At 57.6% G+C, this 263,275-nt stretch overlaps 3 protein-coding genes across 9 annotated transcripts; all 3 read right to left on the bottom strand.

Moving 5' to 3' along the window:
• Positions 1-56,993: 56,993 nt before the first annotated feature.
• Positions 56,994-117,354, bottom strand: LOC142010809 (cullin-9-like). Of its 4 annotated transcripts, none has more exons than XM_074989279.1 (41): positions 117,265-117,354; positions 114,940-115,546; positions 102,665-102,819; positions 100,983-101,516; positions 88,341-88,479; positions 87,303-87,493; positions 86,144-86,522; positions 85,583-85,775; positions 85,246-85,453; positions 84,458-84,651; positions 83,909-84,135; positions 83,353-83,587; positions 82,537-82,642; positions 80,897-81,124; positions 80,456-80,546; positions 80,170-80,341; positions 79,679-79,784; positions 78,457-78,552; positions 78,135-78,310; positions 77,171-77,304; positions 76,900-77,085; positions 76,228-76,376; positions 75,285-75,467; positions 74,733-74,890; positions 74,023-74,236; positions 73,496-73,667; positions 72,691-72,839; positions 71,372-71,489; positions 70,955-71,151; positions 69,583-69,842; positions 69,147-69,510; positions 68,711-68,851; positions 65,536-65,700; positions 65,275-65,438; positions 63,018-63,111; positions 62,824-62,898; positions 62,237-62,347; positions 59,923-60,040; positions 59,339-59,472; positions 59,077-59,168; positions 56,994-58,194 (listed from the first exon to the last, which is right to left on the bottom strand). In XM_074989279.1, exons 2-41 carry the CDS (start codon positions 115,532-115,534, stop codon positions 57,981-57,983), a joined length of 7,617 nt encoding a protein of 2,538 aa, XP_074845380.1. In that variant the 5' UTR covers positions 115,535-115,546; positions 117,265-117,354; the 3' UTR covers positions 56,994-57,980. The 4 variants fall into 4 exon arrangements, with proteins under 4 accessions (XP_074845380.1, XP_074845382.1, XP_074845381.1 ...); XM_074989281.1 differs by having other exon boundaries at positions 76,228-76,343; XM_074989280.1 differs by having other exon boundaries at positions 117,269-117,335.
• Positions 117,355-126,878: 9,524 nt separating this feature from the next.
• Positions 126,879-152,084, bottom strand: SRF (serum response factor). 3 transcript variants are annotated; one of them, XM_074989276.1, is made up of 8 exons: positions 151,421-152,084; positions 148,120-148,386; positions 140,693-140,954; positions 140,212-140,391; positions 135,848-135,967; positions 129,774-129,965; positions 128,849-128,925; positions 126,879-128,351 (listed from the first exon to the last, which is right to left on the bottom strand). In XM_074989276.1, exons 1-8 carry the CDS (start codon positions 151,925-151,927, stop codon positions 128,256-128,258), a joined length of 1,701 nt encoding a protein of 566 aa, XP_074845377.1. In that variant the 5' UTR covers positions 151,928-152,084; the 3' UTR covers positions 126,879-128,255. The 3 variants fall into 3 exon arrangements, with proteins under 3 accessions (XP_074845377.1, XP_074845378.1, XP_074845379.1); XM_074989277.1 differs by lacking the exon at positions 128,849-128,925; XM_074989278.1 differs by lacking the exon at positions 140,212-140,391.
• A 12,741-nt stretch (positions 152,085-164,825) lies between these two features.
• Positions 164,826-260,828, bottom strand: PTK7 (protein tyrosine kinase 7 (inactive)). Of its 2 annotated transcripts, XM_074989275.1 has the most exons (20): positions 260,733-260,828; positions 191,439-191,732; positions 189,801-189,903; positions 189,368-189,558; positions 188,478-188,628; positions 186,017-186,147; positions 185,570-185,836; positions 185,003-185,136; positions 184,561-184,696; positions 184,234-184,353; positions 183,884-184,033; positions 183,220-183,370; positions 181,902-182,029; positions 181,192-181,395; positions 168,709-168,864; positions 167,252-167,484; positions 166,489-166,569; positions 166,210-166,361; positions 165,961-166,139; positions 164,826-165,680 (listed from the first exon to the last, which is right to left on the bottom strand). In XM_074989275.1, the coding sequence occupies exons 1-20, from the start codon at positions 260,770-260,772 to the stop codon at positions 165,520-165,522; spliced, it is 3,162 nt and encodes a 1,053-aa protein (XP_074845376.1). In that variant the 5' UTR covers positions 260,773-260,828; the 3' UTR covers positions 164,826-165,519. The 2 variants fall into 2 exon arrangements, with proteins under 2 accessions (XP_074845376.1, XP_074845375.1); XM_074989274.1 differs by lacking the exons at positions 191,439-191,732; positions 260,733-260,828 and having other exon boundaries at positions 189,801-191,382.
• Between the last annotated feature and the right edge of the window lie 2,447 nt (positions 260,829-263,275).

Here is a 263,275-nt window from a genome sequence, read left to right as displayed (position 1 = left end):
AGGCAGGATGAGCAGACATCCCAGTTTTACAGGGACAGCCCCAATATGTGGAGCTTTGTCTTGCATAAGCTCCTGTTCCTCCACCCCCAATCCTGATTTTTCACACTTGCTGTCTGGTCACCCTAACTATTTTCAGGCCCCAGAGCTAACCCCAAGCCCACAAGCCTTCTAGTCACCATTTGGTCTGTGGCTCTGGCCCCTTTTCCCAAGACTACAGCTCATATTCCCGAAACGAGCTTCACAGAGGGGCAGAATGTGAAGCTACCACAAGAAGGATCACCAAGTAAAAAGGCAACCAGCACCTCAAAGGAGAGAGAGCTGTGCTCTAAAGCAAAGGGGCATTACCTGCACGGATGGCAGGAAAGGGTAGCGGGGGGGAGGGGCAGCTGTACGCCCCTGGGAAAGGAGGCTGCAGTCCACTGGATGCAGTGACAGAAGCTAGCACACAATCCCGCCACTGACCAGGGGACAGAAGCAAACCAAGTACTCAAAGTGTGGCAGAAGAGACCGTTCTGCCCGAGGGGGGCAGAGTCCGTCATCGATGCAGGGAACCAGGAAGAGGCAGCTCCTCCCACGGCCAGGAAAGGGCAGCGGATGTCAGGCCACGTTTCAGTTCTGCCCAGCAGACCAGCTTGACGGACAGGCACTCGCACGCGGCGCTCAGGGAAAGAGCCTGTGCGACATCCCGGCATCCTCCCCAGCCTGCGAGTCCGGGAGTGCTGCTGTGCACGAACCTCGCTTGTCGTGCTCCACCCACACGGAACGAAGTTACGCCAGGGGTGAACGTGGGCCTGTACGCGCCCCAGGGGCCAGGTGATGCCTGCGCACCTGACCCTTATTCACTGCACGTCTCGTGGAGCGGCAGAGGAGAGAGACCCGGCCTTAGAAGGTGCATGACCACAGTGGTCACACGCGTCCAGCCACACAGTTCCACGTGATGGAAGCTCTTTGCTCACAGACCCCGAGGAAATGCCTTTTCAAAAACTTCGGTCTTATGAGAATGTGAGAAAATGACCTTCGGGTTTGCACGTGCCGGGGGCGGGTGGGCTGGCTCATCCCACACATGGGGATACCCGGCAAGCCTACTGCTGTCCCAGGGCCATGGGCAGCCGCACAGCTTACAGCCACAGCCCACTTCGGGCCCTGCACTGAGGAAGTGCAGAGGGAGCTGAGGGTCTGGGCCTTGGAAGAGGGCCAGCAACACAGACCAGTCAGAAAGGAGTAGGTAAGTGTTATGATTATAAGGGTTAGTCAGCAGCTTGGGAGTAAAAGGGTTAACCTCCTTCGCCAGGTGGGGGTGGCCTGTAGGAATGTAGGTAAGAATTAAATTTTGGCTCCTCCCTCTTCCGTTCTCGGTCTTTTGCTTCTTCTTCCCAGCCATGAAGCAGAGAGACGCAGAATATCTCCCTCCAAAAACAAAGCCTCCAATCTTCTGTACGTCGGGGAAAGTTTAGCTAGATCCATTGGGCTTTGTTGTTTTATGGTTTGGGAAGTGGGGTCTGCTGTCTGGGCACTTTTTAGCAATGTTCTTTTACTCTCGTTGTAACTAAGTTCTAGGCCCATGGTGGAGACTCCCCATGCGTTTTACTTTGTGACTCTTCCATCTAGTCAGGAGGCTTCCAACACGAATACTGTTGTCATAATACAAGTTCTCTCTTTTTCTTTTTATTAACCTGGTATCGGTTAATGGTTGTGTCCTGGTTTTTACTTTTGGGGCTGAGATTTCCCAAGTTGTCTCTCCCTGGTTTCCTTGTTATTACTTGGGTGGTGGCAGCGAATTTTATCCCCAAAATCTAAGGGTTTTTTAGGATTTTTGGGGGGAAGTTTATACCAAAACCTGGTAGAGAAGGTTTTCGAGATACTTTTGCTGGCCCCCACTTCTGCATTTATCTTGCTAGAGTGGGGAAGAAACATGACAGCAAGTGATTCATAAAGCTCTGTAGGTGCCTAGATCCCAGACACAGGCACCTAAGCCTTAGGGTTGCCAGTGGCATTGACCTCTCAGTGACTATGGAAAGCAATCCGGTAGATTTTCATAGGGTGCTTTGAGACAATGGCGTGACATCATGCGGGGTGGGGGGGGGCGGGGAATCTCCCAGACTAGCTTCAGTCAGAGTTAGCACCAGCGTTCCCTGTAAGCTGTGCAGCTGCTCAGGATAGACTCAAATGCCACCCAGCTGATTAGCAGAGTGCTCTCAGCAAGATGTGTGATCCTACTGGTGGGGCACCTTTGCACCCACCCTGGTGCATGTAAAATTTATTCTGCCCATGGATGGAAGAGATGTGGGGAGCTTTGGTTTGCGCCCCTACTAAGTCAGGTGCTTGGACACCCGAATCCCCATTGCGGCTGTACTGCAATCCACAATGTTCCTGCCCAAACCTGGGTGCATAAGCTCACTTGGGACCCAAGTTCAGGTGGAAAGTTTCCTGCGCCTCTGGGGACGTGCACTGTTGCCTCGCTGTGGACTACCAAACACCCAGCTCCTGCCTAAGGCCCAGAGTGATTCATTAACCTTGCAACTCTGTCCCTGGCTGTGCAGGGAGTGGCCACACTTGAGCATGTTGCAGCCTTTAAACCAGAACAAAATCTCAGGCGAGGGAAGGGGCTAATTTGAGCTTCGCTTCCCTCCTGCACAACAAGGCAAATGGTCACTGCCGACCTCACGATCTCTTATGACCGCCGGCACCTTGGAGCAGCATGTCTGAGGTGTTGTGCACTCTGACGCCACGACATAATCACAACAAAGGTCTCCATAGCTGCCCCCTGGAGACGGCGGGCACGGGAATGAAATTCACCACTGGGATAAATTTCCCACTGTGGATCCACACGAGGCCCGGCCTCTTTTTAAACCATGGCTGAAGCAAGATGCAAACAGTGAGTGAGGCACAAACTCAGATCAAGGGTTTGGGGACATTCAGCGTGTATATAAAAGAAGGGAGGACCCTATGGAAAATCGTGGCATTGTATTGTATGCTGTCTACAAAAAAGACAGAACTTCCTGTCTCCGTGTTCCCAGCAGGAAGGGTCTCCCCCCTCCACCCTCGCCGAAAAGGGCTATTTTAACAGGAAGTGGCCGTTTTACTCCCCCAAAGAGATGCCAAGGCTGGGAAAGATGCTGCATTTAGGTGTAGGTTGGACATTAGGAAAAAGGTCCTAACTGTCAGGGTGGTCAAACAGTGGCATAAATTGCCGGGGGAGGTTGTGGAATCTCCATCTCTGGAGATATTTAAGAACAGGTTAGATAAATGTCTATCAGGGATGGTCTAGAGGGTACTTGGTCCTGCCATTGGGGCAGGGGGCTAGATTCGATGACCTCTCGAGGTCCCTTCCAGTCCTAGTAGTCTATGATTCTATTATTTAAATCCATCATTAGGATACGATGTGATCATTCTCCTTTTGACCAGAATGAATGAAGATGGCCAGTGAGAAGGAAATGAGCGTGTGAGAGAGCAAACCCTGTACCCTTGAGCAACTCCAGCCTGAAGAAGGGTGGGATCCACCCAGCTCCAACCTTGCCATGCCTCCTCCAGCCCGTATTGCAGAACCTCGTCATGCAGAAACTTTGTCTTATTTTACTTGGGGCCAGCCAAACTACAGTGCTTCCCCCACAGCCCCTGGCCTTTTGGGCTCAGTAACAGCTGAAGCATGGTTCTGTCTAGCCACTCCTCTAATATTATATCCGTCCCACACTAGGTCATAGCACTCAAGTGTCAGCTGATTTTTAAGCGAGATGTTCAAGAGAACTGCAAGGATTGCTATAAATTTGGATTTTCACACACAGAGAGACGTGGAGCCAAGAGTCAGGCAGTCTGGGACAGGCAGCAGCGAAGGAGGTCAGATAAAAAGCCTGGGAGTGAATGATTTTCCGGCGGCGTACTAAGGTGGCCAAATGATGTGGCACTTTTTCTTCAGGTGGGAACGCTAAGAGGTAGAGCGTGCAGCCCCTCCTCAGTAGAATCCCTGCACTCTGTAGCCTGATTGCAAACCAATCAAAGCCCAGACAGTTAGGAGGTACTGCCTAGCCAGTCTGATTACACCCACCAGGCAGTTAATAGGAGCCCTTCACTTCAAGTAACATTTGCACATTGTTTTTCCCCATAAAATCACTTAAACAAATTGCATGGGCTCTCAATACTGTCCAAATAAAAGCGTTAAATACAGGGTTCCTTGCTGACGCCCCCGCATGGTACAACAGACCTCTCTGCTGTAAGATGTATCATTCCATTCAGGTTTGGGGCAGCAGCATTCGCTCAGACGCAGCCAAAAAGTAAACAGTCTGAAGTCTGCTCAGAGGCACTTTGGTCTCCACACAGCAGGACAAAGCTAGGGAAGTCTGTCTCTCACCATTTTACTCAAGATCCTGGAAACGCTTAAGCGTGTTAAGCCCACTGCTGAAGAACGGCAGTGTCAGGGCCCATCTTCACCCTGGGAAGCCTATAAATTAGAACAGTTAGAACAAGCATCATTTATTTAGGCTGTTGGATCTCAGGATCCTTTCCACTTTACCAAAGTTTCTCCAAGAAAGGAAGGAGCTGTCTTAAGATTGCACCCTTACCATGCTTTAAAACCCCCACAAGAACTACAACTTTTACAACAGATAAGACCAAAAGCACTAACCTGGCTGGATAGCTACAGAGGTGGATGAGCAAGATGAACAGGTGTCTGGAATGCAGTCTTCTCCTTAACACTTGAAGGAGAGGAGGAGAAGAGAGTTGTAAAGAGAATTAAAGCATGACTTTCCTCCATGCAAATCCACCTGAAATGCACATGTAGCCATTAGCCTTCTTGGCTACAAGGGCACACGGTTGACTCATATCCAGCCTTTCGTTCACCGTAACCCGTAGGTCCCTTTCCGCTGTACTGCTGCTGAGCCAGTCGGTTCCCTCCTGGAGCACTGCATTACACCAAGGCTGTCAAACAGGCAGCAATGGTAGTAAGGTTTGGGATGAACCACACATACTACCCCACTAATCCCCAAAACCACCAGACCTGCTTCTTTGTGGACAGGACGGGGCAGCCCCATAGGGCTTGTACTTTGCCCACAAGTGTGTAGCTCCCCCCACTTCATCACAGTATACCCTACGTCAGGGGTGCCAATGATTTGTGATGCGGGGGGGCACTCCAAGCATTTGGTAAGTGGTTAAGGGCTGCACTCCTCCTTGCTATCAGTGGACAGAATGCCGTCAGGCACTAAGCCAAACACACCTTACAGAGCCCACCTCTAGCACATCAGCACAATGATCCGCATCAACCAAACTGGTGATCTCATTAAAAAATAAACAAAAAACAATATCAAGTTTGTTGCACCAGGCCTATTTTCCACACCGCCATAGTGATTGGCGTCCTTCGGTTCTTCATGGACCGAGGCTGGTACCAGAAGCTCCATTACGACATCCAGGATCAACGTCAGGCTGGTAGCGACTTGAGCCGCCCCATTAACCCTTTAAAAACATTGTCCATATGCCCTCTCAGCACGTTTAACCAACCTACTGCCAAATGCAGTACGTTCACGCTCACCCCCTGGGAGGATGTGTCATGGAGGCCGATGACCCAGCCCCTGCCTGTGGGAGAAAGCGTTCCAGTCACCCAGCAGGCCTTGTTCAACACTGCTTGGTGGTAGCGAGAGAGGTAAGTAACTAGGCCTTGGCCTGAAGAGCATCTGCCAGCAAGAAAGCCCATAAGATGATGTGATGGACAGTAGTATGGGACGGTACTGACAAGGGGGCTCAACCTGTTTCTTTCTGAGCCCGCCTCCCCGCACCCCAGCGTGCTATAAAACTCCACAACCCACCTGTCTCGCAAGAGCTGGCTTTTGGCATTAGGGGTAGCAGCATGGTAATTGTCTGCCCCTCTCCAATGCAGGCACATTGCTCAGGCTTCGCCCCCAGCTAGCAAGACTCCAAGTCCTGGGCTACAGCCCCATGTGGTGAAGTGTCGGTTTTCGGCCCCAGGCCGTGGCAAGCCTCACGCTAGCTCTGCTTGGGGGAACCCCTGAAACCTGCTCATGGTCCTCTGGGGAGCCCTGGACACCTGGCTGAGAACCACTGATCTAGACCATTTGCTGACCTGACACCAGCTTGTGGCAAGATCCCGAAGCTGATTCACACGTGGGGGATGATCTGCCATTATTTTCACTGCAAATCACTAGTCTGAGCAGAAACACAAGTGGGGTAGTTCAAAACTGAGAGTAACTCCTGGATCTCCATGGCTCCAAGTGCAGCCTGAGGGCACTTCACACTGTGCAAAGGCAGCAAAAGAAGCACCAGCGACACAGAATTCACCATTGGTTTACACAGGCAGTGGCGCTGCTCACTCCTTGCCCAGGTGCTGAGGGCCCTAGAAGGTGCAAGCAGTGGCAGCACATCGAAGGAGCCTAGAACCTGCGGCTGCCACAGCCCAGCATTTTCCTACCCTTGCTGTCACCGAGGCAGCTCTATAAGCTGGGGCCACGGGAGTGGCACTGCTGCGTATGGGTGTGAGGCACCCGATGGCATTTTAACCACCACACTGCCTAAGCGTGCCCAGGGCAGAGCTGAGTGAGTACAACGGGGGGGCACTGACGGGACCTTGCTTGACTCAGTGCCCCCTTTCCTCCCACTGCGGCTACCAGGGGTGGAGCTGAACCCGGCGTAAAGAGTGTGGAAAAAAGCCCAGTGGAGACAAGGCTGAACGGCCTCGTTCTGACCTCACTCTTGACCTTGTCAGAGTTACTCCCGATTTCCACCAGAACAAGAGCGAGCAGAATCAGGCCTCGGGAGATCTACTTCTTTTTCAGTGCGTCTCCACCCAGGAAGAGTTATGCACAAGTTAACCTATCCCAGCCAGCTTGGAACAGCCAGGCTAGCGGAGGTAACACCAGCAGTGAAGACAGCCCAGCGTGGGCTTCAGGGTGTGCATGTGCCAATGAGCTGAGTATGTACCCCGAGTCCCTACCTGCACTGAACCCCCCATTGTGTCATCTGCCACACTACTATTTTGTGCGAGGTGGGCTCTCCTTAGCCTCTGAGGATAGGACAAGGAGCACTGGGCTTAAACTGCAGCAAGGGAGGTTTAGGCTGGACATTGGGAAAAAGTTCCTAACTGTCAGGGTGGTCGAACACTGGAATAAATTGCCTGGGGTGGTTGTGGAATCTCCATCGCTGGAGACATTTCAGAGCAGGTTAGACAGACACCTATCGGGGATGGTCTAGACCAGGAGTGGCCAACGTGTGGCATTTTTATCTGGCCTGAAAAGCCGCCTCATGGGGGCAGCCTTTTCCTGCCAACCTCAGCACGGCATGGACAGGACAGGTCGCGCCCGCGCAGAAGGTGCCAGAGGAGCCACTGGAGGGGACGGTGAGCGGGACTGATGGCAGCAGGGGCGGGGGGGCCGGAGTGGGGCTGCCTGGTTCACACGAGGCCCTGGCTGCTGCCTGTTTGCCCGCAGGGATGGGGTGCCCCTGGATTACCTTTGCCCAGGGCCAACAGGCGAAGGCCTTAAAGGCGAGGAAGCAATTTCCCAATCGTTCTCCTGCAGGGGGCAGTGGGACTGCACTGTGGGTGGGCAAAGAGAGCCCTACCCTGGAGGCAGCTGCCTGGTTAGAAGTGGCCCTCAGGCCTACGGTATGTGTGTACTCCAGAGAGGTGGGTCTACGCTAGTAAAGCTGCAGTGGGGGGGGTTTGCACATCACCTCATCAAGGGGCAGTACCTCCGGAGACAACCGTAGTGCTGCCTACGTTCTGGGGCTTGCATATGCCTGTTGCACCCTCTGGCTCCATTGATGACCTGGCCTCCTGTCCCCTGCCATCCAGTCCACCCCCCTGGAGGCTCCGCTGCTGCTCAGGGTCCCACGGCTGGCCCAGGGCTCTGCCCCAGCCTCATTCTGGAGTCCCACATCACGAAGGTAAAGAGAGAAAATGGTGGCATCTGCCTTCAGTGGAAGGCACAACAATGGGAAAGGACATTTCTGATGGAGTGAGCGAGGTCCTGCTGAAATTTACTCTCTCTTAAACCAAACTTTCTGGTTTAACAACGAATGGAGCCCCTGCCAGGACAGCGAAGCACAATGGATTTGTAACTCGAATGGTGAAATCCGGGCCGTATCACTGCATCACCCGTCAAGAACAGCTGTGTGCAAAGACCCTGGAGGTGAAGGATGTCACGGAAAATGTGATTTCAACTGTCAATGTCATAAGGTCCAAGGGTCTCAACCACAGGCAGTTTCAAGCCTCTCTTGAGGAGGTGGGATCGGCTCACGATGACGTTATTTACTTCAGCAAAATGCGCTGAGTGTGTAGGGCAGCTACACTAGCCAGATTTTGGTCACTGTGGCTAAAGGAAAAGATGTGAGCCTCTTGGAAGATAATTGGTGGTGGGAGGACTTAGCATTTTTGGTAGACGTCACCAAATATCTGGCAGATCTGAATGTCAGACTTCAAGGGAAGGAACGGCTTGTCCACAAAATGTATGAATGTTCTGTTGTCTTTATTCAGAAGTTAAAACTTTTCCAGAAACGGTTGTGAAGCAGGTTGTACATTTCACAACCCTCTCAACAAGACCTGCTGAAACTCTGAACCATATAAAGTACTCTCCTGTAGTTGCCAGTCTCACTGATGGATTCAAAGAGAAGTTTCAGGATTTCGGAGAACATCTGAATGATGTGCAGCTGTTTGGTAATCCATTTGCAGCTCATCCTTCGCATGCTCCTGATACATTCAAACTGGAATTCATCAGCATTCAGAATGACAGTAACTTGAAAACAGCCTTCATTGAGCTTTACTTTTCATATGCAGTATGTTTCCTCAGAGACTTATCTGAATTTAGCACAACATGCTTGTAGGTTCATTGTTTGGCAGCACCTGTTGCTGCCAACAACTGTTTTCAAGAATGAAAAGTGCTAAAACAAAATCAAGATCCATCCTTACAAACATTTATCGGGATTATTTTGCATTACCACATCTACTGTTGGAGCAAACCTAAACTACTTGTGCAAGCACAAACAATGCCAGATATCTCACTGAGCCAGCTTTCTGCAGTGCTAAGGATGTTGAATGACCTGAGAGCAATAACACATCAATTTATGCTGCATTTTTCCAGGTTGAATGACTATGCTATTTTGTGTTCGGTCCCTGGAACATGTAAAAAAATTGCCATGTGGTCCCCGACGCAAACAGGTGGCCACCCTGGTCTAGACCATGCTTCTCTATGCTAGCTCGAATCTACCTTTTGCTGTGAACACATAGCCACACATCAGCTGACAAACAACTTCCATTAATCTAGAAGGAGGCGTAAACATGACGGCTGTTTGTGTTCATTTGTTAAGAGTAAATACCTATATGCTTGTTGTTATAGAAAGATTCTGCAAATAGGATGGATGCAGAAGGTCACCAATGAGGAATTATATAGGAAGATGCAACCGAAAGAGAACCTGCTGCAGAAGGTTATAAAACAGAAGCTACAACTATTTGGGCCTATTTGCAGAATGAACGACAAACGAAAAATCAAGACCCTGGTATTCGGCATAATGGACGGTTCGAATAGGAGAGGCAGACCCCACAGAGAATGGATAGATGATGTAGTAGATTGGTGTGGAGCTAGTCTACAGAAACTAAGCCACTCTGCACTGGAGAGTGAAAGATGGAAGGAAATAGTGAGAGAGGCATCAGACACCAACGGGCGCTGAGCCCACGGTTATTGATGATGATGATTATGCAAATTATGTGCGGATCCCTGTGTTGCAAAGCTGGGAAATCCAATCTGTATCCGATACAAAACAGAACTGAGTGCAAGCCAAAACTTGGCCGGCTGCAATAAGTGCAGCGCGAGACCCAATAGGAATAAGCCTATTTTCCTTCCCTAAATCTATGAAAACCTCACTGGACACAAAAACACCTCAGGGGATGTTCGGCAAGCTCAATGACTCAAGCATGTATCTTCTATTTATGCCATCAAATCGTTCAAAGCATTGCACAGGACCTCTTCATTTACATCTCCACTGAGAGAAAAGCCCCTTGAATGCAACTTCACTTCACTGACTTTTCAAGCAGTTTGCTGCTGAGGATCAATTCACCATTTCAGCCTGCACGTGTATTTTGGCACTTTCTCTGTGGTGGTTCTAGCGTGTGGTTTCCCAAACTGGGGGGCGTGCCCCGCTGGGGGGGAGTGAAGAAATTCGAAGGGGTGGGGCGTGAGGCAACCCAGCCGCCCCTTTATTCCCCCAATCTAAAGAATGATCCGGCCTTTGCTTCTGGTTTTCAGCCCCTGCTATTTTATGTGGATGACCAGGCGCAGCCGCTATAAAAACAGGCAGCCGGCAAAGGCCCAGGTGGAGCTGGCTGCCTTCTGCAAATGAGAGTGAGTGTGGTTTGCTGGGAAGGAGGAGGAGGATGGGGTTAGATGGGAGGCTGGGGGTGCCTGGCTTTGTAGGAGGGCAGGGGAGGGGCTCGGGTGGCCGGCCGGTTTGTGGGACTCATGGGCTCAGGCGGCCAGCCTCAGCAGAGCAGGGCTTCGGTGGCTGGCCCCAGCAGCATGGGGCTCGAGTAGCCAGTGGGCAGGTGGATGGCTGGCCCCGGCAGTTGGCGGGCGAGCAGGTGGCTGTCCCTGGCCACGTGGGGCTCAGGCAGGCAGCTCTGGCAGTGCAGGTCTCAGGTGGGCAGGCAGCTGGCGTGGGTAGCTCTGGAGGCTGGCACGGGGCTCAGGCAGCTGGGGCTGCACCTGGCAACCACAAGGGGCCAAGAAAAATTATTTGTGCTTATTTTTAATTTTAAATAACATTTGTATATCAAGCGTCCGTGTTCATTTTAAATTACAAATTGAATTTTTTGCTAAAGAGGGCTGGATGATGTTCAAGAAGGGGTGCGGGGGCCTGAGGGTTTCTGAAAAATCAAAAGTGGGGGTATGATGCCAAAAAGTTTGGAAACCCCTGCTCTAGTGGGTGACACAGCCATCAGAGTACACCTATTAAAGAGCAGAGAGGCACAAAATTCAATTCGGTGGAAAAGCCTCCAATGAGGCATGCCATGTTAGTATCTAAAGTAGGATTTTTATTTGTCAGAGAAATAGGAATTAAGGTTTCTTACATCTGAATCATTATTACAGCAAAGTAATAAAAAACAGGCTTTGTACCGGAGCTGGAAAATGTTCACAATAATTCTGCAAGATGATTTAACCCAAATTTGACTAACTATCCAGAGCAGAGCCTCATTCTGTTTCATAGTGCCAGAGTAAGTTTGTTACACTGCAGCATTCTGAATATCATTTTGCAAGCAAAACTGTTTCTTTGGGCTCAGCCGAGTTTACCCAGTGGAGGAATAATCCTCTCATGTCATTCATAAAAACAAACAGCAGAACTGAAAAGACCTCTCACTCTATTAAAGAGCAAAGCTCACACCTAAAACATCAATACTCTGAAAGAAATCAATCACCAGACCGCTCCGTAAAAGCTTCAAGCCGCAGTCAAGAAATCCAGATTCCGTATAAGCGTTGCTTTCCCGAAATTCAATAACTCTTCAGTTACCCTTTGGAAGACCTCAGATGGGGACTTATATGTGAAAACTGTCTGGCAACTAAGCTGAAAGTGCTCAGACGAACAACAGATACTACAGTAACAGATTAACCACAAGGCCTGTGACCTAAATACTTCCCATTCTTCCAACTCCTGCCTACCCCTGGGTTGAAGAGATGTCCTGCAGGAGCCTGCACACGAGTATAAATCCAAATGCACTCAAAGCCAGTTCCTTGAGCAACCAAATCAAGAAGCAGCCACTCCACTAACGCTTCAGCTGCCAAACGCAAGAAGAAGACGACATCACACGCCTGCACCTTCCGCCATTTCGTTTGGGGTGGACCACCTGACCTGCTTGCATCCCTGACCTCTGTTCCAACACCACCTCCCTAGCACAGCCAGCCCCAAGGGAGGTTCTCTTTGCCACAAAGCCAGACGTACTCTGGAACGAACCACAGAAATCAAAGAGGCAGCTGAGTGAGCGCTCTGTTGCCCTCCAACCCCTCAGGCAGAAGATATTCCACCCCAGTGACAAAACATTCAGGTGCCTCCCTCGGATCCGTGAGGTGAAGGACGGGGAAGACCCGGGATTCCTTGTGGGGAAAGGACACTCCTAACATCTGGGAGGAACTAATGGAACCACTGCTCATGAGAGTCCTAGAATCCCCCGCATTCCTGGCCCCACCATGAGCTCAGGCCCCACAGGGATGATGCTGACTGTACAGCAGCATCTGTTCTCACAGCCCACACAGAACCCATGGGATACTGCAGGGAATTCCTAGGTCCACACACAGCCGGACACATGCCAGATTGTATCTTCAGCCCAGACATGCATGTTCTAGACGCTACCAACACACCACCCACTTGGTGTGGTCACTGCCCCATCCAGGCAGAAGCCAGAGGTGTCCCACCAAAGCACAAGGGCAGCAAGCAAGCAGAGCCCTCGAAGATGCCTTAGGCTTTCAACTCACCCTAGTAACTCCCAAGTTCCAATGACCTGTGCAGTCAGACAGCATCAGCCTTGCCTCTCAGTCACAGTCCAGCCCAGAAGCAGCTCTAGAGCCACTAAAGGACAACCTCCTCAGGGTCACAGTCACAGGTAAGCTCTCCATGCTGACAGACCCCATCATTCATGGCTGTACCTGGCCCACTACTGCCATGCTACAGTCATACCTCTCCAGCGGCTCTCACCTGCAGGCCCCAGAGCCCAAGCTGTTGCTCTTGTTTCTCCCTGCGAAGGCATTTATACACTGTAATCAGGTCACGTTTCAATCTCCTTTGTGCAGGTGGGCTCCTCAGCTTTCTCACGACCCCCTTGTGGATATGTCCAAGGATCGCATTAGTCCGTTTCTCCATAGCCTCACTCCAGGAGCTTGCGTCCAATTTCCTGTCCACACTGCCCACTAAGTCAAGAACACCGTTCCCCATTCCCTCTGGATCACCTGCACTCTGTCTCCCTGGACGTGCAACTTTCCAGGGCAGCTGCATTAAAATGCATTGGGTTGGAATGGGCCCATCTCGCCAGCTGAGCCAGGTGGCTTGGTAGGACATCCCAGTCCTCAGCTTTACTCACCACTCTGCCCATCCACAGACTTTCTCAACAGTATTTTTGCTCCCGGAGCACTGAGGAAAAAGTTGAACAACATCAGGCCAAGAACTGACCCCTGCAACCCCTCCACCAGTAACACCCAAGTCAGGGGCACCCACAGGCATTTTTCACAAGGTACATCACCAGGCTCCCTGCCAACCCAGTCCCAGCTGGCTGCATTATGCAGGGCCTGCCTGTAGTACTTGAGGCTACTGCTGAGACCTGTAGACAAGGCAAACCAGAGAGAACATGGACCTCAGGGATCACAGGTCTACAGGGTTCTTAGGTACTAGTCAGTCGCAGTCTGCCACCCAGTGAGCTGTTAGCGGCTGCCACCTACTCTCCGGGTCGTCATCTTGTGATGAGTAGGTTTGTGTGTTCCAGTGAACCCGAGAGCGACGCCACAGGGAGTCTTGTGTTCCCAGCAGGGTCACCCATGGCGGCATTATCAAGAGGGAGGGTTCAGACAAAAGCCGATACTAAAAGTCCTCGAGAGCATAACAGGCAGAAGGCAGCAAAGGTAACGCTACAACGGCTGTGAAGGCGGATGAAGTCTGCCGCGGACAGGAGACGCCCAGTTGTCATGGATTCCAAGCCATTGGACCCAAGTTTTCTACCCATCATCAAGAACCGTGTGGTGGCTGCAGCGCAACAGTCCCTCCACGTTAAAAGAAATCACGCACAGGCATCTCCCTTAGTGTACTACTCTCCTGAACGTCAGCCCTATAGCGACGGGAGAATGGTGACGGGAGCAGGATTGTGAAATCTGGAAGCTTTTAGTCAGAACCAGCCTGTAGGCGGTGGATGTCTGTATCAGTCGATCCGTTTCAAGGACTGAGGTGGTAGAACAGTCCGGCTGCTGCATCCACAACTGAGCTGCGCTATTTAGGATCCGCTCTGCTCCCCTCACATGGGGAGAGAGCTAGAAAAGGTGCCCTAGACATAGTCCACCTCAATCCCCCTGAGTAGATGACCGTGTCCAGTGGGTTCAGCTCCATGTGGTCAAAATAAAACAGTAAACTTTGGAACACGGAACATTCAGACTCTAATGGACGACCCAGACAGCAAGAGACTCAAAAGACGCATGGCAATTATCGCCTAAGAGCTGCAACGATTCAATTGCTGCCCTGGCAGAAACAGGTAGACCATGAGGAGGACAGGTAAGAGAAGAAGGAGGAGGGTACAGATTTTTCCGGAAAGGAACCCCAAAGGAAGGAGTGGGATTTGCCATCAAGAATAAACTGACAAAGATCCTATCTGAAGTCTCTGTCAGTGTCAATGAGAAAAATAACCCCAATTATACATACAACGTGATGGGGGCAAATTTAGATACAAAAGGTCAGGAAAGGGATCTTGGAATTATAGTGGAGAGTTCTCTGAAGACATCCACGCAGTGTGCAGCGGCAGTCAGTAAAGCAAATAGGCTGTTAGGAATTATTAAAAAAGGGATAGAAAAAAAGACGAAGAATATCTTACTTCCCCTATATAAAACTATGGTACGCCCACATCTTGAGTACTGAGTGCAGATGTGGTCTCCTCACCTCAAGAAAATGTACTGGTGTTATAAAAAGTTCAGAAAAGGGCAACTAAAATGATTAAGGGTTTGGAACGGGTCCCATATGGGGAGAGGCTAGAGAGACTGGGACTTTTCAGTCTAGAAAAGAGGAGACTGAGGGTCGATATGATAGACGTATATAAAATCATGAATGGTATGGAGAAGGTGAATATTGAGAAGCTATTTACTTGTTCCCATAATATAAGAACTAGAGGACACCAAATGAAATTAATGGGTAGTAGGTTCAAAACTAATAAAAGAAAAATTTTCTTCACACACAGAGCACAGTCAACCTGTGGAACTCCTTGCCGGAGGAGGCTGTGAAGGCCAGCACTCTAACAGAGTTTAAAGTAGAGCTTGATAAATTTTTGGAGGTTAGGTCCATAAAGGGCTATTAGCCAAGGGTAAGGTATGGTGCCCCTAGACTTTAGTCAAAGGCTGGAGACAGATGGCAGGAGACAAATTGCTTGATCATTGTATCGGGTTCACCTCCTCTGGCGCACCTGGCACTGGCCACTGTCGGCAGACAGGCTACTGGGCTGGATGGACCTTTGGTCTGACCCAGTATGGCCGTTCTTATGTTCATGACTCTCCACTTGAAGCTTACCAAAAACCAACAGGCAACTGTCATCAGTGCTTATGCACCAACTCTAGACGCCAAAGAGGATGTGAAGGAGAAGTTCTACACCCAAACAGACACGCCCAAAGGCGACAGGATTATTCTCTCAGGGGATTTCAGCGCCAGGGTGGGAAGAGACACAGGTCTCTGGCAGACAGCCATCGGGAAGGAAGGAGTCGGCAGCGGCAATTCCCGTGGAGTGCTCTTCCTGACAAAACATGTGGAACACAAGCTCGTCATCGTGAGCATCCGAGTCTGCCAGAAAACCAAACATAGCACCTCACGGCAACATCCTCGATCGAAGCGCTGGCACCTCATGGGCTATGTCGTCGTCTGTGCTCGGGATCGGCGTGATGTCCTTCTCACACGTGCAATGACCAGTGCTGACCACTGCTGGACTGATCACCCCCTTATTTGTTCCACAATGGCAGTTCGGATTGTCACCAAACAGAGAAGACAGAGGAATCAGGTCCGCCGAAAGATCAGTGCACAAGGCTTGAAGGGCCCCGTCAGGCGAAGTGACTTCCAGACGGCTCTCCAAAGGAAGCTGCCAACAGCACACCCTGCAGATGTGGAAGCACACGGGTGTCAACTGAAAAACGCCGTCATTGGAGCTTGCGGAAAAACCACTGGCGACCAGACCAGGAAGCATCACGACTGGTATGGTGAGAACGATATAGAAATTGAACGCTTGATTGAGGCGAAAAGAAAAGCCTTCTGGGCCTGACAAATGTGGCAGGGTGGGGCCAGGAAAGGGGAGGCAGAAGTAAAAAGAGAGAGTGGAGACAGAGCTGGCAACCTAAGTAGGAACACCTGAGGAGTAGGCTGCCCTAAATCAGTTAGGGCCAGCCAACCCTACTCAGGGCTCCCTTTATAAGCTCTTCTCCAGGCAGGGCAAGGGGAGGGTGGTGAAGGAGAGTTTGGGAGATGAGTGAGGAGAAGGAAGAAGACTGAGAGAAACACCTGGGGCCATGAAAGAAGAAAGGAGCCTCAGCAAGCCAGGGGGGCTGGACTGCCCCAACCCAGGGGGGCCTGGAGCCCCACCAGAGACTTTGAGGAACTGGTCAGCTGAAGGAGCCAAACAAAGGGGGAGACTTGCTGCCACGGCTACCACTAGCAGACGGAAGTACCAGGGAGAAGCATCTGGGGGAAGTGGCCCAGGAAGAGGAGCTGCAGGGGCCAGGGCGAAGGGAGTCAGCCCTCATGGGCAGCAGCTGCCCAGGGTCCCTGGGCCAGAACCCAGAGCGAGTGGGTGGGGACCAGGTTCCCCCCCCCCGACTGCCCCCTGCCCCAACAAGGGTAACGTGGTGCATATGGTGGGGCCAGTGGACTAAACAGAGGACCTGGGGCCCAGGAATGAGACTGACTCCGCCACACAAAGCAACACCAGTTGCGTGACAAAGAGAGAGAAGCGCATGCCAAGGCCAAGGCAGAAGTGTGACATAAAACAAGGACTCTGAAAAACCAGTGGTGGACTGAGAAGGCGCGAGAACTCCAGCATCTCGCAGACAACGATTGAAGAGGTTTCTTCAATGCTACCAAAAGACGTTTACATACCAAAAAATGACGGAATCGATCCCCTGACATCAAAGGATGGTTGCCAGCTCTTGAAAGTCAATGACGCCGTCGCTTCTTGCTGGAAGGAGCACAACAATGAGCTCCTGAACTGCCCCTCCACTGTGCTCCTAGAATCCCTTGACCAAATCCCTCAGCAACCACCTAGAGATGATCTCGCAACACTTCCTACCCTGAGTGAGGTCCAAGCTGCCATAAAAGTGATGAAGTGTAACAAGGCAAGTGGACTGGATGGAATCCCCACCCAAGTCTTCAAAGAAGGGGGGACAGAGCGCCACACACAGCTCCATCTCCTGATTCTCAAGATCTGGGATAGGGAGCGGACACCACAAGATTTCAGAGGCACACGGATCGTCAGTCTTTTCAAGAAGGGCAACAAGTTGGACTGTGGAAACCTCCCTTCTGGCATATATGGCATCTCCCTTCTGGCAATGTCAGAGAAAATCTTAGCTCAAATGCTCACAAACCGACTCCTGCCACGCTCAGAGAAAATTCTCCCAAAATCCCAGTGTGGCTTCCAACCATTCCAAGGAACAGCAGACATGATCTTCACTGCCCGGCAACTGCAAGGAAAATGTCATGAACACAACCAAGCCTGAGGTAGGAGCTTCATCCAAGCATTTGACCCAGTCAGTCATAGCACCTTGTGGAGCATCAAAGATCGGATGCCCAAAAAATTCATTAGCATTTTAAGGCTGCTTCACGACAACATGACTGCCGCAGTATCGAGCAACAAGGGATCCCAAAACAACCGCTTTGAGGTGAAAACGGGAGTCAGGCAAGGCTGTGTCATTGCCCCACCACTGTTTGGCATCTTCTTCGCCGTGACCCTTCACCTCATTGATGACAAGCTTCCAGATGGTGTGAAGATTGCCTAGCTTTTCAGTCTCAGGAGACTGAAGGCTAAAAGCAAGACCTCCATGATCTCGATCGTGGAGCTCCAGTACGTGGATGACAACACGGTTGCTGCTCTTTCTCCAGCAGCCCTTCAAACCATCTTAACTGCCTTTGCTGAAGCATATGAGAATCTCGGCCTCACACTGAACATTAAAAAGACTAAAGTGCTCCACCAACCTTCACCGATGGGACAATCTCATGCACCTTCTATTGAAGTCAGTGGAGAACAGCTGGAAAATGTGGAGCATTTCCCATACCTTGGAAGTTATCTTTCCGCTAAAGTCGACATTGTTGCAGAAACCCAGCATCATCTGAGCCGTGCAAGTTCTACTTTTGGCTGCCTGAGACACAGGGTCTTCAAGAACTGGGACATCTATCCCAAGACAAAGCTCCTTGTATACCATGCAATGGTTGTTCCAATGCTACTATATGCATGTGAAACCTGGACAACACACAAGCATCATTTGAAGGCAGTTGAATAATATCATCAACGCTGCCTCAGGAGAATCCTAAATATCTCTTGGGAGGATAGGTGCATGAACACTATAACCTTGGAAGAGTCGAACATGACCAGCATTGAGGCCGTTATCATTCGTCAACAACTTCGTTGGACTGGTCACATGGTTCAGATGTCTGATCAGTGCCTCCCAACACAGATTCTGTTTTCCGAATTGGAGGAAGGACAGAGGAGCATTGTGGGCCAGTAAAAGCAATATAAGGACATGCTGAAGGTACACATGAAAAAGTGCAGCACTGGTGTTGACTCCTGGGACAACCTTGCCCAAGATCATCCCCAGTGGAGGAAGGTAATCCATGAGGGGGACGGTGCAATTTGAGAGCTCCCACCACAGTGCAGATGAGGAGAGACAGAGAAAAAGAAGAGAACCTCAAAAACCACCCCGCACCCTTCCAACAGCTGCCAAAACCTGCCTCTTCTGTGATAAGATTTGCAGCTCCAGAACTGGGCTGATCAGCCATCAATGGACTCCCAAACAGGAGGGTGACATGAAAACATCCTGCTCGTTATCGAGTGACCACCAAGAAGGAAGAACAGCTGCCAGAGTTGGGCTCTGACTGGCAGAACTCCAGGGGTCCAGGTTGCTTCCCAGCTTCTACTCAAACCAAGCAGAGCAGCAAGGATTTTTCAATGAAGCTAGGTTCCCCCCTTAGTCTAGCCTTGACCATGCTACCTGCTACTGCTGCCTGACTCTGATTTCCTGGTATCTGACCCTGCTGTCTCCTGACGTTTCTCTCTAGGTCTTCCCTCTGACCTATCTCGAACACTGTCCTCTCGGTACCTGACTCTTCCTATTCCTGACACCCAACTCTCAGTCTTCTCTCTGGCCTGTCTCAGACTCTCTCATCCTGCTATCCAACCTGGCCTGGCTCCTGGCTCCTAAGTCATGTTCAGATCATTAGGTCAAACCGCTCACATCCTGGTCATGACAGTAAGCTGGTGGGAAGGGTAATGCCAGGGGCAGCGCTGGTGTAGGAGTCAGCCACCGAACAATAGCGAGGATGTGCAGTGACAGTCACCCCATAGCCACTCCATTTTGGCCCAGGGTGGGGTGCCCCAGATAGTGCGGGTAACACCTGTGGTTCAAGGTGTAACCCCGCAGCCTTTCCAGCACGAGGGCCAAGGTGACAAGATGAAAGATTGGCCACCGTCGGCAGATGGGATGCTGGGCTGGATGGACCTTTGGTCTGACCCAGTATGGCCATTCTTATGTTCTTATGAAAAACAAGTGCTGTTGTGAGCTCCATGCACCACGCTGCAATGCTGCTCACTCAGTTTTTGCTCCACCACTTCCTTGGTGCCCCTGCTAATGAGATGCACCATGCGCCGCACACACACAGGTGAGGGTGTCACTGTCCCCATTCAGTGAAGAGTCCCACTTTTCAAGATCTGTCAGCCTGTGTCGAGCCATTCATTGCACGCTCTGTTGATGCACTACAGCACTAAGAGCTTAGCCTGAACTTCAGGCAGAGCTAAGTCAAGTCTCACAATATTCTCAGGAACAGAGAGGGAGCTGGGCTAGTCTGTAGACTATCAAAACCAAAAAGCCGTCCAGTAGCACTTTAAAGACTGGCAAAATAATTTATTAGGTGATGAGCTTTTGTGGGACAGACCCACTTCTTCAGCCCAGAGCCAGACCAGACCAGACTCCCATGAACGCTCATCACCTAATACATTATTTTGCTAGTCTTTAAAATTCTCAACCAACCCCATAATCTTATGAGTGAATGAAATCCAGTTCATCAGACAAGACCTGTTTTCCATAAAACCATGTTAACTGGCATTATTTATATCCCCATCCTTTAATTCTTTACTAACTTAATTCCATATCAGCTTTCCCACTATTTAGCCTGGGACTGACCTCAGGCTAACCAGCCTATAGTTACCCAAGTCATCCTGCTCACCCTTTTTGAATATTGGCGCATTAGCACTCTTCCAGGCTTCTAGAATATCTCCAATATTCCAAGATTTATTAAAATTATCATCAGTGGGTGAGATATCTCCATAGCCAGCTCTTTTGTGACTCCTGGATGCAAGTTCCCCAAACCTGCTAATTTTAAAATGCTATATAGCATCTTCCTAGGTTACTGTTAGATTGGAAAATCTTTCTTCCTTCACACAGGAGACAAGTACATCAACCGTCTTATTTTCATATACAGAAGTCATAAAGGCCTTTTAAACAAAACTTATTTTAACACAGCCAGATACGTGGTCATAGCTCTAGGAACAAGGAGTACAGCACATACATACAGAATGGGGAACTGTAACCTGGAAAGCAGTGATTCAGAAAGAATGTAGGGGCCACTGTGAATAAGCAACTCAGTATGAGCGGCCATTGTAATGCTGACACAAAATGAAGAGGGAGATAGACTCTGGACACACAGGTAAGAGATTGGAGGCAATTTAAACGCTGCATATGCGTTGGTGAGACTGACCCTGGAAAACGGGGCCCAGCTCTGGGGCTCCACATTTTGAAAAAGGTGTTGAGAAACTGGAGAAGGTGCAGGAAAGAGCCATAAAGATTATTCTAGTGCTGAAGTGAGAGATGTACGGAACTCAGTGAGCATATCAAAAGGTGACTTCATTCCAGTGTATCAATACTTTCCTGGGGAGAAGATACTGAGAGCTACATGGGTTGTTAATCTCAACAGAGAAAGACCTAAATTACCAACAGCTGAAAGATGGAACCAGACAAAACAAATTAGAAATTAGGCACAAATTTTAGCAGTGAAAGTTCCCAATCGTGAAAATAAACTTTCAAGGAAAGTGGTAGAATTTCCCTCTCTTCTCAGTGTGTCTTTCTAGAAGGTGCTTTAGTCAACCTATTGGGCTCAACCTGTCCTAACTGGATGAAACTGTTGCCAGCAGTCTACAGATCTAATAGCACATTCTTGCCCTAAACTCTATGAACCTACATTTGCTCCTGACTAAGAGGGCTGTGCTGATATTCCCCAGGAAGTGATAGAATACGTCACAGAGGTTCTGTCTGCTACAGTCTGAGCTGTGGATTTTTCAGAAGCAATAAAAGAGGCTTGCAATCTGCTTGAAGCTCTAATATATTTATATTGGATGAAGACTCTTTCTGGAGCCATACACCCCAGGTTTGAAAATGGTTCAGATAAGCTCCCCATCTAGTCATGGAGGCATCCATAACTGATATTTAGCAGAAGGTGAAGGCAGCAGAATGGCACCCCTCTGCAGACCTCTTGCAGATTTATCCACCATCCTAGGGACTGTCTATATGTGAGGATTGTGAGGCGACAGTCCATCCGATAACTGGCAGGTTGGCAGATAGTTCTTCACCAGCCTGGAAAAGAACACAAGTGAAGTCTGGGAAGGGGCATCTATGTGATGCAGCAGCCCGTGGCGTGCTCTTGCCATCATTACAGGATTTCCCTTGACACTGGAGATTAGGGGTGTGATGGTCCAAAGCCTCTTGGGAGGAAGTCACTCCTTCGGTGCCCTGGAACATACAGGAGCCCCTAAGAACTCTGATGACTGAGATGGAACGAGAGGTGATGTGCTATAACTTGCCCACAGCCAGAGGAGTGCGTGAGGCTGAAGACTGGACGGACCACTGGGAACTACTTGCCGGCACTTCCCCCCGATGAACCAGCTGATTGCCCAGCTATGTGTATGCATGGATGCCTAGAGGCCATGTGTGTGCTACTCCTACTGCGAGGCATTCCGCGCATGCCTTGATGCGGGAGAAAGGCGTCAAGAGAGAACTTGGGATCGATACTGGTTATAGCCCACTGTGGGCCAGATGATGTGGGATGTGAAAACAGGTGTGGAAAGCAGGGGAAAACCAAAGGCCCAAGGCCATATTTCATGATAAAAAGGATCTATCACATAGAGAGGTCTAACTGAACTAAACTAGAGCAGCTTCTAGTACCTCCAGAACACCAAAGGGCAATATGAGCCCTAGTCATTTGTTTGGGGTAAGCTGAGGGGTGGATAAAAATCTACATAAAACCTCTGGCAGTTCTTTAGGGCAATAGTTTATCTGGAGGTCTGATGTTATTGGGCTGCCTGCCTGGAATGCCAATTGCATGACTCACAAACTTATTTAAGGACCCCGGAAGTAAACCTACTGATTATCGAAATGCATAGTGATGGACTTGATAGGCCCACCAGAGAAGTCAGCCTGGGCTCAATGTGCACTTGAGGTTCTGGACTATGTACACAGTATCTGGATGCCATACTCTGTGAAACACAATGCCCAAGATGACAGCAAAGGTGTTAATCCAAGTCTTTTCTAGGACAGAAATACCCACAGAGATTCTGAGAGATCATAGGATCCCCTTCATGTCAAAAGCAATGGAGGATTTGTGTGCAATGCTCAAAGAACAGGACCTGAAAACTCCAGTCTACCATCCACAGACTGATGCCTTCACTGAATGCTTAAAAGGAATGCTGAAGACCATGATATGGAAAGTAGTGAGTCAACACAAGGGAAATCATGATAGCCTGCCAACCTAATAGATGTTTGCTATAAACAAGTTCCCCAGGCTTCTACTGGGCTTTGCCCCTTCTGTGGTTGCCACCTCCACAACATATTAGACATTGGCAAAGAGGGTTAGAAAGAACAGCTCACCCAGGGAAATATCATCCCTGAAAATGCAATGCAGATGTGGGACAGAATCGCTCAAACTGCCCTCCATAGAATGACAGCACATGGAAAGAGCACACGAGGGCCAACTGATCTATTACAATTATTGAACAAAGTTTCAGAAATTCCGGGAAGAGGACCAGGCATTCATAGAGTCATAGAATAGTAAGACTGGAAGGGACCTCGAGAGGCCATAGAGTCCAGCCCCGTGCCCCAATGGCAGGACCAAGTACTGTCTAAACCGTCCCTGATAGACACTTATCTAACCTGTTCTTAAATATCTCCAGCGATGGAGATTCCACAACCTCCCCCGGCAATTTATTCCACTGTTTGACCACCCTCACAGTTAGGAACTTTTCCCTAATGTCCAACCTAAGCCTCCCCCACTGCAGTTTAAGTTCATTGCCTCTTGTTGTATCCTCAGAGGCCAAGAAGAACAAGTTTTCTCCCTCCTCCTTATGACACCCTTTTAGATACCTGAAAACCACTATCATGTCTCCCCTCAATCTTCTCTTTTCCAAACTAAACAAGCCCAATTCTTTCAGCCTTTCTTCACAGGTCACATTCTCTAGACCTTTAATCATTCTTGTCACTCTTCTCTGGACCCTCTCTAATATCTCCACATCTTTTTTGAACTGCGGTGCCCGGAACTGGACACAATACTCCAGCTGAGGCCTAACCAGCGCAGAGTAGAGCAGAAGAATGTCTTCTCGTGTCTTGTTCACAACACACCTGTTAATGCATCCCAGAATCATGTTTGCTTTTTTTGCAACAGCATCACTCTGTTGACTAATATTTAGCTTGTGGTCCACTATAACCCCTAGATCCCTTTCTGCTGTAGTCATTCCAAGACAGTCTCTCCCCATTCTGTATTGATAAACTCTGGGCCAGATGGCAAAGGTCATATAAAGTATTAGAAGGCATTGGGAGGATTTACTATGAGATTTGGCAATCAGATCACTAGAAGAATGAGCAAATCTAACTTGTTAACCAGCTGAAGCTCTGGCAAGACAAGAAAAATGTACATGGTCAACTTAGAGATACCCCAGGAAAATAAACCTCAGGAACAAGTTCAAAATATCACCCAAATTGATCCCAGCACAGTGTACAGAGGTCTTCAAGAAGATTGACCAGACCCTTGATGCATTCTCACAGATGCCAAGCAGAGCCACAGAAGCCCACCACTGCATCATCACAGATCCAGGAGGGAAGCTGTTGGTTAAACCATACTGAATCCTAAGGCTAAAAACAAAGAGATCAATACAGAAGATAAGAGGATGCAGGAGCTATAAGTCACTGAAGAGTCCCATAGCCAGTGGCCAGCTCAGTTGTCCTGTCACCAAAGGCAGATGGTACCACCAGCTTCTGCAATGACTTCTGAAAATTGCATGAGGCTGCAGCAAAGGTAGTGGCTATGGGGAGAATCATAGAATAATAGAGCTGGAAGAGACCTAAAAAGCCATCAAGTCCAGGCCCCTGCCCTAGCCAGGACCAAACCCATCAGATCAGCCCAGCCAGGGCTTTGCCGAGCCGAGACTTAAACACCTCCAGGGATGGAGACTCCACTACTTCCCTGGGTAGACCATTCCAATGCTTCACCACCCTCCTAGTGAAAAAGTTTTTCCTAATGTTCAACCTGGACCTTCCCAACCGCAACTTGAGACCATTGTTCTGTGTTCTGCCATCTGTGACCACTGTGAACAGCCTCTCTCCAGCCTCTTTGCAACCTCCCTTCAGTAAGTTGAAGGCTGTTATCAAGTCCCCCCTCAGACTTCTCTTCTGCAGACTAAACAGTCCCAATTCCCTCAACCTTTCTTCATAGGTCATATGCTCCAGCCCCCTAATTGTTTTGGTTGCCCTCCACTGGACCCTCTCCAGTGTGTCCACATCCTTCCTATAATTGGGGGCCCAGAACTGGAGACAGTTCTCCAGATGCGGCCCCACCAAAGCCGAATAAAGAGGAATAATCACTTCTCTGGATCTACTGGCAATGCTCCTCTTGATGCAACCTAATATGCCATTAGCCTTCTTGGCTACAACGGCACACTGTTGACTCATGTCCAGCTTCCCATCCACTACAACTCCCAGGTCCTTCTCTGCAGAACTACTACTAAGCCAGTCGGACCCCAGCCTGTAACAATGCTTGGAATTCTTCTGGCCCAAGTGCAGGACTCTGCACTTGTCCTTATTGAACCTCATCAGATTTCTTGCAGCCCAGTCTTCCAATTTGTCTAAGTCACTCTGGACCCTGCCCCTATGCTCCAGCACATCTACCTCTCCCCCTAGCTTAGTGTCATCTGCAAACTTGGTGAGGGTGCAATCCTTGCCACACCATGGAGGTGGCAAAGTTTGCAGATGACACCAAACTGTTCAGGATAGTCAAAACCATGGGTGTCCAACCTTTTGGCTTGCCTGGGCTGCATTGAGTGAAGATAGTATTGGGCCGCATACAAAATATATAATCTAGTTAATGTATATAAATCACATATTAATGTTAAAAGTTTATGATCCTGTGGGGCCGCATTACTAGCTGTCCACGGCCGCATGCGGCCCGTGGGCCGCAGGTTGGACACGCCTGGTCAAAACCAAAGCAGACTGTGAAGAACTTCGAAAAGATCTCAGCAAACTGAGTGATTGGGCAGCAAAATGGCAAATGAAATTTCATGTGGGTAAGTGTAAGGTAATGCACATTGGGAAAAATAACCCTAATTATACATATAATATGATGGGGGCAAATTTAGCTACAACAGATCAGGAAAGGGTCTTGGAATTATAGTGGATAGTTCTCTGAAAACATCCACGCAGTGTGCAGCGGCAGTCAGTAAAGCAAATAGGATGTTAGGAATAGTTAAAAAAGGGATAGAAAATAAGACAAAGAATATCTTACTTCCTCTATATAAAACTATGGTATGCCCACATCTTGAGTACTGCGTGCAGATGTGGTCTCCTCACCACAAAAAAGATATATTGGCATTAGAAAAGGTTCAGAAAAGGGCAACTAAAATGATTAAGGGTTTGGAATGGGTCCCATACGAGGAGAGGCTAGAGAGACTGGGACTTTTCAGTCTAGAAGAGAGGAGATTGAGGGGCGATATGATAGAGGTATCTAAAATCATGAATGGTGTGGAGAAAGTGAATACAGAAAAGTTATTTACTTGTTCCCATAATATAAGAACTAGAAGACACCAAATGAAATTAATGGGTAGCAGGTTCAAAACTAATAAAATAAAGTTTTTCTTCACACAGCGCACAGTCAACCTGTGGAACTCCTTACCAGAGGAAGCTGTGAAGACCAGGAGTCTAACAGAGTTTAAAAAAAGAGCTCGATAAATATTTGGAGGTTAGGTCCATAGATGGCTATTAGCAAGGGGTAAGGTATGGTGACTAGCCTTTTGTCGAAGGCGGGAGATGGATGGCAGGAGACAAATCACTTGATCATTGTCTTCGGTTCACCTCCTCTGGGGCACCAGGCATTGGCAACTGTTGGCAGACAGGATACTGGGCTAGATGGACCTTTGGTCTGACCCAGTATGGCCGTTCTTATGTTCTCATGTTCTTATCACTAACAGCCACGGCTACTCAGAGAGAGGTTCGGGTTACTAGCTGTCCCTCACACATTATTTTCTTCAGCTCTGCTCTGACCTCATGAGGGAGTTTGTCCAGCTAAGGCAAGACTATCCCAGGTCAAGTAATTGGCATGTTTTAGCTGGAATGAGGCTGAATGAAGGCCTAAGAGATGAGTCTCTTTGGCTACGTCTACACGTGCACCCAACTTCGAAATAGCTTATTTCGATGTTGCGACATCGAAATAGTCTATTTCGATGAATAACGTCTACACGTCCTCCAGGGCTGGCAACGTCGATGTTCAACTTCGACGTTGCTCAGCCCAACATCGAAATAGGCACAGCGAGGGAACGTCTACACGCCAAAGTAGCACACATCGAAATAAGGGAGCCAGGCACAGCTGCAGACAGGGTCACGGGGCGGACTCAACAGCAAGTCGCTCCCTTAAAGGGCCCCTCCCAGACACACTTTCATTAAACAGTGCAAGATACACAGAGCCAACAACTAGTTGCAGACCCTGTATATGCAGCACGGACCCCCAGCTGCAGCAGCAGCAGCCAGAAGCCCTGGGCTAAGGGCTGCTGCCCACGGTGACCACAGAGCCCCGCAAGGGCTGGAGAGAGAGTATCTCTCAACCCCCCAGCTGATGGCCGCCATGGAGGACCCCGCTATTTCGATGTTGCGGGACGCGGATCGTCTACACGTCCCTACTTCGATGTTGAACGTCGAAGTAGGGCGCTATTCCCATCCCCTCATGGGGTTAGCGACTTCGACGTCTCGCCGCCTAACGTCGATTTCAACTTCGAAATAGCGCCCAACACGTGTAGACGTGACGGGCGCTATTTCGAAGTTACTGCCGCTACTTCGAAGTAGCGTGCACGTGTAGACGCAGCTTTTGTATTCTAGCCTTCAGGAGTGATTCTGGGCCCTCAAATCTGTTTGGACATCTCCCGAAGTACAGAAACAGCCAAGGACTCTAGAGACCAATAGCATCAAAATATTCACATCCTGCTGGGGGCCATGATGTCTCTTCTCAGCTCTTTTGTATGACGAAGCTCAGGAGGCCAGAGTCTGCTACAGGTCTTTCACAGGCCCTAGGATAACCTCCTCAATTGCCAGTGTCAATGCAGCTGGAGAAATGACAGCAAAATGTTGGAAAGCTGTTGAGCTTCCCCTTGTATGTTGGATCGCTCAATATCCAATGTCTCTGCATTTGTCCCAGCAGACCCAGGAATCAGCCTGGAAGTCATCTGGGTGAGGAAGTGGGGCAGATGTCACTGCTTCCTCAGGCGACAACAGGGATAATGCATTTGGAGATGTGTGAGGGATTAGGTTAGGAAGCTCCCAGGGACCTTGTAGAGACAGGCCTTCTTCCTAGTCTTGTTCTCTGTTCTCTGCCTGCTCCAGTTCTGGCTTCTGTTCTCTGCATGAACCTACAGCACTGGCATGTCACACGCTACAGCTGGTTGGTGAGTCGGAGGTGGGCCTTTCCCAGGAAGGAGTAACTTCCAGAAGGTTTACAAGGGGTATCCTAAAAAGCCAATAAGGTAAAAATGGTACCTGAACAGGTACACTTGAGGGGGTGGATCCACAGAGAGGATTGCCAGAGAGCAGGAGACTATGTAACAGGCATTTGGGGGTGGCCTCTTTCTGTGGCTAGAAATCAGGAGGTTAATCAAGGTCTAGGCAAGGAGAGTCAAGAGGATCTGGAAAGACTTTCGTCCAAAGGACCAATGATGGGCAGGGGACGAGGAGGAGGAGTGAGCTCATTAAGGGAAGGTGAGAAGTTGTGAGTACCAGTATGGACCTGTGGTACCTTCAGCATTTGTGCTGGCGTCAGTGCCCAGGGTTCTGTGTGATAGCCTGAGGCAGCTGCCGACAGCAGCAACTCTCCCAGAACTGTTAAGGTGCCTTTATCTGAGCCAGTTCCGGTACCAGCCACTTCAGCACCAGGGAGAGCTCCTCACGAACAGGCTTCAGTGCCAGGGTACGTTTGTGAGAAATATCGGTTAGTCTATAAGGTGCCACAAGACTTCTTGTTGTTCTCAAAGCTACAGACTAACACGGCTCCCTCTCTGATACAGGGTACATTTGGTTCCTCACAGATCCAGGTAACTTGAGGTCTCAACCCCTTTACCCTGCTTGGCGTGGTTGGCCCAAGGGCTGAATACCTGGAAGAGACAGAAGGCCCATAGCTCTTCTTGGTTCCTCTGTCCTTTCCCATTTCAGGCAGGTCGGCTGGCACTGAGCATCTCTCTGCAGTGGTCTGTCCGGCGCTGACTCAGTGCAGAGGTCGTACCAGGGTTTGGTGGGACTGAGGCGGGTCAGTCTTTGCCATTCATGGGAGATTGAGAGAACAGTTCCTGCTCCTAGAAGCACTAACTGAATGGGACTTCTGGGAAGAGAGTCAGTTATGAGTCAGAAAGCCACCCTCTGCGATCCAGTGCTCCCCTCACGGACTGTTTCAGGGCAAGAAGGAAGGCAGGTGTCCCTGGGACAAGACCTGGTTGGAAACTACCAACACACCAAACGCTGCACTAGGATATGGCTCTCACCCAAGCATAAGAGACACCAACTCTGTCCATTCCTAATGGCAATGAAAGCATCAAACCAAAGGCATGGCTTCAGACTCAAAGGGGTTGATTCTGCTATCAGGCTGAGGAAACAAGAACGGCGCTAGGTGTCTAAGGAGGCAAAAATGATAACAGAAGGTTTTATTTTATTGAATTAAAGGAAAGGTAAGAATAAAAGGGGTCTACAAATTGAATGACCCCTCCATCCCCAGCAGGCTAACTAGAGAGATTGTGTGCTATCAGGGAGCAAGTGGGCACCAGCTCTCTCCATCTCACCACCATGGCTGGGAAAAGGGAACTGATGACAGCTGCAGCCACTTGGTCCTTCATGCCCTTGAGCATAAGGACAGGTAAGATGCAGGTGTTCCCAGCAGACACTTTTGCCCAGGAGGTTCTGCTCTCTCATGCATGGGAATGGTAAACCAAGGAAGAGACCTTGTGGGCAAAAACTCAAAGCCCAGCCCTAACACAGACACGCTGGAAGAGATTAGATTAAAAAAAACCATAATACAGCATTCTAATGGCAATGATAGCTACTGAGCGCAACAGTCATGCACATTGTATACAGGTCTGTGCTTTATGTGAAGGACCTACAACTGCCAGCATGGCAACAGGACAAAGTAGCACATCCCATCCCAGGTTTAACACATCCCATTGTCATGTTTCATGCGAAGGAAAAACTGACACAGTTCGCTAATGCAGGCTTATTGTAGGAGGCTCAAGAATCTCCATTGTGATTCATTGAGGAGTTTGTAGGCAGACAAGGAAAGGTGCCACTTTAACAGAGAGTGCAGGGGCACTCATGTTTGCTGCAGTGAAACTCGATGACCTTTTCTTCTATTTACCAAATCGCCTATAATTCACATTTCAAGCCTGGGGAAATGAATGAGTATGGAGCATATATACTACAGCCAGGCTGGGTCACTGCTGAACAGTGTACTGGGAATGAGTAAGCAAACCCAGAAAAAAATCCAACTGGTCCACAGTTGCTCAGACCCTGCCTGCTCAAATACATTGACAGACAGAAGCATATCACCCTGCTACCTCCACCAGTACGCTGGCTCCCCACTAAGCACTGGTCCAATTCAAGGTCATGGCACTAATCAGCAAAGCTCTTGCCAGAACTCTTGCTGAAGTAGGTTTTGGGAAAGATCACCCCTCTTTCTGTGCGAGCTAAGCTCATGTATGTAATTCATGCAACCCTCTGGGGCAGGGGTGGGGAAACCGGAGAGCCTATTACAGCACAGAGAAGACAAAATCCCACTCCTCAGAATGCCAGCTCACCCAGACTGCCAGCATGAGATCCACGCCTCACAAGCTGCACAGAGCTTTCGTCGTTCTTCCCTCGGACAAGTAGCCCCCAAAAGGCCTCACAAGTGCAGACTGAAGCCCCAGGACACCCCATCTAGCATCAGACTGATGACCCAGAACCAAACTTGGAAAGGAATGAGGGATCTCGCCAGCTGGTAAAAGCTAGTGGTGAACTCTGAACAAGCCCCTCCATGATGCCTGGGTCCTGACGCATGTCAGAGCCTGACCACATGCCACAAACACACCCACCTAGCTAAAACCCAGATCTCACAACCAAGAAGGGAGGGGTAACACTTCTGCAACAGAATCCAACTTCCCCAGGATCCTGGGGCCCTAGCAACAGGGCACGGGCTGCCCAGCTGGACTGGGGTGAGCTCCTCCTTGCTAAGCTCCAAGACGAGACTTTCCATGCTTCCTTCTGCGATCCACATGCTGCCAGCGACAGCACCAAGCCCTGCCAGCCTGCATGCACAACGCAGCAGGACCTACGGGGCCAGGCCACAACAGGTGAATAGACTAGCTTCTTCCGCACACTGACAGCCTCTGTTTGAGGAGTCCCCCGGCCTCAAGCCTTCCGTACCACCCCACAGGCCAGCAGTGGGATCAGTTAACACCCACAAATCTGTGACGAGGACAGTGTTCTCCCGCAATGAGAGACGCCCCCCCCAGGGAAACCCAAGAAGCAGCAGTTTCATTGGTGGCAGGAACTGCTCTCTCCCAAACACCCCACCACAGGACCCCTAGTGTTACCGTCCCTCAGGGAACCACCTCCTCCCCTGACTCCAGGGATAACGCCTCCCATAGTCCCTTCAGCAGCATGCACTGCCCTTCCCCACACTGACACTCGCCCTGCCTCTCTTCACCAAGGAATCAACCCCACTGCCTACTGCCACCCTAAGGAAACAGCTGTAGGCCCTCCTTGGATATGCCAACAACCAGCTATGACCCTGGATAATGCAGCCCACCTCCTACAGGGATCTGCCCCTTCCAGCTACCATCCCACTGGAATCTGCTAGTAGGGGAGAGAGGGAGGAAGCTGGTTCCCAACTATGCCACAGCGGAACCATTCACCACTCACCCACATCCCTGAGAAATTCGCTCTTCCTCTCTCCTGGGTTACTCCATCCCAGTTACTCCCCTGGGTCTCCTCCCCATCAGCCCCATAGAATACCCCTGTCCACCTCTCCAGGGAAATACCTCCCAGTTATCCCTCCACAGGAAGCCTCCCCCCACCACCCATGTTCCCTCACAGCTACAAAACACAGAGAACTCGTTCAACTTTACCCAAGAACTCTCTCCCAGCTACTGCCCAAAGGAGTCTGCCACCACTGCTGGAAATAGCCCCTCTCAGCTCCACCCCATAGGAACCCTTTCCCTGCCCCCTGTGGATATTCTCCTCTCACTACATTGCACAGTGACCAGATCACCTCCTCCGTGAACACCTCCTCTCCCTACAACCCCAGGGAACCTAGCCCTGAACTACGCTCGAAGGGAGCCCACTCCCATGAGTCCCACCCAGGGATGCTCCCCCAAATATATCAATCTATCCCCCAGATGAACCCACTGAAACTACAAGGAAACCCCCTCCCACCTACAGCTCCAGGGGAACTGGCTCTTTCCCTAGGACATGCCCTCCCAGAGGCGACCCCAAGGGAACCCATAAGGTATGCCCTTCCAACCTTTGCCCCCAAGGGGTCCCAGCTACAATACAAGCGATACTCGTGCCTGACTTTGCCCCAGGGACCCCAGCTACAGCACAGGGGATACCCCCTCCTCGCTACACTCTGGGGACCCCACTTACAGCACAGGGGATACCCCCTCCTCGCTACACCCCAGGGCACCCAGCTACAGCACAGGGGATACCCACTCCTCGCTACACCCTGGGGACCCAGCTGCAGCACAGGCGATACCCCCTCCTCGCTACATCCTGGGGACCCCAGCTGCAGCACATGGGATACCCCCTCCTCGCTACACCCTGGGGACCCCAGCTGCGGCACAGGGGATACCCCCTCCTCGCTACACCCTGGGGGACCCCAGCTGCGGCACAGGGGATACCCCCTCCTCGCTACACCCGGGGGGACCCCAGCTGCGGCACAGGGGATACCCCCTCCTCGCTACACCCTGGGGGACCCCAGCTGCGGCACAGGGGATACCCCCTCCTCGCTACACCCTGGGGGACCCCAGCTGCAGCACAGGGGATACCCCCTCCTCGCTACAGCCCTGGGGACCCCAGCTGCGGCACAGGGGATACCCCCTCCTCGCTACATCCCAGGGACCCCACTCCCCCCTGGGGAGACACCCCAAACAGTCCCTCTCCCCACCTGCCACCAGGCGAGGTGCGAAGCCCGGGTCCCGCCTCCCTAGGCCCCGCCTCCCTCCGCGCCTGACCCCGCCCCTTGCACCCCCTGACCCTGGCACGTTTATGCCCCCCAAGGGGGGGCGCCGTTCCCGCTCCTGATTGGCTGGGCCGCCCCTCACTCCGCGCCGGCCCGCCCTGCCCCGGGGAGTGCCGGGAGTGCGAGTCCCCGCGCCGGGCCGACCCCGCCCAGAGCGCAGCCCGGGACGCCGGCGGAACTACAACTCCCACCGTGCACCGGGCGCCCCGAGCCGAAGGGCCTCGGCCCGCCGCGCCCTTGTCCTCTGGCTGCCGGAGCCCACCTTCCCCGGCCCGGCCCGGCCCGCCCCCTCGGCCTCGGCTCTCACCTGGCGCTCGCCGCCGCACCGGGCTCCGGCCGCCGCATCCCCCGCTGCCCTCACTGCGGCCCCGTCGGGCTCCGCGCCGCCGCCTGCCCCGGGCGCTGCTGCTGCTGCTGCTGCTGCGGCTGCGGGGCCCCCCCCGGGAGCATCCTCCCGCGCCGGCCTGCGGTCCGCGGCGCAGGCAGCGGGATTCGCCCACAATGCACCGCGCGCGGCTCCAGCAGCATCGGCCTGACATCACCCGCGGCACCGCCCCCGCGTCCCGCCCCGCCCCGCCCGCCCGGCTGCGGGTGTGCGCGGCCCCCGCTCCCTCCCCCACGCACCTGCCGCTGGGCCCATTCCACGTGCGGCCGTGCACGCCCCCCACGGTGCTGTGCATGCAGCCCGCCCCTCCCCCCCCCGCGCACACCCGCAGTTGTGCGCACACCCCCGCCCCATGCGCGCCCAGCTGTGCCCCTCCCCACGGAGCTGTGCATGCAGCTCCCCCCCCCCGCGCACGCCCCCCCATGCGCCCGCAGCTGTGCCCCTCCCCATGGAGCTGGGCAGGCAGCCTCTCCCCTGCACACACTTGCAGCTGTGAACATCCCTCACACAGCCGTGCACACAGCCCCTGCAGCTGAGCACACCCCTATACAGCTGTGCACACAGCCTGTGCAGTTGTGGGCACAGCCTCCCCGTGCAACTGCAGCTGTCAACCTCCCCATGCAGCTGTGCATACAGCCCCCTCCCTGCATACATGCCTGCAGCTGTGCACACCCCTGTTCAGCTGTGCACACAGCCCACCCCCATGCACCTGCAGCTGTGCACTCAACCCCATATCTTCTCCCACACCTGCACCTGGGCACACCCCCATGCGGCCATTCACACAGCCCCTTAGTCCCACCACACACATCGGCAGCTGGGCACACATCCCCTTCAACCCCCATGTGCCTGGGCACACATCCCCTTCAACCCCCATGCACATGTGCACACCTCCCCTGCAGCTGTGCACACATCTCGTTCAACCCCCATGCGTCTGTGCACACCTCCCGTGCAGCTGGGGGCACATGGCCTCCGTACACAGCCCTCACACACATTCCAGGCAGCTACAGATTTGCATGGCCCCTATGAAACTGCAGACCTGCACATCCTTGGAAGTTGTGCGTACACACCCTCAAACTCCACCCACCTGCAGCGGCTCGCAATCCCTGCCACGCCCTACCCCACCTGTGTACGCATACTCCCCTGTACTGCCAGGTGTGCACAGCTCTTGCACCCACATATGCATCTGCAGAGGTCCACATGCCCCTACACACCCACACATCTGAAGATCTGCACATCTGGACAGCTGAGTATGTGAACAAAGCCGCCCTATATGCAGGTCTTCAGGCAGGCCTCGCTCCTTGTGAGGCACACAGCCTCTGCACTCTGAGGTACCTGTTGATGCAGACACAACCGTTGAATTGACATGCATACAGATTTGCCAGGAGATAAACAGCTCCAATTTCTGTCTCTATGGAGGGAGATACCTGAAGCCCTCTGGGTCTGAGCTCAGGGCAGCTTCTTCTGTCACCTCTGCATTTGTAACCCCTCCACCTGTCCCAGTGACCCCACCCCTTCCTGGCTCCTGTCCATTGCCCCAGGCGCCCTCTCCTCCCTCATCCACCCAGCTCCTTCCCCCTCCAGCCTCATAAAATACCCCTGAGCCCGTCCTGCCTCTAACTTGTGCCAGTCCCCGCCGCCTTCACATAATGGGATTTCCTCTTCACAACTCAGGTACTACATCAACGCACCCCTTGGCAATCCCACCTGCAAGCTGCTTGCTCAGAACTTCCTCTTTACCCTCATCAGAGAGGTGGCCGTGTTAGCCTGTATCTTCAAAAACAACAAGGAGTCTGGTGTCACCTTATAGAGTAACAGCTATTTTGGAGCATAAGCTTTCATGGGAAAAGACCCATGAGTCTGGTGAAGCAGGTCTTTGCCCACGAAAGCTTATGCTCCAAAACATGTTAGTCTATAAGGTGCCTCAGGACTTCTTGGTGCTCTTTACCCTTGTAAATGTGGAGTATTTGCAGCTCCTTCTCACTTTCCAGAGAGGAAAATTTATAAATCAGACGTTCGACTAGCTACTCAAACAACAGAAGGAAACCAAATAAACTACATAAGTCAACAACATCATGAAACACAAGTCCAGTTGAGTATTAAGTTCATCATCACATAAATAAAGCACCATGCAAATATCCTACCTGATGGCATAATGGGTCATTTTTAACTTTAACAAATAATTTACAACATAGGAACAGTAAAATAAGTGTTAGGAATGGCCTGATTTGCTTTGAAAGCTGGGATTCCTCCTCTTAATTTTGTAATAAAACTAAAGCTTGTATGCCCTAAAATTACAGTGTCTACCTTTGGAATCGAACGGATTTTCTGAGCTTTTATAGATAAATCAGTTAGTTAAAAATTAAACACTAGGTCCATTAAGAAATGCAGCAAGTCTGTCGGAACGTGTCTCAAAGAATCTTAAACATGGAATGACAGATGAAACAAACTTTCCCTATATTGTAATCACAATTAATTGCAGTCTTGTTCACAGCTTTTACAAAATAATTTCTTCAAACCAAGCCCAAGTTATTAGCAATTGTGTACACAGGCTACAGGGAGGCCCACCTTAACAGCTCAGGAAACTCCCAAAGAGAACCACTATGACCTTGAGAACAAAATCAGCCAATCAGCGCTTTTTCTCTGTGGCTAATTTGTATGCAACGTCTCTATTGGTCATAAGGAATCAATGAGCCAAAAGGCGATTGGATGGACATAGGTTTTCAGAGTTCACCTGGTAGATTGTGTGGGCCAATTTTCTTTAAAGCTCCTCTGGCTCCCCCACCCCACATTACTGCTGTGGATGAACTGCACAGTCTGCAGAGAGGCAGCAGAACCAAGGCAGATGCATGGACGAGCACAGAGGCATTGGGGCCCAGGGACTGGGCTCTCTTCCACTCCCCCTTTCACACACCACCAGCCTCCCTAACACAACCCCTGAAAACCAGCCAGCCAATTTCAGCAGAAAGGCCAGATTCGCCCATGTGCTCTGGCTGCTTCCTGCCCCCCGGCAATACAAAGTAGCTGTAAAACTGGCTTGATGAGCTGTCACATTGGCGCTCAAGCGGCTGCGGCACTCTGGGGAATCGGCCCTGAAAAGTTAGCATGGTTAACGATGTACAGCTTAGTATCACACTGTCACCAGGCCACAGGCTGACCCCCTTAAAGGGGAAAGGGGCCAACCCCCTCCCTGTGATGGGCTTCCAGTGGGTGAATGACCCCCTATCTTGACCCACCTGGCAGTACCTACCTGTGTAGGTGGCTGGTTAGCTAATTGACCAATGAACAGCTGGACTGGCTAAAAGGTACTGGGTTCCAAAGTCAGCAACATTTGCAGGTCAGTAAAGACCCTCAAAAGGCCGTGTCACAAACTCCGTAGCCTGGGGACTGAGGAGTAACTGGGACCCAAACCACGGAGCACATTAAACTTAGTTCAGAGAGAGACCAAGTCAGCGAATTAGTGTGGTGACCAGCACTCATTAACAATGGCATTTGTAATGTTTTAATTTTCCAGGTAACAAATCAAGACCCGACTAGCAAACACTCCAGAAGGTGTCATTGCCAAATGGGTAAGTAGAGTCAGATTAAAAGCTTGTCGTTTGCTGTGGTGCTTCGGTTCTCTGCAAATCCAACTGGCGAAGAAGAGACGAGATTTTAAAACCGTTATCCAGACTTATGAAAAAGGAGTTGGACAAACTCTTAGAAATGTGCCCCAAATACCATAAGACAAACATGCTCCCCCATGCAAGGTTTAGGTGTACTTGGGTCAGGGATTTAAATTAGGTCCCATCCCTAATCTGAAATGCTGCAAACTCAGCTGCCAGCCAAGCAGGAGCAATTCAGAATAATGGCAGTGCAAGGGGGTATAACAGGCAAGTCACAAGAGATGGGGGGCATTGTTCTTAATGGATAAAATGCAGAAATAAGCACTCAATGCTTCCTTTGCCCCAGTCTTCATGGGCAAAGGCACTTGGCAATGCACTGTGGGAAGGAGGTGAGCTGTGCTCAGTGGGGAAAGAATGGGTTAAGAGCTAGTTAGAAAAGCTAGACACACACAAATCCATGGGGCCAGATTTAATGCATCCAAGGGTACTGAGGGAATTGGCAGATGTCCTTGCACAGCCTTTGGCCATTATCTTTGAAAACTTGTGGAGATCAGGAGAGATCCCAGATGATTGGAAAAAGTCAAATCTAGTGCCCATCTTTAAGAAAGAAAAGAAGGACAATGCAGGGAGCTATAGACCAGTCGGCTTCATCTCAGTCCCCGTAAACATCATAGAGGGGATCCTCTAGGAATCCATTTTGGAGCACTTGGAAGAGTGGAAAATGATCAAGAGTAGTCAACAAGGGCAAGTTGTGCCTGACCAATCTGATCAGTGTCTATGATGAGGTAACTGGCACTGTGGACAGTGGGAAGTCAAAGGATGTGATATACCTTGACTTCAGCAAAGCTTTGGATATAGGCTCCAACAACATTCTTGCCCATCAGTTAAGGAGGTCTGGATTGGATACATGGACTGTAAGATGGATAGGAAGCTCTCTAGACAGTCTGGCCCAACAGGTAGTGATCAATGGCTCAATGGCTCCTTGGTGGTCAGCCCCAAGTGGGGTTTCCCAAGGCTCGGTTCTGGGGCTGGTGTTGTTCAACATCTTTATTAATGACCTGGATGAGGGAATGGATTGCACCCTCAGCCAATCTGTGGATGACACTAAGCTAGGGGGAAAGGTAGATACATAGGAGGGTAGAGATAGGGTCCAGCGTGACCTAAATACTTTGGAGGATTGGGCCCAAAGAAATCTCTAGAGGTTCAACAAATACAAGTGCAGAGTCCTGCACTTGGGGCAGAAGAATCCCAAGCACTGTTACAGGACGGGTGCCAACTGGCTAAGCAGCAGTGCAGGAGCTGGGGATTGTGGTGGATGAGAGGCTGGATATGAGTCAACAGTGTGCCCTTGTAGCCAAGAAGGCTAATGCATATTGGGGTGCATTAGGAGAAGCATTTCTGGCAGACCTAGAGAAGTTATTATTATTCCCCTCTGTTTGGCATTGGTGAGGCCTCATTGCGCCAGTTCTGCCCTGCCCTCCCCAGCATAGAAAAGATGTGCCTGCATTGGAGCAGGTCCAGCAGAGGGCAAGGAGAATGATGAAGGGGCTGGAGCACAAGACCTATGAGGTTCATCAATGATCTAGAAAACGAGGTAAGCAGTGAGGTGGCAAAGTTTGCAGATGACACCAAGTTGTTCAGGACAGTCAAAACCAAAAGGGATTGTGAAGAACTACAAAAAGATCTCAGCAAACTGAGTGATTGGGCAGCAAAATGGCAAATGAAATTTAATGTGGGTAAGTGTAAGGTAATGCACATTGGAAAAAATAACCCAAATTACACGTACAACACGATGGGGTCAAATTTAGCTACGACAGATCAGGAAAGGGATCTTGGAGTTAATAGTGGATAGTTCTCTGAAGACATCCACGCAGTGTGCAGCGGCAGTTAGTAAAGCAAATAGGATGTTAGGAATTATTAAAAAAGGGATAGATAATAAGACAAAAGATATCATACTTCCCCTATATAAAACTATGGTACGCCCACATCTTGAGTACTGCGTGCAGATGTGGTCTCCTCACCTCAAAAAAGATATATTGGCATTAGAAAAGGTTCAGAAAAGGGCAACTGAGATGATTAGGGGCTTGGAACGGGTCCCATATGGGGAGAGGCTAGAGAGACTGGGACTTTTCAGTCTGGAAAAGAGGCGATTGGGGGGCGATATGATAGTGGTATATAAAATCATGAATGGTGTGGAGAAGGTGAATATAGAAAAATTATTTACCTTTTCCCATAATACAAGAACTAGGGGACACCAAATGAAATTGATGGGTAGTAGGTTCAAAACTAATAAAAGGAAATTTTTCTTCACACAGTGCACAGTCAACCTGTGGAACTCCTTGCCCGAGGAGGCTGTGAAGGCCAGGACTCTATTAGGGTTTAAAAAAGAGCTTGATAAATTTTTGCAGGTTAGGTCCATAAATGGCTATTAGCCAGGGATAAAGTATGGTGCCCCTAGCCTTCAGAACAAGGGCAAGAGATGGATGGCAGGAGATAAATCACTTGATCATTGTCTTCTGTTCTCCTTCTCTGGGGCACCTGGCATTGGCCACCGTCGGCAGATGGGATGCTGGGCTGGATGGACCTTTGGTCTGACCCAGTATGGCCATTCTTATGTTCTTATGTTCTTATGAGGAGAGGCTGAGGGATTTGGGCTTGTTTAGTTTGCAGAAGAGAAGACTGAGGGGCGATTTAACAGCAGCCTTCAACGTCCTGAAAGGGGGCTCTAAAGACAGCGAAGAGAAACTGTTCTCAGTGATGACAGACAGCAGAGCAAGGAGCAATGGCCTGAAGTTACAGAGGGGGAGGAGTAGGTTGGATATCAGGAGAAGCTACTTCACTAGGAGGGAGGTGGAGCACTGGAATGTGTTACCAAGACAGGTGGTGGAATCTCCATCCCTCGAGGTTTTTAAGTCCAGGCTTGACAAAGTCCCGTCTGGGTTGATTTATTTGGACTGATCCTGTTTCAGGCAGGGGGCTGGACTCAATGACCTCCTGAGGTCCCTTCCAGCCCTGGGCTTCTATGATTCTAAGAAATAGAAATGACCTCTCTGTAACAGCTCTTGATGCCTCACTTTCCCACCACCACATCACCTCCGCCCTGGGAGGGTCCCATGGAGCTGCCGGTGGTGGCCTTGCCGGGAAAGGAGCAGCTACAGCAGCTGGACAGTTTCTGACAAACTTGACCCTTCATTGGTAACTTGCTGCCGAGGAGCTTCTTTTGCTGTTTCAACAGAATTGCAGCCGCTGGAGATCGAGAGACTGAATGGAAGGGATGTGATTTCCACAGGGTCTGAAGGGCAGGATGGTCAGTTTGTGCTGCACTGGTTCCTGGGGAACGCGCCCCTCGGAGTGACTCCTGTAAAGGAATTTCCTAGGGTGAGGCTGGGGAACAACAAGCAATACTGGGATGTAACAAGGAGAAGGTTCTCAGGAGCACACAGTTTTGTCGTAGACATCCCTTATCTCTACCGTCATCATGTTCCCAATATGCCTCTGAGACGTAGGGCTGCAAAGAAGCTCCATCCCTGTCTATCGCTGACATTCCTGGCTCTCAGTGGTTCTCCAGCCATGTCCCAGGTTTTCAGCTCCACTTCCACAGACCTTTGCCACGTTGTTTTCTGGCAGTCTCCTTTTCAGTGGCCTTCAGGCGTCCTCCTTATTGCTGCTCTGGTGATGGGCTCAGTTTCCATCCAAGCCTGGCCTGCCCATGCCCAGCACCCAGTGGGTGCTCATCTCCTCTTAACTTTCCTGCATCAGTAGATCATGATTTCAGATTGTTCTGGGTCAAAAGATATGGAGGGTTTTTTTCTGCGACGGGCTATAGGGAATGGAGATAGATTGGACATGTTCCACTTTTTCATTCCCCAGCATTCTGCACTATAAAGTCATGTTGACAGTACAGAGTGCTGATAAATCTTGGATTCGGCTTTGGAGTTGCATTTTGATGATCTCCAGGCTGTATTTAAGCTGTTGAAGGGGAAGGTGGCTTTACTGGTTTTGTTCTGGATGTCCTGGCTTGTTCCACTGCCTTGGGTGGTGTTTGCTGCCCAAGTATGTGAATATTTCTACATTGGTGAGAACATAATCCTCTATCTGCACTGGTGATGGTGAAGCAATATTACAGGCCATGGAACCTGACTTATTGTGGTTCATTTTCAGCCCAATTAGTTGGCTGGGTGTGTTGAATCGAGTTGCTTTTTCTTGTCTATGGTGTTGGGTATGTGATAGGCAAACAAGACCATCTGTGAAGTCCACGTCTTCGAGGCATGAGAAAGGAGTCCCAGTCTATTGAAAGACCCTTGGCATGATTGTGTCAGTGAGGGCGTTTTGCTCCTGAGAGCTGGATTGATGGTGCTGGATTGATTTGTGGGACAGGGGCCAGACAAAATGGACAGACAATCCAATACAAAACAAAATATGTTACTGTAACCCTTGTATCAATGGCAGGTGACCTCCAGAAGGACCAGGTTCAGTTCCGAGGGGATTCCGTCAATAATGCAACCAATTGGCTCGAGCCCCCACCCAGTAACCTGGGACAATCTCACCCAATCTGCTGGGTGCCTGTAAAGGCAGTTCTTCCCCTCTCTCAAGCACAGAGTCTGAGACAGACACGGCTTGTTTAATAACAGGAGCCTAATGTAAATCTACACAGTGACACACGTAGTATTCCTAAACAAAGGAAAGGAAACCCCCATTACCCTCACACACACCCTCCAACAGAGTGAACCTCCGCCTCAGCTCTCCACTCACAATGCTGGCTGGTCCATGCCAACCCAGAGTTCACAGGTACATCTGCATGGAGTCGCTTGCCACACAGGTGTAGGATCACCTGCAGGCCGCTTGCCTGATGCTCCTGTAGTCTGCCCCTTGCTTGCCAGCTGCTCTCTACTGGCCACTTACCTGCTGCTTTGTGGGTTTGATTCTAGGCAAAACCCTGTGATTTCCGCTCTCAGGGGCTTCAGCTACCAATGATTTCAGCTCCCGGGGCTTCAGCTCTAGGCCGAGCCACAAGAATCTCAATATCCACTTGGATGGATTCTCACAGAACAACTACAGACCCCAGCACTGGTCTGGGCTTTACTTCGACCCCTGAACTGTTGGGGGGGGGGCTAGTCAAACCCAACATATGGCTGCAGGACGAGGAGGTGCCCAACTGGCTCAACCAGTACCCCCTCCCCACTTCTACTCCACAGTGCTCTGCTGAGGGGTGCCCTGTGTGAGCCACACCTTACACAGCGGTGATGATGCCCCTCTATTCCCCACAATAATTCAAGCATTGGTGATATTCCACAATTCCTCCACTGGATGATAACATCAGTTGTGACTTTAAAAGTTGTTTACAATAGGCAAAACAGCACTGCTTCACCTGCAGCACACCAGGTCTTGCAAACAAATCAACTATTTACACAGACACACCCTGAAACTCTTCCCCTTCCATGCAAGTGATCTGCAAAGAACACGTCCTTCACATTCCTGCTTCCATATGCCTTAGAGCAAAGGATAAAAAATCAAACATTATTGTACATGATGGACCTTCAGGAATCAATGACTGTAAGACATTGGCTTTATTCAAGGGATACTCACTAATCTAGCAAAGAGGAGAGAATACAAGTTAACAAAGCACAGGCAGGAACAAAAGAGAAATGAAAAAGCAACCCGGTCACAATTCCATCACATGAAGGCAGACCTTTTAAAACTAGTGACAAATTTTATAAAAATGCTTCTATATAAATGCTAGAAGCCTAAATATTAAGCTGGGTGAATGTGAGCTCCTGGTATTAAATGAGGATATTGATATATTAGGTACCATGGCAACTTAGTGCAAAAAGGATAATCAGCGGGACACAGTATAAAATATACAGGAACAATGGCAGGACATACTGATGGCAGAGTCACACAGTACGTGAAAGGAAACACAGTGTCAAATATAGTTAAAAAGGTAAATGACTCAAATGGTACCATAGAGTCTTCATGGATAGAAAGTCCATGGTTGAACAATAAGGCTGTGTCTACGCTTGCCTTCCTCTTCCGAAAGTGGCATGCAACTGAGGTGTGGATTTACATATCTTGCACCTCATTTGCACACTATTCTTTTCAAAGAAGAAAAGCAGTGTAGCCATGGCTCTTTCGAAAGTTAACCCCATCTTTGAAGGAACACTTCCTCCCATAAAAAAGGGAAGAAGGGTTCTTTCAGAGATAGGGTTTACTTTCAAAATAGCCACGACTACCCTGCTTTTCTTCTTTTGAAAGAAGCTCTTGCGAAAGACGAATATGCAAATGAGGTGCCAGGTATGTAGATCTGCACCTCATTTGCATGCCTCTTTTGAAAGAGGAATGCAAGTGTAGACACAGCTGAAGTGTAAGTCTACACAGCACAGTTATTTTGAAATAACTATCCTAACAGCTACACAACAAAACCACTAGTTCAAAATAGCAGGTATAAAATAAACCGCCCCCCCCCCATCTTTGAAAGAACCCTTCTTCCTAGTTTGTTTCAGGAAGCAGGGTGCTTTTGAAAGCAGGGCTTCCTTTCGAAGTTTGCAGAGGGAGCTAGTGGAAAGGTTTAATCCCTCTGGTATCCAAAAGGAGCTGGAGGCATTGGAAGTGCAAAAGAAGGATAAGCGGTTGTGTCAGGTCAGATGGCTATTTTTAAGCACACCCCGCTGCACGCGGGAAGAGAAGGAGGGATTCCAGTGGGACGCAGCACAGCTCATGGAGGAAATAGCGAAGGTTAAGGCTTTGTTGGCAGTATGGCAGGCCTCTTTAGAGCATGCCCAGAAACAGACACCCCTGAGCAGGGTCAGAGCTCGCACGTTAGGGATGTCTGCTATGCCAATCAGAAGTACAAATGTAACCAAGACTGCCAACTTCTGCAGGCAAAGGTTTGTGCGCTCCAGTCCAGTGATTGGGACCCCGCCACGTGGGATGGTGACATTTGGGATTTGTCAGCTGACGGTGACCTACCTCAACCAGATCCCTGGGCTCTGTAAAAGGAGTCAGCCTACACAGATCTGCCACCTCACAACCGCTCAGCCCCTCGAGAGCATCCTTTGGTCGCAAATATGACCACCGCGATCATTCACGGCAGCCAGCCGCAGCCCCCTCAGGTTGGCCAGAAAGTGAAGGACCCTACCCAGACTGAGCTACGACACTTGGCTAGTGTGATGGAGTGGGGGGAGTGCATGTGTAAGTCAGGCTGGATGTGGGAGGCAAGCAGACCAGCTCCCAGTGGCTAAGGATGACCCTGGGGCTACAACTGGCAGGTAACACCTCTGCCCTGAACAAAGAGGAGGGAGGAGCCGAGCTGGGTTTTTGGAATCGAAGGCGGCAGTTAGAGGCTAGGGAAAGAGAGAGCTGGAAGGCAGCCAGCCTGAGGAGGGGAAAAGCTACACCCCAGAGGGGCACCCCTTGGGCTCCTCTCCCCAGGACGGGTTGGAAGGACTGTCTCTGACTGCTGTACTGACGCTTCTGTGAGAAACTGGGCATCTGTTGCCTAATAAACCTCCTGTTGTACCTGCTGAGTGAGAGTCACTCCTGCCAGCGGATGGGGTGCAGTGCAGGGGGACCCCTGAACCCCATCACAGCTAGTCACATGAAACAGCAGCTGGGGGAAGAGCTGGACACCTGGCTGGTTCGTTTGTGGGATTCAGGCGCACGGGATCTGATCTTAGCTGGAGCAGAATTGTGAATGATGAGGACTCTAACATCAAACCCTCTTATTAATCAGCACATCCCTGTTATACGGACCTGTCCCATCTCAGTGGGATGCACTCTGGTGGGGGTGGCTGCATGTTACCTGGACTGTGCCATATGGCCCAAAAAGAACATCCAGTAGAAGATTACTGAGGAGGCCAGGAAGAGGCTCTGGGAGGGAACAATGAGGACTGGCATGTAGGGGGGGTTAACCAGCCCAGATCCCTTCCCGTTTTCCCAGGGGCTGAGGGACTGTATTATAGCCACAGCCCCACTGCACTCCAAGGGCCCTTTGCTAGTGATCCTGGGCTCTGCCATCACTGGCCCTGCAGGAGAGGGGTCACATTACTGAACACCCTCACTGACGGGGAGATGACAACTGAACCAGGGAAGTACCGAAAGTGGAGTCGTAACAATCAGTTGGCCACCGGCCACCGGCTCATGGGCAGCCCACTGCTCACCTGTGGAACAGGGTCTGCAAACTAGGATTGGAAAAGCAGGGACCCCCCCCCGATCTCCTTGCCCCCAGGGGACAAGACCGCTCCCAGTGCGTCTTGGCTGCCACCACCTGTGCTGGGTCCCTCTCACCCACCCCCCCCAGCCGTGGCAGACTCCCCAGCCCCAGTGGTATCAGGCATAAGGACTCAGCTGGGCCCCCCCGGTTCGGGTCACAAAGGGGAAATGCACAAGGAGACCTGAGGCCAAACGTTCCCGAGGATCTAGCGTGTGAGGCAAGCCACACACAGCGTGCCTGCCCTGGCGGACACTGGGGCAGAAGTAACTGTGATCTAGGGGACCCCCACCCCTCACAGGAGGCAGCCTGTTGGACTCCAAGGCGTGGACGTCCTGACTTCACGCCACTAAAGCTACCTTGAGATTAGGAATTGGAGACCTGACCCCCTCCCCTCTGCCCAGTTGTGGTGATTAACTCAGGGGTGAGCCTGACCTGGGAATGGATATGCTACTGGGTTTGTAACTTGCCCTGTTGGCAGGTCACTTTGCGTTCGGTGTCCAGGCGCTAACTGCGGGAAATGCCAAGTGGGAACCGGTGGGCGTACCGCCACCCCTCCCCCACCTCCCAGTGCATACCAAGCAGTACCGGGTGCTGGGAGGGAGGGATGGCAGAAATTACCACCACTGTTTAGGATTTGGAACGAGTGGGTGTGGTCTGCCCCACCGAGTCACCTTTCAATAGTTCCATTTGGCCTGTTACAAAAGCAGCTGGCGTACAACTATTGATAACCGGAATCTGAACCCACCAGCGCCCCCTCACTCCTGGATGTGGTGCTGGATGTGGTCACCACATTGGAGCAAGCTGCCTAGCGTGGGGGAAGTTGGAAGGTGGTAGCAGAGCTCACCAACGCCTTCTTCACTACTGCTCTGGCCTAAGCCACCAGATCAGTTTGCTTTTACTTGGGGCGGCTGGCAGTACACCTCTACCTGGCTGCCGCAGGGGTATTGGCGTGCCCAGCCTACGCTGTGTCCAGGACTGATTGCTTGAGACACAGGAGAGATACGTCTTTCTTTGCCCTCAGGTGTACAGTGCTTACAGTACATTGGTGCCACCTTAATCCAGGGTAATATTAAAGACAAGGCAGCAGACGCTCTGAACATGGCCCTGGACCACTTAAAGGAACTTGGGAGGTTGGTTAATCCAGCCAAATCCAAGGCCCAAGCAAAAGTGTTAAGTTTTTGGGTACTATTTGGGCAGGGAACTGGCCTGTAATCCCAGAAGCAGCAAAGAATAAGATTGGAAGCGCGGCCCGCCCCTCCTCTAAGGGGGAGATGCAGCATTTCGCTGGTCTGCTGGGGTACTGGCGGGGCTTTATCCCTCCCCTACAAGCCACGTTAAGTCCCCTGTCCCAGGTCAGCAGGAAAAGGGCTACCTTCACATGGGGTGATGAGCAGGAGGCAGCTTTTCAGCAAGCAACGGCAGCAGTGGCCATTGCACTGGGACCATGGGAACCGGCTCCTGGGGAATTGCAGGTATCAGCCCAGGGCAACCTGGCCACCTGGAGCCTGTGGCAAATGCTACTGGGGCATTGGGCGCCTTTGGGATTCTGGAGTCAGCCCCTATTGGGCGCCAGTGCTAACTGCAATCCCTTTGAGAAGCAGGGGCTGGCTTGTTACCTGGCATGGCTGGGTACTGAACATACAACACCGAACTAGCAGGTGCTGCTGCACCCCGAGCTCCCTATCATGAGCTGGGTGCAAGACGGCAGCTCCCTGGTCCGGACAAGCCACGCCCAGCACTCTGCTAAAGTGGAGGTGGTACATCCAGGAGACAACGATGCCTGGACCCGGAGGAGGGGGATTCCAGTTTGCGTGAGCTGGTAGCACAGCTGCCGGTAGGAGACAAGGCCCATCATCCCAGCCTGCAGGGAGTGGCAGCATGGCCCCACCCCGCCCCTTACGGTTCACTGAGGGGTGTGCCCGATAGGTGGGAGGTGCCCGGAAATGGGGGGTGGCTGCCCTACAGCAGACTTGAAACACCCAAAGAGGGCACAGGAGAGCGCAGTCAGTCAGCTGAATTGGCAGCTGTCCACCTTGCATGCAAACGGACACTAGAGCAGGGGGACGGAAAACGCCTCCTTTGCACGGGCTCGTGGGCAGTGGCTAATGGTCTGGGTGGGTCACTGGGCCCAGAACCATTGGCTACCCGATGGACACCCTGCTGAGGGTGCCACCATCTGGTAGGACTTGTGGGATTGCTGCCATCATGCAGAGATGCCAGTGTCCCAGGTGGACACCCACACACGAAACCCAGGAGAGGGAGCAAAACTGAAAGCAGCCGGCAACGCCCTAGCGGCCGTGAGTTCAGTAACAGCTACGTCCAATTGGGCTGAATTGTCCCTCCTGCGCCCCTGGGCCCATCAGCATTCAGGCCATGCAGGGGTGGGCCACGCCCGCCGGTGGGGAGGACGACCCGGTAGCCCTTGTACCCAAGGCCAGATTCACACTGTAGTTGAGCAATGTAACGTTTGTCAGCTAGTAAAACAATGGCAGATTGTATTGGCTGAGTCTGGGGGCTGCCAGTGTGTCCTGGTTGCTGTGGACACCTAGAGAGGTCTTACTGGGGTGCACCCATTCCGCCTTGCCACTCAGCACAATACCCTCATGGGGTTGCACCGACTGCCACAGCTATATGGCTCAGTAGTTCAGATCCCCTCTGACAGGGGCTCCCACTTTACTGGAGCCACGGTGCAGGATTGGGCCCGTTAGGCCAGCGTTAAATGGGTATTTCACATCCCATTCCACCCCCAGGCAGGAGGGCTGGTGGTGCCCCAAAGGCCTCCTCAGGGAGCAAATCAGGCAGTTCCCCAGACACACACACACACACACACCCTGCAGGGTGGAAGCCGGTAATGGGGAAGGCCTCGTGTAACTTGAACTCATGTCCAATAGCAGGTAGTACTCCTCATGAGTGCACCAAAGGAAGTAGAGGGGGTTGGTCAGTGGATTTCGATAGTATTGTGACATGGGGGCTCTGCCCCTTTGGTGGCTGCAGAAACCATTGCCCAAGGCCCAGGGGCTACATGGTGGCTACTCCCTGTGAACGCTGTTACCCGACAACATCTTCCCCAGACACATTTGCCTCAGCGAGAATAGGTAACTTGTACACATCTGGTAGGGCAGGTGCTCCTGGTTCCGAGCTTGCCGTTGGCCGACCCCTCGGGAGCATACAAATCAATGACCCAGGTGGAGAAGTCCTCCCAAACCTAGCCAAATGGGTCATGCCCCCCCTCCCCGTTTGCACAAGTAGAATTTGTGTGCGAACGCTTGATCCTGAAACACCAACACTCACCATTGACTATGGTACCAATTGGTGTATATGGAACACCACCATGGGATGGCCAGCATATGCCCCCGGGGGGGGTCGAACCCACCAAGGCATCCAGGCCTCTGATGCCTACTGCAATGTAACCTTCCACTACCAGGTTTCTGTAAAACCTGCGACAAGCTGGACACAGCCTCCACGTAATACCCCAGAAAGGAAGGCTTCTTAAACTCCCAGCAGACCTGGAGTCAATAAGAGAGCACAATGGGTACCACCTGGGGTAGAACGTAGGGGTAAGTTGCAGAAGAACTCTGTACGTGATAGTTTAGGGGTGGGTCTGGCACACGCTTCCCCATAGCCGATGAGCAGGGGCACGTCAGAGGGAATCCACCACTCGCACCCCTACAGCGAAACACATGTAGATAAGGGAAAGGAGCAGATAGGTTGTGATCTCGCAGAACCAGACGGAGCAATTGCACGTAAGCAGGATGGGGAACGAAGAACAAGCAGTAACAAACCAAGAACTGACAAGGCAGGAAAAGCTGTGTATAAGCACCACAGAAATCAAAGCAATTTGCACTTCTCCCATGAACCTCGGCCCCGTAGAAGAGCTCCTGCTCGTCCGCAGCTGCCTGGAGTCCCCTGCTGCTGAAGGGGACGTAAGTGCTGCTTTCCGGTCGTGATTAAGAAGTCTTAGTCAAGGGGTTTGTTAAAACTTGCCAGTAAATAAATTGGTTGTGTCAGCAAGTATCTGGTCAGCATTTTCTGTGCTCTGAGAACCCAGCATTGAGCTTAAATTACTTTTGCTGGCAACACCAGGTCACCTGACTCTGTAGTATCACAGCATCCGTGTGACAGTATGTAATGCTCACAAGAGGGCCGAGCCTTTTCAGTCCATTGTCTTCCTTGATAAGCCGTCAGCTCTGTCTGGCTTTTCCATTGTTTTACCTGAATTTTTGGCAATGGGCATCACCCCAAGTGGCATGGTTGAAATCTAGGCAAATACTCAATACTCCTAACTGCACCTACAAACATTATACAGGGATACAGAAGGTGTAATCATATTCAGTAAATCATAACCTTTCCATAGTAACAGAGAGGAAGCCGTGCTAGTCTATACACTATCCAAACAAGAGTGGAGGGGTGGGGGGGAAGGTCAAGAGTTAGACTGAGCCAAGTATGCAGACGAGCCCCTACAGTGACTCAGAAAGTTGGGGCTCGTCTGCATACTTGGCTCAGTCTAACTCTTGACCTTCCCCCCCACCCCTCCACTCTCTGATTTGCTCACTTTGATTATCTTTCTCTGATTTGTCCTCCTTGCTTACTGTTTTTGGTTCTCTGTGCCTTAAATATTGAGTCTGTTCTGGTCTGGCTATGGTCTGAAGAAGTGGGTCTGTCCCACGAAAGCTCACCTAATAAACCATTTTGCTAGTCTTTAAAGTGCTACTTGACTGCTTTTTGTTTTGATAACCTTTCCAATGATACTTTATATGAGCCATCTTGCATGAAGCGTATCTTAGCTATGCCATACTCGTATCAGCACGTTTTCATAAAGAATATGCAATGTAATTCACAAATATCAAGCCTTCAAAAATGGAAATGTACAAAAAAAAATCAGGAAGGGAGTTAAATTTTAAAAAACTGTCAGAGTGAAATCCCTGCAAGAAGAAGGGAAACTAATTAAAAATACCATAATAGAGGTTCAAGCTAAATGTCTACCCCATATGTTTAAAAAAATCAGTTAGAGGACCAAACAAATGTCACCATGGGTAAACAGAGTAAAAGAGCTCGTTATAAGCAAAAAAGGCATCCTTTAAAAATGGAAGTCAAATCCTACAGAGAGAAATAGAAACGAGCATGAATGCTGGCACGTCACACGTACAAGTTGGACCAAAAATAATTTGAAGAGTAGCTGGCAAGAAACAATAACACCCATTATTTAAGTGCATCAGAAGTAGGAAGTCTTCCAAACAATCTGGGCCCACTGGACAATCAGGGTGCTACCAGGGCATGCAAAGACTATGAGACTGTTCCAGAGAAACGAACTTGATTCTCTGTGTCAGTCTTCACTGCAAAGGATGCGAGGGAGATTCCCATGCTGAGCCATTATTTTGTGGTGACAGATCTGCCTTAGACTGAGGTGTCATCAGAGATGATACGGGAACAAACTGATAAATGAAACACTAGTAAGTCACCAGGACCAGAGAAAATGGAACAATGTAGCTTCCATCGAGGTGGCTGCTGGCCTGCATACACCAGAGATTAGACAAAACCAAGTACCTCTCAGCCCCCAATGTGTCCCATGGCTTGCGGTCCCTAGAAGTGGTTACCCCTACCCCTCCAAAGCAGGACAAGCTGGCCTTAGCTTTTGGAGAAGGCCACACACCTAGAGTCAGCTACGCTGCGGCTTCACCAGTCCCACGGGAGTTAAACTTAGTCTCACACAATAGCCCAAGCAACACTGAAGAAAGCCACCCCAGTGGCTGCCAACTACTGACCTAGGTCAAACCACCTGTTCCTGTACAAGGTCTGACAGGAGCTAACCAAAGGCCACCTATGAGCTCACCTAACCAAAGCCAACGTTCAGGATTCATCACAGCCTGGATTCAGGCCAGGGCCTGGAACCAAATCCACCCTGGCGGAGGTGATGGATGGTCTCCTGTCTACAGACAGAGGGTAGACCCCAGCTTTATTTGCCTGGACTTAACTGCAACATGTGTCGATATTGTCCGAGAGCGGTAACAAGAGAGCAGGTAAATGTGGTAAAACGGTCTGAGTCCTTCCTAGAGAGGGACACTCAGCACATACGGAAGGGAAGCTGCACTTCTGTCACAAGGTTCATTTCTTGTTCTTGTCCTTTCCAACCTCTACATGCCTATATGGAGCTGCCATGGTCTCTGCCTCTCTTCCGCCACACGGCTGCCAGGAAGATGGCCTGGTCCTTCGAGGTGATCAGTTGAAGGATGGAGGACAGCTGGCTGAAGCAGGTCCTGAGCCAGGCAGAGGCGACGATGGTGGAGAGAGGAAAGTATTTGTAAGAGCTGCCTGTCTGCACTGAGCTAAGATATCCACCTGCAATTGGTCAGTTCGGTCAGTAGCTAGGAGCACGCGGATTCCTTGCTGACGCTGAGCTGCGAGGATCGGGTTCTGCCACCTCTGGCTGGCTAGACGCCACTCTCCCATACTAGTGGAGGAAGACCCGGTCTCAGTTATTCACACCTGCATCACCTCTGGGCTGGGCTACAGCCATGTGATATACACGGGCCTGGAACTTCAGCACGCCGGCAAATCCAATGGGCACAGGATGCTACAGTGGTACAGCGACTGTAAACACGGCAGACCTGTTCTCTGCACTCATGTGATGGGGTTCAGGGGTCCCCCTGCACTGCACCCCGTCCGCTGGCAGGAGAGACTCTCACTCAGCAGGTACAACAGCAGGTTTATTAGGCAACAGATGTCCAGTTTCTCACAGAAGCAACAGCATAGCCGCCAGAGATAGTCCTTCCAACCTGTCCTGGGGAGAAGACCCCGAGGGGTGCCCCTCTGGGGTGTAGCTTCCCCCTCCTCAGGCTGGCTGCCTTCCAGCTCTCCCTTTTCCTAGCCTCTAACTGCCACCCCCGATTCAAACCCCTCTCAGCTCCTCCCTGCTCTTTGTTCAGGCAGAGGTGTTACCTGCCAGTTGTAGCCCCAGGGTCATCCTTAGCCACTGGGAGCTGCTGCTTGCCTCAGACATCCAGCCTGACACACACATGCACTCCCCCCACTCAATCACAACTCAACACTGGCTTCCCAGAGAACAGCACGTCAAATTCAAAGTCTCAGTCTGATCTTCAAAAACACCCCCTGGCCGCAGCCCAGGAACCTCGAAGATCCTCTGTTGCTCTGGGGTGAAGATCCCAGCTGACAACTGCGCCCTTCTGCACAATAAAACTCTCAAGAGGAGTAAAACTCATCTACCAGGGACAGAACTTTTCCCGGGCCGGAGCAACGCTCTTCTGAGGCGCTGATTTGATTCCTGTGCCCTGGAGAAGGGTCTGGGTATATTCACGCCTAAGACTGAAAAGTCAGCGATCAGCCTGCAGCTTAGTTTCTTCGCTTTGTTGCAAGCTTTGTTCGCTTTGTTACTAGAGGCCCAACTTAAATGTATACCCCAAATAAAAAAACACAGTAACAGACCTAACAAAGAACCACCATGGCTAAACAGCCATGTTAAAAAGGCAGTGAGAGAGAAAAGGGCAGCTTTTAAAAAGTGGAAGTCAAATCCTAGTGAGGAAAATAGAAAGGAACATAAACACTCCCAAATTAAGTGTCATAAGGTAGAAAGAAAAGCCAAAAAAGAGTTTGAGGAACAGCTAGCCAAAAATTCAAAAAACGATAGTAAAATGTTTTTTAAATACATTAGAAGCAGGAAGCCCGCTAAAAAAGCAGTGGGGCCCTTGGACGATAAAGATATAAAAGGAGCGATAAAGGAAGACAGTGCCATTGCGGAGCGATTAAATGATTTCTTTGCTTCAGTCTTCACGGCTGAGGATGTTACAGAGGTTCCAAAATCTGAGCCAGCCTTTTTAGGTGACAAATCTGAGGAACTCACTCAGATTGAAGTGACATTAGAGGAGGTTTTGGAATTAATTGATAAGCTGAATAGTAACAAGTCTCCAGGACCAGACGGCATTCACCCAAGGGTTCTGAAAGAACTCAAATGTGAAATTGCGGAGTTATTAACAGTGGTTTGTAACCTTTATCCTTTAAATCCACTTTGGTACCAAATGACTGGAAGACGGCCAATATAACACCAATATTTAAAAAAGGCTCTAGAGGAGATCCTGGCAATTATAGACCGATAAGTTTAACATCAGTACCAGGCAAATTAGTAGAAACACTAGTAAAGAGTAAAATTGCAAGGCACATAGAAGAGCACGAATTGTTGGGCAAAAGTCAGCATGGTTTCTGCAGAGGGAAGTTGTGTCTAACTAATCTGTTAGAATTCTTTGAAGGGGTTAATAAACATGCGGACAAGGGGCACCCAGTGGACATAATATACCTAGATTTCCAGAAAGCCTTTGACACGGTCCCACACCAAAGGCTTTTATGTAAATTAGGTGGTCATGGGATAGGAGGAAAGGTCCTTTCATGGATCGGGAATTGGTTAAAAGACAGAAAACAAAGGGTGGGAATAAATGGTAAATTTTCACAATGGAGGAGGGTAACTAGTGGTGTTCCCCAGGGGTCAGTCCTGGGACCGATCCTGTTCAACTTGTTCATCAATGATCTAGAAAATGAGGTAAGCAGTGAGGTGGCCAAGTTTGCAGATGACACCAAGTTGTTCAGGACAGTCAAAAGCAAAAGGGATTGTGAAGAACTACAAAAAGATCTCAGCAAACTGAGTGATTGGGCAGCAAAATGGCAAATGAAATTTAATGTGGGTAAGTGTAAGGTAATGCATGTTGGAAAAAATAACCCAAATTACACGTACTACATGATGGGGTCAAATTTAGCTACGACAGATCAGGAAAGGGATCTTGGAGTTATAGTGGATAGTTCTCTGAAGACATCCACGCAGTGTGCAGCGGCAGTTAGTAAGGCAAATAGGATGTTAGGAATTATTAAAAAAGGGATAGATAATAAGACAAAAGATATCATACTTCCCCTATATAAAACTATGGTACACCCACATCTTGAGTACTGCGTGCAGATGTGGTCTCCTCACCTCAAAAAAGATATATTGGCATTAGAAAAGGTTCAGAAAAGGGCGACTAAGATGATTAGGGGCTTGGAAAGGGTCCCATATAGGGAGAGGCTAGAGAGACTGGGACTTTTCAGTTTGGAAAAAAGGCGATTGAGGGGCGATATGATAGAGGTATATAAAATCATGAATGGTGTGGAGAAAGTGAATATAGAAAAATTATTTACCTTTTCCCATAATACAAGAACTAGGGGACACCAAATGAAATTGATGGGTAGTAGGTTCAAAACTAATAAAAGGAAATTTTTCTTCACACAGCGCACAGTCAACCTGTGGAACTCCTTGCCGGAGGAGGCTGTGAAGGCCAGGACTCTATTAGGGTTTAAAAAAGAGCTTGATAAATTTTTGCAGGTTAGGTCCATAAATGGCTATTAGCCAGGGATAAAGTATGGTGCCCTAGCCTTCATAACAAGGGCAGGAGATGGATGGCAGGAGATAAATCACTTGATCATTGTCTTCTGTTCTCCTTCTCTGGGGCACCTGGCATTGGCCACCGTTGGCAGATGGGATGCTGGGCTCGATGGACCTTTGGTCTGACCCAGTATGGCCATTCTTATGTTCTTATGTTCTTAAGCTCTCTCCTAAGGGAGGGTTAAACACGTGGGGCTCCCCACAGGGACACGTCCAAGTGTGTCTTCATGGGTTTCTCACTCAGTTGGTGGTAGCTGCCTCCCAGGGTCAGGGCATCTGTGACGTGGGAAGCTTTTAAGCAGAGCCTATAGCAGCACAGGATTTGTAAGGTGTCTTGCAGTGTCAGAGCAGGGATCAGCTTTGACGTGGTGGGAGAGGTGGGAATCTCTGCTGCAACCAAAGACAGACACCCCATCCCCCCAGCAGGCAACTGCTTCAGTTCAAACAATCCCACTCTCCGGCCATTGGCTCACCTGGCCATTTGCCAGAAGAGAACCCACTCCCTCTGGGTTTGACCTGTTACAGCCATTCCTTCACGACCAAGCGTGGTACAGACTGTAACACGTCTTTCGTTGGCTGGCCTGGCACTGGGGGAACCCTGGCTGCACAGTACAGAAAGGCATTGTCCTTAGGACCAGCCTCACCGGCTGCAGAAGCTGGAAAGCCTGAAGTGTCAGTGATGGCCCAAGACAAAGGGGGACCTCAGGGTGAAGGCTGCCCCATAAGCCAGGCAGGGGTCAGCCACCACTGGGGCTGGCTAGCTGCCAGCACTGCGAACGCAGGTAAGAATCTGGTCTCTCCCTGCCCCCTTTTGCAGAACTTCCTGTCCAATTTGCCTCCCGGCCTCTCAGCTGTCTGGTGACTCCTGAAATCAGCAGCACAGCAGATGAATCGCCCTGCCTGAGCCACATAGAGCTGTCCTGGCCATCTTCTGTGACAGGTCCACCCACTGCCCCCTTTGTCTCCACTTTCAAGCTCAACAGTGAAAAAGTTCAGAACGCTTTTCACTTTGGGGCTCTTGAGCTCCATACAATCGTTTGCACAAGTGAACGGGGCTGGGCGTGTGCTGCGGAACCAGTAGTGAAACGTTCTGCAAGCTGTTCACACTCGCCTGTGCCTTCCCAGCCCTTCCAGGGAACCCCCCACTGCTGAGCACTAAGGAGGTCTTGACTCTTTCCCTTCCCGATCGGCGCTCCTGGTCCTGCCTGGACCCTGATCCTTGGCCCAGGCAAACTGCCTTACGCTGTCCTCTTGCCCTGCCCGGCTGCACACTACAGCCTCAGGGGGCATCTCTGAGGGCGAGCGACAGAAATGGGGGCATGGTTGGGGAGCGCGGGTTCCATTCTGCAGGGCTGGCCACTCGATGGCGTCCGGCTCTGGGGAGCACCCATGTGCCAGCTGGCTCAGCACGCGGCCCCACAGCTTTTCCTTCAGGGTTTGCAGGAGGGGGCATTTAGGCTTTCGACCCAGCCGAAGGGCGCGGCCAAGTAAAACGCGGCACTGGCCAAAGGAGCAGGAGCTTCAGGCAACACACGCCCTCCAGGTGCCAGAGCCAGTCTGGGCAGCCTGTGAGCCACAGGCAGACGAGTCGCCCACCCGCTGCTGCGGGTGTTCTCTTCCCTGGCCCCGGCAGCCGCCGTAAACTAGCTGCACTACATGCAGGCATTGCAGAGCACTCTGAACAGCCAGCGCAACGCCGAGGCACCCAACTAATGCCCATCACCAGCCTGGTGCCAGCCCCGTGTCCTTGGGGGTCCCACACCTCAGATCCATTCCCTGCAGCACAGACATGCTGCTCATTGGCCAGCCTGGGGGAGGGGACCAAACCCCCCAGCCCTCTGCATGATTCAGACCCTTTTCCAAATCAGTCCTTCCCCTGTGGAGCACCCCACCGTCTGGAGCAGCTCCCTCGTGGTGAGCAGGCGGTGGGGGAACCCAGGCTGGGCCCTACTCCAGGGTCCAGCCAGGGAGACTGTGATAGCAGCTGCCTAATGTCCCTCCTCCAGCTGGTGACCGCTACGACGTCCTGGGCCTCTTCCCTGCGGCTCTGCCCAGTACCCTCCTTACCGTGAGCCCGTCTTCTCGGGACCTGCTGGTCCCCCCCAGCCCTCCCTCGCCCCGGGCCCTTTCCCCAGCTCGGCCTGCACAGTGAGCTAACGCGAGGTGAGGCTCTAACCTGTACTAGCTGGTTCTTAATGGGCTCCAGGTGTCCCAATCAGCCTCTCTCAATTGGCTCAGGAAAGTTCCTGATTGACTTCAGGTGTCTCAGTTGGCCTGTGCGCCCTGAGGCTGGCAGGTTCCTGGCTGTTCTGGATTAGCCCTTTTACCGTACCCAGGGAAAGGAGGTGCTCACGTACCTGCCTTCTAGCTCTCCCCCACAGCCATCCGGCCTGACCCTGTCACACTGCCCCCAAGGGCCAGGGATTCTTTGGGAACTGGTCCGGATACAGCAGCCGCTGCCCAGCTGGAGAGGGGCTGGCCCTGACCCTGTACGGCCCAGAGCAGGCTGCACAGGCCAGGCCTGGTGACAAGACAGGCAGGAGACCCAGCTTCTCTCCTCATCCCAGCACTACCTCCCCAGGCGACCATAAAAGGGTACACCCTGAGGAAGCGACAGCGCCACGGAAGGTCGTATGGGGCTGGGCTGAGCGCGTCCCCTGCCCCGGAGGAGGACACGGAGGCCGATGCTAGAAGAAAAGTTGTTTATTTCATAAACAGAAGTTGTATCTGTAGGTTTTCTGTAGGTTTTCTTTTTCCAAAAGATAAAGTGTAATCTGTGACCAAAGACGGCGTCTGCACACATATATATATATATATTTATACTATCTATACGGCCCGGCGAGCTGCCCGCCTTCCCACAGGACCCCCGCCACGCAAGAGAAGGCCACAGCTCCACTGGCAAACGAGCAAAAACGCAGTTCCAGCCAGCACACCCCTCAGGCCCACACCGCACACCGCCGCCGTGGGAGCACAAGCATCTCCAAAGGGGCACTTTGGCTTAAGTCTGAACACTCGGGTTAAGAATCATCCCCGCCACAGGTCCCCGCTGCCGTGCGCAAGGCCGTGCCGCCACTCTCTGGGAGATGGCTCAGCGCTGTGCTGTGGCGCTGACGATCCAACTCCCCGGGGCAAAGGCAGCAGGCCCTGGCAGACACGTTACGTCCAGAGGCGCTGCGGGCATCCGGGGTCAGCCCGTGGGCTCTGCGCCCCTCGCGCTGGGGCTGGAGATGCTATTTTCTGGCACAATATCCATCGGCATGGCACACCGATCGCCCGCCAGTGGCACCAGCGCTGTGATTGCAAGGCCCGGGCGGGTGGGAACACGCCACCCCAGGGAAAGGCACATCCCTTCGCACACCTGGTTGGTCTGTGCACCCTCCCAGGGCCAGGCGGTCAAGGAGCCGCTGTCTCCACTGCAGGCCGCCAGACACAGGGTCCGACGTCCGCCAGCAGCACAGCTGAAGCCCCTCTCACCAGCCTGGTGAGGTCATCGTGGGGCCAGAGGCCAGGGACATTCAATGGCGTCACAGAGCAAGCGGCCCTAAGAGGACACTTCCCTTCCTTGGAAGCGAGGTGTGGGGCAGCGCAGGGCATGGTGGGAGGGGCGCAGCTGCAGGCAGGCAGGCAGGCGAGTGTCCCTTCAGGCTATAATGGTGCTAGGAGACACAGGGCCGCCTAGTCATAAGCTTCATCCTCGTCCTCGAAGAAGAAGGAATCGCGCTCGAGATTCTCCGACTCATCGTCATAAGAAAAGTTGTCATCGTCAAGGTCGTCGTCGTCGTACTCCTCCTGCCACTCTGGGACATACTCCTCATCCTCCTCGTCCTCCTCCTCCTCCTTGCCCCCCTCGTCCGTGTCTGGGGAGTCCGACGCCCCATCAAACTTCAGCCTGCGCGGGAGTAACCCAGAGAGTTACTGAGCCTCAGGCAGGGGCGGGGTGCAGAATGTACCTTCAGACAGACCTCGGCCTGCCTAGGAGCCAGAGCGGGGCTGCCTGGCTCCTCCGCCGAGGCCACTGAAGTGCGCCGGGCACATGGCCTGAGGCTGCAGTCACTGGCCAGTCCCTTACAAGTCAGGGGACCAGCGCCCACTGCACCAGCACATGGGGGAAGCTGCTCCAGTCAGGCCCCGCCCGGGCCATCCTGTCTCCTGCCAGGCCTGACCACACACCAGCTCTGGCAAAGGCTCAAGCCCAGGGTAAAGCCAGCGGAGGTGGGGTGGGGTGATGGCCCCAAGTGGGAGGGCTGCTATCCCTTCCAAACACCGCTGCCATCGCCTGCTACGCCTCTACATCCCGGGGAGCCGCAGACAATGGCCAGGCCCAGCCGCCTCGGGCCTCAGCCAGCCGCTGGCGGTGCGCCGGCCAAGGGTTTCCTCCTCACCACTCTGATGGGCTTGGAAGCACCTGCTCTGCCCTCCCCGGCCCTGCGCTCATCCCCGACTCGCACTGGTGCCCCTTCGCCTGCTCTCTGCAGCCCCAGGCTCGTCCCTTTGGCTTCAGAGGGGCCTGGCCGGGCCGTGGGGCCTGCACTGTCTCCAGGAGCCCCCTGCAGGAGGTCTTGCCACAGTTTTGGGGTGTTCTCCAGCCCAGGCTGGACACCTCAGAGAGCTGGGCTGCTTGGGCCACGGCTGTGCACCGCGTTGCCTGAGGGCTGCAGGGGGGCTTCTCCCGGGGCGACAGCTAAGCCCCCAGCCAGGCCCGGCTGTGCGGAGCTCACCAAGCCGGTGGGAATGGCAGCGCTGCTGCGGCGCCCCCAGGAGGGACACTCACTCTTTGTAGGGCAGGGCTGTGCTGGGCACGTTGGACAGCTTCAGCTCCCTCTGGCCGGAGCCGGGCCGGGCCTGGAAGCCGAGGCGGAAGTCCTGCCGGGAGGGAGGAGCACTCAGAACGAGACAGAGACGGAGGCAGGGCACGTGGACCTCGCCTTCGCCCCCAGCAGGACCCCTTTTCTTCCCCCCGTCCCATCCCCCCAGCAGAGCCCAGGGAGGCGGGCGGCCCCCTCCCCCTGCCCCTCGCACCAGGCCGTGGGTACCTGCGTAGAGTGCTGCAGGATGGCGAGGAGCCGCTCCTGGATCCTGCGCACCAGCTCCAGGCCGGTGTTGAAGTGCTCGGCTTTGAGCAGGCGGAGGGAGGAGGCCAGGTCCTGGCAGTGCAGCAGTGTCTCCTCTGGAGCACAAGAGAGTGGGCATTACCCAGAGCCCCAGCCCCGCAAGCCCGGGGGAGGCCGGCCAGAGGAAACCCCAGTGAGGCCGGACACGGCACGCTGGCTGGCTGGGTGGCTTGCAACTGCGGCCTTTTGGCAGGGCCAGGCAGTGGGAGGAGCAAGGCAGCTGCTTTGGCCTGCCGGGCACCAGCCCGAAGGAAGCATAGGGCTGGATCGGCCCCGGAGGGCACAGACCCCCGAGTTCCACTCTGGGTGGGGCTAACGCAGCCCCCAGCTGACCCGGGTGAGAGTCCCCCAGACGGAAAACCTCAGAAAACTCCCCTAAGGGCACCTGACCCCTCTGGCCTGGATCCAGACCCCGGCGGCTGGACGACCTCCAGCCCAACGCCAGGCTGAGGCTGCAGAGCAGGAGGCGCGCTCCCCTCATGGCATGGCTGCCTCCCCTGCCTCACCCAGCAGGATCTGCAGGGCATTGGTGTGCAGCTCCAGGTTCTCCGTCTGCTGTTCCACGACATCCATCTTCTCCGTGTCCTGGTTGTAGTAGCTGTAGACCGCGGCGTAAGCCAGCACCTGGAACAGCACAGAGCCTGCTGGCAGCATCCACCCAGATGGAACAACCAGGGGCTCAGAGCTGGCACCCCGATCCTCAACCGCAGCCGCGCGCTGGGCGAGCTCGGCTGTCTCAGCTGAGAGCGGGCAGGATCCCCCACAACAGGCAGCCAGGACATATCCAGCACCAGCGGGCAGAGACAGCTGCCAGCTGACGAGCCAAGGGCTGGCATGGAGCAGCTCATGGGGATGCCCGGAGATGTGAACACAGGCCCAAAACGGATGGTCACAACAAGGCAGGAACTGGCTGAGGCAGTGGTGGAGACGGCTCAGCCAGCAGTGGAGGGGAGAGGGAAGGGGGCTTGGTGGGGCTGCACAGCACCGCCAGCCACACACGCTCCCCCCGGCATCAGGTGAGCCAAGCTCCTGTGGCAGGTCACACAGACCCCTCCCAGAGGTCCCCTCCCTGCGGCCAGGCGGGCCAGCTGCGTGCGAGACGCAGGAGCCGGCTGCTGTGGTGACTACGCAAGCTGAGGGGAACCTGGGACAGGAGGGTGGAGGGGCACGAAAAGCACCTGAAGGCTCAGGTCCCCAGGAGCTGAGCCAAGCCAGACAGAGCAGGAGAGCAGCCGAACTCCACAGCCCCGGGAAGGGCAGCCCCAGGACAAAGCCCACGGCGCTCACAGCTGAACCCAGGTCCCTCTGGGGGAGCTGGCTGCACACAGCAAAGCGGCAGAGCCCTGCTCTCTGGTGGCTCTGGCTGAGAACAGCAGGGTCCCTGGAGAACTCCCCCATCCCGCGGACACCGGATCGAAGCAGCACTCCTGCAGGGAGTTAGGGCTTTTCCAGGCACCCAGGCTCCTGGCCTGCTGTCTCCAGCAGCCAAGGTTGTGGATGCCAGCTCCATTGGGCCAGGCTCAGGGCCTCCCTGGCTAACAAAAGGCCATCACAGATGGAGAGGAACCCAAGGGAGGCGGCTTTCCAGAGGGGTCGTTACACAGGTAACGAATGACAGCCTGAAACGGGGCGCGATACACGCAAGGGAGAAGGGAAGGGCTGACGCAGGCACAGCAGCAGGAAGACGACGAAGCGGACCGCTAATGGCAGACCCAGTCAGACAGACGAAGGACAGGCCTGCACAATGATGCTAGGCCAGGGCTCAGGTGCCCAGCAAGCCCTCCAGGTAAACGGGCTTCCCACGTCAGCCAGTTTAGACCTGAGGGAAGAGCTAGCGGCCCCAGCCAGCCACTGGCAGAGGTCTGAAGTGCCTGGAGAAGAGGGGGGCACCAGGCGAGCGCAGAAGAGCAGTGGGGGGCTGGCGTTTAGAGCGGGTCGAAGGGGAAGGCGGAGCAGCTGCCCGGGGGCCGTTACCTGTCCTACGAGCTCCGAGTGCACAGGCCCAAAGGTGGTCCTGCAGCACAACGACAAATCCCAGAGCACGGCCCTGCAGCATGAGCGGTGCTGTGGGCGCAGCCGGCCCGGGAGTCCCTCCCCAGGGAGAGCGTTCGGCGGGGAGGCACCGCAGCTAACCACTAGGGTGAGTAGGCCAGACCCCAGCAGGTGATTGGGGGGAGCAGGGGGAGCTGACAACCACCCTCGGGTGCTGGGGGAAAGCCGATCGCAGTCTGAGGTGACTGCAAGACAGGGTGCTGCGGCAGGGGAGTTACAGCAGCTCCTGGCGTCCCGTCTGGGCGCCTCACCTAGCGGGGGGCGGTACAGAGAGAGCCACAGACGGGCCTGGGGGCCAGAGGACGCCACAGCAGAGAACGTGGCAGCAGGAGGGGGCGGGTACCACGGCAGGGTGTAAGTGGGGTGAGGCTGCAGCATCTACGTATGCTGAGGGGGTGGGGCCCGGAGCAGGGCAGACGGGCCAGCCTCTCGAAGGGCTCCAGGGAGCTGGGGAACCCCCCTTGGGACGTTTCGAGAACGGGCACAGCCCTGGTGAAGGCTATACAGCCCCTGCCCAAGGGCCTGGATTAGGTCTAGGGTGGACCATGGCCAATCAGGCTGCAGGGTCAAGCAGTGAAGGCAGCAGCAATGGCTCAGGAGACCTGGATTCTAATCCCAGCCCTGCCGCACGACCCTGGACCAGTCACCTCTGTTGCCCCTCCAGCCTGTAAGCTGCTCGGGGCTGGACTGTCACAGCACCGCAGGGCTCCGAGCGCTGTTGGGGCAGCACAAAACGCAGCAGACAGGTCCTGCTCCTCCCACACCTACCTTGCGGGCCTGCTCCAGGGCTTTGCAGGCATCCACCACAAAGGTCAAGGTGCGAATCTGCGGCACTTCGCCAATGGCGGACACACGGCTCCTCAGGTTCAGAGCAAACTCCTACAGCCACCGAGAGCAAAACCAGCGCCCCAGGTCACTCCCCAGCCAGCGGGGCTCAGCCTCCCTTCCCCTGCTCCACATAGGGCTGAGCTCCCAGTGCAGGGGGGTGCTGCTCCCCTGCAGACCATGACACTATCGGCTCAGTGCCAAGTGGTGCTGCCTTGCTGAGACCGAGGGGCCTCCAGCTGCACACCCATGACCCTGTCACTGACACTGTCTCCACCTGACCTGCTGGGAGCATCTGACCACCCACCTCCCCCCCGACCCCCGAGCACAGACGGCTGCGAGTCCCTGTCAGACCTGGCTTGCTCTGCCTTCCCCCCTTAGTGTGGGAAACCCACCAGCCAGGCTTCCGCTCCTAGGCAGCAGAGGACAACGCATGGCAAGAGAGTTGCACCCCACGCAGGGGGCAGGCGATGCGCTCAACTCCACCCCCCAGGTGCGGAGCGCCAGGGATGGGGGGGAGGAGCCCTCACCCTCGCTTGGTGATGGAAAGTGCACCTCTCGTTGTAGTCCTGGAAACGCTTCTCCTGCCGAGCGGCTTTGCTCACCTGCAGGGGAAGGGAGTGTTACCCCGAGCGGCCCACGGCCCAGCGCGACGCCAAGGCCTAGCACAAGGAGATCGTCCCCCAGCGAGGATCCAACGAGCCGGCATGCAGCACACACTCACCATGGCAGAGCAATTGTAATAATCCTTGTGTGTTGGCTTCCAGGGCTTGAGGCAACGCCAGCAAAATCCATGGTTGCATTTGGCACATGTCATGCTGCAGAGGGAAAGGAGAGGAAAGAACAGGAGCTGGAGTCAGCCTAACGCAGGGGACAGTGGAAAACACCCCTCGTCCCTGCAGGCACCACAACCCCTGGGGACTGGCATGGGGCTGCAGCGCCGGCGGATGAGGACGGGCAAGTCTCACAGGCCCAGCTCTGGCAGCTTCCCCAGGACGTGAGCCGATTAAACCATGAACTGCTGCAACCAGGACAGGACACGAGCAGCAAACCTCGTACAAAGTGTGCCAAGGGAGGGGTCTGTGAAAGGCTTGTAACTGGCTGGGTACGGCCACACCATTGGTACGCACGCCCCATTTGTGCACTGAAGGTAGGAGCGCTGGCTAGGTCAGGGGTGGCAATGACTGTTGCGGAGGAGCTACTCCTCATGTTTTGGTATTGTCACAGGCCGGCTCCAGGCCCATGGAAGGTGGGGGCCTCGGGACTACAGAGAGTGAGTGAGAAACGCTGTGTGTGAGAGAGATTTTGTGACAGAGATTGAGTGTGTGCTGCAGTGCATATGTGACAATGATGGGGGGTGTGGCACAGACTCTGTGTGTGCGCGCGCGCGCGCACACACACACTGGCTGCTGCTGGGGAAGTGTCTGAGAAGCCCCCCTCTGTCTCTTTAAGGGAAATCCATCCTGTGGTCTCCCCTGTCCCCTGCTCTGCACTTCTCAGTCACTTACCACCCAGGCTCCAGACTGGAGCAGCTCCGCTGTGTCTCCCTCTCCCCAAACCCTGTTCTGCTGAGATGGGGCACAGAGGCCAGGGAACACCCAGCTTCAGCACTGCCCTCTCCCCTGCCCCTCTGCACAGCTAACGGGAATCCCAGGAGCAGCTGGGCTGCGGGCCGAACGCAGTGGGGAGGGGCAGCTGAGCACACGCTGCTGGCTGTAAGTGTGCAGGCTCTGCTCATCAGCTGGGTGGCCTGGAGACATGCTCAGTGTGCCGGTCCTGGCACCGGCCGGATTTTGCCCACCCCTGGGCTATGTGCTTGTATTTCAGGTGGTTGCTTCTGGCACACATGAACAGGAGGCTTAGCAACCCACCGTGAAGGCACTATTCAAACGAAACAGAGGTATCTGACCGGCCGTGGGCCTTGGGCGGTGCCAATCCACAGGTGACGAGCTCCCCTGGGAACAATGGCTGGTACCAGCAAAGGACTGAGTCACACAGACAGCTAACTTGCTCGTGTGACCCCACCCACCCTCTGGGGGTGTACTTTCCTCAGCAAGAACACTGGGATTCCTTCCCCGTGCCTGAGGGTATAAATGGCTGGGAGTGGAAACCCCACTGCTGTCTGCAGTCCTGCTTCTTACCTCTGGAGGAACCTCACTACCAAGGGAAGCGCTAAACCAAGGACTGAACGCCTGCTCCGAGCTGCAGATGCACTCCAGAGAGATGCCTTTAGCCAGCTGCTTAATCCATCCCTGCTACTAACCTGAACCAAGAACTTGTACGTACTTGATTCCTTTAACACATTCTCCTTCCTCCTTTAGATTTTAGATACTACAGGACTGGCCACCAGTCCGGTTTTTGGGTAAGATCTGTGTTACCAATTGACCTGGCCCCTTTGAGGTCAGAAGAACCTGATGAGAGGTGGGTGACATTGGTGTCCATAACCTCCTCTGCACAAGGAGAGGTACAGGTGGTGACGCCGGAGAGCTGGAGTGTCTGAAGGACAGGCAAGTGCAAATCCAGGTCATCAGGGGGAGGTCACCTGAACCAAACTGTGGCAGAGCAGAGTCCCCTGTACTCCAGCGCGCAGATCAGGCCATATCCCAGTCGTAGTGGAGACATGGACAACGGTCAGCTAACAAACGGCCCGAGCCCCCCTATTTATTTCACATATGCCACTGCAGAACCATCGGGGGGAGTTCATTGGACGTCTAGGAGGTGGGACCAGCAAAGGGCTCCACAGCTCCCACGAGCCAGGCACCCCCACCCTCTGCAACCTGAGCCCGCTCCAGCCAGAGCAGACAAAGCTGAGAGTCTGACAGAAAGCAGGGCAGAGCAGCTCAGCCGCCCATTGGGGTAACAAGACAACAGCGCAGACACTCAGCTCCTTGAAGCCAAGCCAGCACGAGAAAAACAGAATCACCTGCCCCCAGCAACCTCCCCTCTCCTGCAGGCCCGGCCCCCAGAGGGGAGATACTCACTGCAGACAGCCCTCGTTTTTCTCAATCTGGGCCTGGCAGCTTGGGCAGCGCTTTGAGATGAGTTTGGCTAGGTGTTTGCTCTGGGCTTCCACTGTCATCCCTTCGTAGTACCCACCGTCGTCCATCCACTGGGACATGTGGCTGCAGCTGGCTGGGTAATGGGCCTGCAAGGGAGAGAATGGGCGTCAGAGGGAGCAGGAAGGCTGTAAGCAGGGAGCTGGGGTGAAGACAGGCCCACTGCTGAGCACAGCCCAGCCATACCTCCGGGAAATTGCAGTTGAAGCAGGAGACCCAGCAGCACTTGGAGCAGGCCTCTCCACAGCTGAGTCCTGCCTTGCAGAGGACCTGATCACAGCCCTGGGGGTTGGTGCACCAGGTCAGGTTGGAGCAGCACTCCACGTAGCCCCGCAGGAGAGCTTTCTCATACTGCAGAGAGAAACGGGGGAATGGTGCAGGAGGAAGGATGATCATGGGGTTCGGGCACCCAAAGGATTCAGGAGCTCTGGGTTCAATACCCACGTCTGCCACCGATCCCATGTGACCCTCGGCACATCACGTCCCTCCTCTGCGCCTCAGCCATGAAACGATGATGCCGCCTTTCCCCCACCCTGTGTCTGTTCAGATCGTCACACGTTTGCCAGGACATCCCTGGTTCACACTGGGCCCCGCACAAAGGGACCCAGTTTTGGCTGACACTATCATCTTCTGAACAGAGCAACACATTCCCTGGCAAAGGCGCTGGCACTGCCAGCCGGCCAATCTAGGGCCACACAGCAGGTCTGCTCTCACTGTGCCGCTGGAGGCAGGGTCTCTGCGGTAAGAGCCGTGCCCAGCACTCCCCATGGTGAGGACAAGGTTCACAAGGGTGGGAAATGCTACAGCCCGAAGGGACCTTGCAGAATGCGCACACAGCTACAGGGGGAGGGCAGGGTAGCTGGAGAGACACTGCCCGAGAGACAGGAGGCAGAGCGGGGCACTGTGCTGAGAGGGAAGCTGCAGGGCTGCAGAGAGAACATAACCCAAAGCACCAAGAAACGGGACAGACGAAATATTCAGCAGCAGCCACTCTGCCACCAGCAGCAGACTAAGGCTGGGCCAGACCCATCTGCTGGGTTTCATTCAGTGCCCCTGCGGAGGGAGGCAGACACCTAGAGACAAAGCAGAGTGTGACTGGCACTTCTGGCTGGACAGCCAAGGAGAGAGCCCCAGGCACGTCAGGGCTGAATGGCCGGTTAGACAGGCCTCCAGAGAAGACTGCTCCTGCAGGAGTGGTACCTCCCTTACGGTAACCAGGGTGTGACGGTGCCGGGTTTTAAAACCAACATGTCAATCAGTACTGGAACCACTGTCCTAAGTTTGCACCAAATCTTGTGCCAAGTGAGGTGTCTAATGAAAGCTGGTGAGTCACTGAATCTGTTCCTGCGGCTGGTATGCCTGCGATAACTGTTGGCCCTGGGCAAGCCGCGTAGGTTAGGACACACTAGGAGGCAGGGCAATTCCTGTGGCCGGGGTGAGCCGAGTGGATTCTAATCCACCTCTCAGGAATGTTGTCGGGACGTATCATCTGAGCACACGGCCAGCGCCCCAACAAGGGCCGCACTGGCGACCTGATCATCTAGTTCTCCACTGTGTAAGTGACCACAAGCAGGATCTGCCCTCCTCTAAACGGGGCCGTGGCAGTCACCATCTTGCCCCCAGCCTGCAGATCTCCATCCTGTCTCCAATCTCTGGGCCGCAGCTGGCGGGGGCAGCTCTGCTATGAACAGCGCCTGACTGGCCGGCGGCCCAGCCTCACAAAGGCTGTATTCTAGAGACGAAGATAGCCGCCCTTGCCGCCCGCCTCGAGAAACGTACAACTGAGGTCTGTAACTTGACCACTGAATTTCTCTCTCTCACCCTGCCCTCTTTCTTTCTTTGGTACTAAACCCTTAGGAGCTGGCATCTAAAGGACTGGCCCAGTGGCTGCTTTGGGGAAGATCTAAGGAGATATTGACCAGGGGATGCGGCTGGACCCTCAGGGGACTGGAAAGGCCTGTGTGGATTTGGTGAGATCGGTTCCCATCACCTCTCCTCCGTGTGAGGAGGGGCACCGGTTGGGCGCCAGGGAAGCTGGCATGCCTGAGGGATTTGCTCACGTGACCCCTGGCTGGCCAGGAAGACAGCGGAGGTGCTCTCTCTGGGTGACTGGCTTGGTGTGCTCTATGTGAAGGAACCCCAGTCTGGGCTGTAATGTTCAGCAATCTGCCCAGGTTTGGCTCTCTCAGCTGTGCCGGGGAAACCCTCGTGTATTACAGGTGGCTCATGAGATCAACAGTCTTTGACCAGTAACGTTCACTGGGGACACACCTGCACCCCAAGGACCTCATGTGCCCCCGCAAAGGGCAGAAAGAGGTGAGCTGGCCCTCCAGTCCTTCACCAATACGAATTCCCAGCCATACCCAACGTACCCGGGCCTGTTCAGATGGGGAGCAGGAGAAGAGGGTCCCTCACGTAACCAGGAGAGAACCCTCCCTCCTGGGGAGAGCAGCAGCTGCGCCGAGGCAAAGGAAACGTGAGCCAGAGATGCCTCCTCAGGGGCTGAGCTGGCAGATCCCATGCTACCCACAGCCAGGACTCAAGCAGCAGCATGTTAATTGCTCCCTGCTCCAGGGCCAGCCACCCTCGCCTCCAGGAGTGCTCCAACAGGCAGGGCAGAAAGGACACGGCGCCCTCCAACCGAGGCCTGCCAGCTGCTTGGCAGGACATTCGATAGCTCTGTGAAAGGGGTCCCCCCGCCAGCCACTTCTGGAGACAGGAGGAAAGCCCAGTTCTGAAGAGAAAATGCTGAGAGGAACCTTCCCTTGGGAGCCTAACTCCTCCCTCTCTGCCAACGAGAAGCCAAAGCACCCTAGCGCCTCCTGCTGAGGGCCCCCTTCCAAGGCGGAATAGTTCTCCGCAATGGGGTGGAGGTTTCTCTGCAGTAAGGGCCATGCAAAACACTTGCCAGCAGAGGGGCAAAGGGGGCAGCTGAGACCCGGGGCTCATACTCGTAACAGAGATGCCCCAGACGCCTACTGCTTGGATTGATACGCCCTTGGGAAGAGAAGCTGGTTTTCACGTCTGCACACAGAGGGCCACGGATGGCTCATTCCTGCCGTCACACTCTCCTGGGTGGCTGGGTGCTGGTTCGGGTGGAAAGCGGGATAGAGACAGAGGGAGGAGAACAAGGAGGGCAGTGCAAAGAGGGGAAGAGAAGGCCAGGAGCAAAGAGCCATGGCACAGCGGAGGAGTCACTCATTCGAAGGCGCAAGCCTTCTCCCAGGTAGCTCGCGGCCAACCAGTTACCAAGCTGGAGAGGGGATGGTGGCGGCCTAGAAGTCAGGTGTGTCCCCCAGCACACTGCGTCAGGGCAGACTAGACGAGGTCCCATGTCCAGGTGGGACCCGAGCTGACCTACCTTGGCAATGACGTCCGTGGAGGAGATGATGGAGCGGATGAACTCGGTGGTGGGCTGTGCAGGGCAGTCCGGGATGGGGCAGGTGCAATTCAGAACCAGGTTCTGCTCAATGCGAGACGTCAGATATTCATTCCAGCAGGACTGGGGAGAGGGGACAAAGTCAGACCTAGAGAGTACATCTCATGCCCACCCCAGGGAGCGAGCCCCTCCCCATGAGCCCCCTTCCTTACTCAGGGGCTGTCTCAGCTCCTGGCAAATCACAGAATTCACCTTCTGGACAGAGGTGCCAGGATTACACAAGACCTGCAAACAGGGAGTGATGGAGGCTGACCCAGGCCCAGGAGGAAGCCAGGGAAAGGGGGTGGGGCAAGCTGCTCTCCTGAGACCCTCCCCTGACAGCTGCATCCCTCCCCTCAGCCGCGGCCAGGCCCCTCACCTTGCAGCAGTAGTGCATGCAGCAGAGGGCAGGAGGGCTGTCGTCCGGACACAGCTGGCTCACGCACACTGGACAGTGGGTGACGGGGCTGGGGGGCAGCTGGGGGTTCTGCACTTGCAGCCCGGAGGAAATCAGCAGCAGCTCAGGGTCCTCAGTGTAGCGCTGGATCAGCAGGTCCACGTTCCACTTGCAGTGGATGAGCAGGTGCTGGGCTCTGTCGGCCGACAAGCTCAGGGTGTCCTGGACCTGCTGCACCGTCTGGTTCATGAGCCCTTCCACCTCCTCCTGGCTCATGGTGCGCCCCACGGGCAGCAGCAGGGTCTCCAAGAGGACCTCCTCTGGGCCAACTCCACCAGCGTCCAACCTGGCAGACAGCGAACACCCATTACCTGTCTGGAGAGCTGCCAGCACCGCCACTCCAGCCCCACCTGCCTACCTGAACGGGGGGACCTTGCTGCCCTCGTCCTGCCCCCTCTGGCACTCAGGGCTCTGGAAAATGACCTGGGCCTGGCCCCGGTGAGGCGTGGTGGGCTCCGTGGAGACGTATTCCAGCAGCTGGGGGTTGTCCTCCTGCCGCCGCACATAGCCCTGGTTCAACAGGTGCAGGACGCAGGACAGCACATCTGTGCTGCTGCAGCCGAAGCTGAGGAACTTGGAGGCGGGCCCAGACTCCCGCCTCTGACAGGCGTCAATCACCTGGGGGGTGGGGGGTGACGTTATTGGATTTTAAAATGAACATTAGAACCATTCCTGTAACGACTGCCCGAAGTTTGCACCAAATCCTGTGCCACGTGGGCCAAGGGAGGTGTCTAACAGAAGCTGGAGACTCACTGAACCTGATGCTGCTTATGTCCAGACCATGTTTGTCTGTGAAGTTACAAGATTGGCTCCGTATTTGTGGTAGAAGAGTTAAGTTCTGGGAATCGCAGTGGGAGGTGTGGCAGCCTCCTGGCCAGGTGAAGATGTATTAAACAGAGACAGGGCCTGGTCACACTCCCACCCACATCTCAGGAATTTAGCTGGGCCATGTGGTCTGACCATGCAGCCAAGGGCGGAATACCCAAGAAAGGGACATGGACAGGTGACCTGATCTTGTGATTCTCTGTTGCAAATGTGATCCCAAGCAAGAGAGTAACAGTGGATTCCCTGCCATGTGGGCAAGGCTATAAAGAGGACCCTGAGATCCCACCAGCTCATGTGCAGTTTGAAGGAACATCGCTGCCGTGAACTGAGCCTGAATGAATTTCTGACCCATCCTAACAAAGGATGTATTGCAGAGACAGTCAAGACAGCCACCTGGTTCCATCTGCCAGAGCCTGCACCAAGAAATTTTAGGTAATTGGACCACAAACAATTTCACACTCACCCTATGTTTTCTTTCCTGTTCTTAATAAACCTTTAGATCCTAAAGGACTGGCCCAGAGGCTGCTTTGGGTAAGATGTAAGTACATATTGACCTAGGAATGTGACTGGTCCCTTTGGGGCGGGAAGCACCTGTCTGGATTTGGTGAGACTGGCTTTCATAACCCTCATCTGTATAAGGAGAAGACTGGACGGGGCACCAGGGAAGCTGAAGTCTCTGAGGGATTTGCTGGCCAGGAAGGCGGCAGAGGTGCTCTGCTGGTTTGGTGCCTTATAGTGGAGGAACACTTAAACAGGGCTGGGCTGTCAGTGGCCTGGTTTTGAGCAATTTGCCCGGCTTTGGCTCGCTCAGGAGTGCCTTGGAAACCCCCATGTATTACAGGAGGGTGGAGTTAGCCTGGTGCTGGCAGGGGTTGGAGCAGCCCCCGCCGGCCGAGCCCCCGTACCCTGAACACCAGGTTGTCGATGTGCAGCTCCTTCTCCCCTTTCAGCTGCTGGATGATGAGGCAGCAGATGATGTTCCTCTTCCTCTCCAGCGCGCGTCCCTCATCATCCTCCACGTTCAGGTACGTCTGCCTGGGGAGCAGCCGCAGGGCCTGGCCGCCCGCCCGGGCCAGGGCCGCCTCGTTCAGCCGCAGCACACCTGGGACCAGCACGGTGCATTCGGCAGGGCCTGGGCAGCCCTGCCCCAGGGTCCCCACCGCACACCCTGCCCTGCTCAGGGACGGCTCCGCCAGACACACCCAGGGATTCCTCCCTGGTGCCTGCTCAGGCACCGACCCGCTCCCAAGCTCCAGGGCTCCCGCCCCCCTAGGGATCCCCAGCCCAAGCCCCAGCCCTCCCTCTGGCGGCCGCATACGCACCCCCATGGGGCAGGCTCTGGGTCAGGATCCCGGCCTCTCCCGTCAGCGGCTTCAGCGCGTGGCTCAGCAGGATGGCAGACAGGCCCGTGGCCTGGGCCAGGGCCTCCACAGCAACTTCCTGCCGAGCAGAGGAGACAGGGCCATGGCCACGGGGCAACCGCGCTGGGGGCCACAGCCCAGGGGCTGGGGCAATGGGGCGAAGGCCCTGGGGACCGGGGGAGGGGCTGGAGCAACCGCACAGGGACACAGCAGCCGGCTGACGTGTCTGGGGGAGAGGCCACAACACACCCTGGGGCTGAGGGGCGAGAACAGCTCCAACTCCTCTGGCAGGAGCCATGGGGAGACGCAACCTTTGCTTCTCTGGGCTCCCAGGGCCTGAAGGGAACAATCCTGGGGCTCTGTATGGTAACTGCTGGGGGGAGGAGGAGTCTGCGCCCCACAGCACAGCTGGGAGAAGGGCTCTCCCTGGGCTGCAAGGACAGCAGGAGCCAGCAGCCCGTTGGCCCCAGGTGGGGTCCCAGCCCTGGCCCAGTGGAGGAAGGTCCAGGGAGGACGGGAGACCTGCGCCCTGTTGGCCCCAGGTGGGGTCCCAGCACTGGCCCCGGCCCCAGCCCAGCAGGGGAATGTCCAGGGAGGACAGGGGGACCTGCGCCCCGTTGGCCCCAGGTGGGGTCCCAGCACCGGCCCCGGCCCCAGCCCAGCAGGGGAATGTCCAGGGAGGACAGGAGGACCTGCGCCCCGTTGGCCCCAGGCGGGGTCCCAGCCCTGGCCCAGTGGAGGAAGGTCCAGGGAGGACAGGAGGACCTGCGCCCCGTTGGCCCCAGGTGGGGTCCCAGCACCGGCCCCGGCCCCAGCCCAGCAGGGGAATGTCCAGGGAGGACAGGGGGACCTGCGCCCCGTTGGCCCCAGGTGGGGTCCCAGCACCGGCCCCGGCCCCAGCCCAGCAGGGGAATGTCCAGGGAGGACAGGAGGACCTGCGCCCCGTTGGCCCCAGGCGGGGTCCCAGCCCTGGCCCAGTGGAGGAAGGTCCAGGGAGGACAGGAGGACCTGCGCCCCGTTGGCCCCAGGCGGGGTCCCAGACCCTGGCCCAGTGGGGGAAGGTCCAGGGAGGACAGGGGGACCTGCGCCCCGTTGGCCCCAGGTGGCGTCCCAGCCCTGGCCCAGTGGGGGAAGGTCCAGGGAGGACAGGGGACCTGCACCCCATTGGCCCCAGGCAGGTCCCAGCCCCGACCCAGAAGGGGAAGGTCCAGGGAGGATGGGGGACCTGTGCCCCGTTGGCCCCAGGCAGGGTCCCGGCCCTGGCCCAGCAGACGCCCCACCTGGGCACTGTTGAAGCACAGCAGGATGTACATCTGCAAGGTGGAGACATGCAGGGTGGTGCTGCCTGCGAATTGCAGCTCCGCGTGGCCCAGCCACGTCCACTGCAAGCGCCGCGGCTTCGTGTGCTCCAGGCCCCACCGGCTCTGACCTGAAAGAGACGCGGCCAGTCCCAGCAGGGACCCCCAGGCGCTGCCCTGCAGGACGCGTGGGCAGCCAGGGCAGTGCCACCCAGCTCTGCCGCCTGGCCCAGGCTGCCCCAAGCCCCTGCCCCCCCCATTGTTGAGTCTGACCCATCCCCGGCTTCACGGTGACCCCAGAGCCCTGTCCCCAGCCCAACCCTCCAGCTCTGCCCTCGGCCCAGCCCGGCCCAGCCCCCCGTGACGTTGCTGGATTTTAAAATAAAGGAGAACCATTATTGTAACCCCTGTCTGAAGGTTTGCACCAAAGCTTGCACCAAGTGGGCCAAGCGAGGTGTCTGATGGGAGCTGGTGAGTCACCACCTGTTTCTGCTGCCTATATGTTTGCATCATTTTTGATTGTGTACGCTGCCTGTAGTACATTACCCTGCCGACTACGCCACTATCCTATAGGAGGCTTTTCTGGTCGCAGCTGAGAGCCAAACCTGCGCAAATGGCTTAAAACCAGGCCAGTTAGAGCCCAGCATTGGGGTTTCTCCACTCAACAGCACCAAAGTGGTCACACACAGCACCTCTCCCGGTTCTCATGTTCATTTTAAACTCCACCGACGTCACCCCCCTCAGCTCAACCCTCCAGCCCTGCCCTGCCCAAACCGCCCACACTCACTCTTGGTGTAGAAATCAGCAAACCGCACCAGGTAGCTCCCGAGGGGTGGTGGGAAAAACCTGCTGGGCTCCTCCAGGTGACAGAGTGGGGAGATGGTCCAGCAGCGTGGAGACAGGACCAGCACCTTCACCTCTGGCTCCTCCTCCTCCAACACAGCCAGCTCCTCCATTGCCTGGGGACAGGAGCGGGGTGCCAGGGCTCAGGCTCCTGCCATGACCTGTCTGGCCGTCCCACCTCGGAAGGGAGAAAACATCGCCCAGCCCTACTGCGTCCCCCAGGCTCCTAGGGATGGCAAGGGGGAGCACCACACAGATCCCACTTCGGACTCACCACATCCCCAGGATGGCAGGGGATGCTATCCTGACCCAGGGATCACCGCAACCCCTACAGCCCCGGGAAGGGAGGGGGCACCATACAGACCCCACCATGCACCCCAGTACAGCATAGACAACTGCTCAGACTCCATTCAGCTTTCACCACATCCCGGGGGGGCAGGGGACACCATGCAGACCCTGCCCAGGGCTCACCACGTCCTCCTGGGCTACATCCAGCTCCAGCAGGCGCCTGTCGAGCTGCTGCAGCTGGAAGAGGTGGAACTGCTGCTGCAGCTCCTCTGACTCACTCAGGTTCTTCAGCATCAGCTGGGGGAAGCGATTGGGGAAGCAGAGCCCGAGCTGGTCGACAACGGCGCGTTCCAGCCACACGTTGCCCTGGGCCAGGAGCCGGTCACCAAGATAATACCTGCAATGGCAGCTGGCCTCAGGGTGTGCCCCCAGCGCCCCGCCCACCCAGGTAACATCTGCTACGGCAGCTGACCTCAGGGTGGGCCCAGTGCCCCCCCCACTCCACACAAACACAGCCCCTCCCCCAATTCCTGCTCTCTTGTTGGCCGCTCTGCGCCTTTGCCATCGCCGGCAGCTGGGCATCCTGGGTGGCTGGCACACTCCAGCACTAAGAGGCACGTCCGGCCACACCCAGCCTGGGGACACCTGTGCTGCCCAGCTCCCTCCCTGCCTGGCCCTGGCAGTGTGGCCAGTGCAGCCTCCTGAGAGAGGGTGCTGCAGGGCCCCTTCCCTGCCTGCTGCCAGCCATGCCTGGGGGGACAGGCTCTGGGGCTGGGGGCCGACTGGACTCAGGGGACCCCCATGAAAGCCCCGGCCCCAGCCCCACTGGGGGAGGGGTGTGGACAGAGCCGGGCACACAAGGGGCACAGATCCTCCTCTGGGCTCCCTCTCACCGGTAGAAGTGCTCAAAGGTGTTGGCGAGCTCCAGGCCGGAGACGAAGAGCAGGGGCTCCAGGCTCTGCTGCAGCCGGTGCAGCGACTCCGTGTTGGCCACGTCCGTCCGACTCTCTTGGATCCGCTGGTCGACGTAGCGTGCGAACTGCTCGCTCACCTGGGGAGAGCGCCAGGTGCCGGGGTGGGACCCTACGGGTGCCCGGCTGACACTCGGATGGTGCGGGAACCCCAGTCCCATAGAGGGTCAGTCCCAGGGGCACCCCATGCACGGGACAGAGCGGCACAATGGGGGAGGGGAGCTGCACGCCCAGGCGGAGGGCAGGGGGCCGCTCCCACTCACAGTGATGGAGCAGAGCAGGCCGGGGCCACAATACACCAGGGGTTAATCCCACGGCAGCGACACCCCGACCCCGCAGAGGGGACCCCAGGCCCACGGAGGGCAGCCAGGACACGGGAGCCTCTGCAGCCGACAGGCCGGCACTGGGCCGAGCAGCCTGGCCGCTCTGCAGGGCCCAGGGCCGGGGACAGCCCCACAACGGAGCCCCACTCACGTGCATGGCTGTCAGGAAGGAGAGCTGCAACAGGCCGCCGGAGAAGCCCTGGCGCAGGGCCAGCGCAAAGGCCGCCTGCTGCCCGAAGAGCTCCTCCGCGGCGCGGCGCAGGCCCTGGTAGAGGCGGCAGTACTTCTCCACGAAGTCCAGGCCCTGCCACGCCGCCTCCAGGAACCGCCTCACCTGCGCGGGCAGGGGCAGCGCACGGTTACAGGCCGGCCGGCGGGGGGGACAGCGCAGGGTTACAGGCCAGCCGGGGGGCGGGGGAGACGCAGCACAGGGTTACAGGCCAGCCGGGGGGCGGGGGAGACGCAGCACACGGTTACAGGCTGGCTCGGGGGGGACGCAGCACACGGTTACAGGCCAGCCGGGGGGCGGGGGAGACGCAGCACACGGTTACAGGCTGGCTGCGGGAGGACGCAGCACACGGTTACAGGGCGGCTGCGGGAGGACGCAGCACACGGTTACAGGCTGGCTGGGGGGGGACGCAGCACACGGTTACAGGGCGGCTGCAGGGGGACGCAGCACACGGTTACAGGCCGGCTGCAGGGGGACGCAGCACACGGTTACAGGCCGGCTGCGGGGGGACGCAGCACACGGTTACAGGCCGGCTGGGGGGGGGACGCAGCACACGGTTACAGGGCGGCTGCGGGAGGACGCAGCACACGGTTACAGGCTGGCTGGGGGGGGACGCAGCACACGGTTACAGGCCAGCCCCAGTGGGGCGAAGGGGGACACGCGTTCAGGGAGGGCCCTGGCCAAGCGCTGGGCCCACAGGCTGGGCCAGGGGCAGGAGGCGCAGAGGGGACGGGGCCCTGCTGCCCCCATGGAGCACGGGGAGCGGGACCGGCCGCAGAGACCCAGACAGGCCGGGACACCCCCGCCCCTGCACGATGGTGCCCCCCCATCACCTCCCCACGGCCCCTCCCCCGGCGCCCCCCACCTGCTGCTGCACAACGCGCCTCCAGCACTGCGTGATCCCCGCCATGCTGCTGGGCTCCCTCCCTGAGCCCTTGGCGGCCCCGGAGCTGCTCCACTTGTTCTTGCCGTTCTTCCCATCTGCCAAGGGCGGGGGTTGGCGTGCGGGCAGCGCTGGGGGGGCAAAGGGGCAGCACCAGCAGTGTGGGGTGCTCCCCTTGGGGGGCAGCTCGCTGGCAATGGGCTGGGGGTGCCGCAAGCCCCAGCCCGGCAGGGCCCAGCTCACCCCACGTGGTCACTGAGTGAGGGAGCCGAAGCCAACCAGCCCCAAAACCTTGTGCACGGAGCCCCGGCTTTTGCAGGGGGCAGCTGGCACCTGCCGGCCCTGCCTGGGGGACCAGACCCACAGATCCTCCCTGCAGCCCGAGTGCCGGGCAAGGCCCCCTCCTCCCTGTCCCCGGCCAGCTCCTCTGTGCCAGCCACCCAGGGCAAGAGAACCAGCCCTCCTCTGCTGGGCAGACCCATGGGCTGCCCCCAGCCCTGGAGCGTGTCACCCGCCTGCGGGCTTCAGGCACACAGGGCCACGCCCATGTGCAGTGCCCCTGCCTGGGCCTGGCAGCAGGACACCAAAGGCAGCAGGAGGGTCCCCCGCTCAGCCCTGTGCTGGCCCCACGCACCGCGGGGGAGGGGACCTTACTGGCTCTGCTGGGCGCGCTCAGCTCCTCGGGCTCCGGGCTGCCGGGGTCCACGTGCACCAGCAGGCGACTCAGGCGCCGCACGCGGGAGTTGAACATGGTGCCACAGCTCTTGGGGCGTCGGCCCGGCTCCAGGTTCTCCAGGTACTCGCTCAGCAGCCAGGCCAGGGGGCTGACGCCGCTGGGATCTGCAAGGCCACAGGGCTGGGGGCTCAGCAGGCCGGGCCGGGCAGGGCAGGTGGGGGGAACGGGGGCCGTGTGGGGGACCAGTACCTGGGCTGGTGATGCTCTGCACCAAGGGATTGATTAGAGCCTCCCAGCAGGTCCTGCCCAGTGCCTGGGCCGCCTCCGCGTCGGGAAGGAAGCGATCGGCGAACACCTGCTCGTGCCGCAGGGCACAGTTCAGCCTGCGACAGCAGAGAAACCCGCGGGTCACTGCCGGGGCGCGAGGCCGCTGGGACCAGTGCTGGGGAGTGGGGAGACACGGGTACAAACACGCAGGGCAGGGCAGTGCTCTGCCCAGGGCCAGGCCAATGCTGGAAAGGGAGACACCCGGGCGCAGACCCCGCCAGCCAGGCTGGCCCTGGGGGAGAGACACACCCGGGCGCAGACCCCGCCAGCCAGGCTGGCCTGGGGGAGAGACACACCCGGGCGCAGACCCCGCCGGCCAGGCCGGCCCTGGGGGAGACACACCCGGGCGCAGACCCCACGGGCCAGGCCGGCCCTGGGGGAGACACACCCGGGCGCAGACCCCGCCGGCCAGGCCGGCCCTGGGGGAGACACACCCGGGCGCAGACCCCGCCGGCCAGGCCGGTCCTGGGGGAGAGACACACCTGGGTGCAGACCCCGCCGGCCAGGCCGGCCCTGGGGGAGACACACCCGGGCGCAGACCCCACGGGCCAGGCCAGCCCTGGGGGAGACACACCCGGGCGCAGACCCCGCCGGCCAGGCCGGCCCTGGGGGAGACACACCCGGGCGCAGACCCCACTGGCCAGGCCGGCCCTGGGGGAGACGCACCCGGGCGCAGACCCCACGGGCCAGGCCGGCCCTGGGGTAGAGACACACCTGGGTGCAGACCCCGCCGGCCAGGCCGGCCCTGGGGGAGACACACCCGGGCGCAGACCCCACGGGCCAGGCCGGCCCTGGGGGAGACACACACCTGGGTGCAGACCCCGCCGGCCAGGCCGGCCCTGGGGGAGAGAGACACTCGGGCGCAGACCCCCCCGCCAGGCCTCACCGGTTGAAGAGCTGCAGCAGCTGCATCCGCTCATCGGCGATCTCCTGGCACCACGTTCGCGCCTTGGTGGTGTAGAAGAGGTACGTGCGCCGGCAGAGCTGCTCCTTGAAGATGGGCCAGAAGGTGGGCTTGGGCCCCAGGATCTCGATGCCTCGCACGCGCGTGTCAATGCCACCCTGCACGGGCACAAGGCTGCAGGTCAGCCGCTGCCGGCCAGGCCCCGAGCGACGCCCCCCCGACGGCACCCCAGGGCCAGCCTCCCGCCGGGCTGAGGGGCCGGGGCCGGCTGGAGCAGGCTGGGCCAGGGCCGCAGCGCACCCACCTGCTGGCACCGCTTGATCTTGATCTGGATGATGGGCCAGAAGCGCGTCAGGTTCTCCAGCAGCACCACCCTGCTGGCCGAGGGCAGCACGTTCACCTGGGGAGCGGGAGGGCAGGACGGCGTCAGCACCCGGGGCCAGGCGCCCGCAGCGTCTCCTCCCCCGCCGGGCGGAGCCTGGGCCTTGCCGGGGCAGGACCAGCGGCTGGGAGCTCCGCGCTGCCTCCCGGCGGGGAGGGGTCTGGCCGGCCAGGCGGCAGGAGGTGGGGACCTCGCTCGGGGACGGATGGGCAGGATTCTGCTGCAGCCACCAGCCTCCAGGAGCTGCAGCTTTGCCGAACGGCCCAGCCATGCCCAGAGCTGGCGCTGGCACTGGCGCTGCAAGCACAGGGCGTGCGGACCCACATGCTGCTCCCCCGGCCAGGGGCAGGGCGGCCTGTCTGCTCCCCCATCCCGCCCCCAGTCACCCCCGGGCCAGAAGGCAACTCCACACCTCATCTCGGCCCCTCCCCTGCTCTGCAGTCCTGTGCAGCGCAGAGCCTGGCACATGGCCTGGCTGCTCACACGCACCTGGCACGCCTGGGCTAAGCACACGGCCTGGCTGCTCACACGCACCTGCCATGCCTGGGCTAAGCACATGGCCTGGCTGCACACACACACCTGCCATGCCTGGGCTAAGCACATGGCCTGGCCACTCCCATGCACCTGGCATGCCTGGGCTCCGCACGTGGCCTGGACGCTCACACACACCTGCCACGCCTGGGCACGGCAGACATCCCGTCCCGTCCCACCCCAGACGGCGCCGGCGGCAGCACAGAGCCCAGGCACACGGCCTGCCCCAGACAGTGCTAGCGGCAGGCCAGGCTGCAGCAGCTGGCTGGGTTGTGGCCAAGGGTCTCCCAGGGCAGGTCCCCCAGGTGCAGCCAGGTGGGAAAGAGGTAGATGAGGGCAGACTGGGTTTCACAGCCTCTCCCCCGGGTACGGAGGGGCTGGTTGGGCACAGGGCAGCTGGAGGCTGGCAGGGAACTGCTGGTGCAACCTCTCGCTGGCCAGTGCGGCGGTGCCGGCGCCGTGTCACTGGGCTGTGCCGCGCGGAGGAACCCGCTCTGGGGCGCGCAGTGGCCCTGTTTTAGCAGTTTGCCACGGTTCGGCTCAGCTGTGCCTGGCAAACTTCCTGCGCCCCAGCCCTGCAGCCCCCGGCTCTCCGGGCGGCCGCACCGCTCACCGTATTGAGCTCGGTGCTGATGCTGGCCGGGGTCTCTCCGCCCATCACCACGATCCGGGCTGGCATGTAGCTGGAATCCTCACTGGCCACCAGCAGGCTCATCTGTCTGTGGGGGTGGGGGGACGCGGCGTTGGCAACAGCCTGGTTCCGGGGCTCTGCTCCCGGCCTGAGCCCAGCGTGTCCGTCCCAGGGCCATGTCTGCCCAGGGGCTCACAACCTCGCGCAGCACCCAGCCCTCATGGGGTCACACCTGGCCGCACAGCCGGGCACATGGTGCCCAGGGACCCACACAAGGTCCCTGCCTGGCGGGCCACAGGAAAGGGAACCTCTCCAGGCCGGAGCCAGGGAACAGCACGTGAAGACTGGACGTCCCTCCCCCAACCCGCCCACCACAGCAGCTGCCCCCTGCCCCGCCCGCGGGACGCCCCCGTGCCACCTGCCGCCCCGTCACCCAACGCGCCACGTGCCTGAGCCCCCGGGAGCAGCCCCACCTGACCACCACGCCGCGGTGCACGTAGACGTTGATGTAGTGGGAGCCGGTGCTGCCGTTGGACTCCCAGTAGGTCTTGGGGTTCCTGTCCGTCAGCTTGTTGGCTCGGTGGGGGTTGGAGGAAACCTCCAGCTTCTCCCAGCATTTGTCCTCCTTCACCTCCACGCTGGAGCCTGCAGGGCGCAGGGACAGCGCTGAAGGGAGCCGGGCAGCCCCTGGGCCGGGGCACAGCCGGGAACGGGCCCCTCCCCCATTACCCCAGTGGGACCCAGGCCTCCCCCACTAACCCTGGCAGAGGTTGTGCAGGAAGACGTCAAAGAAGGGGATGTTGATGGGCTGGTGGCTCCGTCTGTGCTCCTCAATCTGACCCAGCACCATCTGGAAGGGGGGAGGGGCAGAGCGTCAAAGGGGGGGCACCCGGCACCCCTCCCACGCCTGTTGCTGCGCCCCAGGCGCCAACCAGCCGGCGAGCCGGGGGCAGGGGGTGCTGAGTGAACTGGGCCCCAGGAGCCTCTGCCCCCAGCCGTTCCCACCTCACTCAGCCACTCGCTGGCCCCCCAAAGCCTCCTGCCCACTCCCCTGCCCAGGCCACTTCCTGACCACCCCCAACGCAGCCAGCCTGCCTGCCCCTGTCACCCTTCCCCCGCTGTGGGGCTGCAGCTCCCCTCCCTCCCGCTCCTGGGTGGGGCAGTGAGCCCTGGGCTGGGCCAGCCCGGGCCCCGGCTCACCTGGATGCAGCCGGCCAGGATGCTGGTGGTCAGCTTCTGGGAGAGGCTGGCGTATTTCTCGCAGTCGGTCACCAGGTCCCGCAGCTCCGCGCCCAGCAGCAGGCTGGAGTTGTGCTTGTCCAGGGCTTTGGACAGGGCCTCCTTGGTGCCCAGGCGACACATCACCACGGCGCAGTCCTTGTTGGCGCTGGCCAGGCGGTGCAGGAAGCGAATGAACTCCTGCACGACCTGCAGAGGGGCAACGGGACCCGGGGCGTGGGCGCCGGCCCGGGAGCCAGAGCCGCTGCTCGTCCCCCCCACCCACCTGCCCGGCCCAGCCCAGCCCAGCTCCCGCCGGGACGACACTGGGGTTGAAGAGGAACACGCAGACCACGGCTGCACCCACCAGCCTCGTGCCGGGAGGTGGGAAGGAGAGAAAGTGGGTGAGTCGCTGAGCCTCTTCCCGCTGCTTGTCTGCGTGCGCCGGCTGAGCCGGGGCTGTGAGGAGGGCCCTGGGCTGGCGGCTGAAAGGCTCCTTTCTGGGGCAGCGCGGCCACCGGCAGTGAGAGGCTCCCAGCCGGGCGAGGGCGACCTTGTCACCAACCCCGCCCGGGGGGTCTGCCTGTGACCGTGCAGCTCAGCAGAGGGGCGATGGCAGACCACACACAAGGGGCTGGGACGGGCTCCGGGCGGAACGCTGCAATTCCCTCCCCGTGGGCACGGGGACAGAGAGGCCCCTGAGGTTCCTCCCTCGGCAGCGCAGCTCCCCTCTCCCGGAGCCTCTCTGCTACCAGCGGCGCCCGGAAGGATCGGCCCCCCGCCCGGCCACGCCCGCGCCCCGGGGACTTCGCCAGAGCAGCTGCTCCGCCTGCGCCAGGCGCGCCGGGACGGGCGCGGTCGCCGGATTGCTCCCCCGACTCACGCGCCCTGGTCCCTCTGTCCTTCAACAACCGCCCTGCGGCTGCTCCAGGCTGGAGGCGGGGCCCGGCCTGGTGCTGGGGAAGAGCTCTGCATGCCCTGACCTGGGCTGGGGCTGGGGCTGGGGCTGGGGCTGCTCCCTGGGAGCAGGAGGAACCCACTGGGGTGAGGGCAGACTGGGTTTCACAGCCTCTCCCCCGGGTACGGAGGGGCTGGTTGGGCGCAGGGCAGCTGGAGGCTGGCAGGGAACTGCTGGTGCGACCTCTCGCTGGCCAGTGCGGCGGTGCCGGCGCCGTGTCACCGGGCTGTGTCACGCGGAGGAACCCGCTCTGGGGCGCGCAGTGGCCCTGTTTTATGCAGTTTGCTGCGGTTCGGCTCAGCTGTGCCTGGCAAACCTCCTGCGCCCCAGCCCCGCTGTCCCTGCCTGCCGGGGGCTGGGGCGTCTCCCTGCTCCCTGGGCCAGGCACCCTCTGCTCTCTGGAGAGGGCCCCGCGGGGGTCTCCAGCCCCAGCCTGAAAGGAACCGAACCGAGAGAGGCCCCAGCCCTGGCCAGGGACACGAGTGAGCACCAGCTGCCATGGGGCAGGGGGCAACGGGCCCGGCCCCCCTAGGACAGGCCTGGTGCAGACCGGGGCCGTTACGGGCCCAGGCGCCAGGCCCACACTTCACCAGCAATTCCTGCTGGAGCCCAAGCGGGGCAGAGCCAGGAACCGCCCCCCCGCCCGGTGAGAGGGGCCCCTCACCTCCCGCTCGCTGCCGTGGGCGCTCATGGAGGACAGACAGGGCTGGATGCACTCGTGCCAGGGCAGCGCCTCCGCCTCGGGACTGTCCAGGAGCTTGTTCAAAATCCTGCACGAGAGACGGGGTTGGGGAGGTCTGAGGGGGGCAGCGGCTGCCAGTGCCCCAAGCCCCCAGGTCTGGCCCCCGCCACCCAGCTCATATCTCCAGGGTCTGCCTGCACCCCCAGACCCGCTGCACTGACAGGAGCCCCCGACTGCCCCCAGGTCACACCCCCGACTGCCCCCAGGCCCCTCACCCATTTCCCCAGCGCCCCTCCCCCACGTCGCCGCGCTCACCGGAGGGTTCCCAGCGCCCCTCCCCCACGTCGCCGAGCTCACCGGAGGGTCCCCAGCGCCCCTCCCCCCACGTCGCCGAGCTCACCGGAGGGTCCCCAGCGCCCCTCCCCCACATCACTGAGCTCACCGGAGGGTCCCCAGCCCCCATCCCATGTCGCCAAGGCCCCGGTGGCACTGCACAGCTCACCGGAGGGTCCCCAGCCCCCACCCCCATATCACCGAGCTCACTGGAGGGTCCCCAGCGTCCCTCCCCCACATTGCTGAGCTCACCCGAGGGTCCCCAGCGCCCCTCCCCCCATGTCGCCGAGCTCACCAGAGGGTCCCCAGCGCCCCTCCCCCCACGTCGCCGAGCTCACCGGAGGGTCCCCAGCGCCCCTCCCCCACGTCGCCACGCTCACTGGAGGGTCCCCAGCGCCCCTCCCCCCACGTCGCCGAGCTCACCAGAGGGTCCCCAGCGCCCCTCCCCCATGTCGCTGAGCTCACCGGAGGGTCCCCAGCTGCACGGCCTTCTCGGCGCCCAGCTGCTCCAGGCTGCGCAGCAGCAGCAGGAAGTGCCGACGCTCCAGCAGGGCCTGGCCCACCTCGCTCTCGGGGCCGGCCCCGTCGCACAGGCCGCGCTCCAGAGCCAGCACCAGCTCCGTGGAGAGGCTGCTCTCCTGCAGCCGGCCCAGCAGCGTCTGCACGTCCCCCTCCAGCACAGCCAGGGGGGCGCCCGCCTCTGCCACAGGGAGACAGCTGTGGGCACAGGGCTGGGCTGGGCACCGCAGGCTGCAGCCTCTCCGCACGCCCGGGGGGGTGTCCTGCTGTCCTAGGCTCTCAGGCAGGGGTACCGGTGGGGGGGCTCCGCACCTGCCAGCCCCCAGCGCCCAGACAGGGGAGGGGAGGGGCGGGGGGCTCTGTACCCACCGACCCAGCGTGCAGACGTGGGCGGGGGGCTCTGTCCCTACTGACCCAGCACTCAAGACGTGGGCGGGGGGTGGGCCGGTGGCTCTGTCCCCACCGACACAGCACTCAGACCTGGGGGTGGGGCGGCTCGTACCTGCCAGCTCCAGGTTGGTGGGCAGCTTGTGCTCTGCCAGGCGGCTGAGGGCGATCTTGGCCAGCGCCTGGTTGCCGTGGCCGGGGGCGGTGGGGCCCTGCTCCCCCTGGCAGCAGCTCAGCAGCACAGAGTGGATGTCGCAGCTCGCCAGCTGTTCCGCCAGGCCCCGGTGCCCGTCCATCAGCATGGCAGCCACCAGCAGGCCGTTCCGCACGGCCGAGGCCGCCCTGTGGGCCAGAGCGCCAGGGTGAGCGCCCGCCGGCACTGGCACAGCCTCCCCCCGGTGCCTCCGCCCAGCCCCCCATAACCAGCTCTGCCCCCACCCAGGCCCCCAGGGCGCCGTACCCAGGGGTGCCTCAGCCCAGCCCCCCATAACCAGCTCTGCCCCCACCCAGGCCCCCAGGGCGCCGTACCCAGGGGTGCCTTCGCCCAGCGCCCCATAACCAGGTCTGTCCCCACCCAGGCCCCCAGGGCGCCGTACCCAGCGGTGCCTCTGCCCAGCCCCCCATAACCAGCTCTGCCCCCACCCAGGCCCCCAGGGCGCCGTACCCAGGGGTGCCCTGCATGGTGCGGATGGCGGCAGGCAGGGCGCCGAGCAGGCTGTCCGAGTCCCTGCTGGAGGCGGAGCCGATGCTGGCGAAGATCTCCCGCATCAGCTGGGCATCGGCGCGGCTCAGGGCACAGGGCTTCTCGCTGGCGCCCGGCAGCTCGCTGCTCCCGGTGCCCACCAGCACCTTCAGCGCCTGGCGGGCCAAGGAGCCGGTCGGGGGAGCCGCAGCACCAGCCTGGGCTGAGAACGCCAGGCTGCACCCGGCCCCCGACTCCCAGCTCCCAACCCGGCCCAGAAGGGCCCTGGCACGTCCCCCACCTCAGGTCCTGCCCCAGCTCACAAGGGCCCAGCACGTCCCCACCTGCCCCACAGAGCCCAGCCATGTCCCCGCCCCCCCCCCCGCCCCACAGGGGCCCAGCCATGTCCCCGCCCCCCCCCCACAGGGGCCCAGCCATGTCCCCGCCCGCCCCACCCCACCCCACCGGGCCCCCAGCCATGTCCCCGCCCGCCCCACCGGCCCCCAGACATGTCCCCGCTCCCGCCCCACAGGGGCCCCAGCCACGTCCCCGCCCCCGCCCCACAGGGGCCCCAGCCACGTCCCCGCCCCCGCCCCACAGGGCCCCCAGCCACGTCCCCGCCCCCGCCCCACAGGGGCCCCAGCCACGTCCCCGCCCCCGCCCCACAGGGCCCAGCCATGTCCCCACCTGCCCCACAGGGCCCAGCTCGTCCCCGCCCCCCCAGCAGCTCTGACAAGACTCCCCTGCCCCAGTGGCTGCGGCGCACTCACCGCCAGGCCGGCCTGCTGGACCAGCGCGGCGGGGGCGTACTCCCGCATGCAGGCCAGCACGGCGCGCACCCCGCCCTCCGTGGCGAAGAGCAGGCGCCACTCGCACTTGGCCATCAGCAGGCAGAGCAGCCGCAGCGCCAGCACCACCAGCAGCTTCTCCTTCGCCTGGTTGCTCAGCAGCTCCACCAGCATCTTCACCACCTTGTCCCTGCGGGAAGCCGGGGCTGCTCAGGGACGGGCCCCCCAGACCGGCTCCCCCGGCCCAGCCAGGCCTGAGCCACCTGCCGGCCACGGGCCTCCCGCCCCGGCTCTGCCACACGACCGCCGGGGAACTGACCTAACGGCGAGTCCGCCCTCGGGTTTGATGAGCTGCCGCTCGCGCCCGGCCTCCTCCTCCAGCCTCCGGATGATGAACTGCAGCCCAGCTGCCTGCAGCCCCACCTCGGAGCTCGACTTCTGGATCAGCTCCACCACCTCTGCCACCCTCTCCAGGGAGCTCTTCTTGGCCGAGTCCTTTAGGCTGCTCAGCACTGGCCAGGGCCCAAACACCCTCAGCCCAGGGGGCCTCTCGAGTCCCCGGCCGCCCCCAGATCGCCCCTTCCCGGTGTGCGGCTGCCCCTCCCGCCGCGCTTCCCATCCCCCAACACCGCCCTCCCGGCCTCCCAGCGTCACCACTTCCCGTCCCCACCGCCCGTCCTGCTCCTCAGCTGCCCCTCCCCACCACGCTTCCTGCCCCACAAGTCGCCACTTCCCGCCCCCACCGCCCGTCCTGCTCCTCAGCTGCCTCTCCCCACCACGCTTCCTGCCCCACAAGTCGCCACTTCCCGCCCCCAGCCGCCGCTCCCCATCACGCTACCCCCCCAGAGCCCCCGGGGGACAGCCGCCCGCCAGCACCTACCCTTGGCTTTCTCCTCCTGCACCTCGGGGCAGTGCAGCCCCTCTGCCCGCAGCAGCTCGCTGAACAGCTGCCCGTCGGATTTCTCGGCGGGGGCGGGGGCGGGGGTTGGGGTGGGGGCCGGCACGCAGGCGGCCGGAGGCTCCTTCTTGGCTTTCTTGGACACCAGGGAGTCAGGGCCCTCCGAGGGGCCGGCCTCCAGCCCCAGCCCGCCTGGCGCCGCCCCCCCTGCGCGCAGGAGGTACTTGGTGTAGACGTGGGAGCTGTGCAGGTCACTCAGGGTGCAGCCCTGGCTCCGCTCGCTCAGCACCCGCAGCACTTTCTGGGCCAGCACCACCGGCACCGAGAGCTGCAGCAGGGCTTCTTCCTTCAGCTCCGCCAGCTGCAAACATGGAGCAGGGGAGCGCTCAGGGAGCGTCCGCAGCAGAGCCCAGCGTCCCCGGCCAGCCACACCCCACCCGGCACTGGGCCAGCCTAATGGGAACGCCCCCCAGCCAGCCACACCCCACCCGGCACTGGGCCAGCCTAATGGGAACGCCCCCCAGCCAGCCACACCCCACCCGGCACTGGGCCAGCCTAATGGGAACGCCCCCCGGCCAGCCACACCCCACCCAGCACCGGCCAGTCCAATAGGAACGCCCCCCAGCCAGCCACACCCCACCCGGCACCGGGCCAGGCCAATAGGAACGTCCCCCAGCCAGCCACACCCCACCCGGCACCGGTCAGTCCAATGGGAACGTCTCCCGGCCAGCCACACCCCACCCAGCACCGGCCAGTCCAGCAGGGATCCAGGCAGAACCGAACGGACACCAGGCCAGTCCAACGGGCACATCCCCAGGGCAGCCAGAGCCAGCCCGGTGCTTGTCCTACAGGACGCGTCCCAAAGGCTGCAGACAGCGTCACCCAGGCCTGGGACTTGCCCACCCGGCCGGACACGGTGTCGCTGCCTGGCCAGGCCAGAGCTGGTCCTTCTTCCGCTGTCCAAGCTGTGTCCCGGCCGCACTCCTCGGCTCCCTCCCCACCTCCCCAACCTCCCCGCCTGCAGCTCCAGGTCCCTCTTCTCCCCCTCCTGCGCTGTTCCCCGAGCTCCCCGGTTCCCTGCTCCGCCCATCCCCTGCACCCCCCCAGCATCTCTCACCCTCCAGCTCCCTCTGCCCCACACCTGCTCCTCCTGGTGCTGCCCGATGAGGTGGATGATCTCCCGCTGCTCCTGCGGGTCGAGCTTCTTGACGAAGAAGAGCAGCTCCCACCACTCGGCCCGGCTCAGCGCCTCGGCATCCTCGCGCCCCCACTCTGTCAGGTAGGGCAGGGAGTCCAGCCCCCCCAGGGGTTTGCAGTAAAACGTCTGGGTGGCTGCAGGGGGCAGAGCCTGTCACTCCCCCCCGAGACGGACAAAACCCAGAGCCCTCGGAGCCGGGAGGGGAGAGCTGGCCGAGGCCAGGCCGGGAGCCAAAAGGCAGGATTCAAAGCAATCCACAGCTTCTTAACCTGCCATGTGGATTCCCTGGCCGCCGCCAAGCAGCAAACAGCGAGTGCATGCGTGTGCGAGCAGGAGCAAGGACAGCAAGTGGCTGTCAGGAACCACAGACACAAGGCAGAAGGGCGATCCAGCCGGCGTTTTCAACCAAAGGATTCCATTGAAACCGACTGGAAACAGAGCTCTGCAGGGGCAGCTCACTCCAACAGACCGGTCGACGCACCAGTGCCTGGCAGCTGGCATGGGGCAGCTTGGGGAGAAGTCGTATGGACTACGACACCGTGCCACAGACTGACCGCTGGCAGCAGGGCTGGAAACGGGGTGACTGGGGGGATACTGCAGAGATCGGGGCTGGGTCTCACTCAACAGAGATCTTACTTGTGTGTGGGCCTGATCTACCCCCACGTTCCCCACTAGCAGCGGGAGGAAAGGGGGTCTGTGGTTTCTCGGCACAGCCCCTGGCAGGGCCTAGAATTTACACACATTTTCAGGGGGAAGCGAAGGGCCAGCAAATGGCAGTTGACAGCGGCAGTTTGAACAGGCGCACCATGACCGACAGGCTGGCGCCCCCAGACAGCGCACACAGAACCCCTTTCCTCCTTCAGAAAATCCCCAGGAGAAACGTCAGTCACGCCGCAGTGGACATGACGCGTGATCGGCCCCACGAACCTCACGGGGGTGCCCCGGGCAGGGAACGCGCCTGCGGGAGTGCCACGGCCTCACCTGTGCTCAGGTTCAAGCTCTCCGTCAGGCTGGAGACCTTCTCCTGGGCAGCTGCTTCTTCAGGCTTCTCCCCAGCACCAATAATCTCCACCATGTGCCAGTGCACCCAGTACGTCCGGCCTGTAGACTGCCACAAAACCTGTGGGTGCAACAGACCTGGTGATGAGACCCACCACTTCCCAAGGCCTGGGTCACGTAAGTGGAGAAAGGATGACGCCTGCCACCATCTCTCTCACCCACTAAGCTGCAAAGACGTGGGCATGTTCTGTGGTTGCCAAGACACAGGCTGTGGCTTGGTCAGTCCTGATAGCCCAGGAGCCTTTGCTTTTCCGGGTTTTAAACAGGTCACCTTACCAGCGCCTTCGCGAGCTCCTGTGAGTTGTTACCCAGTTCCCTTCTTCCAGGCAGCATCCGGAGTTACCAGCTTTACCAACGTTGCTTGGAAACTCCTTGCCCTGGTGCCACTCAGGGTGTGTCTACATTGCAGCTGGGGACGTGCTTCTCAGCACAGGTCGAGACGCACGCTGGCTGTGCCTGACTAGGGCACCGCAAATAGCGGCTCAGCCAGGGAACAGGGGAGGGGGAGCTCAGCCTAGCTACTGAGTACAAAGCCGCTTGGCCCCCTAGATTAGCTGTCTGCGAATGCGCCTAAGTCACTGCCCGTGCAGCCCTGGCTCCCTAGCTGGAGCAGAGACTGTGCACATGCGTCTCAGCCGCCGTGCAGATGTAACCCACGCACCCAGGTGTGGTGAACTGTCCCCTGGAGCGGTACCTGGACCACTTCACAGAGAAAGAAGCAGCGTCTTGTACGGCCTAAGCTGAGAGCCAGCTGGCCTTCCGCTCAAGCTGGAGAGGTGCCCGCACTCAGCTTCAGGGACCCCAGGTTTGAGTCTGCCTGTGGGCAGTTACACAGAAACAGCTCGACATAGGGAAGTTAAATGCTGCGCTCCTAATACTGATTGTGCGAGAGAGAGAGGGAGGGAGCACATGCACATCTAGAGCTGGGATACAGACCGCTAAGTGCACAGCTCGGGCCCTTTTCTGCGGTGTACATTCTGCAGACCCCTTCCACTTTGTCCCGTTGTAACAGAGTCCAAACCAGGCTCTTGCGAGGCAAGCGGAGGCCTCAGCCCTCCACAGAGAGCGGTACTGGCCATGTTTCCGAGTGCTGCACCAAAGCGGGCGGCACGCCTGCGAGTCAGCGCGTGGCACGGAAAGGACAGTGCCTCCTCCACGCTTGTACGTTTGGCCCCCCAGGCCCTTCTGAGGGAATCTAATGAGGCACCTGAGTCAGAGCCTCAGAACTTCTTGAAGCTAGTAACGCTCCACAAATAACACCAAAGTGCAGGCCTGGGCCCACAAGCACAGATGTTCACAATCACCCGTGAAAAGAACTCCCTGAACGCAGGAGGAGAACTACATCTCTGGGTGCCCCAGGCAGGCAAGAGGACCGGGTGGGCCAGAGACCCTCTAGGTGTAACTGAAGGTGGGGCCAGGAGAGGCAGCAGTCGCAGTGGGGTGACAGTTAGTCACGTAGAAGAAAGGGCCCTCCAGAGCCACAAGTCTGCCATGGAGGCTGGAGACTGAATGGAGGGTGGGAAAAGGAGGAACAGGAGCAGGGAGGAGAAAGTCCACGTGGGGAATATTCCACACCTGGCCGATGAGGGCTCTGCTCTAGAGCTGTAGGGCCTAACTTGGCGCCCACAGACCCTCTATTGCGCGGGGGGGGGGGGGCGCTGAGGAAAACACAGAAAATAGATAAAAATGATCCTAGAAAGTTACAATCAATTATGTTTCAATTAAATCGCTTCCAATTGTTATTAGAGTTATTCCGCCATCTGGAAAATCGACATTGTGGGCTCCTCTCTCATTTAGCGAAGCGTATGCAGCACCCAGCCCTGGCTTTGCTGGGCATCCATGAACCATTTGGGAGGGGCAATGGGGGGCTGTGAACGGTTTGGGGCACTTGGGGGTTAGCGCAAGTGAAAAGGTCACGAACCCTGCCCTAGCTGGTGCACAGCGACTGCTTGAGGAAAGCCAGGTCACTGGACAGCGAAGGAAAGAGCCAGCAAGGGAGAGTTCTGTTTGTTACAGCAGATAGAGGGGCTGGCAGGCCCCTCTCCGATGGCTCAAGGCTGCAATTTGCTTCCCACCCTGAGCCACAGGGCTCAGCCATGCCCCTCCCCGTGGTCCATACGGCTTCTGGAAAGGGCCGAGGAAACGCGCCCCACAGCTCTCAGAGGTTGGGAGTAAGGCTCTGGACACGCTTGCTGGCTGGCTGAGCTTCTGGGAGAACGCTGCTGGATTTTCTCTGTGCTCTAGAGCTAGCGAGGTGGGGGTCCAGGAGCCTTGCAGCGCTCTCCTTGTCACAGTTTCAACTCTAAACTATTTGGGGGCCCGCCATCAGTTCTTGTCTGGACCCTGCGGCTCAGTCGGCAGCTGGTCTCACTGCCAGGAACTGTCATGCCCAGAAAGCACACCTGACAGCCGGGCCTGGCACAGCCAGCACAGCCTGCGGCACGCCTGTGAAGGCTGCTGCGCAAGTCTGGTAGAGCTGTTCTCTTCACAGGGTAGGCCTGGGGGACTGGATGCTGCTGATTCAGGGGCCGCTCATGGCGTCAGGGCAGTTTTTAAATCTAGTCTTGCCTCTCTCAGACACAATCACTCTCTCTCATGGAAAGGAGCCGGCCTCTGGGAGGCTGAGGTGGGTCTGGGGACAGTGGAGCCAACCTCAGGTGCTGGGCTGGGGAAGGCCAGAGCTCTGGAGGAAGACGGGCAGTGACAGCAGGGCAGAGAAAGGCCATCCTGCGGCCACGTTTGGCGCACAGAGGATGGAGTAGCGTCACGTGACCAGGATGTCAGTGGGTAACAGCACAGGGTGGCGGAGCGGTGGCTTCTAAAGCCCCAGCTGTGACGCTGGCGAACCAGCTCACGCCAAGGCTCTGGGACTCCCAAAACACTGCCAAAGGCAGAGCTGGGAACCCGTCTGGCTCACCTGTGGTTAGCAGAGTTAAGAGCTGTTAAAGAGTTGTTAAGAAAGGGGTTTGGCTTAATGGCCTGCTTACAGTATGCTGCATGTGTGAATCCTTGTTCTACCGTCGGTCTCTCGTGCCAGAAGTGTTTGAATTGTTCTGAAACTCAGTAAGGCACCAAACAGGAAAAAGCGTCACCCGGTGCAAAAGGCTGGATTCCTACCGCATGGCTCATCTCCCGCCCAGCAGGAAGGCTGGCTGAATCCAAACAGGCCATTGCACAACAGAGACATGTGTGACGTTGCTGGATTCTTAAATGAAATAAGAAAGCCTGTTCTGTAACCACTGTACTAGGTGTGAAGTGACTGGATTTTTATATTGCACATGGAGGCCATTTTATGTATCCAGTGTATCTATTGGCCCCAAATATCGTGCTGAGGGGCCATGTGCAGTGTCTAATGAAAGCTGACGACGCCCTGAATCTATGCATGCTACTGTGATGAAGTGTGGGGGGGGTGGGGAGTGCATGTGAGACTCAGGCTGGATGTGTGTATTTTTTTTTTTTTAAGCACATAAACTTTCTTTATTAGTGCATGATAATGTAAGAGCGAAGCGGACAGGGAGCTGCAGCATATTGGAATACCGGGGGAGTGGGCAGGCATAGCCTGCCCACGACTAAAAGGCCCCTCTCACGATGAGGGGGGACCCACTAAAAAAAGCCCAGTCCCAAATAGATACGGGGGACAACGAAGGAGAAAAACAGGGGTGGGAGTGAGGGTCAAAGGTTTAAAATAAGGGAGCCGGAGGGGGATACCGAGCAGAGGACCCCAGACACCGCCCACCACTCCTCAAAGGTGTCCAGGGAGTTGGTGGACGCCGCCCCGAGGAACTCTGCTCGGATTCATGACCGGAGGGAGGAACGGAAGTAGGCCCCACAGTCGCAGGTCGCCCCCTCTGCCAGCCTCCTCTCCCTGGTTTTGTAGATGGCCATTTTGGAGGTCCCGCGACTTTGTGGGGCCACGGATAGGGTGTGACAGAATGAGAAGGTGTGGGGAGAAGTGCAGCCAGAACCTCAAGAGCAGGTTCTGGAGGAGCCGGAAGAGGGGCGTATGACAGGCAGGAACAGCTCCCAGCAGCTCAGGATGACCCCTGGGGCTGTAACCTAAGTTGGCAGGTAACACCTCTGACCTGAACAAAGAGCAGGGAGCAGCCGAGCGGGTCTGAATGGGAGGCGGCAGTTGGAAGCTTGGGGGAGAGAGAGCTGAAAGGCAGCCAGCCCCACGAGGGGGGACGCTACACTCAGGACTGGCACCCCTTGAGCTCCTCTCCTCAGGATGGGTTGGAATCATAGAATCACAGCCAGCAATGTGATATCCTGATTTCCTGAAAGTCTCTGAGAACGCACCCGTGAGGGGCAGGACCCCAGTTCACACAGGCTTCCTTCATAGAATCATATCATAGAACGCTAGGACTGGAAGGGACCTCGAGAGGTCATCAAGTCCAGCCCCCTGCCACAATGGCAGGACCAAGTACTGTCTAGACCATCCCTGATAAACACTTATCTAACCTGTTCTTAAATATCTCCAGCAATGGAGATTCCGTAACCTCACCCAGCAATTTATTCCAGTGTTTGACCACCCTGACAGTTAGGAACTTTTTCCTAATGTCCAACCTAAACCTCCCTTGCTGCAGTTTAAGCCCATTGCTTCTTGTTCTATCCTCAGAGGCTGAGAAGAACAAGTTTTCTCCCTCTTCCTTATGACACCCTTTTAGATACCTGAAAACTGCTATCATGTCTCCCCTCAATCTTCTCTTTTCCAAACTAAACAAGCCCAATTCTTTCAACCTTTCTTCATAGGTCACATTCTCTAGACCTTTGATCATTCTTGTCGCTCTTTTCTGGACCCTCTCTAATTTCTCCACATCTTTCTTGAACTGCGGTGCCCGGAACTGGACACAATACTCCAGCTGAGGCCTAACCAGTGCAGAGTAGAGCGGGAGAATGACTTCTCGTGTCTTGTTCACAACACACCTGTTAATGCATCCTAGAATCATGTTTGCTTTCTTTGCAACAGCATCACACGGTTGACTCATATTTAGCTTGTGGTCCACTATAACCCCTAGATCCCTTTCTGCTGTAGTCGCTCCTAGGCAGTCTCTCCCCATTCTGTATGTGTGAAACTGATTGTTCCTTCCCACGTGGAGCACTTTGCATTTGTCCCTGTTAAACTTCATCCTGTTCACCTCAGACCATTTCTCCAATTTGTCCAGATCATTTTGAATTATGACTGTCTCTGCTGGCTGTACTGACACCTCTGTGCTGAGCTGTGCCTCTGTCAACTAATAAACTTCCTGTTCTACCTGCTGAGTGAGAGTCACTTCTGCCTGCGGACGGAGTGCAGTGCTTGGGGACCCCTGAACCTGCATCGCACTAGTCATCCTTAGCCGCTGTGAGCTGCTCTGCCTGCCACGCACACATATCCAGCCTGAGTCTCACATGCACTCCCCGCCACCCCATCACAGCTACTTACACATCTGTATTCTGCATGAAAGTAAAGTTATAGATTTTTAGCTTTGTATCAGTTGCAGAAAACGCTTCAGTGCTAACCTTCACAATAGCAGGTGTGAGCTCAGCCCCAGCCAGGACATTGGTTGAAACAACCAGGTGCAAACCAGGTGCTCAGACGCCCAATCCACATCCCAGATGCTGGGACTTGTTAATGGGATGCAGCCTGCTAGTCAGGTGACCAGGGCTGAGACAAAGGAACAGGCTCAGCTCAGAAATTTAAGACTGTCTCCTGGGTTTCATCCAATGGAAGTTGGCCACAACAAGCCACCTGAATCAGTGAGGGCAGACCCTCAAGGGACTATGGGAAGAAGAAAGGGCTTGGTCCGGGAACACAAAACCACAAAGGATGGTATCAAAACAAAACACAGTCAAGTAGCCCTTCAAAGACTAGCAAAATAGTTTATTAGGTGAGCTTTCGTCGGACAGACCCACTTCTTCAGGCCACAGCCAGACTGAAGAAGTGGGTCTGTCCCACGAAAGCTCACCTAATAAACTATTTTGCTAGTCTTTGAAGTGCTAGTTGACTGCGTTTTGTTTTGATAGTGTACAGACTAGCACGGCTTCCTCTCTGTTACAAAGGATGGTGTGGAGGGGCGGGGGATGGGGCAGTGTCCATCTTGGAGCTTTTGTCTTTTGGTACCTGTGCCTGGCTCCAAGGGTCCATGTCCCAGCAGGCGGATCTACAATGCTCCAGTAACTGAAATTATGTAACCTGAAATGGACTTTGAGCCTTTCAAGAATCAGCAAACAACATTGTTCGCCTGCATCAATAACTGAAATTCATGTATGTAAAGTATGCTTTAACAAGTCCTCTCTCTAACCCTGTTCTTTCTTTTTCATTAATAAATCTTTAGATATTGAGATCTAAAGGATTGGAGAGCGTGATGATCTGGGTAAAATCCAGGTATATATTGACCAGGGACTGGGGCTAGGTCCTTTGGGACCCAGAAGAATCTGTGTGGTATTGGGTGAAACAGCCTTAAGAGCCCCTTGTCTGAAGTTGGAGGTTGCTGGTCTGGGCTGGTATAACAGCTGAGAAGTCTGAGGGTTTGCTGATGTGGCCTCTGGCTGGCCAGTGGGACTGGCAGGGGTGCTGTTGTGGGTGGTTGGATTTGCCTTAGTGAGAAAGAAATCCCAGCCCGCAGCTGTGAGTAGCCCAGATTTTAAGTAAAGTTACCCTGGATTGATTTCTCTAGCTGTGCTCAGAAATCTTGTCCTATCACACTGGGTTTGCACCAAATTTTGTGCCAAGGGAGCCAAGAGAAGTATCTAATGAAAGCTGATGATCCACTGAATCTGTTTGTGCTACCTGTATGCCTGTGCCATGTTTGTATGTGCAGTTATAGACATTGCTTCTATACCTGTGTTAGAAATGTTCTTTTGCTGAGATTCACAATGGGAGGTGTGGTGACCTCCCAGCCAGCATGATGGACTAAAACAAAGACCCAGACTTCAAATGCACATCTCAAGAGTTTCAGATGTGTCATCTGGGATGTAGCCAATGGCAGAATGCCCCAATGGGTAACCCAGTCAGGTGATACTCCATTGCCTAACTGATGAAGAAAGGGGTTTTTCCTTCCACCTGGCAAGTCTATAAAGTTGACCCCGGCAGCGGCCACCTCGTTCTTCAGTCCCCCTGAACTAAGCATGCCTGGACCAGGGACCCGGTCCCTCAGGGGATGTATTTTCAGTGACTCTCAAGAAGAGCAGCTTACACCATTGGCTGTAACGTGCAACAGTAGCATTAACTGATGTATGTAATTTAACCACTTTAACAATTTTTCCCCTCACACCCTAGTCTGTCGTCTTTGTTTGTTAATAAACCTTTAGATTATTTTAGGTTCTAAAGGACTGACCCAGTGTGCTGTTTTGGGTAAGACCTAAGTAGACATTAACCTGGGAATATGGCTGGTCCCTTTGGAGGCTAGAAGAATCTGTGTGGATTTGGCGAAATAGGTTTTCACAACACCTCACCTGAGTAAGGAGGGTTGCTGGCTTGGGCAGTAGGAGCAGCTGGAGAATCTGTGGGTTTGCTTGCGTGGCTTCAGGCTGACCAGTCGGGCTGGCAAAGGTACTTTTGTGCTTGGCTTGGTTTGCCTTATTGGGAAGGGGACCCCAGCCTGGTCTGTAAGTGGCCCAGTTTTAAGCAATTTGACCCGGATCGATGCTCTCAGTTGTGCCCAGAACCCTGCTGAATATGACAGCTTGCACATCAGAAGCACTTGTCCCATCAGCTCAGATTCTAGGAGGCAGGGATCAAATCCACCGGCCAGAGGGAACTGGGGCGTTTTTATGCTGTGTGGAGTCCGAAAGGGCAAAGATTCCTGAACATGAGCCAGAGACCCCCACACTGCTCAGCCTGGCTCCACCCTAAGGCACCCACAGAGCTGCTCATCACAGACACTGGTGGCATCTCGTGAAACCAGACACTAACTTGCCTGTGGGCGCTTGGTTCCTGTGTTACCCTCATAAGTAACCCTGGCTTTTCCCCTTCGTTAGTAAGTCTTTAGATCCAGTCTATACTATAGCCCTGTATCGCTACAACTTTGTCACTCTCCACACCCTGAGCGACTCAGTTACACCTACTTAACCTGGTGTACCCAGCACTGTGGATTAGGGGCGTTTCTGGCATAACTACCACCTCTCGGGGAGATGGGTGAGCTACCCCAATGGGAGAAGATCTCCCGCCATCTTAGCAGCGTCTTCACTTCAGCGCTCCTGGTGCAGCATTCTAAGCATGGACCAGCCCTAAGGTAATTACAGGATTGGCTATCTCCAGGCCTGGTCTTCGGTTTGGAATCGGCATGCAGCAGACCTGGGATGAACCTGAATATTGTTGTAATTTGTGATGTAAAGCCTGAGTCACATAATCAAGCTTGCCTGCGTGACAAGACAGAGGAGAATGCCCAGGGGACTGTGACTCCACAGCTATTACAGTACCTACCTGAGACGTTCACGCTTATTACTCAGTAGGTGAAAGCTCACTACAGAACTCGCAGCCCGTTTGGGGCCTGTGCCCTGAGCCTGTTATTCGCACTCGCAAGCCACTCCAGCCAGCCTGGCACCACACGCCTCGGCTTCGGGTTCCTGAACGCTATGTGCAGCGTATCTAAGCACGTCCAGCTAACGCTGTTTGGCTGCAGAGCTCATGTTTTGCAACACACTCTATCTACACTGGGACCTGCGCCAAAGCACAGGAACGGGGAGCAAATCAAGTGATCTCTTGCTAACTGGAACCACGTTGTAACGCTGCTTCTAAATATGGCTCAGAGCCAGTGAGGAGAGGACCGCAGAGGACAACCGCTGCGGAGCTGACTGGGGAAGGGGAGGCTGGAGCGTGAAGAGCAGTCACAGAACACTAGATTACAGCTGCAGTCTGGGACAGGAGGGCTAGGCTGTAATGGCAACTGTGGGTGTGAGGTGCGCCGGTTGGCCCCGCTCGCAGGAGGACGGGAGGGGTGGAGGAAGGAAATGCTCCAGCACAAGACAGCTGAATGACGCATTCACACCACCCCAGATGGCAGTGGCTGTGTCTTGTAGTCCTCAAACCTCTGCTCTTAGGCTCCATCTGGGGAGCAGTTTACTACAACTTCTCTGCTGTGAGCTAAGCCTGTATGGAGTGGGGATCCGTCCCTCAGAGACTTTCAAGATAGCAGCTTGTGCCTCCGGCTGTGGCCTGCATCCACAGCTGTGACTGATTTCTGTAATGTAACCAGTCTTCTCTCTCCCCGTTCTTTCTTCCTTTGTTAACAAACCCTTAGATGTTGGATTCTAAAGGACTGCTCCAGCGGTTGCTTTGGGTAAGATCTAAATAGATACTGACCTGGGGACGTGGCTGGGAGAATCTGGGTGATTTGGTGAAACAGGCTTCCATAACCTCTCACCTGAGTAAGGGGGGTTACTGCTTTGGGCATGAGAAACAGTTGGATAATCTGTGGGTTTGCTTGTGTAACTTCCAGCTGGCGGGAGGGTCTGGCAGAGGGACTTTGGCAGCTGGCTTGGTTCACCTCACTGGGAATGAAACCCCGGTCTGGTCTGTAAGTGGCCTGGTTTTAAGCAATTTGCCTACGGTTGGTCCTCTCAGCAGTGCCCAGAATCCATCTTAATATTACACTCTCACAGCATCTGACTTTGTTCTCTCCCACCACGGGGCTGTCACCAACACCCCCGGGGATGTCCCAGCCAGAGAAGGCAGCAGCTGGAACTTCTACCACCCCATCGGACCTCTAGCCACCTACCTCCTCCCCCTCCTCCAACGGCAGCCTGGGATCAGCTCCCCACACACCAAAACAGGCACCAGCCTCATCAGCTCCAGACCAAGCTCCCCTCCAGTCCTTCTTCCTACCACCCAGCCACCTTCACCACCCTCAAGCCCACCTCCTCCCCGAAGCCTCCTCACTCCCGCAGGCAGAAAAAAGGACACAGTCCACGGGTGCTCCATCCCCCGGCTCCATGCCCTTCACCCTGCCCCTCCCACCTCCAATCCCTCAACTCAAGGGCTCATCTTCTCTCTTCCTGGAGCCCCTCCACCCCCTGACCCCCGCCTCTGGCTCACTCCCCTCCCAGAACAAGCAGGCTTCAGTTCTCCCCTGCCCACACACACCTCACAAAGCCACCCTTCGATGCCCTTTGCCTCAGCCTCTCTCCGCCTCAGGGCGGCAGCACAAATTCGGTTCCCATAAGGCGGACACTGAATGCTACAAACATTCGCTCAGTAAAACCATTCGTGACCTGAGTTTATCTGAGCCCGCTGCAGAACATTCAGCATTCTCACGGACACCTCTCACGCTCCAGAGGCCCGGCTCGCGCCAGAGAGCACAGAGCCTTGCTTCTAGAGAGAAAAGGAGCCCCAGAAACCACACGGCAGGATTCAGAATGGGACCAGCTTCCAAACACCCTTCTGCAAAGCCTTCTGCCCCTCCCCTGCTACCATGCTAAGGACCTCAGCTGTCTGAGCAAGACTGCAAGCTGATTCAGGGCAGGGACCAGGCCTTTCCGGCACCAAATACAGCGGCAGCAGAGTCTTGGGAATGGGCCTCGAGACTGTCTAACGTTCCAGACTGGGCCTACTTGCAGCACAAACCCTTCGACCACCTGCACACCAAAGAGTGCCGTGGGTGACAAGAGACAGGCCAGCGAGGAAGCAGGTTTTCTCCTTATCCGGCACATTGCCGTGGTGGAAACCCACTGACTGTTTGGGGATGAATCTGCAAGGACAAACAAGGTGCCACTTTACCCAGGCAGTGATGGCTAAGCCACCAGCACCTGCCACTCCCAGACCCAGTTGAGCGTATCACAAAAGAGGAAGCCACAGTTACTCCCGGATGGGGAAATTAATTCTTAAAGCTTCAGGATGAGGCTTCCAGAAAATCTATGGGAGCTCCCAGGAGGTCAGAGGAAACTAGGAACAGTCCGGTAACAGTCAAGCAAAGAGAAGAGCCCTGGGTGGTAACAAATGGCACTTGCCAAAGGCTGTAGAGTCAGTGAGACATGACAGCGAGAGGCCTACGCAGTTACAGAAGGGGACTTCACATGCGCAAGACCCCACTGCTTCCAGCCCAGACCAAAGAGACCACATAGCCCTGAAGTGACTAACCTGGCCCCAAGACTCTGGAACCATGTCTGTTTCTACATCCGCGCTCAGTTTGCTCACACATTCATTTTCTGACAGCTCCACACCCTTCCCTTGAGCCCCCGGCAGCCACGCCACAATTTCTCATTTCTGCATCACCACGGTGAAGAGACGTCCCACGAACCACCACTACCCGCTTAGCCATGAGCTGCGCAATCCGCAATACCATCACAGCAGAGACACAGGCAAGTGCCAAGACCCTGGCTCTTGGACCCCATGGCGACAGCTCAGCCAAACCCTGATTTGGGAGAACCGTCTCACCCAGTCAGTGTGGTTGGGAAGGAAAGCTCAAGATATGACTTGAGCGTGACCTCTCCATGTCTACAGACAGCCTAAAACAAGCCTTGTGAGCAGGGACAGAGTATAGTACAGGTACCATAGGCCAGTGCTCGAGGACCCAGCTTCAGGAGTCACAGGATTAAAGACAAATCATTTTAAATCTTAATCCTTAAATCTTCCCAGCTTTCATGGCTGCAAGGCTAAGTCTGAGAGCATGACCTGGGAGGAGCTAATACAGCAACACCTGCCTGAATGGGCACAGAACTTCCTTCACACAGCCTACCAGAGACAAAAGCCAGGCCCTCCCGCTCTCCCTACACCATCTCAGCAGCACCTGTACTGCCCGCGGTGTCCTGGCTCTGCCAGGGCAGCGTCAACAGCAGGCCACACAAGCAGGGAGGAATCAAGTCCTCCCTTTGGATCCCAGCCTGCCTGTAGACAAGGAGCAGGAGAGGCTGTGCCTCCCTGCCGTGGAGAGATGGCACGCCCAGCCCCACAGGCCAGGAGGGAATGGCTCTGTATGGTCACAAGGTCTCCTGGACCAGCATCTGATGAAGTGAGTCCGTGCTCACGAAAGCTCATGCTCAAAACTTTTCTGTTAGTCTATAAGGTGCCACAGGACCCTTCGTTGCTGTTACAGATCCAGGCTAACACGGCTACCCCTCCGATACTTAAGGTCTCCTGTGTCAGTGTGTCCTAGGGACCCAACCTGCGGCAAACCTGCTGCCTTCAACCACCACCCTCTATCAGGATGCCTATACGCTGCGCACAGCCTGTGCTGGGCTGGCACGTGTCAGGGGCATGCTCTGACAGCAGCGAGACCACACCAGGATACGTTATTCAGTGAGCAACTCTGGTGGTGCAGAAGGCAGCCCGGACTGGGGGCCTGCAGCTCTGACTGTGCACAGCAAACACACGTGCACCTCAATGGGGGCTCTGCAGCCCAGGCTCTTACCAGCAGCTGGCTCTCCTAACTGGGACACGTGGATGAAGAAGGTGCTTGCCCCTGGCCGGGGAGCACAGCCCATTGGTGGATCAAAGGAAGCACATGTCCAGCCAAACACACCTGGGCCAGAGCGCTGAGACACAGGGATGTTTTGCCATGAATACGGGAGGTGACCCCGGTAGCTGTGCTTCCCTCTCCTCCCTGCCTCTACCAGTGTTACCTCCTCCGTTCCTGGGGCACTTGCCTGCACAGGGGGCATCCCGTTATTGCTCTGCCGGAACTCGCCCTCGTCCCCAGCGCTGATCTCCTCATAGTCCTCCAGCATGCGCACCATCATCCCCGGCTTCAGGTTCTCCTGCACGTACTCCACATAGCCGTTACGACTGGAGAAGTCTGACAAAGTCAAGAACCCGGGGCCCTGCTTTTTGCGTGGCAAGGGCTTTGGCATGACCAGAGGCATCTGGACAGTGGCACAGGTGGGTGCCATGGGCTGGAAGATGGAGCGGACGACCCGCGGCTGCCCCTCCTGCAGACACAGCAGCTCCAGCCTCTGGCTGCGGTCCCAGCCCATCACCCGCACCAGCTCGGAGATGAGGTTGGCCATGGCCATGCTGACCTCGAACTCCCGCTGCACACGGCTCCTCTCCCCGACGTGGGCACAGGGGGCGGCGCAGTCCTGCCGCTCCCCGCCCGGCTCCGCGCTGCTGCTCAGCTTGTCCACGAGAGAGGTGACGCACAGATAGCGCTTTACAAGCGAGAACAGCAGCTTCCCCGGGATCTGCAACAGACGTGGCGTCAGACCCGGCCTCTCCTGAGCCACCGTCTCCCAACACACCTCCAGCAGCTGGCCCATGCAGAGCCATCCTTCCCGCGGCCACCTCCGACCTCCCCTGTCCGCCCACCCAGAGCCGTCCCTTCCTCCGCCAGACCCCATCCGCCCAACCAGAGCCGTCCTTCCCGCGGCCACCTCCGACCTCCCCTGTCCGCCCACCCAGAGCCGTCCCTTCCTCCGCCAGACCCCATCCGCCCAACCAGAGCCGTCCTTCCCGCGGCGATCTCCGACCTCCCCTGTCCGCCCACCCAGAGCCTTCCCTCCCTCCGCCAGACCCCATCCGCCCACCCAGAGCCGTCCTTCCCGCGGCGATCTCCGACCTCCCCCGTCCGCCCACCCAGAGCCATCCCTCCCTCCGCCCACCCACAGCAGTCCTTCCTGCGGCCACCTCTGACCTCCCCTGTCCGCCCACCCAGAGCCGTCCCTCCCTCCGCCCACCCACAGCAGTCCTTCCTGCAGCCACCTCTGACCTCCCCTGTCCGCCCACCCAGAGCCGTCCCTCCCTCTGCCGGCCCCCGTCCGCCCACCCAGAGCCATCCCTCCCGCAGCCGCCTCCAACCTCCCCTGTCCGCCCACCTACAGCTGTCCCTCCCTCCACCACCCCCCCGTCCACCACCCCCCCGTCCACCCACCCAGAACCGTCCCTCCCGCAGCCACCTCCAACCTCCCCTGTCCGCCCACTCAGAGCCGTCCCCTCCCTCTGCCGGCCCCGTCCGCCCACCCAGAGCCATCCCTCCCTCCGCCGCCTCCGACCTCCCCATCTGTCCACCCAGAGCCGTCCCTCCCTCTGCCGCCCCCGTGTCCGCCCACCCAGAGCCGTCCGTCCCTCTGCCAGCCCCCGTCCGCCCACCCAGAGCCGTCCCTCCCTCCTCCGCCGCCTCCAACCTCCCCGTCCGCCCACCCAGAGCCGTCCCTCCCTCCACCAACCCCCGTCCACACACCCAGAGCCGTCCCTCCCTCCGCCGCCCCTCGTCTGCCCACCCAGAGCCGTCCCTGTCTCCACCGCCTCCCACGCCACCCATTTCCACACCAGAGAGGCCTCCAAGCCCCCAGCTCCGGTGCCCCTCCCCCGAGCTGGCCAGCCCTGCAGGTACCTGGGGCAGGTGGATCCCCTCGAAGGACATGCAGTGCTCTTCAGAGGACGTGGTCTCTGCAAACAGCTCCAGGAGTGTGTAGCGGCTGTCGAAGTCCATGTGCTGCTCAATGCCGTCCTGCTGGCTCAGGGACAGGAGAACATAGGCCCGGCTCCCTGCAGTGCAACACACACCAGCTGAACGCCTGTCCTCCCACTGGTGTCCCACACAGGAGAATCAGCCACGGAAAGGCAAACTCCCCCCATGACCTTCTAGGCCCGTGGCTGACTCAAACCTGACACCACCCAGGGTCCTTCTCACCACCACCCACCCAGCCATTGCACATCCAAACAGCATGGGGGCTATCAAGGGATGGGAGAGATCACAAGGCCTGAGGTCCCCCAAGCTTCTCCCACAGCAAGAGCCCAAGTCACAGACCAGGGAGGAGAGTCACTGAGAACCAGGAATTTTACTGCCCCGCACCCCAGGGAAACAAAAATCAAACAAAAACAAAACATCAGCAGCTCAAATGTAGGCCTGCACTGGGAACGTCCCCCACACTGCAGGGGGCCCTGCCAAGTAAGATAAAAAACTTGTGCCTTGGTTTAGCTGCTCTCTGGTGGAGAAAGAAGCCGAGTCCTTCCATTCCTCCATCCCAACACAGCCTATCCAAGCCAGGCCCTGTCAGCCTGCAGGACTGACTGGAGAACAGAGAACTGGGGGTTAGGGAGTCAAACTGCGCCAGGCAGAGAAGGGCCATGGTAGTGCTCTATAAAGCTTTCTGCTAACAGGCTGGTGAAAGGCGCAACACTCCTGCCTCTCAGCTGAACGGCCTCGCAGTACATAAGCTCTCCGACCTCCAGGTGGCCCTCGGGAGGATGAACCATGCATTCCTCAGCTCCCATGGTCAAAAGAAGTCAAGCACTAGGAACACCCTGGTGTAGGGAAAAGCCCTTTGCAGCCCCTGTACGAGTGAGACAACCAAACAAGGCACAGGCTCGGGTTTCATAGAAACCTTTGCAGGTTGCCTTGCAGGTAATGTTGGGATTTTATCAGCTTGCATCCATGCGCTCACAATTCAGTGAGTAGGCTCCCTTACACCTGCTGCTTGGTACTTCCCAAGGGCATGATAAAGTCTGAGCTCAGCCCCTGGAGCTGGTGACCAGTCACTGGAGCACAAGGAAGTTTGAACAGGATGTAGTTTAATAAGGACAAATGCAAAGTGCTCCACTGAGGAAGGAACAACCAGTTTCACACATACAGAATGGGGAGAGACTGTCTAGGAATGAGTACAGCAGAAAGGGATCTCGGGGTCATAGTGGACCACAAGCTAAATACGAGTCAACCGTGTGATGCTGTTGCAAAAAAACCAAACATGATTCTAGGATGCATTAACAGGTGTGTTGTGAACAAGACACGAGAAGTCATCCTCCAGCTCTACTCTGCGCTGGTTAGGCCTCAGTTGGAGTATTGTGTCCAGTTCTGGGCACTGCAGTTCAGGAAGGATGTGGAGAAACTAGAGAGGGTCCAGAAAAGAGCAACAAGAATGATTAAAGGTCTAGAAAATGTGACCTATGAAGAAAGGCTGAAAGAATTGGGCTTGTTTAGTTTGCAAAAGAGAAGATTGAGGGGAGACACGACAGCGGTTTTCAGGTATCTAAAAGGGTGTCATGAGGAGGAGGGAGAAAACTTGTTCTTCTTGGCCTCTGAGGATAGAACAAGAAACAATGGGCTTAAGCTGCAGCAAGGGAGGTGTAGGTTGGACGTTAGGAAAAAGTTCCTGTCAGGGTGGTCAAACAGTGGAATAAATTGCCTAGGGAGGTTGCGGAATCTCCATCTCTGGAGATGTTTAAGAACAGGTTAGATAAGTGTCTATCAGGGATGGTCTAGACAGTACTTGGTCCTGCCATTGGGGCAGGGGGCTGGACTCGATGGCCTCTCGAGGTCCCTTCCAGTCCTAGTGTTCTATGATTCTATGAAGGGCTCATCACCCAAGAACAGTTTTGCTCACTAGCAAGCCAAGACAGCAAAGCCAAACCACAGGCATGGCCCCTCTTTGTGGGGTCTCCCCTTTGGCCTGGCACAAGAGCCCGGCTGTTTCAACCTAGCCAGACGTCACCCCTGCAGGTGGAAAGGTTTGGGGCAGCCTGATGACACCCCAGCACTGTTCCCTGCCTGCACCCCACCAAGGTCCCCACTGCTGCTGGACAGAGCAGGAGGGAGGAGGAAACTCAGTTCAGACACACCATAAAATCCCCCATAGTAGTGCTGTGATGTTACTGGATTTTTAAATTAAATACAAAAGCCATTTCTAGCACCCTTGTATGTAACTGGCACCAAGCCTTGGGCCAGGTGGCCCAAATAAGGTATCTAGTGAAAGCTGATAATGCCCTGGGACTGTTCATGTTACTTGCACGTCTGTGCCGTGTTTGTATGTAAAGGAATAGCTATTGGCTTTATACCTGAACTAGAAATGTTTTAGTCCTGAGATTCACGATAAGAGGTGTGGTCACCTGTCCACCCAGGATGATGGACTACACAAAAACTCAGATGTCAAATACACATCTCAAGAATTTAGGGCATGTCATCTGGGATGCAGCCAATAGCAACATGCCACTGTAGCCCACGTGGTCAGGTGATACTCCAGCCTATGGAGGAAGAAAGGCATTTTCCATCCACGTCATGCTATAGGATGGCCCTGGCTATGACAATTTTGTCTCCAGACTTCATGAACTAAGCCTACGGGAACTGGGTCCCACCACTCAAGGGGTGTGTTTTCAGAGACTTTCAAGAAATTAACGTATAACATCGCTAGCTGCATCGATAGCTGTAACTGAGGTATGTAATGAACCACTTTAACATTGTTTCTCTCTCACCCCCGTCTTTTTTGCTTAATAAACCTTTAGATTTTAGATTCTAAAGGGTTGGCACAGTGTGCTGCTTTGGGTAAGACCTAAGTATATACTGACCTGGGGATGTGGCTGGACCCTTCAGGGGAAGAATCTGTGTGGATCTGGTGAAATAAGTTTTAAGAACCTCTCACTTGAATAGGAGGGTCGCTGATTTGGAAATTAGGAGCAGCTGGAGTATCTGGGGGTTTGTTGTGTGGTGTATGGCTGGCCACTGGGGCTGGCACAGGTACTTTTGTGGCTGGCTTGGTTCGCCATAGTGAGAAGGAAATCATAGCCTGGGTTATAAGTGGCCTGGTGCTGAGCAATTTACCCTGGGTTGGCTCTCTTAGCTGTTCCCAAAAACCCCTGGCATATTAAAGATGGGAGAGGCCCGGCTATCTCTTACACTGGCTTAGCAACTTGTGCTAATTAAGTTGCTTTTGGACAAAGCTTGACCCCGGCCCTATGTAAAGTATCAGAGGGCACTGGAGAAGGAAGAGGGTGTAATGTGTCAATGGGCGACACCTCTGATACATAACTATGCTATCCGCCTCCCTCCTTTCTGTGCCTATATTCTGATACCCAGACAACACACCAATGGGTGCCCTGCTCAGCCTATGCCTACAACATTTACCACTCACTAGCTCAAGGGGCAGGAGAAAAGGAGTCCTCTCCCTTTTTGGAAGGTTTGGTGCTAGCAGCCAGCGTGTCTCCTCCTCTGTAGCTCTGCTCCAGCCCACAAAGGCAACCTCAGAAAGATTCCTGCCCTGATATATGATAGGTCAGAATCCTCCTGGTAGAGGAGGATCATCCTTTCCCATTCACGGAGCCACAGACGGCCTCAGATGACACGATTAGGAGCCAGGGACCTTACGAGAATTTCACTGCAGCCATCAGCGAACCACTAGGAAAAGTGTCCTTCCAGGGGATCTCTCTTCAGCTCATCCATGATTGCACCCCAGGTTGTGACTGCCCAGAAGAGAGGCTTGTATGGACGACCCCCATGCTTCCAATTTTTAGAGAAAAGTAGAACTGGAAGGGTCCCCTATAGGTCATCGGGCCCAGTCCCCTGCCCTCCCAGCAAGACCAAACACAATCTAGACCACCCCCGACAGATGTCTCTCTAACCTGCTCTTAAATATCTCCAGCGACAGAGATTCCACAACCTCCCTACATTACTTATTCCAGTGTTTAACCACCCTGACAGTTAGGAACTTTTTCCTAAAGTCTAATCTAAATCTCCCTTGCTGCAGTTTAAGCCCATTGCTCCTTGTCCTATCCTCAGAGGCCAAGGAGAACAAATGTTTTCCTTCCTTCTTGTAACCCTCTTGTAGGTACGTGAAAAGCGCTATCATGTCCCCTCTAAGTCTTCTCTTTTCTAAACTAAACAAGCTCAGTTCTTTCAGCCTTCCCTCATAGCTCATGTTCTCCAGATCGTTAATCATTCTTGTTGCTCTTCTCTGGACCTTCTCCAATTTCTCCACATCTTTCTTGAAATGTGGTGTCCAGAAGTAGACACAGTACGTCAGCTGAGGCCTAATGAGTGCTGAGTAGAGCAGAAGAATGACTTCTCATGTCTTGTTCTCAACACTCCTGTTAATGCATCCCAGAATCATGTTTGCTTTTTTTGCAACAGCATCACACTATTGACTCATATTTAACTTGTGGTTCACTCGGATGCATAAATCTCTTTCCATAGTACTCCTTCCTAAACAGTCACTTCCCATTCTATATGAATTAAGCTGATTGTTTCTTCCTAAGTGGAATACTTTGCATTTGTCTTTATTAAACTTTGTCCCATTTACCTCAGACCACTTCTCCAGTTTGTCCAGATTATTTTGAATTATGACCCTATCCTTCAAAGAAGCTGCAACCCCTCCCAGCTTGCTATCATCTGCAAACTTAATAAGTGTACTTTCTATGCCAACATCTAAATCGTTGATGAAGATATTGAACAGAACCGGTTGGCTTGGAGACTGGTTTCTTTTGCATCCCTGACCCTTTGGGGACAGACCATGCCTTCCCCTCAGCCAGTTCTGGGGCCCAGCTGTAGTGTAGCTTGTCTCAGGCCTGTTTAAATGCCTGCCCTGACTGTGAAGTTTCCATTCGCCAGCTCCAGCTGAGAACCGCTGGGGGACACCTGGCTTTTAGCGTAGCAGGGCCCACCTCAAGGCTCAAAGTCTTCCCATGGAGATCTTGACAGTCATTCAACAACATCTTCATGTCACCCTCCTATTTGTGAGTCCATTGATGGCTGATCAGTCCATTTCTGAAGCCACAGATCTTATCACAGAAAGGTCAGGTGTTAACAGCTGTTGGAAGGGCATGGGGTGTTTTTTAACGCTCTTCTTCTCCATCTGTCCTCATCTGCACCGTGGTGGGACCTATCAAATTGCGCCACCCCCTCACAGATAACCGTTTTCCACCGGGGATAGTCTTGAGCAAGGAGCTCCCAAGTGTCGACACCGATGCTGCACTTTTTCATGTCTGCCTTCGGCATGTCCTTATATCGCTTCCACTGGCCTCCAACACTCCTCTGTCTTTCCTCCAATTCGGAAAACACAATCTGTTTTGAGAGGCGCTGATCAGACAGCCAAACCACGTGACCAGTCCAAAGAAATTGCTGATGAATGATAATAACTTCAATCCTGGTCATGGTCAGCTCTTCCAGGACACTAGTGTTCACATGGCTAGCCTCCCAAGAAATACTTAGGATTTTCTGAGGCAGCATTGATTGTATTATTCAAGTGCCTTCAAATGACGCTTGTACGTTGTCCAGGTTTCACATGCACATAGCAACGTTGGAACAACCACTGCCTGCTGTACAAGGAGCTTTGTCTTGGGATAGATGTCCCAGTTCTCAAAGACCCTTTGTCTCAGGCAGGTGAAAGCAGAGCTTGCATGGCTCAGATGACGCTGGATTTCTGTATCAATGTTGACTTTAGTGGAAAGATGACTTCCAAGATATGGGAAGTGATCCACATTTTCCAGCAGTTCTCCATTGACTTCAACAGAAACTCCATGAGATTGTCCCATCAGTGAAGGCTGGTAGAGCACGTTGGCCTTTTTGATGTTCAGTGTGAGGCTGAGACTCTCGGATGCTTCAATGAAGGCAGTTAGGGTGGTCTGAAGGGCTGTGGGAGAAAGAGCAAAAACCATATTGTCATTCATGTACTGGAGCTCATGATCGAGGTTGTGGAGGTCTTGTTTTTAACCTTCTGTCTCCTGAGACTGTCTATAGAATGAACAGGAAGCTTTTCAACCTTCACACCATCGGGAAGCTTGTCATCAATGAGGTGAAGGGTCATGGTGAAGAAGATGCAGAACAGTGATGGTGCAATGAAGCTGCCTTGCGTTTTGACGTCAGAGCTGTCACTCTGGGATCCGTTGTTTCTCCATACTGTCGCAGTCATGTTGTTGTGAAGCGGCCTTAAAATGCTAGTGAATTTTTGGGGCAGCCAATCTTTGAGAGGATGGTCTACAGGGTGCTAAGACTGACTGAATTGAATGCTTTGGTCAGGTTGATGAAACTCATATAAGGCTTGCTTGTGTTCATGACATTTTTCTTGTAGTTGTCGGGCAGTGAAGATCATGTCCGCTGTTCCTTGGAATGGTCAGAAGCCACACTGGGATCCTGGGAGAATTTCTTCGGAGAGTGGCAGGAATCGGTTTGCGAGGATTCAAGCTAAGATCTTCCCTGCTGTTGCCAGGAGGGAGATGCCATGAGAGCCTCCACTGTCCAACTTGTCACCGTTCTTGAAGGGACTGACAATCAGTGTGTCTCTGAAATCTCGTGGCATCTGCTCCCTATGCCAGATCTTGAGAATCAGGAGGTGGAGCTGTCAGTGGAGCTGCAGCCCACCTTCTTTGAAGACTTCTGTGGGCATTCCCCCTAGTTGCACTTCATCTCTCTGAGGGCAGCTTGGACCTCACTCAGGGTAGGAAGCGTTGCAAGATCGTCTCTAGGCGGTTGCTGAGGGATTTGGTCAGGGATTCTAGGAGCACAGTGGAGGGCAGTTCAAGAGCACATTATAGTGCTCCCTAAAGCAAGAAGCAATGGCTTCATTGTCTTTCAAGAGTTGGGTACCATCCTTTGATCTCAGGGGATTGATTCTGTGATTTCTCAATCTATAAACAGCTGTGGTAGCATTGAAGAAACCTCTTGTATCATTGATGTCTGTGAGATGCTGGAATTCCCACACCTTCTCAGTCCACCACTGGTTTTCACAGTCTTTGTTTTACATCACACTTCTGCCTTGGCCTCGGCATGCACGTCTCTCTTCATCGTGAAATTGATGCCGCTTTTCCAGGCCCTAAAGGCTTTTCTTTTTGCCTCAATCATGCGTTCAATTGCTACAACGTTCTCATCAAACCAGTCCTGATGCTTCTTGGTCTGGTAGCCAGAGGTTTCTCCACAAGCTTCAATGATGGCATTTTTCAATTGACACCCATGTTCTTCCACATCTTCAGGGTGTACTGTTGGCAGCTTCCTTTGGAGAGCTATCTGGACATCACTTCATCTCATGGGATCCTTCAAGGCTCGTACGTTGATCTTTCTTCAGAATGGTTTCTTATATTGATATTCTTATCAATAAACTAGACAAATACAACTTAGATGGGGCTCCTATAAGGTGGGTGCCAAACCGGCTGGATGACCATACTCAGAGAGTAGTTATTAATGGTTCTCAATCCTGCTGGAAAGGTATAACAAGTGGGGTTCCGCAGGGGTCTGTATTGGGACCGGGTCTGTTCAATATCTTCATCAACGATTTAGATTTTGGCACAGAAAGTACGCTTATTAAGTTTGCAGATAATACCAACCGAGGAGGGGTTGCAACTGCTTTGGAGGATAGGGTCAAAATTCAAAATGATCTGGACAAATTCACACATACAGAATGGGAAGCGACTGTCTAGGAACGAGCATGGCAGAAAGGAATCTAGGGGTTATAGTGGACCACAAGTTAAATAAGAGTCAACAGTGTGATGCTATTGCAAAAAAACTAAACATGATTGAGGGATGCATTAACAGGTGTGTGGTGAACAAGACACGAGAAGTCATTCTTCTGCTCTACTCTGCTCTGGTTAGGCCTCAGTTGGAGTATTGTGTCCAGTTCTGGGTGCCACATTTCAAAAAAGATGTGGAGAAACTAGAGAGGGTCCAGAAAAGAGCAACAAGAATGATCAAAGGTCCAGAGAACATGGACCTATAAAGAAAGGCTGAAAAAACTGGGCTTGTTTAGCTTGGAAAAAAGATAAAGGGGAGACACGATAGCGGTTTTCAAGTATCTAAAAGGGTGTCATGAGGAGGAGGGAGAAAACTTGTTCTCCTTGGCCTCTAAGGATAGAACAAGAAACAATGGGCTTAAGCTGCAACAAGGGAGGTGTAGGTTGGACGTTAGGAAAAAGTTCCTGTCAGGGTGGTCAAACACTGGAATAAATTGCCTACGGAGGTTGCGGAATCTCCATCTCTGGAGATGTTTAAGAACAGGTTAGATAAGTGTCTATCAGGGATGGTCTAGACAGTACTTGGTCCTGCCATTGGGGCAGGGGGCTGGACTCGATGGCCTCTCGAGGTCCCTTCCAGTCCTAGTATTTTATGATTCTATGATTCCTTTAACTTCTCCGTTTGGTGACAATCCTAATTGCCACTGTGGATCAAAGAAAGTGTTGATTGGTCCAGAAGTCATCAGCACTGGTCATTGCACGTGTGAGAAGGACATCACGCCGATCCCAAGCATGGATGATGACATCATCTATGAGGTGCCAGTCATGATCATGGATGTTGCCATGAGTTGTTAGATTTGTTTTTCTGGCAGAACAAGGTGCTCATGACGACGAGCTTGTAAGGAAGAGCACTCCACTGGAGTTGCCGTTGTTGACTCCTTCTTTCCTAATGGCAGTCTGCCAGAGATCCACATCTCCTCTGCCCCTGACATTGAAATCCCCAAAGAGAATAATCCTGTCTTCTTTGGGCATGTCCTTCCGGGCTGTGCCCAGATGGGTGTAGAACTTCTCCTTCACATCCTCTTTGGAGTCTAGAGTTGGTGCATAAGCACTGATGACAGTTGCCTGTTGGTTTCTGGCAAGCTTCAAGCAGAGAGTCATAAGACACTCATTGATGCTAAGGACTTCAGATAGGATCTCTGACAGTTTGTTCTTGATGGCAAATCCTACTCCATGAATTTGTCTTTTTTCCTGTGGGGCTCCTTTCCAGAAAAATGTGCACCCTCCACCTTCTTCTCTTAGCTTTCCTTCTTCAGGTCTATGTTTCTGCCAGGGCAGCAATAGCGATGTTGAATCATCGCAGCTCACAGGCAATAATTGTTGTGCATCTTTTGGGGGTCTCACTGTCTGGGTCATTCATTAGAGCCCAAATATGCCACGTTGCAAAGTTTACTGTTCGATTTCGACCACATGGAGGTGAACCCACTGGATGTGGTTATCCAGTTAGTGGGATTGAGGTGGACTATGTCTAGGGCACCTTCTCTAGCTCCCTCCCCATGTGGGGTGAGCAGAGTAGTTCCTAAACAGGGCTGCTCAGCTGTAGATGCAGCAGCTGGACCGTTCTACCACCTCAGTCCTCAAAACAGAACGACTGACACAGACATCCACCGCCTACAGGCTGGTTCACGACTAAAAGCTTCCAGATTTCACAATCCTGCTCCCGTCACCCTTTGCCAGTCACCGTAGGCCGTAAGTTCAGGAGAGTCGTACACAGAGGAAGATGCCTCGGGCGTGACTTCTTTTAACGTGGGGGACTGTTGCACTGCAGCCACCACACGGTTCTCGACAGATAGACAACTCAGGTCCAGTGGCATGGAATCCACGACAACTGGGTGTCTTCTGTCTGCTGCAGTCTTCATCCACCTTCACAGCCGTTGTAGCGTTACCTGAGCTACCCTCCGCCTGCTCTGCCGTTGAGGACTTCTAAGGTTATTCTTTGTCTGGACCCCCACCCCTTGATCTTGCTGCCATGGGTAACCCTGCTGGGAGCACAAGACTCCCTGTGGCATTGTTCTCGGGTTTACTGGAACACACGAGCCCAGTCACCACGACAAGGTGGCGACACGGAGATCAGCTGCTGAAGTAGCTCAGGTGGGAGAGCATTAGACTGAAGAGTTAAAAGTCCCTGGTTCACTCCCAGGCTTCAGCAAACCTTCTGTGGAGACACTCTCCTTGGAAGTGAGTCACTCGCAGCCAGACTGCACTCCCCACTCAGAGCTCACTGGAGCTGCTCATCTGGCTGCCTCCTGGCTTCTTAGGTTTCTATCGCCTCCCAGCCTGGCATGAGAGGGAAAGAGTCTGTCCCCACCTGCCTGTTCAGTGCCAGACCCAACTCCACCAGATCAGCCAGTGCCCTGCCTCTGGAGCTTGCTGTTTGCCCCCTGGCTGGACGGGTCACACCCATGCCGCCTGCTGAAGCAGCGTGGGGGATGGACAAGAACAGCCAATAACAGCATGTTATCGCTTCGGGGGTTGGTGGACTATGCCTGTTTCCCAGTGCTGTGCTTGGAAAGCCCATCTCCTCTCCAGAGGAACAGGGGCTGGGGAGAAGACAGACAGGCTGGCTGCAACTACAAGAACTTGCCAGTGCTGAGTTCTCAAGGCCTCCAGCAGCTCAGCTACCAGGGCTGTGGCTGGGGAGGTGGTGCCACCCTGTAGCTCAAGCAACCCACCGAGAGTACATGGGGAGGGAGTAGAGCAGGTAGCGCTGCCATTTCCTGAGCAAACAGGGCTGCCTGCGAGTGACCTGAAGAGAAGGGGGGTGGGAGGACAGCTGCAAACATGGCACAGCTTGCTCTCCAGCCAGGGCTGCCTGGTCTCCTGGCACACCGCGGCCCCACCTGGAGCCAGGACAGATATATCAGCTGTAAGTGGGGGAGACCCTATCTTTAAGTGGACCAGCTCATTGGCTGTTCCCAAGCCCAGAGACAGACCAAACATGGCACAAAAATTAAAGTCTACGGAAAGAAGGGCGAGGAGGCTGAGGCTATGGCCACCCTAGCCCAGAAGACAGACCCACTCAGGGGCTGCAGTCGATCCCAGTACTCTGTCCAAGAACTCAGGAGTAAGGGAGGTCGACCTTGCTGAATAAAGACAGCCAAGTTAGCTGAGCACAGATAGGTTGATTCTAGCTACACAACTGCCGTAGCTAGAATTGCATATCTGCAGTTGACTTACTTTGCCTTCCGTAGACATGGCCTAAGGAACTCGGTTGGGCGGGAACTCCCCGGCTGCCTGATGCTCTGTTAGGCACACAGGAGCTCTTTGGACATAGCCGGGGCTGGGCTCTGCTGCTTGGTTAACAGCCTGAAGGCAGATCTGCAGTGAAAACGCCATACCAGCACAGCTCTACCGGTGCCCTGCGCTGAGGGCAGAGAGCTCTCCCGTCCGGGTAACACACAGAGACAGTAGCTCTGCTGGCCAGGAAAGCCCTCCCATCAACACGGTGCGTCTACCTGGGGCTAGGCTGGTAAAATGTTGCTGAGGGTGGATTTTTCACACCCCCACATAATGCAGTTACACTGGCGTAGGTCTGGAGTGCGGACCTGGTCTAAGCGGAAACAAGCGTCCCTGGGGAATGGAGGCAAGAGGAGCCCAAAAATCCCTCCAAGGGAGAGGGACAGCAGGGGCAACACCCAAGTTCTTCCCGGGGTGCACAGAGAATCACTCCTCTGAGCCAGGCACAAACAGGAGGCTCAGAAACGCTTTTAGTGTCAAGCCTTACCTGACAACATCGGACACAAGTGCAGGGAAGAGAAGATTCTGTGTCAGCTCCCAACCTCCCCAGGGATCCTCCGAGGAGCACCAGACAACACAGCAACTCAGGCTTCAGAGCCCAGAATGGAACTAAAGTCCGCCTGGCGCAGCACCCGCAGGGAGGCATGGGGCCCGGCCTCCTCAGCACGGCCAAGGGACAAAATAAGTCAAACTAACTCTCAGCCTCCCGCCTCACTGTAGTCCCAATACCTTCTCCTCAGGATCTCACTTACCTGCTCACTGCTCAGCCTCACTCCTCCCAAGACATTTCTGCTGAGTTCACAGTCCTTGAAGGCGTTCGGAGATCAGACACAGAACTTCCCTCCCCCACCCACCCACCCACCTCCCCACCAGGAGGCACCTGAAACAAATTCAGGCCGCTCATTTCCACATTCTGCTGAGCAACCTTGAGAGGAACAAGCCAGGCCTTCAGCAGCCAGTCAGCTCTCAGAGTACTAAGCCCGCTGTCTAGAAACAGCGCCTGCCCCTCCACAAGACAACAGGGAAGCGCCTGCTGCCTGAGGGAATCCAGCCCCAATCTGTTCCCCTTCCCAGAGAGCTGCAGGGTCCCCCCCCAGGCCACCACGTTCAGCAGCCCAGCCCCAGCCCAGCTCTGCTCGGGGGCTGCCTGCCAGGAGATCTCACCCGCATCGTGTGAAGCCAGAGCCCTCAGCATCTTGCCGGCGCTGCGGCGGATTTGCTTCTCCTCATTACACAGCATCTTCATCAGCAGGTCCAGGGCCCCGGTCTCCTTGAAGACGCCTGTCAGGGAGCCAATGCTGGCGTAGGCGCTCAGCACGTGGATGGTGTTGAGGACGGAGGACTCCGGGCCTGTGGGCCCGGCCATCTGCCGGCTGGCCCGCTGCACCAGACTCCGGACGTCCGCCTTCATCTCCAGCAGCGAGGCCTCGTCCAGCGTGACGTCCGGAGGGAACGTGCTGGGCGCCTTCTCCTCCTTCACTCGCTGCCCCTCCGGCTTCCTCTTGCCCAGCAGCATCGGGCAGTTGACATAGACCTCCTCTGCCGACATCCACATCAGGATGTTCTCCGCTTTGCTGTCCGCCAAAGAGGCACTGGGGCTGCTCCCGGAGCCCTCCTCCCAGCTGAGGATGCTCCAGCGGATCAGGTACTCGGTGTGGCCATCGTGGCCCCGGCGCTGTCGGATCAGCTCCTCGGGGTAGGCCTGCAGCGTGGGCCCCAGGTGCACTAGCAGGTTTCCGTTCCTCCTCTCGCCCACCATGATGGGGAACGTCTGCGCAGGGAGAGAGAGAGAGACAGGAGCACGTCAGGAGTCAACCAAGAATCCAGGTTGAGAGCCTCTGGGACCCAGTGGGTAGGAGAGGGGACTGGAGAGGCAGAGCGCTGCATGGCAGCCTCCTGGCATTCTGCACACCAGATCAGCGCTCTGCAGGCAACGTCCCCAGCAGGAGAGGTGCTGCTCTCGCTCTATGCACAAACCCAAATCTCCCTGGGAGCCTGGGGCCCAGCCCTGGGTTACTGGGGAGCCAGATGCTGCCAGATCCCTGGCAAAGCCATCCCAGAGGGTGGAAAAGCCCAACTGGCCCAGCCCACAGGAAGCAGCACAACCAGATGGGGAGGGCACTGACCTGAGACTCAGGAAACCCAGGTTCGGTACCAACCCTGCCACCAACCTGCTGTGGGACTTAGGCAAATAATTTCTCCTATGTTTTTTCTCCCACCCTTGACCAGTTGTGTGTGTTTGGACTGTAAGTTGTCCAGGGCAGAGACTGCCACTCACTGTGTGTTTGTACAGCAAACAGCTCAGCATCCCCCAAGGAGAATTCCCTATGATCAATGTACAGTGAGCAAATCAGTCTCACTGTATGATCCAATTCCCACGGCCTCAGGCATCCCTCAGCTGGGGGCAAAGTGTGAGTTTCCTGGTACTGAACAGGCAGGTTCAACAGAGCCAGACTGAGAAGACATCACTTCACATTTCTGCACTCCAAGCTCCTCTCCGGCAGAAAACCTCCTCTTGGGACAGACAGAGGCACTCTGCCACGCCCTGCGAGCAGCACCGTTTTCGACGAGCTGCAGGGCCATCCTGACGAGGACACTGCACGCAAAGCAGCGCTCTCTGCCCTATCTGCGACGCTGGGCAAGAGAGAGCGGCTCCTGGAGCCCACGTGGCAGACAGGGGGAAAGAAATCAAAAGCTCCTGAATCATTTGGCCGCCTACCAAGGGAGCTGATAACGAGGAGAGACACCCTGTGCAGCCTACACCCGATCTGAGTCGTGCTCAACGAGCAAAAAACAAAAAGAAGTCCTGGGGCACCTGGTCGGCTCACAGATATTTTGGAGCGGCAGCTTCCGTGGGCAAAGACAAAGTCCCCCATCCACACAGCCCCACCCCACTTCCTGTGCTCCCCCTTTCCTTACAGCCCCCCACTTCCTGTGCTCCCCCTTTCCTTACAGCCCCCCACTTCCCGTGCACCCCTCGCCACACAGGACTCCTGGGGCACCTGGTCGGCTCACAGAGACTTTGTCTTTGCCCACGGAAGCTGCCGCTCCAAAATCTCGGTGAGCCGACCAGGTGCCCCAGGCCCCCTCGCTGCTGCTGCAGGCGCAGAGGCGCCGGGCTGCCGCTCTGACAGCGCCGCCTCCATAAGCGGGCGTGGCCCGAGGAAACCCCCACGCCCGCCCCAGCCGGCGGGAGCGGGCTGCAGGCGCAGAGGGAGGCCCAGCCACGCGCGCCGGTGCCACTCGTCCCGCTGCCCCGCCGTGCGCTGGCCCCGGCCCCGGCTGCGGGGGGGAGCGGCGGGGCCGGGCGGCTGCACGGGGGTGCGGGGCGAGCACAGCGCTCCGGTACCGCGCCGGGAGCAGCTCACACGCCTCGGGCCGGGACGCGGCACGGCCGCCCCGTGCTCCGGGAGTCCTCACCAGGGCCCCGCCCCGCGGCAGAGGCAGCTGGGGGCCGGCGCGGGGGTGGGGGAGGGGCGCGCCCGGTACCTGCCCAGTCAGCGCCGCGCTCCAGCCCCGCTCGCCTCAGCCGCTCGCCGCTTCCGGGTCGTGCGGGCGCGTGCGCGCGCCCAGCTCCGCGCTTACGGGTCGGCGCGAGGGACAGGGCGAGCGCCGCTGCGCATGCGCGGCCGGGCTGGCCGGGGCCTCGGCGCGGCTGGGGGGAAGGGGGAGCTGGGCCGTCGGCGGCGAGGTGGGGCGGGAAGGGGCCGCCGGCTCTCAGACCTTTGCCGTGCACCCCTAGCCACACAGCCCCCCACTTCCTCTGCTCCCACTTCCCTTACAGCCCCCCACTTCCTCTGCTCCCCCATCCACACAGCCCCCCACTTCCCTTACAGCCCCCCACTTCCTGTGCTCCCCCATCCACACAGCCCCCACTTCCCTTACAGCCCCCCACTTCCTGTGCTCCCCCATCCAACACAGCCCCCCACTTCCCTTACAGCCCCCCACTTCCTGTGCTCCCACTTCCCTTACAGCCCCCCACTTATTGTGCACCCCATCCATACATCCCCCCACTTCCCATGCTCCCCTTTCCACACAGCCCTCCACTTCCCATGCTCCCCTTATCCATACATCCCCCACTTCCTGTGCTCCCCCTTTCCTTACAGCCCCCCACTTCCTGTGCTCCCCTAGCCACACAGCCCCCCACTTCCCATGCTCCCCCTTTCCATACAGTCCCCCTTCCTGTGCACACCCTTTCCACACAACCCCCCCTTCCCATGCACCCCTTCCCATATAGCCCCATTTCCTGTGCACCCCCTTTTCATACAGCCCTGATTTTCTGTCCATCCCCCTTTCCATACAGCCCCCAATTTCCCATGCAGCCCCCCCAACCTTTCCATACACACCCCCCTCTTTTCTATATAGCTAGTGTGGCTGCCTGATTTGGCCTTTTCGAGGATCCCCTGTCATTGCACTTCATGAGGCGGAGGGATAGCGCAGTGGTTTGAGCATTGGCCTGCTTAAACCCGGGGGTGAGAGCTCAGTCCTTGAGGAGGCCATTTAGGGATTGGGGCAAATAGATGTCGTGCTGTGCTTTACGTTGCAAATAGTTTTCATTCCTTCCAACACTTCAGGGCTGACCTGTGTTAACCTGGGGCAGCTATGTGGAGATGGGGGAGGGATAGCTCAGTGGTTTGAGCGTTAGCTTGCTAAATCCAGTATTGTGAGCCCCATCCTTGAGCAGGGTATTAAGGATCTGGGGAAAAAAGGCGGGGGGGTGCTTGATCCTGTCAAGAGGGCAGGGGCTGGAGTCAGTGACCTCCCAAGGTCTCTTCCAGCTGTATGTCACATGCATCTCCATTTCCTTTATAATTTAATAGCACCTCATCAGTGACAATACTCATCATGGCTAGGCGCTTCAGGAGAGAAGATAGGACCTACCCTGCACAGGAACTAAGAACATCAGCAAACACCCTCTCCTGTAAAGGTCATGTCTGCACTGCAATATTGCAACTTTGCTTTCATTCCTTTTGTTGTGGAAAAAGGAAAAACTTAGTCAGGGGTTCCCATGAATTTAAAGGCGGAATGTAACTTGGTTTTGAAAGCTCTGCTCCTTACCTCAATATCTTTTTAAAAAACTGGCCTTAACGCCAGTGTGATCTTGTACGAAAAGCTACAAAGTTGTGTAGTGATGTCTGCTAAACACCGATATTCAGCCCCAAGATAGATTGACAAGGACCAGCATCCCAAACATAATTCACCCCAAAGTCATTTCAGTTAAAGAGATTGATTCTTTTTACTTGCTCTGTTAGTTCTGGCCCTTTCAGAGATACTACCCTCAGCTGTCCCAGGGAATTCCTATATTACTTGTACATTCCTGTAACATTCAATTTGGATGGCCAGTAACCTGACTGTCCTCCTCTGCTCCCTTTTGTAACTGAACGTGTATTTAAAAACATTCTTATTGCTGTAAAAAAAAAAACCAGCAGAAATGTAGCACTTTAAAGATTAACAAAATGATTTATTCGGTGATGAGCTTTCATGGGACAGACCCACTTCAATCATTTTGTTAGGCTTTAAGGTGCTACATTTCTGCTGGTTTTGTTGGAGTACAGACTAACACAGTATCCTCTCAGCTGTAATTGCTCTAAGTCATCCTTCCTCCTGCAAATACTTCCTGGTCAGTCACATCTCAGTCCCCTGGGTGTGGACAGGGGCTCAAGTGAGCTTCCTGGGGTTCCTGAGTCCGGACAGCATAACGCCATAGTGAACAGGGAGTGGGTGGAAAGTTGCTGGCCAACAGCTTCTAAAGGCATTATGCTTACTGTTATATGTGGGAGACCTTGCTCTTCAGAGGGGCTACCATTTGCCACCCCCAAACCTCCACCTGTGCTGTTCCTCTTCTGAAAAACCTCCTTTAAGCCTGCCTCTCTCCCCCTAGCTCCCTCTGGCCTCACAGAGAACTGGCCGTGACCTTTCTCTACTGACAGGTGGATCCAAGCCAACAGGGCCTCCCCAGTTATGTCTACACACTGCTGTGGCTGGGCCACAGGACAACCTCCCATGCCCACCAACAGCTCACCTTCCAGCTCCCCCCACACAGGCTCCATGATGCCATACAGAAAGGCCTGGAATCAGTCAGGATGAAGGTGAGGGGAAGGCTTTAGTTTATTTTTAAAAAAGTCCTAGGAACCAGTATACAAAAAAAAAAAAATCCCACCTACAAAATGCAGAACAAAGGCCAGCACTCAAAAGTCAGGCAATGAGAAGACTTACAACTCTGCCAGGTGGGGCTCTCGTGGCAGGAAAAGGCCTAATGTCCTCATAAAAATCAGTTTGGTCTAAGCTGAAACCTCAGCTGTTAAAAAAGCTTAGTTCTGATAGAATCCTAGGGCTTGAAGGGACCTCAGGAGGTCATCAAGTCCAGTCCCCTGTCTGAAGCAGGATCAGCCCCAACAAAATCATCCCAGCCAGGACTATATCAAGCCGGGACTTAAAAACCTCTAGGGATGGAGATTCCACCACCTCTCTTGGTAACGCATTCCAGTGCTTCACCAGCCTCCTGGGGAAATAGTTTTTCTTAATATCCAACCTACTCCTCCCCCTCTGTAACTTCAGACCATTGCTCCTTGTTCTGCCATCTGACACCACTGAGAACAGTTTCTCACCCTCCTCTTTAGAGCTCCCCTTCAGGAAGTCGAAGGCTGCTATTAACTCACCCCTCAGTCTTCTGTTCTGCAAACTAAGTAAATCCAAACCCAAACCCAAAGCCCCTCCTTATAGGTCAATTGTTCCAGACCCCAAATCATTTTCGTTGTTCTCCACTGAACCCACTTAAATGCAACCACATCCTTTCTGTACTGGGGGCCCAGAACTGGACGCAATACTCCATATGAGGCCTCACCAATGCTAGGTAGAGGGGAAATAATACCTTCTCTAGAACTGCTGGAAATGCTTCTCCTAATGCACCCAATATGCATCAGCCTTCTTCTCTATAAGGGCACACTGTTGACTCATATCCAGCCTCTCATCCACCACAATCCCCAGGTCCTTTTCTGCTGCGTGGCTACTTAGCCAGTCAGTCCCCAGCCTGTAACAGTGCTTGGGATTCTTCCATCCCAAGTGCAGGACACTGCACTTCTTGTTTAACCTCATCAGATTTCTTTGGGCCCAGTCCTTCAGTGTATCTACGTCACTCTGGACCCTATCCCTACCCTCAAATATATCTACCTGTCCCCCTAGCTTAGTGTCATCCACAGATTGGCTGAGGGTGCAATCCATTCCCTCATCCAGGTCATTAATAAAGATGTTGAACAATACTGGCCCCAGAACCGATCCTTGGGGAACCCCACTTGCAACTGACCACCAAGGAGACATTGAGCCATTGATCACTACCTGCTGGGCCAGACTGTCTAGCCAGTTTTCTATCCATCTTACAGTGCGTGTATCCAAGCTATACTTCCTTAACTGATGGACAAGAATGCTGTGGAGACTATCAAAAGCTCTGCTGAAGTCAAGGTGTATCACATCCACTGACTTCCCACTGTCCACAGAGCCAGTTACCTCACCATAGAAGCTAATCAGATTGGTCAGGCACAACTTGCCCTTGGTGAAAGAGAAGTTACTCACCGTAGTAACGGTGGTTCTTCGAGATGTGTCCCTGTGGGTGCTCCACGTTAGGTGTCGGGCTCGCCCCGGCGCCGCAGGTCAGATCTTCCAAGCAGTTTCTGCCGGACCGCACATGCGCCGGTGCGCGCCGCTCCCTTGCACGCTCCCGGCCATGTGCGCGATCCAGTCCCCGCCAGTTCCTTGACCAACCGCCTCGGATGCTCCTGCAAAACACTAAACAGGGATCCGAAGCGGGGAGGATGGGCGGGTAGTGGAGCACCCACGGGGACACATCTCGAAGAACCACCGTTACTATGGTGAGTAACTTTTCTTTCTTCTTCGAGTGTCCCCGTGGGTGCTCCACGTTAGGTGATTACCCAGCAGTAACCCAAGATAGGAGGTGGGTAATCGGATCATGTGCAGCTTGTCCCCGAGAGGACCGCTGTCGAGAGACGGGTATCCTCTTGGAATACCCTGTGAAGGGCGTAGTGCTTGGCGAAGGTGTCATAGGATGACCAGGTTGCTGCTCTGCAAATGTCTTTTAGCGCAACGCCCTTGAAAAAGGCTGTTGATGCCGCCACCGCCCTAGTGGAGGGAGCCCTGGGCGTGGCCAGTAAAGGAGTCTTTTTGAGTTCGTAGCACATTTTTATGCAGGATACGATGTGCTTCGAGATTCTCTGTGAAGAGAGACCTTCTCCTTTTGATTTGGGAGTGAGAGAGACTAGGAGTCTATCCGTTTTCCGGAAGGACTTAGTCCTGTCTATATAGAAAGCCAGCGCCCTCCTCACGTCCAGGAGGTGTAGGCGCGCCTCTTTGTTGGAGTTATGAGGCTTTGGATAACGAGGGTAAAACTATAGGTTCGTTAATATGAAACTCTGAAGAAACTTTGGGAACAAAGGCTGGATGCAGCCGTAAGGTTACCGCCTCCTTGGAAATTACTGTGCAGGGTGGCGTTGCCATAACTGCCGCAAGCTCGCTCACCCTGCAAGCTGACGTGATTGCAAGAAGGAAGGTCATCTTTATCATAAGGAGACAGAGGGAAACCGTGGCTAAGGGTTCAAACGGTAGTCCCGTTAGCGCATTAAGCACCAGGTCCAAGCTCCACGAAGGTGGAAGCGGTTTCTGAGGGGGGTACAGGTTTACCAGCCCCTTCAGCAACCTGGTAACCATGGGATGGGCGAACACCGTGGGCCCTTCCTCTTCATGTCTGAAAGCCGATATAGCGGCAAGGTGGACCCTTCAACGAGGATAGGGAGAGTCCGCCTCTCTTGAGGTCCAGTAAATACTCTAGTATTACAGGTATAGGCGCAGCAAGGGGGGCTAATTGCTTGGTAGAACACCATGCAGTGAATCGAGTCCATTTTTGCTTATAGGGCTTCCTGGTGGAAGTCCTCCTGCTGCTTTCTAGGACTTGTTGCACTCCCTCCGTACGCGTGCTCTCTAGGGAGCTGAGCCATGGATTAACCATGCTTGCAGTCGCAGGCCTCGGGGGTGTGGATGCACTATGGACCCCTGGGCTGCGTGAGCAGATCCAGCACCACCAGGAGGGGCATCGGTGGGCGGTCCGACATGCGCAGGAGTAGGGGGAACCATTGCTGTCGATCCCACGTTGGGACTACTAGGATCATTCGGGCTCTCTCTCTCCTGGCTTTCTGGAAAACTTTGTGGATAAGCACTGTGGGAGGAAATGCGTAGAGCAGGGGGCCCCTCCACAAGATCGCGAATGCATCCCCCAGGGACCCCCATCCCAGTCCTGCCCTGGAGCAGTATTGTGGGCACTTCTTGTTGTGTTGAGTGGCAAACAGGTCTATCTGGGGAAAAACCCAATACGTGAAAAATCGGTCGTAGCAGATCGGAACGGATCTGCCACTCGTGCGTGAGTGTGAAAAGCCTGCTCAGCTGGTCTGCCTTCACATTGTGAGCGCCTGGTAAGTACGAGGCTTTCAAGGTTATACTGTTGGCGATGCACCAGTTCCACAATCGAACTGCTTCCACACATAAGGCACGGGACCGAGCTCCTCCTTGCCGATTTATATAAAACATGGTGGAGGTATTGTCTGTACTGATCCCGACAACTTTGCCTTGTATATGGTCTCGAAAGTGTTTGCAGGCGTTGAACACTGCTCTGAGCTCCAGTATATTTATGTGCAGTGACTGCTCCATGGAGGACCACGGTCTTTGCGTCACCTTTTCGCCCATGTGTGCTCCCCACCCTATGTGGGAGGCGTCGGTAGTGAGAAAAACAGATATTTGTGGTTGGTGGAAGGGTACCCCTGTTAGCATGTTCTTGGGGTTTACCCACCATTGCAGGGATCTGCGCACCTCTGTCGTGGGCGACACCACCCTGTGGACAGTGTGTGCTGCCGGTTTGTAGACGCTCGCCAGCCAGTGCTGCATGCTGCGCATATGCAATCGGGCGTTCTGTACCACAAACGTTGCTGCTGCCATGTGGCCTAGCAGCTGTAAGCACGTCAGAACCGGCACCGTAGGGCTGAAGGTGATGACTTGCACGAGGGAACCAATGGCGCGAAAGCGGGCATCTGGTAGATAAACCCTTGCTGTGATGGAAGTTATACGTGCCCCTATGAACTCTATGTCCTGTGCGGGGTCGATCTTTGATTTTGCCAGATTGATGACCAGGCCCAGCGAAGAGAACGTGTCTGCTGTGACGCGTATCATGCGAAGTACCTCCTCCTTCGAGGCCCCTTTCAGTAGGCAGTCTTTTTGTTTTTTGAAAACAACAGCCGACTAACTTAATCTAGGACTGAAGAAACTTTAAAACAATTAAAAACGTTAAATACGCTAACTCTGGCCGTAGCCTGAGCAGATTCTGTCTGCAGCCGATGGCGGTTAAAGAGGAACTGGCGGGGACCGGATCGTGCATGTGGCTGGGAGCGCGCAAGGGAGCGGCGCACACCGGTGCATGCGCGGTCCGCCAGAAACCGCTTGGAAGATCCGACACCTAACGTGGAGCACCCACGGGGACACTCGAAGAAGAATCCAAGTTGCCTACTCTTGATCACTTTCCTCTCTTCCAAATGCTCCAAAATGGATTCCTGGAGGATCCCCTCCACAATTTGTATGGGGCCTGAGGTGAGGCTGACCGGTCTATAGTTCTGTGGCTTGTCCTCCTTTCCTTTTTCAAAGATGGGCACATTTGCTTTTTTCCAATCGTCCGGGACCTCTCCTGATTTCCATGAGTTTTTGAAGATAGTAGCCAAAGGCTCTGCAATGACATCTGCCGGTTCCCTCAGTACCCTTGGATGCATTAAATCCGGCCCCATGGATTTGTGTGCATTTAGCTTTTCTAAATAGCTCAACCTGTTGTTTCCCCGCCGAGGGCTGCCCACTTCCTTCCCACAGTGCATTGCCTAGTGCCAGAGTCGGGGAGCTGACCTTGTCTGTGAAGACTGAGGCAAAAAACGCATTCGATACTCAACCTTTCCCGTATCATCTGTCCCCAGGTTACCTCCTCACCCTCCCATAGTTAACATGCCTGTAGAAACCCCTTGTTACCATACACATTTCTTGCTGGCTGCAGTTTCAATTGTGATTTCACTTTCCTGATCACTCTTCAGCATTCTCCAGCCATGTATTTATACTCCTCCTCAGTCAGCTGTCTAAGTTTCCACTTCTTGTATGCCTCCCTTTTGAGTTTAAGATCACAAAGGATTTCCCTTGTAAGCCAAGCTGGTTGCCTACCACATCTGCTTTTCTTACTGCGCATTGGGATTTGTTCCTGTGCCTTCCTTAAGATTTAAAATACTGCCAGTTCTCCTGAACTCATCTTCCCTTCACATTAGCTTCCCAGGGGATCCTGCCCATCATCTCTCTCAGGCAACTGGTCTGCTCTTCTGAAATCAAGTCTGTATTTTACTGCTCACCTTTGTTCCATTGACTGGCCTGAGTCAGGGCAGAGTTAAGGTTGTTTGGGTACCTCCACGGCACCTTCCTAGACCATTACAAGTTTGGATTTCTTTCATCTGCAAACTCATTTATGGATTTCCTGGGCGCATGGCAGGTGGGTAGGAATTACAGCTTCTTGGAAACTGGGGTGGAGGGGAAGGGAGTAACTAAATTCAACCAGCCTCAATTCCATTTGAAGGAAGTTTTTTGCCTTGGAATTTCCTTGCTCTGTTGTTAAAACTTCCCCACAAGCTCTACCCAAGAAGCCCCAAGTAGATCTTCAACAATTGGCTGCATCGGCCGTCAACCTTTTCTCCCCCAGGTGTTCACTACAACAGCTCACACAGGAGCATCTGTCATTTAGTCTCCGATAGTCTGACTGGCATTTAGAGGGTTGGATTATGGAATCAGCCTTTGCCATCGGGCCTGGGTACCCACTTTGCCTCTCTCATGAAGACAGTTACAAGTGGGAGTTAGATACCACACGTCTCAGCCCCTCCTGCCCTGCCCTGAGCCCTCCTCCTCTCTGTTTCCCACGCCTACAAGCAGACTCACCTGCACCTGATGTGTGCACAAATGATACATTTATTGAAAGAGTATTTTTTATACAAAAAAAGCTCTGTACATAGTACTGTGATTACTTCCACATCCTTCCAGAAACACAACCCTGGAAACATTAAAAAAAAAAAACAAAACCCCACACACAACCCACCACACACACACGGACGCACACACACTAGCAGGCACACGCTTGCACACGCAAACCCCAAAACAATCAATGAAAGGAACTAAAAAAAAAAGTCACCACACAATAAATGCCGGTTCATCCCTGATACACAAGTGTTCTGACAAGTCCGCGCTTTAAATAAAATGCAGCATTAGCGTTTAACCTGCAGTTCCTGTGGCGGGGGGGGGGGGGGGGGTGTCATCAATTCATTCCAACTGTGGCCGGGGGAGTGTCAGTTTCACAGCGCCAGCCCCACGAAAAGCAGGGAAAGACCAGACGAGAGCTCCAGCCCCTCTCCTTGCCCTGACTCCAGGTTAGCAAAATGCGGGGGGAAAAGATCACTGCCAGTCAAAGCAGCTCTGTTCCACGGAGAGGCCATGCAACTCCCCCCTCCCCACCTGGCAGCCCCACAGGAGCTCCCTGGTCTGGCTTGGCAGAGCTCCAGGAAGCACCCCTGCGTTTCTGACACCAGACAGGGCCCTCAAGGCCATGGGTGCGTTGTGCCTGCCTCCCCATCACCCCACTGCACAGCAGGCCTGGGCTGCCACCAGGAGGAAGCAGAGAACGGACTCCCTGCTCTACCCGCTCCTAGCAGGAGCCAGCCTGGCAGCCCCTCCCTGCTCTCTGGGGGCCAGAGGCTCCCCTGGTGCCCACCACACAGGCCTACCCAGCAGCAGCGTGGCCAGACCAGAAGAGAAATGCTGGTGCAAAGGACACGAGAACAGCCCAGCTGGCCCAGTTCAATTCCTAGCCCCTGTGGGCACTGGGGCGGCGGGGGGGGCAGCAGCTTAAACGCTAATGCTGGAGGAACCATGTCCAAAGTTACAATACAAATTAAAAAGCAAGGCCCCTTCCTGTCCCCGCCCCCCGTAGTACAAACCCCATGAAAACTGTACAGGAGCCGGACTTTAATTCCTTTGAGAATTACATAAATACTGAGTTTAACACTTAGAAAAATAAAGTCTTTTTTTTTTTTTCAAGGCTTCTTGTCTTTAATTTAAAAAAGTTACAGTAGCTGCTTCCTTCCCTAGGGAATCAGCAGCCCCCTCTCTCCAAGGGCCACCCACTGCAGCCTCCGGTCTCCTCTCCCCGCAGGGCCGGGCGCTCCTTCCGAGCGCCTCTGCCTCCTGCTGGGGTGGCGCCTACCCAGGTCAGCGCAGCCTCTCCCAGGCGCCCCCTCGCCTGCTGGGCCCCCCAGCTTTTCCCTGTTGGGGATCCGTTGCTTTCTCCGTTTGACGCTGAAGCGGTGCTTTGGAAAGCGTTACCCGTGGCAGGAGCTGTGCCCTGCCTGCAGCCTGCACCCCCTGCAGGAGGGACACGGCCCGCTGGGTAGGAGAGCAATCCTGCCACCACCTCCACTGCACAAGAGCTCACAGTGGCCCTGGCTCACCCAGCAGAGCAGACGTGCTCAGGGCGCTGTGCTATGGGCAGCTGGCTGAAGCCCAGAGGCCACAAGAGCAACTGCCGTGGCCAGGTGGGACACAAGACGTTTACGATGGGAAACGCCAGCCCTGGCTTGCTCCTGGCTCAGCTCCCAGCTGACCCCATGCAGTGCCGCTCTGGCCCCACTCCTCATGCGGCATGCGGGGCGGCCTCGCCACCCCCTGGGGCGCCCACCAGGCCAAGCAGGCACCCCCTGAGGTGGGCTGGAGCGCTTCTCCCAAGGGCTCACTTCCCTGGGCCCTCGCTCTGCTGGGGGCTTCCTGCCACCCAACCCGCGCCACCTTTGCTGCCACCGGGGCAGGAGCTGGGCCTGGCCCACCCAGCCTGCCGGCAGGGGAGCAACCAGGAAAGCAGGGGGAGCAGGCTCAGCCTGGGACCCCCCCGGCGCGGTGTGCCAGCTGCCGGATGGAGCCTGTGCTGGGATGTGCAGCGTCACCTGAACCACCCTGCCCCTACCTGGAGTGAGGCCTCCTCCCCCATCCTGCCGCTGGGCCCATGGCCCGCTCGGTGCTAATCTGCCGGGCAAACAGCACCTGGAGATGCAGAGCAAGGAGCCGGGTGTCCCGCCCGCTGTTTATTGGCACGGCAGGGTGAGCCAACCCTGGCGGGCCGTGCTCTGTGGCTGGCGTGAGAGAAGCCCAGGAAACAGCGTCCGAACACAGCCCGGCCCGGCTCCGTCCCACCCCGTGCCCCGTGCGTGCGTGTGTGAAGGAAATGTGACAAGGCAACAATAAATAAGTGACGCAGTCCATCCAAGAGGGGCTCGCTGCTGCCCGAGGCGCCGGCGAGACGCGCCACAGCCCACGGGCCAGGGACAGCAGCCGGCCGGCAGCAGCTGCCGCAGCTCCAGGGCCTCTCAGTCACTCTTGGTGCTGTGCGATGCATCCAAGTTCACCACCTGCAGCTCCGTCAAGTTGCTGCTGCTGCTGGACTGCTGGCCGATGACAGCCATCTGGAGAGAGAAGAGGGAGAGCGCCCAGGAGCACTGCGCCCTGCGGCAGCCAGGGCTCTAGGACACAGCCAGCCTGCCGCCTCCACTGCTGCACGGGCCCTGGGAGCCGGGCCAGCCCCCCAGATTGCAGAGCCCTGCATCGGGCCCAAGGGTGCACTGTTAACAAGAGAGCAAAAGCAGCAGGGGCAAGGGAGCTGCTCTAACAAGCAAGCTGCCTCCTGTCCCCACCACGGCCCATGCTGCCACCGTCTACCCAGCAGGCTGGGGGTGCTGCGAAGCAGAGGGCGAGCGCAATCAGAGCCCCACCCGCTCCAGGCTCAGCCCATCGGCGCGCTCCTCTCACACCCACCCTCCCTCCAGCAGGGCAGGCATCCCGGTCCCAGGGCCACGGCTCATCACACCCCTGCAGGGAGGCAGCCCACCCCCACTTCCAGCTGAGGGGACCAGGCGCCGAGGGGCTTTGAGAGAGGCTGGACGTGGGCGAAGTCCCCCCCTACCTGGTGAAACTGGACGGCCGAGACCGGAATCTGAACGGTACCCGACGGGGCCGTCAGGAACACCTGGGGGACTGCACCTGCCGCACAGACAGTCCCTGTTTAGATCGCCTACCCTGGTGCAGCATCGCCCCCCACACCAGAGCAAAGGGCCACACGGCTGAGGCTCACCGCTGCCCTCCCTCCCCCAGGCAGCACAGAGGAGTCAGAGGGTCCATACCACGGCTCTTCCCTGCCTGCTGCTCACATCCCATGTGCACCCAGTAGATTGCCCCCCTACCCCGTACGCACCCCCTTCTCCTCCCTATCCCTGCCCAGGTGCAGGTCTGGTACCAGGGGTCAGTTCTGACAACAGCTCTCAGGGCTGAGGGTCAGCCAAGGTTTGCCACTGTTCCACCCACCTGGCTGCTTCCGCGGAGGCAAAGGTGGAGGTAAAAAAAATCCTCACCCAGCTGCCCCCCTCCAAGGCCGAGGCCTCGGGTGGCTCACGGCATGTCCCGCCCCACCGCTGGGTGAGCCCTCGGCTGTCAGCAGGCCACGGAAACGGGCTACGCATCCCGAGGGCAGCCTGCCTCAGCGTGGGCCGGAGCGCGGATGGCCATGTTTAAAGGGCCCTACGTGGCCTCTCTCGGCAGGGCTCCGTTTGGGTGGGAACCACGCAAGGAAGCAGCGCACTTGCAGTCGTGTGTCTCTGGAGAACGCGCCCTGTGGCCCAGCTCTGCCAAGCCACGCACAGCCGGACAACGCCCACCCGGCGAACAGGCCAGTGCGAGGGCCCAGGCGCTCAGCGCTACGTCTTTCCAGCCCTGTGTGTCAGCTCATTTTAACCCGCCACAAGCCCAGCCCCTAGAAAGCTCTCCAGAGCCCATGGCAGGGTGCAGGGTCGGAGAGGGGACCCACGCACAGGAGAGCCCAGCAGCCCTCTTACCCTGATCCTGCACCTGCCCGTGGGAGACCTGCATTGCCGAGGGCGCCTGGGAGAAGGCGTTGAGGACAGCCAGCCCCCCGTCCGCCAGGCCAGAGGTGGGTGCGTACATCACTGCATGGGGGCTGGGATACATCATGTGGCCTCCCACTGTGGTTGGTACGGATGAAGTCATGATGGTTGCCGGCAGCGTCACTGGCAGAAAGAGAGAGCAAGCACTGGTCAGGGAAGCAGGGGGCCCCAAGAAAGCCCGACTTGCAGCCGCCTGGACTGCCCCCCCAAAGCCCTCCAGAAGGCTGAGCACTGAACCTCTGCTCCTGCAGCAGTGGGGCAGGTTGGCTGCGCGGGGCAGCAGGGCACTGCCAGGCTGGGATTTCTTTCCTTCGCTCGGAGCTTCTGGGTTTGGGGACCCTGGGGTCCAAAGCCAGGAGGGCCCACTGGGATCACTGGGTCTGACCCCTGGGAGCAGAGCCAGAGACCTGCCCCCAGAGCTTGTGGAAATCCAGCCAATCGATGGAGAGCCCCGCCTGAGCTCGGTGAGCTGTTCCAGAGATTTACTCCTCCCGTTAAAAAGACTCCGGCTTCCAGCCCGGCTCAGGCGGTGCCAGGCTCTGCTAAGCCAGAGCCCTTGATTCAGAACCTGCGCCATGGAGGTGTTTATCAACTGATCAAGCCCCCCTCAGCCTTCCCTCTGCCGAGCCAAGCAGGATGACCTCTCTGAGCCTGTAACTCCAAGCAGGGCCAGCCGTACCCTAGCTCTTCTCTGACACCCCTTTCTCCTGCCGCCCACAATATCAACATCCTCTTCCAACTGCGGGCCTCAGACCTGGGCGCAGAATCCCAGCAGCCGCACCAGCGCCAAGCACACGGGGAAATGACCTCTCCGCTCCTGCGAGACTCCCCTGCTCGCACAGCCCAGCAGCTTGGGAGCTCCTCTGGTCACAGCCTCAAACCCAGGTCAGAGTCCGGCTGCCCAGGACAGAGGCCCCCATGCCTGCACTTGGCTCCCAGGGGCCAACATTCACAATCAGCCGCCTCCAAACACAGATTGCTCGCTTGCACTCAAGCTGCCAAGTGCTCCCAAGGCCTGAGCAGGGCCCTTCCTCTGCATTATTTACCGCCGCCCAACTCTGTCACACGGCTGGACTTTTATATTGGGTCTGGAAGCCATTTTAATGCCCAGCATGACAGTGGGCCCCAAATATTGTGCTCGGGGCACCACGTGACATGTCAAACAAAAGCCGATGATGCCCTGAACCTACATGTACGACTTGCGTGTCTGTATCATGTGTGTACATAGAGTTATAGACCTTTAGCTGCGGCTCTGTGAGAATGTTTCAGTGCTGAGGTTCAAAATGGGTGGTGGGGCTCCCCCCCCTCACCACAACAGACTGAGCAAAGGCCCAGACAGCCAACACCGCTTTTGTGAGGGGGGGAGGAGTTTCCCCACTGGGACTGCAATGAATGGGAACTCAGCAATGACCCACTGGGGTCAGGTGGTGGGCCAAGGCCTACAGAGGAGGAGGGAATTTTCCCTCTGCATATGAAAAGCTGTAAGATGGGCCCTGGCAGGTACATTCCTTGTTCTTCAGTCCTCATGAGTTATGCCTGTCTGGACGGGGGGCCCATTTATCGAAAGCATGCCTACAAAGGCTTCCAAGAATTAGTAAATAACTTCGTTGGCCTGCATCAACAGCTGCAATTGATGTATGTAGAATCATAGAATACTAGGACTGGAAAGGACCTCAAGAGGTCATTGAGTCCAGCCCCCTGCCCTCCCAGCAGGACCACGTACTGTCTACACCATCCCTGACAGACATTTATCTAACCTGTTCTTATATCTCCAGAGAGGGAGATTCCACAACCTCCCCAGGCAATTTATTGTTTGTCCACCCTAACAGTTAGGAACTTTTTCCTAATGTCCAACCTAAACCTCCCTTGCTGCAGTTTAACCCCTTTGCTTCTTGTTCTACCCTCAGAGGCCAAGAAGAACAAGGTCTCTCTCTCCTCATGACACCCTTTTAAATATCTGAAAACCGCTATCATGTCCCCCCTCAATCTTCTTTTTTTCCAAACTAAACAAGCCCAATTCTTTCAGCCTTTCTTCATAGGTCACGTTCTCTAGACCTTTGATCATCCTTGTTGCTCTTTTCTGGACCCTTTCCAATTTCTCCACATCCTTCTTGAAATGCAGTACTCAGAACCGGACACAATACTCCAACCGAGGCCTAACCCGTGCAGAGTAGAGCGGGAGAATGATTTCTCATGTCTTGTTCACAACACACCTGTTAATGCATCCCAGAATCATGTTTGGTTCTTTTGCAATAGCATCACACTGTTGATTCATATTTAGACTGTGGTCCACTATAACCCTTAGATCTTTCTGCCATACTAGAGTATTGTGTTCACAATTCTTCTCTAAGCCTGTTCTTTCTTTTTGCTTGTTAATAAATCTTTAGCTATTAGAGCTAAGACATTGGTAAATGTGTTGTTTTGGGTAAGATCCAAGAATATATGGACGAATCTGTGTGGTGTTGGGTGAAACAGGCTTAAGAGCTTCTCACCTGAAGTTGGGGGTTGCTGGTCTGGGCTGGTATAGCAGCTGAGAAGCCTGTGGGTTTGCCTGTGTGGCTTCCAGGTGGCCAGTGGGGCTGGCAGAGGTGCGGTGTGGGGGCTGGTTGATGTGCCTTAGTAAGGAGGATATCCCAGCCTGGGGCTGCAAGTGGCCTGGATTTTTAGCACAGTTACCCTGGATTGATTTCTCTAGCTGTGCTCAGAAACCCCATCCTATTACACTGCCACCTACAGCCATGATGATTTTATGTTTTCTCCCAGGTCCCTGATAAGGATGTTCAACAGCACAGGGCCAAGGCCCAAGGGACCCCCAGGAAACACATCTCCTGGACAATCCCCTGTTCAGTTATTTCTGAGACCTATTGGACAGTCAGTTTGCAATCCAGCCGTGTTCCTGTGGCACCAAGCCTGATTAGGTTACTTCAGCACCAGCACCTTTGTCAACCAAACCTGAAACCTCATCCACACTCTTCATTGCCCACAGGGCTTGGCTGTAATTATTAAGAAATGATAAAGGGGGGTAATGTGGAATCCTCCTGCCTCAGCTGCTGTGTTGTCGTACTCGGGACCGCAGTCAGGCTGACGGGCCCATGAGTAACAGGGTTGTCCCATTTAGCCTTTTTAAAAACTGGCACTTCATTAGCTTCCTTCCCATCTTCTGGAACCTTCCTAGGTTCAAAGAGTGGTCGGAAAGCAACGTTAATGCTCCCGGGGAGCTGATTAGCCAGCTCTTTTAAAACTCTTGAATGCAAGTTATTTGACCCTGCTTGTTTTAAAAATGTCAAACTTCACTTGCTTCTGTTTAATATCCTGCAGCAATGTGAGTCAATGGAGGTAATATTAGCACCATCATCATCCAAACAGATTAGGGGCTCTTTATTCCCTCACTACAAAAGATATTTATTTATTGAACACATCTAGCTCTTCTGAGTAGCTTCTCGAGAATGATTCTTTCCAGCTAATAAATGGACCAATGCCATCGTCAGGTTTCCTTTTGTCCCTAACATTAAAAACTCTGCCCCTGAGCAACGTGCATGAGGGGGCAGGAGGCTTGGGCAGAAGGGTTAGGGCTGGAGGCACCCCCCTGTTAGCCCACACACACACACAGCCATCAGAGCTGCCTGTGCGTGGTGATTTAAAGGCCCCAGGGTTCAGCCACCGCTGCAGAAGTGGAGTTAGCCAGGAGCCCTGGGCCCAAGGACAATTGTCCTCTTCTCCCTCTGTGACATGACCAGATTTTTAAACAAAATGTGAAAGCCATTTCTGTCCCCCTTGGATATTATGGCACCGACACTGCGCAGGGTGGGCCGAGGGGGGTGTCTAATGAAAGCTGGCACTGCCCTGAGACTGCCTGTAGCACCTGTACACTTGTGCCAGGTTCGTTTGCGGTGTTCTTGACATGGCTCGAGAGCTGCATTAGGCACGTGTTAGAACTAAGGGTACACAGAGGGAGGCAGGGTCTCCTGGCTGCCAGGATGGTGGGCAAAGGCTCAGACATCAAATACACATCTCAGAAATTTGAGACTCATCTTTGGGATGCAGCCAAGGGGTTACCCTGGTCAGGTGCGCCTGCAGTGCCTATGAAAGGAGATTTCCCACCCCACCCCCGCCCCCCCACCTGGCAAGCTACAGGACAGCCCTGGCAGTCCCCACCTTGGGTCCCCAGACTCCATGAACGAAGCGTGTGTGAACTGGGTCCTGCCCCTCACGGGGTGTGTTCTCAGAGACTTTCAAGAAATCAGCATATCACATCGCTGGCTGCATCAAACAGCTGTAACTGAGGTGTGTAAAGAACCACTTGAACTGTTCTTCTCTCTCGCCCTGTTCCCTCTTTGTTAATAAACCTTTAGATTCTAAAGGACTGGCCCAGAAGCTGCTTTGGGTAAGACCCAAGTGAATACTGACCTGGGGATGTGGCTGGTCCCTTCAGGGCCTGGAAGAATCTGTGTGGATCTGGTGCCAGAGGTGTTAATCTCATCTGAGTAGTAGGGGGGTTGCTGTTTTGGGCATTAGGAGCAGCTGGGAAGTCTCTGGGTTTGCTTGTGTGGCTTCTGGCTGGTCAGCAGGGCTGGCAGAGGTACCTCTGTGCCTGGCCTGATTTGCCTTCTTGAGAAGGCAATCCCAGCCTGGGCTCTGAGTGGCCTGGTTTTAAGCAGTCTACCCAGCATTGGTTCCCACAGCTGTGCCCAGAAACCGCTGAACTAATACACCCTTCCCCTCAGTGGGCGTGTTCACAGCTGCCTTCACACCCATCTAGGGCAGGGTAGCGCAGATTTTGAAGTAGTCTGGCCCTCTTTCCTGACTGGGGGGTTGTGACTGAGTGTCTAGTAATGGGCTCTTCAATGCTTCCCAATTATGCACATTTTTCAGACAAAAATTCTTCCTTCAGGCTGATCTGAATCCCAAGTGTTTGCAGCTTTGGGGAACTGGCTCTGGTACAGAACCCAGGAGGTCACAGCTCTCACAGGTCTGCTGTGTGTTCTGCTTGCGCTTTAGAGGCACAAGTAATGGTGATCACATGACCTTAAGTCACCTTCCATTTTCACTGCTGTGATCAGCACCTCGTTATATGCCAGGCCAAAGAATAATGCAGAACTCCTTCCCCTGGACTCCAACGCTTCTTGAGTTCGGCATCTGTCATCAGTTCGGCTTAAAAATTCCCGGGAGTTTTCCTGCTGACACCACGCGCTCTCCAGCTGCACTGTTAACACTGCGCTCTGGCACCTTCACACAGGCTCGCCCCGCCTGCGTTGCAGACAGGTGCATAGCAAGAAGATGCTCGCCCTGTTCCCCAGCTGTGATGTGACGGACGGTGGCTGATACAAACTCAGACCCCAGCTTGGGCTCCCTCTGGTAGCAAGTGCACTGAGCCATAAGGAGGCCAGGTCGTTCTCTTCAGAACACGCCTACAAAGCTGCCGGCATTATCCGAACTGCTCCCCTGTGGGCACACGGCCCTGGCTGTATCTCCAGGACCCTGCCCTTCTGGGTGGAGGCGTTTCACTGCTTCTCTCACCAAGAGCAGAGGCTAATCCCAAACAGACTGCGTGCGGGGATCTCTCCACGAGGCCGAGGGACTGATTTCAGGGCGATGGCGCGCAGCATGTACTGCTCTGGGCCCTGCTGGCAAGGCTGGGCTCATGGCACGGTCGGAGTAGCAGGGAGCAGCCAGTGCAGCAGGGGAAGCTGGCCCCTGGTTTGCAATGGTCTGGCTGGGGCTGTTCTTTGGGACCCAGAAGGGCTCTTCGGCTAGGGTTGCAAGATCTGCTGAGCAAACCTGCGGGAGGGGGACCCAGGGAAATGGCAGGGCATTGAGTGGGCTGGAGGGAGATGGGCATGGGAGAAAGCGCCCCACCCTGGGCAGCTGCCTTTTCCCTGAAACTGACTCCCACCCCCCTGACCAGGGCTCCCCAGCCCTGCCTGCCTGAGGTATGGGCCCCACAGGTCTGAGGACGCAGGCAGCGCAGCCGGGTGAGAGCAGCCAGGCCTCGCAGAGCAGGTTACCTGTGCCGCTGGAGGAAGTCTGGGCGAGGTCGGAGCTGCTGTCACTGGATGGAGACGTCTGTGGCGGGGCCTGGTGCACCTGGATGGCCTGCACGGGAACCTGCTGCGTCACGGTGCCACCTGGCAGGGGAGAGGAGAAGGAGCCCTTCATCATGCGCTCACTCAGACGCCGCCCCCCCCGACAGCAGCGCATGGACCTGCCAGCCACAAGTCGCACAGCCCCGCACCAGCAGCCAGGCCAGGGTGATGGGAGCAGGGCGTTCAGCCCCGACTCCAAGGGCTGGGGCACGCCTGCATCCTCCCGCTCCCCACCTGGGCTCAGCAGCCCTGGAGACAGGGCAGCGACCCCCCCAGGTAGCACTCTCTGGAGCCCACCCTGCTGCAAACAGGACATGGGCAGGGCTGGCAAGCGCCTGCCCCAGGCTATCGTCTGCCCCTCCCGCCCTGCCCAGAGCGCAGAGCCGTAGCCGAGACCCACACCCTGAACAGCCAGCCGGCTCCAGGCTGCCTGTACTACAGGGAAGCTTGCTGTGGCTGCAAAGGACACAGCAGCCAAGTGACTCTCCACGTAGCTTCTCTCTCCCCAGCGCTGAAGACACGGCACACGGCCCCCAGGCTAACCTGCTGGGCCAGGAAGCACACCCCTGCTCCAAGGGACAGCACGGAGCTGGGGTGGGTTTTGGGGCCAGCTCAGAGCAACCCAGGGTCCTGCCTGTGACCCCAGCCAGGATCAGCTGCTCCGGAGCAGGGCAAAACCCCCAGAGCTGTCAGCTCTGGACATCTCCCAGGTTGCGACTGGCTCCTGCCCAGACAGACGCACGCCTCCCTTCCAGCCAGCCCCGGCAGCGGCAGCATCGCGCACACAGCCTCCTTCCCACTGCCGAGCACCCTGGGCTCAGCCCTCACGTCCTCATCGCTGGACACGTGGCCCCACCCCGCCCTGACCAAGGCTTTCCCACGATGCACTGCCGAGGCGGGAGAGTCGGATGCTGCACCACTCCTGTTCCTTTAACAGGGGTTAACTCAGCCCCAGGGCTGTTTAAAAAGCAGGTGGCTGAGCACAGAATCAGAATCACAGGGCTGGAAGGGACCTCAGGAGGTCGTCTAGTCCAGTCCTCTGCTTCAAGCAGGATCAACCCCCACTAAGTCATCCCAGCCAGGACCTTGTCAAGCCAAGACTTTAAAACCTCAGGGGATGGAGAATCCACCACCTCTCTAGGCAACACATTCTAATGCTTCACCACCCGCCTGGGGAAGTAGTTTTTCCTAATATCCAACTTGCATCTCTCCCTCTTCAACTTCAGCCCATTACTCCTCGTTCTGCCATCTGACACCACTGAGAACAGTTTCTCACCCTCCTCTCTAGCGCTCCCCTTCAGGAAGCTGAAGGCTGCTATTAAATCACCTCTACGTCTTCTCTTCTGTAAACTAAACAAGCCCAAATCCCTCAGCCTCTCCTCTTAGATCCTGTGCGCCAGCTCAATCATTTTTGTAGCCCTCTGCTGAACCTGCTCCAGCAAATCCACATCCTTTTTATATTGGGGGGCCCAAAGCTGGACACAATATTCCAGATGTGGCCTCTCCAGTGCTGAATAGAGGGGAATAACTACTTGTCTAGATCTGCTCGAAATGCTCCTCCTGATGCACCCTACTATGCCGTTAGCCTTCCTGGCTACAAGGGCACACGGTTTACTCATATCCAGCCTTTCACCCACCGTAACCCCTAGGTCCCTTTCCATCGTACTGCTGCTGAGCCAGTCTGTCCCCAGCCTATAACAATGCCTGGGATTCTTCTGCCCCAGGTGCAGGACTCTACACTTCTCCTTACCGAACCGCATCAGATTTCTTTTGGCCCAGTCCTCCACTTTGGTCACTCTGAATTCTCTATCCTCTAATGCATCTACTTCTTCCCCTAGTTTTGTGTCATCCACAAGCTTGCTGAGGGTGCAACCCAGTCCCTCATCCAGGTCTTTAATAAACATGTTGAACACCACCAGCCCCAGAACCGAGCCTTGCAGCACTCCACTTGAAAACAACCGCCGTCCAGATATTGAACAACTGACCACCACCTGCTGGGCCTGACCATCAAGCCAGCTTCCTATCCAAGCACAGCGGGGATCAGCCACAGGATTAGGCCTTTCCTTCCCAGGCAAAGCCCTGGCCTCTGACACCAGAGCCGCCAGCAGAGGAAGGGAGGACTCAGGGATCCCGGGTTTGGCACCAGGCTCGGGAGGGATGTGTGTTCTCAGGGGCACAGATCCCTCCTCTGCTCCCTGCCCAGCCTGCCCGTTGCTAGAGCAGGTCCCCTTCCACTCCCCTGCTCTAGAGCCCCATCCGCAACACCTGCACTGCGCCAACGCACTGCAATTGCTTCCCCTTCCCGCTCCAGACCACCCGAGCGCACAGGGTAGACGCAGCCCTGGGAGAGCCATCCCAGGGACGGACCAGCGCAATCGAAGCGGGCAGCGCGCAAGGGGATTTTGGCTGCAGACAAAGCCCTCCAGAGCACATGCAGATGGGAGTTTTCAGAGAACTGCACCTCCACGACATCTGGAAGAACTGTTAGAGCAGCCCCAGCGCCATGTGCCCCATGTGCCCCTCCCTGGCCCCACCTCCCAGTTTCCAAGTGGGCCGTTACTGGATTCTTACAATCCTGTAACCACCGCATTAAACTGGCACCAAATCTTGTGCCAGGTGGGCCAAGGGAGGTGTCTGACGAAAGCTGACGATACGCGCACGGCACAGCCACCCCAGGAGCGTAAACAGGCTCCGTGTCGGTGCAGTTATGGATACCGGCTCTACACCTGTATGAGACACATCCTGGAGCTAACAACCGCAGCGGGACGCGTGGTCTCCTCCCAGCCAGGATGATGGACTAAACCAAGGACTCAGATGTCAAACACACATCTCAGGAACTGGGGGTTTGTCATCTGGGATGTAGCCAACGGCAGAGTGCCCAGCAGGCCACCTGGGCAGGTGTTCCACCACTGCCAGCAAGAAGAAGAAAGGGGCTTTTCCCTCCACAGGGCAAAATCTGTAAGTATGACCCTGGTAGCAACCACCTCTGCTCTTCAGCCCTCATGAACTAAGCCCGTGTGGGCTGGGGGCCTGTCCCCCAGAAGGATGCATTTTCAGAAACTCAAGAAAGCAGCACACGCCTGCAAGCTGCATCCATTGCTGTGACTGATGTATGTAACGTACCACTTAGCAATTTCTCTCTCACCCTAGTTTTCTCTCCATACTATTAAGCCTTCAGATATTAGGTTGTAAAGGACTGAACCAGTGCGCTGCTTTGGGTCACATCCAAGTACCTACTGACCTGGGAATGTGGCTGGTCGCTGTGTGGGCTGCGAGAATCTGTGTAGGTTCGGTGAAATGGGTTTTCGTAACCTCTCACTTGCACAGGACGGGTACTGGTTTGGGCATTGCTGCTTTGGCTTGTGCAGCTTCTAGCTGGCCAGAGGCACTTCTGGGGCAGCTGTGGTTCGTCCTACTGGGAAGGGGACCCCAGCCTGGGCTGTAAGCGGTCCAGTTTCAAGAAATTTGCCCATGGCACATTCTCTCAGTTGGGCCCACAACCCCTCAGAATCACACACAGAGGCACAGGACCACCTGAGAGGACAACTGTAAACACACAGCACAAGCCCAGGGGCATGCCCTGGGGATCCCAGCGTCCTGCCCCATAACACATGGGGGCACTGGAGTGTGGCTTTTAGCCAGCCATGCCATCCTCGCTGCTCTGTAACCCTGCACACCGGCTTCACTTCCGACCTGGCCTGTCACTAGCAGAGGGAATTCAGGGGAACGCACCCCCAGCATCCAACTGGGCACCTTACTAGCCAATCGCCTCTCGTGACACCCCTCTGGTGGAGCAGCTCTTACTGTCCTGCTGCTTCTCTCCCAGGTCGAGTCACCCCTCCACAGCCTACAGCTCCCCGGGCTGGGCTGGAGTCCCCCTGGTACCCTCCTTCTCCCACACCCACTTCCAGAGACACCGGGGCCCTCAAAAGCCTCCGCTCTCTCCACAGCCACGTGCAGCCGGCAGAGCTTGCTGCTCTGCGCGCCTCCCCCTGCCACGCTCCGCTCTGCCCAGCCCTTCCATCTGCCACAGAGACCTGCCCCCGAGGCACCGGGCTGGGGCGGACGTCCCCCTCCAGCCACAAGGCAGCCTGCACCCAGCCCTCTGACCAGAGAGGCTTTCGAGACCACCATGAGCCCTGCTGGACAGGACTGCAGCACCCCTGCAGCACACAGCAGGCCTGGCTAGGCTACCAACACTGCGCTCTGAATGCCTGGTGCTCAGCCTCCTCTGTGCGGGCGCCGCCCCCCGCCCCCCAGTGAGCCGAGGGGAAGCGAGCGCTGACCTGTCAGAGACACAATCTGCCCTCCAGCTGCGGCGGGGAAACGGAAGACTGTCGGCTGGGCCTGCTGCAGCTGTCCGGCTGTGCCCGCCGCCGCCTGGCCCTGCTGGCCAGAGACGGCCAGCGAGTGCGGCTGTAACTGAGTGAGAGGAATGGTGGGTGTCCCTGGAGGGAGCGGAGCACCTGCCGAAAGGAGGGGGAAAAAAAGGCTTCAGCGAGACCCCCTCCAGCCGCACAGCTTGTGCTGAGCTTCCTCCTGGGGCAGCCCTGGGCACAGCCGCACGGCTCAGCCTGGGTCCCTGCCATCCTCCCCACCAGCCCTGGGGGCAGCGCGAGCCCATCCCCACCCACCCCTGGGGCACGGCCTAGCAGCAGGGGGCTCACCGGTGCCTGGGGTTTTGAGCACAGCCCTGTTGGCGCTGGTAACGGCATTAGGGCTGACGCTGCCTGGCAGCCTGGCGCCAGACACCCAGCGGGCACTGACCTGGCATGAGGGTGAAGCCGGTGGGGATCTGCATGAGGCCTCCGGAGGCCACGGCGCTGCTGCCCGTGGTTTTGAGCACGGTCCCGTTGGCGCTGGTCACGGCGTTAGGGCTGGCGCTGGCGGAGACAGGCGCTAGGTAGTTGGTGATGGGGAAGGAGGGACCGCTGCTGACCTGCATGGACGTGGAGGTGGTGGGCACTGTCTGGATGGTCGAGGTTGTCCCCGGCAGGTTGGTGACTGTGAACGCAGGCTTCAGCGAGTCCTGCGGGAGAGGAACTGGTGAGCGAGAGCTGAGCCAGGCCTCAGGCCCCATCCGCGACCCACCTCCAGCCAGCCCTGGCCTCTGCCACACCCCAAACCAAGCCGGGCCTCAGGCCCCATCCGCGACCCACCTCCAGCCAGCCCTGGCCTCTGCCACACCCCAAACCAAGCCGGGCCTCAGGCCCCATCCGCAACCCACCTCCAGCCAGCCCTGGCCTCTGCCACACCACAAACCAAGCCGGGCCTCAGGCCCCATCCGCGACCCACCTCCAGCCAGCCCTGGCCTCTGCCACACCACAAACTAAGCTGAGCCCATCAACAACCCACCCCCAGCCAGCCCAGCCCAGCCCAGCCGCCAGGCCTCACTTTTGCTGCCCTGCTCTCTGTGGGGTGTGGGGAGAGACGCCTTGTCCCCAGGGTCACATCTGGGGAGCATTTACAGCCCCGGCACTTCTCCCTAGCCCCACCAGCCTCAGCACCCTCAGCCCGGCCCTCTCCAGCCCTGCCAACTAGAGCCAGGGCCCTCTGCCGCCCCGGAGCTGCACTGGGTGAGGGGTCCAGGCTGGGCTGCGGAACCGAAACAGCCCGACGCATCCCGCTGGAAACCAGCCGACGACGGCAGCCAGCAGCGAGCTAGAGCCCCCCAGCATGGAGGCAAAGGCCAAGAGCGTCAACTCTGGCTTTGCTGGAGACCGGAGCTGGGCAGCCGGGCTGCGAACAGGACAGAAGGGGCAGCGCACAAGCAGACCCTGGTCTGCAGCACGGCTGAGGCAGCCAGTGGCCCTCCAAACGCTGCTGGGGGAGGGCCTCAGCCTGCAATTCCTGAAACCGGCTGAGCAAAAGTCCACCGAACGCCGACACGTTTCCCCCCCGCGACAGGCGTGACACACTGCGGCATGTCCCCAGGGCCCCTGAGCACACTCCACCCCCAGGCACACCCAGCTGTGGCACACGCCCAGGGCACACTCCACCCCTGCACACTCACGGGCCCCCGGCACTCCGCCAGGGCACGCACAAGGGTCTCCCCCACACGCAGGGCTTGTCCATGGCTGAGCAGCTGGCAGCCAATCAGCACACGGGCCAGGCTCTGTCGCCAGCCAAACCCCACTCCAAGGGGGCACCGACGGTCCTGGTGGAGCCCCAGATGCCCGCGAGCAGCCAGCACGAGGGACGGGCAGGGGGACAGCCTCCTGCCCAGCCCAGAAGCAAGGCAAAGCACTCGCTGCTGCACAGGAGCCCGGCCTGGCTGCTCACCAAGGACGGGGAGGGGATCAGCCGGATGTGACAGGGAAACGCCCACACCGGGCAGAGACAGGCCCTGTCGGTCTGTCCGCCCGCCCACCCGCCCGGCAGAGGGCTCCAGGGCTCTCCGCTGGCCGCAGAGCGAGCACGCCCACAGGGTGGGAGGAGCAGGGCCGCACACCATCACCCCCCAGCCCCAGGGCTGCGGTGCCGGCAGGAGCGCTGCGGGGCGAGTGCAGGCCCACAGCTCCCACGTGCTGCAGCCGGCCTGTCCGGCTGCCAACAGGCAGGAATTCACCGCCGGCCTGACGGCTAAAAAAGGGAAGGCAGCCCATGTTGGGCTGGCCCAGCCAATCCGGAGCCGTGGCCCCGTCTCCCCGGGGAGGGGAGGGCTGGGTGGCCGATCCCCACACGCCCGGCTCTGAAATTCCCTGCCGTCCGAATTAGAACGACATGTGATAACGGAGCGGAGCCAGGCAAATTAACTTTCCATTAGCTCAGTCCCGGCTCCTGCTGCCCCACCAGGGCCGGGGGCGGCCGCAGCCAAGGACCCGCCGCGGGGAGGGCAAGAGAGGGTGACCCCAGCCAGCTCCAGAGCTGGGACTGCCCAAGGTGCTGCCAAGGGCTCAGCAGCACTTCCGTCGTGGCCGGCCAGGCGGGCGCAGACAGCAGAGCACCTTGGGTACGGTGCCCACGGGTGCTCTCTGGCGCAAACACCCCCACCTCCCTGCAAGGCTCACCAGCTCCCTGGGGGATTTCTCCTCCATCCACCCCACTGCGCCGCCTCACCAGGGAAGGGCAGGGCAGCCACGGGGTCCCCACTTTGCTGTGTGGCCCGGATGCTGGGGCGCAGGGGTAAGGGACAGACCGCAGGAGCACACAGCCAGAGCACGCATGCTTAAGGCAACCTGTGAGCTACCAAACACAGAGCAGCCCACCAGAGACCCTTCCCCACAGGGCGCAGTTCCAATAGCCAGAAGGACCAGCAGGTCAGCCCCAGAGACTGGCCCCCAATTACCCTCCAGATGGGGCGCCCGGGCCCGGCCTGCCAGTGGGACGGGCCCAGAGGGACAGAGCCCGGAGCTCCGAGCACACGGTAACTCGGCACAAACCCTTCCAGGGCACAGGGCTTCTGGTGCGAGGCCCCGGCTGCGCCTCGGTGCCACCAGCAGCACCCAAGGCAGGGGAGTTTCCCCACAGGCCCGTCCGAGGGCTGCAAGTGGGCTCAGCTGAGCATAGGCGTAAGGGTTCCCCGCCATCGGCCAGCTGCCTCCAGTCCCGGCAGCCCTGCTTACGCCGCAGAGCTGCCAGGCTCCCGTACACACAGGCCCGGAGCTGCCAGGCCCCGACCCCCTGCCCGGCACACGGAGGAGGGCGACGCGCTCGCTGGGTACTCGACACCTCACGCAGCCGGGGGCAGGGACTCGCCTCCAGGGTCCGGCCAGCCCTGGTGTCCCTCCTCCAGCTCCTGCCTGCGCTGTGAGCTGAGCGCTCAGGCGGCCGCCGCCGGCAGCCTGTCCCTGGGTGGTGCACACCCCCACGCACCTCAGTGAGCAGAAAATTTACTCCACCCCCCAGCTGGAAAGCGCTAGCAGCACCCAACTCCTGGCCCCGCGGGGGTGACTGGGGCCAAGGCAGCCTTCCCGAAGGCCAGCCCTGAAGGGACCGGGCCTTGCCAGCCAAGCCCCAGGCAGCAGCTGCCAGCCCCACTGGAAGGGGGAACCCAGGAGCAGACAACACGTCCTCTCAAAGCAAGGCTGGGGCCAGGAGCAGCCTTGGGAGAGCCCCACCCCTTTCCCTCTACAGCCAGCAGGCAGGGGGTGGCCCCAGCTCCTGCAGCCCGTGGGGTTGGCAGGCAGCCGGCCAGGCAGCCGGACTGCCTGGAGCTGAGGGAAAGGGAAGCGGTGGGCCTAGGCTGGCAGCCCCCACATCCTTCTGCACGGAGCAGGGGGGTGCCTGAGCCCCAGGACAGGGCCAGGGCCAGGGCCGGGACCAGACCAGGACCAGCCCTAAGCCCTGGGCACCGCCGGGCTGCAGCCACATTCCAGCCCCTCACCCGCTGCAGCTGTTCCCTTTGTCAGGGCCAGGCCCAGCACTCCCACAGGGACTCAGCTGCAGCAGTGGAGGTGGTTTGCCAGCCGGGGCCATCACAGCAGAGCCCAACCATTTCCGGCCATTGCAGGCCTCGAGGCGCAGGCTCCCCTGGTTCCCTGCTCCGGGCCTGGAGCATGTGCTAGAGGCTGCTGGAGCCCGGGCACAGGGCCAGGCTGGCCAGCGTGAGGAGGCGGTGGCTCCCTCTAGCTGTGGGCTCCCGGGTTGGCCAGCGTGGCAGGGCCCTTGCAGCTGATTGCGGGGCCATTGTCCCCCTTGGGGGCAACGGAGGCCCCAGCCCAGCCTTCGTGGGCACAGCAGACAGACAGCCCCAGCCACTGGCCCAGGCCTCCCCTCTTCTCTGCCCCCACCCCACGCTGCTCCTCCGGGGAGCTGGCAGGGAGCCCAGAGCAATGGCAGGGCAAAGGAGAGCCCCAGCTAGCAGGGGAATTAACAGGGCCCTGGGGACAGAGCTGACCCCTCTCCTCCCTCGCCCCCTCCTTCCCCCATGGGGCAGGGCTGGCTGCCCTACTGAGCCAGTGGGGCCAGAGGCCCAGAACCGCTCCGGGGTAGCAGTGGCCGGGCCAGGCCAGGCCTGAGAGGGAGGGAGGCAAGTCTGGCCCTCCCCGGCAGACCCAGCCGGGATGTGCACCACCCAGCAGCCCAGGGCACAGTGCTCAGCGGGACAGAGTAGCGAGTGCCTGAGCCAGTCCCAGCACTCGCCAGCCGGCTCCGGGGCCCCCAGCAACTGCTCCCCGCTCCTGGCAGGCCACAGCAGGAGCCTGCTGCAGCCCCCCACCCTCCCTGGCAACACGGCAGTTACCTGTCCCCTGGGCTGGGTGCAAATAAAATGCATTCTGCACATGGGTGGGAAGAATTAAAGGAATTGCTGCTGCCCGGCCCAGTCCCAGACCCCTCCCAGGAAGGGGGCTGCAAACCCCCCCCCCCCGCCCAGGCTGCTGGTCCCACAGCTCACCCCCGCCCCCCACCCAGCCACAGCTCCTCCTCACAGCCCTCCTGCTGGCCCTCCCGCAAGCACGGAGAGTCGCCTGCTCATCCCCTCCGCACCAGGCAGCCCTGGGCCTCTCCGAACACCGCCCTGTGCGGCCGGCGCTGGCAGCTCCCCGCTGGGCTCAGAAAGGGGCTGAGACAGAGCGCCACTCCCTGGAAGGCCAGCGCCAGGGAGAGCTCAGCCTGCCCTGCCACCTGCGCTCTGCCTGGGCCAGAGGAGAAAGGCCTGCAGCCTCCAACTGACGCCCTCAGCTCTCCCACACGCTTGCTGCCGGATGCTGCCCAGAGCCCCAGGCAGGAAAGGTGGATGTCAGTGGCTGAGCGCGCAGGATGTGGCAGAGAACTGGCCAAAAAGGCCCCCACGTTGCACCTCTGCTATACCAGGGCCAAGCGGGTGACCCAGGCAGCTATCGGCGGGTCAGCCTGCCATTGGCGCAAGCTGCAGGGAACCCGCGGGAGCAGCACAAGGCTGGCGAGCGGAGCCACGCAGAGAGCAGCCAGGGGCCCTTTCCAGGGAGATGGCGAGAGCAAGCGATGAAGACGACGGCAAGAACCCCCACCTCCTCAGACTCCGTAGCACACGCTCGCCAGGAGCCAGGCCACTGCCCAGACGGCCGCAGCCCACCGACACCTCAGCAAACAGCTACCGGGGACCTAATAGCAGGCACCCCAGGGGCTCCACTCCCAGCTCAGCACTTCAAGGCCTTCAAGCAGGGTCCAGCAGCAAGCCCCGCATCTGCAAGCAAGATGGCCGAATGCAGGGGACTCTGCTGACATGGCGCGTAAGGCTGGCTCAACCTGGCCAGGAACAAAGCCCAGGGGCCCACCCCCCAGACATGGCCTTTCCTCTGGAAGCGAGTGACCCTCCCAAGGTGGCTGACAACTGATCACCAGCTGCACGCCCACCCCCAGGGCCAGGGTGTTACAGGAAGAAGGGCAACGGATCTCGGTTTCCCCAGCAAAAGCCAAAGGGTGACCACCGCACACGGCCCCACAGAGTACAAAGCAGTGGGTGAACAGGAGCGGGCTTTGCAGCCGGGCACCGAGAGGAGAGAGTCTGGGTTATCCTGGAGCGACGGAGCCGACTCAGGGGAAGAGACTTCTGCTAGCAGGGACCCCACCACCAGAGCACGACCCAGGCGCTGGCAGCTGACACGAGACAGGCTCAGGGTGGGAACCAGATGCCAACGTTTACCAGCGAGAGTCACTGAGCCCGGGCCAGGCCTGGCTGCCTGGGCCGAGACTGGCTCCGGCGCCCATGCCTCCTGGGCCAGGGGCCGAGGCGCCGGCCGGGCGTCCAGCCCATACGTTACAGGTGCTCAGGGGAGAGGGGCCCAAGGATTGCTGGGGGAGCTCTGCCGTGCCCGCGCCTGCACCAACTGCCCTCTGCTTTCCTGGGGCTGGGCACCAGCGGACTGTCGTTACCCCTCTGGCGGCAGCCCCTGGGGCACCGCAGGCCCCAGGCCCACTCGGCCAGAGCGCAGCAGGCAGGGAAGGGGGCAGTGGGGTGTCTCCCCGGCACTCAGCTGCACGGCTGGGAGCACTGGGCACCGGGACGCCCATCCCAGCTGGGTCCTGGGGCCGTGCAGGGCATCGTCCCACGCGCCAGGCAGGGGCCGAGACAAGCGGGACTCCCACGTGGCAGCGCTGCCAGTGCTGGCGCATCCCAGCAACTTCCTCCCCTGTGCCTGCCAGCCAGCCCCGCAAGGGCCCAGGCCTCCCCCCACTGCCTCCCCGGCCTGCAGCTGTCACAGACAAGGGCGCGTGCCCCAGAGCCCAGGAACACCCCCCGGGGAGGCAGTTGCAGCCCAGCAGCTGGAAACAGGGCAGTGGCGGCTCAGGACCGCCCCAGGCCACACCAGCAGCGGACGCCCAGCAAGCCCCGTGTGTTGTCCTGAGGCCCAGTCTGACAGAGGGGGCAGGAGAGCCCCAGTGCCCCAAAGCAGCATGTAGCAGGGACTCCCTGCACACCACCCGCTGGGCTCAGCCACACCCATGGAGAGGCGCACAGCTCCCCACCCCAGGCACTGCCCATCTGCCGCTCCGCCTGGGCCCCTGCCCGCCCCTCCCTGGCAGGTGAGCCTTGGCATAGGGAGAAACTGTTTGGCTGGACTCCGGTGCACCGGCAGAAGGGCCACACAGCCAAGACTCCCCCCCACCCATACCGAGCGCGCAGGGGTGAGAGCAGTAATCTCCCTGCAACAGGGCCAGGCAGCCCATCCCCCAGCTCCCCGCGGGCCCTCGCTGGAGGCCTATCTCCCAGCCCACAGCCACCCTGTCCCCAGATGGCTCAGCTCCCCCATCCCCCGCCGCTGCACACCCCCACGCCCGGCGCAGGCTTCCCAGCAGGGGGGCAGCTAGGAGCAGACCACCCTCCCAGGGAGGGAGCAGCAGCCCCACGTGTCCTGGGCGCTTTGCCAGCAGCAGGGCCAGCGACAGCCCAGCCAGCCAAATGTTTCCGCCACCCACCCCCACCCCCACCCCCCGGGTCCTCCCTGCCCCCTTCGAGGCCAGCCCCAAAGCCGGAGACAGCTGCAGCGTATAAGGAATGTGAGGGGCCCTGGCAGGGCTCCGCCGAGGCGAAGCCAGCCTTATATGGCCACGGAGGCAGAATCAAATTTTTATCAATGAGAGAGAGAGCAGCACGAGATAACAGGGCTGGAAGGAGGGAGCAGCTGCAGGGGTGGGGACACCTGTCACCCTCTCCCCCACTGGCTGGGCTGCCCCACCCCCCTCACCAGCCAGCACCTGCCCACCTGGGCTGCACCTCCCAGACTGTCCCCACTGCCCTCTGCAGCCCGGCGCCGAGGCGGGGGAGCTACCTTGGTCTCCCCGCTGCTGTCCGACTCCGACACCTGGTAGGTGAGGTCGGTCTCCTCGAAGCCGGTGGCGCTCATGCGCTGGTCGGTGGTGGGGTCAGAGCGGGGAGGCGAGTCTGGGGAGTTCAGGCAGGTCTGGATCAGCGCCTTGCCAGTCTCGCTGGTGATCATGGGCTGCAGCTTCCGCGTGGCGAAGGTGTACACGTGGCCCGTCTCGCTGGCCACCAGCAGCAGCACCTGCGTGCCCGTCAGCGTGGAGAGCTCGTAGGCCTGCGGAGAGCAGAGCACTGTCAGGCTGGCAGCGCCCACCACCCATTCGCCTCCCCCAGCCACAGAGCCCCCATCCCAGCCCTCTGCCCCAGGGCTCCCACCAAGCCCACGGAGCCAGGCAGCTGGGGGAGCACGGACACGTCCTCTCCTCTGTGCCCACTCCTGCCCCGGGGGCTGGCTCCCCACCTGGCACCCGCAGGACGGGGTCCCCAGCAGGGCCCCGGCTGAATGCTGCCGGAGCTCCCAAGTCCTCGGCCTGGTGCCCTGCCGGCAGCACCGAGACACCTTCCCTCCTCGCTGCCCTGCACACAGGCAAAGCCCTGCACCCCAATGCCCGTGGCCGTGGAAGTCAGCCAGCAGGACACAGCCACAGTCACAGGCGACTTCGCCCCGGAAGGGCTGGGAGCCCAGAGACTGTCCCGCCGACCCAGCCCAGCACCCTGGGAGCCCAGACGCAGATGACCCCGGACTGCGAGTGCACACAGGCAGGGGCTGTCCCGCCGACCCAGCCCAGCACATCCCAGCCCGAGCCCCAGGGCCCCCGGCTTGCAGAGGGGAGCAGCTTCCCAGAGCCAGCATCCCCTGCAGCAGCAGCTCCAACCACAACCTGGTAGCAGCACTGGCCAGGCCAGGCCCAGGAGCAGCCACGGATCGTGGGAGCAAGCACTGGCCTGGCCAGGCCCAGCAGCAGCCACGGATCCCACAACCCGGAGGCAGCGCTGGCCCAGCTTTTGCAGCAGGTTTAGTCTGACAGGGGCCATCCCCTGCGTGGCTGTTGCCGACAGGGCAGCGGCCACACCAGCCTGCAGGGGCAGCCCGCAGGCGCTGCCCAGCGCACAGCATAACACAGGGCAGTGCCAGCTGGAGCAGCCGGGGCTCCACAAGAGTCCAGTGGGGACAAAGCCATGGTCAGCAGCACTTGGAGCGGCGCACGTCAGCTGCCAGCTCTGCTTCCCCGGCCAACTCCCCCTTCCCCACCAGCCGAGGGCAGCGGCCGCAGCTGATGTCTGCACAGCCAGGCAGGAGAAGGGGGCGCTGCCCAGGGGTCCACAGGAGCAAGGAGCAGGTCCCAGAGTGGTCCCAGCAAGAGCATCGCATGCATCCAGGCTGCAGTGTGGCGGTGGCGGGCGTGCCAAGGGCCCAGCCCCTGGTCTCCCAGCAAGGCACCGTCCTGCCCTCCAGGGCACCGTGCTGCGGCTCCGGGCACTTCCGCCTTGTTACAGACCCAGCGCAGGTTCCCAGAGAGCCGCCGGAGCCCTGATACGGCCTGGCAGCTCCCCCAGGCCGCGCTGCCCCGGCAGCTCCCCCCTCTGCCCCTGTGGGATCAAATCGGAGCCAGCCAGCAGTGCCCGGCACATGGCGCTCCTCCGGACAGCCCTGCCAAAGGCTGGCCGAGGCCAGGAGGGGGCAGAAGGTTTAACTATCAGTGCTGCCAACACAGGCACAGCCAGAGAGACCCAGTGCCTTTTCCAGCCGGGGTAAGCCAAGGGCAACTCCTCTGCCCCAGTCATCGCTTCGCGGCTTTTACCACGCTCCCTAGTTCGCTGCCTTCCCAGGGTACCAAATCACTCTCCAGGCAGGAGCCCTCCCGGCCCTAGCCCAGCCTCACCACCTGTCTCTAACCCGCTGTACCACGCTGGTGAGAGGCGGTGGCACAGCCGTCCACACAGCCCACCTGGGCTGCGCCTCCCTCCACATAACGGCCATGTTTTCCAGCCTTCCTCGCTCACCTGGCTCTCCAGCCCCAGCACCGGAGGGCTCTGAGCTCTCTGGGGACAGCAGATCCCAGGAGCACACAGGCACGGCACCAGCCTGCCCCTTGAATGGCCGCTACTTGGCACTTGCCAGTGCTGGAGTCCTTCGGGTGGCCTCCTCCCAGCCTCGCTCCTCAGGTGCTGGCTAGCCCAGGTACCCATCTCCTGCGCAGGTGTGTGTCTCCCCGCAGGGCTCAGGTTCGCAGGGCTGACCCAGGGCCGGGCTCCAGGTAGCTGCACTCAGGCGCTACCTCCCACCGGTTGGGTAACCCCACTCACCCTGAAGCGGCTACCCCGACTGGCTAACAAGTGCCTCAGGAGTGCCCATGAGACGGGATGCCAGACAGCCTTGCACAGAGCGAGCCCCATGCCCATTCAGATGGGCAGCTCCTAAAGCCCCTCGAACCCACAGAGCAGCACCCCGCACTACGTCCCTGTCCCTGCACCGCAGCTCCTCTGCAAGCTCAGGAGTCCCTCCACACAGCAGTGCCAGGAAAGCTGAGCAGCCAGCGCTGCGGGACGAGGGCCAAGAGCCCCTGGGAAAGCCCAGGTCTCTTACCTCTCTGCACACCCCGTCTTCCCGGCACCCCGGAGTGCCCGGTGCCCACGCTGCCCGGCCTGTGCCCTTGGCTAGAGCTCAGGAGGTCGGAGACCAGGCGTCCCCCGCCAGCCCATCGGTGACAGCAGGAAGGGGGAGAGCAGCTCTGCAGCTCCAGGAAGCACAGCTGGACCGAGCCCTCGGTTCTGGGCGTCAGGAGCAGGGGCGCATCCGGGGCGTTTGGGAACCAGCAAGCGGAGGGCCGCCCGGGTGAGAGGGGCCGCCCGCCCGCGCAGGCCGCTGGAGACGGGGCTGACTGAGGGCAGCGAAACATAACCCAGCGTGCGAGCTCGGGCGGGGGGCGGGGGCACCGGCCAGGGCCGGCCCGAGCTCCAGCCCGCTGCTCCGAGGGCCGGGCCAGGGGAGCTCCGCGCAGGCAGGACCTCGGCCCCCTCCCGGCAGGGCCGGACAGCCCCCGAGAGGAGCCAGTGCGGGGGTCACTCCGGCCGCCACCCCCCGCTCCGGGCCGGGTGCGCCCCGCCGCCACCGGCCCGGGGCTCAACCACGGCCCCCACCGCCGGGCCCCCCGCAGGCTGCGCGCCCAGGCCCAGGCCCAGGCCGCAGCTGGCAGGGCAGGAAGCGCCGCCGCTCCCTCTGGCGGGCCGGGCCGGGGCCGGGGCCGCTCGGAGCGGGGCAGGCAGGGGGCTCCCGGCCCGGCCCCTTCCGCCCGCCCGGCCGGTACCTTCTTCATGATGCCGGTCTTGCGCTTGCTGAAGGTGGTGTAGCGCCGCAGCTTGTTGTCGATGAATTCCATCTTGATCTTCACCCGGCCGCGCGTCTTCTTGCCGGGCTTGGCCCCGCTCACGCCGCCGCCGCCGCCCCCGCCGAAGCCCCCGGCCGCCGCCGCCGCCGCCGCCTCGGGCCCCACCACCACCCCCAGCTCCACGTCGCCCAGGCTCCGCTTCGCGCCGCGCCGCTCGCCGCCGCCGCCGCCCAGCTCGTCCTCCTCCGCCGAGTCCGAGTCGCCCTCGCTGCCGCTGTACAGGGGCCCGCCCGCCGCCGCCGCCGCCGCGTCCCGCTCGAAGCGCCCGCCCGCCAGCGCCGCGCCGTTGCCGGGGCCGCGGCTGCCGTTAGCGCCGCGGGGAGCCCCGGCGGGCGAGCGGCCCGGGGCGGCGCGGCCCATGGCCATGGCGGAGCCGCGGGCCAAGGCGGCAGCGCCGTTGCCGGCCCCGGCCTGGCTGGGCAACATGGTGCCGCGCAGTGCGAGCCGCGCAGGGACCGCGAGGGCGGGTCAGGCCGGCGCTGCCATGGGCCCGGCCCGGGGCGGCCCCTCCTCCCGGCCCGGCCCCGCTCGGCTCGGCTCGGCTCCGCTCGCTCCCGCTACACGGCGGCCCGCTCCGGCCCGCCGCCCGCGCGCCACTTTCCCCCCATATAAAGCGATACAATGTTGCCTTTTATGGCGAAGCCGCTCCTTATATGGTGCGAGCCGGCGCCTCCCGCCCATTGGCCCCCGCGCTCGCGGGCCCCGCTCGCCATTGGCCGCGGGGGCCCCAGCGGCGCGCCCCATTGGCCGCCGGGGCGGGGCTTGATTTGCATGCATTCCTGGGGAGCTGCGCTCATGCGTGACGTCAGCCGGAGGGGCCGAGGGGAGGGGGGCTCTTAAAGGGACCGAGCCCCAGCCGGAGAGCGGGCCTGGCTCGAGCGGGGCCAGGCCGGGCCCGTGGGGGGCAGCCCCGCAGCAGAGCTCTGCCGGCCTTATTCCTAGTCCCCGTGCTGGGATCGGCCCAGTGCATCGCCCAGCCTGGCCGGAGCAGGCGGGCGGCTGTGGGCCCAGTGCCCCCCCTTGGGAGCCAACCACCCCCCTCGGGATGGCTAGGGGGTTGGGGACCCCTCCTGTCGGGAGCCCCACTCAGCCAGCCACCTGCCCTCCTCCTCCTCCCCTCCAGCAGTGCCTAGTCCTGCAAAGGGTCACAGCCCCACAGCCGCCATCAGGGGCAGGGGCCCAGCTTGGCTCAGCAACCCCCAGGACAGCCATCCACCCAGGAACAGCCCCTGGGAATCGGGGCTCTCCCCCCAGGGCAGGCAGCCACCCACCAACTGACAGGGCGGGCGAGGCTGAAATAGCCCACCCTGGGGGCTCTCCCCTCCCTACTGGAGTCAATGGCCCACAGCTCTGACCCCCAACCCAGGAGTTCGGAGGCAGACGCTGCACCATACAAAGCTCTGGATTCGGAGCAGGACTGAACTGGGAAGCAGCAAGAACTCAGCTGTCCTGTCCCTTCTGCAGCTTGAGTGGGTAACACTACAGCCAGCTAGTGCCAGCAGAAGGGAGGGATCCTGCCTTCCCCAGCATCCTCAGCTAGAGCAGCTTTCGGGGGGGGGGGGGTAGAGGCCCATTCCCTCCCCCCAGCAGGAGCTGCCCCCCCTTTGGTCCCCTTGTCTGACACAGAGGGCTGGGCTGGCTTCCCACCTTTGGACATGAGAGGGGGTTCTGCAGAATTTGGAGCCCAGTGAGAGGGGACAGCCTGAACACCAGTCAGGTTAGGAACAGGAGTCAGCGGCTGTGGGGACGGGCTGGGAATGCAGCATACAGCAACCAGAGGGAGCCTGCAGGCCAAGAGATGCAGACAGAGGCCTGGAAAGTTCAGTGACAGGGCAGAGGCGGGGAGGGGCACTGCTGGGCTTGTTCTGGCAGCAGCCAGTCTGTGCCCCTCTGAGGTGGTCCAACTCCCTAGTTAGAGCTTCTGACAGGGTCTCGCCTCCTCCAGCCTCAGCCTCCTGCTGCTAACAGCAGAGGGGGCCACAGCCCTCACCACCCCAGCTTCTGGAGGAGGGCAGCTGCCCCTTATTCAAGATTGCCAACTTCCTGAGTCGATGGGACCAGGCAGCCTTTGTGGCATGACATCCAGCTGGGAGAGCTGACGACCCTATTGACGCACACCTGGAGACATGCCCATCCGCCAGGCAAACAGCGACTCACCCAACCCTCCAGCCTGAGCTCAGGCTGCCCTTTACCTCCCAGCAGGGCGGGCTCTCGCTCACAGGCTGTCCTGGACACCTTGGAGCAGCAGAGGGCTTACAGCCAGGCACTGAGGAGGTTCGAGCAATCCTGGCCAAGTTCTGCGCCTGCCATCAGCAGGACACACAACGTTTGGGGGGATATGCCCACCACTGTCCTGGGCTGGGACCCACCCCTTGCCGGGGTCCGCGAAGCCTGAGGAGGCTGATAGATCACACTGCCTACGGATAAGGATGCCAGATGCTGCTGGGAATTCCAATAGCAGGAGGCTTTCAAACAGACCCAGAAGTATTCCACGCAAAGAGACAATGTAAAGGAACCTGCAGCTATCCAGCGCTGCCAGTGAATATGAACTGGGGGCAGCATTACCAGCCAATGGTCTGCCTATAGCCTTTGCTTCGGGCTCCAATCCCCTAGGACACCCACAGAGAAGGGACACAGAACCATTGACTTTGCCTGCTCCAAGATGGATCAGCCAGCAGATTTCTCCTGGCATGTGAGCCTCTCTCTACGGGCACTGATCACAAACACTGCAGTTACCACACACTCACAAATACCCCTTGGACGTGCAACACAAGAAGCTCTTTCCAACTTCCATTGCCAGCTGTCTTCCAGAGCCACAGCCAAACCACAAGGACCTGGAAGCCCCCTTCTTACAGAAGCCTCGTCGTGTGCCCAGGGGAGTTCCAGGAGCAGCGTGATCCCATCCACCAAGCAGATCTCCTCTGCACGAGAGCTAGACAGCCAGTGTGGCTCCAGAGAGCGACCCAAATACAGCACTTCCTTTACGCAGCGCAGTCATCAGGGCAGCACGGCCAGCCAGGAAAGGAGACTCAGTCGAGAGGACTGGAGACACGTGGAGAACTGACCGCACAAATGGAGCTGTGTTGGCCAAACCCAGGCAGGCCCAGGAAAGACCGCGCAAGGCAAGGCAGCGTCAGCAAGGGAGCGTTCCAGAAAGGAGCCGCTCGCGAGCCACGGAGCATCAGCTCAGCCCCGAAGCAAGCTAGGCACAGGCCTAGAGTGGGAAATCGCAGAGTCCATCAGGGCCCAGCTGCGGTTAGCCAGCCTGGCGCTAATGTGCAGGGACTGGAGAGCCAAGTCAGGATGCCAGGGAGTTGGGTTCAGCCCCAGGTTACAGACAGCAAAGATGAGAACAAACAGGGTCAGGGGCTGGGGCCATCACAAACAAGCTCTGGATGGCAGCCCCTCTTGTGAGGCAGCTCAGACTGCTCCCCCAGCCTGGGCTTCCCAGGTTATATACTGGTATTGGCCAATCAGTGGGCTGCAAGGACCTGCCACTCAGCCTTTGTAGGTGGTACTTCCTGTCAAGCCTAGCTTCGAAGGACCTTCCTGTCACAACCCTAGCTAGCCCCCTAGTGGTGAGGCAGAAGCATCAGTAGTGCCAAGGTCCCAGGTTCTAGCCAGCAGGCTGATTATTATGATCCCGAGTCCCAGGAACAAGCTCTGGGGTCGAAAGCTGGGGCACTTATTCACCCGGGGTGGTCATTACGGTAACAAGGCCTCAGTTTCCCTGCTGGGCATTTGCCCAGTGTGCAGCAGCCCTAGAACGTGACCCAGCCAGCCTCAGGGAGAGCATAAGCAACTGTGAAGAACGGTGAGAGTATGACGGAAAGGCAAGCAGGGCATGCCAGCGCTGCAGGCCAGGGGTCAGACACCAGGAGATCCCCAGCAGGGAGGAGCTCATTGTCACACTGTGCCCAGACCCTTCTGCCTGCCGCACACGGGGCCTCTGAAGCCAGCAACAGTGCAGGTGCTGGTGGAACAATTAAACACCAGCGACAGCAGATCAACTACTCCTGCTAGAGCAGAATCAGAGCAGCCCCTGCCCTCCAGACGGGCCAGCCCCACCCTACCTTGTGGGGGACAGGAGAGATGCTCCATTTCTAGGGGGGACCTGGGTGTGGATACATAAGGCAGCAGCAGAGGCGCCAGCAGACAGCCTTGTGAATGCGTGCCTGGGTTTGGTATGACGGAAGTGCTCCCTGGCAGTCAGCCCATGGTCCGTCTGGGCCAGTCCATCTTGAGACAGCAGCCAGAGCCAGGTGTCCCCCAGGGAATGAACAGAGCAGGGCAACACCAACTGAGCCAGCCCTGCTTGTCTGTGCCCACCCACAGGCCCCCCAGAGCCTGGAGCCGTGTCCTGCCCACCCTGGCTGATAGCCGTCCATGGACCTGTCCTCCAGGAACCGACCGCATTCTCTTCTGAACTCAGTCATCGTGTGGGCCTTTACAACCCCCCGGCAGTGAGTTCCACAGGTTGCCTGTGTGCCTCTGAGGCCCACTCAAGCTCGGTGTCTATACCACAAACGGCGTCCTCTGGCTATTCTTCCTACCAGTGCTCAACAGCTTAGGGCCTATGCTGCTTCCAGACTTCTTGTCTGAGAAAGCACCTGAACCTGCCTCAGCCCCAGCCCCAGCCCAGAATGGCCGCGCCGGGTCAGACCAAAGGTCCCTGTCTGCCGCCAGCAGCCCCTGCCAGCTGCCCAGAGGGAGCGAACAGAACAGAATCATCAAGCGGCCTGTCCCCAGCTTCTGACAGACAGAGGCCAGGGACACCATTGCTACCCAGCCTGGCTCAGAGCTTCCGATGGCCCTGTCCTCCAGGAATGCAGAGCCTGGTTAAAGTCCTGGTCTTTACAACACCCTCTGGCAGCCTGGGCACAATCTCTCCTCCTGCGAGTCCTGGTTTCAAGCCCTGCTCTTACCCCCTTTGTACCGTGAGGCTGAAGTAACAAAGGACCAATGGCTCGAGGCAAACAGGCTTGGACGGCGCAGCCATGGCCCAGCACGTTCATGACAGGCCTGCAGGCAGGGTGCCCCCCAACCCCCAGTCCACACGGCGTAGGGCCTGTCCTGTGCAGGCACCGTCTGTGCCATTGACGGCTGGGAGGGAGGTGCAGCCGGGTCAGGTTTGGAGGGTTTCTGGGAGTCGGCCGAGGCCTTTCCCAGTAGATGACACCCCACTTCCTGCAGGCAAATGCCTCTCCTTACAGCCCTCTGGCCCGATGCGCCTGGCAGCCGCCCGCCCTTTGGAGCACACAAGGACTGCAGGGTCTGGGCCCAAAGGGCCAAGTCCTCCCTTCGCTTGGCCACCCCCCCAACGATGAGCAGCATCCCTGGCCCCCGGCGGTACTTCCCCTTGCTCTGCCCCAGTGATGAGTGAGGCACAGGCAGGCCAGGTAGCCACACGAGCGGGAGAGAAAGCGGCTCTGGAAGGGGACAAGGCCCAGGGTGTGGTACTACAAGCTGCTTCCATTTCTGGGCTGCCTGAGGCTGATGGGAGGAGGAACGGGCCAGACGAGCACACGCACAGGGTTACTGCTCTGGGGCCAGGAAGGCAGGGAGCAGCTGTGGGTCGGAGGCTGAGCTCCCACCTTTGGGGGAAGCCCTCCACCCTACTGCCACTGCAGAGGGAGGGCTGACGGCTGCAGGCGGGTGCCTCTCCCCAGGCCGGAGGGCCAAGCGCGGGGAGGGGCAGAGGCAGACGGGCGCTTGCCACACTAGGGTATGACCCACCTGGCCAGGGACTCTGCGGCCCGGCAGGCCCCCGCCAGTCACTCTCATTGGCTCCTCGTGAGCAAGAGCTTCACCAGAGCAATGGAGGGAGCATCCCATCCCATGGCTCAGCCACAGCCTCTCCGGAGGCGGCAGCAGGAGACCCCTGGGGTCCCCTCTAGCCTCCCCCCAAACAGTGGGAGCTGCCCACTTCTGGGGCACTCCAGGAGTCGCCAAGGGGCCTTTTCACACCCCTTCCCGCCGAGAGAGGCAGAGGTAGTGACTGTCGCCCCATGGGGCCCAGCCCCCTGCAGCACTGTGGGGCAGGGCCTGCTTCCAGCCCTGCCTGTGGGGCTCCCCACTTTAGAGGGGGGTCATTCAGTCTGGGGTGGACAGGACCTGCAGCAGCTTCCCCTGCCGCCCGTCCCAGTGCAGGGCCCCTTCCTCTCCCGGGGCCCAGCAAGGCTGGCAGGGGGCTGCCAGGGCTCAGCCACGCCTCTCCCCTGCTGAGAGGGGACTCGAACCTGGGGCTCCCCCTGCCCAGGGCAGGCGCCAGCTACTGAGACAAGCCACAGCTGGCAGCAGCCGGCTCTTGGCAAAGTGGCCAGCTGGTGCCTGATGCCAAGAGGGACCCTGGCTCAGCCCAGGCGGAAGCTGGCACTGATCTCGAGCCCATTGCTCTGGGGCAGGGCCAGGCCTGAGCCCCCTCTTGGGTTACCGTCTCCCATGGGCTAGCCGAGCCAGCTGGCACCCTGGCTTTGTGGCATCACTTCCAAGCTGCCTGCCCCCTTCCCCTGCTGCAGGGCCCCAGTGCCTAACCTGGGCTGCACGAATGATTTGCCTGGCCCTTAATTCCTTTCGAGCAGCCAGGTCTGGCCGCCGCCTTGCCATGAGCGCGGGCCGGGAGGTGCAGATCTGTGTCACCTGGCCTGGGAGCTGGGGACCTGGCCAGCACTCTGGGCCACTGGGGACTGGGGTCTTGGCTCACCGCTGGGTGCTGGCCACACGCTCCTGGCTGGCGGTTTGTAAAGCACGCAGAGCCTCCAACTCACTCAGATTGAAGTGACATTAGAGGAGGTTTTGGAGTTAATTGATAAGCTGAATAGTAACAAGTCTCCAGGACCAGACGGTATTCACCCAAGGGTTCTGAAAGAACTCAAATGTGAAATTGCGGAGTTATTAACAGTGGTTTGTAACCTATCCTTTAAATCCACTTTGGTACCAAATGACTGGAAGACGGCCAATATAACACCAATATTTAAAAAAGGCTCTAGAGGAGACCCTGGCAATTATAGACCGATAAGTTTAACATCAGTACCAGGCAAATTAGTAGAAACACTAGTAAAGAATAAAATTGCAAGGCACGTAGAAGAGCACGAATTGTTGGGCAAAAGTCAGCATGGTTTCTGCAGAGGGAAGTCGTGTCTAACTAATCTATTAGAATTCTTTGAAGGGGTTAATAAACATGCGGACAAGGGGCACCCAGTGGACATAATATACCTAGATTTCCAGAAAGCCTTTGACACAGCCCCACACCAAAGGCTTTTATGTAAATTAGGCGGTCATGGGATAGGAGGAAAGATCCTTTCATGGATCGGGAATTGGTTAAAAGACAGAAAACAAAGGGTTGGAATAAATGGTAAATTTTCACAATGGAGGGGGGTAACTAGTGGTGTTCCCCAGGGGTCAGTCCTGGGACCGATCCTGTTCAACTTGTTCATCAATGATCTAGAAAACGAGGTAAGCAGTGAGGTGGCAAAGTTTGCAGATGACACCAAGTTGTTCAGGACAGTCAAAACCAAAACAGATTGTGAAGAACTACAAAAAGATCTCAGCAAACTGAGTGATTGGGCATCAAAATGGCAAATGAAATTTAATGTGGGTAAGTGTAAGGTAATGCACATTGGACAAAATAACCCAAATTACACGTACTACACGATGGGGTCAAATTTAGCTACAACAGATCAGGAAAGGGATCTTGGAGTTACAGTGGATAGTTCTCTGAAGACATCCACGCAGTGTGCAGCGGCAGTTAGTAAAGCAAATAGGATGTTAGGAATTATTAAAAAAGGGATCAATAATAAGACAAAAGATATCATACTTCCCCTATATAAAACTATGGTACGCCCACATCTTGAGTACTGTGTGCAGATGTGGTCTCCTCACCTCAAAAAAGATATATTGGCATTAGAAAAGTTTCAGAAAAGGGCGACTAAGATGATTAGGGGCTTGGAACGGGTCCCATACGGCGAGAGGCTAGAGAGACTGGGACTTTTCAGTTTGGAAAAGAGGCGATTGAGGGGTGATATGATAGAGGTATATAAAATCATGAATGGTGTGGACAAAGTGAATATAGAAAAATTATTTACCTTTTCCCATAATACAAGAACTAGGGGACACCAAATGAAATTGATGGGTAGTAGGTTCAAAACTAATAAAAGGAAATTTTTCTTCACACAGCGCACAGTCAACCTGTGGAACTCCTTGCCCGAGGAGGCTGTGAAGGCCAGGACTCTATTAGGGTTTAAAAAAGAGCTTGATAAATTTTTGCAGGTTAGGTCCATAAATGGCTATTAGCCAGGGATAAAGTATGGTGCCCTAACCTTCAGTACAGGGGCAGGAGATGGATGGCAGGAGATAAATCACTTGATCATTGTCTTCTGTTCTCCTTCTCTGGGGCACCTGGCATTGGCCACTGTCGGCAGATGGGATGCTGGGCTGGATGGACCTTTGGTCTGACCCAGTATGGCCGTTCTTATGTTCCAGCGGCTGATGCCGATTGCTGAAGCAGGGCGAGTAGGATGCAGCCCCTCTGCTCTGCACACCCCGGTGCTCATTGGTGAGCGAGGACGTATCTCCAGCAGTTTGACAGCTCTTGGGTGTTTTGTCAGTGGCCCCGGATTCTAGCTCAGGCATTTGTCACAGCCCGCGGATCAGGCTGGTGGGGAAGGGGCTGAAGCTGTGGCTGCCTGCCTTGCGCTGCTGGGGCTGCTCTGTGGCTGGGCGCTGGGGCTGAAGGTACTTTCCATTTGATGCTCAGCATTGCAAAGGCCTCATTGCAAAGGCCTGCTTGACAGGCCCTGGAATTGCAGCCGTCATTCTCAGAGCAGAGCAAAGCCCCGGAGCAAACAGAACCCCAACTGTCCCTAGGAACCAAGGGGGGCTTAGTTAGCTGATCCCAGGCAGAAAGGGTCTTGGAGTTGCTGTAGGTAACTCTCTGCAAACAGCTGCTCAGGGTGGTACAGGAACAGCGACATGAGGCTGCAGCGTACGAGGCCCCTTCCAGAAAAGAACAGGTACTACAACAGAGAACCACCACCTCAATGCAGGATGCAACCACCCTGGCTCTCCTGGGTGCAGGGCCACTCGCTCGGTGCAGAACAGCTCCCTTAGAATTGGAAAAAGTACAGAGAAGGCCACAGAAAAGCTGCGGGGGATGGACCAGCTTCCGGCAAAGGAGACGGGAGACCAGACCACTGCCGGCTGGTGGGGTGTACAGGTCTAGAAAACCGTGACGTGCATGGCCTGCACCCAAGGGAACAGGGAAACGCTCTTTGCCCCTTCGCAGGACTCAAGCACTGGGGGCTCCCCCGTGATGCTAACAGCAGGTGTAAGAAGTCCGGTCACACTGCGCAGTCCAGCTGTAGAACTCGCTGCCGGGGGTCTCAGCAAGGCCAAAAACAGACTTTTTTTTTTTTGGAAAAGAACTAGGGAGGCTGGATCCAGCCATGGCTGCTGGCCGGGTGGGCCGGGTCACCTCCCACATGCTGGGTGTCCCTCCCTTGACTGCTGGACGCGGGCCGGACCACTTGCTAACGGCCCCATGCCGGTCAGTCGCTCGGAAGCCCGTGGCTCTGGGAACAGGCTCCTGGGCCAGCGTGGCTGTGCTCCCCCAGGCTCACACGTGCTGGGGCCCTGTACTGGCAGAGGCCTGTGCTGCAGTGGCGGCTGAGCTCCCAGCAGTAGCCGCGTGGTGATCTGCCAGGGAGAGGGGGAGCCCTGCTCATGCGCTAAGCAGCCCCCAACCCACTGCCTGCCTTGGGCTTGCCAAGAGAGCTGAACTCTGCGCTCGCCCAGGACTCCTGCACCTGGGGCAGCACAGCCAGAGCCACGTGTGGGGCCTGAGCTGGTGTTCCCCACAGCGGAGCCCCCAGGCCCTGCCCAGGCTAGGCAGGTCTCCCCCGGGGTCAGGCTGTGGCCAGCGCCTCCTGGAGAGGAGAAGCCCCTGGTCCATTCCCACCCCCCCGTCACCCAGTTCCCCGCTCTGGGGCCAGAGGAGAAAGGTCCCAGTCCCTGCCCCGAGCCCACTGGTCCCCTGCCCTGGGGCAGGATCGGAGCTGGTGCCCCCGGCGGGGAAAGGCGTCTGGCCCAGGCCCAGCGTGGAACCAGTGCCCCTAGTGGGGAAATGCCCTGCCAGCCGCTCGCCTGGGGTGTCCCAGGAGCGTGGGGAGTCCTGGGGCCTCCAGCTGGGCCGCGGGAAGGGGCCAAAGTTTGCTCCTTCAGCAGGTGCTAAAACTATGCTTTAACCTCAGTCCCCAGGGTAGCCTGTGATGCTGTTGCCATGGAAACGAGCACCAAACATGCCTGCCCAGCTCGTCTGCCAGCAGGGGTCAGAGCCAGCTGCTCTGGCCGCAGGATGGGGCAACCCTGGGAGCAACCCATGCCCCAGCCGCCTTCCAGCCCTGGCAGGCCCCAGGCCTAACCATCCCGGCTGCCGGGTGCCGGAGCCCTGGGACCCCAGCCAGGCCTTTGGCGGCCCTGAGGGACGGCCCCCCCTAGAGCAGGTCAGACAGAGGGACCCAGATGCCACTCCCAAGCTGCCACCGCCAGCTGGAGGCAGGAATTTCTCAGTGGTTAAAGCCCTGGCCTGGCCAACCCAGGGGGGTGAGCTCCGTCCCCGGGGGTAACAGTCTGTCAGGGATGCAGGTACGTCATTGACTCTCCAGGCCCCTGCCAGCTCTGTGGTATAAGATTCCAGCCATACCCCGCCGTGACATGCTCAGATGCTAACACTGGCCAGCCGAGCCCTTCCGCCCTGGGCAGGGGCTGGGTTACGTAACGCCCCCCAGCCGCCATCTTCCTTCCCACTCGTACAACAGGCCTCGAGAAGCAGCCTGGGGCCCAGGCGTCTTCAACGCTGTCATGACAGACCCCAGCCCAGCAAGGGGAGGGCACAGGGGGGTCAGGGGCACGGCCGATCGGCCCATCAGACAGGAGCTGGATGGCCATGAAGCCTGCGGGAATAGAAATGGGAATTTAATGGTGCAACAAGCGGAGCCCTGGATTTAGGAACTAACCATGAATTTTTGCTACAGGCCAACACTGTAACAGGAGAAGGACCTGGGCGTGGTGGCTGATCACAGGACAACAAGCTGCTAAGGTGAGGCAACCCTGAGAAAGTCTGACACGGCCCTAGGACGGGTGAGGATAAGTATTTCTAATAGCAAGTGAGAACCGGCATTGGCATTGTATCGGCGACTGGCAGAACCGTCTCTGGGCCCCAACGCAAGGGCAAAGACAGGCGCAGAGAATTGCTGCAAGGAGACACAGACACCTACCTTCCCGGGGGACGGGCCCGGCGCTCGGCGCGTTAGGCTAACAACGGCCGGCTGAGGGAGACGATGGCGCGCGCCGGCTGGGTCAGCGGAAGGGAGGAACAGGAGGGCCTGTGTCAGAACAAGAACTGGGGCTAGAAAATGGCCAGCGGATGCGTCAGACTGAAGTTAGGCCCAGCTGGGCTGAGCCACCAGAGAGGTGACTTCCAGGAGCAGCCTCCCAAGGGGGCGGCGGGCACACACCCCACCTGGCGTCCAGCGGGACCTGCGCGGGGGGGCAGGGGATGGCGAGCCTGTCTCCCCCGCCAGGGAGCCCCCGAGTAGCAGAGCTCCCCAGCGGGCAGGCGGGCATGTGCCCCGGAGAGCGCCAGGTACCGCTGGCTGGCGGGAACTCTCCCGTGGGGCGGGGGCAGGGCAGGGCAGAGACGGGGGCAGGGGGCGTAATGATTTACCTGCCTCAGCTGCCCGGCTGACTTGAACGGGCGCGACCAGTGCAGCCTCTGTGGCCTCGCCTTTGCCGCCGAGGCGGTGAGCTCTGGCGCGCTGCCAGAGGCCTGGGCCTACTCCAGCCGGGGTGGGCGAGGCCGGCACCAGCCATGGCCAGCGGCTCAGGCTGGGCCCAGCTAGGCCTTACCAGCATGGCCTGTCTCTGCTCTGCATTGAGCGAAGCCACCAGGAGCCTGGGCCACAGACCAGAGCCCGGGCGTTACGTCTCCCCACGGGGTGGTAGGAAGGGGGACTCCAGCCGGGGCAGCAGACATGCCCAGAGTGGTGCCCTCCAGGGGCGGAAAGCGTGGGGCAGGGATGGTGGATTCGGGGCAGGGGGCCCGAAGGACAGCAGCCCAGGGCTGTGACTGGATGGCCAGGGCCAGACTGGCCCTGCAGCGGCTGGGGAACCCCTCGGGGAGCGGGGCTGCAGGGGGGATTTGGACACTGGCTTTCCCATTCCCCAGCTCCCCTTCGCCTGCCTGCACACAGAGCCGGGAGCTTGGCCCCACTGGCGCACTGGCTGCTGGGCATGGCCCAGGCCCCCCTCTGCTGCCTGGCTTGGAGCCGACTGCCACCAGTGACAGGCCGGGGCGTGCGAAGGGCCAAACGGGTCGGCACGGCTCAGGTGAGGGTGCTGGTCCCGCCGCGCTGGGGTGGGGGAGACCCGGGCAGCCACACTGCCAGAGAGACGTGCTGAGGAACTGCCAGGGAGCTCGGTGCAGGGCCAGACCCGGCTCTCCCAGCGCCCCTTCTCCCTCCCCTGACCCGTAGAGCAGGGGACCAAAAGCAGCCGCAGCCGCAGCCGCGGCCCTGTCCGGAATTCGGCCTGGCCTTTCTGGCCTCTTGGGATGGTGCCGGGGGCCGGGAAGGGCTCGGTTTGTGCTGCCGTTAGCAGGGACGGGGTTGCAGGAACCGGCGCGCCGGCCAGGCAGGGGGAATCGATCTCAGCTCGCTGGCACCTGCTCCTGCTGTGGCTGAACGCCTGGGAGAAGGGCGTCCTCACTCGTCTCCAGGATTGTAAGAGCCAAGGGGCCTGGACCAGAGCCACCTGCCAGCCACGCCCAGGGAATGCGAGGCCTCTGCCATGGCTCTGGGAAAGCTGCCTCGCCTGAGCCCCCGGGGCCCCCCCATGGGTGGGTGCACTCTCTCCTCTTACTGCTGCAGTCTGCACCCAGGGCCCCCAGGCCTGGCACTGCTTCACTCCCCTGTGTCCGGCTGGTGGGATCAGGCCAGGCCAATGCCACCGGCTGCAGGGACTGCTGGCACCCGCCAGGCAGCTCCAGCACTGAGCCGGGACTCGGGGCGCAAGCAGGGGGACCCGCCTGGCCTGCCCGGCTCTCCCAGGGAGGAGGAGGGGTGGGGTGGGGTGGGGGAAGCAGCGCTCTGGGAGGGAAGTTCGCACCAGAGAAGACCAAGCAGCTGCTGGGCTCTCGGCTGAAGCGGCCAGACGTGCCTCTGCCGCCCTCCAGCTGCCTGCCCCTTGCCGGCTCTCGGGATGCGCGAGGCTCCGGCGCTGCAGGACCCACCCAGCTGCCAGTGGAGGGAAGGAGGCTGAGGGCCGCAGCTACAAAAGGGATTCTTTATTGAGCGGTGTGTAAAAAAACCTGGTGGCTCCCAGCCCCGCGGAAGCAAAGAGCGGCCGGGCTGTGCCCCTGGAGCAGAGCCGCGGGGCGGGGCGGGGCTGCGCTGGGGCGGGGCTTGTACAAAAGAAGGCATCCGGGAGTCGGGGGAGCTCCAGCCAATCTCCTTCGTGCCAGGCACTTGGCGGTGCAGCTGTGAGGTTGAGCCTGGCGCGGGCGCAGCAGGAGAGCAGAACCGCGGACTCAATCCCCAGGCTCCTTGGCGACCCCCAGAGGATCTGCGCCCACCTGCGCCCCCGGGGCCCTCCCCCCACAGCCGGCAGGAGGATGGCGCCGGGAGCCCAGCACGCTGCCAGCCACAGCTCTGCGCCAGGCCGCCCCACGGGAGAGGGGCGCGGGGGGGGCACTGCACAGGAGGGTCCTGCCAGGCTGCCAGCGCAGAGGGGTGCAGAGCCCAGCTCCAGGGGCAGGGCCAGGCTGTGCTGGGGGAGGGGGGCACAGGGCGTTCCCTGCTGGAGCACCATGGGGAGGCCAGCTGGGACCGTGAGGATGCCACGGGGCAAGCCAGGGAAAGCCCCACTGTTCAGTCCTGCCGCGTAAGCCGTGGTCCCTCCGGCTGCAACGGGGCCCAGCACGATCCTGGAGGCTGGCTCCCCCCACAGCAAGGGCCTGGCTGCCCCTAGGCTCTGCTGTCAGCTGGGCTGTCGGCCAGTGCCATGGCGAGCTCGCTGAATGAGGGGCGCTCCTTGGGGCTGGCGGCCCAGCAGCACTGCATCAGCTTGTAGAGCTTGGACGGGCAGCCCTCGGGGTGGGGCAGCTTCGTCTTCCCCGCCTGTAACCCTGCAGGGACAGCAAAGCCCAGGGGTGAGGGGGGCAGAGCCCTGGGGCAGGCGGGTGTCGGGCCCCCGCAGGGACAGCAAAGCCCAGGGGTGAGGGGGGCAGAGCCCTGGGGCTGGGTGGACGCTGCTGTGTGCCTCCAGGGCTCATGGAAACCATGTGTGCAGGGAGCCCGGGGCGCTGGCTGGGCTGAGGCACAGCGACCCCTCGGGGCCACGGTGGGGTGGGCCAGGCTCAGACCTGCCGCGCCAGCCGCCTTCCCCGGCAGCCCAGCGCGGCGTACCTGCCAGCACCTCGTCGTCGGGCAGCGAGGCGTGGGGCAGCTCGCCGTGCGTGAACACCTCCCAGAGCAGGACGCCGAAGGACCACACGTCCGATTTGGTGGAGAACTCGCCCTCCAGGACGGCTTCGGGCGGCATCCAGCGCAGCGGGACCCAGGCCTGGCGGAAGTGGTAGTACTCGCTGCGAGGCGAGAGGAGGGTCAGGGCACGGCGTGGCAGGGAGCCCCGCCCGCGCCTCCGCCCCCACCTACCTGTTATACACGTCCTTGCTGAGGCTCAGGGCCGACACCTTGACCTGCCTCTGGGCGCTGATCAGGCAGTTGCGGGCAGCCAGGTCCTTGTGCACAAACCTGCTGTTGGAGAGGTGCTCCATGCCGAGGGCCACCTGGCTGCAGATGGACACCTGCCATGGGAGAGAGCGAGCTCAGCGCCAGTCCCGGCAGCAGGACTGGATCGGAGCTGGGGCCCCGGGGCAGGATCCCCGTCCAGACCCAGCCAGGCAGACCGGCCTCCCCCGGCCCCTCGCTTACCTTGTGCTTGGTGCTGAGGGGCTGAGGCTTGAGCGACTCATCTTTGCTCTTGGAGATCCTCAGGAACTGCTTCAGGTCCCCCTGGCAGGGCGGAAGTGGCCGGTCAGTGCAGCTGGGGGCGTGAGCTGGGCCTGGGCCCGGCACTGCCAGCGCAGGGGGCATGAGCTGAGCCCGGGCCCGGCACTGCCAGCGCAGGGGGTGTGGAGTGCCAGAGACATGCAGCTCCAGGGTCTGACTATTCCCATGTTCCCTCAGGAGCCAGCACCCGTAAGAGCTCCACCCCGCCGCACAATGGGCGACACAGCCCCCATGGTGCCCGGTCCCAGGCTGGGCCCCAGCACCTGGCAAGCTCTGGCACCATGGAACCAGCCCAGGGCCATGTGCCTGCCCAACTGGGTCTCCACACCCCCCAGACCACCACAGGAGCAGCCCTGCCTGGACCCCCACAGGGTGAAGCTGGTGAACCTGCCTCCAGACAGAGGGCGGGGGGGCCTGGCCACAACTGCTCCTCAGATGCTGGGGAGGTCTCTTCCCCCATTGCATCTCCTGCAGGGTGCTCTGCCCCGAACAGCCCCCGGCCGGCAGGGACCGGCCCGGCCCGGCCACCGCCCCGAACAGCCCCCGGCCGGCAGGGACCGGCCCGGCCCGGCCACCGCCCCGAACAGCCCCCGGCTGGCAGGGACCGGCCCGGCCCGGCCCCCGCCCCGAACAGCCCCCGGCCAGCAGGGCCACCGCAGCTCCGCACCAGGCAGAGGCCCCTTACCAGATCCACGTACTCCAGGACCATGTAGTGTGGCTCCACCTCACGGCACAGCCCCAGCAGCCGGCCCACGTTGGGGTGGCTCAGTTTGCCGAACATCTCGGCCTCGCGCCGGAAGTCCAGCTGCAGCTGCTCGTCCCTCGTCTGCAGGCTCTTCACCAGCACCAGCGCCTCGCTCTCGCTCTCCCCCAGGCCTCCGGCCTTGGCCAGGAACACCTCCCCGAACTCCCCCTTCCCTGCACGTGGAGGGCAGCAGGTCACAGGGTGTGCTGGGCCCCTCCAGCAGCACGAGCCCCCTGCCCCACTGCACCAGCGCCAGCCAGCGCTCAGGGGCAAGTATCCCGAGTGCCAGCCCAGCACCCTACCCACTGGGCCACACTGCCGCCCTGGTCTCCCTCCTGCGCCAGGCTGAAGGGGAAGGCTGATCCAGCATTACACCAAGCAGCCAGCAGACTCCCCTGGCAAGGGGAGGGCTGGGGGGCAGCCAGGGCTGAATCCCCCACCGCAGTGACTTCACTGGACATTAAACGGAATACGAAGGCCGTTCTTCCCACCCTTGCACACAGCGGCGGCCTGTCTTGTGCCAGGCAGGCAAAGCGCAGTGTCCAATGCAAGCGGGCAACGCCCTGAGCCTGTCTGTGCCCTTATGGACGCTGGCGCTGTGGCCGCACGGGCGATGTTTTAAGAGCCGAGAGCGCACCATGGGAGATGGGGTCTCCTGCCCAGCCTGGCTGATGGGCTAAGCAAAGGCCCGGATTCCCAGGTGTCCCATGCTCTTCTCGGGAGTTTGGGACTGTCCCCTAGACCGCAACCGCTGGCAGAATGCCACAGCGCCCACCTGGATCAGGTCACCCCGTGCCTGCTGGGAAGGAGAAAGGGATCTTCCCTCCACAGAAGAGGCTCTCAGAGGGGCCCTGGCAGAGACGAGTTGGTTTTTTCAGCCCCCATGAGCTGAGCCTGCCGGGACTGGAGCCCACCCCCAAAGGGACGCTGAGGAGGCTAACACCGCTGGCAGCACCAATGGCCGCAACTGATGTCTGTGCTGTGCCATTTCCATGATCTCTCTCGCCCAGTTCTCTCTCTTTCCCAGTAACCCTTCAGCTGCGAGATCGCATGGCCGTGGTGACTTGGCCCAGATCCAAGTACATACTGACCTGACCTGGGGCTGTGCAGCCAGGATTTTGGGGTATCCTGTGATCAGGGAACACTCAGAAGGGACGTGTGGGCAGAGGTCAGGGGAGATGGCTGGAGTGGCTGGGGCCCTGGGAGCAAGAGCCAGCTGGCCCTGGCAGGATGCCCTGGGGCTGGCACAACAAGGGGGCTGGAAGGATGCCCTGGGGCTGGCACAGTGAGCAGGGGCTGCCCCTGGCAGGACGTCCTGGGGCTGGCAGCCCAGGACCCCCCAGGAAGCCTCACGTCCGGGCTGGGACCTGACGCAGTCCCGCTGCCACCGGCCATACCCAGCGTGGTGATGCTCTGCAGGCTGGCGCGGGGGAAGTGCATCTTGTCCGTGGTGCTGTGCCGCTTGCTAGCTGCAGAGCCACTGCCCAGACTGGTGAGGGCCACTTCTTCCTGGATCTCGGCCGTGGTCTGCCCGTTCTGCAGCAGCGCGCCACCTGCGAGGGAGGGGAACGGCCGTCACCGCCGCTCGGGCTGTGAGCTGTCTGGATTTTAAAGTCATCAGGAAACCATTTCCATGCCTGCTGCATTGAGCTGGCACCAAATCCTGTGCCGGGTGGGCCGAGGGAGGTGTGTAATGAAAGCTGGCGATGCCCTGAGACTGCTCGTGGCACCCGTACGTCTGTGCTGGGCTGGTACGCAAAACTACAGTGGTTGGCTTTACACCTGAACCAGAAATGGGTTAGTGCTCTTAGTGCTGAGAGTCACAATGGGAGCGTGATCCCCTCCCCGACGGGTCACTCCAGGACAACAACTCAGCTGTCCAGTTCTCAGGCATTCTGGACGTGTCACCTGGGATGCAGCCAATGGCAACACGCCACGGCAGCCCCGCTGGCCAGGTGGTACTCCAGTGCCTATGGGAGAAGAAAGGGACTTCCCCTCCACTTGCCAAGCTACAGGACGGCCCTGGCAGTCCCCATCTTGGGTCCCCAGACTTCATGAATACAAATAGGGAGGAACTGACTGAGAATCTGAAAGTGGAAGGCAGCTTGGGTGAAAGTGATCACGAAATCACAGAGTTCACAATTCTACGGAAGGGCTGAAGGGAGAAAAGCAAAACACACACTGGATTTCAGGAAGGCGGATTTAGGTGAACTCAGAGCTGGTGGGTAGGGTCCACTGGGAAGTAAAACGGAAGGGAAAATCAACGGAGAAGAGTCGGTAGTTCTTCTGCCTTGGTTTAACCAGGAGAGCTTGTGTGATCTCAAAATAAAAAAGGAATCACAAAAAAATGGAAACTAGGACAAATCACAAAGGATGAATATAGGCAAACAACACAGGAATGCAGGGGCAAGATTAGAAAGGCAAGGGCACAAAATGAGCTCAAATTAGCTACGGGCATAAAGAGAAACAAGAAGACTTTTTATAAATACATTAAAAGCAAGAGGAAGACCAGGGACAGGGTAGAGCTATTGCTCGGTAAGGAGGGAGAAACAGTAACAGGAAACTTGGAAATGGCCAAGATGCTCAATGACTTCTTTGTTTCGGTCTTCACTGAGAAGTCTGATGAAGGAATGTCCAACATAGTGAATGCTAGTGGGAAAGGGGTAGGTTTAGAAGATAAAATAAAAAGAGAACAAATTAAAAATCACTTAGGAACGTTAGATGTCTGCAAGTCACCAGGGCCTGATGAAATGCATCCTAGAATACTCAAGGAGCTGATGGAGGAGGTATCTGAGTCATGAGCTATCATCTTTCGAAAATCATGGGAGACAGGAGATTCCAGAAGACTGGAAAAGGGCAAATATAGTGCCCATCTATAAAAAGGGGAATAAGAATAACCCAGGAAACTACAGACCAGTCAGTTTAACTTCTGTGCCAGGAAAGATAATGGAACAAGTAATTAAGGTAATCATCTGCAAACACTTGGAAGTTGGTAAGCTGATAGGAAACAGCCAGCATGGATCTGCAAAGAACAAGTCATGTCAAAATGATCTGATAGCTTTCTTTGATAGGAGAACAAGCCTTGTGGATAAGGGAGAAGCAGTAGATGTGATATACCTAGACTTTAGTAAGGCATTTGATAAGGTCTCACATGATATTCTTATCATTAAACTAGGCAAATACAACTTAAATGGGTCTACTATAAGGCGGTGGGGGCGGGGTGCAAAACTGGCTGGATAACCGTACTCAGAGTAGTTATTAATGGTTCTCAATCCTGCTGGAAAGGTATAACAAGTAGGGTTCCGCAGGGGTCTGGTTGGGACTGGTTCTGTTCAATATCTTCATCAACGATTTACGTATTGGCATCGAAAAGAGAAGTTACTCACCGTAGTAACGATGGTTCTTCGAGATGTGTCCCCATGGGTGCTCCACGATAGGTGTCGGGCTCGCCCTGGCGCTGCAGATCGGATCTTTCCACCAGTTTCTGCTGGACCGCGCATGCACCGGCGCGCGCCGCTCCCTTGCGCACTCCCGGCCACGTGCGCGATCCGGTCCCCGCCAGTTCCTTGACCAACCGCCTCAGATGCTCCTGAAAAACACTAAACAGAGAGCCAAAGCGGGGAGGATGGGGGGGGTGGTGGAGCACCCACGGGGACACATCTCGAAGAACCATCGTTACTACGGTGAGTAACTTCTCTTTCTTCCTCGAGTGTCCCCGTGGGTGCTCCACGATAGGTGACTACCCAGCAGTAACCCAAGAAAGGAGGTGGGTAATCGGGTTATGTGCAGCTTGCCCCCGAAAGGACCGCTGTCGAGAGACGGGTATCCTCTTGGAATACCCTGTGTAGGGCATAATGTTTGGCGAAGGTGTCATAGGATGACCATGTCGCCGCTCTGCAGATGTCTTTTAGCGCAATGACCTTGAAAAAGGCTGTTGATGCCGCCACCGCCCTGGTGGAGTGAGCCCTAGGCGGGGCCAGTAAAGGAGTCTTTCTAAGTTCGTAGCACATTTTTATACAGGATACAATGTGCTTCGAGATTCTCTGCGAAGAGAGACCTTCTCCTTTTGATCTGGGAGCGAGAGAGACTAGGAGTCTATCCGTTTTTCGGAAGGACTTAGTCCTGTCTATATAAAAAGCCAGCGCCCTTCTCACGTCCAGGAGGTGTAGGCGCGCCTCTTTGTTGGAGTTATGAGGCTTTGGATAACGAGGGTAAGACTATAGGTTCGTTAATATGAAACTCTGAAGAAACTTTCGGAACAAAGGCTGGATGCAGCCGTAAGGTTACCGCCTCCTTCAAAAATACTGTGCAGGGTGGCGTTGCCATAACTGCCGCGACCTCGCTCACCCTGCAAGCTGAAGTGATTGCAAGAAGGAAGGTCGTCCTTGTCATAAGGAGACGGAGGGAAACTGCGGCTAAAGGTTCAAATGGTGGTCCCATTAGCGCGTTAAGCAGCAGGTCCAAGCTCCACGAAGGTGGAAGCGGTTTCCGAGGGGGGTACAGGTTTACCAGCCCCTTCAGGAACCTGGTAACCATAGGATGGGCTAACACCGTGGGCCCTTCCTCTTCGTGTCGGAAAGCCGATATAGTGGCAAGGTGGATCTTCAACGAGGATAGGGAGAGTCCGCCTCTCTTGAGGTCCAGTAAGTATTCTAATATTACAGGTATAGGCACAGCAAGGGGAGCTAATTGCTTGGTAGAACACCATGCAGTGAATCGAGTCCATTTCTGCTTGTAGGGCTTCCTGGTGGAAGTCCTTCTGCTACTTTCTAGGACTTGTTGCACTCCCTCTGTACATGTGCTCTCTAGGGAGCTGAGCCATGGATTAACCATGTTTGCAGTCGCAGGCCTCGGGGGTGTGGGTGCACTATAGACCCCTGGGCTTGCGTGAGCAGGTCCGGCACCACCAGGAGGGGCATCGGTGGACGGTCCGACATGCGCAGGAGTACGGGGAACCACTGCTGTTGATCCCAAGTTGGGACTACTAGGATCATGCGGGCTCGCTCTCTCCTGGCTTTCTGCAAGACCTTGTGGATGAGCACAGTGGGAGGAAATGCGTAGAGCAGAGGGCCCCTCCATGAGATCGCGAATGCGTCCCCCAGGGACCCCCGTCCCAGTCCTGCCCTGGAGCAGTATTGTGGGCACTTCTTGTTGCGATGAGTGGCAAACAGGTCTATCTGGGGAAACCCCCATGCATGAAAAATTGGTCGTAGCAGATCGGAACGGATCTGCCACTCGTGTGTGAGTGCGAAGTGCCTGCTCAGCTGGTCTGCCTTCACGTTGTGAGCGCCTGGTAAGTACGAGGCTTTCAAGGTTATATTGTTGGCGATGCACCAGTTCCACAATTGGACTGCTTCCGCACATAAGGCACGGGATCGAGCTCCTCCTTGCCGATTTATATAAAACATGGTGGAGGTATTGTCTGTATTGATCCCGACTACTTTGCCTTGTATATGGTCTCGAAAGTGTCTGCAGGCGTTGAACACTGCTCTGAGGTCCAGTATATTTATGTGCAGCGACTGTTCCGTGGAGGACCACAGTCCTTGCGTCACCTTTTCGCCCATGTGTGCTCCCCACCCTATGTGGGAGGCGTCGGTGGTGAGAAAAACAGATATTTGTGGTTGGTGAAAGGACACCCCTGTTAGCATGTTCTTGGGGTTCACCCACCATTGCAGGGATCTGCACACCTCTGTCGTGGGCGACACCACCCTGCGGACGGTGTGTGCTGCCGGTTTGTAGACGCTCGCCAGCCAGTGCTGCATGCTGCGCATATGCAATCGGGCGTTCTGTACTACGAACGTTGCTGCTGCCATATGGCCTAGCAGCTGTAAGCACGTTAGAATCGGCACCATGGGGCTGAAGGTGATGACTTGTACGAGGGAACCAATGGCATGAAAGCGGGCATCTGGTAGATAAACCCTTGCTGTGATGGAGTTTATGCGTGCCCCTATGAACTCTATGTCCTGTGTGGGGTCGATCTTTGACTTTGCCAGGTTGACGACCAGGCTCAGCGAAGAGAACGTGTCTGCTGTAACGCGTATCATGCATAGTAGGTCTTCCTTTGAGGCCCCTTTCAGTAGGCAGTTGTCCAGATATGGGAATATAAACACCCCCTGTCTGTGCAGGTAGGCTGACACCACTGCCAGGGTCTTGGTAAATACTCTGGGGGACGAGGAGAGGCCGAGCAGCAGAACCTTGTATTGGAAATGTTCTTTGCTGACCATAAACCGGAGAAAACGTCTGTGAGCCAGGTGGATTGTTATAGGGAAATACGCGTCTTGTAAGTCGAGGGCTGTGAATCAAACTCCATCGTCCAGTGCCGTAAGTATAGAGGCGACTGTGATCATCCGAAAGCGTTGTTTGCGCAAGTACCGATTGAGGCCTCGAAGATCTAGGATGGGCCTCCAGCCTCCTGTTTTTTTTCTCTGTAAGGAAGTATCTTGAATAGAACCCTTTCCCTCGGAGTTGCTCCGGCACTCTTTCGACCGCCCCTATAAGCATAAGATGGTCCACCTCCTGCGTGAGTCTCGCTTCGTGGGAGGCGTCCTTTAGATGGGGCCTGGGTGGAGGTCGTGGCGGTGGGAGCGACTGGAAGGGGATCGCGTAACCCGTGGCTATGATCTCCAGTACCCATTTGTCTGTGGTGATCTTTTGCCACTGGGCGTAGCATGGTCGGAGGCGATGACGGAACATTAGCTTTGGATGACATTGCGCGATGGTAGTGATAGTGCAGCCCTCGATCCGCCCGTCAAACTTGTTGCCTTTGGCCCTGCCCTGAGGAGGCACGGCTCTGTTGGGAACGTCGCCTGGGAGTTCTGTACTGTTGGTGCTGTTGATGCCGCCCTTGCTCGTAGCCCCTTTGGTAGTGAGCACGCTGGGGTTGATACGGGTATCGTCTTTGCTGAGGGTAATACTTTTTCTTCCTGTATGGAGGGGTATAAATCCCCAAGGTTCTGAGAGTAGCCCTTGAGTCCTTACTGGAATGAAGGACCGAATCAGTTGATTCAGCAAACAACTTCTGTGTGTCAAAGGGGAGATCAACGATCTTTGCCTGCAGATCCCTCGGGATACCCGATGTCTGAAGCCAGGATTCCCTGCACATGACCACTGCCGTAGCCGTTGAGCGTGCCGCCGTATCTGCTATGTCCAGGGCGATCTGAACTCCTGTCCTCAAGGCTGCGTAGCCTTCCTGAACGATGGCCTTCAGCACCGGCTTCTTATCTTCTGGAAGAGAGTCCATGAGGGAAGTCAGCCTAGGAGTAATTGTCAAAGTTATGGTTCGCTAGGTGTGCTGCATAATTTGCCACTCTCAACAGTAGGGTAGAGGAGGAGTAGACCTTTCTGCCGAATAACTCTAGCTTCTTGGCATCTTTGTCCGTTCCCCCTGTCTTGTACTGAGAAGTTTTCGACCTCTGTTGAGATGATTCCACCACCAGAGAATTTGGTTGTGGGTGACTGAACAGGAACTCCATGCCCTTCGCCGGCACGAAGTATTTCTTATCCGCCCTCTTGTTTATAGGCGGAGGGGACACTGGGGTCTGCCATATCGTGGTAGCGGACTCCATAATTGCTTCGTCGAGTGGAATAGCTATTTTGGAAGAGGCCGGAGGTCTCAGGTTTTTGAGGAGCTTATGGTGCTTCTCCTGCACCTCTGCTGTTTGGATGCCTTGCGTAAAGGCCACCCTTTTAAACAGCTCTTGGAACAGTTTGAGATCGTCCGGGGGGTGGACGTCCCCTTGTCAGGGGAGGATAGAGAGGAACCACTAGGGTAAGCCTCTCTGGATCCCTCTGGGTCCTGTTGACGGTGATACATCTTCTCGCTGGAGGCTTACGAGGGGAAATCTCGGGTTCCAGAATCAACTCCCCCCGAGATATTTGCGTTTCCGTCCCCGTCCGCGATTGCCCTTGGGGATAGTGAACCGTCTGGGGGGATCTGTCCCTGGTGGTATGCCTATGGTGTCTATGCCCCGCAGGATAGGGGTGACCATGGCAACATGGGCACGGTTCCTGGGATGGAGACCTGGACCACTCTCGAGGCGCATACCCCCGGTGTCTGGGGGAGCGAGATCGTCTGGGTGATTGAGATAATGGAGAGACTGATTTGTGGCAGTACTCCAGGGGGTCAAATCCCAGAAAAGGCGAGGGTGGCCTGAGCCATGGTGACACTGGCTGGAGGAATGGGGAGGGGGGCTCAGGGTAGACTGGGGGAGACCCCTGCCTCCTTGTTGGAGTTCGCAGCAAAAGGGGAGGGCTTAGAGAGAGCAGCCCTGCAGCCCTGTCTGGAGAAGGGCTGCAGTGCCGGGTTTTCTCTGCTGCCTTTCCCCTCCCCTGTGGGGCTGACTCCGCCCCTTTCCGCGCCGGGGATCTCGGCCCCGCTGTCGGTGCCGCGCTCGGCACGCTTCGCTGCGGTGCCGCGCGGGTGGTCTCCCCCAGCGCCTGCAGGCTGCATGCCTGCGAGCTCTGCACCGTCGGCGCCCCAGGGATCTGTGCCGCTAGCTGCGGTGCCGCCGGTTCCGGTGCTTGCCGGGCCGGCTGTTTGATTATTGGAGGCTCAGCCTCTACCACGTGCGCTTCCACGCCGCCGCCGCTCGTCTGTGATTGCGGCTGGGGACTATGTGCTGCACCCGTCCCGCTCGCTGTGGCTGCCGGCAGGGATCGGGTTGGCGAGAGCTTCCTCCGTTTTTGCACTGATGGGGTGAGGGAAGCCGCCTTCCCTTTATGGGCCCCTGCGGGTCCCTCTTGTTGGGGCCGCTCCAGCACGTCTGGCGGGAGGGCCTTGTCAAAGAGCAGCATTTTTAGCCGCATTTCTCTGTCCTTCCTTGCTCTAGCCGTGAGCTTTGTGCAGAAGGAGCATTTTTGGGTGACGTGAGATTCCCCCAGGCACCTAATACACTGACTGTGCCCATCGGAGGCCGGCATAGCTTTGCGGCATGACTCACACTTCTTGAATCCTGAAGAGGACATTGCGGTGAGTCTTTGAGTTGTTAGTAGGGTACTTAGCACCTTCTCTGTGCCTGTTCCCCTCTCGGACCCACCCTGCGGCGGCAGGAGGCCTAATGGCCTTACGTCCCCAGGCCTCCGCTGCTCCTCTTGTTACTAAGGCTTTTATATGCTTTTTTTTTTTTTCTTTTTTGCAATAAGAAAAATAACAAGCTGACTTAAAGACTGAAAGACTGAAAAGAAACTCTAAAAACACTTAAAACATTAAATACGCTGACTCTGGCCGTAGCCTGAGCGGATTCCATCTGCAGCCGATGGCGGTTAAGAAGGAAATGGCGGGGACCGGATCGCGCACGTGGCCGGGAGCGTGCAAGGGAGGGGTGCGCGCTGGCGCATGCGCGGTCTGGCAGAAACTGCTGGAAAGATCCGATCTGCGGCTCCGGGGCGAGCCCGACACCTATTGTGGAGCACCCACGGGGACACTCGAGGAAGAAGTACACTTAAGTTTGCAGGTGACACCAAGCTGGGAGGGGTTGCAACTGCTTTGGAGGATAGGGTCATAATTCAAAATGACCTGGACAACTTGGAGAAACGGACTGAGGTAAACAGGATGAAGTTGAATAAGGACAAATGCAAAGTGCTCCACTTGGGAAGAAACAATCAGTTTCACACATACAGAATGGGAAGCGACTGTCTAGGAAGGAGTGCAGCAGAAAGGGATCTAGGGGTTATAGTGGACCACAAGTTAAATATGCATCAACAGTGTGATGCTGTTGCAAAAAAAGCAAACGTGATTCTGGGATGCATTAACAGGTGTGCTGTGAACAAGACACAAGAAGTCATTCTCCCGCTCTACTCTGCGCTGGTTAGGCCTCAGCTGAAGTATTGTGTCCAGTTCTGGGTGCCGCATTTCAAGAAAAATGTGGAGAAACTTGAAAGCGTCCAGAAAAGAGCAACAAGAATGATCAATGGTCTAGAGAACAGGACCTTTGAAGAAAGGCTGAAAGAATTGGTCTTGTTTAGTTTGGAAAAGAGAAGATTGAGGCGGGACACGATAGCGGTTTTCAGGTATCTAAAAGGGTGTTATAAAGAGCAAGGAGAAAACTTGTTCTTCTTGGCCTCTGAGGCTAGAACAAGAAGAAATGGGGTTAAACTGCAGCAAGGGAGGTTTAGGTTGGACATTAGGAAAAAGTTCCTAACTGCCAGGGTGGTCAAACACTGGAATAAATTGCCTGGGGAGGTTGTGGAATCTCCATCTCTGGAGGTATTTAAGAACAGGTTAGATAAGTGTCTATCAGGGATGGTTTAGACAGTACTTGGTGCTGCCGTGAGGGCAGGGGGCTGGACTCGATGGCCTCTTGAGGTCCCTTCCAGTCCTAGAGTTCTGTGATATGATTCTATGAAGGAAGCCTGTGTGAACTGGGTCCTGCCCCTCACAGGGTGTGTTCTCAGAGACTTCCAAGAAATCAGCATATCACATCACTGGCTGCATCAAACAGCTGTAACTGAGGTATGTAACGAACCACTTGAACTGTTCTTCTCTCTCGCCCTGTTCCTTCTTTCTGTGTTAACAAACCTTTAGACGTGAGATTCTACAGGACTGGCCCAGCGGCTGCTTTGGGGAAGATCCGAGTACCCAACGACCTGGGGCTGTACCTGGTCCCTTCGGGGCCCAGAAGAATCAGTGTGGATCTGGTGGTGCAGGCTTGAAGAACTCTCACCTGAGTAGGAGGGTTGCTGTTTCGGGCACTGGGAGCAGCTGGAGAACCAGGGGGTTTGCTTGTGTGGTGCCTGGCTGACCAGTGGGGCTGGCACAGGTACCTCTGAGGCTGGTTTGATTTACTCAGTGAGAGGCGCTCCCAGCCTGGGCTGAGAGTGGCCTGGTTTTACATAAGAACATAAGAATGGCCATACTGGGTCAGACCAAAGGTCCATCGAGCCCAGCATCCCATCTGCCGACGGTGGCCAATGCCAGGTGCCCCAGAGAAGGAGAACAGAAGACAATGATCAGTGATTTATCTCCTGCCATCCATCTCCTGCCCTTGTTCTGAAGGCTAGGGCACCATACTTTATCCCTGGCTAATAGCCATTTATGGACCTAACCTGCAAAAATTTATCAAGCTCTTTTTTAAACCCTAATAGAGTCCTGGCCTTCACAGCCTCCTCGGGCAAGGAGTTCCACAGGTTGACTGTGCGCTGTGTGAAGAAAAATTTCCTTTTATTAGTTTTGAACCTACTACCCATCAATTTCATTTGGTGTCCCCTAGTTCTTGTATTATGGGAAAAGGTAAATAATTTTTCTATATTCACTTTCTCCACACCATTCATGATTTTATATACCTCTATCATATCGCCCCTCAATCGCCTTTTTTCCAAACTGAAAAGTCCCAGTCTCTCTAGCCTCTCCCCATATGGGACCCGTTCCAAGCCCCTAATCATCTTAGTCGCCCTTTTCTGAACCTTTTCTAATGCCAATATATCTTTTTTGAGGTGAGGAGACCACATCTGCACGCAGTACTCAAGATGTGGGTGTACCATAGTTTTATATAGGGGAAGTATGATATCTTTTGTCTTATTATCGATCCCTTTTTTAATAATTCCTAACATCCTATTTGCCTTACTAACTGCTGCTGCACACTGCGTGGATGTCTTCAGAGAACTATCCACTATAACTCCAAGATCCCTTTCCTGATCTGTCGTAGCTAAATTTGACCCCATCATGTAGTACGTGTAATTTGGGTTATTTGTTCCAACATGCATTACCTTACACTTACCCACATTAAATTTCATTTGCCATTTTGCTGCCCAATCACTCAGTTTGCTGAGATCTTTTTGTAGTTCTTCACAATCCCTTTTGCTTTTGACTGTCCTGAACAACTTGGTGTCATCTGCAAACTTTGCCACCTCACTGCTTACCTCATTTTCTAGATCATTGATGAACAAGTTGAACAGGATCGGTCCCAGGACTGACCCCTGGGGAACACCACTAGTTACCCTCCTCCATTGTGAAAATTTACCATTTATTCCCACCCTTTGTTTTCTGTCTTTTAACCAATTCCCGATCCATGAAAGGACCTTTCCTCTTATCCCATGACCGCCTAATTTACATAAAAGCCTTTGGTGTGGGACCGTGTCAAAGGCTTTCTGGAAATCTAGGTATATTATGTCCACTGGGTGCCCCTTGTCCGCATGTTTATTAACCCCTTCAAAGAATTCTAATAGATTAGTTAGACACGACTTCCCTCTGCAGAAACCATGCTGACTTTTGCCCAACAATTCGTGCTCTTCTATGTGCCTTGCAATTTTACTCTTTACTAGTGTTTCTACTAATTTGCCTGGTACTGATGTTAAACTTATCGGTCTATAATTGCCAGGATCTCCTCTAGAGCCTTTTTTAAATATTGGTGTTATATTGGCCGTCTTCCAGTCATTTGGTACCAAAGTGGATTTAAAGGATAGGTTACAAACCACTGTTAATAACTCCGCAATTTCACATTTGAGTTCTTTCAGAACCCTTGGGTGAATGCCGTCTGGTCCTGGAGACTTGTTACTATTCAGCTTATCAATTAATTCCAAAACCTCCTCTAATGTCACTTCAATCTGAGTGAGTTCCTCAGATTTGTCACCTAAAAAGGCTGGCTCAGATTTAGGCACCTCTGTAACATCTTCAGCCGTGAAGACTGAAGCAAAGAAATCATTTAATCGCTCCGCAATGGCACTGTCTTCCTTGATCGCTCCTTTTATATCTTTATCATCCAAGGGCCCCACTGCTTTTTTAGCAGGCTTCCTGCTTCTAATGTATTTAAAAAACATTTTACTATCGTTTTTTGAATTTTTGGCTAGCTGTTCCTCAAACTCTTTTTTGGCTTTTCTTACTACCTTATGACACTTAATTTGGGAGTATTTATGTTCCTTTCTATTTTCCTCACTAGGATTTGACTTCCACTTTTTAAAAGCTGCCCTTTTCTCTCTCACTGCCTTTTTAACATGGCTGTTTAGCCATGGTGGTTCTTTGTTAGGTCTCTTACTGTGTTTTTTTATTTGGGGTATACATTTAAGTTGGGCCTCTAGTATGGTGTCTTTAAACAGTTTCCATGCAGCTTCCAGGGATTTTAGTTTAATTACTCTACCTTTTAGTTTCTGTTTAACTAGCTTCCTCATTTTAGTGTAATTCCCCTTTTTGAAATTAAATGCCAGAGTGTTTGACCGCTGCGGTGTTCTTCCCAACACAGGAATATTAAAAGTTATTTAGCGAGATACCCAGCGCTGGTTCCCTCAGCCGCGCCCAGAACCCCCCAGGAAATAAATCACAGCTGCGGCCAGCCAGAGCATGAGCAGGTTCGCGGGTCCATGCCAGGGCCTGGGCTCAGGAGCAGCGCAAAGCAGGCCCTTCCCCATCCCAAACCTGAGCAGCAGCAGGACGCGCCAGAGCAGCTCAGCCGCCTCCATGATGTTCAACACCGACCCTGGGTGAGACCGGCCCACAGGCCAGCAGCTGCTCCAAGCCCTATCAGCTACCGGCCTGCTCCACGGGGGCCTTTCTGTGCCACGGGGTGGCCGAGCGGGGAGCGCGCCACGCCACGCCCGGCAGAGCCTCCAGCACCTGTTCCTGAAGGAACTCAGCACGGAGCCAGCACAGGCCAAGCAGGGCAACGCCTGGCACAGGTCAGTCCTCACTCTCCCCATCGCTGGGGCAAGCCACAGAGCGGGCCCTGCCCAGCCGTGCCCACCAGAGGGCGCTGCACCCGTGCGCTGCAGGGCCGTGTCCCGTCTCTGCACTGCCGGCCTGGCCAGACTCTACGGGCTCCTGCCAGCTATCGCTGCTGCTGGACAAGCCTGGCCCCCAGCCCCCCTCTGGCCCGGTCTGGCACGGGGGGCGCGCGGGGAACCGCCCGGCCCGGTCTGGCACGGGGGGCGCGCGGGGACCCGCCCAGCCTTACCGTTCAGACACTCCATCTCCGGCTCCTCACCCTCGGGGCCCTTCTGCAGCCGCTTGGCCTTCCTGCGCTGCTTGCAGTAGAACATGAGGCCCAGCACGATGATTATGTAGGCGACGGCAGCCCCGACTGACAGCCCGATGGTCTGGATCATCTTGTAGGGCGTGGGGCTGCTGGGGGCTTCGTCCCCTTCTGCGGGCGGCTTGTCTGGGCCAAGCAGCACAGCGTGAGGAGTGGCTGAGCACGGGCCCGGGACCAGGGGATGCAGTCGGGAGGGGTATGGGGTGTGCAGGGGCAGGGCAGGGGAGCCCCCCGCTGGACATGGGGCAGGGGATCCCCCAGCTTGGCAAGGTAAGGGGTGCATGGCGGGGCAGTGGAGGTCCCAGGGGCAGGGTGCATGCACGGGGGGCAGGGTACTGGGTGAATGCGTGGGATGGAGGGGGCACGGGAGACCTCAGCTGGGCTGGGTACAGGATGCACCCAGGTCCGGCAGGGGAGCCCTGGACTGAGCCAGGCACTTGCTGGGCTGCTCTCTGGGCTGAGCGAGTTGTGCCCCCAGCTCTTCAGTTAGCGCAAGGGGGCTCTGGCCCACAGGGCCGGCTCCACACTTGGCTCGCCAGCACTGCAGGAAGAGGAGCCCGGCAGCACCCACCCACGTGGAGGGGAGACACCCACCCTGCCCAGGCCCTGCTGGGGGCTGGGGCGCCTCCTACCCACGACAAAGAGCATGGCCTCGCGGTGTTTGATGTTGCAGCTGTTGCCAGCAATACAAGTGTACCGCCCGGAGTCCTCCGCCGTGACGTCAGAGATCACCAAGGAGCTGTTGGGCAGGATCTGGATCCTGTGGGGGACACCCACACAGCCTGGCTCAGGGCCTGTGCAGATCCCTCCTGGGACAGGGCCGAAAAGGGGACGCGGCCAGGCTCCCGCTCGGCCCGAGCAGCTAGCGACAGCAGGGAGGAGACCGTGGCAATGCTTTGTAACGTACGGGGTGTGCCAATTACAGCACTGAACCCCGCTATCGCCAGGGGAACCGCCCGCCGACCCCCACCCAGCCCGGGGGAGCAGAGCAGCTGTCGCCGGCCAGAAGCGTGGCAGCCTGGGGCCACCCCCAACAACATATCCAGCCTTTGCCTTAAAGTCTCAGCTCCTGGAGGCAGGGGATTCCCGGAGCAGAGCAGGGCAGGGAACTGCCAAGGACCACAGTCCCCCGGGAACCTGGGCTCGTCTGATCCAGGGCCTGGTCCAGAGCACAGCAGACTAGGTACACAGCCCCCAGTGCTGTGCAGGGTGGGCTGGAGCACTGCACATGCAGAGACAGGGAGCTGCCCCTGGCACTCTGCAGGGCGGGCTGGAGCAGCCGTTCTCACACCACACGTGCAGAGGCAGGGAGCTGCCCCTGGCGCTGCGCAGGGCGGGCTGGAGCAGCCGTTCTCACACCACGTGTGCAGAGGCAGGGAGCTGCCCCAGGCGCTGTGCAGGGCGGGCTGGAGCAGCCGTTCTCACACCAAGCGTGCAGAGGCAGGGAGCTGCCCCTGGCGCTGCGCAGGGCGGGCTGGAGCAGCCGTTCTCACACCACGCGTGCAGAGGCAGGGAGCTGCCCCTGGCACTCTGCAGGGCGGGCTGGAGCAGCCGTTCTCACACCACGCGTGCAGAGGCAGGGAGCTGCCCTAGTGCTGTGCAGGGGGGGCTAGAGCAGCCGTTCTCACACCACGCGTGCAGAGGCAGGGAGCTGCCCCTGGCGCTGCGCAGGGCGGGCTGGAGCAGCCGTTCTCACACCATGCGTGCAGAGACAGGGAGCTGCCCCTGGCACTCTGCAGGGTGGGCTGGAGCAGCCGTTCTCACACCACGCGTGCAGAGACAGGGAGCTGCCCCTGGCACTCTGCAGGGTGGGCTGGAGCAGCCGTTCTCACACCACGCGTGCAGAAGCAGGGAGCTGCCCTAGTGCTGTGCAGGGGGGGCTAGAGCAGCCGTTCTCAGGCGCTGCACATGCAGAGGCAGGGAACTGTGGCTCCAAGCAGGGCTCCGTACCGGGGATGGAGCTTGCTGGGGTCCAGAATCCTCTCCTTGCCCTTCCACTGGATGTGAGGCAGAGGGTCGCCCTCCGCCTGGCACTGCAGCATGGCTGTGTGCCCCTGGTACACCGTTGTGGGCTCCGGCTCCAGCTTAAAGGTGATGTACACTGAGGAAAGGCCAATACGAGCACTTCAACTGCTGGCCTGGGGGTTGCCCCTCCCCTGGTTCCCGCCCCTCCCCCCCATGCCGCATGGGCTCCTGGACAGCCAGGGCCAAGCCCAGGGGAAGTTAACAGGGTGGCCCCCCACCCTGTGCTCAAGGCCGTCCCTGCCCCGCCCCCGCCCCACCCCCAGGTGGTGAGGGGGAAGGTCAGAGCAGGACCTGCACAGGGACCATCTCCCCAGGGCCTCAGGCTGTGGCAGGGAGCAGCAGCCCGGCAGGCAGGACAGAGCTCTGGGGTTGGGGCGACACGGCCTGACCCACAGCACACGCTCCCCTGGGGCTGGCCGAACTCGCGTGGCAGCAGCCCAGCCGGCCTGGTGCCCACCCCTCACACAGCAGCTGCTGGCAGCAAGGGGCCGTGGCGCTGGGCGCCGGAGCTGGGGCATGTCCCCTCCTAAGGGCAGAGGAGCAGGAGACACCTCGGGCCAGGGCAGCGGGACCGGCACTGCGCCCTCACCTGCCACCGCCAGCTGCACCGTGGCCCGGATCTCGCCCTGGGGGCTGTTGGAGGCGATGCAGGTATAGTTGCCGGCGTCGCTGCGGCTCACCTTGTGGAAGTGCAGGGAGCCGGCGCTCAGGCTGACGTGGGCTGGCAGGCTACTCCCGTCTGGAGGGCAGGGGAGGCGTTACGCTGCAGCCCCGGCACGGGGCCCAGGCACCAAAGCACAGCCACGGCCTGGGCTCCTGCTCACCACGGCGCGGGCTGCAAAGGAGGCAGGGGGAGGGAGGAGCCGAGTCCCACAGCCCAGCCAGGGCCCCTTGGTCAGAAGGGTCCCTCGCGCCGAGCCCATCAGCCCCAGCCCGCACCTGTTCTGACCCAGCGGACGGTGGGCTTCTCGCGGCCGGTGGCCGAGCAGGACATGGTGACCTCCTTGTCGAATTCCAGGCACTGCAGGGGCTGCGGGGGCGGCGTGAACTTCAGCTTCTCTGCAAGGAGCAGAGGTCAGGCACTCAGGTGGGGGCGGGACGTAACCGACCTCAGCTCTGCTGCCCGCCCGCCCGGCAAGTGCCCCCGGCCCTGCAGCGCACACGGGAGCAGGGCTCCCCGGCCTGAAGGAGGCAGCCGCAGCTGCAGCCCCAGCCGTGCGGGGAGGGGCCGGGGGTCCCAGGGGGGCACGCGGCTGCCCGGCCTACCCAGGACGTGCACCCGGGCCTGTCCCTCGATGCTGCCGGCCGGCGTGCTGCTCACACACTTGTACACGGTCCCGTCGTACACCTCCACGCTGTTGATGCGCAGCGTCCCGTTGGCCGAGATCTCGAAGCGTGAGTCCTGCCCGGCCAGAAGAGCAGCAGCAGTCACTGGCCGGCGGCCCGTCTCGCTGTCCTGCCCGCCTCCCTCCGCAGCGGGGCCAAGGGCACTGGGGCCTCAGCCGGCTGGAAGGGGCGGGGCTGGGTGCTTGGAGCTGACAGCAGCAGGCGGGGGAGCCGTGCCGGGGCCGTGCCAGGGCAGCAGGCACGAGCCTGAGCCCTGTGCCCCACACCCAGGCTGGGGGCAGCCCCACGGTGACGGGGAGTGGGATGGGGCAGACAGCTCTCCAGGGCAGGGGGGTGCTGGGCACTGCCGCGCCTCACTCACCTCGGAGATGGAGACGCCGTTGCGGTACCAGGTGACAGTGGGCTGCAGCGAGGCCTTGCCGAGACAGTGCAGATAACCCGGCTTTCCCTCTTCCAGCTGGCTGTCCCTGGGCATCTCCACCCAGGTGGGCACCGCTGCCAAGAGGGGACAGCGTCACCTGGGCGCTGCGGGCCACACCGGGTTCACCTCACTGACGCCGGGACCCCGCCAGCGCCGCCGCCCTCGCCCTCAGCCGCGCCGGGACCCCGCCAGCGCCAGCGCCGCCGCCCTCGCCCTCAGCCGCGCCGGGACCCCGCCAGCGCCAGCGCCGCCGCCCTCGCCCTCAGACGCGCCGGGACCCCGCCAGCGCCAGCGCCGCCGCCCTCGCCCTCAGCCGCACCGGGACCCCGCCAGCGCCAGCGCCCTCGCCCAGCCACACACCAAAGTCAGACACACCCAGCAGCCCTCTCAGCACAGCCCCCACTGCCCAGCCCTCACTCCCGTTGCCCCTCCCCAGCATATGCACGCGTGCGCACACACACACACACTCGTGCACACTCACACCCCCCCCCCACCAGAGCTGCTTACTGGCTACAGCAACGCTGAGCTCCTGCCTCCTCTCCCCAGCCTGGTTGGCGGCCCGGCAGACGTAGGCGCCGGCGTCGTGCTCGGCGACACTGGAGAAGACCAGCTCCTCGGCCTCCTGGTGCAGCCGGCCGGCAGCGGGGACCGGCACGCCGGCACGCTCCCACCAGACGCGGGGCGGGGGCAGGCCGCGGGGGGCGGGGCAGGCCACGCGCTGCTGCTGGCCGGCGAGGAACACCTTCGGGGAGAACGGCGCCATGTCCTCGATCTCTGGCAGAAGGGGGGGAGCGGTGACTTCCCCCAGCCGTGCCATGGGCACCGCCCACCCTGCGGCACCAAGCCGGGGAGCCGAGCCGCCAGCCCGGGATCGCGCCGCCACAGCCAGGAGGCCCCGGAGACCGGCTCCAACCCAGCCAGCGCGCAGGGGCAGCGCCATGCCCAGGACCTTACCTGCCAGGCGCAGGCTGGCCTCCAGAACGGCGGGCTTCCCCCGCAGCCCGCGGGCCACGCACCGGTAGGTGCCCGTGCTGCGCGCCTTCACCTGGGTGAGCAGCAGGGAGCCGTTGGCGAAGACGGTGACCCTGCACAGGGGAGGGGCGGCGGTCAGCGGGGGCCGAGATGGGCACACAGCCCCCAGCCCTGCCTGGGCAGCTCGTTCTGTGCCCGCTGCCCCCCCAGCGCTGACACACCAGATCCGGGGGGGGACACTTCTGTGCCCAGGGCAGAGGCAGCCGTGCAGACGGGGCTCAGGCCACAGGTGGGCAATCCCAGGAGCTCCGAGGGTGGTGAGCCCATCAGGGGAGGGAGCAGAGCAGGCCCCTAGCTCTGGGGTTACGGGGGGGGTGGGGGCTGCACCTTAAGTGAGAGATGGACCCTCAAGCTGCTCCGCGCTCATCGCCCCATCCAGCACCACCCGGTGCGTTCCCAGGGGCACCCAAATGCACCAGCACCAGCCTCCTCTGCTCTCCAGCGCCAGGCTCTGGGGGCAGCGCCCCTCCCGTCACCGCTGGGATCTGGCGCCCACGCTCCCAGGAGCTGACCGGGTGTGGGGCGGTCTCCTCTGCAGCTCTGGGGCCAGGCCGGTAGCAGGCATCCCTCTGGGGGGCTGGTTAAACACCAGTCGAGTTGGGGGCTGAGCATGCCCTGCCCCTGGGCTCCTCGCCAACCTCCAGCCCCACATCGGGGGAGCACCTCGCGCCGGCAGCAGCAGTGCCGCCCAGCCTTACCGAGCCCCAGGAAGGCAGCCGCATAGCGAGGCCAGACTGGTGGTGGAAGGGAGGCGAGAGCTGACCTGGCTGTGTGCAGCAGGGAGCCGGGCTGGGGCCGCATGCACCTCTCCTGGGGCCCGGCCCACGGTGCCAGGCTGAGCGGCACGCCAGCAAGCGAGGTGGTACCGGTGGGAGGGGCAGGGCCTCATCCGGGAAAGGGGCTGAGCTCCGCAGGCGGCGGTGCGGCGGGGGCTGCTCTGAAGGCATGACTCTGCCTCCAGCCTGCGCTGGGGGAGTGGGGGTTACCAGTGCTAAGCCTGCTGCCCCGGGCGGCCTGTCGGGATCCCAGCGCTGGCCTGCAGCGGCACCACTGGCACCAGGAACACGACACTGGCCACATGGCACCACCGGGGGCTCAGGGACCTGCAGCCAGCCCCAGGCTCCGGCACTGTGCACGGCACCTCTGGCTCAGCCCTTCGCTGGAGGCTGGCAGAGCAAGGGCCAGAGCGCACGCCACCCCCTTGGGCACAGCCCTACTGAGGCTGGCTGCCCACGGCCACCCTGCCATACAAACATGCTCTGGGAGTGGTGCGACGTTTATTTGGGGGTACTGGGGCACCTGGCTCTAGGGACAGGCGGACATTTATTTGGGGGGTGCTGGGGTGCCTGGCTCTGGGGGAGGGGGGGTACATTTATTTGGGGGGTGCTGGGGTGCCTGGCTCTGGGGGGGCGAGAGGGAACTTTATTTGGGGGGTACTGGGGTGCCTGGGTCTGGGGACGGGGGGGACAGTTATTTGGGGGGTACAGGGGTGCCTGGCTTTAGGGGCAGCAGGACATTTACTTAGCAGGGTGCTGGGGTGCCTGGCTCTAGGGGCGGGGGGGCATTTATTTAGCAGGGTATTGGGATGACTGGCTCTGGGGGTGGGGGGACGACATTTATTTGAGGGGTACTGGGGTGCCTGGGTCTGGGGACGCGTGACACATTTATTGGTGGGGGTACTGATGTGCCTGGCTCTGGAGGCGGGGGGCCATTTATTTAGCGGGGTGCTGGGGTGCCTGGCTCTGGGGATGGGGGAGCCCATTTATTTAGCAGGGTGCTGGGGTGCCTGGCTCTGGGGACAGGTGGGACATTTATTTAGTGGGGTGCCGGGTTGCCTGGCTCTAGGGGTTGGGGGGCCATTTATTTGGGGGGTACTGATGTGCCTGGCTCTGGGGATGGGGGAGCACTTATTTAGTGGGGTGCTGAGGCGCCTGGCTCTGGGGATGAAAGGACCATTTATCTGAGGGGTGCTGATGTGCCTGGCTCTGGGGATGGGGGGCCATTTATTTAGTGGGGTGATGGGGCGCCTGGCTCTAGGGATGGGAGGGGCCATTTATTTGCGGGGGTACTGGGGTGCCTGGTTCTGGGGACAGGGGGACACTTATTTGAGGGACACGAATGTGGCGAACACAGACAGACGACACCCCCCTGCATGGTGATCTTCGGGCTCCTACTGGACACCACTGTTCCAAGCCGCTGGCAAGGGCCAGGCCCCGGACAGGGGCACCATTCCCAGCCCCTCGCACTCAGGGCTCCCGGCTCCGCCAGCCTGCAGGACTCCGGAGCACATGAGGAAACGGGGGCTGGGCTGGGCTTGCTTTCCTTGGCCGGTTTGGGGCCTGCCCCCCACGCAGCAGCCTGGTGGGGATCGGGGGGCACTTACCGCGTCCTGTTGGTGATGGGAGAGCCGTCCTCGGAGACCCACTCCTGCGTGGGCGGCGGCACGGCCGTGAACTGGCAGTGGAACATGGCCTCGTCGTTCTTGTTCACGATCAGGTCCTGCGGGACCACCACTGGGCGGGGGAAGCTCTCGTCTAGGAGGGAGAGCGGGGGACGGTTGCGGGGACGGATGCCCCCCACGCCAGCTCCTCTCAGAGGGGGCTGGAGTGGTGCCCAACGAGCTGCCCAGGCCCTGCCCCGGGGAGCCTGCTGCCTTTCCTGTGCAGCCTTTGGCCCCTTCAGCCTCTGCGGGAGCCAGACCCGCTGGAAAAGCACAGCCGGGGCCAGCAGAGCTGAGCTGGGCGGGGGAAGGCCTGGCTGCCTCCCAAGGAACCCGGGCTTGGCTGCTAGGGCAGGCCTGGCCCTGCTGCTTGCTCCCGTCCCAGAAGGGCGGCTGCTACCCCTTCAGCTCCAGCCCCGTCGCCTGGGGACGGGCAGGGGCTAGGCCACATCCGCACGAGGCGTACGGTCACCAGGGCTGGCAGGGGCGAAGCGGCAGAGCCCCCGGGTGGGCACAGCTGTCAGGCTGCTGCGCTGGCAGAGGAGTTCCCAGACAGGCTATCCGGGGGGCGGGCGGCACCGTTCTCCGGGAGAACCGCGGCTGTGCCGGCGGCACGTGCTGTGTGCAGAGCTGGGTAACACCCGCGCAGCCGAGCCGGGGGGGAAACCTCAGCACGCAGGGCTGGGCCAGGCGGGGTGGGGCTGCTCCGCTCCCAGCTCTGCCAGGGCCGTGGGAATGATTCCCTTCCCGCCCGGGGAGGTCACACCCGCCTGCCACTGCCCCGTGGGCAGGTCGCGGATGGGGCAGCCCCTCCCGCGAGCAGGCCCCCCTACCGATGATGCTCAGCGTGAAGTTGTCACTGCTGCACACCGAGCCCACGCTGTTGCGCGCGCAGCAGTAGTAGGCGCCGTTGTCGTCGGGGCTGGCACTCTTCAGGGTCAGCGTCCGCTCCTTATTGCTGATCCAGTAGCTGCTGCGGTCGTCCAGCAGCTGGCTGCTGTCCCGGAACCACTGGCCCGTCGGGCTGGGAGACGGAGACGGAGCTCAGCGCAGCAGGCCGGCCAGAGCGCACGCATGGAGGGGAGCAGCCAGGAAACGGCTCCCAGCTGGACGCCCAGCCCGGGAGCCACGAAGCATGCAGCCAGGCCACGACACACCCAGCAGCTCCAGGGCCTGGCGCACTAGGCCCGCCCTTGGCTTGCTCCTGCCTCTCACCTTCCCCCCGGGAGAGCGCGGGCGAGAGGCAGAACGCGATGGGTCCCTTACCGGGGGTGGCCGTCAATGTGGCAGCGCAGCGTCACCGGGGCAAAGGGCTGGATCTCGGCCACGCTGGCCGGGTGCTCCAGGACAACGCCGCCTGATTCCAGCCCTGCAAAAGGAGGAGTTCCAGAGCCCCTGGGTGCTCGGTGGCAGCGCACCACCCAGACCCCAGCCGCGCGGGCACCGTGCGTCAGGCAGGCGCACGCGCAGGGCTTGGCTGAACCGCTCGGGCCAGCCAGCTCACCGGAGGGCCACCGGAGCGGGCGGGGGGGCACAGAGCCCCCCAGGAATGGAGAGAAGACAGCATGGGCGGGCGCAGCTTGGAGACGAGGCCGCAGGGCGAAAGGGCGGGGGGGGCTACGCAATCCCATACGCTGGGGGGACACACGCGGGGAGGGCACGTTACCCGCTCCCGAGCCCCGGAAACCGCCAGCAGCAGAGTTAAAACACACCCGGGGGGTTGGTGTCACACACGACGCAGCGTTCATCTGCGGAACTCCCTGCCAGGGGATGGTGCTACTCGCCTGGAGGACAGATCCAGCAATGGCTGCCAGCCAGGCTTGCCATGGCTACAGCCCCGCCGCCAGAGGGCCCTCAAAAGTCCAACTGCCCAGAGCTGGGACCGGATGCCCCGGATGGACCCGTTCTGCTCATTCCCTCTGAGCCAGGCAACGGCCCTGGCACAGGCAGGCTGCTGGCCCAGCGGGGCCATCTGCCATTGGCTAGTGCTGGTGGGGGGAGCCGTGCAGAACCCTTGGGCGAAGGTCTGTGCTCAGCAGCACCCCAGGGCCCAATGGGCAGCGCAGCCCCGAGCAAGGACAGCCACAGCCAGGCGGCCCCGGGCACAGGACTGCTAGAGGCCATGGAGAGGGGCTCCGGGCTGGCTAGCGGATCACTGCAGGCAGGCCACAGACTCCAGCTGGCAGCTCCCACGCTGGACTCACCACTGGGGCCCAGCTCCCCACCAGCAGGCAGGTGGCTGGGGTCAGCCCCACAGCTCCAGCCTCGTGTGGGGCGAGGAAAGCGGAGCAAGGGAGCAGTGCAACTCCCATAGGAAGGGCTTACCCACCCCCAGCCCACTGCCTGGGGGTCTGCAGATCCCTGCCTGGCCTTTGGCTGGTTGGGGGGTTCGAAATGACAAGGGATCTTCCCCCCCACCCCTGCCCAGTCCCACAACCTGGCACAGCCCCAACCCCAGACAGCGTCCCTCCTCCTGACCCGGGCAGTGCCTCGGCTCCCACTGCCCCACAAGCTGCCCCATGGGCCCGCAAGGGCATCGCTGGGTCCTGCAGGGACCGCTGCAGCCAAGCTCTGGGCTCCGCAACTGACAGCTCCAAGGAAAGAGCACCCCGCTCCCGCCCCTCACAGCCTGGCCCCGCCCCTCGTGCCCCAGCCCCGCCCCTGAGGATCCATTGGCTCCCTGCAGTGCCCAGGTGGGAACTGCCCTGTGCTCTCCGCGGAAGGGAGGGCAGTCGGGTCGGGTCGGGTCGGGTCGGGCCGGGCCCAGGCAGTCAGCCGCTGGGAGTGCCTGGGCCAGGAGGCAGCTGGAGGAGGGAGGGCTGTGCAGTCCCCCCAGGGGTGGGGGGGTCAGGAGCAGAGGGCCCCCGGCAGGCGCAGCAGCACGCTGGCCCCGCCCCGACTCACACTTGATGTTGAAGGAGGCGTTGGCCGTCCGGGCCTCCTCTCCCGTGCGCACGCTCCTGGCCACGCACTGGAACGCGCCCGCGTCCAGCCGCCGGTCCACGGCTGTGAACTGCAAGCTGCTGCCCTCCCGGAACCGGCGCTCCGTGTCCTGGACGGGGAGCCCATCGTGCAGCCACGCGAACTCCACGCCGGCCGGCTCCTCCACCTCGCAGCCCAGCATGGCGCTGCGCCCGTGCAGGGCGTCCTGCGAGGCCGGCTCCTTGGTGAAGAGGATCCGGGCCCGCGTGCCCACGGCTGAAAGGCAGGCAGGAGAGGAGGTCACCTCTGGGGGCAGGGAGTCAGACGAGCTCCCGGGGGGGCCAGAGCAGCCCCTCGCTGGAAGCGTTCGGGTGAAGCAGCACAGGCTGTTCGCACCTCGCCGGCACAGGGGAAGCGCAGCCCTGGTGACTGCTAGCCCAGCTGTGAGCGATGCCCTGGCACAGACATGCCCTGCAGAGAGGGAAGGGGGCTTCCCCACGGCCGTGGGGAGCAGCGATAACTCAGCTGGGGCAGGACTGGCCACTGACCCAGTGCCCCCACATGGGGGGCTGCTCAGCCTCACCCCCCGCAGAGCGACATGCCTAAGGCAAGGAACGTCTCATCTCGTCGCGCTGCTGCCCCACTCTGACGGAACGCACCCCCGCAGACCGCGGCACAGCACGCGCCCGGGGAGAACCAGTACCTGGCTGGCCACCAACGCCGCGCTGAGGGGTCTGCGGCCACACGCACTGCCAGGCTGGGAGCACAACCTGAATGGCGGGCGGGGGGGGGGGGCTGCTCCTCAAAGACAAAGGAGGGGTTGTCGCCCAGCCAGGCCAGTGCCAGCATCGTCCATGGGCCATCGCTCGCCAGGGGCTGATCACCAGCAAGGTCGGGGCAGGAGCAAAGCGACCGGATCTTAGCAAACAGCAGCAGGGAGCCTCTTACTCCTGCTCCTGGCTGGGGGCGCTTTTATCTAGGGGTCACCCGGAGTTGTAAAAATTAGGTATCAGTCCTCTGACCCCCGTCCCCTCTCTCCCTCCCCGACATCCCTTCCCTGTTCATCTGAGAGGTCAAAGAACCAGCCAGTGGCCTGGGGCTTGGACAGCAGTGCTAGGGGACGGGTAGGTACAAGTCAGTCATTTAAAAAAAAAAAAAAAAAAAAGGCACGTTTTATTTAATCAGATTTTTAAAGTTTTAAACAAATAGTCAACAAAATACTCCATGTCTCATTTAAAAATAACAGTTACAATGCCGTCTCATCACAAACATGCTACACACACGCTGATAGTCACACCAATGAGTTAATGCAGCGGTTCCCAGACAGGGACCCATTTTGACAATTCAGGAGGACTTGGTGACCCACGGCACTTCAAAAACGAGGGAGGGGGGAAGCAGGGCCGTACTGAGCTAGTCTTGCACCTGAGGCAAGAATATAAAATTGCACCCCCTCGCGTTTATATATTCACAGTAGTTATTTCGTAGAAAAGGGGCAAAGAGACTAACAATAAAATAACAGCACCACTTTTAGTATAGTTGTTTATTATTCTATTATTATAGCTGATCTGAGGTGCGGTGGGGGAAAGACCCTCATCCCCAAATGGCTCCCCCAGCTTAAACGCCACAGCCCGAGCCTGGAGGCAGTCACACTCAGGGGCTGGGGAAGATACAACCAAAAAACTGAAAACTGAGAAATCAGCTACACAAAACAGAAGGGGGAAGAGAGGAGGAAGGGCAAAAATTACTTACTGCAGGAGTCTATTGAGTGGCTTGCCTGGGATGACGACAAATAGCAAAGGTGAAAAAACTGTCTTTGTAATGTAATGCTTCTCTATTGACGGAGAGAGCTGCTCATGGCTTCTTTAAGAGCCACATGGAGCTCCGAGATGCTGGTGACCCTTAATGAATCTAATTGCAACCCACATTTGGGTCCCGACCCTTAGGTTGGGAATCCCTGAGTTAATGGCTCTGGTCTCTCCAGCCTAATCAGTTGCTCTTGTGTCTTGAAAGTTCTGGGATTCCAATTTCTCTCTCTCAGCCAACTAAAAGGTAACCCCAGCAAAGACAGACACAGGCTGGACAAGATTGTTTTTGTTCAGTGCTGAGATGATGGTGAATTTTGGCCAAGCGCAGCCCAGGAGCTAGTTAAGAGACTGTCTTACAGACAGACAGACAGAAAGACAACATATAAGAAATGACAGAGGCAGCCTAGAAAGGAAGGTGGAGTAGACTGGGAAAAAAGGAAGATATATTTCAGCACACACACCACCTCCAATCGTCCCCCCCACTTTTGCCACCAAAAAACTGTTCTGACAGCTGGGCATAAGAGATCCCTGCTGGGAACATCTGGAAGAAATTTGTTCCTTGAAAAAAGGAAAAGGTGCCAAGTGTCAGCAGTGCAAGAAGACAACGCAGGGCCTAGGATCAAGAAGGGAACACCCTAAGGAAAACTGCTTCTGGGGAGAAAATGAAGCGGATGCAGGTGTGGCTGCAGCTGAGGAGATCAACTGGTTAGTAACGTAAATAATTCGCTTTGCAAAGCCATGTTTGTGCAAGACACTCTCTGTGCCTTTCCGTGTAAGTGGGACTCAAAAGTAAATCCCCCAGCTGTTTCCTGTGTTGGATGCTGCTAGAAAAAATAAAGTTTAGCTCAGCTGATCCTATGGGCGGTTTAATAGAGTTCACTAGGTACAGACTCTCTCTCTCAGGTACTGTGGTGGGGGAGAGGGCTCTGAGCCCCAGGGAAGTGGCAGCTGCAGGCGCTCTGACCCCAGGGAAGCTGCGGCAGCCGCCGGCACTCCCAGCCCCAGCGAAGCGAGGCCACTCGCGAATAACTGAATTTGCAAACGTGGCACTCGACGGCAAGACCCTACTGTATACAGTGCAGAGCGCTGCCATAAGAGAAATGGAGAGGCGCCAGCTCCCCACCAAGCGTCGCTGTCTTATTTTACATGATCAAATACACACTCCTTCGTTTGGAGCATCCTGGCCATGCACTGTAGGGGTGATGCCACGAGTCGTCTGATTTGACTTCTGCCTAAGGCAGCTTTCACCAGGGGAACCCCATTCCTTGCTTGTTTTCACAAACCACAAAAGTGCCAGTGGTTCAACAGGGCTCACGTGCGAGTCTCTGAGGTGCTCCCGGGACTGCTCGTGAGGTCCAAGGTGAAGTGCGCTCTAAGCACAGTCAGTGGGAGGTTTTTGACAACTTGTTTTAAATCAATGACTTGGGGTGGTTTAAACTGCCTTAGTTTAAATCAATCCGCCCGGCTCCTGGCCGGAAGGACATGAGCACCCAGGACTTGGCAGAGCCTGGAGGCTGAACAGGGACACAGCCTTAGATCCCTCAGTGCTCAAGTGCTGGGTTCCCTCTAATTTTTAACACCCATGGGTGGAATAAGTTTTGTTATGTGCACCCAGGCGTGTGAAATGTGCACCACCCATAGAAACACAGGCTGCCGGCTGGGGGCGCTCCACTCACCAGCTGGTGGCACCCACGTGCTCGGCTTACAGGAAGCACTGCTCAGGTAATGGGGACCCCCCAGGCTGGCACCGTGGTCTGCAGTGTACCATTCGGTCCAGGGCATCACTGGGCCAAGTGAGACAGAGCCACGCAAGGGCGGGCCAAGCCTGCTCAATGCGCACTGCAAAATGACCCAGCCCAGCCAGGCCCCAACACTGCCGCCTGCTAACCGCCGCCAGGCATTCCGTTTCCTTCCGCGTTGGGACCGAGAGAGTGTGGTTTCCATTTTCTCCATCTGACGCCGCCAGAGACAGTCTGTAGCCCAAACACTCGGCCCTGCCTGGCTCCTTAGCCATCCTGCAGGGCCGGCAGGGCCGTTCCCCAGCCTACGGCGGCAGGCACCAGCGCAGAGGCGTGCACAAACCGCACACCCCCAGCCTGCCCAAAGCCAGGCGTGCCAGGCACACAGCAAACGCTCCTCGGGGCAGCGCTGGCCAAGATGGGCGCATCCCCGCCCGGGCTGCAGAGAGGACCCACAAAGGAACTCCACAGCTCCAAGCCCCAGTGAGCGGAGGAGTCAGAGTCCCTGGAGCACGAAATCCCCATCTGGCACCTTGACTTCAATCGCGAGAGTCACTCCTGCCCACAGATGGGGCGCAGAGCATGGGCACCCCGAGCCCCATCACAGCTGGTGACATCGGTAGGAAGTACTGCACCCCGGGGCTGGAGCATCCGGCAGTAAGTAACTGGGGTGCAGGAGGAAGAAGGGGGCCAGTGAGACCCAGGTGTGCTGAACGGCAGAGAGGTACAGTTCCCCGAGGAGGAGGGGCCTGTGGCTGAACCCAAGAGTGTGGTTGTGGTCCTTGAGAGGGGGTGTCACACCTGAGGAGGGCTCACTCCTGGGAGTCTGTTGGAATTGGTCCCAGAGGGCGGAGGGGCCGATGGTCTAATCCCCAGGAACATGCGACCCACAAGGATTCTGACACACTGACGGGATTCTTCCGGGACCCATGGGTGCAGCGGGCTGTGCGCCTGCAACCACGCTCAGCAGCTCTGCTGTGAAGCGGCAGCGCCTGGAAACTGGATTGAGATTAAAGGATGGGAACAACAGAGAAGGAGAGCGGCAGCGTGAGTGCGCAACGGCAGAGCTGAGGGCGAAGGAAACTCCTGCAGAGGCGAGCCCAGAGGGGGGCCGGGAACCCTGGCCTGCATGGAGCTCTGAACACAATGGTCGGCCACAGCTCAAGGAGGGAAGGAGCAATTCCAGCCCATTGCCTACCAGTGGCCAGGACAGGCTTGCGAAGAGTTTTCCAGGCCTGGGCTGAGGAAGGTGCCTGTGTGTCTGTGCAGGAAAGCAGCGTGTCCACTGGGAATGGCAAGTTGTCTGTGCGAGAAGCTGCCTCACCTTCTGGGCGTGTGCTGAGACCAACGGGGGTGCAGGGGGGGTGATGCTGGGACAAAGGAGAGAGGGTCTCCGATTGTCTGTGGTGAACAGCAGCAGCAGCCTGGGGAGAGCAGAGCTGCATTCGAAAAAGGTGCCAGTGAGGAAACTAGTCCATCATCTGAGGAAGACGCCCCCAGCCTGTGGGGGCTGGAGAGGGAACCACGGAAGAGCATGCCAGGTGTGATTCTGAATGCAGCCATGCAGGCTGGAACGGGGGCATGGGCAGTGGCATCCCGGATAAGGATGCAGGTCCTTAGTGCAAGGAAGGTGCTACTACTTCTGGGGACGCTAGTTTTTTGCCTGAGCCTAGGGTGGCTCACAATGATGCCTCCATCCCAGAGCTGGATCTGAGCGCAGCTGAAGCCAGAAGGAATTGGCTGTGGTTCAAGGGAGCAGGGCCCCTGTAAAGCCAGAAGGAGGTCAACTGTTGGGTACTGACTGCTGTAACCAAGGGGTGCTGCTACCAAAAGCTGTGCAATTGCACCATGTACCGAATGTTTGGAAAGAGCCGTGTAACGTATTGACATGGATGTACACACGAATTGCACGTTGAAGGAGTCTGTAACTCTGAAATGTCACCATTGTTCCCTGTAAGTAGTCTTGCAACCTCTCACGTGAGGAGGAACACTCCAGACCTATTGTTTGATATGGAAAGAGAAACCGAGGCGCACAACCATTTTGGTGGTCTGGCTCAATGCCAAGGGTGGAAAGCATTTGTACCTGCCTTTACTGGACTGTGACTGAATGCCAAATGTGCTGGAGCAGCCGTATGGGCTGGTGGGCAGACGGGGCAGGGTCCAGGCCAGAGAAGAACTGTTTGATCTGCTGGTGCTGCAGCAGCTGATGGGCTCTGCCTGCCTGACTTGAGAACGTGGCTGATGGACTGGAGGGCGAAGCAGGGAGACCAACCAACTTGAGGGAACCAACAGGACTTGCCCGGCTGCATCACATGAAAGGGGCCAATGCCAAGCTGCTGAGGTGGAGCCTCCCCCGGCAAGATTACGACATGGAGGTGGTACACATCAAGGGGAGCACCGAGGGTACAGCCAATGCCCGATCAGGCGGGGAGGGCCCCGAACTTCCCCAGGTCACTGGCCCAGTGACCCCGCTCAGTATGGTCTGGAAACGGGGAGAGATGTGATGGAGTGGGGGACAGCTGTGTGTGCGGCTGTCTCACACAGGGTGTGGGGCTCCTGCTGAGAGTAACCTGCCAACCAGGTGACTCCTCTGGGCTGCAGACAAAGGGGGAGGTGGAGCCCGAGGGGTTTGAATTGGAACTGGGGGTTGGGAAGCAGTTAGTCTGGGAGAGAGACAAAGGAGGGGGCAAGGCCCCGGCTTGGGGGGTCCTCTGGGAACCTCCTCTCCCCGCATGGATTGGACTGGCTGTCTCTGCCTGCTACTGACTCCTCTGTAGGACGCTGTGCTCTGTCGACTAATAAACCTGCTGTTCTCCTGCCGAGCGAGAGTCCCGCCGGCCTGCGGATGGGGTAGAAGGCCCCTCTGGAAAGCTCCGGGCGGCCATGCCAGGGCCCTGTCCCTCCTCTGTGTCATGGCGCACTCCCTGCCCACCCGCTCGCTCGCTGGCAGCCCCCTTCCCTGGCAGGGATGGTGCAGGGGGAGGGGAGGGCAATTAAGCAAACAAGGCCCTTTGAAGGGAGCCCACCTCCCCACCCCAGATGACTGGTACTTTGATGTGGTCAATAACCGGGGAGAGAGCAGCAGGCCAGGGACTGGCACAGCCTCCGCCTGCCCAGCTTGTAGGAGAGGCGGCGCGCAGTCAGCCAAACCCTTCCCAGACAAGGGACAGCTTCCAGCGAGCCCGTCTGCGCCCCATCAGGGTGGTGCATGCCCGGCCGGGTAGCGCCTGGCTCCTCCGCACCCAAAGGCCAGCCCCAGGCAGGTCCAACCTGCTCCTTTCTCTGGGCTGGCTGCTCTCAGGGGCTGTAACTCTCCTTCCAGACACCGGATCCATCTGCAGGAACTCAGGGCACACGACTGCCTCTGCAGCTGGCTGCCAGCCCCAGAGCCGATGGCTGCTGCCCCGTCGCAGGCCTACAGGTTTCCCAAGGCAAGTGGCCTCCTGCTCATTCACTGAGCACTCGTCCCTCACCGGGATTAGCTGCTGGGGGCTCGCTTCCCGCCGAGGGCTGGTGTCTGGGCGCAGGGGCTCCGAATCCAGCTGTCAGCCTGGCACAGCCAGCCAACGCACGGGCTGTGGCATGCTGGCTCTGGGGCACCCGACCGCCCAGCTCAGCGATTCCTGTGTTGAGCCCATGGCTCCAGCTTGATTTACAGAGGCCAAGGGGCGGAGAGTCCACCAGCTGCTGAGGAAGTGGGCTGGATGATTCGCTCCCCTCCCCGTTACTTCCCTCCCTCTCCCCTGCAACTCGCAGCAGCCAGCAACGCCCTCACCGAGGAGATGGCCCACTTGCTTCTGCAGCCCTCCGGGAGCGTGGCCCTGTGCCCAGCGTGGCCAACAGGCAAGCTGGAACCGGGCCGCCAGAGAGGGACCCCACTCCCTGCCAGGCCTGCGGCGCTGGGAGGCGCGGAACACCCCAGCACGTGCCATCTTTTGGCCCACCGTCCACATGCCCCAGGGCAGACAGGTCTGTCACCAGCTCCTTCCCCCACAAGACCCTGCCACGGAGCAGGGGAGTCCCCAGGCGGACGTGACTCCCGCTCAGCAGGGAGCACAGGAGAGCGCTCAGGCGACGGCGACAGTGTGGAACAGACAGGTCAGCACAGGGACAGAAGCCGTCAGTACTGTCCAGCGTGGGGAGAGGGGTCCCTGAGCCGGGCCCTGGTCCTCTCTCCAGCCAGCCCAGACTGCCCCACCCCACAGCCCAGACCCCGTTCACACCAGCCAGGCCCCTGCTCCCGCCTCTGTCCTGTTTCCAGGGAAGGAAAGGTGGCACCTGGGTGCCTGGGTTACAAAGGCTGCATAGGGCCACTGTGTGCTGGGGGTGGAAAGCAGCGAGTTTGGGGGCAGGGGAGAGAGAGACAAAGGAGGGGGCAAGGTCTTTGCCCAGACTAGAGCCGACCCTGGGTACAGCAGGGCACCGCCAGGGCCTTCCAGCCTGCGACTGCTGCGTGGTGCTCCTGGGAGGCGCCGTGAGCGCACTCAGACGCTGACCTGTCCCAGGCCTGCTGCTCCCCGAGGCGTCACTCATGGCCGTGCCGCTCCACACCCTCCTCCCCGCCGGTGTCTCGGCTAGGGGGCGCGCGGTGCCCTTGTGCCGTACCAGGGAGGTGCCACACCCGCGGCTGCGAGAGGCCCTGCCCTACAGGGACTGCCAGGGGCGGCTTCCGGCGCAGGCCTGGGGTGGCGCAGACAGAGCCGCGCATCTCCAGCACCCCGCGCATGCAGGCGGCCGTAGGCTGCCGCCAGTCGGTGCTCCGGGAGCTACCCCCTATAACCTGAGCCCTCCACCTGCTGGCCCCATCCGGTGGGACTGGGCTCCAGCCCCAGCAAGCGTGTCAGCCCCCCTGAGCACAGGGCTGCAGCCCACCTGGGGCCTGCCCGCCGATCTGAGAACCACTGGCCTGGAGCTTGGCAGAGAGCTCTACCCGCAGCCACTCCCTGCCGGAGCAGAGGCAGGAACGGGCTGCCCTGGCTGCTGTGCTGCTCACACCAGTGGGTATTAAATATTCCACGTGTGAAACACTCGGCACCTGCCTTGTGGTGACCCCGCCCCGGCCCCCCACAACTCTGCTGTGCGGAGTTGGCCCTCGCCCCAGCAGGGTGCCAGCCACGGATGCGTAGCCAGCAGCAGAGGCTGAATTGCCCTGTGTCCGTTCCCCTTCCGACTGCCAGCTGTGCCCTCGATGGAGTGCACCTGCCGCCGGCTGCAGGGCCCGGCTGCACCTGGCCAGCGTGCGCACTGCTGCGTGGAGAGCGAGGCCGGCCCTGCTTGGCGTGCGTTTCACAGCGCCCGGCCTGGGCTAGCCCGCCCTCCCGCTGCCCTCTGCGCGGCTGCATTTCCGCCGGGGACCCTGTGTCCCCTCTTCCTGCCAGGTGGCTGGGCCGTGGGCGCGCTCTGGCTGCAGGGGCCAGGGTTCTGGCATGCCCCTCAATGGCTGTGACCCTGCGCCAGTTGGCAGGGGGCTCTGGCGGGGGCTCTGCCATGGGTTGTGGCAGGGGCAGGACGCTCCCCCCGACCCCCACACCTCAGGCTGGCGGCCGCACTGCGAGGAGCGGTCTGTGTTCAGACAGGCTCCCTGTGCCTGGGGCTCTCCTGACTTGCTCCCCGAGGGGGCTGGCTAGTCCCCCAGCTGTGGGACAACCGCAGGGCAGGGGTGCCCCTTTGGTCTGCCCTGAGACAGGAGCTCTGCCTCCGTCCCCCAGCGGCTCTTCCGCAGAGCCCTCACTGGCCGGCTGGTCAGAGCCTCCCTCCCTCCCTCTCCGGCAGCCCTGCCCTGCCTGCCACCGGCTGGGAGCCCATGGCCTTCAGGTGGGATCTGAACCGGTGCCCTGGTGATTGCCTAGCTCTGCAGCCGGCTCTCCTGTGGCCAAACCGCCTGCCCGCTCCTGTCCCTCTGGGCCGCTCCTGTTGCGAACCAAGAGCGAGCTGCGTTTCGGGGTCAGCCCTGTCCTCTGCCAGGCCGCAGAAGGTGGGGATTGAAACCCGGGGAGGTCAGAGAGGGGAGACAGTTGTACCCAAGTGAGGGGCTGTGACCAAGCAGGGGTGAGGGTTCGATGCCCCTGGTTCGGCTGTGTGCGCTTCCTGCTGTCCTGCAGTGACCCGAGGTGTGCGCCTCAGTTTCCCTCGGCACAGCACGAGTGCACAGTGGTGAGGGGAGTTCGGTGTGACGACTCCTCACCATAAACAACCCCAGCTGCCTCATCCCTCCAGGCTGCCCAGCCAGCAGAGCCGCACCCTCTCTCGCTCAGACACGGGAGGCAAGGGACGGGGCCCTAGCCCCCACTGAGCAGATCCTGACCGCGCACGGCCTGTTCGGTCCCAGGCTTGCTGTTGCTGGTTGGCAGTCAAGCAGACCCCAGACGAGGCACTGCCGAGAAGCCACAGGACAGGCTTACAAGACCCAACAGGCAGACGAACCAGGCACGTGGGGGACAGCGGATCAGCCCCACAGTAGGAAAGGTCCTGGGGTTCCCACTGGACCCAGGCACAGTGCACACAAGCGCCTCTGGCAGCCTGCCTCCTCGGCAGGGAGCAACACTGTGCGTGAGGGACCCAGCCAGTTACCACCTGACTTTCAGGCCAGTGCCCTCCTTGCCCCGATTACTTTCCCTGTCATCTACCACCGTGTACCAATCTCGCATCCCATGGAGAGGTGGGACACCCTTGTTTTAAGCACAAGGGGATGGAAGCAGTAAGCCACAAATTTCAAACCATGGGTCCTTCACCCAACAAAGCAGCAGTAAGTAACTGGCCCCCGCAGGAAAGGAACCGGGCAGGCCCTACGTTACCAGCACCGTCACATCACATACGCTGTGGCCTCACCAGCTCAGACATCCAATCCGCTCCCATGCGGTTGCTCCTGGAGAGAGAGAGAGAGAGACGCCACCCTTCTTACTGAGTGAATTGCGCCTGCCTCTATAGACCAAGACGTCAGGCTGGGTTACCGTGGCCTCCCCAGAGCACTGTGCATGGGACACAGGACTCTCCGACAGGCAGCCTGCTAAGTCTTCCCACTGTGGAATACATTTTGTTATGCGCACCAAGGTACAAGGGGATGTGCACCACCCCTGGAAGCACATGCGGGCGGGTTGGGCGCTCTGCAACGTCAGCTGGCTCTGTCCTGGGGGGCGCTCAAGCGCTCAGCGTAGAGGGAGCACTGCTCTCTCGGGCCCTGGGGGTTACACTTGCTTCCTGCACACCAGGGGACCGGGTGACAAAGGAGCCTGGGCCGGCGGCTGGCTCTGGACTGTACACGTGCTCAGGACCCAGGATGTGTCAGAGGCCGGACCCGTCGGGCGAAGCATGAGCAGACCCACGTGTTCCGGGGGTGTCCAGTGTACCTGGGGGGCCATGGGGGCGAAGGTCCGTCGAGCCAGAGCAGGCCCAGGTGGCGTACTGGAGCAGGCGTACTGGTGCTTTGGTAGCCCGGTGCCTGGGGTGGAACAGCAGCAGCACTTGCTCCCCTTGCGGGGTGGAATTTGGGGCCAGAACTGGAGCGGCTGCAGGAATCATCAGGGTCTGAACTTCAGAGCGAGCTGAGGCGCCTGCACACACCTTGGGGTCACGCCAGGCTGGGGCGTGACTGACCCTCAGGAGCCCTGCGCAGGCTAGTGGGGCCCCACAGACACGCCGCTTAACGAGCTGAGCCACTCCTGGGCAGGGCTGCCGGAGCCTTTTGTAAACCGGGGGTCCCGAGAGCCACTGAGCCAAACTGTAACCCCCACGTACAATGGAAACCACTTCAATCCCCACCCCTGCCCCCTAGTTCCAACCCCTGTGGCCCTGGGCGAGACCCTACTGAAACCGATCAGCACGCTGGCCCCACTGCACACACACGCGCACGCGCACACGCACCCCCCCCCCACGGAGCGACTACCATGGAACCCACGGCCCGGTGGATTAGAACACCCCTGGTGAAGCAGCAGCCAGAAACCAGCAGAAAATCGGGCCATCCAGCCAAGCTGCTGTAGTCTGACCCTGAGAGAAAGCCGAGGGAGAGGGCTTTGGGCACCAAGCTAGCTGGGACTGCGAGCAGGGGGGCTGCCTCCCCTTTCATTGCTCATGTGCCCAGGGAAGCACAATAAACAGGATTGCACCAAGGAAATACAGCCCTGATCCCCCCCGGCCCCCGGTCAATTTCTCTTCTTCGGCTCTGTCCACACCACACAGCTTTCAGCCCCATGGTGGCGTGACCCAGGCCCGTCTGTGAGCACACCGACGAGCTGGTCACACTGCCACTTGCCCCAGTTTTCCCGTTTGAAACCCTGCCGTGCCAAGCGGCGGTGTGAAGCGGCTGGAGCAAGCTGCCAGGCCAGCTTCCACCTTCCAAAAGCCACTCGGTGCACCCGTCTCCCACAGGGAGCAGGCCAGGAATCACGCTGAGGAGCAGAGAGACTACACTTGGCCTTTGCCACAAAGACCAGTGCAGACAAAACCCTGCTGGAGATAACCCACAGGCCTGCAATGCCGGCGAGCTCCCCAAGCTGGGAGGAGGAACAGTGGTTTGTTGTGTTGAGAGCCCTCACTGGGAACCTCCCCAAAGGCATTTCTTTGACTTCCCTGGTTTCCTGAATTGGGTCTGACACGTGCACATGTGGCTGCTACCCTGGGGCTGACACACAGCGGTGGGGAGAGACTGGAAGGGGGATTAATTGCAGACACACTCGGGCCTGGGACCTGACTAAAGGGTTCTGTAAGAAACTCCCACCCTCACCTGCTCAGTCGCTGGGTAGGAAAAGAGCTTTGTCTTGGCCCTGCATGACCCAACGGCGCCTTCGCCAAAGGACACGCGATGTAAAGGAGCTTGTTTCTGCCCAGCGAAACCAGCCCGTGAGGTGTTTGGAGCGCAGCGCGGCCCGGCCCGGCCCTGCAGAGAGCCGTGCATGACCTCTGCCGGCGGCTGGCGGCTCTCACTCCAAGGTGCTGGCTCCCTCCGGTCAGCTCAGAACCCCTCGCTGCGGCACCGGGGAGCTGCTGTGCGCGAGGCGTCGGGTGGAGGAGCCCTGACCCGCTCTCATCCGAACGGGCCCATTTACCCTCTGCCCAACTCCCAGCTCCTCCCCGGCCCACAGCGCGGCAGGCACACAGCGGCTGGCCAGGAGACTGACCCCTCGCGGCACCAAGCACGTACTGTGGGAGACCCTCTGCATTTCTTCCAGCTGAAGGATCCAGCGTCCCGCGCACTGCCCCTCCGCTCCTGGGACACCGCCCTCCCCGGGCAGGCCGCTGCCGCGTGTGGGGTGGGCGCACACCTCAGATCTCCGCCAAGTGCCTGGCACACCCGCGGCTGTCCAAACACTCCCATGCAGCTCTTCCCCGCCGAGCACAGCCCCTCAACTGCCCTGACGGAAACCGAGACTAGCACCCTCTTCCTCCACGCCCGGCGGGGAAACACTGCTGTGCACACCCGGGCCTGGGCTGAGTAACCCCAGGGCGCCCAGGTGTTTTACAAGGGGGAGAGCCCTCGGCCAGGAACGCACTGGGCACTGAGTGGTCCTGGTTCACCAGCCAGCAGCACCCGAGTCTGTCAGACCGGCACAGACCCCCCCCGGCAGGAGCTCACTGAAGCGATCAGAGACGTTCCCCGCACAACGCAGACAGCGAGGCAGGCCTGGGCAACCGGGGCACACGGGAAGTCAGAGCGGGCCTGCACGTCACCGCTGAGGCGAGCGCGACTGGTCTGGCGGGAGCGGAAAGGGCTGCTTCAAACACCCCCCACCCCCGGAGGAAAAAGCTGCTTAAGTTAATCAGGAGTAGAAAGGGGAGAGCCCCGGGTGCAACCTCCTTGCAGCTTCCCACCCTGAGCGAGGAGGGTTCCGGACACGCCCTCGCCTCTCCATCTCCTGAGAAATCTTCCCGTTAAATGACCAGCAACACCCCGTCTTATGCGCCCACCTTGGCGGGCTCAGCCAAAGGGGCAGGGCTGTATCGCAGCCCACAGGGCCCAGCCCGGCCGAGCGGGAACTCTTTCCTTAGCGCACGAGCGGCGACGGACGGGTCTCTGTGCACTCCCGACTAGCCAACGCTGGAGCGGCTGTACCCCCAGTGCCAGAACCCACCCAAACAGCGGCTCTCGCACCAGAGCAGGACGCACACAGACTCCCCTGAGCCACTCCAGCGGCACGCCAGCCGCCCAAGGACTCCGCAGCTTCTCCCCGGTGCCCCGGCCGGTTGCACTCAGACAACGGGCGCCGTACTCCTCGCAGAAGGAGGTGCTAGGAACTGGCCCAGCTACACCAGTAACCGAGTGCGTCTCTAGCGCCCGCTGCTTGAAGGGCTTCAGGCATTCGCTGCCCGACCTTCCCGCCAGCACGTATCCTGTTTTCCCCACACACGACGCCGAGCTGACCTGCCCAGGCCTCCCACAGAGCCCCGGTCTCGTGCCCCCCGTACGGAGAGCACGAGGGAAAGGCTCTCCGACGTGGCCAGGCGGAAACTTTCGTTCACTCTCCCTCGACTCCGCTCTCCTCAGCATCCCAGCCTCAGCTTTCCGGCAGGCTTTGGTGCCACTTCCCTTCTCCCACCTCCCGCGAGCCCTCCCAGACCACCAGGCTCACCAGCTCCAGACACCCCCCAGCAGGGCCCACCCCCAGCCAGGCTCTTAGTGAGACCGCTCAGTCCTGGCCATGGGTGCCACACGTTTCCTGCCACGGGCCAGGGACATTGGGAACTTCCTTCCACTGATGCCAAGTTTCTGCTTGCTGGGACATGGTGCGCCACGAAGCTGCAGCTCTGAAAACGCTGTGGAAGCGGGACCCGATTTCTCACTCCTGCAAGCTGTGTGAGCATGCGCTGAGTGCAAGGAGGCTCAGCTGACCATCGACCAGTGCGTGCGAACCCCTCTCCAGGCAGGACTGCCTGCTCCGTGTCAGGGCTACTCCTCCACAGCTTAGTGGGCTGGAGGGCTGCTCAGCGAGGCTAGGGATGGGAGCCAAACGAAACATTTCGAGCGATATGAAACTCAACCGACTCTCCAGCCCCCGGGCTGCTGCGTGTGAGGGTCTCTGGTTTAGAAGGCCCCTCAGACCTGCAGAGCTGACAATAAAACATTTTAACCAGCTAGGCCATATGGAACCACTTTAAAGGCAGGGAAGAATTTCTGGATGGGGCTGGCTTGTTCTAATCAACTTCAGCATCTGCAAATTCCTTTCAAGCCTGTCAGGCTAAAGCTGTAAGAGGCACACAGCATCCTGCCCCGAATTTTAGGAGGAAAGAGGAACAAAAATCTTTCCTGAGCCCAGAAATGTGTTCACCTCGCTCGTACACAGCCCAACGGAAGTGGGCCACCTTGCAGTGTTACCGTGGGAGAGAAAGTACGTGATGTCTGCCCCACAGGCCAGTTCCAGGGATGCCCTAAGACAGGGGTCGGCAACTAAAATAGCAAGAAGAGCCACTTTTTCCAACTCAGTTAAACACTCAATACTTCAAGAGTCGCAGTGCACGTGAATACGAGACGGTCCCTAATACATAACATCAAACCTGCTTTTCGTAAGCTCTGTTCTAAGAGCAGCGCACACAAGGATTTGTGGCATGATGCATGTTTACCGCAAGGCATTCACAACCATTTTACGTACTCCTTTTCCTCCCACTTTCCGGGGGCGTTTGGACCACTTTCTTCCTGACTTTCTCTCCTGAAGCTGCTCTCTCTCTGGGGAACGCTAGACAGAGTTATCCAACGTTTCGGGATCGCACGTCGTCTGCTACTGAGATATCAGTTGTTCATTTGGGGGCTTTTAGACATTCACCGCTTAGCAAAAATAGTCAGGAGGTTTTATTGTACTTTGTGTCAGGAGCCACACAGAGTGGAAAGAGCTGCACCCTGCAGCCCCCTGCCCTAAGAGGGCATGAAGGCTCAGACTGCTGTCATCTCTGTTTCCTTCCTCCGCTGGTCAGACAGTCACAGCCCAGCCGTCCGAGGAGGGCAGCACAACCGCTCCTGTCTCTGCAGGAGGCCTCCTGCGGGCTCCCCGGTGGGCAACGCCTTTCAAACCCAGGCTCTGAGCAGCTCTGGAGATGCCAACCCCATCTGCAAGCCACAGCCACAGAACAGCCTCAGGCCTGGCCTCCACCCGGCAGTCGGGTCAGGATAAGGACCAGGCGCAGGTGTGTGAAACATTCACCCTCCCACAAGTGACAGTGAAATCGGCGTAACCCCGGTGTAGACAGCACGAGGCCAATAGGCAGAGCCTCCCATCGCCACGGCGACCCCTCTTGGGGCGGCCATCCGGCCGCGGAAGCCGCCTTTCCAGCGCCGCCCTGCAGCACCGTACGTGTAGGCAATCCCTGAGCCGCCAGCAGCCTCCCCCACGCGTTAGGGGACACGGTAACCCGTGTTTTTCCACGTCGCTCTCCCCCGTCGTGCCCAGGACCGGCCGTGCTGCCCGACGCAGAATTTCTGACCAAGTACTACAAGAAAAAGGCTGCAAAGCAATTACGCTTTCATGCCTGCAAGCCGACGGCTGGCGACACGGCTGAGGCCAGTCAGGAGCACGGACGCAGCTGGCCCCCCGGCGAGCTCCCAGCCAGCGGAATTCCTCCCACACCACACCCGGTAGGGAAGCACAGACCACGCACCGCCGCTCGCCCACAGCCGCTGCCGCTCGCCCACAGCCGCCGCCACGCACCGCCGCTCGCCCACAGCCACTGCCACTCGCCCACAGCCACCATCGCTCGCCCACAGCCACTGCCGCTCGCCCACAGCCGCCGCCACGCACCACCGCTCGCCCACAGCCGCTGCCTTGTACCATCGCTCGCCCACAGCCACTGCCGCTCGCCCACAGCCGCCGCCACGCACCACCGCTCGCCCACAGCCGCTGCCTTGTACCATCGCTCGCCCACAGCCACTGCCACTCGCCCACAGCCGCCGCCACGCACCACCGCTCGCCCACAGCCGCCGCCACGCACCACCGCTCGCCCACAGCCGCCGCCACGTACCATCGCTCGCCCACAGCCGCCGCCACGCACCACCGCTCGCCCACAGCCGCCGCCACGCACCATCGCTCGCCCACAGCCGCCGCCACGCACCATCGCTCGCCCACAGCCGCCATCACACAGCTGCCACCGCCGCCACTCACCCACAGCTGCCATCACACAGCCGCCACCACGCACCACCGCTCGCCCACAGCCGCCGCCACGTACCATCGCTCGCCCACAGCCGCCATCACACAGCTGCCACCGCCGCCACTCACCCACAGCTGCCATCACACAGCCGCCACCACGCACCACCGCTCGCCCACAGCCGCCGCCACGCACCACCGCTCGCCCACAGCCGCTGCCTTGTACCATCGCTCGCCCACAGCCGCTGCCTTGTACCATCGCTCGCCCACAGCCGCCGCCACGCACCACCGCTCGCCCACAGCCGCCGCCACGCACCACCGCTCGCCCACAGCCGCCGCCACGTACCATCGCTCGCCCACAGCCGCCATCACACAGCTGCCACCGCCGCCACTCACCCACAGCTGCCATCACACAGCCGCCACCACGCACCACCGCTCGCCCACAGCCGCCGCCACGTACCATCGCTCGCCCACAGCCGCCATCACACAGCTGCCACCGCCGCCACTCACCCACAGCTGCCATCACACAGCCGCCACCACGCACCACCGCTCGCCCACAGCCGCCGCCACGTACCATCGCTCGCCCACAGCCGCCATCACACAGCTGCCACCGCCGCCTCTTGCTCACAGCTGCCACTGACACCGCTCACCCCCAGCTGCCATCACACAGCCGCCGCCACGCACCACCGCTCGTCCACAGCCGCCATCACACAGCCGCCGCCGCCTGCCCACAGCCACCACCGCTGCTGCTCACCTACAGCCGCCGCCACACACCACCACTCACCCACAGCCACCATCGCCGCTGCTCGCCCACAGCCGCTGCCATGCACCGCCGCTCATCCACAGCTGCCATCACACAGCCACCGCCACGCACCACCGCTCACCCACAGCGACCGCCACACACCACCACTCGCCCACAGCCGCCACCACCGCTGGTCATCCACAGCCACCACGCACCACCGCTCGCCCACAGCCTCCGCCACGTACCACTGCTCGCCCACAGCTGCCATCACACAGCTGCCACCGCCGCCACTCACCCACAGCTGCCATCACACAGCCGCCACCATGCACCACCGCTCGTCCACAGCCGCCATCACACAGCCGCCGCCGCTTGCCCACAGCCGCCACCACGCACCACCGCTTGCCCACAGCCGCCACCACGCATCGCTGCTTGTTCACAGCTGCCGCCACGCACCGCCGCTCACCCACAGACACCATCACACAGCGGCTGCTGCCGCCACGCACCACTACTCACCCACAGCCATCATCACAGGCGCTCCTTCCCTGCTGCATGACAGCTTGGGAGCCCCCCCCCCGCACACCCCTACCACGGCCTCTGAGGAGCAGTTACGCAGAGCTACTGGTACATCAAATCCCCGAGGGCGTGGGGTTAATTAGTAGGAAAAAGGGAAACTGTAATATTGTGTTTACGAAAAATAAAACTGTTTGCAATGTTGTATTAATTCTGTGTATGATAAGTAATGAGATTAACTATGAACACAGGATTAGTCTGTTATCCATTTATATTTGTAATTTATATTTATAATTCAAGTTATGTGGTAATATGTACTATTAAGGACAAAACCTGACTCCATATTGTAAGCAAGGATCCATTTTGATCCCATACTCCATTTTGTAAAGTGCTGTTGAAACCAAAACTCTACCTAAATTGTGTGAATAGGGCATGAATTGTATTAGATGCGTGAATGGGGAAGGTGTGACTGATCCTCAACCCCAGCCTGTCCTGGAGATCAGACACCAGTGGCCGAAGAGTGCAGACAACTCCCTGAAGGTGAGAAGAAGATCCACTCCAAAGACAAAAGAACAAAGTCCCATCAAGGACAAGGCAAAAGTCAAGTCTGAACACTGAGGCAGCATGAAGAACAACAAGCAGCCTTGTGGCACCTTATAGACTAACCGATATTTTGGAGCGTGAGCTTCCGCGGGCAGAGACCTGCTTCATCAGATGCATCTGACAAAGCAGGTCTCTGCCCACGGAAGCTCACGCTCCAAAATATCGGCTAGTCTATAAGGTGCCACAAGGCTGCTTGTTGTTCTCGAAGCTACAGACTAACGCGGCCCCCTCTCTGACACTGAGGCAGCATGACACAGCAGGACCCACAGGCTTGTACCTAACTTGAAGCCTATAGAAGACAGGGTGAGCAGGGAAGACCCCTGGGTAACGTTCTGCTGGCAACATGAAAGAGCATCGGCGTGCGCCCGACAGAGACCCGGCTCTTCCTCGTGCTCAGCTTTCCTGGCCCGTTAGCCATCATGAGCTGCGAACTGCAGCTACGGGCTCCAGCGACGACCAGGACGGGGACCTATATAGCAGCCGCAAAACACTTTTTGTGCGCGCGTGTGTGCGCGTGCGCGTGCGCGTGCACGTCTTTAGCTATTGGCTACATTCTTACAATGAACGTGACACACTGCCTTGTCCCCTATCTCGTGTATCTGATCTGCATAACAAGGGGACTGCAGCCTCCAGGCAGCCCTGATCCCGCCTGACATTCAACATGCAATGTGAGCGACCAGTGCTTGCCTTGCAGAGCTCTGCCCCAGGGACCAGTCCCGTAATATCCCTCCACCTGCATCATCTCCCCCTCCATCTCCCTCCCCCCCCAGCAGCCTTCCAGGCTGGGAGGCCCCAGGTGTTTTCCTTTAGGAAGCAGCAGCAGCCGCCATAGGACAGCAGCAGCCACAAGCAAGTCACAGCCTCCCCTTCCTGCTGAACCACATCCCAACAACGTCCTATGGGGCGGGGAAGGGGCTCCTGCCCTCAGACCCTCCACTGCCGGCAGGGACTGAAAAACCCAGCGTTGTTTGCTGCCATTCCTCCTGGCATGAAGCCACTTCCCAATGGCGGAGATGGAACACACGGGCTTCTGCTGCTCGGTCCATGTGGTCCCCGCGTCTCTCGCACTTCTCTGGGGGGTCTCTGCGGCATAACTCACAGTGCAAGACTCCAGCCAGCGAAGAGGGTGGGATACGAGCAGGCGGCGACTGGTGAAAAATAGTGGTTTGCACGTTAGTGTAAATGACGGGTTACGGTACAGCTCACCAGGACTCCAGTTTAACTGTACAAACGGGGGCCCAAAAGGGAGAAGCAGCCCAGGAGAACCTGATCCAGACTGGCCCCCAGAAGAGGCTCTCCGGCCTGCCTGGGAGGGGAGCATTACATGCTTACACTGGTGTTAATAAACAGAGGTGAAGGATATTACTGTGAAAGGCTCTTTCACTGGTAAGAGGCCCTGCAAACCTGCAGAGGATTTCACCCTGAGCCCAAGGAAAGTGATGAGCCCTGAAAATGCTTCCGGGCTCCGAGAACCAGCGGAGATACCGCAGAGTGAGCACCCCACACCCAACCGCATTGACAGCTGGCGGGCGGGGTTCACAGCTGGGCTGTTGGGGCCAATCCTTTAACAAAGAACTGCCTGGCTGGGAGACAATGGGTAAGTTGGAACCAAGCCAGTGCAGCAGCCCAGCAGTTCCCTCCTGCAGCCAGCTGGAGAACGGGAAGTCCAGCTACAAGGCTATAGACAAGAAGGGGCGCGAAGGGGAGAGGAAGGGGACAGGAAGCCTGACTGCAACGCGCGTGAATCAGTCCAGTGCTTTCACCTGGCCGGCTGTGCTGCCTTGTGATCTGCCAGCCGGGGAGAGCATCTACCAAAGCACGCGGGGAGCGGAAGCAGTTAGACGTGGGCGGGCAGCTGCCCCCAGGGCCCTGAGCCGAGCAAGACACCCGCACGCGCCGAACAGTCCCGGTGAACGTTCTCCGAGCACGGCCCTCGCTCCAAGCGAGCAGCGGTGCCGTCTGGCTCTGTCCGTCTTCCGGGGACGCAGCGCAGCGCAGCGCAGCGCTCGTCTGAAACTGGGCCAGGAGGAGCCTCACTCGGCGGCCAGCGTGCCAGTCTGAACGCACCTGGCACCGATTAATGGGCCATTTCCTTTTATCCCGGGCAAGTCAGTGACTCCCCAGAGAGTCTCCTCCCCGTGTGAATCCAGCCAGAAAGGGCTAGTGACACCCAGCAGCTGCATCGCCTCGGGGGGAGGAGGCTGCTCACTTGCCCGCTTCCCTTCGCGCTGGGGCTCAGCTGGCAGCCCTGGGTCCCAACACCCCTGCTTCACAGGGCCAGGGCTGGAACCACCCCCAACCTGTTCTACAGCCACGGCGACGCGACGGCCCAGGGAAGGGCTGAGAAGGGAGAGGCTACGGGTCTCCTGAAGGAGACCACCACACGCAGCTCTGCGGTGCTGCTCCAGCTTTTAACTCGGCGCCGCTGCCAAGCAGGCTGGCAAATGGGCCGAGCTGGCCGTGCCCAGGTCCGCACCCCGCCCCTAGCACTGCCCAGGGCGGAGCTGCTCGCCCGCCGCCCGGGGGGTCTACCGCATTCTGCGCTGCCACAAAAGCGAGGCGCCCCTCCCAGCGTGCCCCCAGGAGAGCTGGCCCTCCCGCAGGCACACCCCGAAGGCGACGGCGTTCACACCTGGACAGTGCTACACTGGAGACAGCCCATATGACAGTACCACTGTACAGCACCCTGCACGCCTTCCACAACATGCGGCTTCCCAGACACAGGACCTCGCCGGCTTTCTCTCACGGCCAGGCAGGTGTCCTTACAACCTCCTATCGCCCTCATCTCTCTCCAGGGGAGCTGCGCCAGCCCCAGCCCTCCCGCAGTGCCCCCCATCCCCAGGGAGCAGAACACACTCTGGAACGCTCACTACTCGAGTAACCAAACACTTCGCAGGCAGCGAGCTCTCCGTACCACGCTGCTGCCCAGTTCTGTGCAGCTCAGGTGAGACCCTCTATGCAGATTATCCACTGGGCTAATTCGCACATAATCCTCAGATCTGGTTTAAAAACAACGGCATGGATTCAGTGCCAGGGAAAGGAGCAGTAGAGCCATTTACACACACGCACACGCTAGTCAAACTGTTAGAACTACAGTAAAGAACAGAACGTTGGACCCCTAGAGAAACGCAGCACGTTGGGGAGTCGTCAGCGTGGCTTTTTAAAGGGAAATCGCACCTCACCAATCCACTAGAAATCGCTGAGGTTGTCCACAAGTGCGTGGACAACGGGCGAGCCCACTGTTGCAACGTACCTGGACTTCCAGAAAGCCTTTGACAAATGTTCCAGCTCAAAGGCTCGTAAGCAAAGGCAACAGCGATCGGATAAGAGGGAAGGTCCTCTCATGGACTGGTTACAGGACAGGAAACAGGAGCTAACAATAAATGATCAGTTTTCCGCAACGGAAAGTTGCCATTAACAAGGTCCTCCCACAGATCTGTACTGTTCAGTGGATTCACGAAGGGTCTGGGAAAGAGGGCAGGGGTGAGCAGGAGGTGGCAGTGTTTGGAGATGATACGAAATTCCTCAAGATTAAGTCCACAGCTGCCTGCAAAGCATTGCAGGGCGATCCTCCACATCTGCTTCCTGGGCTCCAAAATGGCAGACGACACCACTCAGCATTAACAAGCTGAAAATAACACATGCTGCAGAGCATAAACCCAGCGAGCCGTACAAAACGGGGGGGGGCCTGAATTCCCCAGCTTAACATCCCCCCCCCACCTCACAGGAGAAAGGGGAAAAGCACGGAGAAGGGCGACAGCCGTGTAAGGGGCATGGATGTGCTTCCATACGGGGAGAGAGCCAGAGGACCAGGACCACAGCGCTGAGAGGAGACAATGGGTTGGTGAGGGGGAGGGATAGGGCAGAGGTCTATCAGAGCCCCAGCTGGTGTGGAGAGAGAATGGGACGAGCTAGTTACGCCATCCCAGAGCACAGGGACTGGGGTCGCCCCAGGAAAGCTGCAGGCAGCCAGGCTGAACACAAACAGAGGGCACGTCTCTGGACTCAGTCGCCTGGTGGGACTCGCTGCCAGGGAAGTTTGTGAAGGGCAGAAGCATCAAGCGGGTTCAGAAATGAACAAAACGGATGTGCCACGGGGCCCCAGCCACAATCCCAGCACCCCACAGCCTCTGACTGGGAGACTTTGCTTAGTGCCCTGTTCTGCTCGGCCCCCTCAAAGCATCTGGCTGGCAGTGGCCTGTTGGGGGACAGGATGCTGGGCTGGATGGACCACTGGGCTGATCCACTGTGACCGTCCTTAGGGCAGCCACACCACAGGAACAACTTCAACCCCAGCTGAGCTGTCCAGGATTCATCCTGGTGACCTCCACGCAGCAGCGCTGCGGCCGTTAGCAGGAGGCGATGCCCTAAGGCGGGCGGGGGGGGTCTAATGCAATCCGAACTGACGGAATCTCAGCTCTGTTCGTACGAAACCCCCACCCGTCAGCACGCGAGAGACGAAGTGTGTCGAATGTGAAAACTTCGCTGATCGCTACAGAAACGGGACTTCACAGCCACAAAAAACAGCCTCCAACGTCAACACTTCTATGAGCCGGATGAGCCCGAGACCCAGCCGATTGTGCTGTGCCCCTGCCCTCCTGAGGAAATTTCACCCCCCCAGAGGGCCTGCCCCCCGCTTTGCACACCCTCTGCCCTGAGCTAAGGTCGCCCTCCTTGGAGGCTGGCTAGGTTTCAAATCAAGCTGTGGCCTTTCTGGAGCTGACCCAGGCAGGGCCTGCCTCTGTGCACACAAATACCCCCACAAGCTCTGTAATTAGCTGCAACCCTCCCACCCTCTTCTCAAGGGCACAACTCCACTGAGCCACAACTGCCCGGCTAGTGGTGCCCAGCAGAGCAGTCCAATGCCTCGGCACCGCCAAACCTGGCGGGTCTGATGGAGCCGTCCGCCCCGGCAGACTGCAGAGAGGACAAGCCAAATATTTCACCCGTATTAACCGAGTGGTGGAACACGGTTAATGCAGAGCGCGAAAGGGGCCCGGCGGCAGCTCGTGCCCTTGCAGAAGCTCACGCTCAGGCAGCCAGCCTCATCCCTCTGAAAACCAGGAAGCCCGGAGTTAACGTACCAGCCAATGCAGCCTTCACTCTGCCCTCTCTGCGCCACTCGCCAGGGCGCCCACAAAAAACACCCACCGCTCTGCCCTTCCCTGTACTGAGCAGACTCCCTATCCCCGCCTGACACAGACAGTGCGATGCCCCCGGCCCTCCGGGGGGGGTGTCCCACCTCGCTCCCCAGGGCGTTGGTGACATGCCGAGAGCCCCTTGCCCAGGAATACGCTCCCCAGACACCGTTCAGAGCTCCTCTCTGGGTCTTCTGCACAGGCTGGCTCTCAGGGGCCAGGAGGGGCAACGCCTCCCAGGTCCCTCGACAAGGGGCAGAGAGGGTTAGAGGGGCACCTCCTCCCCGAGTCCAGGCTTACGGAAGCGTGGGGGGAATGGGGTTCAGTGCCCTGTAAATGAGCATTGCCCTCCGCCCCAGACCCCCATGCGGGCAGGGACCCCCAGGGCCAAGCATTAACACTGGAGGGGAAAACATGAGGTTGACCCCACCCCAGTCTGGCACTCCTGTCACACCCTAACCCCAGTTACCTCCTCCCACCCCCTCTGCAGAAGGGCCCCCCCGTCCCTGCTCCCCTCAGCGCTCACTCCCTCGCTGGGGTAGCGCGCTCCCTCTCCCGAAGCAGGCGGAGCTCCGTCCGCCCGACGCGAACACCCCCTTAGCCCGAGGCAGACTGTCGCAACAGGCCTCCTCCTGGTTTGGACTGCAACAGGCAGCGCCTGGGTGTTGCTTATATCAAGGGCTGCAACCCTCCTGCCAGCCCTGTGAGTCACAGCTGGCTTGCCGCCCTGGGGCTCTCTCCCCCCACGTGCGGAGGCAGCCACGTGGCACAGAGCTACCCAGCAAACCGAACTCTGCCTGGCAGCCTCCTGAGCCAACTTCCCTCCAAGGCTCAGCAGGCGGCCTGCCCGCAGCTGGGGCAAGCCGGGAGCAAGCGGGCCCTGCTACACCCAGCTCTGCTCCGGCTCGTCCCAGGGCCGGCCTGCGGCTGCGCGGTACACCACTGAATGAGGCGTGGGCTGTGTATGCCTAGGGCCACTGCCACCAGGAGGGGATGGTAAGGCGTGGGCAGCCCCACCCCAGCCACCCATGGGCTGCGCTCAGCCATTCTGCCTCTCTGGGGCCTGGAGCTGCACCATGTCTGCAGGGGCGGGAGAAACCAAGGCCGGGGCAGGCTCTTCCCTCGTTCACTGGAAGGCTCCACTGCGTTAGGGGCACCAGCTCACCAAAGACGCCCTCCCTTGGGGTGCTCACTGCCGTGCTACCCTGGGTCCTTGTTCAGAAGCCGGATTTTACTGATAGAAAGAGCAGGGGGAGCTGACCAACAGGTCTGCACTGCCACGGCACAGCAGGGGTGGTTACCCTCCATTCCCAGCCCGCCGGGGAAGCCACTGGGACAACTGGTGCACTCCCCACACCCCCGGGAATGGCAAACCACAGCTCTTGGGAGCTGAAGGGCTCTGTGCCTGCAGCTGCTCCAGGCACAACAAACGCCCCAGGGTGCCGGCGGCTTACCCTGACGAGCCGAGCCGGGAGCAGATGGCTGCCAGGCCCTGAAACACAGGGTCAGCTTATGAAAGGGACACAGGGTTTGCCATTTGTACCCCCACAGCTTGCAGAGTGGCCTAGAAAGGAACGGGCCAAGGAACAAGTATATACACTAACAAGCTGGTGAGCAAAACTAGCGAGCGACCACCTTCCCCAGCTTTCACACACCCGCCACGACACCCTCCTCCCTGAGGTGCGGCCAAGGCCCCGGGCGGGCAGGCAGGGACAGAGCACAGGATAGAAACGCGCCTCGCCCTGGCCCGATCAGACACTCGCTGGCGCTCGGGCAGCAGCTGAGCAGGGCAATCATCTACCCTGTCTGCACCTCCCCGGCTCAGCCGCCGAGGAAATCAGAATGCAAACGCCCGGCAGCTGCCACCGCCCTCGTCAAAGCCCGGCCCATACTGCCTCCTGCGGGAAGGGGGCTCCTGCAGCAGTGCATGGGGGTAAGCGCGTAAGGCTGCTGGTCGGGCAGAGCTTCAGCGTGTGGGGCCAGCCTCTCCCCTTGGCCAGCAGGTTCCCCCGGCGCCCCATGTCCAGCTGGCGAGCCTGGGCCAACGGAGGCTGGTTCCGGTCATCTCAGCCGCCCACCCTGCAGCCCCGTCGGTGACTCGCTGCCCTCACCCTGCTGTGCCGCTCCCCAGCCCAGCTGTTCCACCATCTCCCCCGGTGGTGGTACGCAGCGGCAGGGAGAAAGTTAGCTCCAGGCACAGGCCGAATCCCCGGGAAATTGGCTCCCGAAGCGCCAGGCTGGGGCCGCAACGGCCAAGAGCCTGGTGGTGCTCTGAAGAGCAATGCTCACTGAGTGCGGTGACTAACTGCCACTGCGCAGCCGGTACTGGCGGGCACCCAGCGCCGGGCCAGGGCAGCACCCGCCGGGCCCCATTTCCCACCCCCGCGCCGGGCCAGGGCAGCACCCGCCGGGCCCCGTTTCCCGCCCCTGCGCCGGGCCAGGGCAGCACCCGCCGGGCCCCGTTTCCCACCCCTGCGCCGGGCCAGGGCAGCACCCGCCGGGCCCCGTTTCCCGCCCCCGCGCCGGGCCAGGGCAGCACCCGCCGGGCCCCGTTTCCCGCCCCCGCGCCGGGCCAGGGCAGCACCCGCCGGGCCCCGTTTCCCGCCCCCCCGCCCAGCGCCGAGCCAGGGCAGCACCTCCCGGGCCCCGTTTCCCGCCCCCGCGCCAGGCCAGGGCAGCACCCGCCGGGCCCCATTTCCCGCCCCCGCGCCCAGCGCCGGGCCAGTGGAGCACCTCCCGGGCCCTGTTTCCCGCCCCAGGTTATGGGGCAGGAGCACACGTGCCACCTTTCCATTGGGCCAGGCCAGAGGGATGCTTACCCCCAGCTCTGCCTGACCCTCATTGCTCCCCTTCCCTGAAGCCCATATCGCCGCCCTTCCTACCAGTGCTCCCCCTTCTCCCAAGGGTGGCCGGGTTCTCCCCCTCGCCCGCCCAGCCTGCTGGCACGCCTCACAACAGCTGACTGCAGCAGCCAGGAGGCGCAGGAAGTGCTGATCTGTAGGGCTGGGAGAGGGGTGCTGGCTGATGTTCAGCTTCCCCCCGCAGCGAGGGCTCCAGCCCTACAGCTGCCAGAGGCAACGAGACACAGGTCACAGCACTCACCCCGGAGAGCCAGCAGCCTGTGGCACAGCAAGAGGTGCCCTCGGCGAGAGACGCTAGCCGGGGTGGGAGCCCAGAACCCAGGGCCAGGCTGGAAGTGAGGGGCCGGGGCAGAGATGAATCCTGGAAGCGCTGGGGCTGCAGACAGAAGAGAAGCAGCCCTGCGCGCCAGCCACCTGGGGTCAATCCCACCGCTCCGCCCCACAGAGCTGCTTTCCTCCCCGGGCTACCCCGCGGCAGGCAGAGGCGGCCTGGCCCGGGGCAGAGGGTGTCCCACCTCCTTGGATGGGATGAAGAAGAGCAGGGCAGCGGGGCGCCGAGGGCCGGAAGGGCGCGGCCCAGCGGAGGGGAGCAGGCGGCTGCTTGCGCTGCATGGTGAGGAAACACCGCCAGCTAATGCCCAGGCGCCCCTGCCCGGCGGGAGAGGGCAGGCTGACAGCAGAGCAGGGGAGGGGAGGGGCCTGCCGCATGTGAGGACAGCGCTGGGGCCTCGCCCTCCCACGGGACAGTCCTGCCACTCAAGCCCAGATCCTCGAAGATCCCGAGGTGCCCCACAGACAGCCGGTGTCTCAATACCGCTGTAGGCCCAGCCCAAACCTGTCCACAAGCAGCCCCTGGGTCCCTGCCAGCCACCGGGGAACACAGGGCAGCACTGTCAGTCACAGGAGGGTAGACGCGTCCAGCTGCGACCGCCGGCTGCTGCCCCCCCAGAGCACCACGCAGACAGACTCACGCCACCAGCTGGCTGGGAGCTCCGGAGCAGAGCTCGCGGGCAAACAGCTGGATGCCGGAGGGCTCCCAGCCAAGGCACCGGTGAGACCTCCTATGGGCCCCACACGAGTCCGGGCAGCCGTGTTCAGACAGGCGCCCGACCACGGGAACTCCCTGGCCCAGCCTGGCAGCACGCCCACGGAAGGGGTCGTGAGCTGTCCATGCACCGCCAGGCTTGAGCTCCAGTCTGGTCACACGCTGACGTGAGCTGCAGCAGGTCTCAACAAACCTGGGGCTACCCAGGCATCTCTCCACTGGCACCTGCCGATTTCTGCTCCGGCTGCGTTTGACCCGGGCCCCTCTGGCCTCTGGGGCGTAGGTGTGCAGAGATACGGGTTCCAGTGTGCCACCCCTGAGAGCCGCCCCTTGCAGCACACAGAGCGGGGAGGGGAGCTAGCTGGCTAAGGGTCACACGGGTAAGGCCAAGGCAGTGCGGGTTTATCATTGCCACACATTCCTACCGGGGTAGCGGCCAGAGGCCTCAGGCAGGCGCCCAGCCCTAGGAGGCGACCGAACCTAAGAACGATGCGCTGGGAGCACAGGGCACATGGGCACCGCCAGGCCGGCTCTGCCCAGAGGGGGACAGCGCCTCTTGTTCTCAGTCCCTTCCTTAAAGGCTCCCAGCATCCCATCGGCTCGACTCACTGCATGAGGAGCGGGTGTGTTCGGAACTGCCCCCAGGAGGAACGGGAAGATCCGGTTTATGCTGCGCTGTCCGTGCCTATCGCCTCCACACTTCTCCCATTTGCCGCTGACGCGCCTCATCTTCCCTGACCAAACTGCCCCAGCCAGAACTGCCTGGCCCCCGGCCCCTCACACTGGTCGTCAGCTTCTCCAGACCAGTGCTACGAGGGGCGCAGGCCAGCCCAGCCTGCATCAGCCGATGCGCCAGCAGTGGGCAGGGCTGCGTTCCAGGGCGTGCTCCTTCTGCCCGGGCAAGATCATTACCAGCAATCGTGGGGAATCGCTCCTCTTTCCTCGGCACTCTCAGGCACGGAGCTGCCCTGTCCCGCCCCCGTTCTGCAGACGGGGCAGTAGGAGGCACGAGGCCTGCACGCTGCTGCTACCTAGCTAGCTGTTAGGTCTCTCTCCTCTGATCCAGCCAGTGTCTGCCGGAGATGGGGGCACCCGGGTGCTCGTATTACCGCACCAGCCCAGACTGCTGAGATCCACGCCAGCTGCCCCCAGGTCTCCCGGTGGCACATGAGGCATTACCTAAAACGCAAATGAGCTGAGAGCTCCCCAGCCGATCACAAGGAAAACTCCCACTCCCTGGATATGCCTTAGCCAGTTTCGGATCTAGGACACTGCTGAGTCCTTTGGCCCCGGACTACCTCACTTCTTCTGGGCTGCTCAACTTCAGCGTCTCGCACCCACTTCAACGGGCTGAGAAAACTTCTTCATTAAAGCAGTACTTCTGGGTTAGCCTATTGCGAGGCTACTGGCCAGGCAGGTCTCCGTCACCCACTCTCGTACCTAGACGAAGCTTCCAGCAGCTGAGCCAGACGTGGTTTGCTTTGCTGGGGTGGTTTGTCCCCAGCGTATCATGAGCTTCCCAGCTGTACAATTCTGCTTTTAATTGTAATTTTGGCCCCCTGATTGGATACAGCCATCAGGCTCACCAGACCAGAGTTCCCCAGGCTGTGCCGAGTAACCCCACCCGGACAAGAGAAAGGAAGGGCAGGTGTCCTGCAGTTTAGAGGCCACATTCCTAGCTTTTAATACCAGGCACAAGGCCTCACCTCTTCTCCAGGCCTCTGAGGAAGGGGCAGGGGGGACTGAAAGCAGTCAGCTCTCTGAAACGCTGCTCTGGTGTGTGCCTATCAGGCTGCTACTGAGGGAGTGTTGCAGTAACCCACTGAATTACACATACACGTATCGAGGGCCTCCACAGCTTTTGACCTTCTTTGTAGGAGTTCCGTACAGATCAGCCCGTGGGGCAGTGACAGCCGACTCCCACAGCCACATTCCAGAAAAGCATCACGAAGTCACTGAGCTCAAACCCAGCTAGAGCTGCTACCTGAAATTTCACGCCGAAAGGCCGTCTCGCTGCCCTGGTTCGGCAGCTGGGTACCACCTTTCCACCCAAACGGAGCCAGCTCTTTGCGCTGGCTGGAGAAGCCAGGCTACACAGCCAGCAGCCTCTACTTTCAAAACTCGCCGTCAGTACCAAGCTGCTGCTCACCGGGACGGGGGAAGATTAGGACATGGAACTTCAAATCTCTCCTTGTTTTGTATGGAAACAAAAACGGCTATTAAAAGCCATCAGAGTAGGGAAGAGGCAGAGAAGCTAGTAACTTCCTCTGCTCATGCAGTATTTACTAAAAGGACGGTCTAGCGCTAAACATTACTGCATTTCCACCCCTCTCAAATGGATCCAACCCATTAGAGAAGCGGTGGGAATATGCAAGCGAGGCACTTTCTGCGCTGCTTTTACCAATCAATAGGTTGGCAGAAAGTTCCCTTCCCCCCAGTATGACCAAGAGCAGACGACCCAAATTGCATCCCTGGGAATCAGCGACAGAAACTCCTGTTCACTGACGCATTCCTGAGCAAGCTGCATGTCCTGCTTGCAGCGAAAGCTCCCTAGATTACCAAGAGACCTGGAGAATTCAGCGTTTGTTTCGGCCACGAACATTGGCGCGGGAGACGTACTTAGATTTGTTATGTGCTTGGACAACACTTGGCAGCTGGAAATAACTCCAGCCTTTCCCATGGAGCAGACACTTCTCCGACCTCCCTGTAATTATCTGTAGGCGTGCTGCCAAGCTCTTGGTTTAGAGGCCGAGATTCCTGGAACGACTTCTGAAGCTTCTGATGAAAGCAGCCAGCTTGGGCCAGACACACCTTCAGGTAGAAGCGCCTAGATGGGATCAGGCCGGGGGACCTGGCCGGAGGGTTTTTGTGACGGCCGACAGGGTGGCTGCACCGCTCAGAGCACTGCATGGGTGCGACCAGTCCCCAGGGCGGCTCACAGGACAGCTCGTGAAGGCATACTCACCTCACGGCCTCCCCCAGCTGGGGCCTCCTCCACATTTGAACAACATTACGACTTCCTTCCCGGGCCTCCCCACCTCAGCACTCCACACTTGGGCTGCTCAGGAGCACACAGCAGCCCCCAAATCTCCACTGGCTCCCCAGGGGACTTCTCGGGTGCCACTCCAGCCAACCCCAGGGACGCTCCCTCCACCCGCCGGCGAGCTGCAGCCATTCCCACCTTCTCCTCCTTCCCTCTTGCTTTACCCACCTCCCAGGCTGCAGCATCCCTGAACAAGGCAAGGCCAGCTCTGCTCCACCGGGACTGTGCTGTCCTCATCCACTCCGACCCGAAAGGCACAGCCTGCCCCCTTCTCTCTGCAGGCTCCTGGCGAGAGGGAGGCAGAGGCATCTCCTTCCGCACCTCCCAGCCCATCCGACCGAGCACTGCCCGCAGACCCAGTGGTGCTTGGATTCGTTCCCCAGGGCACCACTGGAGACCTCTGCTGGGCGGCTGGCCAGGACTCCAGCAGGGGAGCGGGCAGGATGCACCGTTGAGGCGACGCCACCCGATGTGTTTGTAATTTGTTTATTCTCTTTAATCAGAAAACGCGACTCCCAAAACACTCACGTCACCACGGGGCGCCCATGAGTTAGGCAGTGCCGGAGCTCCAGCTGCCTGGCCAACCCTCCTCGGACTCCCTTGCGCGCGTGCCTTATGACACAGCCTTTAGTCATGGCACTGGGTGTTCTTCCCGTAGGTCCCTGTCCGCTGCTTGGGGAGGGATCTAGGGCTGTGCAGTGAAGGAGGCTGCCTGCAGGATCCCCGTTGCATGGCTGCAGAGACTGAAAGGTGCACAGCAGGGTTCCCGTAACCTTCTCCCATCCATGGGTGGAATAAATTTTGTTATGTGCACTGAGGCATGTGTGGACATGCACCACCAACAGAAACAAAGGCTGCCGGCTATAAGCGCTCTGCTAATCGGCTAGGCGGCACCTGCATCTCTCCAGGGGGCCGCCCAAGCACCCGGCTTACAGGGAACGCTGGTGGTGCAGTGACTGAAGGAAGAGAACGATGGGTCTCACGGTTAAGGCAGCTGAATGCTGCTGGGGAGAAGCAAGTTCTATCCTCCATCGCCTCTCAAGAGCGACTGTGTGATGCTGGGAAAGTCAGACGCCACACTTCTCACCCGGGCTACGTCTACACCAGCATTCCTCTTCCGAAAGAGGCATGCAAATGAAGGTAATTGAAAATGCAAATGAGGCACAGATTTGCATTTTCCATTTCCCTTATTTGCATGCCTCTTCTGAAGGAGGAGCGCTAGTACAGACACAGCCCGGGAGTCACTAATTCATCGGGGTTCAATTTCTCAGCACACTTGGGGTGCAGGTTGTAGAAGCAAACGCTCCTCACTGCAACTGACCCCTGGGAGCTGCGCTCTGAAAGGAGCATGTGCAGCTGGCTCTGGGGCCCTGGGAGGAGGCGCACATCCTGCTCCCTCCTCCGACCCCAAAGGGATGTTTGTGGCATACCCAACGCACCCGTGACGACGAGCATCCGAGCAAAGCCCACGAGGGAACTGAGAACTCTGACTTCACAGCAAGGCAGGGCCTGGCTCTGCAATCACAGCCGGAGCGATCAGACCACCATGTGGAACAGCTGCGTAGCAAGTGAGCGCCCCCTCCTCCCTGCGCCCACTGAATGAGGCACGGGCTTGCAGAAGACAGATATGGGATCCTGTATTTAGAGACCGGCGATGGACACGGGGACTGAGGCTGCACAGGCTACCTCAATTCCACCATCTACTTAGCTGAGCGCTTGACTTTGCCTTCTGTTCTGGCAATGGGGTTTGGGTGTAATTTCATACTGTTTCAGCACCTCCCCTCCCCTCCCGTCATTCACCTCTTCAATCTGCCGGTCCCAGAGAACATTCCAGGCGGCTGATCACGCACGTCGCTGTTCCCTGAACCCCTTTCGTTCTGCAACAGCCATTTGGAGATGCGGAGACTCCCTGCTGATTGCTACAACCTCAACTAGCACAAAGACTATGACCATGCTGTCCAATTCCCTATGCACCAGTGGCATTGAAGGAGAGAGTCTCCGCTGAGCTGTCTCTGCAACACCCCGGCCCTTCAGCAAGGCTACAACCCTGCCATGTTTATGAACAATTTGCACTTCCCCTCAAATCCATTCCTTCATCTTGTATTTCACTTACCCCCGTGCTAACCGCTCACCAGGCTGGTTAGGTCTCTCTCAATTCTCTGGTCCTGTGCCTCCTCAGGGGTTGCTCTCACTTCCCTCACCAGACCAATAAGCGACCAAGGAATTCGTTTGGATCCTTGAGGTCACAACAGCCAACTCTGCCGTGATGGACGCTAACCATGTAGTCCGATTCTCTGCTCTCCTTCTCCCGCCCAGCTACTGATCCAGGACAATTCCTTGCATCTTTCGTAGCTGTGCGGGGGAACTTAGCACAGCCTTTGGGAAGTCTAAATAAAACTAGAACAGCCTATTCTGCTTATCCACTGCTGTACTGACACATTCTGGGGTTCATGAGACACCCCTGGCTCTTCCAGAGGTGGTTAGACCTGATCAGAGCACAATCTTCCAGGTGTTTTGTGGCTTTAAAAAAAAAAATCACTGCAGCCACTTCCCCAGCGTGCCCCTGGAGCCTTTTAAAATACCTGGTACTGGGCCACTGGCCTTTTCCGAATGCTGGCTCAGCTACGTCTCACCTGAACTCCTTCAAAGCTCCTGTGTGGAGCAGGGAGGCCAGGTAACTTTCTGCACTTTAAAATGACTCACTTGCACCAGCATCAACTCTTCTGGCACCTCAGTCCCTGACGGCACCTCAGCTGTGTCATTGGGAGAGAAAGGTCCTGGCAGAAGCGTCTCTCCCACGTTCTGAGCGTTAAGCAGCGAGGCAGAGGAACGCGTTAGCTTCTCAGCAATAACACGTGGTATCCACGCATCTGTTCGGCGGCACCACAAGCATCAGATTTCTAAGTTCTGGACCATTTCAGCGAAGTACCTGCCTGGAACGCGCCCTGGAATCATTCTGGCTTACGTCCCGCCGTCCGACTGCCCGTTAGCTCAGGAGGGTCAGGTCAGGTGAAGCCATCGTTGGTTTTCCGACTAGCACACAAGCCACAGGCAAGGCTGGTGCTCTTTACTTTTGCCTCAGGGCCTTTTTCAGGGGGCTCTTTATTTTACCGAGCTCCCCCCCGGCTAAAGACTAGCAAAATAGTTTATTAGGTGAGCTTTTGTGGGACAGACCCACTTCTTCAGACCATAGCCAGACCAGAACAAACTCAATATTTAAGGCACAGAGAACCAAAAACAGTGAGCAAGGAGGACAAATCAGAAAAAGATAATTAACACATGGTTCAAATCGTGATGTGAACTTTCTGGCTCACTATAGGGGCTCGTCTGCATACTTGGCTCAATCTAATTCTTGACCTTCCCCCCCGCCCCTCCACTCTCTGATTTGCTCACCTTGATTATCTTTTTCTGATTTGTCCTCCTTGCTTACTGTTTTTGGTTCTCTGTGTCTTAAATATTGAGTCTGTTCTGGTCTGGCTATGGTCTGAAGAAGTGGGTCTGTCCCACGAAAGCTCACCTAATAAACTATTTTGCTAGTCTTTAAAGTGCTACTTGACTGCTTTTTGTTTTGATAGTGTATAGACTAGCACGGCTTCCTCTCTGTTACTATTCCCCCTGCTAAAGGTCGCTCTTAGTGGACACCTGCCCCTAGGGTGTTGGCCGATGGTCATTACTCCTCACTGGCTCAGGTATTGTCACTTCTTGCATTCGTCTGAGACAATAAGCAGTTGTCTGGCTCTCTGCTGGCCAGACGGCCCAATGGGACAGCTGAAGCTGCCTCTGATCTCACGGGCCCAGTTTCCTTTTCTTGACTGGGCAGCTGAGCACATCACCTGCCAGCACAGCAGCACGCTGACCTGGTGGGATTCACAGCCACACAGCGTCCACTGCACCACTGTCTCCACTCAGGTTTTGATCTCACAAGATCCCCAGAATCCACCCTTCCCACAGCCGCATCCCGCCACCTCTTCGGAGCAGCCTGGGCCTGGCCAGAGCACCAGGTGTGCTCCACGAGTCATGTCTGAAGAGCGCAGCCCCAACGGCCAGCGACGGCCCAGTCCTTTCACCCTTAACCCCTCGGCCAGGCGCAGCTGGGGCCAAGACCGGCACCTTGCCTGTGGGCAGGGAGGCAGCCAGAGATCTGACAGCAGCTGAACCCTAAGGCCAAAGGAGAGGAACGCTCCTGTCCCCTCCCGTGACCGTCCACCGCCTCACCTGTGCGTGCGGGGGGGTGCTGCAGGCGCGCTCCAGAGATCGCCTTCAACTGTGCTTCTGCTGAGACTCCCGCAAAGAAGCCATGTGTGACTGGTCAGGGACCTCGCAGCCAAGCGCAGCCTCTTGTGCACCCCGCAAGAGGGCCAGGAAAGCTTCTCCTGGCGCTGATCACAGCCCCTAAATACATGGCTGGGCACCATGCAGTGGGGCCAGATCTGGAGCACCGAGCCCATCTCTCTGGCCCGGCCAGCTGAGGAGCGGAGCGTGCGCCCTTCCAGCCGGCAGCTGAGCACACACGTTCCGCCTGCAGCCCAGCTGCTCCGGGGATTCCCGTTAGCCGTGCGGGGGGGGAGCCATGGAGGGGCGAACTGACGCCAGGGCGCTCCCAGCTCAGCACAAGGGGATCAGGGAGAGGGGGAGACACAGCGGAGCTGCTCCAGTCTGGAGCCTGGGCGGTAAGTGACTGAGGAGTGCAGAGCAGGGGATGGGCAAGACCACAGCACACATTTCCTTTAAAGAGAAGAGGGGGGCTTCTCAGACACTTCCCCAGCAGCAGCCAGCGCGTGCGCGCACACACACACACCTGTTTCTCATTCACACTCACACACACTTGTCGTCCCTCTGTGGCCCGCAGCCCCACCCCTTCGGCCCAAGGCCCCTTCTCTTCCTGGGGGCCCAGAGCCAGCCCGTGACCGGGCCCAAAGTTCCCGGAGTGGCCCACCCCTGTGCCCAATGTCGCAAACGGTCCCCCATAGAAATCCAGCTTCCTTGGTTCTCCATGGGATGGAGCCCCAAGAGACGGTCTCAGGCTCTCGGTTGCCCGAGGTACAGCAAACACCAGGGACTCAGCAGCGACTGGGTGACAGAACCTGGGCAGTTAGCTGGTGGAGTAATGGCTGAGGCCAACCAGCCTCCCTCCCAGGCTCTAACAGGCCCTCGTTAACGCAGAGCACAGACCTTCCTCTGATCTGAAAGAGAGCACCATCCCAGCCCCGAGCCCTGGACGGCTGCAGTCTCCAGAGCCCAACGCTCCAGCCAGCAGGCTGTGCAATTGCTCCTGGTCACCCAAGGGCAATGTCAGAGAACAGCCACGTGGCTGTGAGCCGACCTCACCTGTCTCACCACACTCCTCTTAAGTGGCTTCACTCCTGCAGACTCCGGCGCCGAGTGAGGGTATGCACAGCCGTTCCGCCCGAGCCGGGCTGCCAGCAGAGTGCGGCAAAGGCGCTGTGGGGCTCTCTGGGGGAGGAGCGGGTGACAGAAGGCTGCAGATTCTCTCTGTTCTCTACACACGGCCTGAGAACCGAGCAAGAAAGGCCACTTCATGGACAGCTTGGGGCACCAGAACATGAAGAGACTCTTACTGGAGCAAGCCAAAGCTCACCGGTCAGTGTGGCTTGTGGCCCCGTGTTTCAGTGCAGGGTCTGAGCCACACAGCTCCAGGCGAGGAGCAGGCGCCGAGAGTAGCGCGCCCAGGGTGGGCGCCCGCGCAGAGGTCAGTGTCAGGAGGACGCCGCTGGGATCTTTCAGATCTGTGCTAGGAGACCATATCAGACACCAGCGCTGACCCCCGGGAGGAGGGCTTCTGTTTCCTTCAGCACGCAGCTCGTGCCCACCAAGGGCTGCCCTCCCACGCAGGGCAAAGCAAAAGCCGAGGTCGCCAGGCCTCCCGGCACCGTGGGCCCCACAGAGCAAGAGGAAGGAGCCTCTGGGGATATCTGCAGCACCACCACCTCAGTGCCCTGCATGGGACCTGGGGTCACACTAGGATTCAGCGTCGAAGGTAATCCCAGCACAGCAGCAATGCCCCAACCGCAGGCCAAGGGAGAGGTCTGCCCAGGTGCCCTGCTGGCAACACAAAGCCCCCGAGGGCGGCCTCTCAACCGGCCCCAGAGGAACTGTGCTGGTGCCAGCAGCACCAAAGAGCCGCCCACCGAGGGCTTAGGAAGGTCGCAGGTGAGCGGGGCTCTGGAGAGGCTGGTCCCCTGGCCAGAGCCTCGCTCTTCCCTCCCTGAGCCAGCTTAGAAGAAACACTACGGCTACTCAACTTGCTAAGCTGTGCTATGCATGCCCGAGAGAGAGCTCTCTGGTGCCCTGTGCGACTCTGGGGCGCTGCAGCCAGCCTGCACGCTGCCCTTCACCCACAGGACACAGCGCAGAGCCAGGCAGAACCTTTCCAGGGACTTAAACTTCGGTGCACCCACGAAGAGCCTTTTCCCAAGCCCCATGTGTTCCCTGCTCATCATCAATACCTGCCCAGAACCGGGAGCGGGCAGGACGGCGCCTCAGCTACGTACCGACCTAGCCAGCTCCGCCAGGGCTCTATTTCAAAAGCCACAGCAAACGCAGGAATGTCAGGAAGAAAAAAAGTCACAGAGGAGAAAAGCCTATTTTCTTTGGCTATGCCGCAGAGCACAACTCTGCAGCTGCTGGGGGAATATTTTTCACATTTAGCAGCTGTCCCCTTTCCCTGCAGTCAGCAGTTTAATACGCACTCGAACGACCCAGCCTCTGCAGCGCCAAGCCCATCCTGCTCCCATGAATGTTTCATGAGTTCGGAAGGCAGCAAACCCCGAAAATCAATAAGGGCCTTAGCTCTCCTCCCTCTGTTCCACTCCCAGCCAATGCGTGTAACTCAACAGCCACCACCAAAAGCCCGACGCCCCCTACAAGCAAGCTGAACGCGGAAGGCTATTTTGTAGTTTAATGCTAACAGCACGTGCCCCCTCTGCTACCTCCTGTGTTCCACACTGGAGGGGGCAGACAGCCCCCAGAGCTCCGCACCCCCTGCACCACAGTGGGCAAGTCTGAGGTGCTCACTCTGCAAAGAGCCCCGATGCTCTCCGAAGAGGACGCTCTGCCCAGCGGCACTGCAGGAGTGGGCCTTTCGGGCGCTCTCGTCACCAGGCAAAAGGATGCGTTCTTAGCTGGTGTGCGTGGCCCATGGCGATCCCAGGGAGACAAGGCAGCCTGCAGGTTTCACGGCCGTTAAGAACGTGCCTCTCCCCTTGAGGGGGGACAGCAGAGAGCAACGCAGCTCACAGAAGCTACAACACCCAGCACAGAAAGCAGCAGAGACACTGGCCAATCAGATTTTCCGACGGGTGGCTATTTACCATGACACCTCCGAGAGTGGCGGCTCGTTTCAAAGTCAAAACCTTTCCCTGTGCTCGAGAGACCGAGTAACAACCCCCAACGAGAGGCTGCTGGCGGATGGAGCCGAAATCACAGGGGGTGCGGCTTACACATCAGCTTTACAAGAACTCCGTTGTCAAGAGCCATGACGGATGCTCTGCCAGTTACCGCGGGAAGGGCTGGAGACGGCGCTAACTCACCTGTGAGGAGAGAGTCAGTGCTCGGCAGAGTCCCCTCAGCATCCTCTGCGGGGGCCTAGGTTTCTCTCGGCCATAGGTCGGCCAGCAAATGAGGGGTTAAGCACAGACGACCAGGCTAACAGCCAGCACCGGTAACCCACAGGGCTGTCCTCAGAGCTGAAGCCAGGCACGAGCTGCGAAGTGTTTGGGGGCCTGAGCTGCTCTGGGGGGCTTCAGTAGACAGGGGGCAAAGGAGTCAAAATCTCCCTGCTTGGGGCTCCCGTTGAGTTAGCACAGGCGCTGCCGGGGCTTGGGCAGCCGGCGCACGCTGCAGTACGCTGCCACGTCTTGGCCGCTTGCGCCTGGGCCGTGGGGGCACGCTTCCCCGTACTGCAGCCCCAGCTCTGCAGACGCGTCCTCGGCGTTGCTGGATTCGTGTCTCCTTTCCCGCTCTGGGCAGAGGAGAGCGGAGCTCTGCCAGCACCACGACAGTGCTCTGTGCAGCTACTCGCTTTGAGTTCCAGCGCTCGTACTGGAGGCAATCGCGACAGGCACCTTTGCACTCAGAACAGAGATTCCAGCGCAGCTGCGACGCAGGGAGCAGAACCGATCCAGGGTTATACCACTCGCCCGCCACAAAAGGCCTGGAAAGCAGCCGCCTGTCAGCTTTGCACTGAAGTACACGTGCAAACTCCTTGGAGGCACCCCCGTTCCACAGCCTTGAGACACCCCAATCACACGGAGCCTGCCCCCCAGAACCGGGAGTGACGATCAAGAGATGTCACCACGGTCAAGTCCCGTGACGCGGTGGGATTCCTACAGCGCAAGTTAAAAAGGCCTCACTCTGCCATGGTGCTGACGACAACTGAACAGGCTCCATGGGGAGTCTGGTAGGCACCAAGTATCAGAGAGGGGGCCATGCTAGTCCGTAGCTTCGAGAACAACAAGCAGTCTTGTGGCACCTTATAGACTAACCGATATTTTGGAGCGTGAGCTTCCGTGATGCATGTAACGAAGCAGGTCTTTGCCGACAAAAGCTAATGCTCCAAAATACTGGTCAGTCTATAAGGTGCCACAAGACTGCTTGTTGTTCTGGTAGGCACCAGGACACCGGGGCAGCGTCCCCGTGAGCCGTGTAGTTGTGCAGCCGCACAGGAGAGCCACCCAGCTCAGCTGGGGTTTCCGCTGGTGGTGCGCATAACCAAATTATTCCCCGCAGGGATGGAAAAGATTAGAGGGAACACAGCTCCCCAGCTGTCTCTTGGCAGACCTAGGGGAGAACCATGTCACTCATCTCTGGGTGTGAGTGCAGCTCAGGTAGGTAGACCTTCACCAGCTCGACTCTAGTGAGCCCGGGCACCACTAGCAGCGAAGATGGGACAGCAGAGGTTTAACCAGAGGCTGTACAATCCCACAGGGCGTATTGTCACACTGCAGTACCACACACAAGCAATCACCTCTCCCACCCCAGTGCGGTTGCTTTAGACCGTGGGCTCTTTGGGGGCCAGGGCCACTGTTTGGCTCTGCGTACAGCCCCTAGCGTAAGGGCACCATGGTCCATGACAAGGGTCCCTAGGTGCTGTGCTAGCTGGCACACCAGAAGCCCACTTACGGCCAACTCGTTCGCTGTGTCCATTTCCAAAGGCTCCCACTTTCGCTGCGCACGCCCAATATCCGCCCCCCAGCCCTTTATCAGCCAGAGACGCCACAACTCACTTCCTCCTTTCCAAAGACGACTCACCCACCCTTCTCCGCCCCAACTTCTGACAAGGGCTGGAAGACCGCACAGCACAGGCACTTTGTTCGGCAGACCCCAGTGCAGAAATACCAGTATTCCTATCATTCACCATCATATACCGAGAGGGTGACCGCTGGCACTGTGAACAGGAATCGCAGTTACACCTTCCACGGTCACATGCTGGATGCAATGTGGAAAACTTAGCTTCCCTAGGGAAAGGGGATCTCCATTCAAAGCAGGCCCTGGGTTGCTCTGTCATGTAGGCATCACCCACCATGTATTTCAGGGTGCAGATTGTTTTACAAGAACCAATGTAGCCAACAGCTTCAGGAAATCATGTTGCTAATAAAAAGAAACCAGCGCCGACAGAAAGCCTTTTAAAAATGATTGTGGCACACGGCTTTCAAATCAGAACAGGCAGAAGCAGCACGGAAAGTCATGGGCAAATCTACTCCTTGGGATGGTTTTTAAACAGTAATTCGTGTTCCTTCTGGTCAGAATCGGTTTCATCGAGCCCCATCGAAGGGGCAAAGAGCAATCGCTGCTCCTGTTGTACACAAGGGGCTTTCTGAAGCCTTGTGAGTGAAGTGCTAAAATATTCAGCAGGACCTGGCATAAAATGCAGATCTTCAGCAGAAAAGCACCTTGGCCCACGCTGTGCAGGGACAGGGAGAATGCTTCTCTAATGGCTCAGGAATCGATTCAAAGGAAGCACTCCTGTAGCGCCTGAAAGACGAACCATTTTATTTATTAGGTAATGAGCTTTCGTGGGTCGTTAAGACCCACGAAAGCTCATTACCTAATAAATAAAATGGTTCGTCTTTCAGGCGCTACAGGAGTGGTTGTTTTTATTGCAAAGCGACAGACTCACAGGGCTCTCCTGCTGTAACTTAAAAGGGTTCTCGGCTTCGTACATAAACTTGGAGACGACATTTTCACAGGAGGCCGGAGGAAAGAGCTGGCCCGGGGAGGGGCAGCAGGAACAGCCAGCACTCAATGAAAAGCATATGCACGCGGGGCCGGACTGCCAATTCTAGCTGATGCCTTTGTAACAAAGGCCACTTGTGTTCTAAGATCTCCCCAAACTGCCGGGAGTGGAGGCAGCAGAGCTTAAAGCAAGTTCCATGTCAAGGCAAACATCTATCCCCTGCTGCCAAGGCCTGATATGGAAAACAATCTGGCCAACATACTATCAGACAGGGATCATCATCCTCCTCCTCGGAGGTTTCAATCCCTGGTCCTTGCCAGGGATGTGATAGCATCACAGGGCAAAGGAAGGCAGGAGAAACTGATTCTTACATCACGCTGATGGCTTAGAGTGGAGCGCTGTCTCAGGGGGGAGTTGTGGGAGTCTGGAGGGTCGCAAAAACAAGCCATCCTGTCGCGCCTTAAAGATTAACACGTTCATTTATTAGGTAATGAGCTTTCGTGGGTAAGACTGAGGCCAGGTCTACACGAGACCTTAAAGTGGATTGTAGACGCACGTCTGGCTCTGGTCGATTGGAGTACTGCGTCCAGTTCTCCCCCCAGGAAAGAAAGGATGGGGACACATGGGAGAGGGTTCAGCGGAGGGCAATAAAAACGATTAAGGGGCTTGAACACATGACCTATGAGGAGAGGCTGAGGGATTTGGGCTTGTTTAGTTTGCACAAGAGAAGACTGAGGGGTGATTTGATTACAGCCTTCAACTTCCTGAAGGGGAGCTCTAGAGAGGATGGAGAGAGGCTGCTGTCAGCAGTGATGGATGGCAGAACAAGGAGCAATGGTCTGAGGTTACAGAGGGGGAGGTGTAGGTGGGATATTAGGAAACACTATTTCCCCAGGAGGGTGGTGAAACACTGGAATGCGTTACAGAGCACGGTGGTGGAGTCTCCAACCCCGAGGTTTTTAAGTCCTGGCTGGACAAGGCCCTGGCTGGGATGGCTCAGTTGGGGTTGATCCTGCTTTGGGCAGGGGGCTGGACTCGATGAGCTCCTGAGGTCCCTTCCTGCCCTAGGATTCATGATTCTATAATACCCGATTCCAACTGTGGCAGCTGAGTAGCCGGAATCAACGTATCTACAGTCGACTAACCTCACTGAGGAAGGTCGACGAAGGAACTCTCCCGAACCTCCCTTGCTCCTCATGAGATTGAGGAGCACAGGGGTCGACTGTCGAGCCCCAACAGTTTGATTTCACACGGCCCCACTCGGCACACAAAATCTAGCTTGACCAGGTCAATCTTCCAGATAGTGAAGACATACCCTGAAGAAGTGGGTAGCAGGCTGTCATGGGGAAGACCCATTTCTTCACTTACTCAGGAAAGCTCCTTGTCTAACCAATACAAGTGTTAGGCCTTAAGGTGCTCCAGGGCTGCTAGTGTACGGTGGAGGAGTTGGGATGCAATGATATTACACACGCTGAGGATGACTCCCGCAGCAGGTGCCCCACTGTGTGTGATGAGGGGAAGGAAGGTTTGCGTGAAAGCTGATGTGGCTGCTCAGCACGCCAGCGCATGGCTCAGTGTGTCCGAACACTGTAACCCCATCATCCTAAACCTGAGTGCGCCTCTCCAAACCACCACACTGGTCTGTACCACGCTGTCAAGCTCCCCACCCTAAGTGACGTGCACGTGTTTACTGACCTGTCTTCACACAGGAGTACTTCAGAGTTGCACGTTGCTATTCCCTGAAAGAAGGTGTATGAAACCCATGGCCTGGTCTATGCTTCAAATTTAAACCGACGTACCTACATCTCTCGGGGGACGAGGGACTCATGGCCACCGCCAGCCCCACCAGAGCAACGTCGTTAAGCCAACCCAACCCAACCCAGAAAGCTTCCACCCTGATGAGTGCCACCTTTCCCGTACACCGTGGTTTGCCCTGCTTTCCAGTGGGGGAAGGCATGCTTCGGCCATGCCAACACCAGCAAGCTCACAGTGTCAGAGGGATACCTGGACAAAGGCTCTTCTGTCCAATCACTCATGTAGGGAGAGGGCTCTCCCGCCGACATCCTGAAACCACCCCCATGAGCAGCAGTAGCTACACTGGCGAGAAAAGCTCCCTTACCAACCCAGCGGCTGTGCACACAAGGACTTGTGCCACCAAAGCTTCTCACTCGCGGTGTGGTTTTTCCACCCACCCAAGCGACGCAGGTTTGCCAACACAGTGTACGTGGGGCCTCTGTTAATGAACCCTTCGGTCTGCCTCGCTCCCGCCTCTCAGAGAGGTGGTCTAACAGCTGCCCACGCAACTGAGTGGGGTCGCCAAGAGGAGCCTAATCAACGTCTCTTCCCAAGCATGCACATGTGCAGCACAGATGGCTCCCCCAGGCACAGACATTCCAGTGGCTGCGCCACAAAAGAAAGGCTCAACAGACGAAGTGATATAATCGGAGCGATGCAGGACAGTGCAGATGCTGGAGTTACTTACCTCACTGCTGGCTGGAGCTGTGCATGGGGCTCAGAGCAGGAGCCCACTCCCTCCCTCCCCCGGGGCTGACCCCCAACTCTAGGCAGGACTCAATTTCGCAGCAGGGAGCCTACCAGCCATGAAACTGGCCATCTTGTCAGTTTCACAGCTCCTATCATTTCCCATTTAGTCTGGCCTTGGGCTGCCAGCCCTGGTGGAGAAGCCCCAGCTGTGAGCCCCTGCACAGCTCTTGGTGTCTCACAGACACTCACTTCAACGGGTGCAAGCACGCCTTTGACCAAAGCAGGGCAGCATAGACATCGACAGGCAATAGAACTACTACAGCGGCTGCAGGTCAACCTAACTAGACCTAATTTTGTAGTGTAAAAAAGGCCTAAACACGAGACTCCACAGCCCCCCAGTCCAGAACTTGTACTAAGTACTGTCCACCAGGGAGAGAAGAGGCAGGATCAGCTCAAGGACGGCGCCAGTTACAAATCGACATTGCTCCACACGCACCTGTCCTTCATGACAAAGGGCTTAGCGTCCAGGTGGCGCTAACAGACCCTCCAGAGAGCAAAAGTGGGGCCAGAGATGAATGGATACAGACTGGGCCGACGCTGCCCAAGTTTAACGAAATCCTCCCTTCTAGGAGCTAAGTCTCCAGCATCCTGATCACTCCCTACATGAAACACGTGTCCAAGAACGCTGCTTGGTGGGAACTCCCACAATGCACTGGATCACCAGGCTGACAACGGCGGGAAAAAAAAATATCCACACTCCTCCCTCCTCTGCCCGGGGAGATTCTGCTGTTTCAACAGTTGCCTAACACCGAGGTGAAAGCAAACCCTCTAGAGCAGCCGGGCTGGAGCCCTAGGGGCACACACCCTGCTGCCCACAGCACAAGCACCAGGCAGCTTCCCAAGATGACTTGTATCAGAGGTGTTTCCCAGTTCATCTGTATCTTCAAACCCAAGCAGTCCTGGGGCACCTCGTGGACAAACAGACATGTTGGAACGTGAGCTTTTGTGGGCAGATGCATCTGACGAAGTGGGTCTTTGCCCATGAAAGCTCATGCTCCAAAATATCTGTTTGTCTATAAGGTGCCCCAGGACTTCTTGTTGTTTCCCAAGGGGAGAGAGACAAGTCCTGCCACTTGGGGCTTCTAAGCCTGGACAGAGGCTTAGAAAGCAGAGCAGTACCGGGACCTCTCCCCCACCGCCCGCCAAACCAGGAACGGGCCTGTCTCCCCCACACCCAACCTCTCTGGCCTGCTGGGTCACCAGGGAAGCTTGCAAAGGCCAACATGACTTTAGCAAAGCATTTGATACGGTCTCGCATAATATTCTTATCGACAAACTAGGCAAGTCCAACTTAAATGGGGCTGCAATAAGGTGGGTGCATAACTGGCTGGCTAATCGTACCCAGAGAGGAGTAGTTAATGGTGCTCAATCCTGCTGGAAAAGCATAACAAGTGGGGTTCTGCAGGGGTCTGTTTTGGGACCAGTTCTGTTCAATATCTTCATTAATGATTTGGATATTGGCATAGAAAGTACGCTTATTAAGTTTGCAGATGATACCAAGCTGGGAGGGGTTGCAACTACCTTGGAGGATAGGGTCAAAATTCAGAATGATCTAGATAAATTGGAGAAATGGTCTGAGGTAAACAGGATGAAGTTTAATAAAGATAAATGTAAGGTGCTGCACTTAGGAAGGAATAATCTGTTTCACACATACAGAATGGGAAAAGACTGTCTAGGAAGGAGTACAGCAGAAAGGGATCTAGGGGTTCTAGTAGATCACAAGTTAAATATGAGTCAACAGTGTGATGCTGTTGCAAAAAAAGCAAACATGATTCTGGGATGCATTAGCAGGTGTGTTGTGAACAAGACACGAGAAATCATTCTACTGCTCTACTCTGTGCTGGTTAACTCTCAGCTGGAATATTGTGTCCAGTTCTGGGCACCCCAATTCAAGAAAGATGTGGAGAAATTAGAGAAGGTCCAGAGAAGAGCAGCTAGAATGATAAAAGGTCTGGAGAACATGACTTATGAAGAAAGGCTGAAAGAATTGGGCTTGTTTAGCTTGGAAAAAAGAAGATTGAGGGGGGACATGATAGTGGTTTTCAGATATCTTAAAGGGTGTCATAAGGAGGAGGGAGAAAACTTGTTCTTCTTGGCCTCTGAGGAGAGAACAAGAGGCAATGGACTTAAGCTGCAGCAAGGGAAGTTTAGGTTGGACATTAGGAAAAAGTTCGTAACTGTCAGGGTGGTCAAGTACTGGAATAAGTTGCCAAGGGAGGTTGTGGAATCTCCCTCGCTGGAGATATTTAAGAACAGATTAGATAGATGTCTATCAGGGATGGTGTAGATAGTGGTCGGTCCTGCCGTCGGGGCAGGGGACTGGACTCGATGGCCTCTCGAGGCCCCTTCCGGTCCTAGTGTTCTATGATTCTATGATGCAGCTGCCAGATTGCCCAATCCGCGCCCCACGTTTACCCCCAGCTCTGAAACGCTGTGCGCCGCTCACCTCTCCTGGCACAACCAAGGCAGCTCTGCACAGCTCCAGGGCAGCAGGAGCCTGGCTGTGTCCCCTTCCCAGGCTCCCCCATGAAATGAGGGCCTGGCCAGGGTGACGAACGGCTCCAGGGGACACGGCTCTCAGAGGCAGGTGGCAATTCCTGCTCTCCCCTGTGGAATCCCCCTCGACTTGGAGCCAGGGAAACACCGCGACTCACGCCCTCCTGGCTCCCCATTTCGCCAGCACGGCACTCCCCGAGCCTCTCCCTCCCCTCCCCTCTCGGCAAGGGCTTGTTTAAGATTAGCTAGTGCTCCAAGCCGGCAGCTCTGCACCACAGAGAGGTTCTCAGAACGGTAGGAAATAATCTCCCCAGGCGCCAGCCAGGAAGGCAAACAGGCTGGTGGCACCAAACTCACACCTCCGCGACAGACACCCCATGCAACCCGCACAGCTCACAGCCTCTCAGACACCCGGACCTGGCAGGGAGGGAAGAGGGGCTCAAAGCCAGCCCTGGCCTGGCCTGTGCTGAGCTGAGCTCTGCCTGCCTGGCAAGCTCCCACCCGTCTAATTGCCAATGCCGCCTCAACCCCAGCCACCCGATACGCTCTGCTTCCAGCCCGTCCTCACCTAACCCTCGCCTGCCCACCATGCTCAGCCTCCCAGTTCCAGAGCCTCTGTGGGGGAACCACTGGGGCTCAGGGCTTCCACACGGGGCTGAGAGCAGCTGTACTAGTCAGGTGAAGCTTGTCGCAGTCTGGCAAGGTCGAGCTTCGGGCAGCCACACTAGCCAGCCTGCATTTCCCATGCGTTGTGCGGCCACCACCTGGGTCTCACCCAGCCAGCCTGGTTTGTGGCTCGTGTGTCCGGGCGCCCAGGGCAGAGGGCAACGGCGGGCTACCTGAGAAGCAGCAAGATTGCAACGTCACTCACGCCTGCGGAGCGGAATCAGACATCCCCAGCCAGACTCTCCCAGCTTCATGCTCGGAAGTAGACATCTCAGCGCCACGTAAATCCCCCTGGGCTCCCCGCAGCCCCTGCGCCAGCTCTCTCCCCCCCGCCCGCAGCTGCCAGGCCTCCTCGGGTTGCACTGCTATCTTCCCCTCAGCAGCATGGGCAGACAGACCCCGGAGGCCTGGGCCCACCTCCCACACTTCCTTGGAATTCCTCTTTCAGAAGGCGTGGCCACTCTCTGGCTCTTGCAGGTCCGAATACTGGGAGCTGAGGACTTGAGGGCTCAGACTTTCTCCCTGAAGCTGACTGGCCTCTCAGTTGCCTTCGCGGCACCATGCTGGTAGTCTCGGTGAACAGTCAGCGGCTATTCTCCGTTACGTGCCAGGCTATGGGATCTTACAGGCAATCCTCCACAGGGTTTTGCCACCGCACCACTCGGCTTCTTGGTTTTGTTTTCTAACCTCCTCACCGCACTCACTCCTACCGGGAGCCCTTCTGTGCCTCTTGTCCTCCAAAAACAACAACAACTGGCATCACTTATTCCCAGCCCAGCCCAGGCCAGCCTCCCCCGGGGACTTACAACCAACTGCTGTTGTGTGGTTTTGTACAGCCAGTCTAACTACTGCCGAAAGCTGGCGCCAGCCGCCTGCAGTTCCGGAGCCGCATCCGGCTCTTTAATGAGTCAGTTGTGGCTCTGGAGGTTGCCGCCACCGAGTCCTCTTGTGGCTCCCTGTCCTGCCGCCTCTTAAACAAAAAGACTAAAGTCAGAGGGTTTACACTAACTGAATGCAGCTTTTTTATTTAAGGGCAGCAAGCAGGGAGCCACGAGGAGACAGAGGTGGCAGGGCAGGAGCATGGAGAAAGCAGCATCGGGGAGGGTGCGAGGGGGCCGCGCCAGGTCCAGGGAGCCCAGAGAAAGTAGGGGCTGGGGAGCCCCAGAAGAAGCCATGGCGGCAGCGTAAGAGTGACCCCATGAGCCCTGGGAGAGAGCAGCCTGTCTGGCCCTGGATGGTGGAACTAGGGGGCACTGTTCTGTGTCCACCCCCCGCCCACCTGCACCTTTCACGTTGGCCAGCTCCAGTCAGCTCCCTCCCTCTGCCTGGCGCAGGTCAGCAGCTGGGTGCCAGGTAAGGCAGGAATATCTAGGGTCTGAGAGGGGAGGGGAAGGCAAAACAGGTGCAGGGGGAATTGGGCTGCTGGGTGTCTCGCAGGGGACTCACATGTAGGCACCAGCCCACCTACTTGCCTCTGTCACATGCAACGAGTGCCCCCGGGCGAGGCCTGGCCACAGAGCTCACAGGAGCGCATGGTGGCCTGGGTGCTGGAGGAGCATGTGCCCAAATCTGCTGCCTGCCCAGCCCGACTCCCTGCCCCACCACAGCGGGGAATGGCCCTGAGGAGCCCCTACCGGCACAATACAATTAAATATTAATCATTTTAAAAACTCTGAACCTAAACAGCAAACGACATGGGACCTCAAAAAACTGGCTAACTCCCTGTTAGCAGGTGCAGTGCCTTGTGGGATAAGATACCGTATCTGTGCTTTGATCGTGTTGCTAATAACGTCTTGATTCGGAAAAGGAAAAGGAAACGGAAACTTGCTGCATTCCTGCTGCGCAGGGCAACGCACATTTTACGGAAGAAAATGGAAATTAAGTGGTAAGTAAAATTGGCAAAAGTCAAGAGGGTTCGGGAGTGGAAGTCAGGAAGACAGTGGGGCAAACACACACGTAAAGTGTGAGGAAACAGAATATGTAAAAAGTTTGTGAACGCCCTGTAGCAAATGTGTATCACATCACATCACAGACCATTGCGTGCGCTGGTCTTAAAATCAGGGTTACAAAATGTAGGGTTTGGTGCTATTTATTAAGGTCCGTCTCATTCACCTGTGTTGCGGCTCTTGAAGCATTGATATTGCAGGCGAATTTGAAAAAATGGTTCTTCTCACTCTTTTGGTTGCAGACCCCTGGTCAAAAGGCACATGCTACCGGTCAATAAGCTGACAGGCTACTAACATACAGTGGTCACTTGGCAAACCCAGCCACCTGGAAAACTAGGAAGGCTGTTCCAAAACAATCATGAATTCAAAATTTCCATTTTAAATGTGAACCTTGGTGCATCTGCTCCACCCTCAAGACATGAAACATCTCACCTGCCCACTGTCCATCCTCCCCACCCATAGAGAAGCACCACACGGGACAGGCTCAGAGCAGCAGTGACCTCCCGCCAGTAGTAAGACCAACAACTGGAATCCCCTGCACAGCTACAATCACTCCAGAGGGCCATTGGTAAGTTGACAAGACCCTAGAGAAGTTCAGAGGGCCCATGGGGAGCCCCGAAGGAGCACCCAGCTGGAATATCCAGCAGGGCTGAAGGGAAGCTGGTCCAGAGTCTAAACAAACAACCTGGCCACACCATCCAATACTGCAGTGGACTTGCTCCACAAATACATGTGGCAGATTTGGGCTCCACAAAGAACACGTCTGTGACCAGGTCTGCCTGCTGCTAAATGGGCATTTGTTTGGCGTTTACAAATACCTCAGGCCCAAGCCCATTGCTGACATGAAATAGTTCACATTCCAGCACAGGAGCTAGGCTTCAAACCCCAAGAGAGAGGCAGGAGTGTTTATTCACCGGCCAGGGCTAAGATCAGGTTATTTACTTATGCCCGCACGTACTTGGTGGAGTCCTGCTTTGATCTTGGCGATTCAAGCAGCAAATACTTTGTAAATGGGCTAGAGAAAAAAACCCCACCATGTGCCGCTCCACCACTAAATGTCTGTCTCAGACACCTTGCTGCTTTTCGGCTCAGTTTAAAGAAAGGGGCCATCAGTTAGGCCTGGCCAGGGCACTGAATTCTCTCCTACTGCCCCCGAGGAAACACGAGCTCTCACCCATGCCAGTTTTTCCTGTGACCTACAATGCCACAAGCCCTCCCAGAACGTAAACGGACCCTGTCGCCTCCAGTTTAATCGCCCTCCATTCCAGCCCCTAACGGTGCGTGGCTCAACACACGGCCCCAGCCGAGAACGCCCAAGGCGCGCAGGTGAGCGAAGGAAAGACGGTGACAGAGCACCCTGTGGTGTACTCTCAGCTGGCTGCTGCCGTGGTCACCCCAGCCCACCCAGCAAGAGCAGAAGGGCTCCAGGAAAAGTCCTCTGGGAGAAGGCTGGGAAGAGCCAGATTGATTCCTATCCGGGGGGTTTTAAACCAAGACTGGCAGTCTGAGAGCTCGGAGAGGAGCTAATGCCCATGTTAGGCAGGTCAGACTAGACCACCACGAGGGTCCCTTCAGGCTCTGAAAGCTAGGAAGCCTCTCAGCCCACTGGCAGGCCAGGCTCTGTTTGTACCCTCGCTGAACTGAGGCAGAGATGGAGGCCGCTTCTGGGCTGCGGTGTCAGTGGGACTAGAGTCAGCTGGCCCAGGGCTAGCGACCCTGGGGTTTGGGCATCGACCCGTAGAGCCTCTCTTGCTTGCGCTGTCACTCCTGGGTCGGGAAAAACAGGCAGAGCGTCTGTGAGACGCTGGCTGAGGTTTTGAGACATTTTCCGGCCCATCAAACGCGCCCGCTGCAGGAGGTGGCGCTGGAAGCTTGGACTGATGCTGCTCATGGCGCTCCGCAACAGGGACATCGCTCCCGGTGCAGCGCCTCCTGCTGGCCCTCCTGGCAATTCGCTCTGGCTCCCGGCTGCGCCTTCACCCAGGGGCGTCCCACTGCACTCGCTTCCGTCGTCCAGACCCGTGTGGCTCGAAGGACAATGGTGCGCCTCCGGCTGCGCGCCACTGGGCTCTCCCCGCTTTCGGGGAGCTGGCCGTCCTCTCCCCAGGGTCTAGCCACTTCTCTCAGGGTCCAGGGGGAAGCGCTGTCTGGAGGATCCCTGAGCTGGAGCCAGCCAGGCCCTGCGCCACCTCCAACCCTGCGCCACTTCCTCTCAACCCCAGCGCCTTCTCCACCCCGTCGCAGAGCCCGAGTCTGACAGTGGCTCTCACGCTCCCCTGGCCCTACACAGCACTGCTCCATCCATGGGGCTGCCCGTCCTCCTGCCCAAACTCCCGGGAGTGACGCCCGCTACGCTGTTCCGCAGCCCATCTCGGCCCTGACTGGCTGTCTCTGTAAAGCTTCTCCCAACCGGCTCTCTCTACAAGCCTTTTCCTCGTTGGCTGGCTCCTACACAGCCTCCCCGGGGTTGCTTTAACTCCGCTGCTGCCAGCGTGGGGCAGACACCCCACCACATATTCACAACACCCAGGGCTGCCACTTCATGGCCTGGCACTTCTGGAGCAGCAGCACAGGCTGGGAGGCAGGGACCGGGCTGCCAGGTCGACCTGGGATGACCAGCAACGACTCCTGAAGTTTTATGGGAAGAAAGTGACGTTTCTAGAGCTCTGACAGGTTGCCCCCACCCTGAGGCATAAAGATACACACCTTTGCCAATCAGAAGCAAGCTGCTACAGCTGCCTGGAAGCTGCCTACCCCCAGGCCACTATAAGTCTGTTGCGAACCAATTTGGTGGTAAAACATGGAAGGTGGGTAAAGTGGTGGCAGAGGCTTCTGAGGCGATCAGGTGTGTGGTTTACCCCACGGGGGTGGGGACACATGTCCCCAGCTGCCTCCCTCAACGAGCACACAAGTACACAGACTGAAGGGCACTAACACAGATGCAGACCCTTGCGGACCACAGAGGGCGATTTATGAACGACACTAAGTCGCACCAGGAAAAGTCACAAGGCCAAGTTTTTCCACTGATAAGGAATTTACATTCATGGACAGGTTGGGACATTATTCTCACCAAATGCAGTCAGAAATGGAGTTACTAGCCCCACCAGCATTCTGGGGCAGCCCACATGCCCCCTTTTGCCTTGGTATATGAAACCAAACCCTCATTTCAGAAGCCCTAGCAAAAGAGAATTTGTTTATTCTCAGCAGGTCCAGCATGAAGGCCAAAGGGGCTTTCAGCAGACTGAAAGCTCACTGGGGTGTCTACGGACCTGTCTGCTGTGCCCTGCACAATCTCTGTGAAGCCAGAGGTGAGCCATTTCCCCTGACAGAACCCAAGGCAGCAAGCAGCAACTGACCCAGGACACTGAGCCAGAAAGGGCACCCACACCTAATGGCAGCGGCTGCAGATGTCAGGGACCCAGTGCGCTCCCGTATCAGATGGGTGGTGCCCAGTGGAGAAGGGGCTATGGTGCCTCTGAACGTGCTAACGGGAGGGGTGGGGAATGGAATTGCCAAGCAATGTACTTATGACTGACACGACCAACCATGACATGGGGTGGGGAGCAATTCATGTTGTGGATTGATGTAAGGAAGGAAATAACATCGGACTTGCTGTAGGTGACTGTGCTGAGGGATAGGCTTATCTTTATGAATCTGAACACGCCCAGTGATGTGCAGCAGTGAGAGAAATAAACTTTCCTGAGAAGCAAGAGTTTTTACTGGTGACCATTCAAAAGTACCCCACTCACCCACTGCCAGGCAGGCCAGCTGCCCACACCATCCCAATGCCAGTAACAACAGACCCTCAGGGGCCAACAGGGCCTGAAGCAGTGCAAGCACTAAAACCAAGGATGAGACAGAAAGGCCCTGTGGTGGCATGTCCCCGGCCCCCCATTCTCTCCCTCCACGCCCTGTTTGCCACACCTGCGGCACTGTGGAAAGGGGTCAATAAGGAAGACTGCATGGGGCGAAGCTGCCCTGGCGTGCCACTCACCTGGGGCCTACAGGCCATCCAACCAGGGAGTTTTCCAGGCTGCATGTGGACTGCAGTGCAGGGCAGTGCACAAGGAACTGGGGTTGTGGTCTGGGGAGATGCAGCAGGAGCCTCCACTCTGCAGCCATCAGCAAGATGGGCCACTCAAACAGTTCTCTCTGCTGAGCTCCCTCAGCCACAAGGGCGAGTGCTGGAAGTGTGTAAGGGGCCCAGAACAGGCCAAGACCCAGAGATTCCTGTCACCAAATAAGTCAGAGAGAACACAGGAAAAAGCCTTGGGGAATTTCAAGGATGTAAAGTGACACCAGGACAAAGAGTGTCAGTGGATTGTGAGAAAGACACTTCAGACCACAGGTGCTGCAGGGATGCAGGCTGGTTAAATCACAGCGAAAGCTGCACCGGCACAGTGGTGAGTTAAAAATACAGGGCTGCTTTTTTCCCTTGAGAGAACTCCTTGGGTTCAGGGGAGGAGGGGCCGCCCTCAGCCACTGGGCCACAGCAGCTCCCTGCCATTTTAAGTCCTCTGCACTCTGGAGGACATGACCGTTCTTGTGCAGCCTGATTGGCAAAGAGAGGAATTATTCCAAGCTGCTGGTAGGAAACCTGTAGTTTATTCAGCCCAAATATTCCAACATACAGCAACCAAACACAGCAGTGGGTGGAGTGGGCTAGTCAGCTACCAAGGGAAATATGCCCTGAAATGGGGCTACCCCTCCAGAGCAGTGGTCTTCAACTGAGGCTCTTAGACCATGGGGGTTTAAGGAAGGTTATCGTCACCTTAGAATGCTGGTTTTCCACCTCTGGTCTGTGCAGCCCCAGGCTCCACGGGCTTTAGATAAGATTTGCAAAGGGTCCACACCTCCATTTGACACTTTTACAGAGACCACAAATGGAACTAGGTTGAAAACTGATTGAGTTCCTGCTTCAAGAAAAGTTTGTGGCGAGCAGCACTCAGGATTGATTGGGTCAGATCCAAAGGGAAATCAACAGGACGCTGCATCTGCTTCCGCATGGCTCACTCTCTTACAGCTGTGTGGCAACCCACAGACCTCCTCCTGCCCCACGATCCAATTCTGCCCAACACTACACCCCCCAGGCAGATATGGGACAAGTGACTCACACCTGTGGGCTGCCTGGACCACCTGGGACTGAAATGAACAAGATGTGTAAACAGCACGTTCCTCCCCAGCCCAGTTCGCTGTTTCCAGGTGGCTCAGTAGACCGCTGACGGGCTACAGAGCAGCAGCCCTCTGAGCATGGCAACGAGCGGCTAGTTGGAAGAAACAGGAATGGCCCTGCCTAGAAGAAGTCAGTCACTTTGCGGTGAGGGCTCACTGTGAAGGTGTTCCCTACGGTGGCCATTTTCCAGGCTGCAGGGTGGTGGGGAGGCTATGGGAATGCACCCAGCTGTCGGCACACAATATTCCATTAGCAGACACACGCTGCTGCCCAGGGCTTCTCAGAACTTGTGCACTGGTTTCTAGAGCGGAAATCTCTCTCGGTCCTATACTACACTTCAGAACCTTACTGTGCTTAGGGGCAGCTGCTCCTGGGAGGAGAATCACACTGGTCCTCCGAGTAGGGCCCTGTAGCGTGCTGCTCGTGCTCTGGGGCTACTTCCAGCAACAGAGCGACTGTCGTTCCCCTGGGGGCCGACTGCTGGCTCTTACCAGCTGCCATGATGGATTCCAGGGTCAGCAGGGCACCGTCCCAGCTGAGAAGGCAACTGTGCCCTGCCCCTGGCTCCATGCTAGTGCTAGTGCCCAGCACCAAACAGCCCATAAAATGGACACAAGGCCAGCGAGTTGCCCAGGATGTGATTCTGGTGGCAGATTTCCCAGCCCTCGCTAACCAGTTACTTATCCCACTCTCCGTACCAGTCACAGGTCCAGTAAACTTCCAAGCCTGCCGGCTGCTTTGCTCTTTGCCGGATGAGCGGCCATTCCCGGCACGCTAACTACAGCCCGCACGTGCGCTGGCCTCCTACCCGGAGGCACCGGAAGTTGGCTGTGCGCCGGTGCCCACGGAGCGGCGGGACTCGTAAAAGCCTTGCTCTGCTCAGCCACCACGGCAAACACAGCAGGCTGTGCCGGTACACATGCAGTGCTCTGGTCAGAAGCCTGTGGAAGGGCAGATTCAAAATTCTTGGCCTAGAAAGGCCAAAGGAATTTGGCCCAGGGGGTGATGGGATGCTTCTCGGAGGACCCCCAGGACCTCAGACAGTGGAGACAGTGTCTACACAACAAAGCAGGCGGCCTGCACTGCTGAGTCAGCGTGATGGGGGGGCGGAGGGAGGCTGGCGCCTCAGCTCACAGTGCAGTGTCGACATACACCAAGTGACCTGCCCACAGACACGGTGCGGAGCAGGGAACCGAAGCTGGCCTTCTGAGCCCCAGCCCTGGGCTCCCATCCCACACCTTTCAGCAGATGTGCCCATAACACAGCTGGGTCCCTGAGTAACTCCCAACATCCTGCTGTAGCGTAGGGCAGTGTCCCGCCAGGCTTCCTCCACGTGGCTGGAGGCGAGTCTGGAACCGACCTGGGCCGCTTGCTGTGCTCTGTCATCCGAGCCCCTCTTCTCCCAATGGACGGTGGGAGAAAGCCAGCCAGGCTGAGAGCAGTGTGGGAACCCTGGAATACCTGCCCGCCCAGCCACGTTTCACAAGCAACGCAGGGGCTCACGCCACACAGAACCGCCAGGCATACCGCTGACGTTGCACCGCCACACAGCCTGCCGGGGAAACCTGCGTGTGGAGATGGTGCCGAATACCCAAAAGAAGGAGTAACCAACACACTTTGTAGTGAAACCTGCAGGTCACAGCTGCGGTGCGAGGGCTCCACTCCTGAGGACGAGCTCAGCACACAGGCTAGGACAAAGCCCAGTTACCCTCCACATTAGCCAGAACCACCGCCAACGGAGCTGGCCCTAGAAGGAGCAGCAGGTTGGGGATAAGGAAGCGTTGTTTCTGCTTCAGACCCTGTGGTGGAAAATGTGTTTTATGGCCTTTATGCCAACTTCGCCATCAGAAACCCACCGGACACTGCTCTAACGCTCTGGTGATCTGCGAGCTCCACCGATGCACAGCCTGGTATCGTGTAGTGCTAACACGCCAAGCCTCAGACCCTGTCTAGAGCCAGTTTTTCCCTTTACCCACCTGCTTCATTCACCTAAAGCACTGCCCCAGGACCTGTAGTCTCTGCTTTGTCCAGCAAGGATCAAGCAGGGCTGAGCTGGCAAGCACTCACAAAACGTGCTGGCAGGTTTCGTACCCCGGCTGTACAAGACCGAGTAGGAAGACAACTCCGCACTGGGGGCTGCACTCCTAGAAAGTGGCAACATGCCATGTCCTGAATCAGTTCTTGTTATTCACAACTAGGCCAATCTGACAGGCAGCAGCTTCACGTATGGCTTAGCTTGTGTTTAAAATGTTGACTGACAATACAATGTAAGGCTATAAAAGTAGATCGAGATGCAACGTTATAGTTATTCATTTGCCTTAAAATTCCTGAAGAAATGAACACGATTCCCCATTTCATACTTGCTTCCATCCATTGCCTCTTCAGTGCTTGTCCCAACACTTTACTTCAATTCAGGGTACTTGCGCCTAACACTGAAAATGAGAGCCTTTATTTGCGATGGGCAGCGACTCGTGTGCCATCACCAATACCCCTTCTTTAGACAGGTTTCTAGGAGGCAGCAGGTTTGATTTTTCCTGGTCTTGGAAAACTCGTTCCTCAGCTGTGGCGAGGGACTGAATACTGCTCCGTTGAGCTCCTTGTTCAGATAATCTGTAGCTCAGCTCTTGAATGGCGGTTGGCTCCATGCAGTTGCAAAGCCAGAAGTAGAGGCTCATCAGCTCACAGCATGGGGTTGATTTATTTTTTAATTTTGCTGCAGCAGAGTTGTGAGCAGAACAATTACTCGGAGCCCCGGCGGGATCTGAGCTCCGCTTATCCATCTGAGCAGGTGCTACAAAGCCTGTACATGACAGAGAACACCTTTGACTCTGGGTCCTCAATCTAGTAGAGTAAGGGAAAATTCCAAGAGCCAGAAACTGATCCAGGACACTGGACCAGAAACAAAGGGCCACATTTTTAACAGTGGGTAATTATCCACTGAAACAATTTACCAAGAGTCGCAGAGGAGTCTCTGTCGCCGATGGCTTTAATGTCCAAAGAGAGGGGTTTTCTAAGCACACTACCGCAGGAATTAGCTCAGGCACTTCTCTGGCCTGTTTTCACGGTACGATCTCAATGACTGGGGAATCTAAGACTAAGACAAGTCCCGTAAAACAGAGAGTGGGGGTGGAACAGACACGCATCAGCCTTCTTCTAGCCACACCGGAGAACACTTCCTCCTGGTCTTTAGCCACAAGGAAATGCCTGTATTCAGCTAAGCAGCACCAAGACATTAAATTAAGGGGGGAAAACCTCTCCTTCATGAAGCACGACCCCGGGCAGTGATGACTCACCTTGTGGGTGCCCTCACCGGAAAGGCAATTCACCCCGGGGTCAGAGAGGGTCTTGGACACTGGAAAATTTACAGAAGAAATTGACTTGGTCCACTTTTCCTTCCCGATGCGTGCTACTTTATGGGTCGGCTCATAGCTGGCAGACAAGAGCCCCGCCACGGTGGGAAAGATGGCACGGTCAAAGCCCTTGCATTGGCGTATCACCAACGGACAAGCTCGGTCAACTGGCATTTCTAGCCTGCAGAGAAAGTCCAGTTTATTCTGCAGGTGGCGCAGGGCCAGCAGGGGCTAGGACGCGGGAGGGGCTGCAGGGCGCGCTCTGGAAAGGAGTCTGCATCCGGGAGGAGCCTTGGGGCAAGGGCTGGAGTGCAGGAGGGGCAGGGGCTTCTGGGTGGGGGAGAATTAACACCCCACTCCCCGCTGCTGCTGGTGCAGGCACAGCGGAGCACTCTGCAGGCACGCTGTTGCCACCGCCGGTCCCGCTCTGAGCACCGACTCCGTGGTGCTGGGAGCTGCAGGCAGCAGTGCCTTGTGACAGAGGTAGCCTGCCTGCTTGCAGTCTGCCAGATGCCCTGGGGCACCTCAAGCCCCTCCCACACCCCAACGTCCTGCAGGACCCAGGTCCCCTCCTGGAGCCTCTGCCCTACAGCCCCTCCCACACCCTGGCCCCATCCTCCGCCCTCTTAGTTAACTGGCATTTTTAGTTTCCCAGCATGCCAAATAAAAGGTCTTTTATGGGAACATCTCTACAAGACCAAATCCAAGAGGACGGACTGGTGGGTCAGAAACAGGTTGTGCCAGTGACTAAGAGTGCAAGGGCGAAGCTGAAAGAGACAAGAGAGGTGAAAAGATCTGTGTAAATTGGGTAGAACCAGCACTGCTTCCAAAATGACAGTTCCTTTATACCGAGCCCTATGTTCAGCTCTTCGCTCAGGAAAGGAACAAGGAAGAAACCCGTCATCTGTGGCCTGTGAGACCAACCATCGCCACATAAATGCTACACTTAAGGTCAGTCTTTCTAACAGTACAGCTGAAACCTGGATCTAAAGGTGCAATGGCTTCCCGCATGCACAGGGGTTAACTTCACCACCACTGCAGCTAGTGGACAGGCAGCACACAGACAAACATCTGAAACGGAGCTTTAGCAGAGCAACACAAAAGCACCAATAACTGTCCTCACTGGCCCAAACTGAGGGCAGAAGTCCAGCCAGGAAAGGCAGCAGAGCTGTGCTTAAGACAGAACAAGATTTGTGAACAAGTTGATGAAACACTGAGGGCTGTATGTCAGAGACTTTGCATGAGACTGTCAAGAAAGGAAGAGCCAACACAGCTCTCTTGAAGGGAAACCACGCCTCACTAATCTACTAGAACTGTTTGAGGGAGATCAGCAAATACATGGATGAGGAACTCTCATCAACATAGCATGCCAGGACTTCCAGAAAGCCTTTGACCAAGACCCTCAGCACAGGCTCTTCAGCAAAGTAAGCGGTCATAGGATACGAGAAAAGGTCCTCTCATGGATCAGTCACTGGTTAAAACAAAGGAAACAAAGGGAAGGAAAAAGAAATTATCAGTTTTCAGGCTGGAGACATGTAAATAGAGTTCCCCAGGAAGCTGTGTGGGGACTGGTGCTGTTCAAGATAATATTAAATGATCTAGGAAAAGGAGCAAACAGTGACGTGGCAAAGTTTGCAGGTGGCACAAAATTATTCCAATAAATCCAAAGCAGACTGCGAAGAGTTACAAAAGGATCTAGTAACACTGGATGAAAGGGCATCAAAATGGCAAATTAAATTTAATATTGATAAATGCAAAATAATGCACATTGGGAAAAAATGCTCCCAACTACCTGTACAAAATAATGGGGTCAAAGCTATCTGTTACCATGGAAGAAAAATCTTGGACTCATTGTGGATTGGTGTTCTCTGAAAACACCTGGCCAATATGGAGTGGCCAGCAAAAAAGCTAACAATGTCAAAACCATTAGAAAAAAATATAGATAAATCAGAAAATAAGGCCATGACAAAAATCCATGTTACCCCCCTGCTCATACCTTGACTACTGCCTGCAGTGCTGGGCAGTCACAAAAATGGTATCAGAATGGTAAAAGGTACAGAGAACAGCAATAAAAAAGGATGAGGGGTATGGAGCAGCTGCTGTACGAAGCGAGATTAAAAAGAGATGTACAGCTTGGAAGAGAGATGACTATGGGGGAATATGGTGAATGTCTATGAAATCGTGAAAAATGTGGAGACAGTGACTAGGAAAGTGCTATTTACTCCTTTACGTAACCCATGAACCCAACTAAACTACCAGCTGCTGTCTGAAAACAAGAGGAGGAAGTGTTCCCTCACTCAACCCACCGCTGGCCTCCAGAACTCACTGCCAGGAACGCGCCCCTCAAGCTGAAAAGCCAAAAGTATCACTGGGTTCAGAAGCCAATCAAATGCTTCCTGGAACAGTGTTCCAACCAGGGCCCATGACTGCTGCAGCTCCACCAAGGTATTGCAGGTGGTCCACAGGAAAAAAGATAACCCCGTCCCTGTTCTGCAGGGACTTTGCCAAGGCGAGGGGAGGCGAGCTGGGAAGCCCTGGGGGAAGGCCAGGCCTGGCTTGATTACGTGGTGGTCTCCAAAAAACTTTCAATCACTATGTAGTCGTGCACAGAAGGGAAAGGCTGGGAACTGCCATCCTGAAGGTTAGCCACTCAGGGACCTTATTAGTCGAGGCTGTCAGGGGTGCAACCTCATGCTCCAGGAGGCCCTATGTCCCTGACTGACAGAGGCTGGGACTGGAGCGTGGAGTGTGGTTCACACAATACATTCCCTGCGAAGCGTCTGGCACTGGTCACTGGGGGGAAAGAGAATATTGGGTCATGGCCTGACCCAGCACAGCCGTCCTTCTGTTCTCAGGAGTACGGCTGGGAGAGCGCCGTCTGAGCTTCGCCGGGCTCGGAGCCCTAAAACCAGATTCCCAGGCTGCGGCGAGCCACTCGGCTACTCCAGCGCTAATTAGTTCAACAAAGGCTGCATTTTGTGCACTCTGCCTCCACACTGGGGCTGCTTGCAGGCCAGTAACAGCGCCCCATCACAGCTCCGGAGGCTCACGTGAAGAGTTCAGTCGACGACCTGGAGAGCATGCCCTCAGACAGGCAGCGTCACCCCCTCCGACACACGCAGCTCTCGGAAAACACCGCACTCCGCTGCAGGAGCGGTGCAGGCCTGCTGCACGCAAAGCATGTCCTCTCCCGGGAACAGGCGAGAGGAAAACACCCCTGCGTGCGCGTTTCCGAACGGCAGCGTGAGAAGAGCCGATTATCTGACACCACCAGTGGAGAGCCAGGTGAGAGGGTAAAACGTACGCCCACAGCTGCCCGCACAGGAGGCCGGAGAGGCTTCCCCACCACAGGCATACCAGGCAGAGGGAAGGGAGGCTGCCTGGGAACAGATACCTGCAGGGAGGACGGAGGAGCTCCCTGTCCCTATTCATCCCGCAGGGCAGCGCCTTTGGCCAGGGTCTGCCCAGAGAGGCTCTTACCAGCCAGGGTACTGGCACCGTTCCACTCTGGCCGTGGCAAGGGGGCAGCGGAGAGGGAACCGGCTAGGGAGAGAGCCGCAGCGAGGGACGACACCGGGCCGAAGGGGAACATGGGGGCGCGCTGCAAGCGTCCTCAGGGAGGGGGACACAGGGCACTTTCAGTCCCTAACACAGGAGGCCTCGTGCTGGATGGCAGAGGGCAGCAGCTCGTCGCAACAAGCTCATGAGCTTCTCTCCGCCCGCTGCCTTTCCCAGGCAGAGTGCCCCGGCTCCGGCACGGCACAAAGATGGCCGACAGAGCTCGAGGGAGCTGGGGGTCGAGCAGCCAAGGCCAGGAGCAAACCAGACCTCGCACCTTACGGTGAGAAAGGCTATGTGCTCGAGCCCGCCCCAGGCTCGGCCCCGCCGCTCTCGCTGCGAGAGACAAGCCACGCAGCCGACATGGACAGCCCCAGCCAGCGGGAGGCCAGGAGAAGTGGAGCACGCGGGAAAAAGCCAAGCTCGCTCAGGCCCCGCTGGAGCGCTCGTCGACACCGATGGCTGCAAATCGCCATGTCACTACTTCTAACGTGGCTCTGATTTTTACCCTGGAAGCCCCCCTCTGCGATCGTCACACAGAGACCCTTGTCCTTCCTCTCACATGTCCTCCTCACTGTCCGTCACCCCCGCTTGGCACATCAGGGCTGCCACCCCACTGGGTGCCCCAGAAAAGGCACCCCAAGGCAGACAGTCACAGCCCAGGCGCACTGACTCGGGCTCATGCCAAGGAGCTAAACGTGGATGGGCTGGAGCCTTGGCTCAGACACCCCGACAGGCAGGGCTCTCAGGGCCCAACACTATGGGGGAACATTCACACCGATTCTCAGCCCCATCCTGCGAGCTTGAGACCCCTGCTTTGGGGCCTGCCACTTGCTTTTGAGAGACGGTTAGGGGCTCTCTGCCAGGTAGATGTGCGCTTTTGGCTGCTGAAATACCATGGGGAAGGATTTACACACCAGTGGATTTACAGCTTTGGTTTTGACCCAGAATGTTTACCTGTGGCGAGCGTTCCCTGACTGACTTCACTGGAGAAGCAAGTTTAAACCAGGAGGGATAGGAGGCACTCAGACCCACATGGTGAGCCCACAGCAAGAGGCTGTGCTTTCAATTCACAAGGCCTGCCTCTGGGCCTCCTGGCTGCACGGACAGCATCCAAAGTGTTCCTCCCCTCCGTTCAGCACCGCCTCTCCCCATCTACAGACACGCCGACATAGTGGCTCAGAGGGGCAGAAACTCCCTCCCCTCATCTCCATCACAACCCCCCCTCCGCCAGGCCAGCACCCGGACCTCCTCCTCTGCAGCAGCAACTTCCAGAGTGCTGAAGCCTGATAACAGATCATGTGAGCACAGGAAGGGAGCAGGAAGAAAGGGAACAGGGAGAGAAACGGGGAGGTGCAGTGGGGAAGGAGAAGAAGATGAGAAGTGAAGGAAAGATAAGGACAAGCAAAGGACAGACGAAACACCAATGCCAGCAAAACACTTCCACCTACGCAGTGCCAAGCAGGACAATAAGGTGCTGAATAAATAAACGGTGGGTAAAGTGCAGTCGATATATAAGGACTAAATGCAACACTTGAGGTTTGGGCAAACCTCCCACGACATCACAGGGGTGGGGGCAGGGATCAGCTACAGCAAGAGTAGAACAAAGGCCTAAATTTATACCCCAGTCCACTGGATTCTAGGGGAGCCGGCCCCAGATCCATAGGAAAGGCTGTGTTACGCGGCGCTCAGTTTACCAGCAGCTTTCCATCCAATTTTCACAACGTAAAAGGTTTCAATGGCATGAGCCAAATCACACAATGCAACCACTGAGCATTACTTCAAGTTTGCAGGGTGGTTTGGTGACAAACGGTACAGCGAGAACAACAGACATTACAAACACGACCCCCCTTAGGCCAATATTTGGTTTGTGCTGCATGAAGTTTAAATCCTTTTGCATAAAGCTTGCCCACCCCTGGGGCCCAGCCTTTGGCCAAACTGTTGCTCTGCTGTACTGATTAAAATACCACTTGTACATCAAGAGCCTCCGCAGAGCCTTTTCCAACTTTTTAGAAACAGTGGCAAAGCAAGTCTGGGGCGTCAATGCCATCGAACGGAGCATGCAGAGCTCACCTCTTCCAACTATTTTAATTCCCAAGCAATTTACTCCCTCTGGTGCAGCCGCGGCTCTAGTCAGCAGCACCCAGCAGACAGAAATGCTGCTAAATGCCGCTTTAAAAAGAAGTCAGCAGAGCACTAATGTGAGATCATTTCCAGTCCACAACCCAGGTCTCAAACCGACTCTCACAAGGGTAGGGCTGGAAGGAATCGAGACGTCATCTTGACCAGACCACGTGCAGTAGGCAGGTCCAGGCAAACGCAGACCACCCCGATGGGTATTTGTCCAAGCTCCTCTTAGAAGCCACCAGTCATGGTGACTTCCCTGTCTCCGTGGTAACCTCTTCCAGTGCTTATCCATCCTTAGCCTTAGGAAGTTTTTCCCAACACACCAAGTAACAGTCTCACCTGCTGCACCACACTGCCTTCCAGAGGAACTAAGCCCATCTGGATTATTCTGTCCCTAGCCAGGATTACCCACAGCCCTCTCTCAGGCCAGGGACAGGGTCCAGGAGTCACGATCACCACTGACCCACTGCTGACCAAGCCACGGCGTGTTACACCCAAGGGTGTGAGTGCTAAGACACTGCACTTGTGGTGAGCCCTTCTGTCACCTATCCACTGAGGATGAGCATCCGAGAGGGCTTTGCTGCACAGCCTGGCTCGTCAGCAGAAGCGTTAAAGGCTCACATAAAACCTTTGCAGCATGAAAGCAGAGTAACGATGCACAGGATTGCGTGACACTCAGACCATGGATCCGTCTAGCCCTGCTAAGCCCCTGCTGGGCAGCACACGTTTGAGGAAGCTGGGCGCATGCTTCCTTTGGGGGTCTCAGACATGGGGCCGAAAGCCGTCGAACAGCGCCGAAGGTGATGCAGGCATGGTAAGGAATGCCCGTGTCTTCCCTCTTCTTATTTCCACACGGTTAAGAGCTTGGCTGGATGGAGCTAAACTGCCCCAACCTGTACTTTTACTGAGTAGGTTAGGACAGCTAACCCCCTTGCCAGCATTCAGCTAAGACTTAGCAGAGCCTAATGAAGCTCCTCTCCTTACCGACATCATAAGTACTCCCTCCTCAGCATAAGCTGGCCTCAAGTCAAGGACTGGTCCTGGATCAATGTCAAGGACAGAGCTAGGTCCTGCCCTGTGCAACGGATGTTCCCCCCATGACAGCCACCAGCACAGATGGCCCAGTCTGCTCCCCTAGTGTGGCCAGGTAACACCACAAGCTGCACCACAGGAGCAAACTCTAGATCAGCCAACGTACGCAGCCTTCACTACAAGTTTAGGGACTGCCACAGTGAAGTGCTGTGGCCTGCATGTCACAGGGGGCAGAGCAGATCACTACAGTCCCTGCTGCCCTTAATCATCAATGAAAACAAGTAACTGAAATGCAAAACCCCTCTACGGTAATGTAATGCTAAACAGGCCGTTAAGTCCCAGCGAAGCCAGTGAGTGCGAGAGCCCAGATCCCAGCAGGAAGACTAACTTATACAAAGCTGCAATTTCTAGGTTTCCTGCTGAATACATAAGCACATTTTTCTTTATGCTGTGAAGCACATACCTGAAAACATACAGCATGCCTTACGGTACCACTGCAAGGCTGCTGCTGACTTCACTGTTGCAGTGCTGTGTTTGATTTTAACTGCATAATCTTACCACTGCGGGCATAGTATTTTTGCATTGTTAATGTGTGCCTCACACTACTAATAAAACCCAACTTTGTGGCAACATGAAGTTGCTGCTTTCTGAGGCCCCACATCCAGAACACTTCCATTCATCGAGGTCTCTGCAATGCATGGAGCTCCAGCACAGCAAGTGCTGGGTTAATCTTTTAGGGACCTGTTTACCACAGATCCTTAATAATTCTGTTCAATTCCTCCTGCTAAATGTAAATACATATTTGAGCTGTGACATGTTTGCTTCTGAGAGAGTGCTTGGACGGGGTGGACTGACTTAAAGCAAGGCAATTTAAATCCCGGATTTAAATCACACCAAAGAAAAATCATTGATTTAAAACAAGTTAGCAAAAAAGCTAAGACTGACTGCGCTTAGAGAGCGTTTAATCCTGGAGTAAATCCCATTGAACTCACAAGCACTTCTGCATTAAGAGAAAACAAGTACAGAATGGGGATCCCTTAGAACAGCTGCATTATGCTGAAATAAAATAGCGAATAGACATATGGCATCTCCATTATGGTCTGTTGGACTGTGGCCAGGTTGTTCCAAAATAATGGGCATGTATTATGTAATATAAAACAAGAAAATGACAGCAGCAACTGGCAACTCTAGATTTCTCTTACTGCAGCTTCCTGTACTGTATACTTGAGTGACAGACTCTAAACCTAGTTAACTAATTAAACAAGCCATAAGGATTAGCTAAGCAAAATTTTTCTAGCAACATCCAATTCAGGAAACAGCTCGGGAATTTACATATCAAATTGCACTTATACTAAAGGCCACAGAGTGAGATCTTGAAGAAGGACACATTGCAAAGTAACCGAGAGGTAGCCATGTTACTCTGCATTCTAACAAACCAGCAGTCACGTAGCACTTTAAAGACTAACAAAATGATTAATTGGGTGATGAGCTTTCAGTCCCACAAAAGCTCATCATCTAATAAATTATTTTGTTAGTCTTTGAAGTGCTACATGACTGCTGGTTTGGTTTGTTACATTGTAAAGTGAATTATTCCAGTTACTAACCAGTTCATCCACACAGTTTTTCCACCCATATCCACATCATTTTCTCCCCATAAACAGTTTTCCTCATTTTTCATTCTTGCAACTAGGTGCTGCATCACCTTCCTGCACCGCTTACATTTAACACCTTTTCCTTTTTTACCCTGAGAACAGATTTCTTCAAAATACTCCCAGCAGGGGTCTCGCTTATGCCCAGAAGCCAAGACAAGTTTTTGGTGGCAAAAGCATGAGGGACTCTAGGAAGCTGTGTGTGCACTGAATAACATCTTCCCCTTTTTCTTTCCAGTCTACTCTATTGTTCTTGTCTTATGCTGCCTCAGTCCTTTTTTATACATTATCTCACTTCTCTTAATTAGCTCCTGCGCCGTATTTGGCCGAGGTCCACCACCACCTAAGCACAGAACAAAAACAACCCGATCCAGGCTGCATCTTTCTTTGCTGGTGTTACTACTTAGTCAGCTGAGAAAGAGAAATTGAAAGCCCAGAACTTTCAAGAAGCCAAAGCTGGTAGTTAGACTGGACAGACTAGAGCCATTAATTCATTTTTAGGAGACTGGAAGTGTGTGTGTAGCATGTTTGTGATGAGGTGTAACTATAGCTGTTATTTTTAAATAAGACATTTAGTATTCTATTGATGGCTGTATAAAAAAACCAAATCCAATTTACATAAATTTGATTAAAAAAACACACACCCATTTTTCTCCACCTTGCACTTAAGTGTATTACAGTGGCAGGCAGTTTAATATCAATCTTTTTACTATAGGTACAGGGCCCAGGAGCATGATGGGTGCACTGCTGATCGAACACAGACCCAGTGCCTTCCTTGCCAGATAACAAAGGGACTACCACGCAAGGAATGCACTTTTCACTAGCCAGCAGGCAATATACTCCAGCCTGGGCCCAGAGAAGGGCTGGTTTATTCAACAGCCTCTGGTTTTCCACTCCTAATGCCCACAGTGCTGAACTGTCATTTAACCAGTGGGCCGAGCTAATTCACTGCACTCCCCTCGCAGTTATCCTGCTGCACACGCATCCCGTCCCTACTTTAAGGAACAGCTGAGAATGTAAATACTTGGGCTACTTACGGCAGCCCCATGCTGTATTAGCTACTTACCAGAAGAATGTAAATAGCAGCTTGCAAAATAATATTGAAAACCAGCAACAGGAGGTGGTTACTAAACTTTTCCTATTAAGTATTTAAAAGCATTGGCGGTTAAAATGCATTATCCCTGATGGCTGGAGTCCCGACATTCCCTAGGGCTCCAGCTTCTGGTTTCTCTACTCAGGTCTAGCTGCTCCTATTTTTACACAATGGAGCGTTCATCAGCTCTTAATTACCAGTCAATGTGGAAAGACGGCACTGCCAGATCAGACCAGGGTCCATCCTGCCCTGTCTCACCCAATGCTTTAAGAACAGGGGTTCTCACCCTGTGCCTTTCTGATGCACCCCCAACATGCTACACAAGCTCCTCAGCCCACCACGACTCGTACGCTGCACATAAAAGACAAGGCCAGTGCTAGGGGGTACCAAACCTGGCAGCTGTCTGGGACTCCATGACACGGAGGGCCCTGTGATGCTACATTGCTCAGGTTTCCACCCTATGCCATGGGGCTCCGTCTTTCTGCCTGGGTCCCAAGGGGCCGAATGCTGGCCCTGCTTGCCAGTGCCCCTCAAACCTGTTGCAGTGCCCCCCCCACACCCAATTGCCCAAGACTCCTGGTTGAGAGCCACTGCTTCAGAGGGAAGGACAAAAATGCCCTCCAAGTGGGTAACTGTAGAACATCCTGTGTACAGAGGAAACATCTTCTGTGCCCCATAGTTTAGAGTCTCGCCTATGCTCTGAAGCAGGAGGGATTATAACTAAACTACCTAATGTAACTGGACATCGTCCTTCACACAAACATAATCTGCTTTCAAACCTATCCTTGTTTCTTCCATTAACAGTTAAAAAAAAGTTTTTGAACGTTTGGCAATGTCCAGATTAAGGCTGCCCACGTACACTGCCTCACACGCATCAGTCCTGGGGGAATTCTGCCATTTCACAACAGTCCAAATACAACCATCGCAGAATTCCTGCAGGACTAGAGTACGTATGATGATGCAATGGCATGGTCAGCACACAGGGTGGATGGTGCTGACTTGAGCGGCCCCAGGCTCACTATTGAAACCCTGCTGATACAGATTAATCTCCTCCAGGTTTTTTCTATGGTGTTTATCGTCACACTACCTAAATGCTTCTCAAAGAGCCTCCACAACACCCTTGTGAGATGGAGCTATAATTATACCCATTTTACAGGAGAGGAAGCAGAGGCACAGAGAGACGGGTCATACATATCCCACTAACATGGGTGTCCAATTTGACACACCCAAGCACGGATTTTCCAGAGCAGTATTTTGTTTGTTCAGAATCCAGCCCCCACGGCTTCCAGCTGGCGGCAAGTGCTTACAGCAGTTCTGCAAATCTGCCCCTGGACAGCACAAGAGCAATACCCTGAAAACGAGGCACACGTCGCGGGCATCTGTGAAAGTTCTGGCTTGTGACTGGCCTGGTATCATACAGGCTCTCGGCGGCTGAGCAGGGGCAGAATCCAGGGCAGTGCTCACCTCACCTTCACCCTCAGACCATCCTGTCTCTTCCTGCAGCTCCCCCACTCACCCACTAGATACTTTCCAAATTCTGCAACAAATGAAGCAGAGCTGCTACAGGCAAGTTTCCCTCACTACACAATGCATAACCCTAATTCATTCCCTGAGCACAGTCCATCCTGTGGAAAAAAACAGTCTGCAATCACGTAATTAAAGACAGAATTGCAATGCCAATGCACAAAGGGGCCAAGTTAAGCCTCACAAGCAACCTTAATTCTGGCACTTCCTAAACTTTTGTACGTTCTCTTTGAAGCATCTGTGCTTTTTTAACACTTGGGCTTTCACGTAGTTAATATATTTATTGCACATGGAACTTAACCCAGGTTTTTGAAGGGCCATTCCAATAATCTTTTACAACAGAGAAAATGGCTAATTATGCCTCTGATTTCTCGTAGCCACTTTCTAAGAGGCCAGAACTTTGCCTTTCACCCTGGGACTACTTACTTTCCTTAATGGACCTTTTGGATTAACGCTACCAAAGCCTCGTGGGAAAGTGCAAATAAGTTATATCATCAGTGCTGGCAAATATCCCTCCAAAATGTATTCACTCTCTTTAATGCAAATGCACAGTGTGTTAAAATAAATAATTTGACTTCAGCTCACACATTCGAGTGCCGTGAATATTAAAAAAACAATTGCTGCCTGAGTCATTCAAATAACATAAGCATTGAAGAGTCTGGAAGTACTCTGCCAGGAACCCCACATGCTTTATAAATAAGTATTTCCAGGCTCACGCTTTGATTTTTTCCCCCCTCCAATGACAGACTTTGAATTTCCTCCCTTTCCAAAACCAGGGCTGCGGTTGTAACTAAGCTTCACCAGCGCGGAATTAGATCTGCTGGCAGCCAGTAGAGCCCCGGGCTCCTCATTCTCGCGTTCCCTTCCCAAACTGAAACCGGGGGTGGGGGGGGGGGGCCCACAACGTGCTGCGCGCGGGCCCCTCTGCTCCGGAAAGCAAACCAAGCCGGGCAGCAAACGCAGAGCTCTGGGAAACGTCCAAACCCCTCAGAGCCGCACCGCCCGACTGCCGCCCTGGGGCAGCCCGCAGGGCCGGGGAACACCCGGCACGGCTACTCCCCGGGCTCCGCACGGCGCCCCTGCCCCGGGGAGGGAAGGCTCAGCTCCACAGCGGGCTAAGGGCGGGCTGAGAGGCTGCCCCGCTCCCGGGGACGGGGCTTGGCCCCAAGGCGCGTCGCCAGCGCTCAGCGCCCGCCAGCGGAACGCGCCTCCCCCGCCGGGCGCCCGCACACCGAGCACCGCGGGGCCCGGCCGCGTGCTCCGCCCCAAGGGGCGCCCCCGAGACCCAGCCCCTCCCCGCGGACCGGACCGGGCCGGGCCGGGCCGGGCCGAGCCGAGCCGGGCAAGCGCAGCCGGGACCCGCCGCCCGCACTCACCGAGCAGCAGCAGCAGCAGGACGCCCCGCGCTGCCTCCATCGCAGCCCCGCGCGCTCACTCCATCCCACCGCGCTCCGGCCCGGCCGCCGGCCCCGCCCCCCGCACACGCAGGGAGGGGCTTCCGGCCGGGGAGGGGTCCGCACCGGAAACCGCCCGGACCGGCGCCGCGACCCCCCTCTGGAGCCGCGCGCCGTCGCCTAGCAACTGCTCTCCCGCCCGGCCCCGCCCCGTCCCCCTCCGGAGCTACAGGCTCCGCCCTCGGCCACGCCCCTGAGCGCCTGACCCCGCCCTGCCCCTTAGCTACCGACTCCTCCTGGGCCCCGCCCTAGCAACTGACCCCTCCCCCTGCACTCCACCTCACAGCGGCAGACCCCACCCCCACGGACTCACCCCCCCTTCTGGCCCCTCCCCAGCAATTGACCCCGCCCCCACAGCTACAGACCACACCCCCCCCGGACTAACCCGCCCCCGGCCCCTCCCCAGCAACTGACCCCTCCCCCACGGACTCACCCCCCCCCTTCTGGCCCCTCCCCAGCAACTGACCCCGCCCCCACAGCTACAGACCACACACCCCCCGGACTCACCCGCCCCCGGCCCCTCCCCAGCAACTGACCCCACCCCCACGGACTCACCCCCCCTTCTGGCCCCTCCCCAGCAACTGACCCCGCCCCCACAGCTACAGACCACACACCCCCCGGACTCACCCCCCCCCGGCCCCTCCCCAGCAACTGACCCCACCCCCACGGACTCACCCCCCCTTCTGGCCCCTCCCCAGCAACTGACCCCGCCCCCACAGCTACAGACCACACACCCCCCGGACTCACCCCCCCCGGCCCCTCCCCAGCAACTGACCCCACCCCCACACCTACAGACCCCACCCCCACGGACTCACCCCCCCGGCCCCTCCCCAGCAACTGACCCCACCCCCAGACCTACAGACCCCACCCCCCAAGGACTCACCCCTCGGCCCTCCCCAGCAACTGACCCCTCCCCCACACCTACAGACCCCACCCCCCACGGACTCACCCGCCCCCAGCCCCTCCCCAGCAACTGACCCCTCCCCCACGGACTCACCCCCCCCTTCTGGCCCCTCCCCAGCAACTGACCTGTCCCCCACAGCTGCAGACCCCACCCCCACAGACTCACCCCCCCTTCTGGCCCCTCCCCAGCAACTGACCCCCCCACAACTACAGACCCCACCCCCACGGACTCACCCCCCAGCCCTCCCCCACAGCTGCAGACCCCATCCCCACGGACTCACCCCCCCTTCTGGCCCCTCCCCAGCAACTGACATAAGAACATAAGAACGGCCATACTGGCTCAGACCAAAGGTCCATCCAGCCCAGTATCCTATCTGGCGACAGTGGCCAGTGCCAGGTGCCCCAGAGGAGGTGAACCCGATACAATGATCAAGCGATTTGTCTCCTGCCATCCATCTCCAGCCTTTGACTAAAGGCTCGGGGCACCATACCTTACCCCTTGCTAATAGCCATCTATGGACCTAACCTGCAAAAATTTACCAAGCTCTTTTTTAAACTCTGTTATAGTCCTGGCCTTCACAGCCTCCTCTGGTAAGTAGTAACGGAGAGGGAGCCGTGCTAGTCTATACACTATCAAAACAAAAAGCAGTCAAGTAGCACTTTAAAGACTAGCAAAATGGTTTATTAGGTGAGCTTTCGTGGGACAGACCCACCTCTTCAGACCATAGCCAGACCAGAACAGACTCAATATTTAAGGCACAGAGAACCAAAAACAGTGAACAAGGAGGACAAATCAGAAAAAGATAATCAAGGTGAGCAAATCAGAGAGTGGAGGGGTGGGGGGGAAGGTCAAGAATTAGACTGAGCCAAGTATGCAGACGAGCCCCAACTTTCTGAGTCACTGTAGGGGCTCATCTGCATACTTGGCTCAGTCTAATTCTTGACCTTCCCCCCACTCTCTGATTTGCTCACCTTGATTGTCTTTTTCTGATTTGTCCTCCTTGCTTACTGTTTTTGGTTCTCTGTGCCTTAAATATTGAGTCTGGTCTGGTCTGGCTATGGTCTGAAGAAGTGGGTCTGTCCCACGAAAGCTCACCTAATAAACCATTTTGGTAGTCTTTACAGTGCTACTCAACTGCTTTTTCCTCTGGTAAGGAGTTCCACAGGTTGACTGTGCGCTGTGTGAAGAAAACTTTTCTTTTATTAGTTTTGAACTTACTACCCATTAATTTCATTTGGTGTCCTCTAGCTCTTATATTATGGAAACAAGTAAATAACTTTTCTGTATTCACTTTCTCCACACCATTCATGATTTTAGATACCTCTATCATACCGCCCCTCAGTCGCCTCTTTCCTACACTGAAAAGTCCCAGTCTCTCCAGCCTCTCCTCATATGGAACCCATTCCAAACCCTTCATCATTTTAGTTGCCCTTTTCTGAACTTTTTCTAACACCAGTATATTTTTTTTGAGGTGAGGAGACCACATCTGCACGCAGTACTCAAGATGTGGGCGTACCATAGATTTATACAGGAGAAGTATGATATTCTTAGTCTTACTTTC

This window comes from Carettochelys insculpta, chromosome 3 (assembly GCF_033958435.1).
Source record: "Carettochelys insculpta isolate YL-2023 chromosome 3, ASM3395843v1, whole genome shotgun sequence".
NCBI lineage: Eukaryota > Metazoa > Chordata > Testudines > Carettochelyidae > Carettochelys > Carettochelys insculpta.
The sequence above is the reverse complement of the archived record's forward strand: the minus strand, read 5'-3'. Positions and strand labels throughout refer to the sequence as shown.

What these genes read in the sequence shown, in the direction of transcription:
- LOC142010809 (XM_074989279.1), bottom strand. Translation starts at nt 115,534, where the DNA reads ATGGTGGGCGAGAGGAGGAACGGAAACCTGCTAGTGCACCTGGGGCCC. An exon ending in AGATCAAGCGGTGCCAGCAG is followed by an intron (nt 78,311 to 78,456) that starts GTGGGTGCGCTG and finishes GTGCCCGTGCAG; the next exon opens with GGTGGCATTGACACGCGCGT. An exon ending in ACCTTTGAGCACTTCTACCG is followed by an intron (nt 74,237 to 74,732) that starts GTGAGAGGGAGC and finishes CTGCCATTGCAG; the next exon opens with GTATTATCTTGGTGACCGGC.
- PTK7 (XM_074989274.1), bottom strand. Translation starts at nt 190,282, where the DNA reads ATGAACGCTGCGTCGTGTGTGACACCAACCCCCCGGGTGTGTTTTAAC. An exon ending in CTTCACGCTGAGCATCATCG is followed by an intron (nt 188,629 to 189,367) that starts GTAGGGGGGCCT and finishes TCTCCCTCCTAG; the next exon opens with ACGAGAGCTTCCCCCGCCCA. An exon ending in CCCTCAGCACCAAGCACAAG is followed by an intron (nt 166,362 to 166,488) that starts GTAAGCGAGGGG and finishes CTCCCATGGCAG; the next exon opens with GTGTCCATCTGCAGCCAGGT.
- SRF (XM_074989276.1), bottom strand. Translation starts at nt 151,927, where the DNA reads ATGTTGCCCAGCCAGGCCGGGGCCGGCAACGGCGCTGCCGCCTTGGCC. An exon ending in AGACCGGCATCATGAAGAAG is followed by an intron (nt 148,387 to 151,420) that starts GTACCGGCCGGG and finishes TGCTCTCCGCAG; the next exon opens with GCCTACGAGCTCTCCACGCT. An exon ending in CGGGCAGGTGCAGGATCAGG is followed by an intron (nt 128,926 to 129,773) that starts GTAAGAGGGCTG and finishes TCTGTGCGGCAG; the next exon opens with GTGCAGTCCCCCAGGTGTTC.